The following is a 244837-nucleotide window of genomic DNA, read 5'->3' on the forward strand; positions in this document are numbered from 1 at the left end:
GGGAAGATCTAAGAAGGTTTCTTTCTGCATCTGTTGATTCTCATTTGCCTCCAGCTCAAAATAATCATGCCAAAGTGGCATATTTGGGGGAGGAGTAGTCTTCAAATCCCCTTCAAATCCATGCCATCTTTCTTTGAATACAATTTAGCAAATATTTTGAATGTCTACAAGATGCACGTTCTTTTTTTCTCATTTTTTAAATCAACTGGATGCTACAAACTCTCCTCACATATCCTTCAGTGCTTTCCAACCCCTCCTATGAGGACATTCTTCATAAAGTTTTATTTTCATGCCTCCTACTGCAATGCAAGCCCGTCCTTCCCTTATTGTGTCTTAAGGGAAAGCAGAACAGATGCTTCTTTTTTTTTCTTAACCTGGTTGAATATTGTTGACTCGTGTGTGTCTGTATTGGCAGAGGGGTGGATTTCTAACTACAGAAAGCAATGACTTTTCCATCAGTAATTAGGAAGGGACCTGCCCTTTGGCAGATAATCTCCAGCTTCTTTACACACTCAGATCGTTGCACTTGCATTGTTAACTGCCACAGTCAAAATGGAAGATTTAGTGTGACATTTATACCACCACCACCACCCTACTAATCCTCCTCCGAGATTTCAGAAAGTGTCAGTGACACTCTTGACTTATGAATAAACAGTTTCCATTCCTCATGGTCTGCAACCATGGCCCAAACTGACCAAAGAGAAAAAAATTTAATGCAGCATCCAAGCTCTGAGTAATGAAGACTTAAAGGAAACTCAGAGAAACCATTTGCCTTTGAACAGATTCTTCCAGGAATCAGCAGAATTAACTTTATCAGAAGCAGTAGCAAGCCTGGCTTCGAGGATAGATGTGTTATTTTAAAACAAGATGAATTTCTGAATGTCTTTAGAGACATCTAGGCCAATAAGCACAGGAAAAGATGCTCAACATCACTAATTATTAGAGAAATGCAAATCAAAACTACAGTGAGGTATCACCTCACACTAGAGAAAGAATGAAGTGAAGTGAAGTCGTTGAGTCGCGTCCGACTCTTTGCGACCCCATGGACTGTAGCCCACCAGGCTCCTGTGTCCATGGGATTCTCCAGGCAAGAATACTGGAGTGGGTTGCCATCTCCTTCTCCAGGGGATCTTCCCGACCCAGGGATCGAACCCAGGTCTCCCGCATTGTAAGCAGACGCTTTAACCTCTGAGCCACCTAAAAACTCTACAAATAAGGAATGCTGGAGACAGTGTGGAGAAAAGGGAACCCTCCTACACTGTTGGTGGGAATGTAAGTTGATGCAACCACTATGGAGAACAGTATGAAGGCTCCTCAGAAAACTAAAGATAGAATTACCATATGACCCAGAAATCCCGTTCATAGCAGCACTATTCACAATGGCAAAGACATGGAAGCAACCTATTAATAAAAGTCCAGCAACAGATGAATGGATAAAGAAGATACAGTATATATATACAATGGGATGCTACTTGGCCATTAAAAAAAGAACAAAATAATGCCATTTGCAGCAACATGGATGCAACTAGAGTTTATCACACCAAGTGAAGTAAGCCAGAAAGACAAGCACCGTGATATCACTTATTTGTGGAATCTGAAGTATGACACAAATGAGCCTAAGACACAGAAACAGACTCAGAGGCATAGAGAACAGACTTACGGTTGCCAAGGGGGAGGGGCTTGGGGAGGGATACAGGGAGAGGCTGGGGTCAGCAGATGTAAGCTTTTATATTTAGAATGGATAAACAACAGAGTTCTACTGTGTAGCACAGAGTAGCATAGAATGGTCGATAGATTATGATAAACCATAGTGGAAAAAGAATATTAATAAAAAGAATGTGTATATACATATATATATATGTATGTATGTATAACTGAATCACTTTGCTGTATAGCAGAACACAACATTGTAACATCAATTATATTTCAAATTTTTTTTTTTTTAAGTTGACTACAGTTTGAGATTTTCAAAGGGGGAAAATTATCTTTAAAGACTTTTCTTAATTGCTTAAATTTTTGAATTATCTTTTTCTATAGAAGCCTCTAGAAGGCTAGCTATATAAACATGATTTCTAATAGCTCTGTCCCATTTGCAGTAGCTATTCCCTAAATACCATTACCAGTGCCAACTCCCTTCACAGAGGTAGCATATCATGGAAAAATTAAGAACATGTTCATTTCCAGCAGGAAGGGGGTTTGAAAGTAGACTCTTTGAACACATGGTAGCAGAAACATAGCAAAGTGAAGAGGAACTAAAAAGCCTCTTGATGAAAGTAAAAGTGGAGAGTGAAAAAGTTGGCTTAAAGCTCAACATTCAGAAAACTAAGATCATAGCATCTGGTCCCACCACTTCATGGGAAATAGATGGGGAAACAGTGGAAACAGTGTCAGACTTTATTTTTCTGGGCTCCAAAATCACTACAGATGGTGAATGCAGCCATGAAATTAAAAGACGCTTACTCCTTGGAAGGAAAGTTATGACCAACCTAGATAGCATATTCAAAAGCAGAGACATTACTTTGCCAACAAAGGTCCATCTAGTCAAGGCTATGGTTTTTCCAGTGGTCATGTATGGATGTGAGAGTTGGACTGTGAAGAAAGCTGAGCGCCGAAGAATTGATGCTTTTGAACTGTACTGTTGGAGAAGACTCTTGAGAGTCCCTTGGACTGCAAGGAGATCCAACCAGTCCATTCTAAAGGAGATCAGTCCTGGGTGTTCTTTGGAAGGACTAATGCTAAAGCTGAAACTCCAATACTTTGGCCACCTCATGCAAAGAGTTGACTCATTGGGAAAGACTCTGATGCTGGGAGGGATTTGGGGCAGGAGGAGAAGGGGACAACAGAAGATGAGATGGCTGGATGGCATCACTGACTCGATGGACGTGAGTCTGAGTGAACTCCAGGAGTTGGTGATGGACAGGGAGGCCTGGCGTGCTGCGATTCATGGGGTCACAAAGAGTTGGATACGACTGAGTGACTGAACTAAACTGAACTGAAGCCAAGAGTCTGGTGCTATAGGTCAATATTTACCTGTAGGGATCCAGATGAACTAAATTCAGCCATGTTTTAACTCTTTCAATCCCATCACAATCAGGACTATGACCATTGCATTCTATGATACCGTTCTCAAACTGAGTGATATCAGCACTATCTGAAGAAGTACTAATGCATCCCGAGTTGTTAGCCTAGGAATTTGCTTTTTTTGGGTGGAGGAGGGGGGCGGGGAGGAGTTCCTCAGTAAATTTGATGATCAACCATGTTTAGGAACCACTGGTCAATAGTACTGCAGACCTGGAAGCCCCTAACGAAAATTGAGACCTGGGCCAACAGAGGTATGGGACCAACAAGGTTGTCTCAAGGAGTTGGGAAGAACCAGAAAACAAAGAGGAATGAAGGAGGAGGACAGGTGGAGGAAAGAGGGGGCTGGGAAAGAAAAGGTAGAGAGCCAACTCAGGTTTCAAACCAGCTTGGACGCTGCTCAGCCTAGGAGAAGGCTTGGTGACTGATTCCGTGACCCGCGTAGAATCATGGCTTATGGCCCAGAGCGGCGGGGAGAGCACACACCCTGCAGTCACGTGGCCTAGTCGTGAACCCAGCATTGCCGCTGGCAAGCTGTGGGGCCCCAGGCAAGTGACATAACCTCTCTTGGTCTTAGCGTCCTCATTTCCTAGGAAGGAGTTAAGTCAAAGTTTGAAAACTGCAACGGTCTAGAGGAACATAGCACAATTTCTCAGTAAATTCTTTAGAAAGTACATTACATACAGTGAAGGAGAAAGAGAGAAAGCTAGTCACTCAGTTCTGTCCAACTCTTTGTGACCCCGTGGACTGAGAGCCACAAGGCTCCTCTGTCCATGGAATTCTCCAGTTAAGAATACTGGAGTGGGTTGCCATTTCCTTCTCCAGGGGATCTTCCCGACCCAGGGATCGAACCCAGGTCTCCTGCATTGTGGGCGGACTCTTTACTGACTGAGCCACCAGCGAAGCCCCTAGTGAAGGAGACCAGCTAGGTAAGCTGAGGGAGATCACAAGCTGCTTATCATTGATAGACTACTCTTCTGTGATCTTGCAGGAGGGCACAATTGAGTCAGATCACTAACCGTGGCCCTTCTCAGAGCTGCACTTCCCTTGCGCATAATATAGGAGTCAGAACACCTTCAGCAGAGGACAGTGAGGGTTCAATAAAACAGTGAGAGCAGACAGTAACACTGCGAGAAATATATGGTCATTATTACAGTTTCCTCATAGCATCATTTTACCCACAAGCTATCCAGAGATTCCTGAAAAATGAATTTAAAGTTACCAATAAGTAGGCTGTATATCTCCAGTACTTAGTAACCAATGCCAGAAAGTAACCAGGAAAGCTTTGTTCTACTTATATTTGTGTTTTGTGCTTTAGGAAGGGGAGGAGGGAGGGAGGGAGGGAGAGAGGGAAGAGATGAACTGCTTATTGACAGTCAATAGGCTTTTCTTGAGAATGTGATAATGACCAGGGAATCAGCAAGACAAATGCCTGATTTCTTTTCTGCCTTATTCCCCTGGGTCTTAGTCCTCTGGGAGGAGCTTAGGCCTTGGGCCAATCTGAGTTACAAGCCAGGGTCACTCTAGACTATTTATAGTGCTAGGTTGTTGGGCAGATCTCTTCAGAAGTGCATATTTCCAGCTCTTTCTAATTCCAAATAGCTCTTGACAGCTCTGGGCCATAACAGTGTGTGTTTAAGTGCTTTTACATATCAATATCTTGGGTCTCACCAGATGCATAGATGAAAACAACATTAGTCATCCTGGTTTACTCCATCAAGTGAAATAAATTGATCAGTAGTAGCCATGCATTGTTCTTTGCATTGTAGGAGAAAGATCTAGCTACTGTTGTCACTGATTTAGTCTTTTCCATCCCCTGGAAAAATAAAACCATTTGTAACAATGACTTCAGCTGTTCTTGTTTTAGGCATGCTCATTCCTCTTCCCTCTTAATAAAGATACTGAGACTTCAGCATGGCCTCTGTCGTATATAGATGGTGTTATGAATTATGGATACACCATCCACTGTGAGGCCCATCAGTCACTGATATTGAACATTTCTGATGAAATATTGCAGCCAGCTTAAATTGTTTTCCAGAAACTCAGACTACTGATGAAACAGCTCCAACTGCCAAGGCCAGTTCATGGTAAGGAGCGTGTCTTCATTTGGTGAGAAAGTATGAGTACCCTTGGCTTACCATCAAAACTGAAGAAGGAATTGGAGGAGGAACTCAAATGGAATGAAGAACGGGAGAGCTTTAAATCCTATTTCTTGGGGTTTATTTTGCACTAGAATGAATTAGGGGGAGGAAGGTACAGAATGGCTGTTCTCGTTTTTTCCCCAGCAAGCTACATAAGATAAAAGGTGCATTAATATTAACTTTGCCTGCGTGTGTGCATGCTTAATTGGGTCTGACTCTTTGTGACCCTATGGACTATAGCCTGCCAGGCACCTTTGTCCAGGAGCCAGGAATTCTCCAGGCAAGAATATTGGAGTGAATTGTCATTTCCTCCTCTAGGGGATCTTCCCCACCCAGGGATCGAATTGGCATCCTGTTCCTCCTGCGTTGGCAGGCAGAATCTTCTACCACTGCACCACCTGGGAAGCCCCCAGTATTAACTTTGGTGGACAACTAGTCATCCAATTGACAGCAAAATGAATTTCTTAATAGTAAGAAGATGTTATATAGAAAAACCACTTTTCAAAAGAGTAGCAGAGAATCTGATGGGGCTTCACGCTCTTTTTTGATATGGTATAAGACATTGCCACTATATTGGACTACACTGCATACTTGTTATTTTCTCTGCTTTTTCTCAACTTCCATGTAAACTTAAGGCTTGGAACCTGAAAGCAGAGGTCAGCTGAGTCATGGAGCCCTTAGATTTCCTTCATTTTTTTTCTTTTCTAATTATAGAGCTAATATTTGTTCAATGCAGAAAATTTGGAAAATATAGAAAATATGAAGGAAAAAACTACTCGATCTTCCATACCCAGAGGTAACTGTTGTTCACATCTTTCTAGTCTCTTTTCTTTGTATATACGTACGTATATGTAAATATTTTTTACAAAACTAATGACATACTACACATTTATTTTATACATTACTTTTGTCACTTAGCAAGTTTTGGCATCTGGTCCCATCACTTCATGGGAAATAGATGGGGAAACAGTGGAAACAGCATCAGACTTTATTTTGGGGGGCTCCAAAATCACTGCAGATGGTGACTGCAGCCATGAAATTAAAAGACACTTACTCCTTGGAAGGAAAGTTATGACCAACCTAGATAGCATATTGAAAAGCAGAGACATTACTTTGCCAACAAAGATCTGTCTAGTCAAGGCTATGGTTTTTCCAGTGGTCATGTATGGATGTGAGAGTTGGACTGTGAAGAAAGCTGAGCACCGAAGAATTGATGCTTTTGAACTGTGGTGTTGGAGAAAACTCTTGAGAGTCCCTTGGACTGCAAGATCCAACCAGTCCATCCTAAAGGAGATCAGTCCTGGGAGTTCTTTGGAAGGAATGATGCTAAAGCTGAAACTCCAGTACTCTGGTCACCTCATGCAAAGAGTTGACTCATTGGAAAAGACTCTGATGCTGGGAGAGATTGGGGGCAGGAGGAAAAGGGGACAACAGAGGATGAGATGGCTGGATGGCATCACTGACTCAATGGGCGTGAGTTTGAGTGAACTCCAGGAGTTGGTGATGGACAGGGAGGCCTGGAGTGCTGCGATTCATGGGGTTGCAAAGAGTCGGACACGACTGAGCGACTGAACTGAACTGAACTGAAGTTTTTGTAAACATTCTTCTGAGATGGCAAATTTGATTTTTAATGGCTGTATAGTATCCTAGCACAAAATGTTCCACAACTTAAAAATCCACTGTATATGTACATTAGGTGGTTTCACCTTTATAAAAATTCTACAGGGAACTTTTTTTTTGACATGTATATTTTGCAAGAACATTGCCAATTTCTTCAGGATGGATTCCATAAGGCACACTTTTAAAACTTAGTGTCGTAGTACCAAAATTACCTCTAGAAATGAAGCAGCTGTTAATTGTCTCCAGACTAGGTACAGACGTGTCTGTTCTGCCAACACCCTCACCATCACTGGGTATTATCACTTTTAAATGATAATTTGCTGATGTGATACCAAAAAGAAAAATGGTAACACTGCTTCTTTGCTTTCACTTCTATATTTTTATTCTTCTCTCTCTCTCTCTCAAAGTCACTCAGTCGTGTCCAACTCTGGGACCCCATGGACTGTATGTAGCCTGACAGGTTCCTCTGTCTGTAGAATTTTCCAGGCAAGAATACTGGAGTAGGTAGCCATTTCCTTCTCTAGGGGATCGTCCCAACCCAGGGATCAAACCAATGTCTCCCGAATTGCAGGTGGATTCTTTACCATCTGAGCCAACATGGAAGCCCACTTTGATTCTTAAACACATGCATACACTTGTATATACTATTAATAATTTTTCCTTTTGTGACTTGTCCATCCAGGCTATTTGCCATTTTTATACTGAACTGTTTATCTCTTTCCCATAAATTTGTAAGGGCTCTTCTTATTAAAATAAAATCAGTGTTTTGCCTAGCATTTATTTTATAAATATATTTCCTTCCTGTTTTATGTTTTATAACACCAAAAGTTTCTAATTTTGTGTTTTTAAATCTATTATTCTTGTCTGTCTTTTCTTTTCTACCTTACACAGTCCTTGCCCTTCTCTACCCCCAAATTATGTAATATTTATCTAGTTTTATTTTTCTTTTGGCTTCATTTCTATGCTTAATTTTTTTTTATCAGTTAAGCATTATTATGGAACTAACACAATAACACAAATCAACTATACTTTGATAAAAAAAATTTTTTTTGTTGTTTTTTTGTTTTTTTGTTTTTTTTTTTCCTTTGATAAAATATTTATTCTAAAAAATTCACACTGTACAAATTTAGATAGAACGTTCTCAAGGCTCATAAAAATGTGAACAGAACAGATTGGAGGTAACAAACAAACCTTCGTTGCTTCTTTTTAAATTAAGAGGGGAAAATGTTTTTTTCCAGGTACAGTGATAGTAAATATCGAGAAGACAGCCGAAGAGCAGCGGAACAGCAAGGGTCGCGCTAACTCTCTGGCTCTGCGGGCCCCGAGGAATCCGACTCCAAATGCAGGGCGGGCAGCCCCCATCTCTCCATCCACGCCAGCCGTGCTGGGAGGTTCTGAGGCTGCTTCAAGAATTTATTTCGGGGTAAATAATGAGTTAGGGAACTTGATTGTTTCCCAGGTGATTAGACAGCTGGTAAAAACTCATCTATGGCTATAGCTACCTTTGCTTATCTAATTTCAAATGGAAGTTTTGTTACACATTGACTCTATATAAGACTGCAAGGAGATCAAACCAGTCAATCCTAAAGGAAATCAACCCTGAATATTCATTGGAAGGACTGATGCTAAAGCTGAAGTCCCAATACTTTGGCCACTTGATGCAAAGAGCCAACTCACTGGAAAAGACCCTGAAGCTGGGAAAGACTGAAGGCAAGAGGAGAAGGGAGTGACAGAGAGTAAGATGGTTGGATGGCATCACTGACTCAATGGACATGAGTTTGAGCAAACTCCTGGAGATAGTGAAGGGCAGAAATCTTGGTGTACTACAGTTCATGGGATCACCAAGAGTCGGACATGACTTAGTGACTGAACAACAACAACATCTATTTATCGGTTTTTAAAGCTTTTCTATTTTTTTTCTTTTTATTTATCTAAAAGTTAAAATATTTGAATTATTTGACTTTATAAATGTGTTTTGACATCTGGCAGTGGTAGATACACTGCTATTCTTATTTTAACACGTGTTATTACTGTTCTCATTGTTTATTCTCCCAGATGAACTAAAGACTCATTCTTACGTTAAGAAATAATGTTTGGAATTTTATTGAAAGTGAAAGTGTTAGTTGCTCAGTCATGTCCAACTCTTTGCAATCCCACAGACTGTAGCCCATCAGGCTCCTCTGTCTGTGGAATTCTCCAGGCAAGAATACTGGAGTGGGTTGACAGTTCCTTCTCCAGGGGATCTTCTTGACTCAGGGATTGAACCCAGGTCTCCTGCATTGCAGGCAGATTCTTTACCTTTTGAGCCACCAGGCAAGGATTGTGTAAATAATTTATCATTAATTTGGGGAGAATTCATATCTCTATAATGGTGAGATTTATCATCCAGAAACACAGTCCCCCATTTGTCTAGCTGCTTTCGGTTTTTTTTCTGAAGTATAGTTGACTTACAATGTTGTGTTAGTTTCAGGTGTACAGCAAAGTGATTCAGTTATATACGTGTGTGTGCATATATATCCCTTAGAGATTATTACAAAGCCTTGAGTACAGTTTCCTGTGCTATACAGTAGGCCCTTGTTGGTTATCTATTTTATACATTGTCTTGCTTGGTCTTCGATGCTGCTCAGATTTTTGTCTCCAGTTGTGGTTCATGGGCTTCTCATGGCAGTGGCTTCTCTCATTGTGGAGCACAGGCTCCAGGGTTCGAGGGCACAGTAGCTGTGATTCCCAGGCTCTAGAGCATAGGCTCAACAGTTGTGGGCTTAATTGCTCTTTGGCATATGGGATCTTCCCAGACCAGGGATTGAACCAGTGTCTCCTGCATTGGCAGGTGGACTCTTTACTCCTGAGCCACCAGGGAAGCCCTTGTCTGCTGCTGCTGGGGCTAAGTCGCTTCAGTCGTGTCCAACTCTGTGCGACCCCATAGACGGCAGCCCACCAGGCTCCGTCGTCCCTGGGATTCTCCAGGCAAGAACACTGGAGTGGGTTGCCATTTCCTTCTCCAATGCATAAAAGTGAAAAGTGAAAGTGAAGTCGCTCAGTCGTGTCCGACTCTAGTGACCCCATGGACTGCAGCCCACCAGGCTCCTCTGCCCATGAGATTTTCCAGACAAGAGTACTGGAGTGGGGTGCCATTGCCTTCTCCAAGCCCTTGTCTAGCTGCTTTTAAAGTTTCACAGTTTCCTTTATATAAGTACTGTGACCTTTATAAGGATTTACCCCCTAATTATTTTATATTTTGGATGGTTATTTTGAATGTTAAAAAAAAAAACAAAAACTATGGATTTTACTGTATTCTCTCATTAATTCTGAATATTTTTTCATTAGTATTCTTGGATTTTTCCAGGTAGTCAGTTTTTTTTTTTTGTAGTCAGTTTTATAACCCATACATAATAATAATTTTATCTCTTCTTCCCCAATATTTGACCCCACTTAATTTTTTAGTCTAATTAATTTTTATCTTTTCCAGAATGATGTTGAACAAAAATGGTTAGCATTCTTATGAGTTTTTTACTTTAATAATAGTTAATATTCTGTAAAGGCTAATGATATATAAAGCACTGTTCTAAGCAATTTACATGTTAACCCACTGAATCCAACCAATGGCTCAAAGGTAAATATTTTTATTCCCATTTACAAGGAAAGAAACTGACTTACTGAGTAACTTGCCCAAGGACATACTACAAATAACCAGAAGAAACAAGATTTGAATCCAGGCATTATGAGGAGCGGGATGGTGATAATATACAATGTCATCGATTAATAGACTCTCTGGTCATGAACTGAGATATGACATAGTTTGACAGGGCTCAGCAGTATCTCTAGCATCTCATACTGCCAATGCTAGCCTAAAGAGGAAAGCCACCTAGTGTCAGTGGGGATGATGAGATTCCAGAAGATCAGAGGTCAGGCAGTAGAACTTAGCCACCAGAGGAAACAGTGGGTTATCATCACTATGGAGACAAGGTCACAGCGTCATCTGGGGCTGCCATGGTGCTCCTGAGGACAACACAGATGGCCAGACAACAAGTGTACTGCTTCTCAGCTACACCGACGGATAGTCATGACCGTTCACTAGTTTCCAGGCCTGAGCCGATTTTCAGAAGATCCAGAACCAGCCAATTGAAAGAATGGCTGGGTCTCCTTGTGGAGAACTCTGCATCGCCACGGCTAGTGTCCACAGGAGTGATTCCAGTAGTTCTTCCCAAAGCAACAGCGCCATTCACCTGAGTAACTGTACACAAGACAAAGGAGAATCTACATATGATTTTTCAAAAACTACTGGGTACAGGATATGGGCCGACAATAACACTTAGGGACCCAAAATACCACCAGAGGGGGCACTGGAGGCCAGGCAATTAGTGGGATCAGGGGTCAAGCCTACCTAAGAGTTCTGGTGTGTTTGTAGACCTTCCCTGTGGTCATTTTCCTAGTTCTTTTTTTTTTTTTTTTTACGTTTTATTTATTTATTTTTGGCTGTGCTGGGTCTTTGTTGCTGCACAGGTTTCTCTCTAGTTGCAGCGAGCAGGGGCTACTGTCTCTTGTGGTGCACAAGCTTCTTACTGCAGTGGCTTCTCTTGTTTTGGAGCTCAGGCTCAGTAGTTGTGGTATACAGGCTTAGTTGCCCTGCTGCTGCTACGTCGCTTTAGTCGTGTCCGACTCTGTATGACCCCATGGACAGCAGCCCACCAGGCTTCCCGTCCCTGGGATTCTCCAGGCAAGAACACTGGAGTGGGTTGCCATTTCCTTCTCCCATGCACGAAAGTGAAAAGTGAAAGTGAAGTCACTCAGTCATGTCCGACTCTAGGGACCCCATGGACTGCAGCCTACCAGGCTCCTCCGTCCATGGGATTTTCTAGGCAAAAGTACTGGAGTGGGGTGCCATTGCCTTCTCCTGCAGGATGTGAAACCTCCTTGAATCAGGGATTGAACCTGTGTCCCCTGCATTGCCATGCAGATTCTTAACCACTGGATGACCAGGGAAGTCCTCCCTAGTTCTTAAACGCATAAGCTGGATGAATGTTCATTGGTAGACTCTCATATTGGTGGCCTGACTTGGGGCATAAGAGCCCTCTGCTACTTTCTAAGCTGCTGTCTTTCAACTTCCGCCTCACCCCTTTTCCTATGTCCTGCTCTATGATGCTGGGACTGGACCTCTGAAAACCACATTTCTGCTTTATCAGGTAGCTCTGCATTCAGCTCTGCCAATATGGGATACTAAGGGTAAGAAGACTTGTGCTTCCGATTTGCTCCATGTTCCTGTCAGCATTACCTTCGTCTCCTTCCTCACCCCAGCCTTGGCAGTTGGTTGCCATCACAGCAGTTGAATCCAGTTCATGGTTTTTCCAGTACCTGCAGGACCTGTCTCACAGAGGCCCTTGGAAACCCCAGTGCCGTTTGGCCAGGGCCTCCTCAGAGTTCTGGACCACAGCCCACGGCCCCCTGCTTTCAGCTGAGAGCCATCATCACAAGCTGAGAGGTGGCCCCTTTCAAACGTCTGAGTTTCAGCTCATATTCTAAGCACCTAAGTGATAAATTCCACCTTCTTCTCCTATTCTCCCAGCCATAAGAATCACCACCTGCAGTTTCTGGAATATCTTCATGTTCTCTCTTTGCTTTTCCAGCTTTTCAAAACCACTTAATTCTTTAAATTAAATTCTCTTTTTTTTTAAATAAGTTGTGTAGCATCCGTCGCCTGACTGGACCCTGATGGGTGCGTTACAGGAAAAGCAGGTGAAAACCTTGAAATTGTTCCCATCTACCTCTGACAAGACAATCAGAAGCAATGCTCAATCATAGGTAAAGTGGCAGAAATGAGGGCCACCTCCAAGACCCTCAAAGACTTCAGGAAGCTGGGATGGTAGCTGTCACATTCCCATTTAGGTCACCAGTCTATCCCCTGTGAAAATGGTGGAAGTGAAAGTCACTCAATCGTGCATGACTCTTTGTGACCCAAAGGACTGCAGCTCACCAGGCTCCTCTGTCCATGGAATTCTCCAGGCAAGAACACTGGAGTAGATAGCCATTCCCTTCTCCAGGGGTCTTCCAAACCCAGGGATCCAATCTGGGTCTCCTGCATTGCAGGCAGATTCCTTGCCATCTGAGCTACCAGGGAAGCCCTAGTCTGTCCCCTAGAAATAGCCAACCAGATCATGTTGCTGATGGTAGACTAACATAAACTTAACCAAGCAGTAACCCCAACCACAGCTGCTGCTCCAGATGCAGTGTCTTTATTTACTACAAGAGATCAACACGGCCTCTGGCACTTGGTATAAGGCTACTGAATCGGAAAATGTGTTCTTTTCAACCCCCACGAGAAAGAAGGATCAAAGCAGTTGCTGTCACTTGGAACAGACAGAAACATACATTCACTGGCATATCCTCAGGGCTATGTTAACCTCCCTGCTCTATGTCACAATGGAGTTGAACAGGATCTTGATCATCTGAGTATCCTATTCAAGGTCGTGGTGTTTCATTGTACCGATGACATCATTTAATCATGCCTGGGGAGCGGAAATGCTGAGTACTCTGAATGCAAGGGTCATGCCCACATGGATTAGAGAGATGGTATGAACTTCTTTGCCTTGATCAGTTAGGTTTTCAAGGGTCCAGTGGTCTGGGACCTGCCGGGTCACTCCAAGGAGAAGCAAATCAGTGTACTTTGTACCTCTGATCACTAAACAAGTGAAACTCTACTCAGTAGAACTTTTCAAATCTTGAAAAATTTGCATACACCGCACTTGAATACTCCTCCAACTCTGTTAGTGACTCAGAAGGCTGTCAGTTTTGATTGCATGATATGGGCTGCATTGTATCCTCCCATATTGATATACTGAAGCCCTAGCTCCCAGTACCTCAGAATGCAACTGTATTTGGAGATAGGGCCTTTAAAGAGGTGACTGAGTTAGAATGAGATAACCTGGGTGGGTCCTGACTGATATCCTTATAAGAAAAGGCAATTTGGACATACTACGAGACACCAGGGGCACACACACAGCAGAAAGGCTATTTGAGGACACAGCAAGGAGGCGGTCATGAGCAATCCTAGCACAGAGACCTGAAAAGAAACCAAACCTGCCAACACCCTGACCTAGACCTATTGTCTCCAGAACTACGAGACAGTAAATTTCTGTTGTTTAAGCCACCCAGACTGTGGTATTTGGTTATAACATCCCAAGCAAAGTGGGCCTGAAGCAAGAGAGAATGCTGCAGCTGGCCCAGATGTGGTACAAGCAACCCTAGCACTTAGGCTCCATGACCAGAGGATCCTATGGCACTCACGCCTGTAGAGTCTTTGACGAGCCTCAACAAGAGAATCACAATGCAGACCCCTCCCCTTGAGGTTGGGAGCACGCCCCTGGCATCTGAAGCAGAGGGCTCTCCACCAGCAGAAAGCAGCTCCTGAATCCTTCTGGGCCCATGGGATGGCTGAGGGCCTGAACATGGGGCATCAAGGGACCATGCAACCAGCACCGCCTTGTATGAGCCAGCTATTACCAAACCCACCAGACCACATCATAGCCTGGGACTTGGACCTGCCAGTGTAACCCATAAAGAACTGGATTACTCCACCAGACAAGCCACCTAACCCGCAGAAATGCTGGCTGAGGAGGAGGGCCTCCACAAAGAGTGGAAGAGAAGGGAGATGATGGATGAACATCTTGGGAGCAAGCATGGTAGCAGGCACTGAGACCCTGGCCCACCGATCTTCCTGCTGCAGGCTCTTTTGCTTTCTCTTCATGACCTTGGAGAAACAATGACGGAATAGAGTAACCTGACACAGGGCACAGGGTTTGAGAGGTGCAGGGTTTGGGTTGTAGTAGATGCTGTTGGTGGCCTGCGCAGCCTCTCCTATCCTGAGCACTTCAGAGCACATCAACTGCCTCCCTGTCAGCACCAAGGTTTCTTTGCCTGGGGGTTTCCTCTGGCCTACAGAGCAACTCCACTCCTGTGCATAGCACCCAGATGTACCAGGGAAGTGACACCAGGCCCTCAGGAGTCACCTTGAACTAATAACTAATGGGAAAGTGAAAGTGTCAGTCAGTCAGTTGTGCTCACGCTTTGCAACCCCATGGACTATGGCTCCTCAGTCCACGGAATTCTCCAGGCAGGAATTCTAAAGGAACATGTGCATAGATATCCTGGCTCCTTCATCTCTTTAGGTGGGATGACTCTAGTCACCTACAGGGCTAACTTGCTTGACAAGAGTTTTCATTTACTTCCCTCTCCTCCCTGAGTCACTAACTCTCCTACCACACTTTCCTTGGATCATTTCCAAAGTAAACAATTTGTGTTACTGTCCAGTGTTGGCTTCTGGAGGACTTCAAACTAAAGTAAGACACTGCATAGATAATTTCTAATCAACAGCATCTTTCTCATTGTTGTCCAGGATTACTCTGCATAAAAATGAGATAGTGAGTTTGGGAAGCAATGGGAAAAGAGTACTCTCTGGTCACTTAATGGGCCAATACCTGCGAGGTCAGGAAACTATGCTATTTTCCGGTGGGTACAATCCCTAGGTCTCTGTCTAAGGCAAAGAGTATATTGTCTCCTTACAACTTTCAGTTGTCATTCTTGCATGATCTGAAACCTAAGTGTGCTATAAGGCATTCCTTAAATCTACTGCATTTGCCTTTTACGTAATGAGGAGGGATTCCTCCAAGATTCTGGCATTTGTCCTCCATCAGTGTTCCTTTTAATCAACACTGTAAATTTCCACATTTTCCATGTCTTTGTTTTCTATGCCGCCATAAGTATTTTAATGAAAGGCGAATGAGACGGCATGGCCATATGATATTTTGCTCTGAATGCTTTCAGTATTCTATCTCAAGAAGCAGGGAAGTGATAAAATGAAAGATAACATTCCAAAGGTCCACAGAGGCTATCTTCCTAGAATAAGACCATCTTTCCATATAGAATGACAGTAGAGATATACTGTTACCAGAAATAATCAGCCTTAGATATGGAACTAGAAATTTAAGTCATTGTTAGCATGGTTCTTAAAATGATTCCTAAGAAAATTATTCAGGAGCTTGGGGGCACAGGAAGAGCAAGAGAGGCAGGGAGGTGGGTCTACATTTCAAAGAGGTCTTATACCATAATTATTTCTCGAGATCTAAACTGGTCATTCAATAATGCCTGGAATATTTTGAGAAGAATTAAAGAACTATTTCATATTGAAGTTAGCGTCCTCAATTATTTCATCCTGCAAGTGACATTTTAATGGCCAAACAATCACAGCACTGCAATAAATTCTGGAAGTGTAAAGGTTATTTTCCTTTTGGGCTAGGTCATGATTTGAGTGATTTTTCATTGGTTAAGTTCCATTATTATCTGAGTGACACTTCTTGTAATAATAAACTTGCTTTGATCCCCATCTTGTCATATTTATCTTTCTTGACCAACTGCCATTCACACTCTGACCCTGCCATAGTAGCTACTCTGCCCTAACCTTTGCAGCTATTAAACCCTAGGGGGCTAATAAGCTACCAACCCACACCAACCCTAATTAGCTATTTCCAACAGCTGAAAGAAAGGGGCAGTTGTAAGTGATCTTTCCATCATAAAAACTGAAAGTCAACCTATACTGGAAAGGAAAAACCAAAAGGAAAGCACCTTAGAAAATCCAAGAAGCTTCTCAGCCACACTGAAATCCTGTTTTAGCACTTCCAAAGCCTTCCAGCGTGACTCTGAACACTTACCCTGGGGATGATGATATTGGCTTAAAGATTCAAACACATATTCAGTGTGATGCATCCAAAAGGTGCTAGGAGCTGAAGAATCATGAGACCATATAAATGAGCTGGGCTAGCAAATAAGATGCATTACATATTGCAATAGAAAACATTTGGGTCACCTAGATATCTTCCTGAATCTTCCATTTAATACTGTCTGGCAATATGCTTTGAAACCATGTCATAATTATATCTTTTTAATCAGCAGTGAAAATGCCATAAAACAGTGTTTGTTTATTTTAACTTTAATGTGCATTATAAGTCTACCTGGGAAGGTCATTTAAAGCCTCAGATGGTCTGGGATGGAACCTGAAAAATCTGTATTTTTTAATTTTATGTATTTATATTGACTGCACTGGGTCTTCGTTGCAGTGAGTGGGCTTTCTCTTGTTGTGGTGCGTGTGTGTGTGTGGTGCAGGGGAGGCATGGGGACTTCTCTCTAGTTGTGGTGCTCAGGCTTAGTTGCCCTGTGACATATGGGACCTTAGTTCCCCAACCAGGGACTGAACCTGCATCCCCGGCATTGGAAGGCAGATTCTTAACCACTGGACCACCTGGGAAGTCCTGAGAATCTGTATTTTAAACTGATATGGATGAGGTTTATGTCCAAATCCTGATTTTAAAAGTTCCAATGAATAAACACCAGAACAAAACTGGTAAAACCCAAACCTTCATCATGATTTACTATCTTTGCCAGTGGCAAAGGGATATGTAAACAGAGCATCAGAGATGTCAGGAGGAGTCAGATTATTTCAGTCCATGGGCCGCATGGCTGCTGGAGTTTTTAATACGTTTTTCAACTGGCCCTTTTACATCCAAACTGCTCTCAAAATAAAAATTACCCACAGGACAAAAAAATGCAGGCTTACTCATTGAGCACCTAATTTGTCTATGACTGTTCTAGACAGGCAAGTCAGAAGTAGAGGAGACATGATCCCTGCCCTCAAGGAAACATGAGATTATACCAAATCCCAACAAAACCAGAAAAGAGCAGTGAAATTTTAAATTGGCCCTTAACCTTAAGAATAAAGACATCCAGGAGGTTACAGTGTCTGGAGAAGGCTTCATGGGAAGAAGTGGGAGTTACACTGGAACTCATCTTGGAAAGAAACTTGGATTGGATTGGAAAAAAAAAGAAAGAAGAAATTATTTAATATTTGGAAGGAACATGCATGTCAGAAACTTAAGCCAAATACATGCCTCAGGTGCCACTAGCTGATGGGATTTATCCATGGGTCCTGTATCTTAAAAACCTTTATTTATTTTTAAAAACCAATCCTGGTAGCTCAGTACTCTTGCCTGGAAAGTCCCATGGACGGAGGAGCCTGGTAGGCTGCAGTCGCGAAGAGTCGGACATGACTGAGCGACTTCACTTTCACTTTTCACTTTCATGCATTGGAGAAGGAAATGGCAACCCACTCCAGTGTTCTTGCCAAGAGAATCCCAGGGATGGGGGAGCCTGGTGGGCTACTGTCTATGGGGTCGCACAGAGTCAGAAGCGACTTAGCAGCAGCAGCAGTGGTAAAGAATCCACCTGCCAAAACAGGGGACACGAGTTTGATCCCTGATCCTGGAAGATCCCACGAGCCATGGAGCAACAAAGCCCATGTGCCACAACTACCGAGCCTGCCTGCTACAACTGCTGAAGCCCATAGGCCCTGGAACTCGCGCTCCACAGCAATAGAAGCCCCTGCAACGAGATGTCCCGGTTCACCAAAACTAGAGAAAAGCCTGCACAGCAACGAAGACCCAGCACAACCAAAAATAAATAGATAAAATAATTTTTAAAAACCAACCCAGAGTTATTACACTATTATTGATCATATTCACTTTTTTAAAATACGTATTTATTTGGCTGCATTGGATCTGAGTTGCAGTTCATGAGCTCTTTGTTGCAGGGCAAGGGCTTCTCTCTAGATGTGACGCTCGGGCTCAGCAGTTGCAGTGAGTGGGCTTAGTTGCTCCATGGCATGTGGGATCCCGACCAGGCATAGACCCCCTCATGCCCTGCATTGGAAGGAAGGCAGATTCTTAACCATGGGATCAACAGGGAAGTCCATCACATAGCTTTAGAAGAGAACTCATAGGACATGAGAGTCGAACCCAAATTAGAGCCTTCAGAGTGATTTGGGAGGAGGAAAAAAGCAAGTAAATGGTTGGAATGAACACTGAACTGGGCTAGCCTTGGGCCCCTCGCCTGGACCTGCTACTGCCTGCCACGTCACCTGGGTCTTACATCCAACCTCTCTGTGGCCTGGCCTCCTTCTCCCTGTTCCTCCAAGATGGGGCCAACACTGCTTACCTAGTAAGGGTCTCCTTGAGTTCTGAATAAATGAGGGGCACCTGCAAAGGGCCGAGAAGTCATTCACAAAAAGGAAGTTTGAGAATTTACCAAAAAAAAAAAAGAAAAGAGAGTGACCAGTAACCAAGGAGAGAAGAGCTCCCTTGGGCAGCCTTGGGCTGGGGTCAGGAGAGAAAGTCAAGTGCCTGCTGCCCGGGATCAGCAACCTGAGAGGAAGGAGGGACAAGCCCCAGATGTGAGCAAGAGAGTATAAAAGCAACACTTTACAAACATCTTTAAGAGGCCTCGTGACAACCTGACAGTCAAAGGAAGAAAAGACAGGATGTGTTTGATAGCCAGTGGTTACAGGCGACTTCAGGATTTGCTGCCCACCTCCAGCCGCCCATTGAGAGATCCTTTCGCCTTCCCTTATGCACATATAATTTCCATTAATGCCAAATCAGACCTAATCCCACCCCCGCTCCTCCTACATGGGAAAGCACTTCCAGAAGTATTTAAGTAACTAGGACAAAACAGATCAGACAAATGACTTTAAAAGAGAAAAGCTTTGTCTCCCAACGTAAATCTCAAAGAGGATGTTTCAGGCCAGCAGCTTTCGGATTTTTCTTTTCATCGTGAAGCTGTAACATTTTTAATGCTATTTTTCAGAAACAAATCCAAGGAGAAAGTTACAGGCAGCACCACGGTGACATCTGCCATCCTTTTAGAGGTTGTTTACTTCCTTTGAATTGCTATGTTTGCAACTGGGTATTTTAACCAGGTAAGTGGTGGTGCTTGGGTTAATTACACCTTGTGGGCAGAGAAGGACTCAGCATGTGTAGGCACCAAGTACCCCAATTATCCTTGTAAATCTTAGCGACAGTGAGCGCATCAGCAACAACTGGACAGCCTCTTGCAATGAGTGGATCCCGCCTGTCTATACATTTCTGAATGGAGTCAAAGATTCGGTACTTCTATCAGATCTGACCACAGATTGTCAGTTGACTAGCAAATGTACTCAGGCTCAGACCATGTGGAATTAGGGCCTTTACTCAACACTGTCAAGCTGCCTGCTAACCTCAGAGCCAATGGGAGAAGCCTCACACCAAAGACTGGTATTGGTTTGATCACTGATTTGCCCACCAAGCATTTGTGGGTTTGTGCTATGTGTCTTCAGAGAAGACAATGGCAACCCACTCCAGTACTCTTGCCTGGAGAATCCCAGGGACGGCGGAGCCTGGTGGGCTGCTGTCTATGGGGTTGCACAGAGTTGGACATGACTGAAGCGACTTAGCAGCAGCAGCAGCAGCAGCAGCAGCTATGTGTCTTGCCTTATGCTGGGTACAGGAGACACTGTGGTGGGCAGGAGGTATTAAAGACTGTGTTTATTCTGAAAGTTAAAGTCACTCAGTTGTGTCCAAGTCTTTGCAACCCCATAGACTGCAGTCCACCAGGTGCCTCTGTCCATGGAATTCTCCAGGCAAGAATACTGGAGTGGGTAGCCATTCTTTTCTCCAGGGGATCTTCTCAACCCAGGATTTGAACCAAGGTCTCCTGCATTGCAAGTAGATTCTTCACCATCTGAGCCACCAGGGAAGCCCATGTTTATCCTGAGTGCCACGGGAAATCTTTGAAGGATTTCAGGCTGGGGAGTACATTTCTTAGGTCTGCATTTCAGAATTGCATCTGACTGCAATGTGAGCAATGGATGGTGAGAGAGGGCTGTCATCTCCCTCTTTACTTGAAGAACACATGGGCCATCCTGGAAGCCTTTTGAAGGGAGGTGGAGAGGGGGAAATACCTCCTTCACACCCGTGAGGCCTACATTCCCAGTGGGCTCAGGCAGTTTTCAGACACCAAGATACCATCCGGTTCTCCTCAGTGTCCCCACATTACACATAGCATCTATATCCACTAAAGCGACAGAAGACAAACAACCTAATAGTTGACGAGCGGTTGCTCAAATTGGTTCTGTTATAGACTAAATTTTATCCTCCCAAAATTGATATGTTGAAGCCCTAATCTCAATAGGACTATTTGAAGACTGTGGAACTGTGTCCCCCTTAATAAACCCCAAAACTTTATTCCCTTTCTTATCCCCTCTGACCTCAATCTTAACACTAATCAACCAGAGTCAGACTGTAACAAGGAAGTCAATTTTGACACTTCCATGCTAGATGTTTCTTTAACTTTAACCCTTGTTTTTTGCCACTTTTGTTATTATAATCATACATAATGTCCTGCCTCAGAGAATCCTACCCCTCTGCCTGACCGTTGAGCTAAAGTGTCTTTGTTCAGAACTCTGTCTGCCTGTAGATGGCAGGAAGGAAGAACTTCACACATTCACATCCCCCTGCCTGAGGCTTGCCATTCTAGGAGATACTGCAAGATCAAATGGCCTTTTTTCTTTGTTTCCTCACCTCCCCCCACATCTCTGATCCATATAAGAACCTGGCATCCAGACCCCAACAAGATGATTATTTTGAGATATTAGTCTGCCATCTTCTCGGGCTTTTGTATTCCTTGCCGCAACACCTCATCTCTCGAATTCACTGGCCTCTTGTGCAGTGAGCAGAGCAAGTTTGGACTTGGTAACAAGACGACTAAAATTGTGGTTGTAGATGTCATAATTAAGATGCAAACTCAGATGATTTCTCCAGGGCACAATGAGCTAGCAGGCCTTCCAAGCCGTGGACAAGGCCTGGCCAGAAAGTCATAAACTGGAGACATCCTGACTCCCAGAACTATGATTAAGACATGTCACAGAATAAAAAACAAACCAATGGCCTCCAAAGGGGAAAATGGTGGGGAGGAATAAATTAGGAGTTTGGGATTAGCAAATACAAACCCCTATACATATGGTAGCTCAGCTGGTAAAGAATCTGCCTGCAATGCAAGAAACCCTGGTTCCATTCTTGGGTCAGGAAGATCTGCTTGAGAAAGAATAGGCTACCCACACCAGTATTCTTGGGCTTCCCTGGTGGCTCAGCTGGTAAAGAATCCTCCTGCAATACAGGAGACCTAGGTTCCATCCCTGGGTTGTGAAGGTCCCCTGGAGAAGGAAAGGGCTACTACTCCAGTATTCTGGCCTGGAGAATTCCATGGACTGTTATAGCCCACTGGGTCACAAAGAGTCAGACATGACTGAGCGACTTTCACTTTCACTTTCACATACATAAAAGAGATAAACAATAAGATCCTACTGTATAGCTCAGGGAATTATATTCAATATCTTGTAATGTAATGAAAAGATATGAAATATACATACATACATATAAATATATATATATAACTGAATCTGTTTGCATACACCAGAAACTAATATAACTTGTAAATCAACTACACTTCACTAAAAATAAATAAATGTCTCAGAAATGTCACAAGACAAAGGACTAACGTCAGCTTCTTTCTTCTTCCCTTTTAAAAGTACCTGGAACTCAAAGACCTAGTTGGTGTATGTCTGAGGCTTGTCTCCTGCTCCCTTGCTTGGTGCCCTACAGTAAACTCTTGTGTGTGCTGCCGTGTCCAACTCTTTGCGACCCTATGGACTGTAGCCCACCAGGCTTCTCTGTCCATGGGAATCTCCGGGTGAGAATAATGGAATGGGTTGCCATGCTGTCTTCCAAGGATCTTCCTGACCCAGGGATCGAACCCGAATCTCCTGCAGCTCCTGCATTGCAGGCAGATTTTTTACCACTGAGCCACCAGGGAAGCCCGCAATAAACTCTTACTTTGCTGTAAACACCCACTGCCAAAGTTCAGCTTTCTGTGAGGCAGGCACATGAGTCCTTGCTTGGTTACAGTTGGGTCCACCAGAAAGTTATAAAAATTAACTGAGGTCCTGAGGATGGAGCCTCATCTAATTGGGCTGGTGTCCTTAGAAGAAGGAGAGACACCAGAGCTCTCTGTCTTCACATGAGCATAGGGAAAAGGCCATGTGAGGACACAGCATGGAGACAATGACTACAAGCCTCCCCAGACACCTACCCTGACAGCATCTTCCTCTTGGACTTACGACCTCCAGATCTTGACAAGATATATTTCTACAGCTTAAGCCACACAGTCAGCGCTATCTTGATATGACAACTTGAGAAGACTAACACAGTTTTAAGCTGAGAAAATTACAAAAGCTTTCTATTTTCATGTTCTGTGATTATAAATACTTTCCCCCAAGTTTCCCTTACAATGAAAGGGAGTGGAAAGGCTGGAGAACAGCTTGTTTTTCAAGAGCAGTAGGACTTCTAAACTAGTGAGGAAAGAAGGCAGGAAGGATTTCTAGAGATTACACTGCTTGATGCAGTGGCTTCAATCATTAAAATCTCTTTAATGAGATTATCCATGACTCCACAGAAGTAAATCCTCTGCCAGGAGGGCTTCAGGTATTTGTCGCAACCAGTCAGGAAAATTCAGCCATCGACACAGAATTAAGCAGATCTTCCTGAAACACGTTCTCGTTTCTTCTTTTTTTGTTTTAAAGCGAGGCCTAGCAGAATATCTTCCACTCTGCACTTAGGTTCTGAAAATCCTTAAATGTAATCAGCAGTGAGCAGTCAGGAACTGGTTATGAGGGAGTCTACCTTTCAGCTGAAGAAGTCCTAGTTGTGAAAAAGAGTCGGTGTCACAGGGCCAGGAAAGCGGTGGAAGTAACGTTAGCAAGTAATCAGACTGCTGTGTCAGCCAGAAGAGGCTAGACTCTGCCGCGGTAACCATAATCTCAGTGACTTAACCCAACCAAAGTTTATTCTATTGCTCACTCACACAAAGTCCTCTGAGGACGTCTGTCAGCTCCCCTCCAAGGCATGACCTGGGGTTCCAGGTAGATAGTGAGTGAGTGCTCAGTCACTCCGTCGTGTGGACTCTTTGTGGCCCCATGGACTGTAGCCCATAAGGCTCCTCTGTCCATGGGATTTCCCAGGCAAGAATACTATATAAGTGAGTTGCCATTTCCTCCTCCAGGGAATCTTCCCAACCCAGGGATCGAACCCACGTCTCCTGTGTTACAGGCAGATTCTTTACCTCTGAGTCACCCAAGAAGCCCTCCAGGAGGATAGAATCCCTACCATTTTGTAGCTGCATCATCTGGAATGTGAGGCCTCCATGCTCACTACAGTAGAGGAAGGGAAGCTAGATTATCATAAAGGAGTTTTTCCCTGCCTCAGCCAGGAAGCGACATGGCACATTTCATTGACCTCAGCTAGCTGCGAGGCCCACTCCAAACTTCAAGGGGTTGCAAAGTATAATTTCCTATGTACCCAGAGGAGGCACATGAAAATGGGCTTGGTGGACACATAGCTTTTTCTCAGCCACAGTTGCCAAACTATGAAAACCACCAGGAGGAAAAAAGAATGCTTGATTATCGGATGCCAAATAGAGTTTTGAGTGGAACAGTCCTTAGATGTGTGGTTATAGAGCCAGAACTCAGATGCCACTCACCCTCCTCCCCTCTGGGAACTTGACAGGTGAGTTGCCTGCACAAACACCACGAGACACAGGGAAGTAGAGTACTCAGCTGTAGATGACCAGGTAAGCTGTAATACCCCAGCACAAAATGTGGTCATAGCAGGCGAGAGCACATATCTCAGGCTGGAAGATGAAATGGACTTTTTTTTTAATTGATTTTTGGCTGTGCTGGATCTTCGTTGCTGCGCGAGGGCTTTCTCTGCTTGTGGCAAGTGGGGGCCTACTCTCTAGTTGCGGTGCTTGGGATTCTCATTGCGGTGGCTTCTCCCGTTGGGCAGCACAGGCTCTAGGGCACCTGAGCTTAGTTGCTCCACGGCAGGTGGAATCTTCCCAGACCAGGGAGCAGACCCACGTCCCCTGTATTGGCAGTTGGATTTGTAACCATTGGACCACTGGGGGAGTCCCGAACTTCCTTTTTTCTGATCCTTCCTCAGTTCACTTCAATTCAGTCGCTCAGTAGTGTCCAACTCTGCAACCCCATGAATCGCAGCACACCAGGCCTCCCTGTCCATCACCAACTCCCAGAGTTTACTCAAACTCATGTCCATCGAGTCAGTAATGCCATCCAGCCACCTCATCCTCTGTTGTCCCCTTCTCCTCCTGCCCCCAATCCCTCCCAGCATCAGAGTCTTTTCCAATCAGTCAACTCTTAGCACGAGGTGGCCAAAGTATTGGAATTTCGGCTTCAGCATCAGTCCCTCCAACGAACACCCAGGACTGATCTCCTTTAGGATGGACTGGTTGGATCTCCTTGCAGTCCAAGGGAATCACAAGAGTCTTCTCCAACACCACAGTTCAAAAGCATCAATTCTTCAGTGCTCAGCTTTCTTCACAGTCCAACTCTCACATCCATACATGACCACTGGAAAAACCATAGCCTTGACTAGACAGACCTTTGTTGGCAAAGTAATATCTCTGCTTTTCAATATGCTCTCTAGGTTGGTTATAACTTTCCTTCCAAGGAGTAAGCGTCTTTTAATTTCATGGCTGCAGTCACCATCTGTAGTGATTTTGGAGCCCAGAAAAATAAAGTCTGACACTGTTTCCACTGTTTCCCCATCTATTTCCCATGAAGTGATGGGACCGGATGCCATGATCTTCGTTTTCTGAATGTTGAGCTTTTTGCCAACTTTTTCACTCTCCACTTTCACTTTCATCAAGAGGCTTTTGAGTTCCTCTTCACTTTCTGCCATAAGGATGGTGTCATCTGCATATCTGAAGTTATTGATATTTCTCCCGGCAATCTTGATTCCAGCTTGTGTTTCTTCCAGTCCAGCGTTTCTCATGATGTAATCTGCATATAAGTTAAATAAGCAGGGTGACAATATACAGCCTTGACGTACTCCTTTTCCTATTTGGAACCAGTCTGTTGTTCCATGTCCAGTTCTAACTGTTGCTTCCTGACCTGCATATAGGTTTCTCAAGAGGCAGGTCAGGTGGTCTGGTATTCCCATCTCTTTCAGAATTTTCCACAGTTTATTGTGATCTACACAAAGGCTTTGGTATAGTCAATAAAGCAGAAATAGATGTTTCTCTGCAACTCTCTTGCTTTTTCGATGATCCAGCAGATGTTGGCAATTTGATCTCTGGTTCCTCTGCCTTTTCTAAAACCAGCTTGAACATGTTGAAGTTCACAGTTCACGTACTGCCCCTGACCTTAAATCTTATGAGAGAGAGAGAATGGCCCAACTCAACCAACTGCATGGACTATGGCAGCAGGCCTGGCTTACTCAGCCAGGCACAAGAAAAAGTACATTTATTATATATTGTTTAATTTTCAAAACAAAATAACTACCCCCATTTTACAGATGAGGAAACAGAGTTAAAGCAGTAAATTGTCTGAGTCCACACAGCAGGTCAGGGTGAATCCCCATCTGTCTGACTCTAGAGCTCACACTCCTAGCCATTCCATAAATGGAAAAAAATGGATGGAAGGAAAGATTTCCTGCTTAAGATGTTCTTATATGGTAGTACTCTATGCTGGACTGGAAGAAACACAAACTGGAATCAAGATTGCCGGGAGAAGTATCAATAACTTCAGATATGCAGATGACACCACCCTTATGGCAGAAAGTGAAGAGGAACTCAAAAGCCTCTTGATGAAAGTGAAAGTGGAGAGTGAAAAAGTTGGCTTAAAGCTCAACATTCAGAAAACGAAGATCATGGCATCCGGTCCCACCACTTCATGGGAAATAGATGGGGAAACAGTGGAAACAGTGTCAGACTTTATTTTTCTGGGCTCCAAAATCACTACAGATGGTGACTGCAGCCATGAAATTAAAAGACGCTTACTCCTTGGAAGGAAAGTTATGACCAACACAGAGAGCATATTCAAAAGCAGAGACATTACTTTGCCAACAAAGGTTCGTCTAGTCGAGGCTATGGTTTTTCCTGTGGTCATGTATGGATGTGAAAGTTGGACTGTGAAGAAGGCTGAGCGCCAAAGAATTGATGCTTTTGAACTGTGGTGTGATCTGATCTGAAGTACAAGGTAGAAATCAGTTCTCCCAGTTCCATAAGTCGGAGGAGATGCCCACAGATTTGTGATGGTGAGCCCCTGCTGAGTGATGAGTACTGATACAGCCTCTGGGCTCAGTTTAGCATAAACCCAATCCAACATCCAGACCACTCCAAAATCAGCCTGAGGCACAACAACCCACAGAAGGGTGCCTTCTCATTCCTCAATCTAGCCATCAAGAAAAAATATTTCTAAAGTCCCAAATCTTTCTAGTCAACTGTGCTATTATCTGATAGAAACTAGAAGAAAAAATATTGCTGGGAAAAACAAACAAAAACATATTTGGGTTGGCCAAAGTGTGTTCAGGTTTTTCCGTAGCAGCCTGTGAAAAACCCAAATGCACTTTTTGGCCATCCCAATTCCTTGTGCTATTTCCCTGGGTGAATGGGCTACTTCCAGGTTCAAAAGAGCCGCACGGTTTTATCTCCCTTCACATCTGTGATTAGACTGTTTCCTGTCCTTTGATTCACTTGGCCAATAGCTCCCGTTCACTGGCTGGGAGGCTGAGATGCCAGAGGTTGAAGTCGCCGTGGCCCGCATCTCTGCTGCAGAGATGGGCACGCGCTCATGGGCGGTGGATTCGTCCCTCAAGTGGGCAGGGAGGGCGGGCTCAGAGCTGCGTTTCAGGAGAGTAATTCAACCCAGATGCGGAGTAACTGTTCCCAGCTGAGGGAGTTGGCTGTCCTGCTGGGTCACTCCCTCTGCAGAAGCAGGGTGAGACTGACATCACCCAGGACCACGGGCCCGGCTGACCCCATCACAGACAGAGGGGTGAGGCTCTCCCAATGGCATTCAGCCTTTTTCCCCACTCTAGAGGCTCCTTTCGGAGAAGGCGATGGCACCCCACTCCAGTACTCTTGCCTGGAAAATCCCATGGACGGAGGAGCCTGGTGGGCTGCAGTCCATGGGGTCGCGAAGAGTCGGACGCAACTGAGCAACTTCACCTTCACTTTTCACTTTCACGCACTGGAGAAGGAAATGGCAACCCACTCCAGTGTTCTTGCCTGGAGAATCCCAGGGACGGCAGAGCCTGGTGGGCTGCCGTCTATGGCGTCGCACAGAGTCGGACACGACTGAAGCGACGTAGCAGCAGCAGCAGCAGAGGCTCCTTCATGGTGAAACGCACACCTGTTTCTACACCACTATGAAGGAGGGCTCATTTTCTCAACTTCCTCACCTGGTCCCAGGCTCCCTCTGCCCTGAACTGTGTGCGAGGATCCTCGGTTCACAGAAGAACCCCAGCCACCTCCTGGATTCGTTCACACAGCCTGGCCTCTGACCCGCCTTCCAAACGGTTTCCTGGCAAAATCCAATTAGCCCAACACACATCGAGTGTCTGGCTAGAAATGTCCATTCAGATAAACTTCAGCCTACAAAAAAAGCTGCTTCTTTTTAAACAAGGTAATAGGGATGAATTGTTTTGGTTTCCTGAGCAATTATCTTTGAAAGAGCGAAACCCTCATCTGTATGCTAAAATACAATGGGCTTCACCAGTGTGGGCCTGGCAGTGACTCATCCCGTCCAGTCAGACAGGAGATCAGCAGATGAAGCTCACAATTCGACTTCAGAGGAACTGAGTTCTGAAATGCAGAAAAATGCAATGGTGATTTCATCACAACGTGAAACATAATTAGAGAACTTTCATTACCTACTTGCATGCCTAAAGCCGAGGAGAATGCCAAGTGATTAATTTTTTTCCCCTTTGGATGTAGCTTTTGGCAGGGTTTATACCATTACAGCACCTTTCATTTGAGAACTCAAATGGTTGCTCAGTTTCTTCATTAATTATGGGACAGTTGCTATTTATCAAGATAGGGAGCCAGTATCAGGACCTTCATTTTTCAAATAAAAACCCTAAAACACAATCAAATTCAGAGGCATAGCCAAAGTCACAAAGACCTGCTCTCTGGAAACACTGGTCTTTGAGCGTCTCAAATTCCTTTTCATCTGGAATGTTCTTTGCACCCTCCCTTCCCACTTCACACCCCCAGCAATTTTCACCTGGTTAATTCCTAGCCATTCTTCAGATCTCAGTTTCAACATCTCTTTCCTTATTATAGGCTTTCATACAACTATGCACCTATTTTTCATAGCACTTACTATAGTTTGAAACCATATATTCATTTTCTAAAAACCCATACGTGTATTTTTGTGTTTATTTGCCTAACACCTGTCTCCCCCACTGAATGGAAGCCTGTGGAAGGCTGGGACTGGTCTGTGCTTGCCCAGCACTGCATCCCAAATGCCCAGCATGGTACGCAACATAATCCGCTCACTGAGAATGTGTTGAATGGATGGAGAGAGGGAGGTAGACAGATGGATTTGCTTTCTGGGTATCATACAATTTTGCATGGCAGAATGGCATATTTAAATGCTATTGTGGTACTAACCAAAATTTGTGCACAATCTTCTAACCTTGATGTAAAAATGAAAATGACTATTTCAAAATAAAACCCAAGGTCGCCTCCCTCAAACAGCACCTACTGATTGCTTCCACTTTGTCACTGCTGCCATGAGAGAGCCCTTTGTTAAAGAGAAAAGATCATTCTTCCTCCAAGCATGAACACATGGCGTTTATACACATAGAATAACACTGTAATATCAAGTTGTAGAAAATAACTGGCTGAGTTTTCCATACCTCAACGAAATCTACAACCCTAACGCTTAGTTTAGAGCAGCTGAGATGCACCAAGATGTGACAGAATCCCCCACGTGATTTCTCAAACAAGTGAGCATCTCAAAGATTGCATTGTGTCTCAAGAATACTAAGTGCGTCGTCCTGACTTGCAGTTTTTAATTACTTCAATATCCAAGGATCTCTAATGACACCACCAGTCAGCCAAGTGAAGAAGGTCTCTGCAGGAAACCTCGAAGAAGAATCAACAACAGAGGCAGCAATGTGAATGCATGTATGAAGCTTTTGCCTTCCCCACCTCACCCCCTTATTTTTTTTGACTGTGCCATGTGTTTGGTGGGATCTTAGTTCCCCGACCAGGGATTCAAACTCAGGCCCTCAGCAGTGAAAGCACCAAGTCTTAACCACTGGTCCAGCAGGGGATTCCCTGCCTTCCTCTTTTGATGCAGATTTCCCTATGCCAACTACAGAGAAGGCTTAGTTCCTGACGATGCTGTGAAGCAGGTGAGATCAGCCTCAGCTCCTATCCCACCTCTTTCCAGCAACCCTCCCCCCTCACATTTTCCTGTTCTCTGTACTGTGACTCTGTTCTGCTTCCAGCTCAATGCTCAGCCCCCAACCCAAGGTTCAGAACCCCCTGACCAGCCCATTCACCCTTGCACCTAACCTGCACCCCAGCCACTAACTAGGGCTCTCTCTGTCCATCACTGTCTGGGTGCCAGGTCTCCTCATTCTGTATTATACCACTCAGCTGGGTCCTAGGAAACTAAGCTTTGACCAAATGTTGATAACTGACCACAGGCTTGTGTGTTAACTGTGACTATATTTTAATTAGGAGCAATATCACCCCCAAAGAGTGGGATGATCAGGTATCACTTGCTGATGGCGGGATATCAGACATCAGTTCTGAGATAGTCAGGTACCCCCAAATTAGAATACACCGATACCTAATTTCTCTATACATGAGACAACTTAATCCATCCCAGATTCTTTCTGGTGTACCAAAGTACCCACGAAGCCGGAATTATATCATTGTTCTACTTCTGAGATTTCCAAGACTTTTTGTATTAATAACTGTCAGATATCTTGAAAAGACCTATCCTCCCCAAAACAAAATAACTGCCTGTGTCCTCAGCAACTCCTTCCATTCCCCTTGACCCTGCTATTTATCAGCTCAAACTATTTAACAGAATAACAAGGGCTTTTCTTTTTTATTACATTAACATACCTTTGAGCTGAAAGGCTGCAGCACAACAAAACAGATTTGGTCAATAAGTCACTTTGCAATGAGAATTTGTAGTCAGCATAATGCCCTGTGGAAAAAACAGAAGATCCTCCTGCTATTTTGCCTGAGCGTGGTTCTTTATCTGCTTCTGACATCTTTAAAGGTGAAGTCCATTTCAGACAACAGAGAACAGCGATCATGCAAGGTCAGATGAAGAGTTCCTCTCTGAGCCTGCCAGCAATAGCAGGGCAGGCTGTCCTGTCTCAGTGAGAGAGGGATCCAGAAAGCCCTCACTCCACTCCCCTTCCTTGTCTGCCCCCAGTCCTCAATTCCATCTGCAGCAACCACTTAGCCCAGTGACCTGCCACCAAGGTGGGGTCTCTCCCGTCAATCCTCCTTGCTCATGACCAGTGTAACCTATCTAAACACAAAATGTGGGCAGGCACAGTAGAAGGTCTACTTGTTGGTTGAGCTAATAAATATGAACAGATAAAATCTTGCACCAAACTCTCAAAGCTTTCTGGTGAGCAATTTAGTTTCTTGTTTCATATCTGTTGAGCTAGTAGGAGAAAGAGCATTTTGAACTAGATATTCCTAACAACTGTATCATGTAACAAACAAAAGAGTATACAAAGCAAACTTTCCTCCAGTAAAGGACAAGGTTCAGAGAAGCTGTTCAGATTGGAGTAGCATTAGGCTTGAGGTAGGGGGTCTGAAAAGACTCTGATGCTGGGAGGGATTGGGGGCAGGAGAAGAAGGGGACGACAGAGGATGAGATGGCTGGATGGCATCACTGACTCGATGGACGTGAGTCTGGGTGAACTCCGGGAGCTGGTGATGGACAGGGAGGCCTGGCATGCTGCAATTCATGGGGTTGCAAAGAGTCGGACATGACTTAGCGACTGAACTGAGGGGGTCTGAGATAGGGTGATGTCATCTGTCGTGTATATTACATGGACATTTCCTCTTCTTTCATTTTATTTACTTATTCATTTTTGGCTCTTCTGGGTCTTCGTTTCTGAGTGGACCTTTCTCTAGCTGTGATGCCAGATGCTCCTCTCTAGTTGCGGTGCGCAGGCTTCTCACTGCACTGGCTTCTCTTGTTTGGAGCAGGGGCTCCAGGGCACGTGGGCTTCAGTCGTTGCAGCACATGGGCTCAGAAGTTTCAGCTCCTGGGCTCTAGAGCACAGGTTCAATCGATGTGGCACACAGGTTTAGTTGCTACATGGCTTACAGAATCTTCAGGGGCTAGGGATCGAACCTGTGTCTCCTGCCTTGGCAGGCGGACTCTTATCCACTGTACTGCCAGGGAAGTCCTCTGTTGTGTATCCTACATGGAAGTTTCTTTAACTTAAGTAAGCAATGCATTTGATGCTTCAAATAATTTTTTAAAACTTTAAACATCCACAGTGAAAAGTCTTTTCACCACTCCTGACTTCTTTTCTCTTGTTTTCTATCAACCCAGCACCTACTATTGTTTGGTTGTGAATTCTGAGAGTCTCTTTATGCATAGGCCATGAATAAATACTACGCAAGTCTCAACATTTTTAAACAAAATGTAGCATACATTCTGCTGCTCACTCTTTTTTATGGTTGTATTTTGTTGTCTGGATATACTATGATTAAATGATCCTCTGTTGATGAACATTTGTATTGCTTCCAATCTTTTGTTATTACAAATGGTGCTGCAGTGAATAAGCCTGTACAAAATTCATCTGGCATCTGTGCAAGTGTATCTGCAGAATGAATTCACAGCAGTGGAATTGCTGTGTCCTTTTTCCATCTGCTTTTAGTGGGCATCACAACAGCTCTGGGTCAAGATGCCTGCACGAAAACAACCACATCAGCACTGACACAAGATGGGGAACCCATTTTACTATTAGCAGTGCTGCCAACGTTAGAAAAGTTGGTCCACTTTCAGCTTCTACCAATGCCTTTCTTGAAAGTTGTGGGCGTGTGTTGTTTTCTTGGCCACTCAGAATTAAAATCCTTAAAAATGGCCTGGTCCCAAACTTTCAATAGTACCTCTCCTGTTTACATTTCCCAGAAATAGAAATGACCTCAGGCAAAAATCTACAGTGAATCACAGTAAGTGCTTAATGGTTCCTTTAGATAGTCAGAGACTTGGCAGGAGCAAGATAGGAGAAGTGGTGAAAAAGAAGAAGGATGTTTGGAGGAAAACTACACAGATGAACCATTAGACTTAGACCCAGAATATGAGACTATTTGTGCTCCATTGCACACATGCCCACCAATGGGCATTGGTGTGGAAGCAGACTTTAATAACCAGGTTGTTCTATATATGCAATAAAAATCAAGGCAAGCATATAAAAGAAATATTCAATACATGGAGAGACAAATGTTGTTATTAGATAAAAAGATTCAGTATTGTAACCAGTAACTCAGCCCAGCCTCACTCCTGAACTCAGATCCATATTTCCTGTTGCGCGTTTCACATCTTCATTTGAATGTCTTACACTTACTGTGTCCCAAACTGAACTACTGATGTTCTCCTCAAAGCTCTGCTCCAGATATAATCTTCCCCATCACAGCTGCAGCCTGATCCATTCTTCCGATTGCTCAAGCCAAAAACCTAGGGTCACCTTTGACGTTTCTTTTTCTTATATATGCCCACATATGGTCCATCAGAAATCATGTTGACTCTTACTCCAATATACAGAATCCCAGCAACTGTCCCCATCTCTACTGCAACCAGCAGAGACAGTCAAACCACCATCCTTTCCCACCTGAATTATCATATGAGCTTCCCACGTGGTCTCCCTGCTTTTACCCTTGACCCCTACAGTCTATTCCTTACGCAGCTGCTGAAGTAAGTCTTTTAAAATAGACTCAGGTTATCTTACACCTCTGATCAAAATCCTCCAACAGCCTCTCATTTCACTCATGACCTGGTCCTCATCACAGCTCAAGTCTCACCATTTTCTCCTTTCTTCCTTACCCACTCCCTCCTAGGCACTGGGGACTTTTGCACTGGCCGTTGCCTTTGCCTGAAGCAACGTCTCATCAATGTCTCCTTTCAATCTCTGCTCAGTGGTCACCTTTTCAACCATCCTTGCTGATGAGAACTCTGCCCTTTGCCCTGCCCCAACTCTCCTCCCTTTCCTGTGCTGAGTTTTTCTGTAGCACTTAACAACTTCTAACACAATAGTTATACCCTTTACTTCATCATTCCATCCACTATTTACCTCCCCTGCTGGAATGTGAGCTCCTCAAGGGCAACCGGCTTTGTCTGCTTTGCTCACTGCTGTATCCCAAGTGCCCAAACCATCCCTGGCAAATAGCAGATACTTTTAAAAAAATATTTGTAGAATAAATGAGGAATTTCTTTTTTGCAACTGTTTTTAGCATGTTGTTGCTTTTTAGTCACTAAGTTGTGTCTGACTCTTTTGAGACCCCATGGTCTGTAGCCCACCAGGCTCTTCTGTACATGGGATTTTCCAGGCCAGAATATTGGAGTGGGCTGCCATTTTCTTCTCCAGGGGATCTTCCTGACCCAGGGATCAAACTCAAATCTCCTGCATTGGCAGGCAGGTTCTTTACCACTGAGCCATTAGGGAAGCCCTTTTTAGCATGTACCACTTAAAATAATTAAAACATCTGGGCAGGGGTATGATTAAGTATTTTTCTCACCAATGAACTCTTCAATGACTGATTGATCCAGAGGGGCATCTCTCTCTTTGAACTTGAATAGAATTAAATCCATGAATTTCCAAACTTCATGTAACTTCATTTAACAGCTTATCTGCTATTCCAGGTCTACTAGCTATCCTGATCACAAAAGCTGTTTAGCTGATTACTTTTTTAGATATAGGTGATTTCTCTCCAGCACTAGTCACAAATATTCTCTTCGTTCTGCTAAAATTATTAAAGCAATGACAGAGGCAACTTTAATTAGCCTTAAAAAATTGTTTATTTTGCTATGCTGGGTCTTCGTTGCATGCAGTGTGCAGGCTTGTCTAGTTGGGGCTGTGCAGGCTCTGGAGCACATGGGCTCTGTAGTTACAGTGCTCAGGCTTACTTGCCATATGTGGGATCTTAGTTTCCTGACCAGGGATTGCACCCAGGTCCCCTGTGTTGGGATTACAAAGTCTTATCCACTGGACCACCAGGGAAATCCCTTAGTTGGCTTTTTGATTGCCCCTGAACAAGGTGCCTGCTTGGTATCCTCAAAATACTTTGTATGTCTTACTGTGAACTCATTCTCATGCTTTCCATTGCCACCAGGTTCACTGCAAGTTAGCTTCTACCTCTTTGGTGGACAGTACCCACGCTAGCAACTCATTTCTAGGCAATAGGATTTAGTTGTGTTGCTCTTCTCTCTGTTTTCATCACCAAAAGCTCCAGAAGATTCTCAGTTTACCAGCAGAATTACTTTGGAGTCATCCTGTTTTCAGCTACAGACAGAACTTCCCAGGGTAAATACCTCCATCTCAAAGCCTTCATACAAATGGCTTGGGTAGAAAAACACTCTGATGCCCATAATCCCCAACAGCCACAGCAAACAAGTGTATCATCTAAGTGATGGACAAATGCCAGCGACTGAAAGGCAGGTGGTGTAGTGGCCAGGCTCACAGATTCTGGAGAAAGCCTACAGCAATGTAAGTGGTGACTATATCACCACTTATCCAAGACCTTGGGCAAATTACCGTGTCCCAAATGGAAATCAAAACAGTGATATTAATAACAGAATATCTGCCACAGAATTGTTTTGAGAATTAAATGAATCATGCACACTACAAAGTTTCCAAAAAGTGACAGTTTAAATTATTATGCAAGCTCTGCTTCAGAACAGCTCCCCAGCTGCCCGACTTGGAACCATATCTGTACCCCTAAGCCCCTTTCATTTAGAAAGTTTCAGGGAGCCCTTGATTTAGACAGGATTTGCCAAGCATTTCCTGCTTCTCCATGGTTACCACTTCACCAGCTCTTAAAAGGAGATATCTATTTGCCCATGTTATAGGTTGCCTGCACAGAAACACCCTCCATCCTATACCTGAACTCAGTAAGCACTCAGTGAAGAATTAAATAACCAGAAGCGCACAGGCCACCAAAGGATGTATTCTCAGGTCTGGGAGAAATGGTAAGGCGGGGATTTTCAAATGGAATCCAGTACCAAGTAATCACCCATCCTAGAGTCAAGATTTCCTAGATTCCTCCATCCCACATTTCTGCAACCCCAATTATTGTTCTCCACTGTTGCTGCTTGATAAGACTCGCCAATCTAAGTGTACAAATGCAATTAAGACTTGAGGCCTATCCCACTTTCCATTTTAGTCAGAGACATCAATGCCAAGCAAATTCTTGAAAAGTTAGAGTTTCCAGAACTCTGTGCCCAAATCTTGGGCCAACAGTTGGGAACTGATGGAAACCCCATGTCACCCTCACCTCACACAACCTGCTCAGGTTTCAAACATGTTACCCAAGTGATCTCATCTGGATGAAAAGGAAATCTTATTTATTGCAAAATTGTATTATTTCTAAATGGACTAAATGGATTTAGTCTTTGTCCTCTAAGAAGGAAGAGAGAGTGAATTGTGAGGTTGATGTTGTGCCTTTGTGAGGGCATGTTCTGCCCAATTCCAAGAGACAGGAGGGGACCTGTAGGCACAGAGAAGCAATTCCACTTAGAAATATCACACTGAAGGTTGCCAATTAACCTGTGTTGAGATACAATCAGGCATGGATAATGTCATGTGTTGTGGGATGATTTAGAGGCACCTATGCCACTGGGGGTGGGTTGCTCCCATCAGCTTGGGCCTGGGGTAGTATCCAGGTGCCCCCTGTAAAGTGAGGGAGGGCATTCCTTCCAGTAACTCCTAGACTCAAAGAAAGAGTGTTGTACTGGCATAAAAACAGAAATATAGATCAATGAAACAAGATGGAAAACCCAGAGATAAACCTGCCTTTAAGTCTTTGACTGTCTCCTATGGAGGTACGTGTCAGCAGTGGCCTGCCGCAGGGGTAGGGGCTCTGGGTGCAGCAGACCTGGATATGGCATAAGCCCTCTTGGAGGAGGTCGCCATTAACCCCACCATAGAGCCGCCAGAACTTACACAGGACTGGGGAAACAGACTCTTGTAGGGCACAAACAAAACCTTGTACACAGCAGGACCCAGGAGAAAGGAGCAGTGACCCCACAAGAGACTGACCCAGACTAGCCCGTGAGTGTCCAGGAGTCTCCAGTGGAGGCATGGGTCAGCAATGGCCTGCTGCAGGGTCGGGGGCACTGAGTGCGGCAGTGCGTGCGTGGGACCTTTTGAAGGAGGTTGCCATTATCTTTATCCAGTTCAGTTCAGTTCAGTTGCTCAGTCATGTCTGACTCTTTGTGACCCCATCGATTGCAGCACACCAGGCCTCCAACTCCTGGAGTTTACTCAAACTCACGTCCATTGAGTCAGTGATGCCATCCAACCATCTCATCCTGTGTCGCCCCCTTCTCCTCCCGCCTTCAATCATTCCCAGCATCAGGGTCTTTTCCAATGAGTCAGTTCTTCCCATCAGGTGGCCAAAGTATTGGAGTTTCAGCTTCAGTATCAGTCCTTCCAAAGAATATTCAGGACTGATTTCCTTTAGGATGGACTGGTTGGATCTCCTTGCTGTCCTAGGGACTCTCAAGAGTCTTCTCCAACACCACAGTTCAAAAGCATCAATTTCTTGGTGCTCAGCTTTCTTTAAAGTCCAACTCTCACATCCATACCTGATCACTGGAAAAACCATAACTGTGACTAGACAGACCTTTGTTGGCAAAGTAATGTCTCTGCTTTTTAATATGCTATCTAGATTGGTCATAGCTTTTCTTCCAAGGAGCAAGCATCTTTCAATTTTATGGCTGCAGTGACCACCTGAGGTGATTTTGGAGCCCCCCCCAAAAATAAAGTCTGTTGCTGTTTCCATTGTTTCCCCATCTATTTGCCATGAAGTGATAGGACCAGATGCCATGATCTTGGTTTTCTGAATGTTGAGTTTTAAGCCAACTTTTTCACTCTCCTCTTTCATTTTCATCAAGAGGCTCTTTAGTTCTTCTTTGCTTTCTGCCATAAGGGTGGTGTCATCTGCATATCTGAGGTTATTGATATTTCTCCTGGCAATCTTGATTCCACTTGTGCTTCATCCAGCCCAGCATTTCTCATGATGTTTTATCTTCATTACCTCCACATAGTTTGGCCTCAGCTCAAACAACAGGGAGGGAACACAGCCCCACCCATCAACAGAACATTGGATTAAAGATTTACTGAGCATGGCCCCACCCATCAGAACTAGACCCAGTTTCTCCCTCAGTCAGTCTCTCCCACCAGGAAGCTTCCACAAGCCTCTTATCCTTATACTTCAGAGGGCAGACAGAATGAAAACCACAATCACAGAAAACTAATCAAATTGATCACATGAATCACAGTCTCGTCTAACTCAATGAAACCATGAGCCATGCCGTGTAGGGCCACCCAATACGGATGGGTCGTGGTGGAGAGTTCTGACAAAATGTGGTCCACTGGAGAAGGGAATGGCAAACCACTTCAGTATTCTTGCCTTGAGAACCCCATGAATAGTATGAAAAGGCAAAAAGATAGGACACTGAAAGATGAACTCCCCAGGTCGGTAGGTGCCCAATATGCTACTGGAGATGAGTGGAGAAATAACTCCAGAAAGAATGAAGGGATGAAGCCAAAGCAAAAACAGTACCCAGTAGTGGATATGAATGGTGATGGAAGTACAGTCTGATGCTGTAAAGAGCAATATTGCATAGGTACCTGGAATGTTAGGTTCATGAATCAAGGTAAATTAGAAGTGGTCAAACAGGAGATGGCAAGAATGAACATCAACATTTTAGGAATCAGTGAACTAAAATGGACTGGAAAGGGTAAATTTAATTCAGATGACCATTATATCTACTACTGTGGGCAAGAATCCCTTGGAAGAAATGGAGTAGCCCTCACAGTCAACAAAAGAGTCCGAAATGCAGTACTTGGATGCAATCTCAAAAATGACAAAATGATCTGTGTTCATTTCCAAGGCAAATCATTCAATACCACAGTAATCCAAGTCTATGCCCCAACCAGTAACGCTGAAGAAGTTGAATGGTTCTATGAAGACCTACGACAATTTCTAGAACTAATACCCCAAAAAAGATGTCCTTTTCATTATAGGGGACTGGAATGCAAAAGTAGGAAGTCAAGAGATACCTGGAGTAACAGGCAAATTTGACCTTGGAGTACAGAATGAAGGAGGGCAAAGGCTAACAGAGTTTTGCCAAGAGAATGCACTGGTCATAGCAAACACCTTCTTCCAACAACACAAGAGAAGACTCTACACAAGGACATCACCAGATGGTCAATACTGAAATCATATTGATTATATTCTTTGCAGCCAAAGATGGAGACGCTCTAGAGAGTCAGAAAAAAAAAAGACTGGGAGCTGACTGTGGCTCAGATCATGAACTCCTTATTGCCAAATTCAGACTGAAATTGAAGAAAGTGGGAAAAACCACTAGACCATTCAGGTATGACCTAAATCAAATCTCTTACAATTATACAGTGGAAGTGACAAATAGATTCAAAGGATTAGATCTAATAGACAAAGTGCCTGAAGAACTATGAACGGAGGTTCGTGACATTGTATAGGAGGTAGTGATCAAGACCATCCCCAAGAAAAAGAAATGTAAAAAGGCAAAATGGTTGTCTGAGGAGGCCTTACAAACAGTTGAGAAAAGAAGAGAAGCTAAAGGCAAAGGAGAAAAGGAAAGATATACCCATTTGAATGCAGAGTTCCAAAAAACAGCAAGGAGAGATGAGAAAGCCTTCCTCAGTGATCAATGCAAAGAAATAGAGGAAAACAATAGAGTAGGAAAGACTAGAGATCTCTTCAAGAAAATTAGAGATACTAAGGGAATATTTCATGCAAAAATGGGCACAATAAAGGACAAAAATGGTATGGACCTAACAGAAGCAGAAGATATTAAGAACAGGTGGCAAGAATACACAGAACTATACAAAAAAGATCTTCATGACCCAGATAACCACAATGGTGTGATCACTTACCTAGAGCCAGACATCCTGGGATGAAAAGCCAAGTGGGCCTTAGGAAGCATCACTATAAACAAAGCTAGTGGAGGTGATGGTATTCCAGCTGAGCTATTTCAAATCCTAAAAGATGATGCTGTGAAAGTGCTTCACTCAATATGCCAGCAAATTTGGAAAACTCAGCAGTGGCCACAGGACTGGAAAAGGTCATTTTTTCATTTCAATCCCAAAGAAAGGCAATGCCAAAGAATGTTCAAATTATCACACAATTGTACCCTTCTCACACGCTATCAAAGTAATGCTCAAAATCCTCCAAGCCAGGCTTCAACAATACATCAACCATGAACTTACAGATGTTCAAGTTGAATTTAGAAAAGGCAGAGGAAACAGAAATCAAATTGCCAACATCTGCTGAATCATCAAACAACGAAGAGAGTTCCAGAAAAACACCTACTTCTGCTTTATTGACTATGCCAAAGCCTTTGACTGTGTGGATCACAACAAACTGTGGAAAATTCTTAAAGAGATGGGAATACCAGACCACTTGACCTGACTCCTAAGAAAGCTGTATGCAGGTCAAGAAGCAACAGTTAGAACCCAACATGGAACAACAGACTGGTTCCAAATCGGGAAAGGAGTACGTCAAGGCAGTATATTGTCACCCTGCTTATTTAACTTATACACAGAGTACATCATGTAAAATGCCAGGCTGGATGAAGCACAAACTGGGATTAATATTGCCAGAATTATCAATAACCTCAGATATGCAGATGACACCACCCTTATGGCAGAAAGCAAAGAAGAACTAAAGAGCCTCTTGATGAAAATGAAAGAGGGAAAAAAAAAAAAAGAAAATGAAAGAGGAGAGTGAAAAAGTTGGCTTAAAACTCAACACTCAGAAAACCCAGATCATGGCATCTGGTCCCATCACTTCATGGCAAATAGATGGGGAAACAATGGAAACAGCAACAGACTTTGGGGCTCCTAAATCACTGCAGGTTGTCACTGCAGCCATGAAATTGAAAGATGCTTGCTCCTTGGAAGAAAAGCTATGACCAATCTAGATAGCATATTAAAAAGCAGAGACATTACTTTGCCAACAAAGGTCTGTCTAGTCAAAGCTATGGTTTTTCCAGTGATCAGGTATGGATGTGAGAGTTGGACTTTAAAGAAAGCTGAGCACTGAAGAATTGATGCTTTTGAACTGTGGTGTTGGAGAAGACTCTTGAGAGTACCTTGGAGTGCCAAGGGACCAAACCAGTCTAAGCTAAAGGAAATCAGTCCTGAATATTCATTAGAAGGACTGATGCTGAAGCTGAAGCTCCAATACTTTGGCTACCTGATGGGAAGAACTGACTCATTGGAAAAGATCCTGATGCTGGGAAAGATTGAGGGCAGGAGGAGACAGGGAAGATAGAGGATGAGATGGTTGGACGGCATCACCGACTCAATGGACATGAGTTTGAGTAAACTCCGGGAGTTGGTGATGGACAGGAAAGCCTGGCATGTTGCAGTCGATGGGGTCACAAAGAGTCAGACACAATTGAGTGACTGAACTGAACTGAAACCCACACACCATTGGGCACCTTATCTTTGACAAAGAAGGCAAAAATATACAATGGAGAAAAGATGGTCTCTTCAATAAGTGGTGCTGGGAAAACTGCACAGCTACATGTAAAAGAATCAAATTAGAACACTTCCTAATACCACACACAAAGATAAGCTCAAAATGAATTAAAGACCTAAATGTAAGACTAGAAACTATAAAATTCTTAGAGGAAAACATGCGCAGAACACTCTCTGACATAAATCACAGCAAGAACATCTATGACCCACCTTCTAGAGTAAAGGAAATAAAAACAAATGTAAACAAATGGTACCTAATTAAACCTAAAAGCTTTTGCACAGCAAAGGAAACTATAAACAAGGTGAAAAGACAGACCTCAGAATGGGAGAAAATAATAACAAATGAAACATCTGTCACAGGATTAATTTCCAAAATATACAAGCAGCTCATGCAGCTCAATACCAGAAAAACAAACAATCCAATTAAAAAGTGGGCAGAAGATCTGAACAGACATTTCTCCAAAGAAGACATACAGATGGCTAACAAACACATGAAAAGATGCTCAATATCACTAATTATTAGAGCAATGTAAATCAAAACTACAATGAGGTATCACCTCACAACAGTCAGAATGGCCATCATCAAAAAATCTACGAACACTAAATGTTGGAGAGAGTGTAGATAAAAGAGAACCCTCTTGCACTGTTTGTGGAAATGTAAATTGATACAGCCACTATGGAGAACAGTATGGATATTCCTTAAAAAACTAGGAATAAAACTACCATATGACCCAACAATCCCACTACTGGGCATATTTTCTGAGAAAACCAAAACTGAAAAAGACACATGTACCCCAGTGTTCATTCAGCACTATTTACGATAGCTAGGACATGGAGGCAACCAAGATGCCCATCAACAGATGAATGGGTAAAGAAGTTGTGCTACATATACACAATGGAATACTACTCGGCCATAAAAAAGAACACATTTGAGTCAGTTCTAATGAGGTGGATGAACCTGGAGCCTATTATACAGAGTGAAGTAAGTGAAAAAGGAAAAAAACAAATATATATTAACACATATATATGGAATCTAGAAAAATGGTAATGATGAGCCTATTTGCAGGGCAGAAATGGAGACACAGACATATAAAACAGACTTGTGGGCACAGTGGGGGAAGGAGAGGGTGAGACGAATAGAGAGAGGAGTATGGAAGCATATACATTACCATGTGTAAAATAGACAGCCAGTGGGAATTTTCTGTGTGGCTCAGAGAGGTCAAAGTGCTGCTCTGTGACAACCTAGAGGGGTGGGATGGAGTGGGAGGTTAGAGGGAGGTTCAAGAGGGTGGGGACATATGTATACCTATGGCTGATTTATGTTGATATATGACAGAAACAATATTGTAAAGTGCTTATCCTCCAATTAAAAATAAATAAATTTTTAAAAATAAAAGAAAGCGTGTGCAGGGAATGCAGAACACCAGTTGAAACCTACTACTAATTATATTTTGAAACTGTCTGCTCTCTGGGCCTCAGTTAATCTTCTGTATAGTGAGAGTTTTGAGATGGAGGTTCTCAAGGTCTCTGACTCCAGCTGCAGGAAACAGAAGACTGCTTCCTTTCACAAAGGCTCTTTGTTGTGGAATTCTTTGCTGCTGACCCTCCGGACCCCAAGCAAGCACAATCTTTAGAAATTAGCATTTAATTGACTTTGACATGTGCTGTCTCTGACGCTTCTGTTTTATGTGTTTTAATTAAATGTTATTATTTGCCACCGTGTCTCAAGGCATGTGTTGGGAATGGGCGAGATTTCATAAATCAGACCCAGACGTCTACGTTGGGAGTTCATTGATTCTTCTTGTGATGTCATTGTAATTATTTCCCTTCGATCAATATAGAAGCTTTGATGTTCTCTTTAGAGCTGAAAGAGGCTTCTTTCCATTTATCTCCCACCTTGTTGAAAATGCACAAAGCCCTTCTCCAAAAATCACCCTCCTCTGATATAAAATCGAGTGTCTTGTTTTGTTTTCAATGTGGTTGCTATTTTTAGATGCTCAGAGCAAGAGCCACTGGAGGCCGCCTGTGAGCCCGTTTTACTCTGAAAGTAAAAGAAGTCTAATCCTGTGACAATGGGTTTTGTCTGTTCCTCTCTCTGTCCTTGCTTTGGTGCCCCCTGTGTTCCCTACACACTGCACTTCAGGCTCTGGAGGAACTTTTTGTTTGTTTGGTCTTTGTTTCTTTTCCAAATTTATTTAAATTTATTTATTTAAATATTTATTTTTAATTGGAGGATAATTGCTTTTCAATATTATATTGGTTTTTGCCATATATCAACATGAATCAGCCATAGGTATACATACGTCCCCTCCCTCTTGAACCCCCCTCCCTGGACCAACTTTAACGCGAACCTTCCAGATGCTCATGTTGTCAGGGATGTCATTTTTATTACCTTCTCTACAGTCTGCATGTCTGCCTGGCACTGTTAGTGCTCAATGCACATTTGTTGTTGTTGTTATTGTTGTTGTTGTTGTTGATATTGTTCAGTCGCTCAGTGGTGTCCAGCTCTTTGCGACCCCGCGGACTGCAGCACACCAGGCTTCCCTGTCCTTCACCATCTCCCAGAGCTTGCGCAAACTCATGTCCATTGAGTCAGTGATGCCATCCAACCATCTCATCCTCTGTCATCCCTTTCTCCTCCTGCCTTCAATCTTTCCCAACATCAGGGTTATTCTAATGAGTCAGCTCTTTGCATCAGGTGGCCAAAGTATTGGAGCTTCAGCGTCAGCATCAGTCCTTCTAATGAATATTCAGGATTGATTTCCTTTAGAATTAACTCATTTGATCTCCTTGCAGGCCAAGGAACCATCAAGAGTCTTCTCAAACACGACAGTTCAAAAGCATCTATTCTTTGGAGCTCAGCCTTCTTTATGGTCCAACTCTCACATCTGTATATGACTACTGGAAAAACCATAACTTTGACTAGATGGACCTTTGTTTGCAAAGTAACGTCTCTGCTTTTCAATACTCTATCTACGTTTGCCTCAGCTTTTCTTCCAAGGAGCAAGTGTCTTTTAATTTTGTGACTGCACTCAACATCCGCTATGATTTTGCTGCCCAAGAAAATAAAGTCTCTCACTGTTTCCATTGTTTCCCCATCTATTTGCCATGAAGTGATGGGATCAGATGCCATGATATTCATTTTTTGAATGTTGACTTATAATCCAGCTTTTTCACTCTCCTCCTTCACCTTCATCAAGAGGCTCTTTAGTTCCTCTTTGCTTTCTGCCGTTAGGGTGGTGTTATCTGCATATCTGAGGTTATTGATATTTCTCCCAGTAATCTTGATTCCAGCTTGTGCTTCATCCAGCCCAGCGTTTCTCATGATGTACTCTGCATATAAGTTAAATAAGCAGGGTGACAGTATACAGACTTGATGTACTCCTTTCCCAATTTGGAACCAGTCCATTGTTCCATGTCTGGTTCTAACTGTTGCTTCTTGACCTGCATACAGCTTTCTTAGGAGGCAGGTCAGGTGGTCTAGTATTCCCATCTCTTGAAGAATTTTCCGCAGATTGTTGTGATCCACACAGTCAAAGGCTTTAGTGTAGTCAATGAAGCAGAAGTAGATGTTTTTCTGGAATTCTGTTGCTTTTTCTATGATCCAACAGATGTCAGCAATTTGATCTCTGGTTTCTCTGCCTTTTCTAAATCCAACTTGAACATCTGGAAGTTCTCAGTTCATACTGTTGAAGCCTGGCTTGGAGAATTTTGAACATTACTTTGCTAGTGTGCGAGATGAGTGCAATTGTGCAATAGTTTGAACATTCTTTGGCATTGCCTTTCTTTGGGATTGTAATGAAAACTGACCTTTTCCAATCCTGTGGCCACTGCTGAGTTTTCCAAATTTGCTGGCATATTGAGTGAAGCACTTTCACATCATCATCTTTTAGGATTTGAAATCGCTCAACTGGAATTCCGTCACCTCCACTAGCTTTGTTTATAGTGATGCTTCCTAAGGCCCACTTGACTTCGCACTCCACGATGTCTGGCTCTAGGTGAGTAATCACACTATTGTGGTTATCTGGGTCATGAAGATCTTTTTTGTATAGTTCTGTGTATTCTTGCCACCTGTTCTTAATATCTTCTGCTTCTGTTAGGTCCATACTGTTTCTGTCCTTTATTATGCACACTGGTCGAATTTAATTGAGGGGAGAGAGTGAGGAATTTGCACTTCTCCCAGGCAGAATCAATCCAGAGCCAGTTGAGGCTCACCTCAGAGCCTGAGTCTCAACTGGGTCAGGAAAGACCTGGCACCCACACCAGTATTCTGGCCTGGAGACTTCATGGGCTGTATAGTCCATGGTGTCACAAAGAGTCAGACACAACTGAGAGACTTTCACTTAGAGGGGGAAGAGATTGTGAGTCTATCCTTCTTTTTAAAGCATTACTGTACATGTTATATCCAAAGAGTGTTATGTTCAAAATCCCATTATACATAGAGAATTCCTAGAATATTTGAAGGGATAGAGGACAGAAAGGTGGGAGAGATTGATTATCAACCATTTTTTGTTCATGCTCAACAAATATTTCTTGAGTGCTTAACCATGCAGAAATTAGGGCCCAGAGCAAAGGTAAGCATCCCTCAGGCTCTGCTCTCTCCCTGATTCCAAATCTAGCCCCTGCAAGAAGCAGGGTCTTCCCCAACACTAACACTTCATTTTCACAAATTCCTAAAGCCATAGGTTTTTATTCGATTTATATGTATTTATTTAACAAATACGTATAGAGCACAGTGTGCCAGGCACCATTCTAAGCACACCACATATATTAACTCATTTAATCCTCATTAGAAGCCCGAGGTATTGTGATTATTAATGATAGGATTATTAATCTTCAAATTATTGATGAGGAAAATGAGGCACAAAAGAACTAAATAATTTGGCCAAGGTCGCACCGCTAGTGGGTGCCAGAGTCAAGATTTAAACCCAGGCAGTTAAGCCTCAAAGTCCATTTTTTTACCCACTATTTCAGGCTGCCTCAGCTTGGCTATGGATTGACCGTTGGTTGTTGCCTGTCAGCCTGGACCCTCTAGTTGCACTGCCAGCTTCCTGACAAGTGGGACCACAACTCCAAGGCCTTTATCACATCTTCCCTCCATGTTCCTTCAGGAAATGCCTATTAAATACCTGCTCTCTATCTGGAACAATCTAGATTCTAGGAGCACAGCAATGAACCAGACTGTCAGGACTCCTGCCTCACACAGCTTACATTTGATGAGGCAGAACACACGACACCAGATAAGCCAACTGACCAACCAAGTGAGAAGACAGCTACCAGTCATCACAACTGCACTGAAAGGAATGAGAGAAAGTCATGGACCAGGGGCCCGAGGCGAGAAGCCTCATGAAATGATGTTGTGAGGAAGAGACTCTCAGGGGAGGGCATGTCTGCGCTGATTCCTGAGGAAAAGCAGCCAGCCCTGTGAGGATCTGAGGGATGAGAACTCCAGTCAGAGAGGCAGCAGGTGCCAAGGCCCTGTGGCAGAAAGGGTCCTGGAGAGCAGCAATCAGGAGGGGAAGGAGGGAAGCAGGGCTCAGATGGTGAAGTCTCAGGAGGCTGATTCTTTGTCCCTTGTTGCAAAAAGCCATGGGACATGGCACAGTGCTGAGTCCCCAGGGAACTTTAAGTGACTCCCACATGGCTAAGCCTGTGTGCCTTCAGCAGGGCAAGCTACCTGGGACCACCAAGCACCGCCTCCAGGAGCCCAGTTACCCCCACCCCACCAACCGTTTCAGTGGGCACAGTGAAAGACCACTCAGGCCTGGAGTCCGACTTCCTGGCTTTCAGTCCCTGCTCTTCTATTCACTAGCTGAATGGTTTGGGGGCAAACTATTGAACCTAAACTTCAGTTTTCTGACCTGAAAAATGATATCATCAAGTACATAACCCAGAAGGTGACTGAGAATATTAAATGAGATGATGAGGGTCAAATGCTCAGCACAGTGCTGGGACAAGGAAGCAAACACCCAAGGCAGTTTTCATGCTGGGATGGTTATTCTTGTATTACTCTTGGTAGGTGATCAGCCCTGACGTGTAATCACTGCCTGATGGAAAGTGCTGGAATCTCTGGCATCAGCTCTATTAGCTTCTGGGCTGACAACAGCAGATCGGTGAAGAGGAAAAGGGGGAAAAAATAGATAATCCAAAACATCTACTATTTTCCCAAATAACGTGATCTCTACTACTTTTTTCCATGCAAGTTCCAGTCTTTGTCGTTCAGCATTCCTCTCCAAGCTCCATTCTATTTCACCTTAGTGTAGGTACTGAGAAAACATCAGAAGTGATATGACTCGCCAAAGGAGAATCACTAAGTGATAATGTCGGCACCATGATAAGAAACGCAATTTTTAGATGAAAAGAGAAGAGAATTTAACCCGAATGAATGCCAAGGCCAGGATTTTTGTTCAGATCTCCCAGGAAACAGCTTCATCCAAAAGCCAAGACCGGAGCTACAATAAGCATTTTCTTTCCTTTGGTGCGCCCAGACTCCATTAAGAGCCAAGCCCTGGTGCCGCCTACTGGCCATCTCCAGAACTGAAGAACAGACTCAAGAACCCCTTTGCCTCCTTGTCAGAAATTAAGTTTGGGGGGGAAAACTGGTAATTTCACAGTAACTTCTGTATTTTCAACCTCCTGTGAATTATTTGAATTGAGAAAAGCATATGGTAACAGTCTCAGCCACTTACAGTCCCCACAAGGGACACTCCCTGACATGCCACCACTTGCTTTGTATCTGTAAGAACTTGTCACCCAGCGAGGTACCCAGAGATAGAGACAGCATATTTTTTTTCAGTGGGCCAGTACCTGGCTCCACTCCCATTAATGCATCCAGTCTTACAAGAAGATAGTCTCTACTGCCCAAATTTATATCCTTGAATACTTTCACTTACAGGAGATACTTTACACAAAGAAATCATGCAGGGAATCTGCCTTCAGAGAGTGGGGTTTGCAGCTCACTATACAACTGCAAGCCTAAATCCCCTTCTGTCCCAGAATCTCACGATAAGAATCAGTCTGGGGTCTGCTCTCCCTAGGTAAGAAAAGGTGGCCACTCTTGTCATCATCAGTTCAGTTCAGTCACTCAGTCATGTCAGACTCTTTGTGACCCCATGGACTACAGCATGCCAGGCCTCCCTGTCCATCATCAACTCCCGGAGTTTACTCAAACTCATGTCCATCACGTCGGTGATGCCATCCAACCATCTCGTCCTCTGTCGTCCCCTTCTCCTCCTGCCTTCAATCTTTCCCAGCATTGGGGTCTTTCCCAATAAGTCAGTTCTTCACATCAGGTGGCCAAAGTATTGGAGCTTCAGCTTCAGTATCAGTCCTTCCAATGAATATTCAGGACTGATTTCCTTTAGGATGGACTGGTTGGATCTCCTTGCAGTCCAAGGGACTCTCGAGAGTCTTCTCCAATACCACAGTTCAAAACCATCAATTCTTCAGCCCTCAGCTTTCTTTATGCTTCAACTCTCACATCCATACATGACTACTGGAAAAACCATAGCTTTGACTAGATGGACCTTTAATGGCATCATGGCCACTTTGATTTTCCAAGGATTTGGTGAGAGCAGATGGCTTTGGAGCCTGGGTAGCTTCGGCAGTTTGTTCAAGCTCCACGCTCATCTTAAAGCCAGGTAATTTGGCCTCAGTAAGCACACAGCCTGAAATGGCTAGGGAAAACAAATCTACAGGCTGGCTAACCAAGGAATAAACCAATATCCCAAAGAATTTTGGCTCATTCCTCCAGGGGTGGATAAGCAGGGCAGTTTTGAAGACAGGAAAGTCAGTGGCTGGGCTAGATCCTCCCTTCTTTACTCAAGAATATATCTTTACATATTTAAAATGCATTGAGTCATACTTCCCTGGTGGCACAGTGGATAAGAATCAGCCTGCAAATGCAGGGGACTCAGGTTCAACCCTGGGCTAGGAAGATTCCACGTGCCGTGGGGCAACTAAGCCCATGCACCACAACTACTGAGATTGTGCCGCAACCACTGAGCCCCACTCACCTGGAGCCAGTGCCCTGCAGCAAGAGAAGCTGCTGCGAGGAGAAGTCTGCCCACCGCAACGAAGAATAGCCCTGGCTTGCTGCAGCTACAGAAAAGCTCGAGCAGCCATGAAGACCCAGCACAGCCAAAAGTAAATTAAAAAAAAATTTTAATGCATTGAGTCCATCAACAGAGGAGTGGATAAAGATGTGATACATATATACAATGGAATATTACTCAGTAATAAAAAAAAAAACAAAATAATGCCATTTGCCGCAAGATGGATGTGTGTGGAGATCGTCATACTGAGTGAAGTAAGTCAGAGAAGGAAAAATATCACTTCTATGTGGAATCCTTTTTAAAAAATTATAGAAATGAACTTATTTACTAGAAATAAAGTCACAGATGTAGAAATCAGTCTTACAGCTACCAGGGAGGGAAGGTAGGGAGGGATAAATGGGAGATTGAGATTGGCATATACACACCACTATATATAGAATAGATAACTAATAAGGATCTACTGTATAGCCCAGGGAACTCTAGTCAATATTCTGTAATGACCTATTTGAGAAAAATACCTTTAAAAAAATGGATATATGTGTTTGTATAACTGACTCACTTTGCTGTTCACCTGAGACTAATACAACATTCTAAAGCAACGATACTCCAATGAAAACTTTAAATCTAAAAATTAACAAATAAAATGTATTGAGTCTCTTCTGCTTGCCCGATAAGCACTTCACCTACAGCTCCTTGCTTAATCTCAACAAAAATCTTTGCACTTGATTTCATTTTTGTTTCCACCTAACAGATAAGAAAACAGGCTTAGAGACAGCTTTAATACTTGTCCATGTACAGTAGAAAATAAACACAACACGACTTCTTTGGTTACAACCAGAGCTGAAACAATACAAATAAAGTATGATGAACTTAAGGAGGAAAAATTTCCCTTAGGAAGGCAGTATAATTCACCTATACTTCAATAAATTTTTTAAAAATCAGATCAGATCAGTCGCTCAGTCATGTCCGACTCTTTGCGACCCCATGAATCACAGCACGCCAGGCCTCCCTGTCCATCACCAACTCCCGGAGTTCACCCAGACTCACGTCCATCGAGTCAGTACATTAAGTTTTCTCTCTCCAAAATTTTTTTAAAAAATAAATAAATAAACCACTTGCCCAGGATCTTAGAGCAAGTAACTAGTAGATGCAAGATCCCAACTCATACATCCTCATTCCTCTTAATCACTCAAAGTATTTCTCAGAGACCCAGGACTTAAAATTTCCACAGGCACTCATGAAACACAACCACTCCTTATATTTGCAGGATGAATGAAAGGGGTAATTCTCCATAAAGAAGATGCTCTCCAAGCCCCTGTAGATGTGAGTGTGGTAGGAAGAAGAGGAGGTGCTTTAGCACTCAGCACCACTCACCCTATTCTTCTTGAACAGCACACACCCCATATAAACCTTCCCCTTCATCTGCATACACTTGATGCAGTTACTGGACCGTAGTCCCCACCCCAGCCAATTCCCTAGGACCTTGACCATAATTTTCTCACACCGTCCATGCCTGACGAGTGATTTCTCATGGTTATTTGCAAAAGCACAAATACAAATGCTATTAACTGGCAATAAAACCAGCCAGCCATTTCTAAAACCCAGTGCTGGCCACTGCTCCGTGGTCTTTGGGGACCCTTCATTTGCCAGAGTAAATATTTCTTTCTGATATGAAAATGCCAAGGGAGGCAACCCGGTCTTTTGCTCTTTCTGAAATTTATAGACGAATGAGGTCTGGCTGGGTCAGGAGTAGGCAGACAGTCTCTTAAGAATCATAGAAAGCTTTTAGGATTCCTGATTCCAGAAACTACCCACCAGCTTCAATATATAGATATTTCATGTCCCCCCTCCCTCCAGATAATATTGTTTACTTTTTTTAAAAGTAGGACTTTAATAAGAATTTATCAGCTGGGCTTCCCTGGTGGCTCAGTGATAAAGAACCTGGCTGCCAGTGCGGTGGACACAGGTTTGATCCCTGGTCCGGGAAGATTCCACATGTTGCAGAGCAACTAAGCCTTTGCACGACAACCACCGAAGCCTGCACACCTAGAGCTTGTGCCTTGCAACAAGAAAACCTCTGCAAGGGGAAGCCCACACAGCACAACTAAAAAGTAGCCTCTGCCTGCTACAACTGGAGAAAGGCCACAGGCAGCAACAAAGATCCAGCACAGCCAGAAACAAATAAATCTTTAACACTAACAAAAATTATTAGCCATCTTTCGGGTTCCTGGCACTGTGCTAGACACCATAGATACCAAAGAAAGGTTACCATACCTGCCCTCCAGGTGCTTATAACATAGTTATGGAGACATGACCCACACAGGAAGCAACTCAAAAATAAGACAAAGCAGGTCTTAATCAGGTGTGAGATGCCAAAGTACAGATAACAGGAACTGTCACACTCAGAAATGAAGATGGTCAACCTGGAGAGACCAGTCACAGGGTGACTCTCCCGCTTCTGCCACTCACTGGGCTCTGCTACTCTAGCCCCTGGCCTCATGCACCTCATCAGACCCTGGTAATGGGATCTGTAAAATAACAGCAAAGAAGGCCAAGCACTGAAGAATTGATGCCTTTGAACTATGGTGCTGGAGAAGACTTCTGAGAGTCCCTTGGACAGCAAGGAAATCAAACCAGTCAATCTTAAGGGAAATCAACCCTGAAAACTCATTGGAAAGACCGATGTTAAAGTTGAAACTCCACTATTTTGGTCACGTGATGCGAACAGCTGACTCATTGGAAAAGCCCCTGATTCTGGGAAAGATTGAGGGCAGAAATAGAAGAGGGCATCAGAGGATAAGATGGTTGGATGGCATCACTGATGCGATGGACACAAACTTGGGCAAACTTCGGGAGATGGTGAGGGACAGGGAGGCCTGGTGTGCTGCAGTCCTTGGGGTTGCAAAGAGTCGGACACAACTGGGCGACTGAACAACAGCGGCAACAAAATGACCAAGCTTGGCCACTCATACAACAAATTTGTTCTGAACCCTGACCATAAGCCACTATAACAGTTTATAACAGTGACCATAAGGGCACTGTTGCGGTTCTAGTGATGAGATGGGGAATGAACAGGACAATGAAGTGCCTGACAGTCTGGTGGGAGAAAAGGGTAAGGCAGACAACAAACAGATGAAGAGATGACGACAGACATCCACAGACAGTGCCACAGACAGTGGCAGGGGCCGTCAGGAGGAGTGTGGGCGGAGTCACACCAGTCAAAGAACAGTAAGAACGTTTGAGGACGTGGATGACATGAGCCAGACAAACCACCGTCTATGAGATGAGCATTCCTGGAAGAATAAAAGCAAGGGAAAGATCCTGAGATAAGAATGGCTGGACATGTTTGAGGAACGGCATGAATGCTGGTGAGGCTGTATTAGCATGGGTGTCTGAGAACTGTTGGGAAATGAAGAGCAGCCAGGAGCCAGATCATGAAGGATCCAGAGGGCCAAAGGTTCAGAAGGGAAGAAGTTCAGAAGTTCAGAAGGGAAGCTTGGAAGGCTTCAGAATATGTACCAGAGTATCCAAACCATCTCTGATGCTAAGAGGTAGGACTTAAGCAAGACAGTCCTAATGAGCAAGATCTAGAATGTAGGCATCCAGATGCTAAGTACCTACATGTAAGATGGTCTGGGTTCTTTTGCATTTAGCAGTAACTTGATTACAGGAGAAACCAAACTAAGGGGATAAAAAAAATCAGAGGCATAATCCTAGAGACTTAGGAGCATATGTGTGTTAGTTGCTCAGTCATGTCTGACTCTTTGCAACCCCCATGGACTGTAGCCCACCAGGCAACTCTGTCCTTGGCATTTCCCAGGCCAGAATACTGGAGTGGGTTGCCATTTCCTTCTCCAGGGGATCTACCCCACTCAGGGATCAAACCCACGTCTCTCAAGATTCCTGCAATGGCAGGCCGAGACCTAGGGGAGTCACAGGTATTTCATGAGCAGATTGAGATGATGCCTTTGAAGCTCTTCAGGCAGCCAGTGCCCTTCTTCTGTCCAAAGACTGCCAGTGTGGTACCCAAGTGGAACTATGCAAGATCCCTCCCTCCTAGACAACAGCCTGCTTTGTCACTCCTCAGTGTTTCATGGCCACAGTTAACACTACAATAGATAACAGGTAAGCGTTAACTTTCCAAGAAGGCAATGGCAACCCACTCCAGTACTCTTGCCTGGAAAATCCCATGGACGGAGGAGCCTGGTAGGCTGCAGTCCATGGGGTCTCGAAGAGTCGGACATGACTGAGCGACTTCACTTTCACTTTTCACTTTCATGCATTGGAGAAGGAAATGGCAACCCACTCCAGTGTTCTTGCCTGGAGAATCCCAGGGACGGCAGAGCCTGGTGGGCTGCCGTCTATGGGGTTGCAGGGAGTCGGACACAACTGAAGCGACTTAGCAGCAGCAGAGCATTACCTTTGAATAAACCGAAGCTAATTGGTTAGTGCTTTTCAAATTTTCTAACCTCCATTTACTATCTCTTCCTTAGACAGAAAACAGAAAATACATGGCTGCAGAATGCTTGAAAGATGTGCAGTAAAACAGTCCACTGCCAGCAAGACATTAATTGAAAATGCATGTTTCATCTTAAGGCTTATGTGAATGATGCATTTTATTTCAGATCTACCTGTAAGAACTTAACAGTCATGTTTTCTAGTACTCAAGGAGCAAATATGGCTCTTCATGAAGATATCCTGTGCTTTGCCACACACTTGGCATGTCCTTGTATGCATGCGTGCTAAGTCCCTTCAGTCGTGTGCAACTCAGTGGACTGCAATCTGCCAGGCTCCTCTGTCCATGGAATTCTCCAGGCAAGAATACTGGAGGGGGTCGCCATGCCCCTCCAGATACCATGCCCTTGCTGCTGTTGCTGCTGCTAAGTTGCTTCAGTCGTGTCTGGCTCTTCGTTACCCCATGGACTGCAGGCTACTAGGGTCCTCCGTGCATGGGATTTTCCAGGCAAGAGTACTGGAGTGGGGTGCCGTCGCCTTCTCCAACCATGTCCTTAGGGATGGGCCAATAACTGAAAGTGGATAACTAAAAGTGACCAATTAAAGCACTCTTCTCTCCAGAAGGATTCTAAGTAGTTACTGATATTTGAGATTTCAAGGATCATGAACCACTGTTTGGGGACAATGCATGAGCAGAGGGTTCCTAAAGCAGATCTGGGTGCTTCTTAAACAAAGTCTCTAATGTGAGGTCTGATTCCACAATTGTTTGTTTATGAAAGCACAAGCCATTTCAGCTGTGACTTGTGTTACCAGCTCAAGTTGGAAACGAGCTGCATCTTAACCATCTCTGAGCTTCAGCAGGCATAATGGGAATAGCACGTGAGATCTGGCAGCTCTATAGCCATCACACAAATCTCAGTAAACTCCTTAGTGTCACATGCTCTTAGGAAGTGATGCCGTTGCCATGAATAAGAAAGCATTCACAAAGAAACTGACACTGCTTCTGTTTCTTAAAGTCATGTACAGCATTTCTGAGGGGCTATGTTGCTCATATTGTGTTTGTTTAATATTTGACAATATCTTGGCTCATACCATAGTAGATTTGAGATTAAGTGATTACTTGTAAAGGCACAGTTGCCCACACAGATGGGAGAATGTGTTTATTTGGGGGGAAAAAAAGAAACTAAAAGGAAATAACCCTCCACGATGCATGCATCAATACTATTATGATTACATAATACTGTATTAGTAATATTTTGAGGGACTTACCCTAAATAACCGTCCTCCCTTCCAACTCAGCATCCACATAATTACAGCTTTCTAGCTCCTAGGAAAGGGAGGCGTGCCACGTTGAACACGGCCCACGGCAGGGGGTTGAGCGGGCCGCTGCTGCCACACCGTGGCGATTGTTGAGATGGCAACCGTAGGAAGCTCTGCCTGCTTCCACCCAGAGAAAATACAAAATACTTACTTCCTATGCAGTTCCGGTCTTCAGCTCTTTCAGATGAACAGCAATTATATTAAATAATAAACACAGGATACTCTACATAATTCCACCTGCCTCGTGTAGCACAAAGTGTGTGAAAACATAAACATTTCTATATTAACTATATTCAATATACATTAACAATAAATATATTAACATATAGCTAAATATAAACATACTTTATTCTGTCAATTTATCTTATTCCCTAAATATCTAGCTTAGGTTGTAATTATACAGAGTTATGTTTTTAAATTCAGGTCTGATATATGGTTTTTATGCTTAACAAAAAGTGAATATTCCAAATCCAAAAAAATTATCCTTTTTGCTTAGGGTATGAAAATAATATCTGTCTCTGATAATAATTTCTTTCTTTCTTTTTGAGTAAGCTAAGCATTGATTTTACGTAGAGTTCTCCTACCTAAAAAGATTCAAAGAATTCTTACAAATTAAATGGAAGTCTTTAACACAAAAATTAGGGTTTGAACTGGACATATAAACAATATTTTTTTTTCCTTGAGCTCCAAAATCTTTGTGGATGGTGACTGCAGCCACAAAATTAAAAGACGCTTGCTCCTTGGAAGAAAAGCTATGACAAACCCAAATAGAGCAGTAAAAAGCAGAGACATCACTTTGCCAACAAAGGTCCATATAGTCAAAGCTAAGGTTTTTCCAGTAGTCATGTAAGGATGTGATAGTTGGACCATAAAGAAGGCTGAAAGCTGAAGAACTGATGCTTTTGAACTGTGGTGCAGGAGAAGACTCTTGAGAGTCCCTTGGACTGCAAGGAGATCCAACCAGTCAATCCTAAAGGAATCCAACCCTGACTATTCATTGGAAGGACTGATGCTGAAGCTGAAGCTCAAGTCCTTTGACCACCTGATGCAAAGAATCAACTCATTGGAAAAGCCCCTGATGCTGGGAAAGATTGAGGGCAGGAAGAGAAGGGGACAACAGAGGATGAGATGGTTGGATGGTATCACTGACTCAGTGGACACAAGTTTGAGCAAGCTCGGAAAGATAGTGAAGGACAGGGAAGCCCGCTGCAGTTCAGGGGTTACAAAGAGTCGGACAAGACTGAGAGACTGAAGAACAACAATGAGATATTTGTTATACAGAGTGTGATGTGCAAGTCCAGGGCCAGAGTCTAATAAACAAGGGGTCCCAAGTGTCCTCCTTTCTCCATAGAGTGTTCAACCTTCCCGCTAAATAACTTCAGATCAAATATCTCAAGAATACTGGTTTGAAGATACATCAGATCATTATTCTGCCAATGGAGACTTCATGTCTCTACTAGCCCTTATAGTAAAGTTCAGTTTAGTTCAGTCGCTCAGTCGTGTCCGACTCTTTGCGACCCCATGAATCACAGCACGCCAGGCCTCCTTGTCCATCACCAACTCCTGGAGTTCACTCAGACTCACGTCCATTGACTCAGTGATGCCATCCAGCCATCTCATCTTCTGTCGTCCCCTTCTCCTCCTGCCCCCAATCCCTCCCAGCATCCGAGTCTTTTCCAATCAGTCAACTCTTCGCATGAGGTGGCCAAAGTACTGGAGTTTCAGCTTCAGCATTATTCCCTCCAAAGAAATCCCAGGACTGATCTCCTTTAGAATGGACTGGTTGGATCTCCTTGCAGTCCAAGGGACTCTCAAGAGTCTTTTCCAACACCACAGTTCAAAACCATCAATTCTTCGGCACTCAACTTTCTTCACAGTCCAACTCTCACATTCATACATGACCACTGGAAAAACCATAGCCTTGACTAGATGGACCTTTGTTGGCAAACATTGTCTCAAAACTTCAGAGTTGGTACAACTATCAACTTTTTCGGTCCAGAGCAACCCTAGTGATATACTGATATTTCTGGATTAACAGCTGAAAAAAATTCCAATGATAAATTTTCAGAGATAAGTAAGGAATAAAATAGAAGGGTAACTGTAAACTAACATATGTACCATACACACACACTCACACATAATTATCCGATGTAAGCAAAAAAGATATCACAAGAATTTGGAGAGGAAAAAAAAAGTTGTTACTTTATCTTCCGTAGACATTTAACCATTGTCTGAAATTCATTTCCTAAACTCTCATTCTGCCCTTAATGTCTGGTGATAGGAAAAATAACTAGGAAAAAATCATTGAAAACCTTAAGAGCAGCAAGATAATAGAACAAGATGGGATCTGTCTATTTTTATTTTTATTTGAATTTTGATTTTAGCAAATAGGAAAATTCCTATTTTGTGCTTTTGCTCTAATTCAATGGAGATACAACAAAAACAGTTTTATAGACTCCTATGTCTCCCAAACACAGCAGATTTATTTGGAACAGGAAATTGGCAGACACTGATAGAGGAAATTTTAATTTAATTCACTACCATAAATTGCAGAAATGTGTCCATGCATTAGAAGCTCCATAGAGGGAATATTTCTTTAGGAATAAAAAGAAAATGTAATTTGGAAGAAATGTCTTTTAGGTTATTATTTCTCTGTGTAAGGAAGCTAAATCTTCCCCCAAAATAAATTTTGTTGTCTAGACTGCAGTCTAGAGGGAAATGAGACTGCAATCTACTCATTCCTCTTGCTTTCACAATAGAACCAATCACAGTTGTGATGAGAATCATCCCAAATTATAAGGCATAAAAACTGGCGGTGCCTCACATGTTATTAGTTTATTTGCAGATGGCACCACAATTTACAACCCAATCCTATTACAAGAAATGCTGATTTCACAAATGCTCTGCTTGTGAGCAGGAATAAAATGTTCAGAAATCGCAGCAAGTGCCATATTCTGTTTAAGCTTTCCAAAATTTACATTAAGGCGATTCTTGAAAGTTTTAAGAAATTTCTCTACCACCTTCAAGCCATTGCAAATATATGCACATTGCATCAAATGTGCATATAAACCAATAAATATCTTTGTTGTTCTCTAATTAATCACAAACAATTATACATAATTATTTCATTAAGTGGAAATTTTAAAGGACCTAATACATTGAACAGGGCTTCACTGGTGACTTAGATGCTGAAGAATCTGCCCGCAATGTGGGAGACCAGGGGTGGATCCCTGGGTCAGGAAGATCTCCTGCAGAAGGGAATGGCTACTCACTCCAGTATTCTTGCCTGAAGAATTCCATGGACAGAGGAGCCTGACGGGCTACAGTCCATGGGGAGGCAAAGAATCGGACACTACTGAAAGATTACCATACACAATATGTTGAACAATTAGCATATATAGCCAACAAAACTTTAGTTAATTAAGATGATTCCAGCATAAAATAATAAATACTGCGCATATAGCTACCAAATAAAAGGTGATGTTACTCACAATAGCAAAAAGGATACTAGGAGATTCATCTCAAATAAGGACTGAGAATTTCAATTCTTAGATCTTTTTTCTGGCAACTTATATTTATGAGCTGCCCTAAGTCTACAGGTTTTAACATGAAGCCAAAGTAACCAATCTACTCCTTATATTTCTATTTAACATTTGGACAGATGGAAATTCAAATCACCCTTACAAAGCTGTCATTTTCGATTCAACAAACAGCTACTTGAAAAAAGAGCTTAATCTTTCTGCTCTTTGCATAATGCTCTGTGATAAGAAACACATCCAAATAAATCTCAACCAATTCTTCACCTCCTCCAGGAAGTCTTTGCAGCTGTATTCTTCCATTTTTGTCTCAGTTTATAAAATTGACTTTGTTACATTAGTAAATAATATACGCTCATCACAAGAGACTTAGAAAATACAGAAAAATAGAATAAGGGAGGAAAGCCATCCTTAGTCCCACCAGGCAGAAGAAATAATTAAAATCTTTATGGATTCCCTCACAACATTTTGTTGAGAATTTTTATCTAATTTCAATTATGTGATATAGCCAACACTGTATGAGTTAACTTTACAAAGTAGTACGCAAGACCATTTTTTGCCTTTAAAAGCTTTCTCTCACCAGCCTCCTGGGTGCCCAGACCAAAAATGTGAGTTATCCCTGATTCCTTTTTTCCCTCTTCCATTTGCATCCAATCCATCAGCAAGTCCTTCAGGCTCTTACTGAATGTTCACCCAAATCTATATGACCCCTTTTCACCCTCTCCTCTGCTAAAACACTAGTCCAAACCACTTTCCCTTCTCCCTTAGACGACTGCTGCAGCCTCCCTGCTGCTCTGCGTTCACTCTTGCCCTTGGTTTTTGCACAGTGCCCCCAACGGTTTAACTCATCAGCCAGAGAAAACATCTCAAAAGGCAATCATAAATCAATCACACACTTAAGACTCTCCATAGGTCCTGAGTGCAACTGGAATAAAATTCACCCTCCTTACCACAGCCTACAAAGCCCTACATGATCTGACCCCTGCTTCTTTTCAATCTTATTCAGAATGGGCTGGTCCCACTGGCCTTTGGGTCCCTCAGATTAGCTCTTTCCTGTCTCAGGGACTTTATCTTTGGTGTTCCTCTGACGGGAACGCTCTTTCCCTGAATCTTTCTGTGGATGTCTCTTTCTTATTCCTCAGGACTCTGCTCAAATGTCACCTCCTCTGAGTATCCTTCTCCCTCAGCCATTTGCTATCCCATTACCTTATTTTCTTTACAGCAATAGAGAAACAAAAGCGAGTCTTCTACATTGCAAGCAGATTCTTTATAGTCTGAGCCATGAGGGAAGCCCAAAATAGCTTAATAATCGTATTTGAGATGATCTTATTTGCTAACACACTTGATATCTTTTATGTGAGATATAGTTGCATGAAGGCAGAGATTTTGTAATTTTTTTAAATTGAGGAATAGTTGATAATCTTGTTTTTAGCATTTGCGCCACAGTCTAGAGAGGAGAGAGGAGATACCTGGCACAGAGGAGATATTTGTTGGACTGAATAAATAGCATCAAGAACTGCAGGCCCTTAAGGAAAAATAACATATGCTGTTCATTATAATGGGCTTCCCTGGTGGCTCACTGGTAAAAAATTCTCCTGCCGATGCAGGAGATTCTAATTTGATCCCTGGGTCAGGAAGATCCCCTGGAGAGAGAAATGGCAACCCACTCCAGTGTTCTTGCCTGGGAAATTCCATGGACAGAGGAACCTGGCAGGCTATAGTCCGCAGGGTCGCATAAGAGTCGGACACAAACAACTTAGCCACTAAACAACAATGTGACATCATGAATAAGTAGATCAGTGTGGCAGAAAGGGAGCCCTCTTGCACTGTTGGTGGGAATGTAAATTGGTGCAGCCACTATGGAGAACAGTACAGAGGTTCCTTTAAAAGCTAAAAATACAGCTACCATATGGTCCAGCAATCCCACTCCTGGGCATATTATCTGGAGAAAACCATAACTCGAAGAGATACATGCACCCTAGTGCTCACAGCAGCACAATTTACAATAGCCAGGACCTGGAAGTAACCTGTATCTATTAACAGAGCAATGGATAAAGAAAAATATGGTACATACATATACAATGGAATATTACTCAAGCACACACAAAAAAAGAATGAAATAATGCCATCTGCAGTAACATGGATGGACCCAGAGATTATCATACCGACTTAACTCAGTATGATAATCTCTGGGTTATTATATTTGCAAAAAGACTACACTCTCTATGATAGCACTTATATGTGGAATCTTAAAAAATGGCACAAATGAACTTATTGGCAAAACAGAAATAGAGTCACAGATATAGAAAACAGACTTTTGATTACCAGGGGGAAAGCAGAAGAGGGATAAACTGGGGGACTGGGATTGACATATACACACTGTGCTGAACTGTGCTTGGTCACTCAGTTGTGTCTGACTCTTTGTGACCCCGTGGACTGTAGCATGCCAGGCTCCTCTGTCCATGGAATTCTCCAGGAAAGAATACTGGAGTGGTTTGCCATGCCCTCCCCCAGGGGATCTTCCCAGCCCAGGGATTGAACCTAGGTCTCTAGCTTTGCAGGCAGATTCTTTACCGTCTAAGCCACCAGGAAAGCCCCATATGCACACTGCTGCTGCTGCTGCTGCTGTTAAGTCGCTTCAGTCGTGTCCGACTCTGTGCGACCCCATAGACAGCAGCCCACCAGGCTCCCCCGTCCCTGGGATTCTCCAGGCAAGAACACAGGAGTGGGTTGCCATTTTCTTCTCCAATGCATGAAAGTGAAAAGTGAAAGTGAAGTCGCTCAGTCGTGTCCGACTCTTTGAGACCCCATGGACTGCAGCCCACCAGGCTCCTCTGTCCATGGGATTTTCCAGGCAAGAGTATTGGAGTGGGGTGTCACTGCCTTCTCCATATACACACTATTACACATAAAATAGATAGCCAATTACAACCTATTGCATGGCACACAGAACTCTACTCAATTCTCTATAATGATCTATATTGGAAAAGAATCTAAAAAAGAGTATATGTATGTATAATTGATTCACTTTATTGTAAAGTAACACAGCATTGTAGTAAACATAAAATCTTCTAAAGTACACATTGAACATTCTGGAGAACAGACCATATATTAAGCCATAAAATGAGAATGAATAATTTTACAAAATTGAAAACATGCTTTCCAACCACAATGGAATAAAATTAGAAGTCAATGACAGAAGGAAATTTAGGGGTATTCACAAGTGTGGAAATTAATCAACATACCCTGAAAGAACAAATTAAGTCAAAAGAAGAAATTACCACAGAGGGAACTACAAAATATTTCAATATGATTGAAAATTAAAACATAGCACATTAAAACTTCTGGAATGACACTAAAGCAGTGCTTAGAAGCAAATTTATAGCATTATATTCCTATGTTAAAATTTTTTTTAAATCTTGAATCAACAACAACCTTCTAGCTTAAGAAACTAAAAAAAGGGCAAACCAAACCTAAAGCAAGAAGAAGGAGATAATAATGTTAAATCAGAATATTAATTAATTTAAAAATAGAAAGATAATAAAGAAAACTAGTAAAACCAAAAGTTGCTTCTTTGAAAAGGTCAACAAAATTGACAAACATTTAGCAAGACTGACCGAGAAAAGACTAAAAGAAGCTCAAATTACTATAATCAGGAATGAAGCAGGAGACATAAATTCCGACCTTACAAAAATGAAATGAAATAAACAAACACAATTAACAATGTATGGAACAAATTACATAACCTAGATGAAATGGACAAATTCCTAGCAAGATACAAACTACTAAAACTGACTTAAGAAGGAATAGACCTATGACAAGTAAAGAGACTGGATTAGTAATCCAAAAACTGCCTGCGAGCAAAGCCCAGGGCTAGAATGGCTTCAGTGGTAAATTCTACCAACTATTTAAAGAATTAGCAACCCTTTCCACAGACTCTTCCAAAAGTTTGCAAAGGAAAGAACACTCCCCAATTCATTTTATGGGGCCAGTTTTATCAAAACTAGACAAAGTCATCACAGGAGAAACCAAAAACCAATATCTCTTATAAATTTAGATGCAAAAATCTTCAGTATGATATCAACACGCACACCCTAGAGTTCATGGTCTGCTACAAGAGAAGCACTACAATGAGAAGCCTCACACCGAAACTAGAGAATAGACCCCGCTCATCACAACTAGAGACAGCCCTGCATCAACAAAGACCCAGCACAGCCAAAAATAAATACATTATTTTTTTAAAAAATAAAGGATTAAAACTACATGATTATCTCAACAAATGCAGAAAAACAATTGCCAATGGAAATAATGGGTATACTTATGGTATAGACGGGGATGGCTTCACAGGTATATATCTTCAAGTTCATCCAGTTATATACATTAAATAAGTACAGCTTTTTATATGTCCCGTCATACCTAGAGTGGCACTTTTTGTTGTTAATTTACAAAGTCCAATACCTTTTCACTATCAAAAAGAAACCCTACTCAATTAACTAGAAATAAAAGGAGCGTTCCTCAATAAAGAATTTAAAATAAAGAGCATCTTAATAAAAACCTTCACTAACATCATACTTAATAGTGAAAGGCTGAATGCTTTCCTCCTACAATTAAAAACAAGACAGATGTCCGCCCTAATCACCTCTGTTCAACGTTGTACTATATGCAGATAAGCCTGGGCAAAGGAGATAACAGCGTCAAGATGGTAAAGGACAAAGTAACCCTATTAGAGACGACATAATCTCATATATAGAAAATCCTAAGAAATGTCAAAAAAATAAAAGCTATTAGATTTAAAGCATTCAGCAAAGTTCAGAATACAAGATAATATACAAAAAAAAGTTGTATTTCTATACACTAACAATGAACAATCTGAAAATGAAATTAAGAAGACAAGTATAATCACAAAAACATAAACAAAATACTTTAGAAATAATTTATCAGAAAAGTATAAGACTTGTACTTTGAAAACTACAAAAAAAAAAATCACTGAAAGAAATTTAAGAAGATCTAAATAAATAGATATCCTACGTTCCTGGATTGGAACACTTAATATTGTTAAGATGGCCAAACTCCCCCAACTAATCTACAGGTTCAATTTAATCTCTATCAAAATCCACTGCGTTTCTTTGTAGAAGTTGACAAGATGATTCTAAATTTATATGGAGATGCAAGGGACCCAGAATAACCAAATAATCTTGAAAAAGAAAAAGAAATTTGGAGGACTCACACTTCCCAATTGCAAAACTTATTTAGAACCTACATTAATCAAGAAAGTGCAATACTGGCATAAGGACAGATACACAGATCAGTTCAGTTCAGTTCAGGTCAGTCTCTCAGTCGTGTCCGACTATTTGTGACCCCATGAATTGCAGCACGCCAGGCCTCCCTGTCCATCACCAACTCCTGGAGTTCACTCAAACTCATGTCCACCGAGTCGGTGATGCCATCCAGCCATCTCATCCTCTGTCGTCCCCTTCTCCTCCTGCCCCCAATCCCTCCCAGCATCAGAGTCTTTTCCAATGAATCAACTCTTCCAATGAGGTGGCCAAAGTACTGGAGTTTCAGCTTCAGCATCAGTCCTTCCAAAGAACACCCAGGCTGATCTCCTTTAGAATGGACTGGTTGGATCTCCTTGCAGTCCAAGGGACTCTCAAGAGTCTTCTCCAACACCACAGTTCAAAAGCATCAATTCTTCGGCGCTCAGCTTTCTTCACAGTCCAACTCTCGCATCCATACATGACCACTGGAAAAACCATAGCCTTGACTAGATGGACATTTGTTGGCAAAGTAATGTCTCTGCTTTTGAATATGCTATCTAGGTTGGTCATAACTTTGCTTCCAAGGAGTAAGCATCTTTTAATTTCATGGCTGCAGTCACCATCTGCAGTGATTTTGGAGCCCCCCAAAATAAAGTCTGCCACTGTTTCCACTGTTTCCCCATCTATTTCCCATGAAGTGATGGGACCAGATGCCATGATCTTCGTTTTCTGATCAATGGGATCTAACTGAGGGTCCAGAAATAAGCTCATATATCTATGATAAACAGATTTTTTCACAAGCATGTCAAAACAACTGAATGGGAAAGAATGGTGTTTTCAATAATGTTGCTGGGACAACAGTATATACATATGCAAAAAACAAAAACGAAACAAAAAGAAATCCAAGTCTGACTCCAACCTCACACCTTATATTACAAAACAATTCAAAATGAATCACAGACCTAAATGTAAGAGCTAGAACTATAAAACTTTTAAAAGAAATATAGGAATAAATTTTTATGACCTTGGATTAAGTAATGGTTTCTCAAATACAATTAAAAAAGCACAAACATAGAGACGTCCCTGGCAGTCCAATGGTTAAGACTGCACACTACCAATGCATGGGGGACATGGGTTTGAATCCTGCTCAGGGAACTAAGATTCCACATGCCACATGGCATGGCCAAAAAATAGCACAAACATAAATAAGAAAAAATAGATAAATTGTATTGCATCAAAACTAAAACCTCTCAAGTGATACCATCAAGAAAATAACAACAACCCATAGAATGAGAAAAAAATTTTTGCAAATCACTTATCTACTAAGGAATATCTATCTAAAATGTATAAAGAGCTCTTACATTCCAACAATGGGAACACAAATAACCCAATTTTATTTTAATGAGCAAAGGATTTAAAAAGACATTTATTCAGAAAAGAAATACAAATAGCTGAAAGACCATTAAAAATAACAAGATAAGTTGTTAGGAAAAAGTAAATCAAAATTATTTCATACACACCAGGATGGCTAAAATAAACAACAGAAAATAACAAGCAGTGGCAAGGGTGTGGAGAAAGTAGAATTCGCTTGCATTCCTTGTGATATTGTGAAACGGCATAGCTGCTTGGGCAGTTTCCAAAAATGTTAAACACTGAGTTACCATGAGACTCAGCAATTCTATCCTAAATGTATATCAAAAAGAATCCAAAACTATGTCCACAGAAAAACTTGTCCATGAATGTTCAAAGCAGCATTAGTCAAGAAATAGACAAAAAGTATAAACAATGCAAATGTTAATCAACTCATGAATGGATAAACAAAAGTGATATGTCCATGTAATGAAATAGTGTTTGTCTACAAAAGGAGTTAAATAGTGATACATGCCATAATATGAAAAAATTTTGACAACTATACTAATTGCAGCCATGAAATTAAAAGATGCTTACTCCTTGGAAGGAAAGTTATGACCAACCTAGACAGCATATTCAAAAGCAGAGACATTACTTTGCCAACAAAGGTCCGTCTAGTCAAGGCTATGGTTTTTCCTGTGGTCATGTATGGATGTGAGAGTTGGACTACAAAGAAAGCTGAGCGCCAAATAACTGATGCTTTTGAACTGTGGTGTTGGAGAAGACTCTTGAGAGTCCCTTGGACTGCAAGGAGGTCCAGCCAGTCCATCCTAAAGGAGATCAGTCCTGGGTGTTCATTGGAAGGACTGATACTGAAGCTGAAACTCCAATACTTTGGCTACCTCATGCGAAGAGTTGATTCATTGGAAAAGACTCTGATGCTGGGAGGCACTGGGGGCAGGAGGAGAAAGGGATGACAGAGGATGAGATGGCTGGATGGCATCACTGACTCGATGGACATGAGTTTGAGTGAACTCCGGGAGTTGGTGATGGACAGGGAGACCTGGCGTGCTGCGATTCATGGGGTCGCAAAGAGTTGGACACGACTGAGCGACTGAACTGAGCTGAACTGAACTAATTGCAAAAAGCCAGACACATCTACGGTATGGTCATTTAGATAAAGTTTCATAATAGGCAAATCTACAAAGACATAGAGCCTGTGCTCTGCAGCAAAATAAGCCATGCAATCAGAAACCCACGCACCGCAACTAGAGAAAGCCCTCACACAGCAACAAAGAACCAGTGCAGCCAAAAATAAATATATGATAAATAAATAAATTGCAAAAATAAAACACGGAAGTCATTCTGGGTGAGTTATGTTTAATATTTACTTTATTGGATTTTTCTTTCAAACTAAAAAGCAATATATACTTTTTATCACCTTTTATTATAAGCCCCCCTTTCAAAATCCTGAAGATATCAAAGAAAAACCTAACAATATTTCCCCTCCCTATGACCCTCCCTCCCACTACCACCTCTTCCTAAGAGGATACATGTTAATTGCTTAATGTCCACATTCTTCTCTATGTTCATAGTAATGCACCCAGATGAAAATCTTCACACCAATAAAAGCTTTTTCTCCAATTTAACAAAACTAGGTCATGCCACACACATTTCTTCTCTTCGACTCGCTTTCTTGTGTCTTTTCCCATAGAGCATTACATCTAAATCAAACTCCTCCTTTTGAATAGTTACATAATATCCAAAAATAGGGCCATGCCACCCTTTATTCAACTATTTTCTACTGGTAGCATTCAAGATGTTTCTTTTTTTTTTTAAATCTAATGTATGCCTTTATATATTTATCTACAAACCAATCCTTTTATTTTTGTAGGATAAAATTATTTAATCCAAGTTTTAAAGATGCAGAAAATCATGACTTTGCATGACAATAAAAAGCTCTTTAAATTTCATTAAGTATCCTGCTTGGTGGAAATGGGAAAATGTATTTTTTAGCTCTGAGTCATAGCCCCTGGATAGACTAGGCTTTGTTTGCAAATGCATAAACAAATTTCAAATCACAAGTGCTTGCCAAACAAAGTATTAGATTCTACGTGTATGAAGGGGCAAAGGACGTGTCATAATAGACACATTTCCTGGTACAGGAAAATGAGCAGCTGAGGAAGGAAGCAGCTTAGGGAAGCACACTGACTCTTTGACGGCAAAATTCCCGACAACAAAGACTCCAATGACCTCCCAGCTTCAGAGTTCAGGTTAGGTTTACAGCTAGGCTTGGGGCTCCCAGGTAGCTCAGATGGTAAAGAATCCGCCTGCAACACAGGAGACCTGGGTTCGATCCCTGGGTTGGGAAGGTCCCCTGGAGAAGGGAATGGATGCCCGCTCCAGCATTCTGGCCTGGAGAATCCCATGGACAGAGAAGCCTGGTAGGCAGAGGAGCCTGGTAGGCTACTGTTCAGAGTCGGACACAACGAACACTTTCACTTTCACTTTGAGGCTAGGCTCCTGTTGGGACCAGGATTCCTTTCAAACCACGGGTTCCCTCACTTCCCTCTCTCCTTTGCTTCATCTCTTGGTTAGCTGGAGCAGTTTTTTCAAGAAGGGGATGCAGATGGTACGATTCCTGTGCCCTTACATATCTAAGGATTGCCTTCTATTGTGATCATACACAAAACACAACATGGCTTTTTTTTGTCTACCCCGTGCAGCATGCAGGATCTTAGTTCCCCAACCAGGGATCAAACCCGTGCCCCCTGCAATGGGAGCACAGTCTTAGTCACTGGACCACGAGGGAAGTCCCCAACATGGCTTATTTCAAATACTTGGATCACAGCCTTTTCTTCCTCCAAATTCCACAGATACTGTATTTTTAAAGCCTTGTAGGTTGCAGTGATTCTGAAGACAACCCAATTTTGGCTTCTCTGCTGGTAACTTATGTGTGTGCATGTGTACAGAATATAAATATCATGAACTGTAAATGCACTCTCTGTCATTAAAATGGCCAGCAGCTAAACTGTCTGCTCTGATATACTCAGAACTTATCCAAAATGCTAAGACAAAGAAGGAACTCTACATGAACTATGCCTGTGGCAATATGACCATTACATCAGTAATTGTGAGTCTTAAAGTGCCAGGGTAGTCAGGACACAGAAAATTACCCTGAGGCAATAAATTAAACATTTGATTTTATTATTCTTGAATTGCTTTAAGTTCTCCAATGCCATCAGAAGGAGTCGTCCTTTCCGACTGTTTCAGAATGCCTTGTACCATTTATTTGGGGGCATCAGCTATTTCATTTGTCATAGCGCCACCTGCTGGTGAACCTCGGGAAAGCAGAATGTGTAGCTTTGCTGGTATATACTGTGGGCTCATGGAAAAAGGAAGAGAGTTCCAGAAAAACATTTATTTCTCCTTTATTGACTATGCCAAAGCCTTTGATTATGTGGATCACAATAAACTGTGGAAAATCCTGAAAGAGATGGGAATACCAGACCACCTGACCTGCCTCTTGAGAAACCTATATGCAGGTCAGGAAGCAACAGTTAGAACTGGACATGGAACAACAGACTGGTTCCAAATAGGAAAAGGAGTACATCAAGGCTGTAAATTGTCACCCTGCTTATTTAACTTATATGCAGAGTACATCATGAGAAACGCTGGACTGGAAGAAACACAAGCTGGAATCAAGATTGCCGGGAGAAATATCAATAACTTCAGATATGCAGATGACACCACCCTTACGGCAGAAAGTGAAGAGGAACTAAAAGCCTCTTGATGAAAGTGGAAATGGAGAGTGAAAAAGTTGGCTTAAAGCTCAACATTCAGAAAACGAAGATCATGGCATCTGGTCCCATCACTTCATGGGAAATAGATAGGGAAACATTGGAAACAGTGTCAGACTTTATTTTGGGGGGCACCAAAATCACAGCAGATGGTGACTTCAGCCATGAAATTAAGACGCTTACTCCTTGGAGGAAAAGTTATGACCAACCTAGATAGCATATTAAAAAGGAGAGACATTACTTTGCCAACAAAGGTCTGTCTAGTCAAGGCTATGGTTTTTCCAGTGGTCACGTATAGATGTGAGAGTTGGACTACAAAGAAAGCTGAGCACCAAAGAATTGATGCTTTTGAACTGTGGTGTTGGAGAAGACTCCTTGAGAGTCCCTTGGACTGCAAGGAGATCCAACCAGTCCATCCTAAAGGAGATCAGCCCTGGGTGTTCTTTGGAAGCTGCTGCTGCTGCTGCTAAGTCACTTCAGTCGTGTCCGACTCTGTGCGACCCCAGAGATGGCAGCCCACCAGGCTCCCCCATCCCTGGGATTCCCCAGGCAAGAACACTGGAGTGGGGTGCCATTGCCTTCCCCAATGCATGAAAGTGAAAAGTGAAAGTGAAGTCACTCAGTCATGTCCGACTCCTAAGGACTGATGTTAAAGCTGAAACTCCAATACTTTGGCCACCTCATGCAAAGAGTTGACTCATTGGAAAAGACCATGATGCTGGGAGGGATTGGGGCCAGGAGGAGAAGGGGACAACAGAGGATGAGATGGCTGGATGGCATCACCGACTCTATGGACATGAGTTTGAGTGAACTCTGGGAGTTGGTGATGGACAGGGAGGCCTGGCGTGCTGCAATTCATGGGGTCGCAAAGAGTCGGACACGACTGAGCAACTGAACTGAACTGAACTAAACTGTGGGCTCTTGATACCTGACATGTGAAAAGGCCCGAAACTACTTTCTTCTTCATTGTGGCCAGTTCCCCATCTGTCCAAAAATCTGCCCTTCCCTTGAGCAAAAGTGGAATTTATGGAAACAATATAGGGAAATATCCTCAAACTCTAAAAGAAGGACCAACAAGCTTGAAAAGACATTTTGATATTTGGCAAAACTAATACAATTATGTGAAGTTTAAAAATAAAATAAAATTAAAAAAAAAAAAGACAGAACAGAGCTACTCATGGAATTTCAGTTGCAGAAATTGACAATGGATATTGGGACATTGCAACTAGGGTTTGAATGAGCAGAAGCAACTACCTTCAGTCTTTTTGTTAACTCTGTTAAAGTTCCAATTCCAGAGAGAGACTGTTCTGTTGGTCTCAGGTCACATTCCCACTTCTTGGCAGGAAAGGATAAAGAATCTGACAGTTCATTGTACTGACTCAAGTGAGAAAGTCAAGTCCCCCAAAGAGAGTCAGAATGCCTTTAACCAAAAAAAAAAAAAAAAAAAAAAAAAAAAGCTGAACTCATCCCTATTCAATTTATAGGTAAACTGCCTTTCCAAGTGGATATTTGTAGGATTCTTTGTTGTTGTCATTCCGTCAATAAGTCGTGTCCAATTCTTTGCAACCCCATGGACTGCAGCACTCCAGGCTTCCCTGTCCGTCATGATCTTCCAGAGTTTGTTCAAACTCATATCCACTGAGTCAGTGATATCATCCAACCATCTCATCTTCTGCCACCCCCTTCTCCTGCCTTCAATCTTTCCCAGCATTAGGGTCTTTTCCAGTGAGTCAGCTTTTCTCATCAGTTGGCTAAAGTGTTGGAGCTTCAGCTTCAGAATCAGTTCTTCCAGTGAATATTCAGGGTTGATTTCCTTTAGGACTGACTGGTTTGATCTCGTTGCTGTCCAAGGGACTCTCAAGAGTCTTCTCCAACACCCCAGTTCAAAAGCATCAATTCTTCGGTGCTCAGCTTTTTTTATGGTCCAACTCTCACAACCATACATGACCACTGGAAAAACCATAGCTTTGACTAGATGGACCTCTGTGGGCAAAGTGATACCTTTGCTCTTTAATACACTGTCTAGGTTTGTCAACAAAGTTCAGTCTAGTCAAAGCTATGATTTTTCCAGTAGTCATGTATGGATGTGAGAGATGGACTATAAAGAAAGCTGAGTGCCAAAGAATTGATGCTTTTGAATTGTGGTGTTGGAGAAGACTCTTGAGAGTCCGTTGGACAGCAAGGAGATCCAACCAGTCCATCCTAAAGGAAATCAGTCCTGAATATTCACTGGAAGGACTGATGCTGAAGCTGAAACTCCAATACTTTGGCCACCTGATGTGAAGAACTGACTCGTTTGAAAAGACCCTGATGCTGGGAAAGACTGAAGGTAGGAGGAGAAGGGGATGACAGAGGATGAGATGGTTGGATGGCATCACCGACTCAATGGACATGAGTTTGAGTAAACTCCGGGATATGGTGATGGACAGGGAGGCCTGGGGAGCTGCAGTCCATGGGGTCGCAAAGAGTCGGACACGACTGAGTAATTGAACTGAACTGAGGTTTGTCACAGCTTTTCTTCCAAGGGGCAAGTGTCTTTTAATTTCATGGCTGCGGTCACTGTCCACATTGATTATGGAGCCCAAGAAAATAAAATCTGCCCCTGTTTCCATGTTTTCTCCATCAATTTGCCATGAAGTGATGGACCCGGATGCCATGATCTTAGTTTTTTGAATGTCGAGTTTTAAGCCAGATTTTTCACTATTCTCTTTCACCCTCATCAAGAATTTCTTCACTTCCTCTTTGCCATAAGAGTGGTGTCATCTGCATACCTGAGGTTGTTGATATTTCTCCTGGCAATCTTGATTGCAGCTTTACACTCATGTAATTCAAAATATTTTCTTTGGGTATACCTTTCTTTGGGTCCCTTCTGTTTTTGTCTGGAACACACGAGCCCACTCAGAATGTGTACTTAGGTGCTATTCCATCCTTTATTGGACAGAGGAGCCTGGCAGGCTACTGTTCATGGAGTTGTAAGAGTCGGACATGACTTAGTGACTAAACCACCACCACCACATTTCATATGTTATGCTATCTTCCCTAAGTTCTTAAAGAGATGGGAATACCAGACCACCTTACCTGCCTCCTGAGAAACCTGTATGCAGGTCAAGAAGCAACCGCTAGAACCGGACATGGAACAACAGATTGGATCCAAATTGGGAAAGGAGTACGTCAAGGCTGTATATTGTCACCCTGCTTATTTAACTTATATGCAGAATACATCATGCAAAATGCCAGGCTAGATGAAGCACAAGCTGGAATTAGATTGCCAGGAGAAATATCAATAACCTCAGATAGGCAGATGACATCACCCTTATGGCAGAAAGCGAAGAAGAACTAAAGAGCCTCTTGATGAAAGTGAAAGAAGAGAGTGAAAAAGCTGGCTCAAAACTCAACATTCAAAATACTAAGATCATGGCATCCGGTCTCATCACTTCTCGGCAAATAGATGGGGAACAATGGAAACAGGGGCAGATTTTATTTTCTTGGGCTCCAAAATCACTGCGGACAGTGACTGCAGCCATGAAATTAAAAGACACTTGCTCCTTGGAAGAAAAGCTATGACCAACCTAGATAGCATATTAAAAAGCAGAGATATTCCTTTGCCAACAAAGATCCATATAAGTCAAAGCTATGGTTTTTCCAGTAGCCATGTACAGATGTGAGAGTTGGACCATAAGAAAGCTGAGCACCGAAGAAATGATGCTTTCAAATTGCGGTCCTGGAGAAGGTGCTCGAGAGTCCTTTGGACATCAAGGAGATCAAACCAGTCCATTCTAAAAGAAATCAACCCTGAATACTCATTGGAAGGACTGATACGGAAGCTCCAACACTTTGGCCACCTGATGTGAAGAGCTGATTCATTGGAAGAGACCCTGATGCTGGGGAAAATTGAGGGCAGGAGAAGTGGGCAACAGAGGATGAGATGGTTAGATAGTATCATCAACACAATGAACATGAATTTGAGCAGTCTCCTGGAGATAATGGAGGACAGAGGAGCCTGGAGCGTAACAGTCCATGGGGTCGCAAAGAGTCAGACACAACTTAGCAACTGAACAACAACAACTTAAGAAATAGTGCAAGGCTTAATGGGAAACTTACTAAAAGGAAAAAAGGAAGAATGTCTTTATGCCTTATTTTGCTTACTTGGAATGTAGACTCATTTTTAATTAATCAAACTTTGCAATAAGCCACACAAAATTTCTTTGGGAATTTGAAAGATCTGTGTTTGAACACCCCATAGGTATTATGCCAGAGCTGTACAGACATCTCCAGTTGATAATAAAAATAGAAGACATTTAACCTAAGCACCTCCATCTATGGGTGTATTTTAACATCTCAATAATGTAAAAATTTTTGCCTTTGAATGTTTCCTACCCCCCTTCTTAGCTCTCCATTTGTGATTCTAGCACTGTAAATTTTGACCTTTCTATTGTAAATACTTCCATTGTTACAGTAATAAGAACCCATGATGATATACAAGGTATCATGGTGTCAGACCAGCAGCATTTGTTACACCTCCTCCCAAGTTCCATTAAAGAGCTAACAAAAAGAAAAGGACTACGTTGGTAATAATTCAACGGTAAGAGGAGACTCACAAAAGTCCAGCTACACCATCAATAGAGATGGACTGAGGAGTAAGATTCTGGGCTTCAGCAGACTGACACAATCTCTCTCAGAAAGCAGAAAGAGGCTCTGGCTCATTCTCACTGTCCCACATAGAAAGACTCTGTTGACTGTGGAATAATCACCCAATCCACCGCTGCACACAAACTGTCTTTTGAACTGTTGGGTGCCAGTCCTTCCACTCCACCTTCAGCCATTAACACCATTACACCTGCTGACCAATCGTAGCCACTCTCAAGATATAAGGAACATAGCACTTATACCTACGCTAAGCCAAGTTGGGTGACCAGCACCAGCAGTCTGCTCACCGGAGCATATCATATACCCCATATGCACTCAGATGGTCCTGAAATGCCATCCCATGTGAGTAGTCAGGGATGACGAAGATGGAAAATATCAACAGAGGTCCGGGTGTCACTGGCATGGTACTTCTTCTTTGAAAGTAAGTGAAAGTGTTAGGCGCTTAGTTGTGTTCAACTCTTTGCAACCCCATGGACTGTAGCCTGCTCGGCTCCTCTGTCACTGGGACTCTCCAGGTGGGAATACTGGAGTGGGTTGCCATTCCCTTCTCCAAGGGGTCTTCCCGACCCAGGGATCGAACCCAGGTCTCCTGCATTGCAGGTGGATTCTTTACCATCTGAGTGTTCAGGGAAGAAATCTTGAATGAAGTGACTGTCTTACTTTGGTCAGCTCTATCAAACCACCATAGACTGGGTGGCTTATAAACCACAGAAATTCATTTCTCACTGTTCTAGAGTCTGGAAGTCCGAGATCAGTATGCCAGCCCTCTTCCAGGTTGCAGACTGCCAACTTCTAGCTGTGTACTCACAGGCCAAAGGGGGCAAAAGACCTCGCTGGAGCTGCTTTCATTGGGCTGGTCCAAAAGTTCATTTGGGTTTTCCTGTAACACCTTGCGGAAAACCTGACTGAACTTTTGGGCCAACCCAATATAAGGACACTAATCCCATTCAGGAGGGCTTTGCCCTCAACTACTGCCCAAAGGCCCCATGTCCTAATACCATCACACTGAGATTAGAATTTCAACATAAGAATTTTGAGGGGCCCATTCAGTCCACTGAAACTTCGTATATAATCATGCATTATGTATAAAAGAAATTAGAATACTAGAACTAGAGAAAGTAAAGGAATTTCCAATAACAAAAATCACCAGCTGAAACATCTGGGTGAAAAGTTAAAAACCACCCAAGCCGCTTGGTGGCTGTTAGAACACAATTGTTGCCTCTTGAAAAGGTAAGCCCCCAGACAACGTGCAGTGTTGTCTTTCTACTGCAGAGGGCAGCAGAGGACCAGTCTCTTCAGTGCCAGGTCCAGGCCTTGAAGAGACCAGGACCACTCAAACCATGCCCCCGTTTCAAGACTGCGGACCAAAGGGAGGAGCAGGTTCATGGTGAGGTCAAAGACTTCTATGACCCCAAAGAGCGGGTCTGCTCCCCTGTCCTTCCTGTGTGAGTCAGACTACAGAGCCAGAGCTGGTGAAAGAAAGATAATCAAGCCCAGCAAACAGTGACTATGAAGGCTCTTGGGAATAGGGGTTAGGATAAATCTGAGAGCACGTTTGCTTGCTTCCTGCTCACAGCACTACCTTCTTCATACTTGAGAGTGACACCTTTATTTCTCTCTCAGCACCCAAGATATTAAGTCTTTTTCCTTAGATTATCTCTGAAGGAGTTCAGAGTATGCCACCCCAAAATATGCCTCTATAACAAGGATTGTTTTCAGCTGAAGACAATTGAGAAGAAACAGACTTGAGAAAAAAAATCTCAGCCCTCCTTCTCTCTCTGCCAGGAAGTGCAGGACAATTCTTAATCACTGGAGACAATTCCAGATTCACCTCAGACACAACTGCAGTGGCAGCTACATAACAAACCTCATTAAAACAACCCTCATCTTCCATTCGGAGAAGGCAATGGCACCCCACTCCAGTACTCTTGCCTGGAAAACCCCATGGACGGAGGAGCCTGGTAGGCTGCAGTCCATGGGGTCGCTGAGGGTCAGACACGACTGAGTGACTTCACTATCACTTTTCACTTTCATGCATTGGAGAAGGAAATGGCAACCCATTCCAGTGTTCTTGCCTGGAGAATCCCAGGGACAGGGGAGCCTGGTGGGCTGCCGTCTATGGGGTTGCACAGAGTCGGACACGACCTAAGCGACTTAGCAGCAGCAGCAGCAGCAGCATCTTCCATTAGTTTCCCCTACATATTTACCTGCCTAAAATTTGCTGCACCAAATGCTACTTTCTGAAAGCGAAGGTGCCACTTTTCAGCTTTTCACATGTCTGGTTTTGCACCGTCACAGATTTACCTGCAATGGATAACTCAGTGTTTGGGGAACTATTTAGATTGGATAGAAATCTGCCATTGCATTGCTACCTGTGTTTTCCTTGGTCCAGATTATCAAGTGTATGTCTCTATAGCTATATTCAAACATCTACAACAAGACATTCTACAGCACACTCAGACTCAAGATCTGCCGGTTTTCCTAACAGAAGCAGCACTGCATGGGTCTCGAATGAGTGACTACTTTGGATACATGGAAATTTTGGAACAAAACTACCGATCAGTGTTGCTGAGAGTCATGCAGAACATTAGAGTGCAAAGTACACAGATCATGGAACACACAGTTTATTTTTATGTTTTATTTCTTTTTAAAGGAGACAAGGATTTGATTATTTTCTGTGTCCATAACAACATATGCTTTGTGAATACACGATTTTATAGATCAGTACTGAGAGTTTTTGAATACAATAATATATTCAAGCAGGTATCAGCTCAATTGAAGTGAATTCACTTTTGTCAGTCTGTTGCTGTGTAAGGTTGTTTTGGGCTTCCCTGGTGGCTCAAATGGTGAAGAGTCTGCCTGCAATGCAGGAGACCCAGGTTCCATCCCTGGGTCAGGAAGATCCCCTGGAGAAGGGAATGGCAACCCACTCCAGTACTCTTGCCTGGAGAATCCCATGGACAGAGGAGCCTGGTGGGCTTCACTCCATGGGGTTGCAAAGAGCTGGACATGACTGAGCAACTAACACACAAGAAGCACAAAGCCCCTTTCCTTTACTTGTTGCTTCTCCACAAATTTATTGTTCTTTTGTTAAGGTGCTATTAGGAGCCCAAGATCTAACCACTATTTGAGTTGTTCATCACTGAGTGTTCCCCTATGCGTACTCAGATGCACACATTAACAAACTTCTGATTGTTTTTCTCCTGTTAATCTGTCTTTTGACTATCTAATTTGCAGCACCCCAGTCAATAAACCTAACAGGGGTACAGGAAAAGGTTTTTTTTCCTTCCCTGCATCTCCTTCCCATCCTTCATGTTCCTCGTGCTAAACAAAGTCAATTATTATCACCATCTCTCTCTTAACTTTCTAGCCAAGAACTGGCACCCCTGACTCCAGGGTAGGCACATGGTTCCTGAACAGGCCTGGATAATGTGAGTGGAGGGGGCTGGGGCCGCGTGGGGGGTCTCCACGGGGCTGTCTGCACATGCGGAGGTAGAGTGGAGTCCCCAGAACTGCCTATTTCTCAACATTGAGTTCTTTTTTAATCCCTCTCTCTCATTTCATTCATTTTACTTTTAAAAGTTATTCAGTTCAGTTCAGTTCAGTCGCTCAGTCGTGTCCGACTCTTTGCGACCCCATGAATCGCAGCACGCCAGGCCTCCCTGTCCATTACCAACTCCCGGAGTTCACTCAGACTCACGTCCATCGAGTCAGTGATGCCATCCAGCCATCTCATCTTATTCACTTTTAATTATACAAATAAGCACAAATACATTCCCAAAATAAAAATATTAAATGATACTTAGAGCTAACTATTTCCCAGAACCTCTAAATCCCAGTCTCTTCACAGAAATAACCACCGCTGCCAATTTGGCTTGATTATTATAGGCATGTTTCTATGCCTGGGTTTCACATATACTTACCAAAGAACATAGTTTCATTTTGTCATCACTGATCATTTTTACTTTACAGATTTGACATCAGATTATACCTACTGAACTGTGACTTTCCTTTTGTTCATTCAGCAATAGATTTCCGATACTGTTCATGCAACTTTAGAGACCCTTAGGTCTACCTCACACTCAGCATATGCTGTGTAACGTTCCCTATATGTTTGCATTGTTCATTTAAGCACTCCCATAATGATGGATAAGATCTCCCTTTAGCTCAGTTGGTAAAGAATCTACCTGCAGCACAAGAGACCCTGGTTCAATTCCTGGGTTGGGAAGATCCTCTGGAGAAAGGAAAGGCTACCCACTCCAGTATTCTGGAGTAGAATTCCATGGGTCGTAAAGAGTCAGACATGACTGAGCGACTTTCACTTTCACTCACGCTTTCACTTTCATGATGATGGATATTTAGATTATTTATAATTTTTATTATAAATAATAATACAGCAAATAGCTATGTATTTGTAAATGCTTTGTTACAATAAAGTCTAGGAAGTACGATGGCTGGGCAAAAGATATACACAGTTAAAAGTTTTAACGTGGTTTTAAACCTTTCTCAACCTTACCTTGAGAATGATAAGCTCAGAGCAGCAGAAATGGAGAAAAGTTCAAGAAGCTCAGATACAACAGGTCTAGGACAACTCAGACTGCCATGATAGGCGGAGCCTGTCCCCATGAGGATGTCTGAAGTGAGCTATACAATGGACCTACAAAAGCCCTCGTGGACAAAGGCTGCTCATTTGAGAGATACAGGTATGGCCATGGAGTTCATTACAGTAAAGCAGCTGTTTACCACTGACAGCAAAAAAAAAAAAAACCAACCTCACCTCCACTCTGGGATCCATTTTGGTCCCACAACACGGCTTTCTTCTCTGAATGACAAAGGCAATCCTGAAGAAGTCAACGTGGACACCATCTAAGTGCTGCAGAAGAGGGAACAAGGATTTTCTCAGTCTTTCCTTCAAGAAGTAGCTGATTGATGGACAACATGCAATGATCTAAGCTCAGTGAGTACACGCTGCTAAACTCTTTGATCTCACGTACACAGCTTGATGCTGCCCATCCAACCAATGTCCAGTGCTTGAGTGCTTGGCTGAATGATTACAGGTGATGAAACATGCCATTGTAAAACTAATCAAATTATCAAGATGATGCATAAGAGATCAGAGGCATACACAATGGATGATGTGTATGATTATGACTCAGATGTGGGTATTTTGAGCTAGGGTGGAAAGGGACCCTCACCTGTAACTATTTCCTCCAAATATACACCCTCCACAACTATTGCTATGCTCCACCCATGGAAGTCTAACAGCAAGCAGTGTCGTCCTATCCACACAAATGTGCAAGATTTGGACAAAAGGCAAGATTTCATATAAGCTCAAGAATAACCTCTATCAGAGGTCAGTGAGATGGTGGATGTGAAAGGTAACCATGTCTGCAAGTCCATAGTTAAGGTAAAGAGGGTCCTGGACCATACCTGTCTTTTGCTGTTAACCAGTCATATGATAAAGAGTACAGATTAGCCTCAGCAATGTTCTTCAAGTCACCAGCAAGAAGGACATGCCACACAAAATCAAAGCCTCTTGGCTCCTCCATACCTACTTGCCATGTCATCATACTCTTTTTCAATTATTACAAATAATATGTGAGAGAATTCAAGCTTCACTGACCACATATAAATTCAAGAAGCTTCACGTCAGTCCCATGAAGATCTTCTTCCTGTTCCTTCCTGTTTAGTTGCATCACATGAATAGTTCTGAAGAGCAATAGTTCTGACTTTGGTTCGAATTTCTCGGGTAAAACCCTAAAGTTTGCATTCCACCGGTTTTCAGAATATTACCATTCAGTTTTATTAAAAGAGAGAGACAGCATCTTTAGCACTCTGGTTATGGTCTGCAGAGCACCTTGTAAATCCAAATCCTCAGTATATTGGTTAGAACCTGGAGCTCACCACTAGCCAGAATAATCAGCTTGCTGTCTTGGTCACCATAAGAAGAAAGTTTAGAGGAAGCTTGTTGTTAACAGGCTGAGCAAGGCAACCTCCCGAAACTTGCTCAGGACGTAGAAGCTGCCAAAGTCTTAGAAATTAATGGAGCTATAACTCTTTTGACAGAATTCCTTCACTCTAAAAATAAGGATGTGGCAGCATGACGCTACAGGATTTTTTTTTCCCAAATGTGTGAGAATGAGCCACTTTTCAGTTGAGTTCACTAGCTCTCTCTCTCTTTCCTCAGAACAGAGCCAGTGACTTAAAATAAGTCTACTGGGCTTGAACTTAATTGACCATCTTCAGAATGACCCCAACTGTGGATAGAATGTCTCAGCTATGGTGGTGGCTTAGTCATGTCCGACTCTTGTGATCCCCATGGTCTCTGTAGCCCACCAGGCTCCTCTGTCCGTGGGATTACCCCGGCAAGAAGACTGGAGTGGGTTGCCATTTCCTTCTCCAGGGGATCTTCCCAACCCAGAGATCGAACCCACATCTCCTTGCAGGTCGATTCTTTACTGCCAAGCCACCGGGGAAGTTGAAACATGAGACCATGCCCACCATCCAGATGCTGACCAGTTTGCTGCTTGGTAGCCAGATCTGGGATGTGGCTATGACATTATGAGTGAACTCCCCCAGCTGTTCATCAACTGTCCTAGTCTGATACTAATCCATGACTTATGAACAGGAGTGACAATATAAATGGACTTGGGGACTAATTCCAGGGAAAGAATGCACAAGCATGGATCATAAGATAGAATTTTTAAAACACTAGTGTTTGTTTAACAAATAATAAGTTCAAAAATAGAACGGACCTTGCTTGCTTTGAAGTTGATCTTTAATGTTTTGTTTTGGGTAATGGTTAGTTTTTAAAGTTAGCTTTAAATAGTGTTACAGCAATTTCTAATTTTTAAGAAACAAGTAATAATATAAAACAAAGTTTGGCAAATTAATCCCTACATGCCAAATCCAGCCCACTATCTGTTTTTGTACAGCCCCCAAGACTTCTCTCGTGGCTCAGCAGTAAAGAATCTGTCTGCCAAGCAGGGATACGGCTTCAATCCCTGGGTCAGGAAGATCCCCTGAAGAAGGAAAGAGCAACCCACTCCAGTATTCTTGCCTGGGAAGTCTCATGGACTGGCGGGCGCCAGTGCATGGGGTCACAAGGGTCGGACATGACTTAGTGATCAAACCACCATCCCAAGATTAGACTGGTTTTTAATTTTTTAAATGTTTTGGGGGAGGAAGTCAAAAGAAGAATGATATGTAACGATATGTGCAAATTATATGAAATACACAGGTGGCACAGAGGTGAAGAATCTGCCTGCCAATGTAGGAGGCGCAGGAGACATGGGTTCGATCCCTGGGTCAGGAAGATCCCCTGAAGAAGGAAATGGCAACCCACCCCAGCTTTCTTGCCTGGAAAATCCCATGCACAGAGGAGCTTGGCAGGCTATAGTCTATGAGGTTGCTAACAGTCAGACGTGACTGAGTGACTGAGCACCACCAAATAAAGTTTTACTGAAACATCACTCATTAGCCTACAGATGTTCTAACTTGCTCTGATAAGATGCTTCAGGAGAAAATGAAATTATAAAACAGTTCTGACGCAACATAAATTTTCAAATTGATGAAAATTTTAACATATACTGATGAAACTTTTGATACATACTGATAAGTTGCCCTCCAGAATACAATTTACAATCCCACCTGCAGTATATCACATGTCCTTGTATATCTATTTCTCCGTATCCTTGCCAACATAGTAATTTCACCGATCTGACTGGTGAGAAACGATGTCTCTATATCTGTAGTTTCCTGCTGACTAGTGCCAAGGAGCATCTTTTTATGTTTCTTGCTCAGTGTGCATCTCTTTTTCTGTTAATTGTCCATTAACATCTTTGACTTACTGAAATAAATCTCTTACTATCTTTTAATTTGTATTTCACTGATTGCTAGAATGGTAAGTGTTCTTTAATAGTCTATTGGTCATTTTTATTTCCTCTTCTGTGAACTGCTTGTTTATATCTTTGCCAATTTTTCTACTGTGTTGGTTGCCTGGTTCTTATTAATCCTGAATTCTTAAGATTTACTGTTGTTAAGGGGGGTCTCAAAGTGCAGTCAGTTTTCAGAAAGCAAACATAATCTGACGCAACCATCTAAATTAAACTCCTGTCCAAGCCAGCCCTGGGGTTAGCATACTGCCCCTTTTCTATGTCGTACACCTACAGTAAAGCTCAGAAAACTGCCGGATAATAAATTGGCTATCTCCGCCAGCAAATGCCACATGCCTCTTCTTTCCTCTTCTAATAAGCTATCCAAAAAAAGAAGGAAATGGATCATTAAAAATAGCTGCCGGTTTTATCAGCATCACTCAATAATAATCAAAATCAGTTTCGGGCTCAGACAGCAACGGCGTGTATTAGACCTCCTCTGTGTGTACAGTAATATGGTAATTCCTTAAGAGGCTAACAAAGGACTTTCTAGACCTTCCTGGTGATGGAGGGATGGGAGGAGGGGGTACTGAGCAAGACCAGATCAGCCCACCAGAGAATAAGGTGCTAGAAGGGATCCAAGTTAAAGTCCTTAGAGACTGCCATGGTCAACCCAGGGAATAGGGATGAGTTGACAAGCCCAGAGGTAAGGAACGGGGCCAAAGGTAGGAAACCAGATTTAGGACACAGACGACCTGGAAAGAAAGGGGAGGAAGGAGAGATGCAGAGCGAGCCCTGGAAGCTTGCTGTTCCAGGTCCCCAAACTGCTGCTATAGCATCTGCAAGACAGCTTACCTGAGTCCTCAGGTGGAGTGACTGAAGTTCTCCACTCTCACTCGGCAACTCGTAGAACCATTGGCCCCTCCCCAGAGAGATGGACTCATTGGCCTGCGGTGGAGCCCAGGCATCCATATTTTATAAAATATGAAGCTAGGGTTGAGAAGTAGGCTTAAAGAGTCAGTCAGCTTACGTAGAAGGAAGAGAGCTTCCCTGGTGGCTCAGACAGTGAAGAATCCACCTGCAATGCGGGAGACCTGGGTTCAATCCCTGGGTTGGGAAGATCCCCTGGAGAAGGGAAAGGCTACCCGCTCCAGTATTCTTGCCTGGAGAATCCCCATGGGCAGAGGAGCCTGGCGGGCTACAGTCCATGGGGTCTCAAAGAGTCAGACATGACTGAGTGACTAAGCACAGCAAACAAAAACAAGGAGGAAGAGATGTGGCCACAGTCTTGTATATGTTACAGTCACCCCTCGATTTCTGGGGGATTGTTCCCAGGACCCCCATGGATACCAAAACCCAAAGATGCTCAAGTCACTTGTTTTAAATGGCATAATATTTGTATATAACCTACTCACATCATCCCACAGACTTTAAGTCATCTCTACATTGCTTATAATACCTAACGCGATGCAAATGTGCTAGCTAAATAGTTGCCTGTGTGTGGCAAATTCAAGTTTTGTTCTTTGGAACTTTCTGGAATTTTTCTTCTGTTTTAAATTTGTGGTTGATTGAATCCAGAGATGTGGAACCGTGGATATGGAGGGAGGGGGCCAACTGTAATAACTGCTGTGCTCAGAAGCCCAGCCCTGGATGGACAGCTGCTCTGGACCACCCGACATCAGGCTTGAGAGGGAAGTCAAACCCAAGTGCCCCAAGAGAGGAGTCTGTGCTCCGAAGTGTGCTACCATGAATTACCCTAGGAAACATGGCTCAAGGGGCTGGTTTGAACAGAAGAATGCGTTCCGTGACATCCCCAGGAGTTCAACTGATGCAGCCCAACTATGTCAATTTGTTTCAGTCAGAAATATAGATGGATTGCTTAGCAGAGAACTCTGGGCTAAGAATGTGCATTAAGAAATCACTAAGAGCTGCTATGGATTGGAATGCCCCCCTAAATTCAAATATTGAAGCCTTAGCCCTCATCGTGATGGGGTTTGGAGATGGGGCCTTTGGAAGAGTTAGGTTTAAATGAAGTCACAAGGCTGGGTCCCTTGTGATGGAATTAGTGCCCATATAAGAGGAGACACCAGAGAACTTGCCCTCTTTCTTTCTCTCTCCTCCACGTAAGGACACAGCAGGAAGGCAGCTGTGTATAAGCCAGGAAGAGAATCTTCACCAGAAAATGACCATGCTGGCACATTGATCTTGGACTTGTAGCCTCCAGAACTGTGAGAACATACATTTCTACTGTTGAAACAAATATTCTGTTGTGATCATTTGTTATGGCAGCCCCAGCTGACTGATACAAGAGCCATGGGAATGGGCCACATTACACAAAGAGAGATCAGAGAGTGAGATGAGAAACAGATCAAGAACAGATGGGAGCCTGGCAATTAAGGCAGGGCAGAGTAAAGAGATCCAGGGAAGAGCAAGCAAGCCACCAAAGAGACAGAAAGGAAATGACGAATGTGCCAAGAGAGATCTGAAGAAGGCAGGGGTGCTATGCCGAAACACAGTATGGGGAAGGACAAAGGCCTTTCAGACCTTCTGCAGCGAAGTCATTGCTTACCTCAGAGACAATTCCAAGCAAAAGAGAGAGACCTTTTTCTCCTTCCTTTTGCAGGGCAGGCTGCCTGACCCTGCTTGGCCCAGCTACGGGGCCTGAGGCTTGTGGGCTAGAGAGTAATGTTTTAGCAGCTCCTTCTACAGCAGCTGGTCCATCAGGATGCTCTGCTGCCTGTGTCTAAGAAGAAACAAACAGTGCTTAGTGCACCTCCAGATTGTCTGGTCAGACTGCTTGGCAGGCCTTAAGCTCATGTGTGTGTGCTAAGTCGCTCAGTCATGTCCGACTCTTTGCAACCCCACGGACTGTAGCCCACCAGGCTCCTCTGTCCATGGGATTCTCCAGGCAAGAATACTGGAATGGGTTGCCATGCCCTCCTCCAGGGGATCTTCCTGACCCAGGGATTGAACCCGCGTCTTCTGCATCTCCTGCACTGCAGGTAGAGTCTTTATCGCTGAGTCAGCTGGGAAGCCCCGGCCTTATGTTCATGTCCTAAGTTACTAGCTGAAACTCCACTGAGGTTGGAGCCCAGCTCCCACTCCCAAGCTAATGAAATGGAGACCTCGGCTGTCTCAGCTATCTGCTGCTGGCTCCTTTCTTAGGGGCTGGTTCTTCCTTCCCTCTGATTTATAAATCTCTGATTTATACTTTGGACATTTAGATGCAACCAAGAGTATCTTGGCCCCCTTCCTCATTGCATCACTGTCTCATATCGGTTTACAGTCTTTACTCTGCCCCATTTCCTCTGCCCTAAGAACCCCAATCATGCTATGGGGTAGGGGCCCAGCATTGATAAGTAGGCACTCACACTCTTCTCTGAGGTGCTGTCCTGACTGGCCTTTCTGAGTGCCTCGATGCCCTGACAATACGGGAGCTCTTTCATTTTTTAAAAAATCTTAACAGACATGTAACACATTTATCTCAATCACAAGTCAACAGAGGAAATTCAAACACTTAACAGAGTAAATACGAGAGCTCTCTCCAGGCTGCAATAACCTTCTTGCTGGAACGCAGGCAGACATAACAAACTCCTCTCATCTCCCTCCCACTACATCCTTCACACTAGGCCCATTGCCTGTCATTTTTGGACCCTGATGATCCCTGCAATGAATAAACAATTAGGCTTGAAACAAGTTTCCGGACGAAGCTGAGCCCACGCTGCCTGTGGCCTGATCTGTGATGAATGATCAGGGATCTTGGGAAATGTTGTGCGTCATATTTCACTCAGGGAATCATTTCTTGGTGTTAACTTTTTTAAAAAGTGATTTCTAAGAGGGCAAAAAAAAAAAGCCTGTGAGAAATCACCACCCTCGTTCAGTTTTGTAGAATCCTTTGATATGTTCAGACGAAGGAGAGTCCTGCGTAATTGTTCTGAACCTGCGGACAGTCCGCTAAGGTCTAATGGGTATTGGACCAAGCCTGGTGGATGCAGGGGGGCGGTGCAGGGCATTCCAGCCCTGTTTGCTGCAGGCCCCAAGGACAGTTAGATGAGCCCTGTGTCTCCTGTCACATCTCTCATAAAGAGGGCAGAAGTGAAATCCAAACCACAGCCTCTGCTGCTGAAAACCTGAATACACAGAAAGGCCATGATTTTCTCTGGCCCTGGCAAAACTGCTAAACTGCCTCAGTTTCTCCCCGAGGGTGGACAGAGGATGCAGCATGGAGCAGCTGCAGCATTTATCTATCCTGATCCTATTCTATGCAGATAGACACCTCCGCTTCACCCCAGCCCCTGCCTCCTGCCCTGAGCCCTACCATTCCAAGAGAAGAGTGGTCAGCCCATCAACCCAAAGATCAGTATCTCCAAGAAATGATGTTGGACCTCCTTCCTCAAAACCTGGATGTTACTGCTTGCTAACGATGTCTCCACCCACTTGTGCCATTATTCACCCTGACAACAAACTACTATGTATGGAAAGTGAACATGTCAAAGTGCATTAACAGATGTTATTTGTTGATCCAACCTGAGTGTACAGTGTTATGCACATGGTTTGAAACAATAAAACTGGACTATTAAGATCATATTTTTAAAAACCTGGATATTGCTAAGTACCTCCAACTGTCAGATTCTATCTGCTTCTTCAGGTCCTGGGTATTGATCTTTGAGCGCCCTGTCTATTTTTCTTGTCCTACCCCATAATCCTTGGGTGGGTGAAGAATACAATATTATATACAAATGCAGATACAGCCAGGGAAATCTGCCTCACTAAAGCAGATGAAACTGTGCACACTGACCTCTATTCTACCATCTCACTGAGCCCAGCATCAGGACCAAAGACATACCAATTACTTTCCGAGTCGCCTGGGCCAGAGGCTCATTAGTGGAGTAAGGGATGAGAGTGATGGCAGAGAACAGGCCGCCCACTGCTCACAGGTAGCAGCTGCCAAGCATCAGAACGGGCCTGGAGGAGACAGCGGGAACATCGCGTCCCCATCCTGGTTTGGTCCCCGGGTGACTGTGGGACTTGGTTCTCCCTCTGCCTCACCTCCCTCCTCGGCGGCAGGAGAACACTGGCTGCCGCCCAGGGAGGGCCAGGTTGAGAAGTCCCTAATGAGGGACTTGGCAGAGCTGATAGCTGTCCTGTGTGGAACAGCACGTTCCTGCTAGCCCACATCCCCCGCCTCCCCTCAGGGAGAGCAGCGGCTGGCGGCTCACAGCACAGACACCCACAGACCTGTCAGCTGCGGGAGCCCCCTGGGGGGTCTGGAGGCCACTCACTGGATGGTTGCTGCGCATAACAACATAATGCCCGTGCTCCTGCTTCCTCCAGTGATAACTCATTTACTTAGGAGACTTAATAAAAGCCAAGCATCACCTCGTTGCCAGCTCACCACAGTGGTGCTCATTCTATTAGCACGGCTGAGGTTTTGCTGAGCTTCTTTTTGATTCGGGGAGTTACTGAGAGGCTCATGGCCAATGCACGTGAGTGGGGTGACTGGTCAGGGAACACTTCTGCCTGCCCAAGTGGTGGGGAAAGCTCAACTCTAGGTCCATCTTTTAACTTGCTTCTCTCCACTTGACATCTTGCTTTGTGTCACTTAAATTGTCCGTCTCCTGAGGCTGTGGAAAAAAGGGAACCCTACTGCACTGTTGGTGGGAATATAAATTGATACAGCCGCTACGGAGAACAGTGTGGAGATTTCTTAGCAAACTAGCAACAAAGCTACTATATGACCCAGCAATCCCACTACTGGGCATACATCCTGAGAAAATCATAACTGAAAAAGACACGTGTACCCCAGTGTTCATTATAGCACTACTTACAGTAGCTAGGGTATGGAAGCAACCTAGACGTCCATAGACAGGTGAATGGATAAAGAAGTTGTGACGTATATATACAATCAAATCATACTCAGCCATAAAAAAGAATAAATTTGAGTCAGTGCTAATGAGCTGGATGGACCTAGAGCCTATTATACAGAGTGAAGTAAGTCAGAAAGAGAAAGACAAATATTATATGTTAATGCATATATATGGAATCTCGGAGAAGGCAATGGCACCCCACTCCAGTACTCTTGCCTGGAAAATCCCACGGACGGAGGAGCCTGGTGGGCTGCAGTCCATGGGGTCGCTGAGGGTTGGACACAACTGAGCGACTTCACTTTCATTTTTCACTTTCATGCATTGGAGAAGGAAATGGCAACCCACTCCAGTGTTCTTGCCTGGAGAATCCCAGGGATGGGGGAGCCTGGTGGGCTGCCGTCTATGGGGTAGCACAGAGTCGGACACGACTGAAGTGACTTAGTAGTAGTAGTAGTATGGAATCTAGAAAAATAGCACTGATGATGGTATTTGCAGGGAAGGAATGGAGACGCAGGTGTAAAGAACGGATGTGTGAACCCAGCAGGGAAAGGAGAAGTGAAATGAAGTGAAATATTAGTCTCTCAGTCGTGTCCAATTCTTTGTGCCCACAGACTGTAGCCTGCCAGGCTTCTCTGTCCTTGGAATTCTCCAGGCAAGATACTGGAATGGGTTGCCATTCCCTTCTCCAGGGGATCTTCCTGACACAGGTATTGAATCAGGGTCTCCTGCATTACAGGCAGATCCTTTACTTTTTGAGCTACAGGGTAGTCACAGTGGGACAGATTGAGAAAGTAGCATTCACATATATACTCTATCACGTCAGAATGGCTGCTATCCAAAAGTCTACAAGCAATAAATGCTGGAGAGGGTGTGGAGAAAAGGGAACCCTCTTACACTGTTGGTGGGAATGCAAACTAGTACAGCCACTATGGAGAACAGTGTGGAGATCCCTTAAAAAACTGGAAACAGAACTGCCTTACAACCCAGCGATCCCACTGCTGGGCATACACACCGAGGAAACCAGAACTGAAAAAGACACATGTACCCCAATGTTCATCGCAGCACTGTTTATAATAGCCAAGACATGGAAGCAACCTAGATGTCCATCAGCAGACGAATGGATGAGAAAGCTGTGGTACATATATACAATGGAGTATTACTCAGCCATTAAAAAAGAATACATTTGAATCAGTTCTAATGAGATGGATGAAACTGGAGCCTGTTATACAGAGTGAAGTAAGCCAGAAAGAAAAACACCAATACAGTATGCTAATGCATATATATGGAATTTAGAAAGATGGTAACGATAACCCTGTATGTGAGACAGCAAAAGAGACATAGATGTATAGAACAGTCTTTTGGACTCTGTGGGAGAGGGAGAGGGTGGGATGATTTGGGGGAATGTCATGGAAACATGTATAATATCATATAAGAAATGAATTGCCAGTCCAGGTTCAATACAGGATCCTTGGGGCTGGTGCACTAGGATGACCTGGAGGGATGGTACGGGGAGGGAGGTGGGAGGGAGGTTCAGGATGGGGAACACGTGTATGCCCATGGTGGATTCATGTTGATGTGTAGCAGAACCAATACAATATTGTAAAGTAATTAGCCTCCAATTAAAATAAATAAATTTAAATTAAAAAATAAATAAATAAACAGATAGCTAGTGGGAAGCTGCTATATAATACAGGGAGTCCAACCTGGTGTTTTGTGATGACTCTGGAGGGATGGGGTGCAAGAGGGAAGGGAGGCTCAAGAGGGAGGATATATAGATATAATTATGATTGATTTGCATTGTTGTATGGCAGAAACCAGCACAACACTGTAAAGCAATTATCCTCCAATTAAAAATAAATTATCCCTCTGTTGGGTGAGACTGGACCTTGGGTCACAAGGAATTATTTTTGGAGGTGACGCAGGGAAGCTGCATCAGGCATTCCGTAACGGACAGCATTCTGATTGCCAGAGCCTCGCTTCTGGCAGCTCACTGTCTGTCTGTCCTTGCCCTCCTGGTTCCTTCTCCCTCAGGAACAGCAGTGGCGACCACTTGGTGCTGGAACCCATAACTGCACGACGAGTTCCTGCCTCGTAGTGATTATTAGGAGGAAGGGTAATAATTGTTTTTGCCTGTATTCTCATTCATGTGGTCAGAGACCCAGAAATGACAAATTCTGCCCTGCAATCACATCCACTCCCTACTACAAGAGTCTAGGAAGGTACATGCAAGGTGCAGAGGCAGAATGAACATTTTAAAACAACTTATGACCAGCTCTCAAATGCCTGACATTCTGAAAAGAGCTCTGTGAAAAATGCAGAGTAGATTCTCCTTGAGACAGACCTTCACTGGCCTCACTCTTCCCTGCACACTTGATCTAGGAATTAACCAGTTCAGAAGCACTTACAGAGGGAGTAAAGAGAAAGACGACCCTCAGAGCCCCGCAGGGTCCAACTATCCAACTCCTTAGACTCAACGTGAAAGAGGAAGACGTGTCCATTTACAAATTCTACAGTGGGGCGAATGGAAAAGAACAAGAGAGAGGTGGGGGACCCCAAAATAGCACCTTTCAAGGCACAAAGCCCCCCACACACATTACTCATTGTCTGGGACTCAGTTCCATCATCAGATTAGCAAGGCTTCAGCCCCTGAGGAGGTGGACGAAGGTCAGTGCTCCTGAGTGGGATGAAGAGGAAGCAGTGTTCCTTCCCTCACTACTGACATCATCACTGTTGTTGTCATCAAGCCTAGACAAACACCCCCATATCTATGCAGCCATTCTGGGGAACTACTGCTTATTTACCCTGCTTCTCCCACGGACTCAGCATGATGCATGGTACGCTACCACCTGAACAGAGTTCTCCCCAGTGATTAGAACTCAGACAGCACTATTAACTCAGATAGTACACTTCAGGATGCAACTAGGATTGGAAGGGTACATTGAAACTGGCCAGTGAAGCCCCAAAGACAGACCTAGAAATGGAATTCCTCACATGGTAGAGCAGGTGCTCAGCATCAGGTCAAGGGGGAAACTCTGTCTAAGAAATTAATCCTGGTGCTTAGACAGTGAGGAGCCTAAAGTTCAGCCAAAATCAACAGGGATATGCTGCCAAGCAGACAAGCACACAAAACCCACCAGGGATGAAAAGAGGTGGTGACTGAAATTTTCCAAAACTGGTGATAATCATCAATCTACAATACAACATATCCCAAAAAAGCAGGGGGGGTTGGGGGGGGAGAAATCCACACCTAGATATGTTGTAGTGACATAGAACCAGAAAGATAAGAGAAGACATTGAAAAGTAGTCAGAGAACAATGCGTAGTTAGAAGAGAAATAAAAATAGCTATCAATTTAGAGCTGTATTCCCAATAAGACTATCATTCAAGAATGAGAATATGGTCCTGGTTCCAGGCAAGACAGAGCAAACACATTAGTATCATCTCTCATTGAATGCAGCTATAAACCATGGCCAGAATGTATGGGACATCTATCTGAGGAATATTTAAAGTAAATGATAGATAACAGAAAGATTGGGGAAGGAGGTCAAACAGCTCAACATTAAAAAAAAAAAAAAAAAACACAGTTACAAAAAAGGCGGGGGGCAGAAGACCTAAATAAACATTTTTCCAAAGAAGATATATAGATGGCCAATAGGCACATGAAAAAATGTTCAACACCACTAATTTTAAAGAAAAGGAAATCAAAACTACAATGAGGTGTCACCTCACATCGATCAGAATGGCCATCATCAAAAAGTCTACAAACAATAAATGTTGGAGAATGTACGGAGGAAAAGGAACCCTCCTACACTCTAGGTGGGACTGTAAGTTGGTACAACCACTATGGAGACAGTATGGAGGTTCCTTAAAAACTAAAAGTAGAGCTACCATATGAACCAGCATCCCACTCCTGGGCATACATCTGGAGACAATTATAATTCAAAAAGATACATGTGCTCACTATGTTGATGCAGCATTATTTACAATAGCCAAGACATGGAAGCAACCTAAATGTCCATCAACAGATGAATGGATAAAAAAAATGTGGTACATATACACAATGGAATATTATTCAACTATAAAAAAGAATGAAATAATGCCATTAGCAGTAACATGGATGGACCTAGAAATTATCATACTAAGTAAGCCATTCAGATAAAGACACATATATGATACTGCTTATCTGTGGAATCTCAAAAAAAAAACAAAAACAAATGAACTTACTTACAAAACAGAAATAGACACACGGACTTAAAAAACAAACATATAGTTACCAAAGGGATGTGGGGGAGGGGTAAAGTAGGAGGCTGGGATTAAAATATGCATACTGCTGTACATAACACTGATAACCAGTGAGGACTACCATAGCACCGGGAGCTCTACTCAGTGCTCTGTAATAACCTAGATGGGAAAAGAATCTGAAAAAGAATAGACACGTGTATGTGTATAACTGAATCACTTTGCTACACACCTGAAACCAATACAACTTTGTAAACCAAATATGCTCCAATATAAAATTTTTTTTAAAAAAATGTTTTTAATGTACTAAGGTACAGACTTTTGGTATAAAATAAATAAGCCGTGGGATGCAAAAATATATAAATAAAAATTTTCTGTCTATAAGAGTTATAAAAAACAGAAGATATTCAGAAATAAACCTAAAAGTGATATGTGAGACCTACAAGGAGAAAAATTTGTAGTTTCATTGGAGTGCATTAAAGAACGCCTAAACAGTCAGTGAGATATGCCATGTTTAATAAGACAACTTAATATCATAAGGATATCAATATAATCCAAACTGATTTACAGATTCAATAAAATTAATCAAAATCCCAACAGATTTATTTTCAGAGGTCTTAGAAAGCCAGTTCTAAGATGTGTATGGAAGAACAAAGGATCAAGAATAACCAAGACACTCCTGAAGAAAATTTGGTTGAGGGGACTGTCCTAGCAGATACCAAGGTTTATTATAAAACTTTAGTTATTAAAAAGTGTGATATCAGCACAGAAGTCGGACACGACTGAAGCGACTTAGCAGCAGCAGCAGTTACCCGGTAAGTCCACACTTAAACAAGTTCCCTACAGCAGTGATCCTCAAACTTCAAGCATCAGAGTACCTGAAAGTGAAGTGAAGTCGCTCAGTCGTGTCCGACTCTTTGCCACCCGTGGACTGTAGCCCACCAAGCTCCTCCGTCCATGGGATTCTCCAGGCAAGAATACTGGAGTGGGTTGCCATTTCCTTCTCCAAGAGTACCTGAAGGACCAGTTAAAACCTGAAAGACCAGTTAAAACACAGATTACTGGGTCCATCCTAGAGTTTTTGATTCAATGGGTCTTGGATAAAGTTCAAGAATTTGCATTTCTAACCATTTTTCATGCCATGACTGACACTACCCTATATGACAAGTACACAAAAATTCATTGCAGCTCTGTAATAGCAAAAAACTAGAAACCTACACATCCATCATCAGAATAGATTTTTGTATAGTATAAGCACACAATAGAATACTATACAAAAGTGAAAATGATTTGCTGTCAAATAATGCAAAATGGGTCAAGCTATGTGCATTCACGGAAATAGAATGCTGATTTTTTTTAATAAATCCATTTTAAGTAGGTTATAGACAATATGATGCTTTTTAAAAATAAAACTCAAGAACAAATAATATATTACTTGGACATGGATAAAAACCATTTTTATTTTAAATGCAAGGGCATGAAAAATGCAAAATTTGAGATAGTCATTACCTCAGGGGTAGAGAGGAGGAATAAAGATTAGAGCATATTCATAAGTGTTCATTATATTATTATGCTTTATAAGTTATATAGATGTCATATTATTTTGATGCATATATAAAATGTAATAAATAAAATAAAATATAAAAATTAAATAATACACATAGCACAAAATCTTAAACATGTTAAAAAAAAAAACACATGTATTTATAGATGCAAAGAAAAAACTCTGGGAGAAAAAATATCCGAATGTTAACAGTGGTTATTTCTGGATTGTGGAGTTCGGATATATTTTTTCTTTTTGTATAATTGTATGTTTTCTACATAAATATGCAATGCTTTATAATTAGACAAGTTTGTTTCTTTTTATCTTCAACACATATGGGATTTCAACTTGCTGTACTCAGTTAATCCCCAAACCCTCTGTTCATTTCTGCACCGCCTCAGTACAAACCTTTAAAAGGATCCATTTCTATTCTCTACAATATATGTCTCAGATGCCTTTTCATGTGTTCATCAGTGATAACAGTAACAGTGAAAGCTGACATTTAAGCACCTACTATGTGCTCTTGGGTTCTAAGTATTCAGTGGATAAATCTGGTTAATCTTTACAAAAACTGAAGAGCTAGATACAATTATTTTTCTCACTATAAAATATAGAAAAAGAGATACAACGCCTAATTAAAGTAGCCTGGCTAAATTGTTTTACCCAAGGCCACGCAGCTAAGCAAGTGGTTTCCATGAATATCAGCAAAGAGGAAAGCAACAGTTTGCATTTCATATATAAGTCCTGGTTTAAGGCCCACATTCTCAGAAACAGCTTGATGAGATTATTCCACATACCAACAAAAAGTGGGGAGAGGACTCATGGAAAACTTATTAGATTTCCTGATCTAATAAATTTAAAAACCAAGTGTAATTACTACTGATGACAGAACTTCCTGGCAAAAATCAATATCTGCCTCAACAAGCAAGGTTTGGCTATTCTCAGTCTAATCAAGACAAGCAGAAACCTGGATGATATCCACAGTGGTCAAAGAGCCCTCAGCCTCCTCAGGCCTGGGGACTCCTGCAGCTCGGTTCACCCTCCAAAGAGAAGAGCCTAAAATTCATGAGCCAGAAAAAGTTTCGATCACTACTTAACTGACAAACTGAGCATTATTTCAGTGTGTGTATATTTGGATGCAACGTCCATGAGCATGTGTATTTCATCTTTCATGCTGAGATGATCAATCATCTTACTTGCCAAACACAATGGAAAGTAGACGTTATTGGGTTTTTCTGGCTACATCATGCTGAGATAACTGAGGCCGTATCAGTCCACAGATGGTGCTTTTTCACCCAAAGTGGCCTGAGTCATCAATTGCCCAGCAGCTTACTTTATTTTATTCTCATAAAATCCCCAAATATATCATTTACTATACCCAAACCTAGTACCAAGGCTCTTGGGACCTTCATGTTTTTATCTTCTCTTCTCTGTTTCTACCTTCCTCATACCTCAGTGACAACTTGGAGTCATTGAAAGCCCCAATTTCCTTCCTTTAAAAAAAAAAAATGTCTCTTTAGTTTCTTTTTTTTTTTTTTTCCTGGAAATGTTTTTTTTTTTTTATTTTATTTTATTTTTAAACTTTACAAAATTGTATTAGTTTTGCCAAATATCAAAATCAATTTCAAGAATGTAAGCATGTTTTTAGAAAACCCAAAATCTCAAATCTATGATGGTAGCAAAACATGGGAGACAGGCTGAGCATCCTGACTTTGGGTCTGACCAGGCCAAGAGTAGGGGCTTCCCTGCTGGCTTGGCAGTGAAGCATCTGCCTGCAATGCAGGAGACGGGGTTTTGATCCCTGGGTGGGGAAGATTCCCCTGGAGGAGGGCATGGCAATCCACTCCAGTATTCTTGCCTGAAGAATCCTATGGATACAGGAGCCTGGAGAGCTACAGTCCATAGGGTCACAAAGAGTCAGACACGACCTAAGTGCTTTAGCAGGCAGGCAGGCCAGAAGTGACAGTGGAGGCCAGAGGCTTGGGTCAGCTGGCAGGAAGGGCAGGGACACACCCCAGCCCAGCACCTGAGCACAGAGGATAGTCTAGGCAGGGAAAACAACACCCAACGAGCCCAGTGTATTCCCAGCGGTCCTTAAAAGTAGAAAGAGGACATTGGAAGAGGGAACCAGAGAGATGGACTCTCCCTGATGCTACTGGCTTTAAAGATGGAGGGAGGGGGCCATGAGCCAAGGAAAGTGGGCAGCCCCTAAAAGCTGGAAACAGTAGGAAAATTTATTTTCTGAGTTTATTGTTAGACTTTACTTACGAAAAGAATCTACATCCTCTTACGAGCTATGCACATAGCCCCTCCTACTCCCACTTCTATTTCCTGTAATTTTCTAAGTTTCTCTATTTCTCCAAATGGAGCAGAGCACAAAGGCCATGATGCACCTGTTGGTACAGGCTACGTCTATCCCTCAGAAACCCAGAAACACACATCCTTGTGCCAGTGTACATCCTTCTAATCAGACAGCACATCCTTGGCTGCATGCTTGATGCAAAAACCCAGAAATTCTTCAACTATTTTATTTCTCTGACTTTGAAGAACCTTAAGCCACTTAAAAATATTCTCTCACACGACAAGTATTAACTGCACTTCTTCCATGTCCCAGGTATTGCACTTACCTCTGGTGAGCTAGCGATGAGCAAGCTAAACACTGTTCTTGTCCCTGGGAAGCTACTGAGTGTAAAAAAGTAGTAAATGATTAATCACATTTTTTTTAGAAAAGCAAATACTTAGACACTATTTTAGCTCCTTATACACATTAACATTTTGTTTCCTCAGCAGTCCTAAACGTTGTTATTATTTATGCCCCCCTCCCTTATACAGATGAGAAAAACAGATTTCAGAGGGTTTAAGTAACTTGGCCAACTTATCTATCTAAATAGTAATGGAGCTAGGATTCAAACCCAGGTCATCAGGGCCCAGAACATTATGTTCTCAGTCTTTTCAATACATTATCTCTCTGTGACTCTATGAATACTACTCGTTTATTCTGCCACAAGATCTACTTTGTCTAGACAGGCCAGAAATAAGATTACTGAAAAGCAGGGTAAAGAAAAGTATGATCAGGGTCGAATGCTTGACACTGAGCTCAGAAGCCCAGTCTAATGTGAGGGGAGCCTGTTGTGGTTCAAGAAATGATGCCAGTGTACATCCTTCTAATCAGACAGCAGAACTCTTTGCTATTCAGTGTCCTTGTCCCTGAGAAGTGAAACTGCTCTGCAGATCACAGTTCTGGATAAGCCTGTTCAGGCCCCAAAACATATCCCTAATTTTATCAAAAACAGATTCAACCTATCATCTTTCCTACTGCAAGAGCCTGGATCTCTGCCTGAAACTTGCCTTCAAGGAAATGCAACTGTGTTTTCTATGTGCAATCACTGAGAAACCTGCCCTCAGCCAAAAACCACTTCCTCTCCTCGCAAAACTCAAACATGACCAGCTTGACAGTGGGCATTGCCCAGCAGCATCCAGCTGCAAGTGAGGTTTGAAATGTCACTGTGAGAGGTCTCCCAGTGCAGGAGGAGCCCCACTCTTCGTGTAGGGCTTTTCCCCTGAGGATATACCCAGCTCAGTCTGCAGAACACACCAATGTGTGTCTAAGAAGGAAAGAAATGGAAAAAAAGGGATGAGACTCCTAAACTCTCCAGCACCTGCCTCCTAAGGTCAAAGAGATCCCAATTAGATCGCCGTAGAATACTTAAATATAGAGGATAAAGCCAAAAGAGTATTATTAGAGCTTTGCCCCCAACCTGCTCTGAGGAACTCTGGATGAGTAGACTGGACCATATTTCAGAGGATCTTGCTTTGGCTCGTCTAGATATCTGAGTGGTTGTTGTTTTCACTAAGTCCAGTCTGACTCTTTCAAGACACCATGGACTGTAGCCCATAAGTCTCCTCTGTCCATGGGATTTCCCAGATAAGGATACTGGAATGCATTGCCATTTCCTTCTCCAGGGGATCTTTCCAGACCCCCTGGATTGAATTCACATCGCCTGCATTGTCAGGCGGATTCTTTACCACTGAGTCACCTGGGAAGCCCAGATTGACCTGAATAGCCTGATTTAAGAGGAGGGCATTGCAACCCACTCCAGTATTCTTACCTGAACAACCCCATGGACAGAGGAGCCTGGTGGGCTCCAGTACACAGGGTCGAACATGACCAAAGTGACAATACAACACAATAGTGCCTGATTTAAAAACCATCTGAGTGGCTTTCTTGTCCCACTGTCTCTAGATCCATACCCTCTCTTAGTCCTGGAGATATCACCAGGGTGAAAAGAGACAAGGAAAGATAAATCTGTGGGAAAACACACCCCAAAGAGGGCAGTGTTTCCCTTAAGGGTCCCAGGATTGGCCTAAAGCTATCTACCTAGGAGAGAGGGGAGGAAGAAGCCTCCCTAGGGACAGAAGGGTCCAGACTCTCTCATTGCATTAGTAGAGGGAGCATTCAAAAGGAGACAGCCCCAGCTAGAACACACATGGAGGGGAATAGGACTCAGTCTCCTGGGGGAAGATTCAGGAAGGAAACCCCCCATCACCACCACCAAAAAGTCTTGAACAAGAAACAGGAGTGATGATGTTCTCCTTATTTTCTATTTTACCTAATTGTCATGAAAAATAGCAATTAAGTTAGAAATGAAAACCTTCTAAAAAAATTTAGCACCTAGGACAGTGCTTATTATTCAAATATTGACATTTGTTGGGTGAATGCATACCTCCTTCTCCCTACCCAGAAAAATTCCTAGACTTCCAAAACAAGTCCAGAATTCTACAAGCCACATTGGATCCAAAAGGCTGATAAAATTTTGACATGTTTAGCCTCAAGCCCCCCTGCTTGTTTTGATGTGAGACATCATTTGGGAGTCTACTTCCAGATGCTTCCAGACACCTTCTTGCTGTAGGGGCAGGAATGGACTCAACAGTTGCTCAGATGTAATAGTGAAACTCCTCTGTTATGTCCCACAATGCCTGAAACAAATCCTCTAGAAGCCAGCCACAATTTCAGAGCACAGAAAATAATGCAGACTTTCCTTTATTCTTTGGAGCATTGAATACTTACTGTGTTCAGGTACTGTTCATATATTTAAACTAATTTAGTCCTCCTTGGTGGAGAAGGAAATGGCAACCCACTCCAGTGTTCTTGCCTGGAGAATCCCAGGGAAGGCGGAGCCAGGCAGGCTGCCGTCTATGGGGTCGCACAGAGTCGGACACGACTGAAGCGACCTAGCAGCAGCAGTCCTCCTTGGGTCAACAAGATCAGATCAAATAGGGAAAAATAAGCTGCCTTCTTAGAGAGTGGGTATCATGGTCTGAGAAGGACATCAGTGGCTTTATAAAACTGTTTCATTTAAAGAGCGCTGTGTCCAGTTCCTGGTGTCACATTTAAGAACGTCTCCACCTGTACTGGGGTCTTCCCAGGTGGCTCAGTGGTAAAGAATCCTCCTGCTAATGCAGGAGACATGGTCAGGAAGATCCTGGTCAGGAAGATCCCCTAGAGAAGGAAATGGCAACCCACTCCAGTATTCTTACTTGGGAAATCCCACAGACAGGAGCCTGGTGGGCTACAGTCCATGCGGTTGCAAAAGAGTCAGATACAACTCAGGACTAAACAACAGCAACAAGCACCTGGACTGAGAAGACAGCTCAGTAAAGGTGACCCCCCAACTCATAGCTAAAACAATAGACTGAACAACAGCACATTAACACTGGTACTCAAAAGAATCTTCACCTGCTTCATTTTATCCAGTTACGCCTACTTTCAGCTCTTCTCTCTCTGTGAGGGAAGAGTTCAAAGGAACTCAAGGCAAAACGCCCACTCCTGATTCATTTATGAAGTATGGTCTGTTTGCACCAAGCCTGCATTGGAGGGGGAATTACTTTTCCCTTTTCCTGAGGGACATCATTAGCAGAGTGATAATTAATGAAAGGCTGCAGCCAGGGTTTGGTAAATGATTAATGGTTTCAATCATCCAGACGGCAGACAGCTCCTGTGTGCAGTTGTCCTTGGCGACGGTGTGCAGAGCTCTGGGTGGTGGACAGAGAACCAGAGCCGTGTGTGTAGCTCTGCCTCCCAGAGTCTGTACACACAGACTCAGCCTTTCCCATCCAAGCAGACTGGATTTTCACACATGCGTGTGCGCTAAGTCACTTTAGTCTTGTCCAACTCTTTGCGACCCTACGGACTGTAGCCTTCCAGGCTCCTCTGTGCATGGGATTCTCCAGGCAAGAATACTGGAGTGGGTTGCCATGCCCTGCTCCAGTGGATTTTCCCAACCCAGGACTCGAACCCACATCTCTTCCATCTCCTGCACTGGCAGGCTGGTTCTTTACCACTAGTTCCACCGGTTATAGAAGTGTTCCAGGATTAAGACTGGAGCAGGTCCCTCTGGCAGATGGTGGATACTATCAGATTCTCCCCATAAAATGGCCAAGTGGGAATTAGGCCTGGTCTCAGGGACCTGTTAGAACCCTACGGGGAGGCAGTGGTAGGTTTTTACAGCAACCACAGATATTGGGGGCCAGAGGGTAAAAGTGAGAACTGCACTAGGAAATCAGTGTCAAACTGAAGCTGAAGGGTGCTTCACAAAGAGTTATCAGAACATGTATATATGGCTGAATCCCTTTGCTGTTCACCTGAAACCATCACAGCATTGTCTGTTAATCGGCTATATCCCAATATAGAATAAAAAGCTTTTTTAATCAAAGTGTTACTAGAGTCAACAGGTTGGAAACAAATGTCAGGATCTGAGATACACAGACAAGAGGAACTACAGGCAACCTGGGGAAATGACGGTAAAGAGGAACAGGTGAAAGGAAAGATGATCAAGACACATCCCAGGGGACAGGGACTCAGTCCCTAGTGGGAATCTTCCTTCCTCCCTAGTCCACCTGCATGGGTTCCACTTAAACAGAGCCCTTTTGTTACAAAAGATCGTAAGCTCCTGGAGGGTGGCACCTTGACTGTCTTCTTCTCTGCTCCATCTCTGGAGCCCATCGCTGTGCCTGACACAGGGAGGTGCTCAAAAACATTTGTTAAAACAGACTCACAGATATAGAGAACCAGGGGTTCCTGAGAAGAAGAGGGGAGGAGCAAGACAGGGGTAGGGATTAAGGAATACAAACTACTATATATAAAATAATTAAGAAACAAGGATATACTGTAGACCCCAGGGAACACAGCCAAGATTTTATAGTAACTTTAAATGGAGTATAATGTATAAAATATTGAGTCACTATATTGTACACCTGAAACTAATATTGTAAATCAACTGTGCTACAATTAAAAAATGTTTGTTAAATAACAAATAAAGGGATAGATGAATGGATACAGCTATCTTACCACGCTAGATATTACCTAAGGGAAGAAAAGTTGATAACCATTTTTTTCAATGAAATCACATCCATTGTTACTTTGAGTAAGAATTTACTGAAGAATTCATCAGTGAGCTGGAAAAGGTTTCTAATATACATAAGCATACACCAAGTAACTAGATAAATGCTCATTAGATATTTATGTTCTTCCCATAAATTCCTTTTCCAAATGTCTCCTTGTTCCTCAACACAGCACACAAGCACTCTCTCACTCTCTCTCCTTCTCTCTCCTCCTACCCTCACTAAGTGCAAAATAAAAACAAACAGTTCTTTCCATACTGCATGTGTTTAAGAAAACCACTCCTCCAATCATGATGTGATTTGAAGAATGAGAGATGTCACTCCCACATGCCATCTCAAGAGCCCTTGATATTCTTTCTCCTTCTGCAGGTGTGTGCTGAGCCTTTGAGATGCCCAGCCAGAGACAGGCTCTAGCAAAGTGTGAAGCAGAGAAGGCTGGTCCCAGTATGTCCTTACAGTGCCCTAACACCTCAGTCTTTCTGTCATTACCAAAAAGAGGCTATGGAAAACCCAAGCAGGAGTAATTGGGTGGTCTGGGCCTTTCAGGAGTATTTGCTTTTTACATCAGAACCACAAAAAATGGGAATTTGGGGAAATGTCTTTTGTGGAGACTGATCTAGTGAACAGAAAGTGAGTTACTGAATAAAACCAAACCTATGAATTAGAGAACCACCTCAAAAATTTTCCCCAGGACTCAGAGGGAAACTATCAAGGTGAAAAGGAGAAAAGATATAGTTCACATAAATATAGATATAAGAGATTCTATATTTATATAAAAAGAATCCCAGAAAGGGAACTAAACATACAGCAGAGAAACAATAATCAAAGAAATGAGAAAAATACCTTTCTCTTAATCAAAAAAATCTTGAAATTTTCCATTGAAGGGGCTTAACAAGATTCAAGCTAGATTATGGAGATAGATATAGACCAAGATACCCTGAGTGATATTTCTGAAGTATAGGAAATAATCTCTACTCAGAGATTGAGGAAGAGATAAGACTCCTACCCCCAAAAAATGACAATTACAGTGAAAGGTTTCCCTTACCCCAATGCCAGAAAAAATAGATCAACAGCATGACAGGAAGCATCTACATCAATTTTTAAAAGCCTGTTCCCTGAAAAAGCAAAATAAACACAAATTCAAGTGTGCAAGGAATAAGAAACACAATACCCAGGACCCAGAACTCCAAAAGTCACTAAAAGAAAGATTCTCATGAATTGAAATAAATAACTCAAGAACTGAGACAATGTTAAGAAGAATCAATGATGAGCAATACCAGTAAAATTTAGAATGAAGTCCAGAAAATGTTTGCTATTGGTTGGGAAATTTAATGCAAATGTTAGTATATTATTGCTAAGATGAAAAAGGTAGAAAATTTTAAGTGTTTCAATTACTTAAAAAGAGACTAGAAAGTGCCGTGGAAGATACAAGTTTAAGATTCTACTGTAGGAGCTTCACTGGTGGCCCAGTGGAGAGTCCACCTGCCCATGCAGGAGACATGGGTTCAACCCCTGGTCTGGGAGGATCCCACCTTGCTGCTGGGCTACTAAGCCCGTGTGCCACAGTACTGAGCCTGTGTTCTAGAGCAGGGGAGCAGCAACTACGGATCCCCCTGTGCCCCAGCTACTGAAAGCTGCACACCCCAGAGCCCATGCTTCACAGCATGAGAAGCTACCACAATGAGAAGTCTGTGCATGGCCAGCTAGAGAGTAGTCTTCACTTGCTGCAACCAGAGAAAAGCCCATGCAGCAACGAAGACCCGGCACAGCCAAAAATAAATACAATTATATAAGATTTTTAAAAAAAAGATTCTACTACAGAGAATTCCCTGGCAGTCCAATGGTTAAAGATGCCACACCTTCACTGCCGGGGCCCAAGTTCAATCCCTGGTCAGAAGTGATCAATACATTAGAAAATCTATCAATAAATTCACCATGTCAAGCTGACAAAGTGAAGGACCAGGCAGCACAAACAGCAGGACTGGAGCAGCACTGTTGGGGGAAGTTTGTGATGGGGGCAAGGGCAGAGGCAGGGGTGTGGTTTTCCCAGTGGCTGCTCAGAACCAAATGGTAGCCTCTCAGAAAGGGATCCAGGCCCTTAGCTGTGAGAAGCATTAGCCGCTCACCTGGCAGGATCAAGGGCTATAGCTATAGAAAATGGCAGAATCTTAGACTCCAGCCCTGATCTTTCCGCCTCAGAATTCCTCCAAGATTAACTGCTCAACCACTCGCTTGTATCCACAGAGTCAGCTAGAGGCTGCCTACTTCTCTGGGAGGCAGATTAAGTCAGATCATTAAAAGGTAAGTAAAATTAAGTAAAATATTAATAAAATTAATAGATTAACATTAAATGATTATTTCAATAAATACAGAAAAAATTCTTTGACACTTTATACTCATTTACTTTTAATTTACTTTTTATTGAAGTATAGTTGAATTACAGCATTGTGTTAATGACTGTTGTGCAACAAAGTAACTCAGATATACATATATACGCATTCTTTTCCATATTCTTTTCCACTGTGGTTTGTCACAGGCTTTGAATATAGTTCCCTGTACAGTAGGAACTTGTTGTTTGCCCATTCCATATATACCATCTGAATAGGTTTTTTAAAACTTTTTAAATTGAGGGATGGTTGCTTTACAATACCGTGTTGGTTTCTGCCATGTATCAACATGAATCGGCCATGGGTATACATGTGTCCCCTTCCTCTTGTTCCTCTCTCTCACCTCCCACCCCGGCCATGGGTATACATGTGTCCCCTCCCTCTTGTACCTCCCTCTCACCTCCCACCCCATTTTTGAAAAAAAAAAAAACAAAGTAAAACCCCTTAACTTAAGAAAGGGTATGTATTTTTTTAACACACACACACACACACACACACACACTCCCCGTGAAGCTTTAGAAGCTCTGTCACTGAAGTGAAGCATCACTGAGAATGCGGGCTGCCATCTCCATATACTGACATTACACTGATAGACCTAGTCAGTGTAATAAAGCAGTAAGTGGAAGTACAAGAATTAGAAAGGACTCGAAAACTACCCTTATTTTCAGATAACACAATCATCTATATAGAACATCTAAGAGAATATATAAACAATATTTAAAGCTAACAAATGGGAAAGTTCAGGAACAGTACTGAATCTTGCCAGTCTATAAACATAGTATGGAATATTCCCATACACAAATAAACCAATTATAAAATGTGATTGAACTAAAAAGCATACATAATAGCACCAAAAAATACTAAATAATAAATCTAAAACTTTAAAAAAAATTCTAAATAACTAATAAATCCAAAACCTATCTGAAGAAAATTATTAGTTATTTTAAAATTCAAACTTAGAGCTCCCCTGGTGGTGCAGTGGTTAAGACCCCACACTTCCGCTGCAAAGAGCACAGGTTCCATTCCTTGTTGGAAAGTCCCCCATGCTGCGTGGTGCAGCCAAAAAATAAAATAAAACTCAAACTTAAATTGAGGTGATTTCAGGTTCATTCTTTCTTGTTAAAGCCTGTGGTTCAAGTAAGTGAAAGTTGCTCAGTCATAACCAACTCTTTGCAATCCCATGGACTATACAGTCCATGGAATTCTCCAGGCAAGAATACTGAAGTGGGTAGCCTTTCCCTTCTCCAGGGGGTCTTCCCAACTCAGGGATCAAACTCAGGTGTCCTGCATTGCAGGCAGATTCTTTACCAGCTGAACCACAGGGGAAGCCCAAGAACACTGGCGTAGGTAGCCTATCCCTTCTCCAGAGGATCTTCCCTCCCCAGGAATCAAACCAGGGTCTTCTGCATTGCAGACAGATTCTTTACCAACTGAGCTATCAAGGGAAGCTCATGGTTCAAGTAAAGTTGAAGCCAATTTGGATTGAAGCTTATTTGCTTTATTTCCCAGTTGCTCAAACATAGACTATTAGATGTGATCAAATAAAGTCGAGTTCAGTGTCCAAATGTCTCACCTGGAGGGGGAGTCTTAGATGTCTGCCTGTTGGAAGCCCTGCAAGGCTGCCCAACTCATGGGGGCAGAGCCATGATTGGAAGCCAGGCTTCCTGCTTCCTCTGCAAGGCAACCCTGCCCTTACCTCTGTTCTGGTGAAACCACGCCTGAATTGGAGTCTGGAGCAAATCTAGAGAAGCTCCGGGTTCCTTCAAGACTTCAGTCCTTTCCCCCAACAAGCATCTCTCTCCGTGTTTCCTTTCTCTGGCATCTACCATCCTCCCAGCTTTTCAGACTCCTCATTTTATAAGCCTCCATGAGTTCAATGGCTTCCAGATTTCCAGATTTTCTAGACCAGTCAAATTTCTTCCAAAATTCTGGCATTTGAAAATAGAGATGCCAAATTCTGTTTTGTTAACGGAAGCATTAGGAAAACAACCACCATTTATTTTCACAATCATTAAAGAAAGAACATTTTAACACTGAAATTGGGGACTTTTCTGACAGTCAAGTGGTTAAGATGCCACGCTTCCAATATAAGGGCCATGGGTTTGATTTCTGCTTGGGGAAATAAGATCCCACATGCTGTGTGGTGTAGCCAAAAATAAAAATTAAAACATTTAAAAATGAACATTGAAAACATAGGGAATGTACATTTCAAAAGGATGAATTTTATTATATACAAATTATACCTAAATAAGTCTGACTTTTTAAATGCAAGTATGCTAAACTTTGAATTATAACAATTAAAAATCGGATATATCTAGCTTTGGCACCCCCACCTCCACATTATTTTACTACAAGAGAAAACACCATTACAGACAGAAGAGTTTGGGGAAACTGCTGCTTAGGACTTTCCCCTGAATGATGCCTTTTTTTGTCACTCCTGTCCATTCTTACCACCCTTATCTACCCAAGCCCTCATCACTTCTTTCCTAGAATTCTGTGATAGCCTCCTGCCTGCCCTTTCTGTGCTCATGTCTCCCTCTCTGGTCCCTCTCTTAGTGTGCAATCAGAGAGCTTCCTAAAACACAGCCCTAATCATGTCATTCTGCTACTAGGAATAAAGCCCTGGGCCCTTACCCCACAGCCTGAGCCCCCTTGTCTCCTCCTTCACCAGTTTACACCACGTGGACACCACATGGACTCAGCACGCAAGTTATTTCTTACTGCTTTCCCTTTTCCCCATGTACTTTCATTCACACTGTTTCCCACGCCTGAAATAAGATTTTCCAATCATCACCTTTTGAAATATATATTCTTCAAAGAATATTCAAATACCACTTGTGTCTTCTAAATTCATTTTTCTCTGTCTAGCATTTGACGTATCACCTCATATGGTGAATCTCTTACATTATGGCAGAGACCTGGCTATTATCAATTTCTATATTGTGTACATATAATTACTGAACAGACAACTTGCTTCATCTTCTCCTAGCAGAAGACTTTACATCCTACTTCCCTTGGAAAACAGAAGCCATAAAATAACCACCCCAACTTCTTGCCATCACACCTACAAAGTCACCTGTATCTGTCCACACCATGTTCCCCCACCTTCTCAATCTTCCTACAAACTAATCTTTTTCTTGGCTCTGTATCCTATCCCCTCATCCCTGACCAAGAGCTTGCTTCATCATTATCTCTCCTTTCTTCTAAATTTTTAACCTCTTCCTTTCTGCTGATTTTTCCTCCTAATAGTGCTAGGAACACCAGCTAGAAATATTCACACAAATTATTTTCAAGTCAAAATAATTTTGCTGACAGACCCTCAAGGCTAGATACTGTGAAGAGCACACATATGCTTAGGAAGGTAAAGGAAACAAACCTTGGACACATTAGCCAGGTAAGAGAATCCTATTCTGGAGAAGGAAATGGTAATCCACTCCAGTGTTCTTGCCTGGAGAATCCTGTGGACAGAGGAGCCTGGTGGGCTGCTGTCCACAGGGTCGCACAGAGTTGGACACGACTGAAGCGACTTAGCATGTAGCAGAATTCTATTCATCCATCACTGAGACAAATAAAACTGAAAGTTGATGCCAGGACAACCCCCTCCTTACTCTCAATCCTACTTTCCCATGAAATATCCATGACCTGTGAATGTTCGTTAATATCACCTGGCACCTGATCAAGGCAACTGTGTACACCCAAGGGAACCCAAAGAACTATCCACAGGGGTAGCCCTTGTGCCTCTCCTCATCTGGCATTCATCTGCTAAGAGTCCTGGCTCTTCTTTCAGTTCCTCAAGCACGTCGACATCTATCCTGCCTTTGAATATGGCATAACCTCTGCTGGAAGCCCTTTGTCATTTCTTCTCCTTCCACTCTGTCTTTGACATGACTGGCTCCTTACCCATCAACTCCCAGCTCAAATATCACCTTTCCTGACTGCTCATTTGATATCACCATGTCCTTCATAGAATTTCTCATGGCTTATAATTTTGTTATTAATTTTTCTTGCCACTAGACTGTCAATCACTAGACTATAAACTCTATGAGAACAGGAATTATATCTATCTTACTTACCATTATGTTTTCAGTACCTAGCATATGGAAATACTTGAAAAAGTGTGAAATGAATGAATTATATTAAAAATTAGCTCAGCGTTATAGTGGTTCTGGAAAAGGAAGCCTAGCAGAACCACCTGAGGTTCTTATTTAAACTAAACAATCCTAAACCCCCTTCCCTAACTACATTTCAAACTGTCAAAAAAAAAAAAAAGCTATAGCTGGACAGTTGTTAAAGCCATAAAAGCGAATTTTATTCAGGACTATTGCAATAAGGGAAAAGAGACTTAGGTACAGAACGGGGCGCAAGTCCAAATGAGCAAGTAGTAACTTATGGCCAAGGGACAGGTGGGAGGTCCATGAATGGAAAGTTACTAAGAGGTAAAAGGGGAGACTCTGGCTAAACTGACCTAACAAGCTCTTTAGTGAAGGAGGGGCCAGGGTGATCAGACATCATCTAGGGGGTGGTGAGGGTAAGGAACTTGATCATATTTGGAGAGTGATCAGATGTCCAGGGTGGGGTTTTTTTTTTTTTTTTTTGATAAACTGACTTAGCAGGGCTCTCAGTAACATTATATTTTGCAAGGAAGTACACAGATGGGTCTAGGACAAGATTCAGGAGCCCAGCTAAAGTGGATCCAGCAAAGAATCTATGCCAATACCTAGAGTCAGATGTGCCATTTTCTGGGTTGGGAGAGGGTATCGGTACACAAATAGAATCTGGGTCCCTCAGAGCCCTCCAGATTCTGGCATAGGGTAAGGGGTGTAATATCAGTAATCATCACAGGAAGAGGAATGGTTGTGTGCAATTGAGAAAAGTCATCCATCAATCTTCACATGTCACCCCAGGCTCCTGTGAGAACCACTGCTCCATTCCTATGCTTTATTATTCCTCAGATCTTCAGGTGGAGGAGCTTGTCAATTCCCAGACCCTCGATCTTTCAGCCAATCTCAGAAAGAGGAAATGGCGACCCGCTCCAGTATTCTTGCCTGGGAAATCCCATGGACAGAGGAGACTGGCGGGCTACAGTCCATGGAGTCACAGAGAGTCAGACACAACTAAACAAGCACCCACTATTCACACACAAAAGTCTCTAGGGAAGCTTCCATATGGGCAACAACTTTGATCATTTCAACTTTCTTGATCTTTAACATTCTTGCCCTCTCCACACAGACCTTCAATCATTAAACATATTTAAACATTCTACTTGAAGAGGCGCTCTTATACTGATAAAATGAGAAGGCAAAGTTGCTTCTAACAAGCCAATTAAGATTAAGCGTTGCCATCACCAATGTAAAATGTTATTAGCACTGTGAACTTAAAATCTGGGCCCCTCCAAAAAATTTTCAGAAAAAGTCGTTTCATATCCAGCCCACCGATTCTCCATCATCAGTCTCCCATAAGTCCACACCCTTTAGTTGTATTAAATAAGAAAGGAGGGATGATATAGTAGGAGTAATGGTGAGGGGTACAAATTAAAGGGGTTTGGAACAATATTCTTAAAATATTTTTATTCTTTTTTTGAACTGCAAATTCTTCCAACACTTCTTGCTTTGGGGAGAAACACTGCAGGGTAAAATAGGAAGCAGTTCTAAGTGTTATCCCTGAGGATCTTGTCTATGCAGTAACCAATGATTAAAACAGTTTACTCATCTCACTTACTTAGGACTGACACGAATGGGAAAAGTTAAGGTACTCAAGAAGAAGATTAGAATTTCAATTGAACTGCTTTCTGGAAAAGCAGTGGACTATGAAATTACTTAATCACTCTTTTCAGTTTTTAAAAATTAAAATGCAACACATTTCAATCACAACTAAGCCTGGTATTCAAATGGAAATGTGACTCCCCTAAAATACATTGATCTAATTTCTATTAAAGAAAGAAGTGTTTTCTGGGGAATTTGAGAGTCCATACAGCCTGCTCAGTTGCCTGGGGTGACACAGAGAAAAAAGACAAACCTTTTGAGAAATTAGAGCTGAAATCATGATTTAGGATTGGTTGAGCTAGTCCTGTCTTCTGTCTTGGTGTCTGCTCCCTCCTCTGGGGAAAAAAAAGTGATAATAGTATCTTGCAAGATAATTAAGAGGACCAGTCATGCTAACAGTAATAATAAGAGCAAAGGGCAATAAGAGTAAAGGGCAATTGTGTATGGCAATATTTTAAACACCATATTCTAGATCCCTAAGAATCAGTGGAGGGACCTTATTTTTAAATTCTATTTTTATGCAGGGGCCTCCTGAGTTTGCATTAGGAAAAAGGCACTGTTCCTCTCAAGATGCTTCTTCCTAAATATTATTTAGTTTGATTTACAGTCCCAGAAATGTGACCTCAGGTAAGCACTCAGAAACATTTAATGGCTCCTAAACTTTACATTTAAGATTTTTTAATTTCTCGAGTTGAACCTGCCCTCATCGATTTTCACTTGTTCCCTTCAAAACTGTTTACTGAAATGACCATTTTCCCCTTTGAATTGAGAATATTTCCAAGATTGTGTATTAAACAGTGGTAATTATTGGGTCTCACACTCTTAGAGCTGCTAAAATGGCTATTTACCTTCCTCTGGACATAAAACAACCCCCAAAGAGTCTACTTTTTTAACCAATGCATAACTTCTAATAAAGGAACTGTCAAAACAAAATTCTTAATTTTTCAAATTGCTCTTAATGTGACTAAAGGCTGAAATAATTTCTCTATTGTTCTCCCTGTTCAAGGGTTCTAGCTGAAGGTTTTAATAAAGAAAATGTATCAACTCAACTCCAATCATCTTCATTTCATCTCTCTCTCTCTTCTCACTCACACACACACACACAGCACCCACACACACATCCATACACACAAACACACATACTTCACACACCACTGCAATCAAAGGAAAATAATGTACCAAAGTTTGTGCAGCAAACTCCTAATTAATGATGAAAGCTCCTCGGAGTCCTGGTGCTGTTTTCCCAGTGGACCTCTATTTCAAAAACATTTGTCTTTGAAAACAACAGCATGATTAATCCCACCATTCCTATCTAAATTATTTATGCAGAAACAACAATGCACTATGAGCAATTATGAAAAACACTTTATTATGTATAATTTGTACATGCTTCAATTTGTGATGCTTGGGTGATTTATTTTCCAGGTTGTGATGTCATCTGTCAAGATTTTACCTGATCTAATTTTCATCCTGTCATGCCACCTACAAAAATACAATTTTCAAAGTGAAGTTCTTCCTCTTTGCTTAAATATTCACTTTTAAAAGTTTGTCAGACAGAGAAAATAAGAATAGAATACTTTGTACACATAGCCACACCATACAAGGCATTACCCTTCACACAGTAACATCTAATGTGTTCTTTTTATTTGGAAACAGCAGGAAGAAAGCCCCCTTTTCCTTAGAGGGAAATGCAAACTTTGTTGCTAAAGCCAGACTCCAGGGATGAAGGTGTGGTCCCCTGGGGAAAGTGGGGAGGGGGCTTATGGAGAAGCGTGGGTGCCTCATAAGCACTTCAGGAGGAAGGAATTGCAGGAGGTTCCTCGGGGACAGTCACACAGCTTCCCAATCCTAGCTCCTTTCCGCACGGCGCACTGCTCTCCCGCGTCACACTGCAAACAACACAATGTATAGTCATGCCGCACAAGCACACCTGTGCTCCCAACAGGCGCGTCGCCCCATCAACAGAGTCTGCCTCTGGGGAGGGACAGATGAACCCTACCACACCACCGTGGGTCTAAGTATAGTCAGGCTTGAAACAAGGAGAGCCTTGGGCTTGTTATTTGAGAGAGAGAACATAAAAAGAAAGAAATTTAAATTATTAAACTGCTCCTACTGTGTTCTACATTTTTCAGGGTACCTTTCCTGGGTCCTCCAATTGCTCATCAAAAAAAAAGTCAACCAAACCTTTTCATCTAAGAAATAAACAATAGACCTTGCAATCCTTGCTCCCTGTGTCCACCTTCTCATCCCAAGAAAAAAAGATTAAAATGTGTGTGTGTGTGGGTGGGTGGGTGTCATTCAAGGAAGGTGAACAGACAGGAATCAAGATTTTTTACTTGAACTTAAGGTTTTTAAAAACTGGCAGTGCTTCAGAAGGCAGGAAGTAAATTAGAGGAACAAGAACTGACTAGATTCAAGGACTCTTCCACTCAAGAGAATTCTTTGGGAGGTTTTAAAAAAAAAAAAAAAAAAGGCATATTTTCAGGAAATACTGCTTTCCACAGAAACCCAAGGGCAGATTCCTGGTACCAGTTGTTTGATGTTCCAGAATGGCCAATCTATTCTTTAACTTTAGAGACCAAGAGAAAAGGGTTGACACGGTGGAAGCAAAGGGGAGCCCACGAACTCTGCAAACCCATTATCTGAATGAATAGCCACATCCTGGGAAGAAGCTGGTGTCTAAGGGAGGTTCAAGGGGGTGCATTTCCTCGTAGAAAAGCATGGGGAGGGGTGACCCCAAAGCCTTACCATGGGGACTTGGCCATACTTCTTCTCATAAATTGGAATACGTTTACTCTTGAGCTTCTTCAGAACTTCCTGCAGCGCTTCAATCTGCAACACACCGCCCCCCGGATCCCCAAGTTGCCGCCTTGGCTGTGCGCCCAGCCCAGGTGCTCACTTCCAGCCCTAGTTATAAAGAACCGGGGCACCACACACTCCTCTCCTGGACTCCGCAAAGAGGGACGTTCGAGGGGTGGAAACTTAGCGAGCGCTGTCCCATGTACTGACCGCAGGGCCAGGAGCCGCGGAGACTCCTGTTGCTCCGAGGAGCCGGGATCAGGGATTTGCTCCACAGACTATCTGGAGCCCATGGGCTCAAGACGTTCTTCGGGTGACAGCGGGAGCCGGGGATTTGTGCCCACCTCCCGGACCCTGAATCTAAGAATCGGGGTGGGGAGGCAGGGAGAGAGAGAGACGCGTACAAAGCAAGGAACATCGCGGCAGCCAGGGGAGTCCGGGGCGAGGGGGGTACCGACCAGCTCCTTCTCATGGGAGGCATCCTCCACGGCGGAGTAGATGTCCAGGGCTCGCGGCTGGAGCTCGGCGTCCTCCTGGGCTAAGGCGCCCAGCAAAGGTAGCAGCAGCAGCAGGGCGGCACCCAGGAAGGGCAGCAGGCGCAGACGGGGGCTCTCCATGGTGCTGAAACTCGGCGCTACTCGGGCACCCTGCGCTCCCACCTTTTATAGCGAGCCTGAGCCGGGGCGCAGGGAAGAAGGAGGGGGCGATGAAGGAAGGAAGGGGGTGTGGAGGAGGGTCCGGGTCAACCGTCTGTAGGCAGCGCTTCGCCGCCGCTTGACGTCAATGCCCGCCGGGCTCCAGGCGCCCCGGAACAAGGTTCTGCGCACAGATGGGCAAGAGCTCGGAGAACCGGGACCCTGCGCCCCCAAGTGCTGTCAGCCCCGCGGCAAGGGACGCTCCCCTAGGGGCCTGAGCTGAAGTCCAGAGGCGAGAGGTGAGGGATGGAGAGCGGGAGGGGACTAGGAAATGGAAAATGCCTTCGAGTCGAGGCACAGACTGAAGCATCCCTCCCCATCACCTAGCAGCCGTGGGAGTAGCAGGATCCACCTCACAGCACTGCCTTACTCCTTACCCCAGCCCCGTTTGCGGCACCGGGAAGACGGTGTTGCCTCCAGGCACGAACGTTTGCTGAGCACCTTACTAGGCACTCTGTGGTGGAGGGGAGGCAAATACAGTCCATAAAAAAAAAAGAGAGAGAGGGAGAGAGAAATCACGGCCTTCCTCCTACTGAGTTCTTTGATGGAGTCTGTGTGGTAATGAGAAGAAAAGGAAAATAGACTAATCCCAACTCAGCAGCTACGTGGAGATTCTGGCTTCAGTCCTGGCTCTACCCTTACAAACTGTGACTTTGGGCAAAATGAAAAACATATCTGATCCTCACCCATTTTTTGTTTTGTTTTGGAAAAGTGGAATTTTAAAATGTACCTCACAATGTTTTCAAGAGAATGGAATGATAGATTAGGTATATAAAACCTCCGGGCCTTAGCACAATTAGCGCCAAGCCTTTCCTTTGAAATTTGAGGCTGACCAGATAAGTGACTGTGGGCAGTATCTCAGTTTTTCCTCAGGTCAAATGCAGCCGTCCTCGGAACCCTTCTTACCCACTGCCCACCCCTGAAATCTAAGAAGTCTGACTAGAGAGAAAGCAAAGAGGGTGGGGAAAATGCAATAACCTAATTATGGAGTTATCTTCAAAGATCAAAAGCCAATGGTGAGCCAGGTCCTCAGTGACTGCAGAAGACAATTTTTTCAGATATTGGAGTTCCTACAGTATAAATGGAAATGAAATTCCTATAGGAGATGTTTTCCCACTTACCTAGAGGCTTATCCCACCTGTCTGCCCATCTGGCTTCTTCTTTCACCACACTCACTTTCTCTTAACTGCTCCTGAATCTATCCATTCTTGCCCAGCCCCATTGCTACCACCCTAGTTCTGAACAGCTGTCCCAACCTACTTCGTGCTTACCCCCAGCTGCCACCCCATCTTCTCTTGCTTTCCTCTAATCCATAAGTCACCCCCAAGCAGAGTGTTCTTCCCCTTAAAGTACACTAATGGCTTCCCATTACTTTCCATACTAAGCATGCATGCTAAGTCACTTCAGTCGTGTCCAACTCTTTTTGACCCTGTGGACTGGAGCCCATGAGGCTCTTCTGTTTATGGGATTCTCCAGGCAGGGATACTGGAGTGGGTTACCATGCCCTTCTCCAGGGCATCTTCCCCACCCATGGCTCAAACCTGCATCTCTCATGTCTCCTGCATTGGCAGGCAGATTCTTTACCACTAGTGCCACCTGGAAAGCCCCCTCACACGAAGCACGGAATCTAAATTTTTATCCTGACTTACAAAGTACTACTTGATCTGTACCCCTCTCCAACCACATGTCTTACCATTCTGCACAGGCCCCTCTATTCCAGCCTCAGTAGCCTTCTTTTTGGTCTGCTCACAGGCCAAGCTCATTTCCACTTTGAGGACTTTACACTTACCTTGCCTAGAAAGTTCTTCCTTCATCCCCACATGACTATTCCCTGTCATTAAAATCTCAGTTTCAATGTCCTTGATCACCCCATCTAAAGTATCTACCAATTTATTCTCCCACAGATTTATCATTTAGCAGATGATCTGTGTCATTAGGCTAGTTAATACATAACACATTGTTTCATTTATCAAGTTATTTAATGGCTACTCAAATGCACACTGGAAAGCAATCCAAGAAGTAATATCTCAGGACTTTCCTGGTGGTCCAGTGCTGAAGACTCCGCACACCCAAGGCGGGGGGCCCGGGTTTCATCCTTGGTCAGAGAACGAGATCCCACGTGCAGCAACTAAGCGTTCACACGCCACAACTAAAGATCCTGCATGCCACAACTAAAAAAGATCCCGCATGCTGCAACTAAGACCTCATGCAGCTAAATAAATGATAATTTTTAAAAAGTAGTATCTTCCCTAATAAGTAGCACACATATTAACAGCATCAAAATACTTCCCTTTGGGATAAACACAACTTGAAGATTAATCTAACACCTCTCCTAGCTCTATCTTTCACACATACTTGCAATTCTACACAATAAAACTTCAGTAGCGCCACATATTGCCATTCATACCTTACAGACACATATTGACACTCATTGCAAAACCCATCTCCAGTGATAAAGCTATTCTAAGCTTTAGAGGAAAAATAGTCCCAGATAAGATTTTAGCCCATCCTTCTGCAAAGATGAGATATTCCCAATGTAGCACTTTCTTACATGAAGAGGATGGCACCAACCCAATATCAGCAGGGCTTGAACTTTTGAGCTATCTTTCCAATAGGAGTGGCACAAAGGAAAAGCTATTGTTTCTGTCTGGATAGAGAAAAAGTACTACATAGGGAATATCCCCATCTTTGCAGAAGGATGGGCTAAAATCTTATCTGGGACTATTTTTCCTCCAAAGCTTAGAATACATCATTTACATGCTACCTTAAATTCTTAAATATTTGTATTTAAGATTGTTTTTTTACCTGAGTTTGCTGTAACTCCCCTCCCTCAAGTTAAACATCACTCTGTTGTTTTTTGTACACATTTATAATCTCTTGGGGGGTTGGGGGGCACACTTGCTTCTCTACATTGTCTGCCATCCACCCTCCCTACCCCCAGAAGGGAGATTACTTTCCACTAATGTTCATCTTCTATTTACTGACTTTCAGTGCATAGCCTTTCTTCCAAAGGAGTTGATGTTCACTCTGTTCTGACTAAACATCTTTATCACTATCTGAAAGAAAATCATCTTTCAGAGAAGGACATTTGGTGTTGGTGCTAAATTGGGAGGTGTAGTAGGGAAGAAGATGTGCCTAACAGACAGCCTCCAAAGGAATAAAGCAGAGGAAATTAGACAAAGCTTTCCATTAATTTTATTATGCTTTCAGTTAAAAGGCCTCCAATTTCAAGGTTTCCAATTTTTTTAAAATATGAATGCCCAATATGTTCACAGCAGTGCTAAGTCTTAGGAGGACTGCTAAGATAATCAAGACAAAGTTCTTGATCTTTGGGTCTGGTCATACCCACAAATAGCCCTAATACAACATCTCAGTGAAGTCAGGGTCCTAACAGAGAAGGAGAAGCCCAGAAAAGTTGGAGATTAATTCCCTCTGAAGACAGGAAGCTTCATGAAAAAAAAAAAAATGGCAAATGAACTGCTGGATCCTAGAGGGTGGGTAGAATTTCAGCGATAACAAACATCCCACTCTGAGGCCTTGGACGCAAGGGGGCTGTGTAAATGAAGTCACAGAGGCGAGGACATCTTGGGGGATACTGGCCAATCTGCTTTGCTGGTGAGTAGGCTGCATGGAGAATGTGAGAGGTGGCAATGTGTGATGGGAAACAAGACTAAAAAGGAACAGTAGAGCAGAAAAAGAAAATCCAAAGCAGCAATAAACAGTTCCAGATTTGGATCCAATGAACAGGAAGCAGGAGAATGGGTGAACTCAAATAATTCAAATTTTTAAAATGCTAACACGAACACAAGCTTCCTGACCTGAAAGGTCTAGCTTAAGTTACGTAGAATACAGGAAGGAATCACTGATGAAGAGATACTCGTCCCAGGACAAGCCCATTTTTCTCTGCTTCTTTTGCACAGCACACCTGGAATGCAACAGATGGAGTGCCACCCAGTCCACACTCCCTGGGCCACATCCATCCCAGCTTCTCCTCTAGCTCTTCTAGATCCAGACCTCTTAAGCTTACAGGAAAGATAGTTTGTTGTTGCTGTTGTTTAGTCACTAAGCCATGTCCGACTCTTTGCCACCCGAGGGACTATAGCCTGCCAGGCTCCTCTGTCCCTGGGATTTCCCAGGCAAGAATACTAGAGTGGGTTGCCATTTCCTTCTCCAGGCAATCTTCCTGACTCAGGGATCAAACCCATGTCCCCTGCATTGGCAGGTGGGTTCTTTACCCACTGAGCCACCACAGAAACTCCCAACAGGGAGTATAGAGTTAGCACTAAAGCAGCAGACTCTGACTTACTGGAGCAATTTGAATCTAGTTAACTTCCCAGCAATAGTAACAAAGTTTCTCATAATTTGGTCCTGCCCATATTTTCAATCTCATTTTCCTCCATTCCCAACAAGTCCATCAGATATCCTGTATTGTATATTGTAGGCACACCATATTTACTTCTTAATTTTGCACTGAATTAGAGAAATAGACTAGGCTATAGTAAGTAACAAGCAATCCAAAATCTCAGTGACTTGAAAAAGCAGGTATATTTCTCACTCATGTCCATGTGCATCAAGAGTTGATGGAATGCTCTGTTCACCATGGTCACTCAAGGACCCAGACTGACTGAACAGTCATCATTTCTGATGTTGCCAGTGTGTTCCAGAAGGACAAAAGAGCTTTGGACAGTCTCGAACAAGCTATGAAAAGCTTTGGCCCAGAAGTGATATATTTCACTTTTGTTTCCCACTGACTATCCTAAAGTAGTCACGTGGCTCCAACAAAGTAAAACGGACAAAATAAGAAGTGCAATGTTCCCAGGTACCTAGATTGCATTAGTGACTACCACACACTCTCTGCATGTTTGTGCCTCTGCTTCTGTGCACGTCCTTCCCTATGGACCACACCTTGAACATCTAAAAAGCTCGTGCTTTGAGATATATCCTACCTGAAGCCTTCCTCATCCACTGCTCCATCACACCACCAGGTTTGCCTTGCCTTTGTTTCCATGGGGTTCTCTACATATACTTATTAAAGCACCCATCTTAATTGCTAGACAAGATGTTTGAGGGCAGAGAATTTATCTAATCGCCTTTGTGTTCTCAGTATGTAGCATGGTGCCTGATACACAGATGAGGAGAGGGAATGCTGTGAAATGAAAGATTACCTTTAGACACTAACAAGATGACCATCCAATAACGTACAATACACAATCTATTACAGAATAGGTTCATCCAAGCAGCATAAAAGTACTATCAATTTACTATCCAGAAACACCATTTTTACCCTCGTGTAAGAAGAAAAAATGTGCCCGAGGAGGTAAAATTTTTTCATAGTAGTCAGTTTCAGAAATAGGATTTCTAAGGTTCAGACTATGGCTTCTCTCAACATTACCTCCCTACAACTAAGGGTATTTCAGTTGCAAAATGGAAAATTTTTTCCCAGATGCAAAACTGGCTGTGTCACCAGGGAGAAGGCTATCAACTCCATGCTCTTCTTATGGACTTCATTACTTTCCCCTCACACTCTCCATGGTGCAATATGGAAAGAGAACTGGGATAGGATCAATCCTAAAAAAATTATTGAGAAGTTTAAAACCTGCCCCGATCATCAGTCTACAGATCATGGAGACGTGAATATGTGACTCCTGTGCTGGACAGGGGTTTGGCTTAGATGGCATCTAAGGTCACTTTTAAAACCACTGTTCTGGGACTCTTCTTTGCCTCCTTCAAAACTCATCGAAGTGAAGTCTATTTCTTTTGACATAAACTATAACCTCAGGAGAAATAGGATACCATCTAGCATGATCCAAAGAGGCAGGGCCTGAGGGCAAAAGTATATTTTATAGGAAGAAAGATCTTCAACAAGTTTCTCTTCTCCTTTTTAGAAGTTCTCTGGTCCTGACATTTCTCTACAGTACATCAACAGAAGTTTAATCTGGCTCTGGTTTGAAAAGTAGATCCATCACGTTGGCTTGGCTTACCAACTAAGTCAGACCCACTTCTCCTGCTCTGCAAGCTAGATGTATTGACCATCAGGCCTCTGTTTTTCCGCTCAAACTGCTTCTCTAAAGCCAGTCTGGCAGCCTCTGAGATGGATGGGCTAACGATCATTCCTTAAGCTCCCCCATCACTGGCAGGATGTCCACAGGGATTGCGCTTATTATTCAGGAAGGAGAGATTAAAGTGGGCTTTGAGAAGACTGAAATCCAGAGAACCGTGAGCTTGCCCAAGGTAACATGTCAAAGTTTTCCTCTCCTGTTAATGATTGCTGGAAGATAGTTGCTTAAAAATCCAGATGAACAGGATTATAGACAAGGCAGGTTCTTATATTTCTATACAAAGGAAGCTTAGGGACTTTAGGGAAGGCAATCCAATCAGAAGAGTTGTGCCAGAAGGGCATGTCTTAAAGTTGAACTTGCCAGAGAGTTCACTGTTTTAGGAAGATGTTAGACAGACAACAATGAAGATTATGGACATGCTTTTAAAAATCCTCAATTTTTTTCAGTGCCCTGTATTCCCCTAATTTTCCAACCTTTCCTGAGAAAGATAGCTCTTTAATAGTATTTTCCTCTCTTGGGCCCTGGGGCCTCTACTCCAGTTCATCTGAGGATGTGAGCCATTACTTCCCTTCTTTGTTTATCACAGCAGTCTGTGGTGACCACTCCCTCTGATGGTATATTATGCACTGTGTTTCAGTTCATGACTATTTAGTGCCCCACTGCGGGAAAGGATTATACTTTGGGTCCTGGTGAGCTCATACTTGGCCACATGACTCGCTCTTGGCCAGTAAAACACTAAGCAGAAGTATGTTGGGTTGTTTTCATGGGAAAGTTTTAAAAGTCAGGGTATACTTGGCCTCATTTTCCTCTTCCATGGTGATTAGCAATGTTCCAAAATGCAGTGGCTCTGTCAGCCTGGGTTATGGAGGGTTTTGGAAGGAGGGAAATGTTGAGTACAGCTATAATCAACCTTCCGCGGACATGTAGTGTGTTTAAGGAAATAAACTTTTATAGATATGAGCCACTGAACTTTGAGGGTTATTTGTTGTTACAGCATAATTTAGCTTAGTCTGATCAGTTCAGATAGACTACCATACCCATCAAAATATCTCATAGACAGTATTAGTTGTCTATCGCTATAAGCAAAGTAATTTGCTTATAAGCCCAAAGCTTAGCGGCTTAAAAGAATCCATGTTTGTTATGTCACCATATCCGTGGATCAGGATCGCAGGTGTGGCTTAGCAAGGTCGTCAGCCCAGGGAATACAGACCCTGTATTAAGGAATACAGCCCAGGGTCTCTCAGAAGGCTGCAATCACAAGAAGTTGACTGGGGCGGCAGTCATCTCAAGGCTCAACTAGAGCAGGATCCACTTCCAAGATAACTCAGTGGATGCTGGCATGATTCACTTCCTCACAGGCTGTTGCACTGAGCTCTCAATTACTTGCTGGCTTTTGACCAGGGGCCACTCTCAATTCTCTCAAGGTAGCCCTCTCCATCAGAGTAACATGAGAGAAGAGCCTGAGTGAGGGAATGCCAGCAAAAGAACAGGCTCAGTCTGTCCTAACCTAATCACAGATGTGACATTCCATCATTTTTATATTCTATCAAATGTCAAATTCTATTCGCTGGGTGCTGCCCACACTCAAGGGCAGGGGTTACATAAATGTATGACTCTCAAGAGGCAGGGACCACTGGGAACCGTATTATAAACTGTCTACCACAATTATCTGTCAAAAAAAAAAAAAATTAACACAAATTGTGCAAGAACTGAGGCTTGTCTGGTAAGGTAAAAAAGAGAATTGCAGATTTTACAACTGGGTTCTGAAGCCCAAGAAGTCTAAATACCTCGTCTAGAAAATACAGTCAGAAGTCAAGCCAGGATTAAAATTCAGGTCAGGGACTTCCCTGGTAGTCCAGTGGTTATGAATCCACATTCTAATGGGACGCAAATTGGGTCTCTGGTTGGGGAAATAAGATCCCACAGGTCTTGGGGCAACTAAGCTTGAGCACTGTAACCAGAGAAGCCCCTATATGCTACAACTAGAGAAAAAAAAACACTTGCAGCCAAAAAACACACACCAAAAACAAAAACAATTGTTTCAGTTTTCTAAAGCTAGTTTGGAAAATTCTATCTGAAATGATCATATTCATTCATGAGTTATAGTATCCTTTCATATATAATGTTGAGTATATACCAATAATTCCCAGAACATTTTAAAAATTAAAAAAAATTAAATTCAGATCAGTATTATTTCCACTAGAGATAAGTTAAAAGTTAAATAACAATATAAGACAAATTGCATTCAACTGAAAGAGAAGCTAGACATCAATTGCTAGTTGAATTGCCAAATAAATCATCTAGACAATGAGTGTACAAGATGTGCAGAGAAAGCAAGCTCTTTCGGCTGAAGCAATTGGAAAGGTAGGTCATGATATGAGCTAGGCTTTGCAGGGTGTAATATTTGAGCAGAAAAGAAGGGGAAAGTGTTTTTAGGATTGGCCTGAGGCTTCTTTAGGGAATGCTAGTGTCATTAGGAAAAGTTCCCCCAAGTGACTCTGATATAACCTGTTATAATCCCCTGGTTGAGGAGCACTGCTCAGGGGATCTTTTGCATTATCTAGTGAGATGTCAGGGAGCATGCTTTGCCCTACAGAGATCTCCAAGGCCAAGTCTTTCAGGATTCCAATATGCTTTCCTCTTACAAGAATAGCTCAATAGCTATTCTCTCTAGACTCTCCCCAGTATTGATGGATAGAGTCAAGTTACTGGAGTTCAGCAAAGACTTCCATGGTCCCCTCATCTAAAGGGTCATGAACACACCCAAAGGGCCTCCGAGAGCACCGTCCCCCAAGATATAAGTCATTAAACTTTGAAGAAAGACTTATTTTTTTAAAAAGACTTATTTATATTCACCTTGAGCTGATACTGTGTTCCCATTTCTGCAGGCGATATCATTGATAGTTTAAGCAATTGGATCCAAATCCCCAGTCAAGTGGGAAGGAAGCTGGACCCAAATCATCTGGAAAAGCTAGTGTTTTCTTATTTATACCTCCCTTCCATCTTGTTTTATCAACTTGATCATTTTTTTTTTAAGGCGATTGGGAAAAAAGAGAGAGCAAAAGAGAAGGAGAAAGTAAAATTTGAATTCTAAAATAATCTTTAAATTTGGTAAAAGATAGTCCCTAATGGTCAAGATCCCCCTTTGCTCCCTGAGAAACCAAGTCATTTTTCCATTGAAAGCTGCAAAGATAGCCGATTAAGCGTCCAAGTGCAAGCTTTGACTTTCCAAACATGAACTGGGACTGGCCGTGTTATGACAGAGACCTTAATGCCGGGTAGAAGGGAGAGGCCTTTAGGGCCTTTTAGCCGATGGAACAGTAAAGATCTCGGCCTATAGCGACACAAACACCACCCCCACCCCACGCCTGACTGAGGAGGGACCCTGTGGAGCCACAGTGATGGACATTTGAGATGCTTTGTACCCAGACGCAAATGTCATCTTCTGCCATTTGCACTCTTGGCCCGGGTCACCCTGGATGAAGACATTGCTGATGGATATGGCCTTTGTCCAGCGCCCTGCAGTAGGGTTTGGAATGGACGATAGCTGAAGCTTTGCCCACAGCAGCCACAAGATACCCACAGAGACCTATGTCCTCCAGGGTTTGCTAACGAAATTTCTCCTCCGGGAATTAAAAGGACTTCAGTGAAACCTGTCCAGTTTATTGTATTTTTTATTATGTTTTTCTTCTGAAGCAAAGCTGAACATAAAAGAGCAAGTAGCTTCAAAACGTTTCCTGTGTCCTAGGAATCTTAATATTTGCCATAATACAGTCTTGATGTTCAAGCATTTCAAAGGAAGACTGAAATAACTCTTTGTTCTTTTCTCATCTTCTCTCTTTCTCCAGAATTCTATAAAATCTTAGCTCTGGAGATGCAAACATAAAAGTCAAAAGTGCCCAGGACTTCTCTGGTGGTCCAGTAGCCAAGGCTCTGTGCTCCCAATGCAGGGGGGCCTGGGTTTGATCCCTGCAGAGGTCAGGCAGATCCCACATGCCACAACTAAGACCCAGCCGCAGACAAATTAAAAAAAATTTTTTTTAAGTCTAAAGGGCCCAATTACACATCAATAAATCAGGATGAGGTGAACGGGGCTAACCCAGAGGTGCTGGGAGACAGGTAAAAACACCAACTTTGATGCAAGACTTCATGAGCCCATTTGTCTGACATAGAGACCTGAGCCTGGAGTGCTACTTACGGGCAAACCCTAAGTGGAGATTTTTAACCTGGCTGGGGATTAGAACCCCCTGGGGAGCTTTTCGAGCAATACTTACCTATCCTCAGACTCTGATTCAATCAGCCTGGAATGGTGCCCAGGCAAGGCCATTTAAAAGCTCCCCAAACACCTGTCAATGGATATTTAGGTTGTTTCCGTGTTTTGGCTGTTGTGAAGAGTGCTGCTATGAACAGAGAGGTATATGTATCTTTCTGAATTATAGTTTTGTCTGGATATATGTCCAGGAGTGAGATTGCTGGATCACATGATAACTGTATTTTTAGTTTTCTGAGGAAGTGTCATACTGTTTTCCATAGTGGTTGCAAGAAATTACTTTCCCACCAACAGTATAGGAGGGTTCCCTTTTCCCCATACCCTCTCCAGCATTTGTTATTTTTAATGGTGGACATCCTGACCGGTGTGAGATGGTACCTCACTGTAGTTTTGATTTGCATTTCTCTAATAAAATTGTAAATCAACTATACTTCAAGATAAATAAATAAATGCAAGCTCCCCAGGCGGAAACCAAACGTATCTCACTCTTCCAATGATCAAGTGGCCTACGCACTAAACTAGGCTTGGGGTCAATTAGCTTTGTTCTAGCCTTGGGGTTACAAACTCAGATATCTAAGATGGCCAGTAAGGTAAGGCATGAAGAGGGCCATATACACGGCAACAGAGAGAGGTAGAACTTTTGGGTTTTCAATAGAGGTGGAAATTTGGATTTTTACAAGAAACTTACTGACTTTAAAGTGCTGACAATTTATTTAACATGAAACTCTTTGAAGGTACACAAGGCAACAGGCTTGGTTCCCACTCATACCATTTCCTACACTGGCTCCTCAGATGACTTGGTTATTTCTTTCTTTCATGGATAAACTAGCAAAATTAAGGCAAGAGCGAACAGGTCAACAGAGCTTGAGTGCATCACCTGGTTAACACAGGCCCACGTCAATATGGGGCAGAGAGGTGAGTTCTCATATATACCCTTGTGTCCTTCATTCATTCATTCATTCATTGTGCTGGGTCTTCGTTGCTGCTCGGGCATTTCTCTGGTTGCGGTACACAGGCTTCTCATTGCGATGGCTTCTCTTGTTGCACAGGGGGGCACAGGGCACAGGCTCTGTGGCAGGCGGGCCTCAGTAATTGTGGCTCAAGGGCTCCAGAGCACGGGCTCAGTAGTTGTGGCACACGGGCTTAGTGGCTCTGGGGCACGTGGAATCTTCCCGGACCAGGGATCACTTCCGTGTCCCCGTCTTGGCAGGTGGATTCTTATCCACTGTACCACCAGGAAGTCCCTACCCATGTGTCTTTAATTGCATTTAATAAGACTGTGGTTACAGGGAAGGCACAGGAATATCCCCATCACCAAAATGGGTAACACTGAGCCTGAGGCCAATCCTAGTGTAACTCTGAGACCAGGTCTTAGACAAGGATGTGCTACTGGGTCCGGGACTTCAGAAGAAACCCAACAAAAATAAGAAGGGGAATAACTGAACCCCCTAAAGATCACTGTGGAGCCTGTTTATTAAGATCATGAATAAGAGCATGTGGTGTATAAGGCAAAGCACAGGAACCAAAGCCAGACACTTACCTAGAGTCTAGTATGGCACTAGATAAACTAGACTGTCCCCAGACTCCACATCCATAAAAGGGACATAAAAAGAGCTCCCCCCGAGAGTTACAATGACAACATAACATGTACAGAGCACTTGCGCAGCGCCTGGTACATACAAGGCACTCCATAAATTCCCAATCAGAAAAGGCAACCATTTGCACTCCTTTGTAACTGAATTAAATCATCTCAGAACACTTACAGTTCGAGAGCTCTTCCAAAAATCTAACTTAATTCTAAATCCTTTTTATCTGCAACAACTGGCAAATAAATGTTCTTTCCACATATTGAGCACAGATAAAAAAAAAAGTCTCCTCCCATCATAGCCCTTTCCTCCAGCATTTTCCGAAGCTCCAGTGATTCCTGCTGCCTCTGAATCTGTCTCTCTTCCCACACACCTGAGGTACACCCGTATTACTGAACCTACTGTATCATCTGCCACTCAGCTCATCAGGCTGTGAAAACACCACACCTTAGCAGTCTGCATCGAGTCTCCAGACAGAATCACCCTTAGGGAAGAGACTGTGTGTCATTTATCTTTTCATCCTCTTTAGATACAAAACATCACCCTGAAGACCAAAAGGGTCATCCAAGGCACTTTCTCCCAGCCTCTCTCCACAAAGCCCTATCTTGCCTCCAGCACCCACAGCCAATTCTGAAATTATATTTTCCATCCTGGTGGACTCTGCATTCCACAGAGCAGCCCCAGTCACGGCTCACCATCTTCCAAAACATCTATTTACAAGCAGTTTAATTTGCAAACAGGTGGTGACTTCTACCTCCAGCCACTCTATTTAAGGCCTTGAGGTTAGTGATAGGTTAGTCACTCAATCATGTCTGACTCTTTGCAGCCCTATCAACTGTAGCCCACCAGGCTCCTCTGTCTATGGATTTCTCCAGGCAAGAATACTGGAGTGGGTTGCCATTCTGTTCTGGACAAGCTAAACAGTGCAATGTCCTTAATCTGAGTTCCCACATTATAGAACAAGTTTTCCTGAGGGAATGACATCCCGTCTGTGGTTAGGCAACTTTTTATTAATACTTCTCTACTCTGTATCTCTTTACCAACATACCCACCTCTGATTCAGATTCTTTGGCCCAGAAGTAGAGGGGTATGACTATTAACTAAGATAACTGATTTTTTTGTTAATTTATTTTTATCAAGGTAGTACTGATTTACAACATTATATAAGTTTCATAGGTACAACATTATATTTCTACTGTATACACTACAGCATGTTCACCACCAAAAATTTAGTTTCCATCCACCACTATACAGTTGAAACCCTTTAGCTCTTTTGCCCTCCCAACCCTCCACATTTTCCGCCTCTGATAACCACTACTCTGTTCTCCAATCTGCATTTGTTTTTGTTTTGTTTGGTTTATTCGTTTATTTTATTTGTTTGCTTTTATATTCCACATGTGAGTAAAATAATACAGTGTTTGTTTTTCTCTGTCTGACTTATTTCACTTTAGCATAACACCCTCAGGGTCCACCCATGTTGTCACAGATGGAAGATTTTATCTTTTTTATGGCTAAGTAATATTCTATTTAGAACTTCCCTGGTGATGGTATGGACCTAGCAGAAGCAGAAGATATTAAGAAGAGGTGGCAAGAATACACAGGAGAACTGAACAAAGAGGTGGCAAGAATACACAGGAGAACTGAACAAAAAAGAGCTTCACAACCAAGATAATCACGATGGTGTGATCACTCACCTAGAGCCAGACATCCTGGAATGTGAAGTCAGGTGGGCCTTAGAAAGCATCACTACCAACAAAGTTGGTGGAGGTGATGAAATTTCAGTTGAGCTATTTCAAATCCTGAAAGATAATTATGTGAAAATGCTGCACTCAATATGCCAGCAAATTTGGAAAACTCAGCAGTGGCCACAGGACTGGAAAAGGTCAGTTTTCATTCCAATCCCAAAGAAAGGCAAAGCCAAAGAATGCTCAAACTACTGCACAATTGCACTCATCTCACACGCTAGTAAAGTAATGCTTAAAATTCTCCAAGCCAGGCTTCAGAACCGTGAACCATGAACTTCAAGCTGGTTTTAAAAAGGCAGAGGAACCAGAGATCAAATTGCCAATATCTGTTGGATCATGGAAAAAGGAAGAGAGTTCCAGAAAAACATCTATTTCTTTTTTATTAACTATGCCAAAGCCTTTGACTATGTGGATCACAATAAACTGTGGAAAATTCTGAAAGATGGGAATACCAGACCACCTGACCTGCCTCTTGAGAAACCTATATGCAGGTCAGGAAGAAACAGTTAGGACTGGACATGGAACAACAGACTGGTTCCAAATAGGAAAAGGAGTACGTCAAGGCTGTATAATGTCACCCTGCTTATTTAACTTATATGCAGAGTACATCATGAGAAACGCTGGGCTGGGAGAAGCACAAGCTGGAATCAAGATTGCCAGGAGAAATATCAATAACCTCAGATATGCAGATGACACGACCCTTGGGGCAGAAAGTGAAGAGGAACTAAAGAGCCTCTTGATGAAAGTGAAAGAGGAGAGTGAAAAAGTTGGCTTAAAGCTCAACATTCAGAAAACGAAGATCATGGCATCTGGTCCCATCACTTCATGGCAAATAGATGGGGAAACAGTGGAAACAGTGTCAGACTTTATTTTTTGGGGCTTCAAAATCACTGCAGATGGTGATTGCAGCCATGAAATTAAAAGATGCTTACTCCTTGGAAAGAAAGTTATGACCAACCTAGATAGCATATTAAAAGGCAGAGATATTACTTTGCCAACAAAGGTCCATCTAGTCAAGGCTATGATTTTTCCAGTGGTCATGTATGGATGTGAGAGTTGGACTATAAAGAAAGCTGAGTGCTGAAGAATTGATGCTTTTGAACTGTGGTGTTGGAGAAGACTCTTGAGAGTTCCTTGGACTGCAAGGAGGTCCAGCCAGTCCATCCTAAAGGAGATCAGTCCTGGGTGCTCATTGGAAGTACTGATGCTAAAGCTGAAACTCCAGTACTTTGGCCACCTCATGCAAAGAGTTGACTCATTGGAAAAGACCCTGATGCTGGGAGGGATTGGGGGCAGGAGGAGAAAGGGGCGACAGAGGATGAGATGGCTGAATGGCACCACCGACTCGGTGGACATGAGTTTGAGTGAACTCCAGGAGTTGGTGATGGACAGGGAGGCCTGGCGTGCTGCGATTCATGGGGTTGCAAAGAGTCTGACACGACTGAGCGACTGAACTGAACTGAATATTCTATTTCTGAATATATTACCTCTTCTTTATCCATTCATCCATTGATGGTTACATAGGTTGTTCCCATATCTTGACTATTATAAATAATGCTGCTATGATCACTGGGGTGTATATGTCTTTTTGAGTTAGCTATAACTGATTGTTTAAAAGTAAAGCTTTTGTGTGCAAATACACCTGAAAGGAGATCAGAGTATGCTACCCCCAAAATAAGTACTTTAGCCTAAGGTTTATTTCAATAAGAATTTGAGCTGAAGAGAATCAACAGACACAGAAAGAATTCTCTGTGCCCCCCTTATCTGCCTATAAGCAGAAAATAAATTTTTCTGTACTAGAAGAGAAGAGTGACCCTTTTCACTGAAGACTGAGAGACAGCACCAAGATGAGTCTGCAGAAACAAACTTACCAAAATGGCCCTCGTCTTCTGTAAGTTTTCCCCATGTATTTCCTAGTCACTTTCTTAAAATTTATTGTCCCCTGAAGCCCAAACCCTCTTTCCTCTGTTAAAAAGGGCATATAAGCTACCATGTCTACCTGCTTCTCTGAGTTTCACTTCTTTTCTGTGAACTCCCATGCATGTAAATATTAATAAAAATGTATGTTTTTAATTGTGTTGATATGTCTAACGTCAGTCAAATTTGGAGACACCCAACCACTGAATCTAACAGGTAAAATCTTTTTCTCCCTAACAAGTTTCTTCAAAGCAGACATTCTTGGAGACAGTATTCTTATTCTCTAAACCTAAGGACCTGCACCCCCTTCTTGGAAGATTCATTGTAGTTTATTTAATTAGGAAACAATTATTGAGCCCTCATGCATGCAAGGCTGCTGGTGGAGAATTATAAACACTTATTTGCCCTGAAGCCATGGCTAAGCTACTGGAGATAGGATGAGGATACATGAAACAATTTCAGAGCAGTGTGAGATGAGCTGTAAAAAAGGAAAGCACGGAATGCTACAAACTGGACCTCGGTAGCTGCACTTCCAGCTCAGATCCCATGCTCCCACAGAGCAGCCGTGGCGGTCCTTTTTAAACATAAACTGAGTCTTATTTTTCCCCTGCTCAGATCCCCTGAAGGCTGACTTTGCACTTAGAATGAATTCCTAATTCTTTTCACAGTCTACAAGACATGGCGTGTATAAATGATTTTATTTGCAAAGCAGAAATGGAGACATAGAGAACAAATATATGGATACCAAGGGGGAAAGGGGAGGAGGGTGGGAGGAACTGGGAGATTGGGATTGACACATACACACTATTATTGATGAAAAAGTGAAAGAGTTAGTGGCTCAGTTGTGTCTGACTCCTTGCGACCCCATGAACTGTAGCCTGCCAGGCTCCTCTGTCCATGGAATTCTCCAGGCAAGAATACTGGAGTGTGTAGCCATTCCCTTCTCCAAAGGATCTTTCCGATCTAGGTATCAAACCCAGGTTTCGTGCATTGCAGGGAGATTCTTTACCGCCTGAGCACCAGGGAAACTATAAAATAGAATATAAATAGACCACTGTTGGGAACATGCTGTACAGCACAGAGAACTCTACTTGATGTACTGTGGTGACCTGAATGGGGAGGAAGTCGGGAAGGGAGGGGATGTATGTATATGTTGGAAGAGGAAATGGCAACCCACTCCAGTATTCTTGCCTGGAGAATCCCCAGGACAGAGGAAACCAGCTGGCTACAGTCCATGGGGTCACAAAGAGTCAAACATGACTGAGCAACTGAGCACACACACACCCAAATGTGTAGGTATGGCTGATTCATTTTGCCGTACAGTAGAAACTAACACAACTATACTCCAATAAAATTTTTTAAAAGTAAAATAAGGACAATGAGAAATTCAAGTATGGGGGGAAAAAAAAAGATGCAGAGTGATCTGTTCCTTGCTGCCCTCTCCACCCACATTTACTGGTCCTTTGAGCATCTAGGCTGCAGGCCTCCACTCATCTCACTTCAGGCCACTCCCCTTGACCCTCACCTACTCCTGAGTGGTTTCTTCTCCTCCTCTGTGTCTTTTGTTCTAATGTCACCTCGATGGCCACTTAAAATAGCTGCCCTCTGTTGCTCTCAATTACAGAACGCCGTTTCCTTCAGAGCACTTAGCACTGTCTGAAATGGATTAACCTGTCTCCTTGTCAAAGGTCTATCTTCCTCCTTAGATTGCAGACTCGATGACGACCGGGTTCCGGTCTGAGTGGAAGAGCACTGCACACAGAGCCTCTCGAGAATCAATGGTTCTGAATGATGAATGGAGTCAGAAGGTCAGCCTTCAGGACAGCAGCCCTCCTCTATGCCCCCATCCATCACCCACTCCCCTGATGTCTGGGGCTTGTGCTGTCTGAAGCTAGTCACCCCTCACCTGGCCACAGCCGAGCAGGAGCAGGTTCTCCCCCACACCTGGTAGTCCAGCAGCATCTCAGGGCCCCTTTGCAGTTGCATTCCTGTTCCTGAGTTCTTTCCCCACCCAGCCTCCAGGCAAGCCTTTGGAAAATGGACTGGATGCAAAGAGAAACCTGTTCCTTCCTCTCCTTCCTCATCGCACCTCCCTTACAGGTGCGCGTGCACACACACACACACACACACACACACACACACGTGCGCATCAGGAAAGCATGGCTAGGCTTCCACAAATGGAGACACAAACTATCCAACAGGTACAATTCTGGCTTTATTCTGAGATCTTCAACTCCTGGTCCCTCACTCCCAAGCTGTTTCCCACGGGAGTCTGTGCTGGGCCCTTGCTCTGAAGCTCCTGCCAAAACCCTCCTGAGTCAGCCTGAGGGAAGGCCGGACCACTGCCTCCCAGAAGATCTGGTGTGACCAGTTTTCAGCAATGTCAGTGCGTGACCGTGGGCGCCGGGTGACATCATACATGACCTAGCACTGGACTTTCAACACGGCACAGCATGAACTTCATCACAAGAACCAGAAAATATAGATTTGATGCCTCCAGAAAGAGATGGCTAAGATCTCATTTCCTAGGGATCAGACAGATCATGCTGAAATGGGTGTTGATAATACCCACTGATTGCATCTCAAGGGCCATTCCCCTGAACGAAGCCTGGGTCTTGTCATCAGAGAGCTTATTCCTTTAGGGCTACATCTACTGGGAACATTTTAGCTCTAAAATATACAGCATTAGAGAAATGGAAAAAACCTTTTAGGATTGTATAGTGAAGACAGTTTCATAATAACCTAATTAAATTTTAGGATACCATAGAGCTTATTGAAGGGCAGCTATGAAGAAAAGATGCATTAGTGTCCTAGGGGATACACTCAATAGACTCTGACATCAGAACCCCGCCAGGAACGCTAACAGAACCCTTACTCTGGGCCAGGCACTGAGCAAAGCAACAGGCATGTCTCATTTAAACTGAGGGTCAGAAATTATTCTATTTTCACACGAGGAAACTAAGGTTCAGAGAGTTTAAGTAGTCACACAGCTTATAAGTGACTCAGCCCTTTGCCACATGGCTCCATCAGTTCTTCCTGCCATCATCTCTGTTGCTTGTGAACTTGGGAGTCAGCAAGAGAGCCAGGGAGGTAACCAGCTTAAAATCCACCAGCCACTGCTGCACTGTCTGCTCCCTATTGCCCATCTAGGTGGTCTCATCACCAGCCGCCCCAGGCAGACAGCCCTCAAGGCTGCTGCTTGGAAATTGGACCTGTGGGAACAGTGAGGAGAACAGAGGACCAGAGGGCAAGACCCTCTCCTGCCACTGATTCACACAGCCCCCAGGAACCCACATCCAGGGTCCCTACCACAAAGAACACTGATGACACGGCTTTCAAACATAACAGTACTCAGCGTGAGTCACCACGATTCTGCTGAACTTGAAAGCAATGTGCTCTCAATAAGCTGCTCTTTCAAAGCTCTAAGAGCTGAGTCTAATGGGTGCCCTTTAAACATAATCCAGGGTATATTTCTTTCCTGATATATTTTACTATTATTATTGTATTATCATAGAATTACATAATGATAGTAATAAATGGCTAGTGTTTACTGAATATCTACTGTGTGTCATGAATTACATAGATATTTCTCTTAAACAGCTGTATCATGAATAATGCACACTGTACTAACATTTTAACAGATATTAATGACTATTAATAGTATCTTAGTATGCAGGTATTATTAAAAGTATTTTGTTTATCTATTTCAAATCATTTGCAAGGTTAGTAATTTCACTCTTTCAGATTTTTATAGCAATTATAGTTTAGAATAGAGCCAGGCCCTATACAGACGGGAGTAGGAAATGGCAACCCACTGCAGTATTCTTGCCTAGGAAATTCCATGGACAGAGCACAGACCATGGGACCACAGAGAGTCGGACATGACTGAACACCGGCACTGGCATTCTAAAGATTAATTCATTTCATTCTTCTTAACAACACTACATTATTTTTTTCATGGTTATAGTCTTTTTTAAATATAAATTTATTTATTTTAATTGGAGGCTAATTACTTTACAATATTGTATTGGTTTTTGCCATATATTGACATGAATTCACCACGGGTGTACATGTGTTCCCCATCCTGAACCCCCCCTCCCACCTCCCTCCCCATCCCCTCCCTCTGGGTCATCCCAGTGCACCAGCTCTGAGCACCCTGTCTCATGCATCAAACCTGGACTGGCGGTCTGTTTCACATATGATAATATACATATTTCAATGCCATTCTCCCAAATCATCCCCTGCCCTCCCACAGAGTCCAAAACACTATTCTATACATCTGTGTCTCTTTTGCTGTCTCGCATATAGCGTTATCATTACCATCTTTCTAAATTCCATATATATGCATTAGTATACTGTATTGGTGTTTTTCTTTGTGGCTTACTTCATTCTGTATAATAGGCTCCAGTTTCATCCACCTCATTAGAACTGATTCAAATGTATTCTTTTTAATGGCTGAGTAAGATTCCATTGTGTATATGTACCACAGCTTTCTTATCCATTCATCTGCTGATGGACATCTAGGTTGCTTCTATGTCCTGGCTATTATAAACAGTGCTGTGATGAACATCGGGGTACACAACAACACTACATTATTATCCTTTTTTTTTTGCAGATAAGGAAACTGAGGTCCAGAAAGAGTAAGTAATTTGCCCAGGGTCACACAGGAAATTGATAGCCTAATGGAGATTTGAACCCTACCAATCTGATTTCAGAGTCCAAGCTTATGGCCTCTTCACTTTGCTGCTACAAATGATTCCAGCAGCTAACCTCTTGAGAAGGCAAAGGATAATTGCATAAAGCTAATGATTGTATTAAAAAAAAAAAAAAGATTAGCAGATTCAGACAAGTCCATCCTGTGACAGTCAGAATCACATACATCTCATAGGAACACTTTTACACACTAAAAGTGAAAGTGTTAGTCGCTCAGTTGTGTCCAACTCTTTGCAACCCATGAACTGTAGCCCACCAGGCTCCTCTGCCTATGGAATTCTCCAGGCAAGAATCCTGGAATGGGTAGCCATTCCCTTTTCCAGGGATTGAACCCAGGTCTTCTGCATTGCAGGCGATTCTTTACCATCTGAGCCAGCAGGGAAGTCTTTTACACACTTAAGTTGATTAAAAAAAAAAAAAAGTAAGTGTTTAATGTTGCACACTATAGAGATCCTAACCTTTTAAGATTAAGTAAATAAAGACTTAGAAGTGCTTACAATACTTACTAGCATTTCTTTTTTTAATATAAATTTATTTATTTTAATTGGAGGTTAATTACTTTACAATATTGTATTGGTTTTGCCATACATCAACATGAATCTGCCACAGGTACACACATGTTAGCATTTCTAACTGTAATTTGTTAGTGTCTCCATTTATAAATCAACAGGAACCACATGTAATACACTCACTGGATATTCATGCTCTCAGTGGATACTCAGCTACAACCCACATGCAGATGAATCTTGGGGAAACATACTTAATCAGGGGTGTGTGTGTGTGTGTGTATAACAGACAGTAGCCTGCAATGTTTATTGGTGGGAAATAGGACACTTAGGTAGAATATGTAATGTGTCCACTACTTACTCACTACACTGCCTTTCTGAAAAAACAGAATAGGAATAGGTTTCAGCTATGTTTTTCTATAAAACCTTGAATTTATATTAAAAGTTATTCATCAAAAGGAGATAAACAGACCTAACACTCATAAAGTATGATTTATCTGCCATTCTTTGATCTATTTATTTTCTATCTTCTGTAAGTTTTGCATCCCCAAGGTCTTTCATAAGTCATATTGGTTGTCCTTAAAAAGATTATCTATTTAATTGATTGTTTTTACTTAAAAATTCTGTGAAGTAGTTTTGCTAAATGCTTGGAATTCATGTTTTACAGTATTTCTTTTTGGTGTACCATAAACTAAAATTGTTCCTTTCTTCCTTTTTATAAATGACTAATTTTAACCCAAAAAATAGCAATGGAAACCAAAGGATTTTGTGGGAAACAAATCTGTGCATATTGTTATCATTTTGTCTTCTCTCTTGTTACTCACTTAAATCATGAATCTTTATCACAATGATGACAGACAAGAGAATTCCGGATAATATATTGTCTACAAAGCAGGTGAGAAAAAAAGGGAAGAAATGAGAAAAATGGTCAGACCTCATCACAGCTGGGTCAGGCGCACAGGACAAAATGCCTGTAAGCCGTTTTTTTTTTTTTTTTTTCAACTGCTTCATTTAAAAAACACCATTTGATCTTTTTTGCCTTTGACTTCACCTCTGAGGCATGTTTCTACCCTTCGGTTGGCTTCAACTAGCTAGCCAACCCTAAGGTCATGCACAATGACTTCCTAAATGTCAGGGGCACACAGGAAAGATCACGGCTGGAGGGTTTAAGACTCAGGCTGCTCCTATCAGAACTGCCTGGTGTGGGGGTCCAGCTACCTCAGCCCCCCACCAACTCAAAAAAGTAAGTGGTCCACTTAAGGCCTGTGGGCTGTGTGTCTCTCAACCACTTGAGAGACTGGGTTAAGGTTAGAGCTGGGGACAGGCATGAGCCAAAGCAAAGCCCTGAATGTTCGCAGGCTGAGGCTCCTCCCCTCTTGCTCGGCAACCACACTGAAGTGCTCTTCCCGTGTCCTGAACAACCATAAAGGCACAGCGTTTCCCAGACAATGTGCTGAGCCTGACCCCCATACACAGCAGCCCTATGGAGTGAGTGCTACCATCTGCATCCTTGCCCAGAAGGGGAAAGTGAAGTGCCAGCTGGGACTACAAAACCCAGGAAGCTGGCTCCAGAGCCCACTACCAAGGACCACAACTCTGCCAGTGGGGCACCCCAGCACCTTTGCAGGTGTCTTGGGAAGAGAAGGGTAAGCCCAGAGCAGGGGTTTGAGCACCAGGGGAAAGCCTCACCGTCTGCATCATGCCCTCCACTCCCTGGACCTGGTGAGAGAGCATAAACTTCCAGACCCACCTTAGGGCTGCCATTGCGGTCCTCAGAGGCCTGAAGGAGAGGAAATGAGGCAACACATGAATTTTCAAAAAAAATTTTTGAGCCTAAGGTCTGTCTAGCCAAGGTTATGGTTTTTGCTGTGGTCATGTATGGATGTGAGAGTTGGACTGTGAAGAAGGCTGAGCACCGAAGAATTGATGCTTTTGAACTGTGGTGTTGGAGAAGACTCTTGAGAGTCCCTTGGACTGCAAGGAGATCCAACCAGTCCATTCTGAAGGAGATCAGCCCTGGGATTTCTTTGGAAGGAATGATGCTAAAGCTGAAACTCCAGTACTTTGGCCACCTCACACGAAGAGTTGACTCATTGGAAAAGACTCTGATGCTGGGAGGAATTGGGGGCAGGAGAGAAGGGGACGACAGAGGATGAGATGGCTGGATGGCATCACCGACTTGAGTTTGATGTGAGTTTGAGTGAACTCCGGGAGTTGGTGATGGACAGGGAGGCCTCCCGTGATGCAATTCATGGGGTCGCAAAGAGTCGGACATGACTGAGCGACTGAACTAAACTGAACTGAACTGAAAATCTAAGAGAGGTCTTTTTGAGGGAGACTGTGGGTCTGTCCCTGAACTTTCCAACAGAGGATGGACAGCCCCTCGGCGGCATGCTGAGTGTCCTCCATCAGGCCAGGACGTTTTGCTATTGTCCACCCCCCTCCCCCAGTGAAATCCTCTTTTGTCTTCTTCTATCTGCCCTTTTCTTACTCCCTCTCTGTAAGTCTTCACTGATTTGACAGTCTGAAACACTTTACTTCTTGTCCAAAGCTTAGTCACACCATCCAATAATTTCTTGACCTCCTTGATATATAGACAACTAAATAGTTTGGGGCTCAGTAATAAGTCTTATTATGTCAGACTGAAAAGGAAAGAACATTTAAAACATCTTTGCCCCACAAGTCACTGCTCTTTCAAGTCCGCAACAGATATCTACAATTATCAACTGAATAAAAAAAATTAAAATGCTGCTTTCTAATAAACCCTAATTCTTAGAGCAATAAAAATGGTTTGTGTGACAATATCCCTGTAAACCTTTTTTTTTTTTTTTCTATTGGTCTCATGTGTTCACTTTCAGCTAAAGGCTCAACATGAATTCATTTACAGATCAAGGAGACTGTTAATAGCTCCCTAGCCAAAGGCTCTGCTGGATGACTGCTGCCACTGCCTCTCAGCGACAATGTTCACCTCTGGGGAATCTTTCCATTAGTCATGGGTCATCACCATTCTCAAAATGTAATAAGTTTGTGGCTACACATGACCCTGTAAGTGAGAGAAACGTAACTGAGTACTTTGGCATTAAACATGCCTGGGTTAAAACCTAGCCCAGCAATTCTATCCTCCCCTATGTGCATAACGAGTTATGGACATAGATGAATACCGTAGCACTGCGTTTAGCAGAAAAACAAAGGAAGCAACCTAAATGTCCACCCTAAGGAAACGCACTGCTATGCTGGAATACTATACAAGAGTTAGAAGAAGTGATCTAGATGCTTACAACAGCTTATGCTTATCAAGTGCTTACAGTGGAATAACCGGACACATTTCTGTTCTATGACCAATGATTCCAAATCCACCTCCCATGCAGTAATGTTGGTAATGCTTGTTTGAGGACACAAGAGGGATTCGGTGGAAATCTGTATCAGTGATAGAAATAAACAATTCAACAACTTTGTCTTAGTGATGGACAGCCAGGGGCGTCTTTAATAAACAGCAGCAAAAATGAACAGCAATTACTGAGCTCTTTCTGGGTCAGGCACTGTTGTGCACACTTTACATGGTTAACTCAATTTCTGCTTCAACAACACAATAAAGACGACAAGAACCTGCATGTCACAGACAAAGAAACTAAGGCACAAAGAAACTAGGGAGTTTCCCGAGATCACACACTAGTAATGTCAGGACTGGAATTCAGCCCAGACCATCTGATTTCAGGCCCTGTGGTTCTAACCACATTGCTATCTATATCTCTATTGGAATCAAAATGATAGAAGTGAAAATAAAATGAGAATGGGGAAAAAAGGATGCAGAATTTTATACAAGACATAATTCATGGAAACTTTAAGAACACATATATATTATAATAATACCACATGTTAGCTGCTAGCATATAAATGTATTATGTAAAAGTATTTCTATGTGGTTCATTAGGGAAAGAGGGGGTAAAAGACATCAGGATGGGGAGGTGAGGAAAAAAATTGAACAGAGCTGTATCCCTAATATTTTATCTCTTTAAAAAGGTTTCTTCAGCTTCAATGAGTATGTGAAGTCAACGCACTGCTCTTTTGTTTTCCCAGTACTCTTATAAAATGTCTCATTTTTCCCTATGGTATTTGCAAAGCCCAGAATCCATAAACATGCTTTCAATTTAATCCTACCAATTAATACTTGTATTATTAGGAGACAGTTTAAATGACATTTACTTTTACTGAGTTATGCATTTTAGTAGCATGAAAAGATTTGAAAGAAAAACCAAATAGGTTAAACAAACTTTACTTTCTTATGATAAAAGTGTTGCAGATTCATTTTAGAAACTTAGAAAGTTTCAATATGCAAAATGACACTTCACTGAAATACCACTGTTTACAGTCCCATGTATATTGTTCCAGGGATATTCTGTGACTCAACATACATATGTAATTTTTATATAAAATGACATTATATTGTATATCCATTTCCATAAACTGTTATTGTCCACTAAAGACACAGGAAATGTCTTTAAATGTATTTCTGCATTAAGCAGCTGCATACGTTTGATTATACAGATGTACATATTTAACAACTGTTATTACCACCCCCAAAAATAGGAAGGTTAAATAAAGACATTTTTGGAATAATGAAAGCTAAAAGAATTTGGTACTAGCAGATCTATGCTATGAACAAGTGTGAAAAGTAGTTCCTATGATGGAAGGAAAATCATTCCAGACAGAAACCTACACATACACAAAGGAATAAAGTGCATCAGATGGTAAAGACATGAGCAAACAACTTTTTGTTGTTTTTTTTTTACACATCTATAAAATATAATTTAAAATTTGAAACAAAAAGGAATAACAGTGTATCCCAGGTTTTGTAACAGGAATAAAATCGAAAGATATGATAATAACAGCACAAAAGGTGGCAGGAAAAAGTGGAAGCAAACTCTGGTGGGTTCTTACATTATTCAGGAAGGGGTATAATATTATCTGAAGTAAAATGTGATAAGATGTACATTGTAGACCTGACAGTACCTGTTATATAATTAAAACAAAAGTGTGAAATAAGACAGCAATTATATGATTCTAATAACTGATATTTAAAGAAGGAGAGAACGTTCTTAAAATTAAAAGCTTTTACACAGCAAAAAAATAAAAAAATGAAAAGACAACCTACTGAGTGGAATAAAATACTTGCAAATGATATGACCAGTAATGAATTAAGAGTCAATATATATAAACAGCTTATACAATTCAACATCAAAAAATCAAACAACCTGATTAAAAAATAGGCAGAAAACCTGAACAGATATTCTTCCAAAGCAGGCATGCAGATGGCCCAGAGGCACGTGACATCTCTAATCATCAGGGAAATGCCAATCAAAACCACAATGAAAAAAGAATAAAAATTATTTTATAAGACCACATGGTTTATCACTGCACACCTGTCAGAACGGCTTGATAGCCAATGAGAATTTGCTGTATGACTCAGGGAACTCAAGCAGGGGCTCTATGACAATCTGGAAGGGTGGAATGGGGATGGAGTTGAGAGGGAGGCTTGGGAGGGAGGGGACATGGGCGTACCTATGGCTGAACTTGTTGATGTTTGACAGAAAGCCACAAAATTCTGTGAAGCAATTATACTTCAATTAAAAAAATAAAGTGGGAAAAAAACACACAAATACAAATGTTGACAAGGATATAGAGAAAAGAACCCTCGTACACTTGATGGGAAGGTAAACTGGTACGGCCACTATGGTAAACAGTATGGAGGTTTTTCAGAAAACTAAAAATAGAACTACCATGTGACCCAGCAATTCCACTCCTGGGTATGTATCTGAGAAAAAACAAAAATACTAATTCAAAAAGATATATACTCCCCAATGTTCACAGCAGCATTATTTATAACTGCCAAGATACAGAAGCAACCTAAGTGTCCATCGGCAGATGAATGGATAAAGAAGATGTGGTGCACACACACGATGGAATCCAACTCAGTCATAAAAAGGAACAAAGTCTTGCCTTTTGCAGTAGTGTGGTTGGACTTAGGGGGCATTATGCTAAATGAAGTAAGTCAGACATAGTCAGACACATACTACATGTGATCGCTTACATGGGGACTCTTAAAAATACAACAAACTAGCGAATATAACAAAAAGGCAGCAGACTCATAGAGGACAAAATAGTAGTTACCAGTGTGGAGAAGGGGAAGAAGGGCATATAGGGGTTGGGAAGCAGGTGTACAAACTATTGAGAGTAAGATTAACCAGAGAAGCTTGGGTCCTGAAGCTTTGACATTAATCACCTTTTTTCTATTTTAACAGTTTATCACCACTGAAGACATTTTAGATTCACTTTTTAATACAGTTTCAGGTATGATAACCAAAGTGGAAGTCTGCTGGCATTTTTCAATATCAAGGGATCAATTTTTCTAAGATTCAGTTCCTTTTTGCATCCACAAAAGGACAGAGACAAAACACAGCAACTTGGCCTTGAATGAGCCCTCCGGGAAAGCCAGCTGTTGTTGCCAAATACATCAGAACTCAGGTGGTGGAAATCAAACAGACTTTCTGAATCATCCCATTTTGTTGCCTGGATCCAGGCACAGCTCTGCACGTCTCTGACAAGGCCTCTTGTTCAGTGAGGTGCCGCCAGTGCCTGGAGGCCTCTGGCAGCTGGGAATTTTTTTAATGGTTCATCAATCTCAAAATATAGTTATCACTCTAGACCCATCCCAGACTTCCTTTGTGGCTATGGGCAAAACACCTGACCTCCTAGAATCTTGCATTTGTCACCGGTAATTATTATGTTAATTAAACCTTAACATATGCTCTGAATGGACACTAAGTGGCTATATTATACACATGTATAATATATAATACATATGTATAATTTAATAAATAATATATTATAAATAAATAATATATATGCACTTAATCTTCACTATAGATGATGAAACTGGGACAGAGAAAACTTGAGTAACTTGCCCTCAAGCCAAGACTTGGCTCCAGCTCTCACCTCAGTCCCACACAGCCTCTGGTCAAGGAAGGTGAAAGACTGAGTCAATGCAAAATCAACTCATTTTTAGCCCCAGCTTCCAGGGGTTTAGCGAAACACTGGGACAGAACACAGTAACCTCGCTTCTTACTCATGTCCCTGCCACTAATTTGCTACCCCCACAGCCTCCCCTTGACTGCTCCAAACGTCCGTCATGTAAGCACCTCCCCCACGAGTGAGAGACAGCCCCCTGTGGTCACTGCGGAGGGTCCATCAACGTGCGGGTCTCTTCTAGTGCTGGCACCTCAAGCCAAGTTGGCTTTCTTACCCTTAAGGAATGCATTCATTTGTTCATTCCACCAATATTTATCAAGCACCTATTATGTGCCAACCTGGGCACTGTTCCAGGACCTGGAAATAACGAGCTAGATAAACAAGAATAACCCGCGCCTGTGAAGAATATACAACTGAGTAAAGAAGACAGACAGTGAACTCATAATTAACAGTTTGAAGAGGAAGAAAAAATAGGGAAATGTAGCAGAAGAGCTGACATTTGAGCAGAAATTGGAGGCTTTTGTGGGAGTTTGTCAGTCAAACAAGCAGAATAAAATTCCAAGTTGAGGGCAAGCACATGCAAAGGCATGAAAATACACTCTTGGTGGGAATGAAACTGGTACAGCCACTGTGCACTTTGGAGAACAGTACGGAGGTTCCTTAAAATCCAAAATTAGAGTTGCCATATGATCTAGCAGTTCCATCCCTAGGCATACACCCAGACAAAACTCTAATTCAGAAAGATACACGCAGCCCAATGTCCACAGCAGCAGTATTTACAATAGCCAAGACATGGAAGCAACCTAAATGTCCATCAACAGCTGAATGGATAGAGACGATAATGTGATACATATATATATGGAATATATATAATAGAATATTACCCAGCCATTCAAAAGAATGAAATAATGCCATTTGCTGCAATATGGATGGACCAAGAGATTATCACACTAAGTGAAGTAAATCAGACAAACACCATGTGATATCACTTATATGTGGAATCTAAAATATGACACAAATACATTGAATGAAGTCAGACAGAGAAGGAGAAATACCATATGACATCCCGTATAGGTGGAATCTACAAGGAAATGATACAAATGAACTTATTTACAAAACAGAAACAGACCCACAGACTTCAAGAAGGAGCTTATGGTTGCCAGGTGGTGGGGGAAAGATGAGAGGAAGGAATAGTTAGGGAGTTAGGGATGGGCATGTACACACGGCTATATTTAAAATGGATAACCTTCTGGAGAGCACATGGAACTCTGCTCAGTGTTATGTGGCAGACCGGATGGGAGGGGGGTTTCAGGGAGAATAGATACATGGATATGTATGACGGGGTCCCTTCTCGGCTCACCTGAAACTATCACAACACTGTTTATTAATTGGCTATACCCCAATTGATGCTTTTGAACTGTGGTGTTGGAGAAGACTCTTGAGAGTCCCTTGGACTGCAAGGAGGTCCAACCAGTCCATCCTAAAGGAGACCAGTCCTGGGTGTTCATTGGAAGGACTGATGCTGAAGTGGAAACTCCAATGCTTTGGCCACCTCATGCGAAGAGTTGACTCATTGGAAAAGACCCTGATGCTGGGAGGCATTGGGGGCAGGAGGAGAAGGGGACGACAGAGGATGAGATGGCTGGATGGCATCACCGACTCAATGGACATGAGTCTGAGTGAACTCCGGGAGTTGGTGACGGACAGGGAGGCCTGGTGTGCTGCAATTCATGGGGTCACAAAGAGTCGGACACAACTGAGCGACTGAACTGAACTGAACTGAATACCCTAGTTCAAACTAAAATTTTTAAAAATATGACACAAAAGAACTGATCTACAAACAGAAACAGACTCACAGACATAGAGAACAGACTTGTGATTGCCAATGGAGTAGGGGAAGGGGAGGGATGGATTGGGAATTTGGGACTATTATATATAGGATGGATAAACAATAAGGCCCTACTGTATAGCACAGGAAACTACATTCAATATCACATGATAAATCAGAATGGAAAAGAACATGAAAAAGAGTATATATATGTATAAGTGAGTCACTTAGCTGTACAACAGAAATTAACACAACATTGTAAATCAACTATACTTCAATAAAATTTTTTTAAAAAGAAGGAAAGAGATTGGAGGGTTCCATGACTGTGGGATTATGGGCAAATGATGGCAGGACAGGAAGTCAGGTGAAAGAGATTAGGCAGCCTTTAACTGAAGAAGGTAAACTAAGCAAGGATGTGTGTCTCCTCATCCCCTTTACACACCAGGGAAAATGACAGGAAGCAGCACAAGAGGAATAAGCTGACAACAGCAAAGATACAGGAAGGGGCTCATCAGTGGATGTATCAAGGTGGAAAGCACAAGAAATGGTGGTGATTCATAAAGCAGAGTAGATAACAGACATCCACATTTGAGGTTTCCCAAAAGCAGATCCTGGGACAAAGTCTTGTGAACAGTTAATTTATTTGGGAGGTGATCCCTAAAAAGCATAAGAAGGCAAATTGCAAAGAAAGGGTGAAAAATTCAATAAAGTGCATATTAATTTGAAGGTTTTGTGTGTGTCTTAGTCACTCAGTTGTGTTCTACTCTTTGCAACCCCATGGCCTGTGGCCCACCAGGCTCCTCTGTCCATGGAATTCCCCAGGCAAGAGTACTGGAGTGGGTTACCATTTCCTTCTCCAGGGGATCTTCCCAACCCAGGGATCAAACCTGGGTCTCCTGCATTGCAGGCAGATTCTTTACCATTTGAACCACCAGGGAAGCCCAGTTTGAAGGTTATTAGTAGTAAGTAACAGAGAAGGCAATGGCACAACACTCCAGTACTCTTCCCTGGAAAATCCCATGGATGGAGGAGCCTGGTAGGCTGCAGTCCTTGGGGTCGCTAAGAGTCGGACACGACTGAACGACTTCACTTTCACTTTTCACTTTCATGCATTGGAGAAGAAAATGGCAACCCACTCCAGTGTTCTTGCCTGGAGAATCCCAGGGACAGGGGAGCCTGGTGGACTGCCGTCTATGGGGTCACACAGAGTCGGACACAACTGAAGTGACTTAGCAGCAGCAGCAGTAGTAAGAAGGGATTCATCCGGGTGGGGATGTAATGGACCTCAGAATTGGAGTATTTATCAACAAATTCCATCCCTCACTGGTTAAAGGTTGTCCCTGAAGGCTTAAAATTCCAGCACTTTCAGGCTGCCCTGTATGTTGAGCCAAGCCCTCCTGGCCTAGGAGAAAGCCTCCATGCAGGGAGAGGCAGGAACCTGAAGTAGGAAGTTGGTGGTATCTACAATGACAGACTTTATTTTCTTGAGCTCCAAAATCACTGCAGATGGTGATTACAGCCACAAAATTAAAAGACGCTTGCTTCTTGAAAGGAAAGCTATGACAAACCTAGACAGCATATTAAAAAGAAAAGACATTACTTTGCTGACAAAGGTCTGTCTAGTCAAAGCTATGGTTTTTCCAGTAATCATGTATGGATGTGAGAGTTAGATTACAAAGAAAGCTGAGCACCAAAGAACTGATGCTTTTGAACTGTGGTGTTGGAGAAGACTCTTGAGAGTCCCTTGGACTGCAAGGAGAACAAAGCAGTCAATCCTAAAGGAAATCAACCCTGAATAGGCATTGGAAGGACTGATGCTGAAGCTGATGCTCCAGTACTTTGGCCACCTGATGTGAAGAGCCAACTCACTGGAAAAGATCCTGATGCTGGGAAAGATTGAAGGCAGGAGGAGAAGGGGAAGACAGAGGACAAGATGGTTGGATGACATCACCGACTCAATGGAGATGAGTTTGAGCAAGCTCCGGAAGATGGTGAAGAATAGGGAAGCCTGGCATGCTGCAGTCCATGGGGTTGCAAAGAGTTGGACACGACTGAGCGACTGAACAATAGGCACTGGGACTGCATGTAAATTTAGAGGCGATCTGCAGGGATGTGGTGCCAGGTATAAGCAGCTTCTGCTATGTACAATAGGCTCCAGACTCAGAATGTGTGAAGGACAGCAGGAAAGGGGCAGGCATTAGCTGGAAACTAGCTGAAATTCAGCTCACCAAGCAAATGTTCTCTCACAACACCATGCGTGATAGGCTCTGCAGTCAGATCATTACCCTTCTCCTGCTCTATTATTAATCCGAAACTGAAAGGTTATGAAGAGTGATGATACCAGACTCAAGTATGCTTCCTCCAAAATCCAAAAAGGCCCGCCAAGTTCTGGACCTCATTTTACTGGTGGACAATGAAAGACAGAGAAACTTGTCTCTGCCCCGCAGGCACTATTTCAACTGGACCCCCAGAAACTTCACTAGGGAGACAGATCCCTAAATGTTCACAGGCTTTATCTCCCACCCCAAGTTCACATATGTCTCACTAAGGCATCTTAAGTATCTGCTACTTCCTGCTCAACAAATCTAATTAACTTGACATCAAAATAGTGGTGAATTATAATGCTGTATGGAAAGTCAAAATGACCAAGGCTTTGGTGGATTGTGTTATAACAAGAGGGCAGAACAGGTCGTGTAGACCTGAGGTAAGACTGGGGAAACACACTGTTGGTTCTTTCAGGTAAGAGCAAAATTGCTTCTGGTGATACTCAGAAATTGGTAAGAAGAAAAGGGCATTTTCTGGGTCAAAATCTGAATACCAGATGCCTGTGTGCTAAGTCGTTTCAGTTCTATCTGACTCTGTGCGACCCCATGCACTGTAACTTTCCAGGCTCCTCTGTCCATGAGATTCTCCAGGCAAGAATACTGGAGTGGGTTGCCATTTCCTTCTCCAGGGGATTTTCCTGACCCAGGGATCGAACCTGGGTCTCCTGCATTGCAGGCAGACCCTTTACCATCTGAGCCACCAGGGAAGCCCCAAAAGGCAAAATAGGAAGGTGAAACGAGGATGCAGTAAGTATCAGCAGCTCACATCTTTCACGTATTTGACAGCAGCTCTGCAATTCTTCTGCATACCAGCTATTTCTTCCCACATCAGACTGTGTGCTTGTCACCCTAATTATGGATCTCATGACAACAAGGAGAGACTGGGGTGGGTCTTGATGACAACAGGCATCCTCTTGTAAGGCAACTTCCTTGAGTAAAATTATTACAGTCTTCAAGCTAGAGAATGCTTGTCTTCTCAGATGCAGGGTAGCCTGCTTCCTCCAACAAGAGAACCTTGAAAAGACTTGGGGATTTGAGATTCTCAACTCTACCTGGGTCCATAAGATATCCCCATTCCAAGTCTTTTTTCTTTTTTTTTTTTTTTTTTGGCTGTGCTGAGTCTTAATTGCAGCATGCAGGTTCTTCTTATTGCTGAGCACGGGCTCTAGGGTATACGGGCTCAGCAGTTGCCGTGCTGGGCTTTCCACTTGTGTTGCATGGGCTTAGTTGTCCTGCGGCATGTGGAATCTTAGTTCCCAGACCATGGATTGAACCCACATCCCCTGCATTGGAAGGTGGATTCCTAACCACTGGACCACCAGGGAAGTTCCCCATTCCAAGTCTAAATATTTCATTCCTTCTCAATGGTTTCACTCTCACAAGAAAGACAGCTTTGTCATGCAAAGCTGTGAATTCAGTTAAATTTTGTATTTCACTTGCAACAAGATTGGCTCTGTGGCTATAACAGGAGATTATTTTAGGGCTGCCCTAGAAGCTCTCTGGTTCGCTATAACTAGAACCGAGAATTTAAACATCTAAGCTTGTCACTTTCTTTCTCCCGAGTTCCCAGGAGACTCCATCCCGGGCTGTTGTCCCCTGTGGCCATCACTGATGCCACACTGGTCAAGAGCAACAGCCTCTTGTTCCCACGGACGTTTGCTTCCATAGCCGCTTCATCACAATTAGCCACACATGAGATCGTTCAGAGGTTGAATTTGCCAGCAAATGGGTTTCAACACCAAGATTTTTTTTTTTAATCTTTTCAATTTCATAGATTTTTGAGTTTTAAAACTGTAGACAAAAGATGCTGAACCTGTGATAATAAAACTAAACTGGGAGGAGAAAAAAGAGGAGATGGGGATGGCTGTGTAGGTGAGCTAAAAGTTTATTCTAGCAAGAATTAAACAGATTATTTCTAAAGCTAAAAAGCAAAGAAACTATTAATCTTTTAAATAGGGATATCACCTAAGGAACAAAACAGAAATGTTTTACAGTGATTACTCCTATGGATAAAGGATGGATGAGAAAGGTGGGTCCGGGGGACTGTTATGTACCTGCTTGTTCTATTTATTTCAACCGTTTGTAAGTATCATTTGATTTTTTTTTTAAGTTTAAAGAATTTAAGCCAAGCCCAGATCAGTCAGGGATGCCAAAGAAAGTCATGTTAAGTTTTATCCCTAAGTGATAGGAAATCAACAAAAGTATTTAAGCAAGAGAACAGCATGATCAAAAAATGTTTTAAGAAAGGTCGGGGGGTCTGCAGTGTAAGGGGTGTACCATATGATCTCACTTACATATGGACTCCAAAAGTCAAACTCGTAAAAGCAACAAGGATCGATAGAACAGTGGTGACCAGGGGCTGAATGGTGGGAGAAACGGGGAGGTGTTAGTGAAAGGGCACACAACCTCATTAGAAACAACTACCTTCTAGAGACCAAATGTATGGCCTGTGACGACTGTTAATAATAATGTGTTGTATTCTTGAAATTTCCTAGGAGACTAGATCTTAAGTGTTCTCAACACACACACATAGACACATGCACACATACGCACAAACAGAAATGGTAACTATGTGAGGTGATGGTATGTTAGCTCCATTGTGGTAACTATTGCAACAATGTATGTGTGTGTAGGAGCATCATGCTGTACAACGTAAATATATATAGTAGTAGCAGTGTCAGTTGCTCAGCTGTGTCTGACTCTGTGCGACCCCACGAACTGTAGCCCTCCAGGCTCCTCCATCCACGGGATTCTCCAGGCAAGAATACTGGAGTGGGTTGCCATTCCCTTCTCCAGTGGCTCTTCCTCACCCAGGGATCAAACCCAGGTCTCCTGCATTGCAGGCAGATTCTTTACCGTTTGAGTACAGGGAAGCTCTTTAAATATATATAACTTATGTCAGTAGTACACAATAAAACTAAAAATATATATTTTTTTAATGTAAAAAAAAAAGATCATATCAGAGGCCTATAGGAAGGTGGGGCACAGGAGTGTGTCAGGACTAGTCAGAAGGGAACTTTCCATACCCATAGTTCTCATAGCTGAATAGTTCCAAACCTATTTCACTTGCAATTCCAAGTTCCAGCAGTGAGAATATTTAAGCTCATCCCTCGTACAGCTCTCATATGGTCAGACAGCACACCGATAAAGGCTGTTTTTTTATCTATTAGTTATCATTATTACGTTGGGGTATATTATTACCTTAGGGTATAGAGTTAATCAACCCTGAATATTCATTGGAAGGACTCATGCTGAAGCTCAAGCTTCAATACTTTGGCCACCTGATGCAAAGAGCCGACTCATTAGAAAAGACCTTGATGCTGGGAAAGATTGAGGGCAGGAGGAGAAGGGGATGACAGAGGATGAGATGGTTGGATGGCATCACCGACTCAATGGACATGAGTTTGAGCAAGCTCCAGGAGTTGGTGATGGACAGGGAGGCCTGGCGTGCTGGAGTCCATGGGGTCACAAAGAGTCAGACATGGCTGAGCAACTGAATAACAACATAAAGAGCTATATATGGCCCCATATTGTACTGAGGCCCAATCTAGAGGATTAGTAGAAAAAGTCTTCCACTAAGAACCAAAGAGTCAAGGTGGATGCCTGGTATTTAATGGCCATGGGATAAAGGTGTGGACAGAACAAGGATCTGAATGGCATGCTTCAGATGCCCCAGGTACTCCCATGCCCACTCACTTCCCTGCTGGCATGTGTGAGTGAGACTTGGAGAGGAAGATAACCAAGAGTTAATGTACTCAGTCTTTAAACTGATCCTGAATTTGCAAATATTTGAAAATACTGCCCATCAAATTTTAATCCAAATATATATATATATATATATATATAGTATGGATGGATGAAGAGAGGAGGGAAGAGCTTCAAAATGATGGTTCTGTGGCTCAGTGATGTGACCAAGGATCCAGACCAAGGATCCTTTCAACCTGCTCTGCCACACTCAACATTAGCTTCATCCTCTGATGGGAAGCAACAAGTCTCCAATCCCAGAGCCACGTCCCCACAAGACAAGATCCAGAAGAAAGAGATCAAATTTCTGGCTTTTCTCTGGAGCAGAGAAACATTTCCTAGAACCACCCCTCTACAGACTTCCTCCCATGCCAATTCCTGGGCCAACCACTGAGAAAGAGACCAGGAAACCCTTTAAACCAGACAAGCCCACCTGGAGCCAAGGGTTGATAGGGCTTACCTGAGGCATGTGGATGCATTCATCGGTATGAATAATTGAAGAAAAAACAAACAGAGTTATACAGGAGAGAAGAGAGTAGCCTGGACACTGGGCAGACATCCACTGGCATCCATTACAACATCTACATGGGAAAACTGGCTTACGGGGTCAGGAAATCAAACTATAATAACTGGTAATTTTGTTCAAAATCAGTAGAGAAAATATCCTGATTTCTGAAAGTTAAGGAAATAAAATGCTAACAGTAAGGACATAAGACCCACAAAAAAGTATTTCTAATAATCTCACAGAAATCTGGGAGAACCTTGGCCTCCAAGATCTCAGCTCTCAAGAAGCCTCCAAGAATACAGGAGGCACAGGAAGGTACCGATGCAGAGCCCATGAATGTCTGAATGAATAATTACATAGCATAGCATAGCATAGCATGTATCAAGCACTTGCTCTACATTACGCACTTTACATTCATTAACACACAAAATGCTCATAAAAACTCAATGAGGGGTCATCAAAGATGAAGGAAATGAAGCTCAGGTAGGTTGTTACTTGCTCAGCTTCATAATCCTAGTAATGAGAAAGACAAGACACAAACTCGAATTTATTTGATTCTGAAGCTCATGCTCTTAGTCATTCATCTACTATAGTTTCTAGAAAAATGGAGGAATTAAACTAAACAAGTTAAACCATGGTCTATACCAAAAGTTCTGAAGAATTCTAATGTAGTTTTGGTAGCATGCTTTATCCATTTGGAGAAGGAAATGGCAACCCACTCCAGTACTCTTGCCTGGAAAATCCCATGAATGGAGGAGCGTGGTAGGCTACAGTCCATGGGATGACAAAGACTCAGACACAACTGAGTGACTTTTCTTTTTTAAATCCATTTTCACTTAAGTAACCTTTCCTAAATACCCACTCTGCCCTTAAACATCACCTAGGTCACCCAGCCAACCAGTACGAGCATTCCCTACTGTCTTCTACTAAAGTGTGGTCCACAGATCAGAAGTCTTGGCATCAGTAAAAGCTCAATAGAAACACAGAGTCACAGACCCTACCCCTAACTTAGTAGACTAGAACTGTATTTTAATAAGATCCTCGGGCAATACATGTGGGAGACCTGGGTTCCATCCCTGGGTTGGGAAGATCCCCTGGAGAAGGGAACAGCTACCCACTCCGGTATTCTGGCCTGGAGAATTCCATAGACTGTAGTCCATGGGGTCGCAAAGAGTCGGACACGACTGAGCAACTTTCACTCACTCGGGCAATTTACATGCACATTAAAGTTTGAATTACTGCTCTATAGCATCCCTGACATCTGGGCTCCTCTAATTTTTCCTGGGGACAGCTAACTCCATAACAACACAGCTCCCATTATTATTAAATTCTTACTCAAATTTCTCTGATCATTCTACTCCTTCCTCCAGTCTGCCATCTCAACTTACAAAAGGGAACTCTTCAAATTTTAGAAATACATATTACATCCCACCATGGTCCTCCCTCTCTAAGCACCTTCAATGTTTTCCAGGTCACGCTGGTCATTTCCTTCATATCAGTGGTCCCTGATCTGATATGTGTATTGAATCACCTGAAAATACCCAGACATAGATCCTAAGAATCTGTGCTTTTTACATACTCCCCAAGTTCAGCCAACCACTGCCTTACATGCCCTCCAGTATCTTATTGATAATATTCTCCTTAGAATGCAGCTTACAGAGCTGAAGACAATGATTTGTCTTAAATATAGGCATTATTATGCCCATAATGAGAGCAGCCTGAAGTGTGACCAGCTTGAAGCGTGACTAGCTCTTGTAAGGGGTCTCATCACACTATTAACCCTTATCAAGTCTGTTGATAACCAAAACCTCCAGGCCTTTTTTCCCCCTATGAACTGCTACAAAGTCAGATGTCCCCAATTCTACACATCAGCTTTTTATTCTCCTTTAGAATTAGATGTAAGGCTATGTACTTTATACTCTTAGATTTCCTCTTGTTGTTTTAACCCCTTAATTTCACCTGCCAGGAGTCCTAAATCTTTAGTCCATCCTTTATTGGATGGCAATGAATGGACTGTGAAGAGCTGGACTCTAGCATTAGACATGCTTAGGTACAATCAGATTTATTTTATTGGGACAAATAGCTCAGCATAAGTCCTGACAAGAAATGTTCGTGCACTATAGTTGTTGAATGAAGTAATGGTGTAATGACTGAAAGCAGTGATAACCAGAAAGACTGGTTAGGAGGCTCTTGTACTGATTTAAATATAAATGGATGGTCTGAACTGAGATTGGTTCAGTGATAAACAAGGAAGATTTAGGGGGCTATGGAGAGGTATAATCAATAATATTTATTGGACAAGAATAAGAATGTCAGGGTAAGGAAGAGGGAAGAATCACAATGACACCCATGCGTCTAAACTGAGCAACCAGGAAGAGGCTGGTGCTGGCCCAGGACCAGCCCATACCCTGCCTCTGCCCACCCCACATGATTGCCTAAAGGCTCCAGGGAAAGAGAAATGTTCTCTATCACCTGTGCGTGTGTTTAATTGAAATGGGGCTGATGACTTTATGGACCTAACTCAATTGTGACACAGACAGAATTGATTAAAAAAATAATCTCCGGATAACCTTGAAGACCTTATGCTAAGTGAAATAAACCAGACACAAAAGAACAGATACTGTGGGACTCCACTTACATAAGATACCTAAAACAGGCAAATTCATAGAGACAGAAAATAGAAGGGCCTGGGAGAAAGAGAAGAATGGCAATTATTTTTTAATGAGTACAGAGCCTCAGTTTGGGGTGATGAAAACGTTCTGGAAATGCACAGTGGTGGCGGCAGAACAATGTAAACAAACTAATCCCACTGAATTGCACACCTAAGAAGAGTGCAATGGAAAAGTTTTGATGTGTGTTTTGCTGCAATGAAAACCGTTTTAAATGTACCTCAAGTTATCAACCATGGATGTTGATGAACATTCCACTTTTTTTCTAGTTATGGTTGGTTGGGCTTGAGGAACTGACAAAAGTCCTGAGAGACTTAAACCTTCTGTTTAATTTACTGTGAAGTTACAACAAAGGCACTAAGGCATAAAGAACCAACTCAGAAAACAATTCACCGAGAAGTTACAGCAAAGGCCCCAAGGCATAAAGGACCAACTCGGTGGAAGCAAACTGTCAGCTGTTGTGATGGTCCATGATGTAGACTACTTCTGTTTTTACTGGGTTTTGTTCTGATCTCACTTCTTTCCATCACCTTGAATAAATCTCATTAGCATCTTTTACCTACTGATAAACGCTTTCAGCTAATAGCCTGAAATGAAGTACATATAGAAGTCAAGTAGGCCTTAGGAAGCATCACTACAAACAAAGCTAGTGGAGGTGATGGAATTCCAGTTGAGCTGCTTCAAATCCTAAATGATGATGATGTGAAAGTGCTACACCCAATAAGCCAGCAAATTTGAAAAACTCAACAGTGGCCACAGGACTGGAAAAGGTCAGTTTTCATTCCAATCCCAAAGAAAGGCAATGCCAAAGAATGCTCATACTGCACAATTGCACTCATCTCAAGTACTCTTGCCTGGGAAATCCCATGGACAGAGGAGCCTGGTGGGCTGCCTTCTATAGGGTCACACAGAGTCGGACACGACTGAAGTGACTTAGCAGCAGCAGCAGTCTTTACTTGGAGAAGGAAGTGGCAACCCACTCCAGTATTCTTGCCTGGAGAATCCTGTGGACAGAAGAGCCTGGTGGGCTGCTGTCCATGGGGTTGCACAGAGTAGGACACAACTGAAGCGACTTAGCATGCATGCATGCATTGGAGAAGGAAATGGCAACCCACTCAAGTGTTCTTGCCTGGAGAATCCCAGGGACGGGGGAGCCTGGTGGGCTGCCGTTTATGTGGTCGCACAGAGTCGGACACAACTGAAGCAACTTAGCAGCAGCAGCACGCATTAGCAAAGTAATGCTCAAAATTCTCCAAGCCAGGCCCCAACAGTACATGAACCATGAACTTCCAGAAGTTCAAGCTGGATTTAGAAAAGGCAGAGGAACCAGAGATCAAACTGCCAATATCCGTCGGATCATCAAAAAAGCGAGAGAGTTCCAAAAAAATATCTACTTCTGCTTTATTGACTATGCCAAAGCCTTTGACTGTGTGGATCACAACACACTGTGGAAAATTCTGAAAGAGATGGGAATACCAGACCACCTGACCTGCCTCCTGAGAAACCTGTATGCAGGTCAAGAAGCAACAGTTAGAACTGGACATGGAACAATAGACTGGTTCCAAATAGGAAAAGGAGTACGTCAAGGCTGTATACTGTCACCCTGCTTATTTAACTTATATGCAGAGTACATCATGAGAAATGCTGGGATGGATGAAGCACAAGCTGGAATCAAGATTGCCAGGAGAAATATCAATAACCTCAGATATGCAGATGACACCACCCTTATGGCAGAAAGTGAAGAAGAACTAAAGAGCCTCTTGATGAAAGTAAAAGAGGAGAGTGAAAAAACTGGCTTAAAACTCAACATTCAAAAAACTAAGATCATGGCACCTGATCCCATCACCTCATGGCAAATAGATGGGGAAACAGTGGAAACAGTAAGAGACTTTATTTTTGGGGGCTCCAAAATCACTGCAGATGGTGACTGCAGCCATGAAATTAAAAGACGCTTGCTCCTTGGAAGAAAAGTTATGACCAACCTAGATAGCATATTAAAAAGTACTTTGCCAACAAAGGTCCCTCTAGTCAAAGCTTTGGTTTTTCCAGTAGTCATGTATGGATGTGAGAGTTGGACTATAAAGAAAGCTAAGTGCAGAAGAATTGATGCTTTTGAACTGTGGTGTCGGAGAAGACTCTTGAGAGTCCCTTGGACTGCAAGGAGATCCAACCAGTCAGTCCTAAAGGAAATCAGTCCTGAATATTCATTGGAAGGACTGATGCTGAAGCTGAAACTACAATACTTTGGCCACCTGATATGAAGAACTGACTCATTGGAAAAGACCCTGATGCTGGGAATGATTGAGGGTAGGAGGAGAAGGGGATGGCAGAGGATGAGATGGTTGGATGGCATCACTGACTCAATGGACATGAGTTTGGGTGGACTTCGGGAGTTGGTGATGAACAGGGAGGCCTGGCGTGCTGCAGTCCATTGGGTCACAAAGAGTTGGACATGGCTGAGTAACTGAACTGAACTGAAACACTTTCAGCCAATAGCCTGAAATGTGGTACATATAGAAGTCAAAATAAGGCAAGCTTTTATCTGGGTTGTAAGTAAATACCTAACAAAAAAATGTATATACAATCTGAAATTTCAGACTTTAAATTTATGGAAGTGTCTTGAGATGAACAGTAGCTCCTTTTGAAATCTCCTAATCTAGCCCTGTGAAGTGACTCTCAGCCTGGGTCACACACTGGAATCATTTGAGGGAGTTTTACAAATTGCCAATACCTGCATCCGAACCTGAAAGATTTAGTTATCTGGAGTCCAGCCTGTGCATCAGAATTTTTATGACCTGAGCTCCTTGGGTGATTATATTCAGCCACTGGCTTAGAAAGTAAGACAAATTCCCTGTATCCTGAAAATGAGAGATGGAGAGAAATGTATCTAACTAAAAACCTGTGAGAGTGATCATATCATCAAAGCAGAAATTGATATAAGAATCCTAAAACTTTAGAAGGAACTTCAAGATAGTCTTGGAGTAGGTAAAGGCAACATACTCCAGTACTCTTGCCTGGAGAATCCCATGGACAGAGGAGCCTGGCAAGCTACAGTCCATAGGGTCACAAGGAGTCAGACACGACTGAGCGTGCACGCACTCAAGATGGTCTAGGTGGTCAGTGGGTCTCAAAATGGGATACCCAGACCAGCAACATCTGCAGCCGCAGGACATGTATTAGAAAAAGCATATTACAGGGCCCACTCCAGACCTGTGGAATAAAAATCTAAGGTGGAGCCCAGCTACCTGAGTTTTAAGAGGCTCTCAAGGCCATTCAGCTATCAACTGAAATTGAGAACCATTGTTCAAGAGCAGTTAACCGGGAATTTTAAACAATATCCCATCACACTTCAAAGATTCTGATACAAGGGGTTTTTCTTTTTGAACCTCAACTGATTTCACTGTAAAACTGGGATGGAAAACCAGCTGGAAAAGAACACAAATCTTTTGATTCCAAATTGAGCTCTCTGTCTAGCAGCCAATTTAGGTTCTTCTCAGGATGCTAGATCCAATCTGGTATAGATTTAAGCTGTGACTCAGTTTGAAGACTTCATTGTCCCTCACAGGGCTCAGTTCTAGGAAATTGACCTTCTGGTTACTGTTCTTATATCCCTCATGATGGAAAATGAAGGTTAGGCCATGAAAAATCAACAAAGTAGGGGAAAAATAAAATTAAAATACCAATGAGTGTGTGCATGCGTGCTAAGCTGCTTCAGTCGTGTCCGAGTCTTTGCGACCTTATGGACTGAAGCCTGCCAGGCTTCTCTGTCCATGGGATTCTCCAGGCAAGAATACTGGAGTGGGTTGCCATTTCCTCCTCCAGGGGATCTTCCTGACTCAGGGATTGGCCAAAGGATCAAACCTTACATCTCCTGCACTGGCAGGCAAGTTCTTTACCATGAGCACTCCAAAATAAAAACAAGAACCTTACAAACAAAGTATTATATACTTGCAAACAAGCATATAATACATGAAAAGTGTTTACATTTCAAAATGGATTGTGGAAAATCTATTTACTGTTCATATAAGACCAGCACTCTGATCTTCAGGCTACCAAAGGTCCACTTAAGCCTACTTAAGAAGTTACTTTGTCTCTTTGTGAAGTTAAAGTGTTACTCACTCAGTCCTGCCAACTCTTTGCAACCCCAAGGAATGTAGCCTGGAGTTTCTGGCAAAAATTTCTAGCAAAAATAAGTACAACAAGGCCCCATTGTTCTGCAGCAGTGAGACAGTGACATGGAGGGTCTTTCCTCCTGCTCAGTACCCCTCCAGCTCCTCCTGCACCTTCCCAGACCTTGCCTCCTCGGCCCACTTGCCCTGGTACTGGCAGAGATATGGGGCACCTGGGGAGCGGGGGAAGAAAACGGGCCTCTGGAAAAGGAAGGAAAACAACTAGTACTAGGCCAGAGAGGCTGATTTTGGTCCCCTGTGATCTTCCCCAAGCTCCCACAATTTTTTAGTAGCAGAACTAGGACTGAACGGGTCTTCTCCCAGTCCTTTTCCGCCTAGTGTTCTTTCCACAAGCATGACACCTCCCATGCATTTATGCTGTCTTCACAACTTGTTACTGATGTGACACTGTCACCTACACACAACTTTTAAGAATTAAAGGAAACACTTGTTTTGTAAACCGTTTGATTCTACTGGAAGCTATTTCAGCATCTGAAAGTCCCGGGTCATCATTATATCCAGCAATACTTGTACCATAAATGTACATTTATAGAGCACAGTTTAGTAACATGCCTTAAAAAGCTTGATCTAACATATACCTTGATCTAACAATTCCACTACTAGGAATTTGTACTGATAATCATAGTCATATAAAGAAACTACAAGACACTTGTTGCAGCATCATCTATAATAGAGGGCATCCAGAAACAAGCTAAGGGCCAACAATACAGTAGTGGTTAAGTCAAGCAGGGCGTCTACACCAAGCAGTCAGGCAGTATCAAGGTTATTGTAGAGGGGATAATAAATGACATTAAAAACATGCCAACAGAGTCACATTACATTAAGTGAAAATGCAGATTGCAGAATATGTTTTTCTGTGAAAAAAATTCCTACAGATAGAAAAAAAGACAACAGTATACAGGAAATTATGAACAGCAGTTATCTCTGGGTGGTGAAATTACAGAGAACTTTCACTTACTTTCTTCACTTGTCTCGAAGTTTTCTACAAATAACATTGTTGGGTTTTTAATTATAAATCATTTTACAAGAAAAGTTATTTTTAATTATCATAGGAATGTGATGAATAGAGATATGGTTGAAAATGTTATCTTCTATAGAAATCTCTATATTGGTCCAAGTTCTCCAAAATTCTACTTGTTCACATCTTACAGTTAATATCTACTCAATAACACATTTAAAAGAACTCATTTTCTCTAGCGTACTTTTTTATTTATTTAACTTTACAATATTGTATTGGTTTTGCCAAATATCAAAATGAATGTCACAGGCATAATGCTCCCCATCCTGAGCCCTCCTCCCTCCTCCCTCCCCACACCATCCCTCTGGGTCATCCCAGTGCACCAGCCCCAAGCATCCAGCATTGTGCATCGAACCTGGACTGGCGACTCGTTTCATATGATATTATACATATTTCAATGCCATTCTCCCAAATCATCCCACCCTCTCCCTCTCCCACAGAGTCCAAAAGACTGTTCTATACATCAGTGTCTCTTTTGCTGTCTTGTATATAGGGTTATTGTTACCATCTTTCTAAATTCCATATATATGCGTTAGTATACTGTATTGGTGTTTTTCTTTCTGGCTTACTTCACTCTGTATAATAGGCTCCAGTTTCATCCACCTCATTAGAACTGATTCAAATGTCTAGCGTATTTCTGACAAGTAGTTCTGGTCACAGTTTCTCTTCAGTAAGTTCTCCACTAAATCCCCACCTTCTAAGACCTTGTTCTCCCTCAGACACTTCTCTCCCTTAACATAAGGAGCAGCTCAAACCTGTGACATGGGTCACCTTTGTGAAAGAAAAAGCTTCCAGACATGCTGAAATGCTGGCTGCCACAGAAAACCAAATTGCCCTTGCCCTGTGGTAAAGTCCCCTCCTGAGTCAATTACACAGCTCTCTAGAATACTAACACATGTCATGTGTTTGATATCATATGGAAATCTACATTAAAATTTACACATTAGGCAGATGACCTCTAGAAGCTGAAATCAGCAAGGAATTGGATTTCCCCTCAAAGCCTCAGAAGGAATACAGCCCTGCCATTTTGATTAGATTTCTGACCTCTAGAACTGTTAAGAGAATAATTCTGTGTTTTTCAAGCCACTACAAAGCTACAAAGCAGCTATCTGGAATACTGGTTTGCAAGAATTATCAACACCTGACGTGTAACATCAGCACTCAGTCCACGACAGTGAGTTAGAGACACAGCAACCACATGCCGAAGTCTGCCTGTTTGGTCCTGGCTCACATCTGTTTCTCATGGAATTATTAGTAGTAGGGCTCAGAGTGGCTGGCCAATTATACAGTCACCTTGATTATAAGCCTCCTCACCTGGAACGCACCCTTGCCTACAAAGGTCAAAGGCAGACAGAAATTTCATTTAGCTCCAAGAATAACTTAATCCTTAGCATCTTGACTCCAGACACAAGAAAATTCAAGGCACATTAAATAAAAAGTTATTTTAGTATTTTGTGAAAATGATGAAAACCGTCATCATTAAATATTAGTTGTATTTAATTGTACCATTTACAGACAAATGTTATAAATGACAGGAGATCATTAGTATCTAGTTCATTTCTTTCATTTCTAAATATTGAATTTCAGAGCCAATCATTAAAAGACGCAGCTTTGGCCAGAGCACTCAACAACAATCATCCTTCCAGAACACCATCATCAATACACTTTATGACTAACCAGAACTGTGTGATCCTCCCCCACCATCCTGGAAGTCTTATTAATGATATCATTCAAAACCTGTTCTTGCCCCTGTAAAGGTAATATACACCCTCTCTCTAGTCATGCCTTGCATGCAGACATGCACGTTTGGTAAATGATCAATTTTTCACTTGTACATTCACCAGTGCCTTCTGCTAGCATGACAAATCCTCACTTGAAAACATTTCCCTTGAAAACTGAAAAAGAGAAGTAATTTTGTCTCTTTTTCATTCTGTAAGTGCCCAGAAAGCCTACTTGAGAACTGTGTTTCTTAAAATTCTAAGAAATACTCAAAATTCTAAGATACTCATACCCTAGCTGAAATTCATATTTTAATTACCAAAATGTTTAAATTCTCATTACAAAAAAGTAGTCTTTATGTATGTTGATGGATGTGCCAAGTAACCACATTGTGGTAATCATTTCACAATATGCAAGAGCATCAAATCATCACATTGTATACCTTACACTTACAGAATGTATGTCAATTATACCTAAATAAAGCCCAAAGGGCAGGCAAAAACTGCTGCCTATTTTGGCAAAGCATTATAAATGCTTTTTATCTGATAAAATGAACAAAATAATTATTTTAAGTGTGGTGTTAGTGGTGACCATGATCCTCCTAAAGAAAGGTAAAAACACTTCTAAAATAGCATGAATCTTTCTTTGCCTTGTTGATGGTTCCTACAATGAAATACCAACTAGTCTTGATTAAAAAAAAAAAAAAAATCACTGTTTTCTGATAAGGATGTAAATTTTAACCAAAAATTTAATATAATTTACTATTTAAAAACACTCACTGTGTTCCTTTGCTGGTTTGGTTTCCTTTCTTTTCCTCGCTGCCACACACAGAGGACAAGGAGAGAGGAGGAGACACAGCCACTCCAGACTGGGAAGAGGCAGGTTTATTAAGGCAGGGAACTCAAAGACCAGCGTGGTGGCTGGGCCGTACCAGGAGAGAGTCTCCCACCTGCTCACCAGAATCTTAGAAGTTATTATAGAGTCCTTATCTGAGTTCAGTTTATGTATTTAGGCCAGAGGGCCTTGGCAACACCTTACTTTCTCCACGCTGCTTTCGGCAAACTATGGGACTGGTGGGCAGTCAGGGGAGTGGGGAGGAGCCAATGATTGCCCCGTTCGAGGTCAGGGGTCACCTGGCGGTCTCCTCCTCCACAGGACCTCCTCAAAACATTCATCTGAAAATGCAACTTACCTCTGAATTGTGATCTTCTATCTGTACACATCTCAAAGAACTAAACTGACTTCAGATACACAATGCAGCTTAAACTGAACATCACGCACAAATGTTTGAAATATTAATTTTATTAGGAAAGATTTCATAGTAGTATCAGATCATATAATCAGTCACTTCATTTTAAATACAATTAAAATACGAACTTTTCATTCATTTGACACATATCTGGGCACCTACCAGTGCCAGGCATTGGGGACCCAGGTCAAGCAGGACGATCCCTGCTCTCACGGAGCTTACATTCTAACAGGAGGGCAATATTTTTTTTTAATGCTTATATTTCTTATAAACATGTAAGTCAGAGGAAGAAAATGGTGTTCTACAAGAGCACATAACAGGTGTCTAACCCAGCCCAGGGAAACCACAGAGATAAAAAGATAAGTGTTTAAGTAGAAGGGAGAAGAGTTCAGGTAGAGAGAACCTCATAGACTCTAAGAGTGGAAGGACTTTTTAGGTTCAAGGAATTGGAAGAAGTCTAGAATGGGAGGAATACCCAATGTGAAAAGAGGAGTCAAGGAGATGAGACTTAAGAAGTGATGATTAAGACCCATGGAGGGCATTAGGGGTTTGGCACTTCTAAGGGGAACCAGTGAAAGATGTGAGTAAGGAAGCAACATGCCAGAAGTGCGCCTTAGAATGGCCATTCTAATTCCAGAGTGAGGCAGAGACTGGACTAGGTAAGACTGGATGCAGGCAGACTCCTTCTAAGCTCTGCAGTGAACGACAAAAGTAGTGGAGGAATTCAAGAGATGGTCAGGAGGCAAAACCAATTGAACATGAGGATCGAATTCTGAGGGTCCCTGAACCTGTTTGACACAGAGGTCTGGAGCTCAGGGGAGAGCTGTGTTAAGAATTGTTGACACAGGAATCATCCCCATTTAGATGGTAACTAAAGCCATAAGAAGGGCTGGAATGGCCAGACAGCATAAATGAAGCCATGAAAAACACATACATTTAAGAATGAGGAGGAATAATATTCAGCCATAAAAAGAATAAAATCTTGCCATTTGCAACAACATGAGTGGACCCTGAGGTCCACTATGCTAAGTGAAATAAGTCAGAGAAAGAGGAACACCATATCTAACTGATATGTGGAATCTAAACAACAAAACAAGCTTATACATAACTGATTAGTATTTGTGAGAAGGAGAGGGGTGAGGGTGGACAAAATGACTGAAGAGGGTCAAAAGGCAGCATAGGTCCAGCTATAAAATACGTAAGTCCTGGGGATGTAATGTACAGCATGGGGACTACAGTTAATAATGCTGTATTGCATATTTGAAATTTGCTAAACAAGTAAATCTTAAAAGTCCTCATCACAAGGAAAAAAAGAAAGAAAAAATTTCGTAACTGTTCATGATGATGGATGATGATTAGACTTATTTTGGTGATCATTTTTGTAGTGTACAGAAATATCCCATCATTATGTTGTACACCTGAAATTAATATAATGTTACATTCAATTATATGTCAGTTTAAAAAAAGAAAAAGGAAATGTGCCAGGAGCAGGGAGAAGAGGGAATGGGGAGTTATTATTTAATAACAGAGCTTCAATTTGGGATGATGAAAAGTGCTGGAGATGGATGGTGGTGATTACCAACAACGTGACGTGCTTAACATCACAGAAGCGCACACTTGAAAATGGTTAAAATGGTAAACTTTATGTTAGGTGTATTTTGCCACAATTAAAAGAAAAAAAGAGACACTTTTGTGCTATTTGTATCTTTTAGAGTAAGAATGTATTCACATATTGCTAATGAAAAATCAGGACAAATGGTGAAGGGAAGGAGGAAGGAGCAGAGGAAGCCGGGCCTGCAAAGGAAACAGAAGGAGGACCGGCAAGGAGGCTGGGAGGTTACAGCGTGGAAGCTCGGAACAGCGCTGCTGGAAGGAAGTGTCTGACCGATGTGAATGCTCCAGGGAACTGAATCAGGTAAAGCTGGGAAAAGACCCACTGGTTTCGGGAACATGGAGGTCAGTGGTGACCTTGGAGAGGAGGGCTGCTGACAGTAGAAACCAGAGAGGTGAGAATGGGTAGGAAACAGAAGCCAGGGTGCAGACAGCCAGAAGGCCGATGCCGTGGAGAGGAGGAGGACGGTGGCTGCAGGGGAAAGTAATAGATGCTGTTTTTAAAAAAGTACATTAACATATCACCATGCATAATTGGCAAAGCGACCACTTCAGGGGAAATACAATTTTCTGTTTAAAATATCTCAATAATACCTGGAATTTACAGATAACAGAACTTCTCATACTTCTTAGGGCTTAGAAAGGATAACTCTAAATTATTTCCTTCCTTCTAAGCATGGCAGAGTTGAGCCATAGAAAGCTTTTTCTAAGAGAATTTACAAGGAATGACACTTCATCAGATAAATATCTTCACTGATTTTTTTTTTAAAGGTAGAAAAGTACAATGCACTGTGTTAAGAAAACACTTTTACTATTAATAGCGACATGTTGAAAAAGTCTAAAATTTTAAGGCTACAAATATCTTAAATTTCAGTACACGTCCAATAGAAGATGCTTTATATTCCAATCACATCCTCAAGATGCCGAAGTTAGTTTTCTGGATGGGCGCGTTGAGGGCGGCACTAAGACTGAGACCCAGGACCAGCCTGGTGTCCACTGGATCGATAATCCCATCGTCCCACAGCCTGAAAAAAGACCAAAAAACGAGTGATTATGAATCCTGCACCAAACACCCAGTTATACTCACAGTGCCTAAAAGTGCCAAGGAGGTCTTTCTGCAGGTAATATATGGATCCCCTGATGAGCTTCTGTGTATTATAATCTCACAATAGAGACCATGATCAGGAACAGGAGGGAGGAAGGAAAGAAAAGTGACTTGTCTCAGAACCCACAGAATGTCAAGCTGAACTTGAGGCTTTAGGAGCAGCTTACTACAAGGAACCTCAAAATAAACCCTGGTTTTAAAATACTTTATTTCATGAAAAGCTTTCCCATCCCTCCTCTGCCCACACAAACATACCAACCAAAATGTTATATTACTGCTATTATTATGGAGATCCATATAAACCAAGGTAAGAGTCTCCAACCAAAGTCCCCACTGAAAAAGGTATAGTCCCCCAAACTCCTAAGAAACTATGAAAATTATTAAATAGACTTCAGTCCATTTTATTAATAAAATAAATATCTTCACATGTAGTTATTTTTTGCTACAATAGGAAAAGCAAGTAAACTGATTTTAAAAACTGATTTCAGAAAAAATTTACAAGTAGATATCCTAGTTTGCTATTCATGGACAACCTCATATTTATACAGAAAAATGAATAAGAAATAATATTTTTAAAGGTCATTAGTGGGTGTCAGTTTTGCTTTTTGTAAACAAACTGCCTTCAGCATCTAGACATAGCATCAATTATTAAACCATACTTACATTGACAGACCATGAATCAAATCTTTACTCATAAAACATTCATAATAAGTACCCTAAAGCATCAACAGGCAATAAAAAAATTATTTTTGTAACCTGTTCAATTGACTATACACTCCCTCTGAAGCCTGCATGCCTGTGTGCTCAGTCATGTCCAGCTCTTAGCAACAACCTGGACTGTAGCCCCATACCGGGCTCCTCTGTCCATGGAATTCTCCAGGCAACAGTACTGGAGTGGGTTGCCATTTACTGGAGTGGGTTGCCATTTCCTTCTCCAGGGGATCTTCCCAAGCCAGGGATTGAACCTGCATCTCCTGCATCAGCAGGTGGATTCTTTACCACTACACCACCTGGGAAGCCCCTTTTGGAACCTACAGCTGAGTAATACAGCAAACACAATGATATCAAGGTTGCTCCAGGTAGGAGGTCCTTAATCAAATGTCTGGATAAGTTTGGATATAAAAACAATTGAGAAGAAGAAAATTGGCATGCTGTACATGTAACCTGTAAAGAATAAGAAAAACCCAGCAGGTTACATTGTAGATGATGACAAAGCTCTCTGAAAAGACACACCTAGCACATTAAAGCCTAAACAGACGAGGAAATTTATTATTAAACTGAGATTTATCCAACTGAAGGAAGGTGCCACAAACTGGCTTGACAATCCTTTAATCATTGAAACAAAGTTGGTATATCCATGCCACCAATTGTTTTAACAGATCAAACATCTACAAATTAACAGAAAAACCTTAGTCTTTCAATATTAAATCCCAGAGATAAGTCTAGCTGGGCCATATGCTCTCCTGTCTTGAATATAATCCACTAAAAATAATAATAATGTCAAGTATGAAAATAATAAGGGATTCAGTCTAGCTAGGACTGAAAAACAAATTAATGGCTCACACAAAATATGCTATTTTTCAAAGTTTAATATTCCACTGTCCTTTTAAATTTCAAAGTCTTATGTAAAAACAAATTATAGGTGAGCTTATAATGCATATTTCTCTTAAATTTTTATATGATTTTCTATTCCTTCTTTGTTTCTACTGGCTACTATGTAAGCCTGTTTCAGTGAGGGTAAAAAAGAACATACAATTTCTCAAACCAAAGACTATATAAAATATTCTGTTCTTAATTAAGTGAATCAATGACCTGCCATGGCAAAATACACTTGGACATTTGCTTTCAGAAATACATACTAACAAGAAGAGAAACAGGTTCTTCAAAAATCCCAAATGGTATTAATTTAAAATTTGAAACTAATGATGCTCTGGGAGATAAGTATGTTCAGCCTTTGCAGCCCCCCAACATCAGGAGCAGAGTCTGCCACAAAGGATGCATTCAGTGACTGACATGGATTCTACTTTTTGATTTTTCTTTCTCCCTTCTCTCTGGTTTCTCCAGTAAATGACACAAATCACAGCATAATCTAATTTTAAAAGACACAAATAGTTATTTTCTTTTTTCCATCTGCCCAAAGGATAAAAGGAAGACATAAAGCTTAAATTATTCTTCAGAATGCAAAACATTAAAGTTGTTGAAAAAGAGGTCTGAAAGCACACACATATCTCCAATGGGGACAGCTGGGATAATTTATTACCTCATTTAAGTGGTGTAAGAAACAAACAGAATAAGAACCACAGTGGTATGTGAGGTAATTGCTTAATGTCAACACGTGGACCCTGGCTGTGAATAATCACCTTCTGAATGCACCAGGCTCACTTGTTAAGAAGTGTCACTAAGTGACCATATTCATGTTTAAATGGGGTAAAAGCAAAATAATCAGAAAGGGGGATGACTGGGATTCATGTGTCCAAGCAAAAATTATTGCAGAACTAATTCCTGAAAGTGACACAGCCAGGATTATAACTCAACTTCCCAGCCCCAGTGTGGTCCACCTCTGGCCCCAGTGTGGTCCGGGCCGTGGACCACTCAACTAGGAGTGGGCTAAGGGAAGAGGTGGGGAGAGTGGTAGGGTCAGACCAATAGGGATGGATCCAAAGTCCAGCCTGGAAGAAGAGCCAGCATTTCAGCAGCAGGCATTCCCATTCGAGAAACAACAGTACAAAATTGTGTCCAAAAATTATTTTTTGCTTCCCATGAGGGCTGGATGATGCCAACTCCTCAGATCTCATAAAGCTATTGTTCTGACTGTCAAAATGTTCCCATCAAAGAGTTAGTTATTCTCTGGCTCCCACCTTGCGCTGGAATAGTAAGGGTTTCCTTCCTCTTCAAACCGCTTAATGATGGGCTCTTTTAAAGCTGCTTCATCAGCACTGGAGAACTGAAAGAAAAGGGACCATGAGTAAGTCCTGCTGCAGGGGAACACGGATCCACTCAAGATAATCTCAAGGGAAAAGGGGGCAACAGATTTCATGAATGACAATGTTACTACCAACATCTGAACAGTGAGGTGTAGATTACATGTGGTGCTTTAACATATATGATCGCACCTGAGACGTGAGTATCTAATAAATTAGTGCACTGTTACATCTCCTTCATCAGAGCCAACATCCTGAAGTTGCTTAACACAAGGTCAACACCAAGGTTATCACATACTTCAGCAGGGTAGAGCAACTGGATGTCAATTATACAACATAACAAAAGGGCTATATTATATTACATTTAACAGCTTCTGTTTAAGGAAGTGGAGAAGTTGGGGATTTTCATTCAAAATAGCCAAAATTTTAAAGATTTTAAAGTTTAAAGGGATAAGACAATAAACCACATTTTAAATAACCTCTGCAACTTCCCAGATAGCTGAGATTTTTCTCTAATTAACACTTAAGGACTGGCCCATCCATATTGCCAGAAACAAGTGATAATTAATTCAGACTGCAAACTCTCTATGCAAATTAATTTTGAAATCCTGAAAAGTATTTTCAACTTAAAGATTATTTTTTCAAATAAATCCAAGATTTTTTAATGTACTTTCATTGACTAATGTCATTTATAACTCAAGAATTTAAAGGGAAAACCACTAAAATCCTACACTTTCCTTTAAGACATAAAAATAGATGAATTCATATATCTGTATACCAAATTAATCAAATAACTATTTAATAAGGTATCACTGTGCTGGGCTAGCATTTAAGACACGTCTTCAAAACATTAGGTAGAATTTCATAGACCGCAATGCACACATGTGCCCCTCTGCACACAAAAGTGAGGCTTTCCTTTTGCTTGGATACTAGTCAGCACTAAAGTGAATCTGAAACCTCAATTCCGCAGAATTCCTATCACTTGGGATGAGAGGCATGGATGAGATGCATTCAGGGAGGCAGGAACCACCTCTGGCTTTATACTATCCTCACTCTACACACTGGGCAGTTGACCAGATGATCAATGTCTAAATGACAGAACTGAGAGCCTGAAAAGGCAGGGCCTCCTCTATGCTATGCCTTACTATGATGAAACAGTGCATCCAAGCAACTTCAGGAACATTCACCAATCATGAAATAGTTGTAAGTTATAATAAGTTACAATGTAAAATTTCAGATGAATCTCTAACAGACACAAACAAAAGACTCCATCTAAAAGCAGTCATTTGCTGATCTGCCTTTCATTAAGCTTCCGGGACGCTTTCCAGCCTTCTTCATTGATACTTTCACAGTGTAATAATGGTATTCAATTCTCATTATATGACAGGGCCTCCACTCAAGGTATCCTTAACAACAATCTACAAGTAAAACAGGAAACAAAATTCTGCGGCTTTAGATCATAAAACCAAAGACGTAAGTCAGGTTTATTTAAATCTCTTCCACTGCAAATAACTAAGAATCAAACATCTTTATGCCTCAGGCACTCACAGACAAGAGTTTCTGAAGTGTTTTCTTAGAGATTCTTAAAAATGTATAAATTACTACAAGAAGTTACTTCAAATGAAATGGCTTTAAAAAGAGAGATGGAGAATGTGGAGGTCTAAGTTGCTAAAGCAACTTCCAGGCCAGCATCTTCTAGATAAAGTCAGGCCCTGCGTGTTGGAACCGTGCCCGTGAACTTGGCGGGGTTCCGGGTGGGCTGCTCCCCGGCTCCAGCGCCTGGCGAACCTCAAACAGCACTTTACCTGCTTCCCTTCCCGCGCTCGTTGGTCCTTTGCTACTGTCGCCAACACGTGAGCTGCCTGCTCTCCGCCCATCACTGAGATGCGAGCATTTGGCCACAAGTAGAGAAATCTTGGGCTATGCAGGGAGAAATGAAAGAATGATCAAATGAATTCACTGTACAACACAGAGATTTTCAGAGGCTCATGTTTACCTTTTAAATTAGTGGTTCTTCATTCTGGTCTCATGCTATAATTATCTGAAGATTAAGAAAAACAAAAACAATGCCCACAACCTACCATAGACTAATCTCCAGCAGTGGGGCTTCAGCATGGTAGAATTTCTAAGTTCTCCAGGTGATTCTAATGTCTGTTTTGATGAATTATATTTTTCCATTTTATCCAAATTTACAGGGCAAAAATGTATTCAAAAGATCTTCTGCTTATGTATGGTTATATGCTATTTTCCATTCCTAAAATTGATGATACATCACCTTCTCCCTTTATTTTTTAGTTTTAACAGGGGACTCTAAAGTTTGTAACCCTTTTAAACATACCAACTTTGGGCTTTCCTGTTTATTCTATCTTTATAATGTTTGTGCTTTATTACGTCCTGTCTCTATTTTTCTTGTTTTAATATCCTGCTCTTCTTTGAACTTCTTGGGCTAGCTGCTTGGCTCAGTGATTTTCAGCCTTACATCTTTTCCAGTATGTATGTGTATATATATATATAAAGTCTACACACCTTCAAAACAAGACTTTAGCTGCATCACACAAGTTATGATACGATATATAGTGTTTTCATTATCAGCCGTCTCAAAATATTTCCTAATTACCACTTTGGCTTTCTTCCAAGTGGTACCTTTAGCATTAAATTTCATTTCACCCCTCCAGAGGATGCAAATTACGGCCTAATTGAATAGGATTTGTGAATGTCATTCTGTGTTTCAAATAAACTTGAAATAAACTAACCATTCATAATTATACCTGAAGTATGATTCATTCCTTCAGAGAAAGTCATGACAACCACCTACCTATAGGCTCTGCCACACATCCCGTAGTTTCCAGCCCCGTAAGATCCCCCGATGATGACAGTTATCTTCGGCACATTGGCACAGGCTACGGCAGTCACCATCTTGGCACCATCCTTGGCAATTCCTTCAGCTTCATACTCTCGACCAACCATAAATCCTACGAGGAAAGAACAGAAAGAGAGCCTCAGGGTGATGAGATTAATGTGCAGTCATTTTCACCAAGGTACTGGAAGGACATCTTGTCAAACTATATATATTTTACCAGAGGTCTTTCACCCTAATAAAATATTTATATGTGAAATACACACACCCCCCAAATTTACTTTTAAGGGTAAAATAAAATTTTCTCTAATCATTTAAAAAATTGCTTAAATGTTTCATCTGGATACACACAGAGATCTTTAGACAAGATAACAATGCCACATACCTTCAAGAAATTAATCTCAAAACTACAGCTTGGTGAGGAAAGAACAGGATGAGGCAAGTTAAGGAAAAAGTACTGGGGCAAGTCCAACTGTGAAACTGTGGGTTTCCGGGCTCACTGACCTGGTTCACAATATAGATTATTTCTTCTGAAGCACTGCTTTAAAACTTTGAGGAAATAAAATTAATGTTTCAGAGAGATGCTCAGAGTCCTTGTCAGTGACTCAATAGCAAGATAAAAGAATTCTCATTATCATTACAGGATCCTTCTACTTCTCCAAGCTCCCAGCTCTGTTGAAACTGATCTGCAGCCTCACTGGGGCTTCCAGGCCTTGGGGTCCTTTTCCTCTTCTGTCTCCCTCCCCATACGCAGATTCACACGCCTACTTGATAGTTGCTCTTCTTGCTTTGCACATCTCCTGCATTGGGTAATTCAATTCAACCACTTTTTCCGGATCATCTGTACTTGCTGTGGCTACAACAATACTGATACAATAACCCTTGCCCTCACCAGGCACCATCTGCCTCCTCTGGTTACCCACCCCAACCCTCTGAATTGGGCCCTCAGAACAGCTCAGAAACTCCTTTATCCATTTTATCTTGACTCCCTGTAACATTTCCATAATAGCTATCTCAAATATTGACTCTTTAAAAGTTCTCACCCCCTACCCACCACTCCACTGCCCCTCTAGTCCCTGTGAATGATTATACCTTGAAAAAGAAGACAAGCCATTTCACCTGGCTTTCTCTGACCCTACTGTCTTTCAGCATAAAGAACAACATAATCATGCTGCCTTTCTTCCTTTACTCTCATCTCCTGGAAGAAATTACTCAAAGATGGTCCCTTTCTCTTCTCCCTGGGTCTTTTCTATTCCCACAGCTTGAAGTCCCATCTCCATGTTCCCCTCCAGCTAACACAGCTTCTGTGCTCAAGACGGTTCAACTGCCCACCATGCATCTCCAGATGGGTGTCCCACAGGCCCCTCAAATACAGTGTTGTAAACCAAACTCCACTCTCTGTCCCCAACACACCTAAAAATAAAATACGACAAAAATGTAGGAATCTTCCAAGCACACAGTTTAACTTACTGGTGGTTAATAAACCATGAATCATTATTAGAAACAAGGTCTCTGGACTACCAAATCTTCAGAAGACTTTTACATGACCTCTTAGAAGGTCTGCCACACAGGGTCCTCTCCGGCCGCAGCTGGATACAACTTCTCTCAAGAGTCATCTAACCAAGGATCTTTGGCACAAGAACAGCACCAGATGAAGATGTTTTAGTACCAGTACTGAGTAAAGCCCTGCTATCTGTCAAAGGCCAAACTCCTTCTCATAAAGGCATGCCTGATCCCAGCAACTAGTTAAGGGGCCTCTCCTTCCTTTGAACCTGAGATAACCATGCATGACTTAGAGGTAGAAAAAGTTTTCAGCTCAGCGACATATTAGAGTGCTTCCTATATGTCAAACACCAGGCAACACACAAAAAGTATAAATAGGAAAGTCAGAGAATTCCAGGAAAAAGAACTCTAGAATCATAAGAGCCCTTAAAGAGTCATTTTATCCACCACATTAGGATGGTCCATGAATCATGAAATTGGACAGGTGACATCAGTCATATTGTTCTTTGGAGTCAAAACTCCAATTCCAGACTTTGGTTCAGGATGTACGTGTCCATTTAAAAAAGATGTTGCTTCAGGGAGAATTACACAATGAAAGATGAGGAAAAGGGAAGACCAGAGCATGTGCTTGAAATCTTTTAAGGGCAACAAAGTACGGGAAAGACACCAGGGGTCAGACAGCATCCTCTGCCACTGATGACGGTGGAACTAGCTCAGGATACTGCTGCTTTCTGGGTGGGTGGGTGCGGATACGCAAGTGTAAAATGAGGTCACTTGAATGCAGTGCATGAAACTCAAAAACTGCTTGGCTAAAAATATGCATAAACTCCTCCAAACCTTTAAGATTCATGAAGCAGTAACCTTTGAAGACAATCTAGAGAGAGCAAGTCCAATCAAGTTTTCTGTTCTGATGGAAGCGTTCTATGTTGGCACTGCCCAATACATGGACATATTGGACAGTGCGGCTCTGAAATAAATGCAACCAAACTGGTGGAACTATTTTCTTACCAGTAATATTTTGAAGGAAGAGCAGAGGAATATTCCTTTGGCAGCATAACTGGATAAAATGAGCCCCCTATAACCAAATAAGAAACAAATCTTTTCAGAGGAGGTTAACAAATCTGTAATCACCATGCATCCTGCAAACACCACACGGGGGTCAAAGCAAGAGTCCCCTCTGCTTGGCGAGTCTGACCTTGCGGTAACAGTAATGGTGATACCACAGTGCAGATCCACTGTCAGCGGGGCACTTGACTGGTCTGCACTGAACCTGTGCTGCCCCGGCACCTGTCTGATCACTGGCCTACGGCCACAGCACAACTCCTGTGTCCAAGATGACACCAATCACTAACATGCCAAACAACAAGGAAAATTTAAGGACCAGGGAAGGAAGAATTGCTCGTCAATGAGAATTTCTGAATCTCACCATAAGGCATTCTCTGGTTCTCCACTTTTAAAAGGATAGAATATAAATCCTTCTGGGATATCTATGTTTTGATGATCATCTGAAATTCTTTCATGCACCAAGATTATAGTAAAATATATCTTTCCCTACCAACGTGTTTCAAATAAATGGGATTTTAGATAAGTGCTAGAGACCCTTTAACCTTAAGCTAAGGAAATTAGTTAATGACACAAAAATATTCCTTTCCCTATTTTTCTAAAGATTATATGAGTAAAAGAACAATTAAACCATTTGTTTCATATTTTACTCTATTCACAGACGCCCTTAACTTAGCTGAAAATGCCGTGGCAAGTACAAGATGGCAAAGCAATTGCTCAACCTCAAATACGAGGATGAAGAAATCACACAGACTTGTGTGGCTTAATTTCAACAAATGAAATGTCAGACTGGGGCCAAACACAGCTCTTCTCCTGGGCTTATCTATGACAAGCCAGCAAATAAAATGAGGTGGAGTTTACTGACCCCCGTCTGACATATCCTCTATTGAAATATGCATATTATACAGTCATTAAAAGTCAGTGTATTAGGAATATTTAGTATTTTAGGAAACACTCACTATACATATTATTAAATGAAAGCAAGCAAAATCTCTCTATATATGGCAGAACCCATTCTGGGTTTTGTCTTTTGTGTTTTAAAGAGAGGAAATTAAAAAAAAAAAAAACTAAGGAATATAATAAAATGCTACCCAAGGTTGTTTCTGGTAAGAGTGTAGCTGACTTTTCTGTTCTTTATTTTTACTTTACTTTCATCTTATAATCACAGTGGGGAAATGACGAGGAATACAGAATCCAGAAACCAACTTTACAGGTAAAACATTCCACCAAAGACAAGCTCTTCCTAATTGAGGTATGAAAGTGCTTAGCTGCCTGCTACCTGCCTCAGTAAGAGATGCTTCACCTTATTATTTACCTACCTTATGAAGAGGAAAAACAAAACACTAAGCATTTTAATTTTCTTAAGAAAACATTTTATCAAATAAGTACATGAATTACATTTATCCAAGTTTAGGTAAATCTGAACAATGATGTATGAAACTGAATACTGAACCCAAAAGGTATCATTAATTTCCTCTCTGAAAACCAGAGCTTTAGTTCTCACTATCTTCCTGTTCCAAAAAGTGAAAATATAATCAGGTTAAAACAATGACAGGATAGAATAGAGCAGATGATGTCTCAGAACATAAGAATAGTATTAATATCTTTGAATCCCTCAAGTGCATGAAATACTATCAAGGCAAGTATTTCCATATTCTTAGAATACATACACACAATCCATAGCAGTTATAATTCAAGTATTAGAACTTTCCTAACAATCGTTTGTATCTTAATAGTGCTCCAGACCGTTCATCATGTTTATGTAAACCCCCATAAAGCTGTTTCAATCACACCTGCACGCACACACATGGCCACACGCTCACACACACACACACTGTTTTGTTTGCTAAGGCATCTGCTTAAATATTTAAAAGCTTTCATGCGATACATTTTCACTCATTATTTGAAATGTTTAAATTAAAACAGGAAAACCTTGGAACATTTTTAACAGTACTTGCCTTTTTGGCCGATTCAGAAAAGAGAACTCCATTGTTTCCAACGATACCTATTGGGTATCCAAATATTCTAGCAAATCCTCAAAAGAAAATTGAAAAAAGAGAAAAAGATGTATGTATTTCAGAGGGCTTTTAATTCATCACAAGCAGACATATTTATACATTGTTTAATTTCAAATCAATGTTTAAAATGTACAGATTTCATCTATGGTACAAAACAGCTCAGGGCACGATTTATTTCTAAAGCACTAAAGTCTGGGATTTATGCTTTCTTGAAAGGGTTGTGTCACATGTAAAGTACATTATCCACTTGTCTGATCAACTGCTTTGGTTAGATGATCGGGTCAGTGTGAATGGATCGGCCATCCATTCACATAACATGTATGTAAGAGCATCCACTATGTACCTCACACAGAGAGTATTCTGAACTAGAACAAGTCAGAGACATGGATCCCTTAAAAGGTCAGTGTCCAGAGTCATCAGCTTGCCTTAAAATGCCTGTGTTAATGATACCCCTTTGAAATAAAGGGGATAAACTCAGCAAAGACAAATCTTTTTAAAAAGCAGGAACAATCAAGCCCGGTGGTAACCGAGCTGAAGGTAAGAAATACAGTTAAACTTAGAAGAGTGTATCACTCCACTTTCCTTTCCTCTGTGCTTGCATCTTTTTTTCCTCCCTTTCACAAGTTTTGTTTTTGTCTCACCATGATTTCCACTACCACTCCGAATACCCACTACACACACATGCACACACACACACACACCCCCAGAAGTAAGACAGAAGAAAAATGGTGAAGAAAACTCTGTAATTTTATGAAATAGATACTTTGGGTGATTCTAGGATGCTATTTTGTAAATATGAAGGATGTGACTAGAGACATTTCCAAACCTACTGGATTATAAACAGGTGTCAAGTAGTTGGAAGCCAAGTATCAACAAACTGTGCTTGTTAGAGCGAGTCACAGGAAGTATGCTACCAGTTTCTGGACCAGGCTCCATCTCCAAGCTCAAGCTGGACAGGCTGCAGCTAAGACCCCCAGTGCAGGGGGGGCCAACAAAAAGCAGGTGCTCAAAAAGTGAATGGATAAGAAAGAATGTCAACCGTAAGACTTATTTTTGTTCTTTTCTCTGGCTTTGTCTTGATTTATTTTTAAAAATTCTTATGGTTATTTAACAATAACCAACAGAGAATAAGATGGTTGGATGGCATCACCTGCTCAATGGACATGAGTTTGAGCAAGCTCCAGGAGTTGGTGATGGACAGGGAGGCCTGGCATGCTGCAGTCCATGGGGCTGCAAAGAGCCGGACACAACTGAGTGACTGAAGTGAACTGATGGTTATTTAATGTGATAAAATGAAACACTGATTTAATGGTCACCTATATTTCTTCTAGTCTTTCAGACCTAAAATCTCAGCCAAAACCCTATGCTGCACACCCTAAAAGCCACTACCTCTTTCTTACAGAGGCAGTTCAGGGAGGGGCAAACTTGCCCAGGGCTCTAGCAATTCACTCTGAGTCCTTGCCTGTCCCACAAAAAGAGCTGGGAATTTGGCCCCTGTCGCAGCAGTAAGGTGCTAACCCTGAAGGTGTTCTGCCCTGTTAACTATTTAGACTTTCCATCTATCGAGTAGGGTGCATCTCTCGCTACACTGGGGTCACCCACCCATGAAGGGAACATCTTCACCAACTTCCTATGGGTCAAACAAAACAGTGAAATGTCTATGAAACCCCTATGGTTAAGTGCAGGGGCAGGAGGAAAGCTGTAAGAACCGCCAACAGCACCAGATCCTTGGAGAAATCTGTCCTTGTCCCTCCTTGCTCCCACTCAGGGCCCCAACCCTCTCAGGGCCCCCTGATCATCACCCCCTCCTCCTGCCCCTCTCATTTCCCCTCCCCATCTCTTACTGCCCCACTTCCTCTCAAACCACCCTCCCCTCCAGCCCCCCCTTCATTCCCCACTCCTCTTCTCTCCCTCCTCCCTCACCCACTCACTCCCTCCTCCCCCCACCTCTCAGTCCTCTCTTCTTCCTCTCACTCCCCACCCCTCCCCTCAACCTTATTTGAATTCCAATACAGACTAAAAGAAATGGAGGAAAGTGGATACAACCCTGGTATTTTAGGAGGCAAAGGTACCATAAGTCTTTTAGCAAGTCCAGGGCAAATACATAAAAAGAGATGACAAAGACAGCCCATCCATCTTCAACAAAGAAGCTAAAACAGTTCTGACTTGTTTTAAATTGCTGCACAATGCGGGTTACATGCAGAACTATTTGGTGACAAATCCTGTCTATATATCAAACAAAAGGCTCTTAATCACTTAAATACCTACATACAAACACATAAATTCCACTCCCAGTATGAACCCTTCTCTTGCTCATAAATCAGACCAGAAGAAAGTGCTGTGACTTATCCTTAAACTTCAATGTAGATTTGCAATTTGGATTTTTGCAGCTAGTTGTTTTCTCTACTCTGATATGTTACCTTCAGATTAACTACTACATTTTGGAGCTTCTACAAGACCAAATAAAATGCCCAAATTTGTTTTGCTGTTTGTCCAAGACAGATTATTATGCATCTGGTATCTATGTTTCAAATATTTTTTTTTCAAAGGCCTACAAACAACACTTTAGGTAAATGAATTAACTTTTATAAATATTCTTATTTTGCTTTTTCAGACTTGACATTCTGTCCTGTATTCTGTCCTGTATTTGTGTGGGTCAACATAAGATCTACACAGAGACAGTGAGAAGGTTTAACTGAGTCTACAGTTTTCTGGGAAATGAAAACATCACATGAAACTTCACAGTTGAATTGAAGACTAAAGAATGAAGAAGACCGTGCTGAAATTTTCAAAACAATTATAGCTATCCAGAGAAATAAAAAGAACTACAAATATTTCTGTTAATTTTACGATCCTAAGAATCTTTTTATACAGCTAAAGCCACAAAGTCACAGAAAAAGGGCCTGGACCATAGCATTTTGCCCTCATGATTTTAAACTCTGGATCCATAAAGCCATTCGGCTACAAATGATCCTTACAAAACACTTCCTCTTGAATACTGACTCACATTTGTACTGCTCTAAATAACAAAGTTCATGCCAAGTGCATCAGAGGCGTGAGACAAGAGATCATCTGTTTTCAAAGCATCATAAAATGTTCACATTTTCAATTCTTCATCTTTATACCTGTAACTAATGTGTCTCCATATAAGGCTTTGAACTCATTGAATCTGCTTCCATCCACGATTCTAGCAATGACCTAAGAGGAAAAAATAACAATGTCCCTGAGGAATTATATTACAAAAGGCTTTGTGCATTCAAGTTATTCATAAGGAAAACAAATTCTTAATGAAGTTGTCACTTTCGCAAAATTTCACCCTGTTCAGAAAATCTCAGTAGAATTTCACTCGACTTGTATGGTTAATGCCCTGAAGTCATTCTGAGTCCTGATATTACACTTCACTATAAAAGCAACAGTACCACATGGCCAAACTAGACCAACCTAGACAGCACATTAAAAAGTAGAGACATTACTTAGCTGATAAAGGTCCATCTAGTCAAAGTTATGGTTTTTCCAGTAGTCACGTATGGATGTGAGAGTTGGACTATAAGGAAAGCTAAGGGCTAAAGAACTGATGCTTTTGAACTATGGTGTTGGAGAAGCCTCTTGAGAGTCCCTTGGACTGCAAGGAGATCCAACCAGTCCATCCTAAAGGAAGTCAGTCCTCAATATTCACTGGAAGGACTGATGCTGAAGCTGAAACTACAATACTTTGGCCACCTGATGGGAAGAACTGACTCACTGGAAAAGACCCTGATGCTGGGAAAGATTGAAGGCAGGAGAAGGGGACGACAGAGGATGAGATGGTTGGATGGCATCACTGGACCTGAGCTCATGGACATGAGCTTGAGGAAGCTCCAGGAGCTGGTGATGGACAGGGAAGTCTGGCGTGCTGCAGTCCATGGGGTCACAACGAGTCAGACACGAATGAGCGACTGAACTGAACTGAACCACATGGCACCCTACAAGGGCTGAGAAGCAGAGAAGCAGAGACTACAAGGGCTGGCTACCAGATTCAGAGCTTCAGGGGCTGTCAAATGTATTAGCTGAGGGTCAGGGATTCAATCAGAAAGCAAGGACCCTCTGTATAGAACAGAGAAGCATACTCAATATTTTATAATAACCTAAAGGGCAAAGAATCTGAAAAAGAATATATGTGTGTGTATATATATACATACACACACATATATGTATATTTTACATATATGTAAAACTGAATCACTGGACTGTACACCTGAAACTAACACAACATTGTAAATCAACTATACTTCAATTAAGAGAATACATTAAAACAAGAAAAAGAAGAAAGAAAGGTCCAGCCTTAGAGTCAGAAGACTTAGGCTCCAACCTAAGGTATCACATATAATTTGTGGGCCATTTGTGTGTCCTGGAGTAAGTCAATTAGCCCCTCTGAGTCTCAGTTCTCACTTCTGCAGAAACAGAATAAAGTTGTGAAGATGTGATGAACTAGTAACAAAGGAACCTAAGAAAATAATGCTGAGATGAAGAACCAGCTCTGACTCCCAACGTCTCCCAGCTCCACCACTGAGACACTGGAGGCATAGGCTGGTTACCTAAAATCCTCAAAACCTCGGTTTCCTCATCTGTTTAATGATAATAATACTTAAGTGCTAATAACAAAGCACAGTGCCTGGCACTCACTGAAAGGCAGCTGTCATTAAGTCTTCAATAAAGGTTCTTTGATTCTGAATCTCACAGATGTTTTTACATACACACATGTATATATACATGTCATTAATTTATAAGAGATCAAAGTTACCAGATAATCCTCAGTGCTCAGCATTAAACATCAGGACTATTTCAAAGTGTTCTAAACATGAAGTATATTCCAAATTTTTTCAGAAACTATTTTAGATGCTATGCATCATTTTTTCAGTCCAGTTCAAACTTCCTTTTCCCTCCTTACCATGTCAATCAAAGATGTATTTTACAAGATGCAAAGGCTGAAAAATGAGTGAATAACTTACTTTGAATTATGTTTTAGTTATTTTCCTTAAAAGGTCCAATAATATAATGGGGATATAACAGTTGTCTAAGTGCTATGGAGTTCTAAAATTACACCTTTTGAAAAACAAACATATAACAATGACCATTCTTCCATACAAAAAATAAAATCCCTCAAGGTCAGAGAAACCTGGGGCCACTTAATGTGAAACTCCCTTCTATCTGCTTTATGATGAAGCTCATTTAACCACATAAAATATACTAACTCATTTTCCCAAAGAAGTAAACTTTAGGAAGCAGACATATCACATGATATTATCCCTATTTGTAGGAGTGGAAATCAATGCTCAGAGGTTCAATCTCAATACCACTGACTAGGGAAACAAGGACCAGAACTGGGTTTTTCAGTTAATATCCCAATGCAGTACCACAGCTCCATATACTAATATCTCCAAACAAGGCTTATTTGCTATTACAGAAAAATATAATAAATTATCATCACAGTGATGAACATGAAGAAGCTAGGATACAATTTAAGAAGGCAGTGGTCTATCTTTATAAAAAGATACCAATTAAGATGGCATCACTAACTCAATGGACGTGAGTCTGAGTGAACTCCGGGAGTTGGTGATGAACAGGGAGGCCTGGCGTGCTGCGATTCATGGGGTCGCAAAGAGTCAGACACGACTGAGCGACTGAACTGAACTGAGGATGAAATTGAAATACTGTTTAAAAAAAAAAAAAGGATGAACTACCACGAAGGCATGGATTTGCATCTGTTTTGTTTATTTCTCTACCCTTGGTTCCTGAAATAGTATCTTCACAGAAAAAGCATGCAACAAATACTGTCAAATATATGAAAAAAGTGATTATGCTTGAAAGAATGAATCCTTCACCATCTAGAAAACTTGACTATTAAAACAACTCATTTTTCAGGGACAGCATCCTTGTAAGTACCATTTTTTTCTCTATGTCTGTAATTAACTGAGAAGTCAAATCAAAAACCTAATTTTAAAATGTATAGTTAACTAAGTTACCTTGCCAAGGTGAAGTACCAGTTGATGCTTCATTAAAATCCAAGATTTAAGACTCTCTAACAATAATAGGGTATTTCCTAAATAAATAATTGCTCACATCCATAAGTTTGATATTATATTCATCTATTCTTCCAAAAATATATTTACTGAGTGCCTGCCATGTCACCAAGTACTAGTATAAGAATGAGGACCTAGCTACAAAAAAATGGTTCATGAAGAACTTTTCAATAATGGGGAAATGTTTATAATTTAAGCATTGATTTCCACTCCTAGAATATATGTATATACTATCTGAACTACATAAAAATGTATACACACACATTAAGCCAAAATACCAAAATATTGGCTGCTTTCTCTAGATGGTGGAATTACAAGCAATTTTTGTTTTTCTGTATTTTCTATATTTTTCACAATTAGTACATAATAGTTTTTTTTTTTTTTCATAATAGTTTTATAGTCAAGGGGAAACATAACAAAATATTATAGGCACAGAATCTGATATTAGGACAATTTCCTAATTTAAAAACTATTCTGCCAGAAAAGATTACATGCTGTATACAAGCACTAAAAACTGTCGACCTAGACCATGGAAGACAATCTGTAACCATAGCAACATCTTCAACTGTAATCAGAAGTCTAATCCTTTGTTTATGTCCTATTGATCTAAAAGGGTATGTTTTTTTTTTCAACAACTTACTGACATTCCATCCATTTCCCGAAATAAGAACCCAAAAAAGAAACAGCTGGAAATTATAGCACTGCCCTACATCTTTCCTCGTGTCCACAGGAATACAGAGCACTAAATATGAACAAAGCAAGCTTAGGCATCGTGCAGGAAAACTTGGTGATAATTAAGAGGTGTTCCCCCTTTTTTCTTTTAGTAAGATATCTTTCCCTTTTATGTCCCATATATAAAACAGACTTCAGCTTTGAAAATGGATACATACAGCTTCCTAGTTCACACGAAGTTTAAACACACGCCTTAAACTATAACAGCACAGCTTAGAGCTCACAGCTCCACTTTACACACCTCTCGGACATCAAAGTTCCTCTTAAGGTTGGCACCAACTATTCCATACAATTCATCAGCAGGAAATAAAGGATCTTCAGAAGGCTCAATGGTAACCTGCAGAAATACAGAATAACAACATTAGCCTGTTTAAAGATATTATTTCAAGGTGACATAAGGCAAAATGCATTGGAAAAATAAAAAAATATAAGAACAAATTCAACTCACATCCATTTTCTTCTGATAATTTAGACTCCTCACAATCTTCCTAGCTAAGTGAAGGGCATGATTATCATCCAAAGCGTAGTAGTCACTTACTCCAGACTTTCTACAGAGTAAAGCACACTAAAATAATCAGAACAGGGGAAAGGAAAATAATTAAATATCTTAAACCTCAAGAACCTTCTCTCATCTAAGGATGACATCTTTTTGCTTCTAAAACACTTTAATAACTGTCATCTAGTTTGATCTTCATAACGTCCATGTCAAAACAGTATTATTAATCTTGATTTACGAACAGGGAAAACTGAGGTACACAGAAGTTATATACCTTGCCCTAGGGCCGCCAGTAGCTGCGTAAGAACCCTCACCTTGTATTTCTCAATCCTGACTTTCTTTTAGTAGACCACAGGGCCTTACTGGCAAGAACTTCTATTTGATGCTCATCCCATACACCACAGATAAAACTGCATATGATGCATTTCAACCTCAGCTGGCCCACTTTCGTGATGTAGTTGGTAACAACGACAAGACTCACTGAGGTACAACTGTGTACCTTCATCAACTGTGAAGATGATCACGACCTCACTATCTTCATCAACTGTGACGACGCAACTGTGGCTTCTCATCTCCGAGAGACTGCCGAGGCCTCCCTTATCACGTTACAGCCCGAGTCAGCTGTCGCAGGCAGCACACAAAGGCTTGAAGACACTGTCCCTCAGATCAATGGTGAAAACAGCTGATAGCGTGGCGCTGTGTAAGGGCCATGGAAGTCCTTCTCATTTCAGGTTCAATGTGAATGAAGCCTGGGCATACTCTGGTTCTTAGATGGCTTGTTATTTCACTTGTAGATGTATGGCTATGACTTTCTAATGCAATATTTTAAGAAGAACTATAGAGTCAGGCAAAAATATATACCTGAAAAGAATAGAATTTTACTTTATTTTATAAGCAAAGATTTGGAGAAGGAAACGGCAACCCACTCCAGTATTCTTGCCTGGAGAATTCCATGGACCGAGGAGACTGGTGGGCTACTCCATGGGGTAGCGAAGAGTCAGACACGACTAAGTAACTAAACAGCAACAAATAAGCAAAGACTAAGCTGCCATAGTCTAAATTTTGATGTCTTGTCTAAGGAAAACACCAAATCCTCAGGAGCTATGTCCAGACTAGGGCTCTCACGGTGGTCTCATGTCCCGTCCACTTTGGGCTTGGGTGTTCCTCAGTAAGAGCAGGGACCATGTATCCTCCAATACCTTTGCAAATGGTAGATCCTTCAGTTTCATCAACTTAATAAGGCATTTTACAACTGACCGTATCTTTCAAACATTTCACACATAATACCAGCTGCATTTGCTGACTTCTATCTACACTATAGCAACTCAGTAAACAAAGAGAAATAGGAGAGATTGCTTCCCAATCGGTAAATATTTAAAATAAAATGTCTTCTTTTAAAAACTTCCTAGTATGTACCAAAATAGTAGGAAAGGGAAAGTTTTGATGAGACACTGTATTATGTAAAGCTTTGTGTCAAATTACCTACTAAGGATGACAAATCAGAGATGTACAAGTATGTATTTATTTATAGTAACAGAGAGAACCAAAGCAACTTGTGACTAGTAAATTTTATGACACTGTTCCCGAAAAAAGCCATCACCACCTAATCCACATGACTTTAAACAAGCTATTATTAATGATAATAGCTGGCAGTAATAGAGCGCTTAGGATGCCACAGACAGTGTGCTGTGAGGCAGAAGCAATTCACATCTCCATTTACTCATGAGGAAATGAGGCTCCGGGAAGTTTAGTAGTTTGTCTAGTCACAAGGGTAACAAGTGAGGCAAATGAAAGATGCATCCTAGAATCTACACCCCTAACTTTTTCACCTTTTGACTTTATATTGGAGTAGCTGATCAACAGGCTGTGTTAGTTTCAGGTATACAACAAAGTGACTCAGTTATACACATGTATGTATCAATTCTTTTTCAAATTCTTTTCCCATTTAGGTTGTTATATAACATTGAGCTGAGTTCCCTGTGCTACATAGTAGGTCCTTACTGGTTATCCATTTTAAATATAGTAGTGCGTGCACGTCAATCCCAAACTCCCTAACTGGACGCAAGCTAGCGTATTCGCTCTGTAATTGTTTTTTAGTTAATTCATTTACCCGCCTAATTAAATTATAAATCCTTGAGGGCAAGGACTAGGCCTGAAATTCTTCTGCGTTACTCATAACACTTGGTATAATCCATCTATCCACAGTAAGTGCTCAGTGAGAAAGGAGTGAATGGAAAACTGAGGCAGAGGTAGGTCCCTTAGCCAGCTCTTCAAAAGGCATGGCAGTGTTCTTTGATAGGAGAGTGGAAATGTTGTACATATTTTCCTTCTCCCACTCACTAGACTGTTCCTACAGCCACCTGCTGGTTTGTGGTATGGCAGAGCAAGAAAGGTTTACTGCACCTCCCAGGCCAATGAGCTCAATGATTAAATCTACCTGCCATTTATGTCTGGTTTATTTAAAGTCTAGTCCTAGGCCCTGTTCCTTATCTACACTCAGCTCGAGGTGGGCTTATCTAGTCCCATGGTTTAAATTCCACCTCTGTGCTGATGATTCTCGAGCACTGATCTGGGCTCCAGACACTTATAGTTAACTGCCTACTCAGCATCTCTACTTGGATGCCTGGAGCATCTCTAACTTAGCAACACTTGACCCCTCTGTTGCATCCCAAACTCTGCCCCTCCTCCAGTCCTCCCAGACTCAGGGAATAAAACCATTTCATGTCATTATCTTCATTACCTCACTTTCCTGTGCCCCATATATGAAATCCATCAACAAATCCCTCAATTCTACCTCTAAAATAGAGCACAAATGTGATTACTCCCTTCCTACCTTCACCACCACCATAACCTAAGCCAGCAGCGCCTATGCTATTGATAGAACCATCCAACTGGTCCCTCATACACTCTTGCCAACCTACTAAGCATCTTCCGTCTAGCAACTGGAGGGATTTTTCTAATGAAAGATTTGATAATAGTACATCTCTCCTTAATACTCTTCAATGATTTCCTAATTGCTCATAAGAATACTGATTATTATGATGATAAACATGATAATAATGGCAGTTAACATTTACAGGTACTTAGTTTAAAGTGGGAGAAGGCAATGGCACCCCACTCCAGTACTCTTGCCTGGAAAATCCCATAGACGGAGGAGCCTGGTGGGCTGCAGTCCATGGGGTCGTTAAGAGTCAGACACAACTGAAGCAACTTAGCAGCAGCAGTTTAAAGTGGGTATTGTTTCAAGCAATTTACACATAATATCTCATTTAATCCTCATGAAATTCTAGGAGGTAGATGGTGGTATTCTTACTCCTGAACTTTAACCTGAAATGGGCCAACTGGTGATGTAATGGAGCTGGCTCACACCTGACTCACAAGAGCCAATTGTATGTATCTCTTCCTGATGCCATGGTGAGTGCTGTCCTATTGGTAGCTTAAAATCAGGCATAGTGGGATAATTTATACCACAAATATGGATTGGCAGATGCCACAAAGCAGGATATTTTCTCTTCTCAGAGAACAAGCTAAGTGTTTACCTCTTATTGAGCATTTAGCTAAGCTATTCCTCACCATTCCATGCAGCCTGCAGGGACCTTGAATGGACACAGGCTCCTCAAGCAAGACCTAGGTAGCAGCTCAGTCACGAGCAAATGTAAGTTCTCAATGACTTCCCCAACAGCCCTTATGATCAACAGTCTGCACTGCCTCTCACGGCCTGCATGCTTATATACAGTCTCCAAGGAACTTAACACTACCCCCAATCTTCTGGTTTGATTGACCAATCTGGCCCTAGTCAGGGGACCCCAAAGCACTCCAATCATCAACCCTAATAAAAACATGTACCCCAGGTCCTGTCTCATCTCTGGGTACTCTGGCTTGATCACCTCATGTGGTCCCTCAAGGTGTGCTGTATAATTTCTCCAGGACCTATGACTAATAAACTTCTCTATTTCAGATTCTCTTATGGTCTATTGTTGAATCATGGCTCACCATCCAGCACCCTGTCCTCCACTTAACAAGTGTTCATTAAGCAATGTCATAATGCCTGCATGCCACTGGCTTAGCTCTACCTTCTATATGCCTTCCCTATACTTCTTTTTTTGTGGCCCTTATCATGTATACACATTTATATACTATTTTGAAGGAGGTAAAACAAACCTCCCTGACTAGACTATAAGCTTGAGATCGAAGACAATGTCTATCTTACTACCTTGAATACCTAAACAGTGCCTGGTACATAACAGGTGTTCAATGAGTATTTGTTAAATAAATGATAAATCTGTCTCTCCAGTCTTTCTAGGCTATAATAAAAAGCTGATGTTCTTGCTTAGAAATGGAACACTAAAAAACTGAACCCCAAAACTGCAGATCTAGAATAAGTAAACTGGTTTGATCTGGCAAGTTTAACACTTGGAAAAAATAATTTAAAATTTCTTTTAAACAGATAAATGACAATCAATCCTGGGAAGAAACAACTGCTTCTGTTTCACCTGCAGTGAAGATCAGCCCCTCCAAGATCCTCAGCTGACACCTCTTCTCCAGTGGCTGCTTTAACCTACAACAAAGATAAAAGTCAAAGGTGAGTTTTGTCCATCAGAGTTATTAAAAAGCCTTCCCATACATTCCCTAACCTGGCTATATCTACCATTCTTTCTTTCACAGAACTACATATTTTGTTTCTCATTTAACCCACCTGGATAATATTGTCTCTAGTCTACAGACAAGAAATGCGAACCCAGAGTCACTAAGGAACTTGCCCATAGCCCCCAAGCAAGGGACAGAAACTGACTTGAACCCAGACATTCCTGGCTTGAAAGCACGCTCTTTCCCCTACATTATTCTGCCTCCACATGCACCTTAGAGCCTTCGTATCTGTGCATATGTTGTTCCCACTACCTGGGCTCCCTTCTTCTTCTCATCCACCCAATGAATCCCCACTTATTGTTCAAGCCCTACCTGCTCAATGTGGCTTTCCCTGGTCTGCCCAGGCCTTTAAACCATTAATGACACTCCATGGTATTAACAGAGCCATGCTTGCTCATCTGTGGTTCAAGCATATTCCACTTACACCTCCAATGGCACTTCACTACTTTGCGTGTGTCTCTCTCATCTTTTCTATACTGTGAGTTCCTGGATGGCAGAAATTGTGCTTTATTCATCTTTGGACACTCAATAAATGTACTGGAGTAATGATATTTTTTTTTCACCTTTGCTAAATAATTCCAGTGACTATCGAAAACAAACTCTTAAAGGTATAGTATCTTTAAGATGGGGGAAAAAATCTCCATGATTACCTACATCTAAAATTCATGAGAATATGACCAAAAAGAAAGAAATGTTAAGTAATAAATTAAGGCTGTCTTAATTATAGTCTGAGAAGTTTTAACAAGAAAAATGATTTAAGGCTAAATGCCAACCTGGTCCCTTAGGAATCGTTTATTGATTCCTACTTCTTTGAGTTGGTTGATTTATTTCTTTTTCTCCAAGTAATTTTTTAAAAGGCTTTTATTGGAATAATGAACATTAATCTAAAATACAGCATAGGAATGACTTATTTACTACATCAAAAGCTCTGTCTTAAATATTATTCTACAGGGAGAAGTAATTAAATTTTTCACCTCCAAATATTCCACCCCCAGAACTAAATTCTTGATTCTCTTCTTCCCAAAAAATTCAGTGTAAAATAACATTCAGTCCAGACAATAACTAGTTACAAAGGTGTCTGGATATTTAAAATTGTAAAAACTAATAAATAGCTGATAAATGATATTCATTTTCAGGGAACTAATACCAGCTGAAAAAATAAAATTTGTCATCAGCTAATATTTACTGAAACACTTACACATGACTGAAACTGTGACATATATAAAAATTTGATAAAAGTTTAAGAGAAAAAGAAAATGGCTCATTCTATTAAATAACAAGCTTGGACATAGAAGATAGGACAACAAAACAGCTCCTTCAAAACCTTGTCTGCAAAGCCTTTTCTCAATTTTCAGTAAAACAAGCATCAAAATTTAGAATTCTCCAACAGCTGAGGCTGCTGCTGCTTTTTTTTCTACCTATACACATGGCCTTTTGATGGAAGACTACGGAACAGGGTTCAGTTCTCTAACAGAACTGCAGACTTCAGTGGCCAGGTTGCTTCTTTCTAAGATATAAGTTAAATCTGAATCCACTGAACGGACACTGTGATGTTGACCTTTATCGTCTTTATCCTGATGCTGACAAAATCCTCTCAAAAACAGAATTATATCCATATTATGATAATGCCTTATTCCCAAAAAGATGTTTTAAATTCTAGTCATATCTGTACTCATTCTCTAATAAAAATAAACAAGACTACCCAGGAAAATTTACTATACATAGTAAATTAACCAACAATTGCTATGAATATAGCTAGAGAGATATTAAAGAATAATATTTAGTATTATTCTGCAGGCTTTTGGAATGAAGCCTTGAGACTTTTACTACATCTGAAATGGTAGTTTTTCAGGCTTACCTGATCCTCCATAAAAAAGTTATTGAAAATTAACACAAAGCATAAGATCTTTTAACATACTTTTTTTAATAAACTTGTGTTAGTATTCCAAAACCAAGATAAACTTTTGAAGCAATAAACTTCCTTTGTAAGATATAATTCATGTAGCAGAAAATTCGCCATTTAAAAGCATACAATTCAGTGTCTTTATTATATTAACAAGGCTGTGTACTCATCACCACCAGCCAATCCCATAACATCCACCACTCTCAGAAGAAGCATTCCTACCCATACACCCCACCCTAGACCTTGGCAACCACTAACCTACCTTCTGTCTCTATGAATCCGCCTATTCTACATATTTCATAGAAGTGGAACCATACAATATTTGTCCTTTTGTGTCTGGCTCAGTGTTTTCAAGGTTTATCCATGTTGTAGGATGTGTCAGAACTTCATTCCTTTTTACGGCTGAATAATACTCCACTGTAGGTTTACTGTACCTTTAGAATTTCCTTGGCATATTATTCTGTTTACCTCTTTAATATTCTTGGATTATATACACACAGTGGGACGTTTCCTTGTAATTTGTACTACCTGTGTCTTTACCCACCCTCTGTTTATCCCTCTGAAATCTAGGATCAAGTTGTGGCACAAACACTGCAGGGTGACCGCTGCTTTCCTGAAACTCACTGTTGCAGCCTGGTGGAGCACAGACCAGAAACTGCCCCATGACTCGAGGGTGCGGCAAACTGCACCCTCGTGATTGTCCTAGTAAGCATACCAAATGCACATACTTGGGGCAGGACGTGCTCACTGCTCCGCTTCACTGCCTGCCCCTGCGTCCATCCCCATGGAAACAAAACAAGATGTTCCTGATCAACAGCAGAGCCTTAACTTGACTCCCTCTTTATGGTGCGCTGATCAAACTTCCCAGTATAGCTATTCCCTAATGATCTCATGTGACTTCTACCAATAAAAGTGCGGGCTGAAAGGAGACATTTTGTCTTCCTGCCATGGAGAGCAGGAGGACCCCCTGATTCCCTGCTTGCCCAATTATGTGTCTGACTTTTCATTATGCGCCGGCCCCTGTTTCAGGACTTTCTCACCCCCTGTGCTGGACGTGGCAGGTGGCGCCCAAACAGGGACCTGAAATTGGGAAGAATTCCCCCGAGGGAAAAAACTGAAAGTGAAGACAGCGAGCGGTAAGTGAGACGCCTGGATCACGACCAGGCCCTCAGACTCTAAGAGTGGAAAGTCCCTTGTTGTCTTACAAAGTCAGGGTAACAGTGGGGAATGATTTGAGTAAAGCTGAGAAACATTACCTCCAGCTTTTGAGGCACCTCCTCCAGACTGCTAGAGCGCAGGTGAAAGAGGAGCAATTGACACAATTGCTAAGTGAAAGTGAAAGTGAAGTCACTCAGTCGTGTCTGACCCTTTGCGACCCCATGGACTGTAGTCTACCAGGCTTCTCTGTCCATGGGATTTTCCAGGCAAGAATACTGGAGTGGGGTGCCATTTCCTTCTCCAAGAGATCTGCCCAACCCAGGGATTGAACCCCAGTCTCCCACATTGTAGGCAGACGCTTTACCGTCTGAGCCACCAGGGAAGTCAGAGGTGGTTAAATATAATCCTTGGTTTCTGGAAGAAGGCACTCTAGATATTGAAAATTGGGATTGAGTGGGAGAGAATTTGAAACCAGTACACAGGAGAGGGGATCGCATACTCGTGATGGTATTTGCAACCTGGGGCTAGTGCGCTCGGTCCTATACCCTTTTCAGACTGAGAAATCATGCCAGAAGGCGGTGTCCCCAGAAGCGGCTCTTGTTTACCCTTCCACCCCTTTGCCACCTAAACTTGAGGATGATTTTCCACCACCGCCACCTCCACTGGATCCAGAAATGTCTTGGGAGGATAAGCCGCTGATTCAATTTCAGCCTGCCATGGCCTCCACCCTTCATACGTGTGCTTTAAACATTGAGGACCATCTTGCTTTCCCTATTAACTACAGACCCGACGCCAATAATCCCACTCAGGTTATTGCAACCCATGAAACTTTTGACATCAGTGTTTTAAAGGAACTAAAATCTAGTGTTAGGTTGAACGGGGCTAATTCCCCTTAACACAGGAACTGTTGGAAATTTGTTTCCCTGGAAGAAGTTCTCCTTACAATGTTAAAATGTTAGCCAAAGCACCTTTAAGTGGTCCCCAATATTTACAGTTTTTTGCCTCTTATACTGAGTTGTGCCAAGAGCAAGCCCATACTAATTTGGCCACTGGACATAATCTTACTTTTGAAATGCTCATAGGCACAGGGCAATATACCAGTCCAACAGCCCAACTGACTTATGAAGGTACACTGGTGGGAGCATATGAACAGGTCACCAAATGTTGCCAAAGGGCGTGGCAGACAGTATCAGACCCTGACAAGCCTACCAGTTCATTTGTCAAAATTTTACAGAGACCTGGAGAAGACTCACTGAATTTTTAGACTGGCTCTCATCTGCTCTCCACTGTCAAATTAATAGTCCTACGGTGGAGGACATTTTGTTAAAACAATTAGCCTATGAAAATGCCAATGAAGATTGCAAGGCTGCCCTTAACCCTATTCATCAAAATGTCAGCCTTGCAGATTTTGTTAGAGCATGTCAGAATGTTGGTACACAGGCTCACAAACAAACCATGCTAGCTCAAGCAATTTGTGCTGCCTTTAAAGATAATTTTAGCTCTTCCCCTGCCAAATGTTTTCAATGTGAAAAGCCTGAACATATGAAAAAGGATTGCCGTTCCCAATCTAAAAACAGGTATTACAATACCTCCACCCATTTGTAACAATAAAACACCAGGACTGTGTCCTCAATGCCAGAAAGGCAATCACTGGGCTAATCAATACAGATCAAAATTTCCTAAGAACGGTTCCCCTTTACAGCCAGGAAACAGCCAACGGGGCCAGCCCCAGGCCCCACAAACAATGGGACATAGCTGGTGAGGATCTCCAGCACACCCTGCAGCCTATCTCCAGCCTCCCAGCTGCTACCAGCGGAAGTGCTGCATTGGACCTCCCAACCAGAGTAACTGTTTAGATTAATGAATCAGACCCCATGTAGCAATCCCTACTGGGATCTGAGGCCCCATTCCACTGGGGACTACAGGACTCATTCTGGGCAGAAGTGGCCTTACTCTCAAGGGCCTCCAAATTCTTCCTGGCCTTATTGACCTAGACTACTTGGGAGAAATTAAAGAAATGGCTCTTTCTTGCTCATCCCATGTCATTCTTCAAGGTCAACGAACTGCTCAGCTCCTTCTCTTGCCTTACCATGCCCCTAACAATTATAATCCTATCACCAGAGGAAAACAAGGATTTGGGAGCACTGGTGATCAAGTAGTGTGCTTTACTCAACAAATACTCTCAGATTGGCCCACTTGTAAGGCTAAAATTCAAGGAAAAACCTTCTCTAGTCTCTTAGATACTGGAGCTGACTTTTCCATCATTACTTCTCATCAATGGCCAGATGACTGGCCCTTGACTGAACCCCAGGAAAAAATCTCAGGCTTTGAAGAATCCCAACACCTTGCTCAGAGTTCAGCAATTCTTCCTTGCCGAGGGCCCGAAAAACGACTTGCCCAGTGGCGCCTAGTTCTCTCCAACAAGGGAAAGGCAGATCATATAATGATGAGAATGGGGTAACAACTGAGAAAAGGGCTAGGAAAAAATTTATAGGGAGATCCTTCTCCTTTACCTATTCAACCCAAACTGGAAAGAAAAGAGCTACTATATAAAAATTTTTAATGAAGGTCACTGACATTTCTCCGCCACTACATGCCACACCTCTAACGTGGCTTACATCTAAACCTGTTTGGGTGGATCAATGGCCTCTAGCAAAGGAGAAACTTACGCATTTACAAGTCTTGGTAGAAGAACAGTTTCAAGCAGGACACAGAGGAAAGTACTAGTCCTTGGAATACTCCAGTTTTCACAGTCCCTAAAAACATCAGGCAAATAGAGGCTGCTTCATGATCTTCGAGCTATTAATGCAGTAATGCAACCCATGGAGGCCTTGCAGCCCAGACTCATCCCCTTTGGCCATACCTCAAGATTGGCCAATTGTAGTTCTGGATCTTAAAGACTGTTTTTATACAATCCTCTGAGCTCCACAAGACAAAGAAAAATTTGCCTTTTCAGTACCTAGTATTAACCAACCAGCCCCCATGAAATGGTACCAATAGAAAATGTTGCCTCAGGGGATGATGACGCTATGGCAACAATACGTGGCTAGCACTCTGGAGGGAGCTCGATCCCTCTGTCCTCAAGCCTCCATCATTCACTATATGGATGACATACTCTTAGCTGCCCCAGAAGTCTCTCCTAAACCCACTTTTTCACCAAGTTCAACACGATCTTAAATGATGGGGACTACATGTAGCCCCCCCAAAAATTTAAAAAACAGCTCCCTTTTCCTATTTAGGTTATTGGGTTTCAGAACATACCATTATACCCCAAAAGGTATCCATTAGATGTGACGATCTCAAAACATTCCATGATTTTCAGAAGCTTTTAGGAGATATTCATTGGTTGTGCCCTGCTTTGTGCGTTCCTACCAGTTCACTTACACACCTCTTTGAGACCCTTAAAGGGGACTCAGCCCTTTCTTCTCCTCAGACTCTGACGCCACAAGCTAAAAAGGAACTTGATATAGTAAATATTGCCATTCAAAATGCTCAACTTAATCATATTCATGATGATCATCCTATTCTCTTCATTGTTGTAGCCTCTTCAGAAGCCCCTACAGGAGTTCTATTTCAAGAACAGCCCACCTTTGGCATCACAGAATGGCTGTTGGCACATTCTCAGGAGGGCAAAACTCAGATGACGTACGTTACCCTTGTGTCTAATTTAATTATACAAGAAAGAAAGCATACTTGCCAGTTAACTGGCTTTGATCCTCAAACTATTCATGTTCCATTTGACAAAACTCAACAACAGCATCTTTGACAGACTTGCTTATCATGGCAGGTCATCCTCGCTGCTTTTGTGGGCATTTTAGACAATCACCCTCCTGCACATAAATTATTACAATTTATTTCCCTAACTCCCTTTGTGTGGCCCAGAGTCACCAAGGCCACACCTATCCCAGGCACTCCTACTTATTTTACAGATGGCTCTAACAATGGCAAAGCAGGCATTACCGACCCTGAGGAGTGAGCAACTCGAGTAACTCCCCACACCTCGGCTCAGCGAGTGGACCTAGTAACAGAAATTACAGTACTTGTTTCTAAAGACCTCTATTAATATTGTTAGTGACTCTGCCTATGTGGTTGGAATGACCAAGTCTACTGAGACTGCAAAAATTAAACATGTTAATTCTGAGGACTTATTCCTCCTATTTCTCCAACTTCAAAAAGCCATTCGCTCCCATTCCTTTCCTTTCTTTATTACACATATTCAAGCTCACTCCCCTCTCCTGGGGCCTCTCACCCTTGGCAAATCTCAGGCTGACCTTCTAACGATGCCCAATTTTAAGCAGGCTTACCAGTTTCATCAACTTCTTCATCAATCTGCCATTCCCTTAGACATCAGTTTAACATTACTAAATCCCAAGCAACACAAATTATTCAAGCCTGTCCTTCCTATTAACAAGTCAGTGCTTACCAACCTCCATCACCTGGAGTTAACCCTCAAGGGGTTACTCCAAATGAAATTTGGCAAATGGATGTAACCCATTTTCCTGAGTTTGGACATCTTAGCTACCTTCGTGTTTCTATTGATACTTATTCTCATATGCTTTGGGCTTCTGCTCATCCCGATGAAACCACCATTCACGCCCAATGCCATTTATTAGCTGCTTCTGCTCATATGGGCATCCCAAAGAAACTTAAAACTGACAACGGGCCAACTTACACCCGTAAAGCTTTTACAGCCTGTTGCTCTCCCTGGTCTATTAGTCATTCTACAGGCATCCCATATAATCCAACTGGCCAAGTTATTGTTGAATGAGCACATTATACTCTTAAAAGTCAACTTTTAAAACAGAAAGGGGGAACAGCAGGGAAATCTCCACCTGCACATCTACGTCTAGCTTTCCTAACCTTAAATTTTTTCACAACAGATGACCAAAAATCAACCCAACATGAGAAACACCATTCACATACTCCTTCAGTGCGACACCCACAGGTCTGATGGAAGGTGCCAGAAGGTAGTCCATGGAAAGGACCAACCCCCCTACGAACATGGGGAGGAGGATGTGGTTGTGTCTCAACAGGTCAAGGCCCTGGTTAGATACCAAGCAGGCGCATCAAGCTTTACCATGGATCCCCCATTTGCACCACGGGAGATGTGGGACCCCACGAAGAGCAAGGCAATGGTGACACAGAAAGTCCAGAGGCTGCGCCTGGCGGACTGCACCCCCCTCCCCCCACCACCGCCCCAAGCAAGGACAGCCACGCACTCGTCAGGCACCTCCTATGACTTGCGGACAACTGAAGAGCCGCAGTCAAAAGAGCGAACAGATGCTCTTGCACACTCAAACACCTAAGACCCCCAAGATCATGCTGCTGGCTATGGTGGCATTGGTCTCCTGTGCTGTAACTGGGGCTGCTGCTGCTAAGTCGCTTCAGTCGTGTCCGACTCTGTGTGACCCCATAGACGGCAGCCCACCAGGCTCCCCTGTCCCTGGGATTCTCCAGGCAAGAACACTGGAGTAGGTTGCCATTTCCTTCTCCAATGCATGAAAGTGAAAAGTGAAAGTGAAGTCGTTCAGTCGTGTCTGACCCTTAGCGACCCCATGGACTGCAGCCTACCAGGCTCCTCCGTCCATGGGATTTTCCAGGCAAAAGTACTGGAGTGGGGTGCCATCGCCTTCTCCAGTAACTGGGGCAGATGCCGATTTGTATTGGACTTATGTTCCAGACCCTCCGTTAGCTAGACCCTTAACGTGGATTGACACTTCCCCTACAGTTTGGACCAACGATTCCCATTGGTTCCCAGATCCTGACGGGGTACCCCCAAATTTAACACTAAAACAGCTCTATATTATTATTCTGGACTGACCATGATAGTCCTGCAATCAAAACAAAAAGGGGGAGATGTTGCAGCCTGGCAGAGCAGAGACCCGAACCTGCCCCACGACTTGAGGGTGCGGCAAACTGCGCCCTCGTGATTGTCCTAGTAAGCACGCCAAACAGACATACTTGGGGCGGAACGTGCTGCCTGCTCCGCTTCACTGACTGCCACTGCGTCTGTCCCCATGGAAACAAAACAAGTCATTCCTGATCAAAAGCAAAGCTTTAACTTGACTCCCTCGTTATGGTACGCTGATCAAACTCCCCAGTATAGCTATTCCCTAATGATCTCATGTGACTTCTACCAATAAAAGTGCGGGCTGAAAGAGGCCATTTTGTCTTCCTGCCACGGGGAGCAGGAGGACCCCCGATTCCCTGCTTGCCAAATGATATGTGTCTGTCTTTTCATTACGTGTCCATCCCTGTCGCAGGTCTTTCTCACCTGCCCTGCTGGACACGGCACTCACAGTAATGGAGATGGTCAAATGGGAACTGAGGAAAAACCAGGGATAACATAATCCAGTCCCCAGTGCCTACTTCACAGGCAGGTGACCAGTGAGGGCACACACGGTCCCACTCTCAGAAGAGTTCTGTGCTCAGAGTTTAATGCTCACTGGTTACCCTAGTGCAAGTCTAAACAATTTTATCTCTGAAGCTGTTTTCTGTAATGAAGTCTGATGGGACAATGGAGCATATGTGTTAAGGTTTACAGCCTCTGCTCTTGTGCAGTCCTCCTCCCCTCTGCTCCCTGCTTCCTGGCTGACTGGCGCCTGCGCCCTGGGTCTTGCCCTACCTTCTCTTCCCTGCCCCTGACCAGCGACTGTTCCATCTGTCCCCAGTGGGGCTCTGGCTCAGGAGCAGGGTCATAGGTCAGGTGTGCACCCCATGGTGTCTCTGGGAGGATCATGGTGGCCCATCACAGACCTGGGCTAGGCAGTGCTGAGATGTGCTTGCTAACAGGCCACTTGCGGGGAGGAGAGGGGCTAAGAGCTAGCCTTTTGCCCATCCCCATCCGGGTACCAAGCACATTTTCACATGGAGATGGCACAACTTTGGGGTCATAGTGGGCCCATGGGAAGCAGAGATGCCTGGGGCGGCGGTGGGGGGTGCAATGTCATGAAACAGCGAATAAAAACACAACTGCTAGACAGATCACAGAAGAAAGGAAAATGTTTTATATTTTAGTACCTTTGACAGTGGAAACAATGCAACCGTCTATCAACCAATAAATGCATAAACAAAATACAGCCTATCCATACAATGAAATATTACTCAGCTATAAAGAGGAATGAAGTAATTCCTCAAAAATTTAGATACAGAGTTACCACATGGCTCAGCAATCCCACTTCTGAACATATAAGAAATGAAAGAAGAAGAAATGAAAGCAGGGACTCACACAGATATTTGCACACATATGGTCACAGCAGCATTATTCCAAATAGCCCCAAAGTGGAAGCAGCCCAAAAGTCTATTGAAGGATAAATAGACAAAATGTGGTATATACATGTACACTGCCTTTAAAAGTCTTTAAAAGGAAGGAAATTCTGACACATGTTACAACATGGACAAATCTTGAGGGCATTTTCCTAAGTGAAATATGGCAAACACAGAAGGACAGATACTATAGGATCCATTTAAATGAGGTTCCGAAAGTAGTCAAATTCATAGACAAAGTAGAATCATGGTTTCCGGGGTAGTGAAGAAGGCAGGGAATAGGGAGTTAGTGTTTAATAGGTACAGAGTTTCAGCTGGGGAAGATGAGGACGTTCGGGAGATGGATGGCAGTGAGAGCTGTACAACAAAGTGCCTATACTTAACGCCAGAGCACCGTACACTTAAACATGGTCAGAATGGCGCATTTTCCATTATGTATATTTTACTTCAAGCAAGCAAGCAAGACCATGTTCTTACCAAAAAGAAACGAACAGGCAGGTTCTTACCAAGGGAGGTCCACCCAAGAAAATGGTACCCTGCTTGCGGACGATGATGTTTTCATCAGCCATTGCAGGCACGTAAGCTCCTCCTGCTGTGCAGGAGCCCATGACCACTGCTATCTGGAATCCAAGCACACGGGAAACTCATGCAGTACAGCTCGAACAGTGAATTACACAGTCTCTGGATCTACAGTTCCACAAACAGTACCAGGGCATGTTACTAGCTTGTCCCTGTGTTGCCTTTGTTTTTTTTTGGTTTTTTGGGTTTTTTTTTGTCTGTGCTGTATGGCTTGCAGGATCTCAGTTCCTGACCAGGGATTAAATGCAGGTCATGGCAGAAAAGCTTGGAATCTTAACCACTAGGAGACCAGGGAACTCCCTGTGCTTCATTTTTAAAATGGAGTTCTCTAAGTGTTTAGAACTGTTTCCTAACTTTTGTATCAAAACATTTTGAAGGGCTTAGGTCACACTTTTACAAAGCTTGTAGACAACCTCCATGTCAAATGGAAGACTGGCCAAACACACCATTACACTGAGCAACTAATGGAGAGAAGAAACTCACAATCAACCCATAAATTAGCAAAATTATATTAAAAGGACAACTTTTATATCTAATAATAGCAATAATAAGTTCTCTAAACAATTGCCACTTACCTCAGAGGAATACTGAAATAATTCTCCAAATGAGCAATGTTAATTTTGTGTTACCCTGAATATAAGACTTTCTAAATATAAAACTAATGTTAGCATCACAATTGAAAATCTTGCTCAAAAGAAAGTCAGTTGTGTTGAAGCTGGGTGATGCATACTTGAGGGTTCACAGTACTATTTTTCTACTTTTGTGGGTGCTTAAAATTTTCCATGATAAAAGTTTTTAAAAAATTCTTGCTTAGAAATTAGTATGATACAAACAATAAATATAGATTTTGCTGATTAGTCCTAGATAGGAATAAATACTACCACAAAGAAAAATAAGAGAAGTATGTAGTGAATATTTTCTTAAATTACCATATGAAAGTAGTTTTACTAATTCCAATATTCCATCAGTTTTCCTTCTAGTCATATAAATACCTACTTTGGAAAAGAAAAAAGCCACACTATTATTAATCCAAAAGCAAAAGGCAGCATGAGTTAACATTTTCTATGTAGATGGCTGTCTTGTTAACTCATGTGCTGCCTTCTATTTAGATGGCTGTCACAAAAGGCATTTTCTCCTATTTCATGTAATGTTATTAAAAACAGCTGTAGCATTTCTTTGTCAATATATAACAGAAATGTTTATCACTTCCTGCTTTGCTTGTCTGCTTATCAGTCACTGAGAAGTCTTTTTCTTTCAGTTTTATTGGAATCTAATTGACACACAGTGCTGCCTAAATTTAAGGTGTACAGCATAATGACTTGACTTCCATGTATCATGAAAGGTTATCTTAGTAGGTTTAGAAAATATCCACCGTCTCATTTAGATATCACTTTTATTTTTGCTGCACCATGCAGTGTATGGGATTCTTGGTTCCCTGACCAGGGATCGAACCCATGCCCCCTGCAATGGAAGCATGGAGTCTGAGCCGTGGACTGCCAGGGAAATCCCTAAAATTTTTAAAATGGAAGAAAAATGTTTTTCTTATGATGAAAAAACCTCTTAGGATTTACTCTGAATGGCTTTCACACATAACATAGAATAGCGTTAATTATATTATTCATATTGCACATTATATCACATTACTTACTCATCTTATAAGTTTGTACTTTTTGACCACTGTCATCCAGTTCCCTTTCTGCCCAATCCCTCGTCTCTGGTAACTATAAATCTGATCTCTTTTTCTCTGGGTTTGTTTGGTTGGTTGGTTGGTTTTGAAGTATAATCAACCTAAACACGATGTTAGTTACTGTAATATGACAGAGGGATTTGGTATCACTATACATGTCAAAATGATCACCACAGTAAGTCCAGCCACAGGCTGTCACCATATAAAGATAGCACATAATTCCTGACTGTATTCCCCACACTGTACATTTCATACCCATGACTCATTTTACAACTGGAAGTTTGTACCTCTTAATCTCCCTCACCTATTTCTCCCCCTGCCCCTGCCCCACCTCCCTGCAGAAGTTTGTTTTAAAATATCTATGGCTAGAAAAACTCTTGCCCATGAGTACAAAGAAATATTCATCATAGCAATGTTTATAATAGCAAAAACATGCAAATAACCAACAGGTCTATCAATACAATATTTTGAAAGGGATATTGTAGATAAATAAATTCTTTAAAAATCTGAGGCAAATGGTACTAATGAACCTATTTGCAGGGAAGGAATAGAAATGCAGATAAAACAGACATGGTGGGGTGGAGGAGAGGGGAGGGCGGGACGAACTGATAGAGTAGCATCGACATACATACACTACCATGCGTAAAATGGTATAAAAAAGCTCATGGGAAGCTGCTGCGTAGCACAGGGAGCTCAGCTGAGCTCTGTGACGCCCTAGAGGAGTGGGACAGGAGATGTGGGAGGGAGGCCAAGAAGGAAGAGATATATGTATACATATAACTAAGATCATGGCATCTGGTCCCATCACTTCATGGGAAATAGATGGGGAAACAGTGGAAACAGTGTCAGACTTTATTTTGGGGGGCTCCAAAACCACTGAAGATGGTGGTTGCAGCCATGAAATTAAAAGACACTTACTCCTCGGCAGGAAAGTTATGACCAACCTAGATAGCATATTGAAAAGCAGAGATATTACTTTGCCAACAAAGGTCCATCTAGTCAAGGCTATGGTTTTTCCAGTGGTCATGTATGGATGTGAGAGTTGGACTATGAAGAAAGCTGAATGCCAAAGAATTGATGCTTTTGAACTGTGGTGTTGAAGACTCTTGAGACACCTTGGACAGCAAGGTGATCAAACCAGTCAATCCTAAAGGAAATCAACCCTGACTATTCATTGGAAGGACTGATGCTGAAGCTGAAGCTCCAATATTTTGACCATCTGATGCGAAGAGCCAACTTGTTGGAAAACACCTTGATGCTAGAAAGATTGAGGGCAGGAGGAGAAGGGGGCAACAGAAGATAAGATGGTTAGATGGCATCAGTGACTCAATGGACATGAGTTTGAGCAAACTGAGAGATAGGGAAGGACAGGGAAGCCTGGCATGCTGTAGTCCATGGGGTCACAAAGAGTCAGACACGACTGAGAGACTGAAAAACGAAAACAAAGAACACTTCAGATGCCTTTTCTCTGCAGAAGCTCTATAATCAAGAAATCAACAATCCACTTCTCCAAAGCCAGAGAAGACATCACAAACGTATAGAGAAGACCTTGGCTTAGTAATGAGTGGGACACTGTGGCAGGCAACTTCTAAAACACCCCCCACCCCGCTTCATCATCCTAGACTCTTGGTATTCACGTCCTGTATGATCCCATTGCCTTGAGTGTGTGGTGGGTCTGGTGATATGCCTCTAACAAATGGAATATGGCGAGTGATGGGACGTCACTGCTGTGCCCAGGGTATGAGAGACCATGTCTTGTGTCTTGCTGGCCTCTCTCTTGCCCACCTGCTTGCACACTCTAATGCAGCAGCTGACATGCTGTGATGTGCTGTATGGAGAGGCACACAGTAAGAAAGAACATACAACAGCTCAAAAGGAACTAAGAAAGGCCTGCAGAGGACCAAATCCTGCCATCAGCCAGTGATACGGGGTGAAGCCTTGAGAGGATGCAGTCAGTCACGTGATCCAGCTAAGAGGAGAGCTCTAAGATCCAGCTAAGCTGTGCTCAGACCCTGAATCCATAGAAACTGCAAGACAATAAGCATTGTTGTTTTAAACTGCTGTGTTTGGGGATAATTTGCTCTGCAGTAATGGAGAACTAATACAGAGATCAAAAACCATCTCCCTCATGTGACTGCAGAGAAGGCAATGGCACCCCACTCCAGTACTCTTGCCTGGAAAATCCCATGGACGGAGGAGCCTGGTAGGCTGCAGTCCATGGGGGTCACTAAGAGTCGGACACAACTGAGCGACTTCACTTTCACTTTTCACTTTCATGCATTGGAGAAGGAAATGGCAACCCACTCCAGTGTTCTTGCCTGGAGAATCCCAGGGACGGGGGAGCCTGGTGGGCTGCGTCTCTGGGGTCGCAGAGTCGGACACGACTGAAGCGACTTAGCAGCAGCAGCAGCAGCAGCATGTGACTGCAACTGAAGCACATCTGAAGACCTGGGATAATCCGTGTTTGAAGTGCTTTGTTGCTGTTGCTCTTTAAGGATCTGTGAACTGTTCCTCTAGTCCAGAGGTGGGAGCCAGACCAGCACTAGCACTCTGTACCACCCCAGAGAGTGATGAGAAACCAAGGGAAAGACAGGGACAAACTGTGAAGCCATTATGCTAAGTGAAAGAAACCAGTCACAAAGGACCACTTACTGTGCAATTCCATCTATACAAAATGTCCAGAAGAGGCACATCCATAGGTTACCTGGAGGGACTAAGTTAAAAAATGAGATTAACTGCCAATGGGTGTGGTATTTCCTTCTGGAGTCATTTAAAGTTGTTTTAAAGTCATTTAAAGTTGTTTAAAATTGATTCAACCCTGTAAATATCCTAAAAACCACTGAATTATACATATTAAATGAGTAAATTGTATAGTATGTGAAATATACCTTAATAAATTACTTTTCTATAAAACTTATAAAATTAAAACAAAGCACAAGTTAGAGTGACTAAGTATATAAGAATCAATATCCTCACATTTTTCATCAGTAAGAAAGAGAGGCTATTCTAGTTCTAAGCATCCAACACAAACTTAATATCGCTAAAGCAAATTCTGAAAATAGAAATAAAAGAACACAGCGAAGTCACCAGTATCACACCATCTCCTCTTCTGTATTTAATTCTGAGTCCTTCACTCACTCACAAATAGAGTGAGCGTGCACCGAGAGCTCTGCCTCTGTGCCTACCGCTTTTCTCGCAGAGCGTGGGGACCCCAGGGCCCAAACAGCCCCGAGGACTTTCCAGGCCCCGAAGCATTTGTCCAGAGAACAGTGAAGACCTCACACTGGGCCACCCTGAACAAGGGATCCAGAACCCCAGAAAGGAGATTCTGCTGCTTTCTCTACCAAGAGGACACTATAAGGACATAAGGAAGCTCTGTGGCCATAAACCGCTCAGGCCACACTCAGCATAGCTTTGGCTGTGTGGGTGACACAGCCCAGGCACCGCGTCAGCAGAGACATCACAGCGCCCCTCATCTGCATGAGAGCACGAGACCTCCCGCCAGCTCCACGGAGAGGCCGCTGTCCACTCCTTCACCTTTGAGGTGGGCCTGCTCTGTGACACAGACAAACCAAGAGACCCCTCTTGCAGGGTCAGCAGGGCCATGGCGACTCAAAAACTTGAATCCAGAGCAAGAAAACAGCAAGGAGGCTAAGAATGATGTGCAACTGACAGTAACAATCCTCGTCATCACCGCCGCGGGCAGCACAGCAAAAGCTGTCAATGAAAGGAAACGAGAGGCTAAAGAACAGAAGGAAGAGGCTGGAAAAACTTTAGACAAACCTGCATTACCCTCTAGGCTTTGTCTGCACAAACAGAGACTGGTTGTCACTGCACCAAAAACAAATTACATATTGTAGGTCAGCAGCCTGCCCTGTGGACGGGGTCTCTGAGATGAAGTCAAGAGGTTTTACATCTAATTCTGAGAAATTGTGTGAACCTTAGACCTCCATCTTTCCACTGAAAAATTGCAGAAGACCATGCAGTTCAAAGGCTCTCTCTGATAAATGTAACAGAACTTGGGGACAGAGATTTTCAGCCGCTTGATGGAAAAGCCATTAAACTATAATTTTTTTTTAATCTCTCATCTTATTCCTTTTTCCTTTCAAAGTAATGCAGAAAGCAAATACTGCCTGTATCACACTATTTGCTTCTATCCTTGGGTGGGGAAGATCCCCTGGAGAAGGAAATGGCAACACACTCCAGTGTTTTTGCCCGGAAAATCCCATGGACAAAGGAGCCTGGCAGGCTACACTCCATGGAGTCACAAAGAGTAGGACACGACTGAGCACAAGGCACCTAAAGAGTTACCATTAAAAAAATAAAAGCCATAATACACACATATTAAGTCAATAGCTGTCTAGAATTTAAGAATATTATCAACTAAACCATCTGATCACACTGTTGATCCTAGAACATGCATGCTTATCTGTGCCCAGTGGATAGGATGAAATGTACATAGAAAACAAAAAATCCACCTTACCCAGAACATTCTGCTTCTGCTCCAAGCTTTTTATCAGAGAACTTCAAAACAATCAAACAGAGTGGTTTCTTCTACCCCTGACCCTGTCTGGTTTCATGAGCAGGTTCAAGTGAATTTAAAAAATATTACTCAGTGTTTATCCTAACTAAGACCCGCAAAACATTTACCAAGGTCTGAAGCAAAGAAAATAAATTACAAAAATAATAAGCTAAGCCAAAAGGGATAAGAAGGAAATGGTAAGAAAAAGAGGAAAGTAAGGACATTTGAGAATAATTTCAGGTACATCTCCAAAAAGAAGAATGGGCAGAAATACAAAGAAGAAAAAAGGAAGAAAGGCCTGAGGAGCTGCAACCAGCATGGCTAGGTGAGTAACGCCTGAATCAGAAGAAATAAACTGTTAATAAAAACAGAAACACTTGTTGCTGGTGTAGTAAGGATCACAGTAAAACAAGGCAGAGAATTAATGCATCAGAGCAAAGATCAGTCCAGACTAGACTCTCACTAGACTATAAAAATTAATGGTAATGTAAGATCTGAAGAAAAGAAACACCAAGATCCCACTTCTGAAGAGAACTGGAAGTCTCACACTTAAAAAGTCGGCAACGCGGGAGCCACAAAAGAAAGTAAACACTAATGGACACCAATATGCCAAGTCTTTAAACTTCAAAAACAAATCAGGGGTCCTAAAACCTATGAGAAAGTAAGGAAAAATGAAACAGGAGAGAATACAGAGTGTATCTAGTTAACTGTTTTTTCTCGAGTCCAAAAACAAAATTATTGGATCTAGAAGATCTGTAGGAATCTAGTCACATCTTTACAGCTGCAAAATATAGGACATAACAGAGATATCGTTGTACGAGACATACTTCTTAGAAATGGATAAATGGATTTAAAATGGTCAAGGTTAATAATATTAAATAAAAACCAATCTTGGGGAGGAAAACAGGAATTGAACCAACATAGAAAGTTAGTGCTCACTGGGCTTCCCAGGTGGTTCAGTGGGAAAGAATCCACCTGTCAGTACAGGAGACACAGGAGATGAGGGTCGACGCCTCTTTTGGGAAGATCCCCTGGAGAAGGAAAAGGCAACCCACTCCAGTATTCTTGTCTGGAGAATCCCATGGATGGAGGAGCCTGGCCGGCTTCAGTCCACAGGATTGCACAGAGTCGGACACGGCAGAGCACATAGAGCTCACTATCAAAATGAACGTATATAACATAACTGCAGTTACAACAGTGATTGCTTTATGCAGTAAAATACAAGAAAAAAAAAGATTGTTTTTAACAATCCATCTAAGCTAATATCTTAAATACAGTAAATAATAAAACATGGGATTTTCCAGATGGCCCAGTGGTAAAAGAATCTGCCTGCCAATGATTAAAACACAAGAAACAGAACCACTTTATAGCCATAAAGAGTTTCACTCTTTTAATAAATTATTAGGTAGACAAATAAATGTGTTGGGATGTAAACAATCCAATATTGTCTCTAATCCCAAGTGGCATAGAGTTTAGTAAAGGAAATGAGTCAGGATACGTCTAGATGAAAGGGATAAATGCCACTAGTAAGGCAAAGTGCAAGAGTTACGGACGGGAGTTGGGTGAAGAAAAGATTACTTCCAGTAAGGGATTCTCAGAAGTTTTCCTGGAAAAGGTAGCATCTAAAATGGATGCCACCATCCATCTTAGATGGCTGCACGGGCGCAGGAGGGCCTAGAGGAGCTATCCCACGTTGAAGGTCAGGAGGGGCGGCGGTGAGGAGATACCCCTCGTCCAAGGTAAGGAGCAGCGGCTGCGCTTTGCTGGAGCAGCCGTGAAGAGATATCCCACGTCCAAGGTAAGAGAAACCCAAATAAGACAGTAGGTGTTGCAAGAGGGCTTCAGAGGGCAGCCACACTGAAACCATAATCACAGAAAACTAATCAATCTAATCACACTAGGACCACAGCCTTGTCTAATTCAATGAAACTAAGCCATGCCCGTGGGGCAACCCAAGACAGGCGGGTCATGGTGGAGAGATCTGACAGAATGTGGTCCACTGGAGAAGGGAATGGCAAACTACTTCAGTATTCTTGCCTTGAGAACCCCATGAACAGTATGAAAAGGCAAAATGATAGGATACTGAAAGAGGAACTCCCCAGGTCAGTAGAGGTCCAATATGCTACTGGAGATCAGTGGAGAAATAACTCCAGAAAGAATGAAGGGATGGAGCCAAAGCAAAAACAATACCCAGTTGTGGATGTGACTGGTGATGGAAGCAAGGTCCAATGCTGTAAAGAGCAATATTGCATAGGAACCTGGAATGTTAGGTCCATGAATCAAGGCAAATTGGAAGTGGTCAAACAGGAGATGGCAAGAGTGAACGTCGACAGTCTAGGGATCAGCGAACTAAAATGGACTGGAATGGGTGAATTTAACTCAGATGACCATTATATCTACTACTGCGGGCACAAATGCCTTAGAAGAAATGGAGTAGCCATCATGGTCAACAAGAGTCCAAAATGCAGTACTTGGATGCAATCTCAAAAACAACAGAATGATCTCTGTTCGTTTCCAAGGCAAACCACTCAATATCACAGTAATCCAAGTCTACATCCCAGTAACGCCATAACCAGTAATGCTGAAGAAGCTGAAGTTGAACAGTTCTATGAAGACCTACAACACCTTTTAGAACTAACACCCAAAAAAGATGTCCTTTTCATTATAGGGGACTGGAATGCAAAAGTAGGAAGTCGAGAAACACCTGGAGTAACAGGTAAATTTGGCCTTGGAATAGAGAATGAAGCAGGGCAAAGGCTAATAGAGTTTTGCCAAGAGAATGCACTGGTCATAGCAAACACCCTCTTCCAACAACACAAGAGAAGACTCTACACATGAACATCACCAGATGGTCAACACCGAAATCAGCTTGATTATATTCTTTGCAGCCAAAGATGGAGAAGCTGTATACAGTCAACAAAAACAAGACTGGGAGCTGACTGTGGCTCAGATCATAAACTCCTTATTGCCAAATTCAGACTTAAATTGAAGAAAGTAGGGAAAACCACTAGACCATTCAGGTATGACCTAAATCAAATCCCTTATATTATACAGTGGAAGTGAGAAATAGGTTTAAGGGACTAGATCTGATAGACAGAGTGCCTGATGAACTATGGATGGAGGTTCGTGACATTGTACAGGAGACAGGGATCAAGACCATCTTCATGGAAAAGAAATGCAAAAAGGCAAAATGGCTGTCTGGGGAGGCCTTACAAATAGCTGTGAAAAGAAGAGAAGTGAAAAGCAAAGGAGGAAAGGAAAGATATAAGCATCTGAATGCAAAGTTCCAAAGAATAGCAAGAAGAGATAAGAAAGCCTTCCTCAGCCATCAATGCAAAGAAACAGAGGAAAACAACAGAATGGGAAAGACTAGAGATCTCTTCAAGAAAATTAGAGATACCAAGGGAACATTTCATGCAAAGATGGGCACAATAAAGGACAGAAATGGTATGGACCTAACAGAAGCAGAAGATATTAAGAAGAGGTGGCAAGAATGCACAGAAGACCTGTACAAAAAAGATCTTCACGACCAAGATAATCACGATTGTGTGATCACTTACCTAGAGCCAGACATCCTGGAATGTGAAGTCAAGTGGGCCTTAGAAAGCATCACTACGAACAAAGCTAGCAGAGGTGATGGTATTCCAGTTGAGCTATTTCAAATCCTGAAAGATGATGCTGGGAAAGTGTGCACTCAATATGCTAGCAAATTTGGAAAACTCAGTGTGGCCACAGGACTGGAAAAGGTCAGTTTTCATTCCAATCCCAAAGAAAGGCAATGCCAAAGAATACTCAAACTACTGCACAATTACACTCATCTCACACGCTAGTAAAGTAATGCTCAAAATTCTCCAAGCCAGGCTTCAGCAATACATGAACCGTGAACTTCCAGATGTTCAAGCTGGTTTTAGAAAAGGCAGAGGAACCAGAGATCAAATTGCCAACATCCGCTGGATCATGGAAAAAGCAAGAGAGTTCCAGAAAAACATCTATTTCTGCTTTATTGACTATGCCAAAGCCTTTGACTGTGTGGATCACAATAAACTGTGGAAAATTCTGAAAGAGATGGGAATACCAGACCACCTGAATGGCCTCTTGAGAAACCTATATGCAAATCAGGAAGCAACAGTTAGAACTGGACATGGAACAACTGACTGGTTCCAAATAGGAAAAGGAGTACGTCAAGGCTGTATAATGTCACCCTGCTTATTTAACTTATATGCAGAGTACATCATGAGAAACACTGGGCTGGAAGAAGCACAAGCTGGAATCAAGATTGCCAGGAGAAATATCAATAACCTCAGATATGCAGATAATACCACCCTTAAGGCAGAAAGTGAAGAGGAACTAAAGAGCCTCTTGATGAAAGTGAAAGAGGAGAGTGAAAAAGTTGACTTAAAGCTCAACATTCAGAAAACGAAGATCATGGCATCTGTTTCCATGCTTCATGGGAAATAGATGGGAAACAGTGGAAACAGTGTCAGACTTTATTTTGGGGGGCTCCAAAATCACTGAAGATGGTGATTGCAGCCATGAAATTAAAAGACGCTTACTCCTTGGAAGGAAAGTTATAACCAACCTAGATAGCATACTGAAAAGCAGAGACGTTACTTTGGCAACAAAGGTCCGTCTAGTCAAGGCTATGGTTTTTCCAGTGGTCATGTATGGATGTGAGAGTTGGACTGTGAAGAAAGCTGAGCCCTTAAGAATTGATGCTTTTGAACTGTGGTGTTGGAGAAGACTCTTGAGAGTCCCTTGGACTGCAAGGAGATCCAACCAGTCCATTCTAAAGGAGATCAGCCCTGGGTGTTCTTTGGAAGGAATGATGCTAAAGCTGAAACTCCAGTTCTTTGGCCACCTCATGTGAAGAGTTGACTCATTGGAAAAGACCCTGATGCTGGGAGGGATTGGGGGCAGGAGGAGAAGGGGATGACAGAGGATGAGATGGCTGGATGGCATCACTGACTCGATGGACGTGAGTTTGAGTGAACTCCGGGAGTTGGTGATGGACAGGGAGGCCTGGCATGCTGCAATTCATGGGGTCGCAAAGAGTTGGACACGACTGAGAGACTGATCTGAACTGAACTGAGCAACTAACACACACACACGGAGAACTTCAGCAAAGGGAAAAATGACAAAACAAACAGTCTGTGTGGTCTCCAGGAGATTAATATTAGCAGGAACTTCTGAGGGCAACAAGGTTTTTAGGAGACTAAGCAGTCAGGAATGAAGATACTGGGCCAAATCGTAATAAGTCTGGTAATCCAGGGAGAAAGAAACGCTTCATGGAACAGCAGAAGTTAGAAAAGGTCCTTTTCTTTGGGCCTTATTTTCGGGGGTACTTGTTCTTTAAAAAAAAAAAAAAAAAAATGAAGGGGAAGTCAACAAGATAGAATAGTGCTCACAAATATCTTGAGTTTTTCAGTAAAGCTTCAGTGCAGATAACCAGCTTAGCATTCATACATTGAGGAAAAGACTAGAAGAGGCACCTTAGATGCTAGTGTACGATAACAATTAGATTTTTTTTTAATTCAACAAGTTTCATAGAATATAGGGGTTCTTCCCTGGTGGTCCATTGGCTAAGACTCCATGCTGTTAATACAAGGGGCCTGAATTAGATCCCTGGTCAGGGAACCAGATCCCATACGCCACAACTAAAAGATCCTGTATGCTGCAACTATTTGACTAAGGGCAGTCAAATAAATAAATATTTATTTAAAAAAAAAAGAATATAGGAAGGCAAACCTTAACCACAAACATCCTACTGGCATGAAATACAAAAAAACAAATGTTAAGAGAAGGAGGTCAATTAAGGAAATACTGATGTTAAAATTTTTAGGAAATACGGACTTTCCTCTTGGTCCAGCAGTTAAGAATCCACCCGCCAATAGAGGGAACATGGGTTTGATCCCTGGTCTGGAAAGATTTCATATGCCGTGGATCAGCTAAGCCCATGTACCACAACCACCGAGTCCGCACTCTAGGGCCTGTGATCCTCAACAAGAGAAGCTACGGCAACGAGAGGCCCTGGCATGGCACAGCCCAACTAGAGAACAGCCCCGCCTGCTGCAAGTAGAGAATGCCCAAACAGCAATGAAGACCCAGTGCAGTCAAAAATAAATAAATGAATAAAATTTTTAAAACATTTTAGGAAACAAAAATTAAATACGCAAACTGAAGGCATTCAGTCAAATGCCTCAGACATAGTATTTTATGATAAGCAGATAATTGCTTATTAAAAATATAGGGCACTTTTAATTGTAAAAAGTCTCAGATTTTAAAACACTCTTTAAGCTTCAGGTTCAACAGGAGCAGAGACTCTACCTAGTTTTATTCACCAGTGCAGGGCCTGGCTTAGAGCAGCTTCTCCATAAATACTTGCTGGATGTTGGTTGACGTATTTTGTGGTTTCTACAGAAGCTACATGAACCGAAAGCCAGAGCACAGAAGAAGCATGCAAGGTGGCAGAAGTCTACAGTGGGTTGAATGTCCACACTCAAATCTCTGGAACCTGTGAATGTGATCTTACTGGAGGGTGAAAGGGGGGTAGGCTGGGGGGGTGGGGGAGGTCTTTGCAGATATAATTAAGTTAAGGATCTTGAGATAAGATCATTCTGGATTACCCAGGGGTAATCCAGTGACAACAGTCCTTATAAGGAGGAGATGGGATGCAGAGCAGAAGGCCATGTGAAGACTGAGACAGAGACTGGAGTAATGCGGCCACATGCCAAGGGAATGCCTGGAGCCATCGGAAACCCAAGGAGATGAACAGAGTCTTTCTTAGAGCCTTGTGAAGCACCGTGGCCCTGGCGCTACCTTGATTTCAGACATCTAGTCTCCAGAAATTTCTCCTAAAAGACAAAAGATCACAATAAGAATTTCTTACCAGATAATGGATGGAAGGGCTGACTGTGCAAAAGTGAACAAAGTTGAAGTTTCTATTTAGATAAACAAGGCATAGAGATAGGCAAGGTCGTCACATAACGGTAATCTGCTAAGTCACTTAGCCGTGTCTGACTCTTTGCGACCCCATGTAATCTAGCCCACCAGGCTCTTCTGTCCATGAAGTTTTCCAAGCAAGAATATTGGAGTGGATTGCCATTTCCTTCTCTAGGGGATCTTTCTGGCCCCAGGAATGGAACTTGCATCTCTTAGGTCTCCTGCATTGGCAGGAGGGTTCTTTACCACCAGCGTCACCTGGGAAGCTCACATAACAGTAACAGTAAAATATAGAATAAAAATAACAATACATTGTATTGGTAGAATATAAAGAAGAGATATAATAATTGCAGGTGATGACTAATTAGAGTATTAATAAAAATACTAAAAACTTAAGAAATTCAGTAACAACAAAAAACTCAAAGGAATGGCAGCTGTATTATTAAATATTTCAAACATACAAAAAAGATTAGAATAAAATAAATATTCTTCACCTAATACCCAGTCTCAATAAATCTTGACATTTGGCTAACTTTACTTCTGAATTTTTTTAAAAGAATAAAATATTTCAGATACAGTTGAAGGCTCTACAGACCTCCTACTGGCCTTTTTCTCCTCCCTCCCACCTCAAAAGTAACCACTGTTCTAAAGTTGAGTGTATCTTTCCCATGTACCTGTTTAGACACAAATAATAGGTTATTTGATATATTTAACATTTGCATACAGAGCAACTGGTTATATATTTACTTTTTTTTAACCCAATATATTCTTTGAGACTTATTTCTGTTGATGCATACAATTCTAGTTTGTTCATTTTATTTTTTTTTATTTATTTTTAGTTGGAGGATACTTGCTTTATAATATTGTGATGGTTTCTGCAATACATCAACATGAATCGGGCACAGGTGTACATATGTTCTCTCCTTTTTGAACCTCCCTCCTACCTCCCACCCCATCCCATCCCCTAGGTTGTCACAGAGCCCTGGATTTGAGCTCCCTGCATGATACAACAAATTTTCAGTGGCTATCTGATTTTACATATGGTAACGTATATGTTTCAATGCTACTCTCTCAATTTGTCCCACCCTCTCCTTTCCCCACTGTGTCCACAAGTATGTTCTCTATGTCAGCATCTCCATCACCATCTTGCTGATAGGTTCATCAGTACCACCTTTCTAGATTCCGTATCTATATGTTAATATACGATATTTGTCTTTCTCTTTCTGACTTACCTCACTCTGTATAATAGGCTCTAGGTTCATCCACCTCATTAAAACTGACTCAAATGCATTCCTTTTTATGGCAGAGTAATACTTCACTATATATATGCACCACAACTTCTTTATATATTCATCTGTCGATGAACATCTAGGCTGCTTCCATTTTCTAGCTATTGTAAATAGTGCTGCAATGAACGTTGGAGTACATGTGTCTCTTTCAATTATGGTTTTCTCAGGGTATATATGCCCAGTAGTGGGATTGCTGGTAGTTTTATTCCTGGTTTTTTTAAGAAATTTCCATACTGTTCACCATAGCAGCTATATTAATTTGCATTCCCATCACAGTGCAAGAGGGTTCCCTTTTCTCCACATCTTCTCCAGCATTTATTGTTTGTAGATTTTTTGATGATAGCCATTCTAAGTGGTGTGAGGTGATATCTTATTGTAGTTTTGATTTGCATTTCTTTAATAATGAGTGATATTGAGTATCTCTTCATGTGTTTATTAGCCACCTGTATGTCTTCTTTGGAGAAATATCTGTTTAGGTCCTCTTTCCACTTTGTGATTGGGTTGTTTGTTTTTCTGGTATTGAGTTGAATGAGCTGCTCATATATTTTAGAAATTAATCCTTTGTCAGTTGTTTCATTTGCTATTATTTTCTCCTATTGAGGGTTATATTTTTACTTTGTTTATAGTCTCCTTCACTGTGCAAAAGCTTTTAAGTTTAATTAGTTCTCACTTGTTTATTTTTGTTTTTATTTCCATTACTTTAGGAGGTGGGTCATAGAGGGTCTTGATGTGATTTATGTCAAAGAGTGTTCTGCCTATGCTTTCCTCTAAGAGTTTTATAGTTTCTGGTCTTACATTTAATCCATAGTTCATTCATTTTAACAGCTGAAGATTGTAACTATCCCATGAACGGTCATTTACTGTGTTCTTTAACCTTTGTTACAAAAAATAATGCTACAAGTAACATTCTTATGGATGTCTCCTCATACATATACTAGAATTGCTCCAGAGTATCATCCTAAAATATCAATTACTCAGTGTCCTTCCTTTTTAAAAACTTGTTTCCTTTGGAACTAACCTTTTTTTTTTTTTAACTACAGCATAACAATATTCCCATATTTAGTAGATTAATCTGACTAGGCTTTCTGTGGAAAAAGACTAAATTGTGTATTGACTATCCTTTGTCTCTTTATCCAGTTCTGTTTTCCTTTATAAAACTTATCACAGTTTGAAATTATCATGTACTTGAGATTGGTTCAAGATGGCAGAGTACAAGGACTGTGCTCATCTTCTGCCAGAGTAGCAAAATCATAACTGGCTGTTGAATAACCATCAACAGGAAAACATCGGAACCCACCAAAAAAAAGATACCCAACATCCAAGGACAAAGGAGAAGCTTCAATGAAATGGTAGGAAGGGCACAATCACCATAAAATCAAATGCGAATCTTGCTGGGTAGGTGAACCACAAACTGGAGAATAATAATACCAAAGAAGTCCTTGCACAGTTGTGAAGGTTCTAGACCCCACATCAGGCTCTCCAGCCTGGGGATCTTGCCAAGGGACTGGGAATCACCAGGGAATCTGACTTTGAAGGCCTGCGGGACTGGATTACAGGACCTCCACAGGACTGGGGGAAACAGAAACAAAGCGATGTGTGCCCAGGTCCCAGGGGAAAGGAGCACTGACCCTACAGGAGACGGAGTCAGACGTCCCCTGAGTGTGTGAGGGTCTCCTGCAGAGGCGTGGGTGGGCAGTGGCCTGCCACAGGGAGAAGGGCACTGGTAGCAGCAGCCCTGGGCGATGGGTCTCAGCATAAGTTCTCTTGGAGGGTGCCAATAGCCCTATCACAGAGCCTCAAGGGGCTCCCAGGTGGCGCTAGTGGTAAAAGCCCACCTGTCTATGCAGGAGATATAAGGGACACTGGTTCGATCCCTGGGTGGAAGATCTCCTGGAGGAGGAAATGGCAACCCACTCCGGTACTCTTGCCTGGAGAATCCCACGGACAGAGGAGCCTGGCGGACTACAGTCCATAGGCTCGCAAAGAGTCGGATATGACTAAAGTGACTTAGCACACACAGCACAGAGTCTCTAGACTCAAGGACTTGGTCCGTTTCAAGCCAAACAACTAACAGGGAGGGAGCACAGCCCCACCCATCAGCAGATAACTGTATTAAAGTTTTGCTGAGCATGGCCCTGCCCACCAGGGAAAACTAAGAGACAGTTTTGCCCACAGCCAGTCCCTCCCATCAGGAAGCTTGTATAAGCCTCTTATCCTCATCCACCAGAAGGCAGACAGAAGAAATAAGAACTACAATCCTAGCAGCCTCAGAACTAATACCACAATCATAGAAGGCTAACTAAAATGAAAAGAAATATAATTATGTCCCAGATGAAGGAACAAGATAAATCCCCAGAAAAACAACTAAACAAAGTAGAAATAGGCAACCTCCCAGAAGAAGAATTCAGAATAATGATAGTGAAGATGATACAGGATCTTGTAACAAGAATGGAGAAGATGCAAGAAATGTTTCCAAAGACCTAGAAGAACTAAAGAACAGAGATGAACGATATATTAGAAGGAATCAATAGCAGAATAACTGAGACAGAAGAATGGATAAGTGACCTGAAGATAGAATGGTAGAAATCAATGCTGCAAAACAGAACACAGAAAAAAGAATGTAAAGAAATGAAGACAACCTAAGAGACCTCTGGGACAACATTAAATGCACCAACATTCATATTATATGGGTCCCAGAAGAGAAAGAGAAAGGACCTGAGAAAATATTTGAAGAGATAATAGCTGAAAACTTCCCCAACATGGAAAAGGAAATAGTCAACCACGTCCAAGAAGCACAGAGAGTCCCAAGCAGGATAAACCAAAGGAGAAACACACCAAGACACATAATAATCAAATGGACAAAAATTAAAGACAAAGATAAAATATTAAAAGCAACAAGGGAAAAAAGACAGACAACATACAAGGGAAATCTCATAAGGTTATCAGATGATTTCTTGAAGACTAAATTGTATATTAAATTCTCTTTTGGAAGTTCCCTGGCATTCCAGTGGTTTGGATTCCATGCTCTCAATGCCAAGGGCCTGGGTTCAATCCCCAGTCAGGGAACTAAGACCCCATAAACTGCATGGCATAGCCAAAAAAGTAAAATTCTCTTTTAAGTCATCTCAGAATACCTGGTTAGCAAAGACATTTGATGCAAAAAGCAACATATCTCATTAATAAGAAATTACCTGTGTAATGCTTTTAGAAGACATAACTGCCTGATTGTAGAATATGCGGCCAAAGTGATCTCGATCTGGAAATACCTCTGCTTGTCGAGGTAAGTTTGCCCCTCCTGAGTCAACTGAAGACAGGGGAAATAACAGATATAAGTATATCTCAATGAACAAAACATCCTATACACCGGAAGACTTGTCTCAATGATAATAGCACCAGTTCTTAACTACATTCACAGAAAAAAATTTGCTCTATCTTTCTAAACTCTTCTGCAGCCTCTTTCTCCAATCCTCCCATACAGCCCCCTAAATTGTATTGCTTTCTTCAAACATATTAGGCTGTCCTACCTCTATGCAAAATTCCACTTGAAATTATTTAGGACATTCTCTGATTTGAGGATTAGCCCCAGAAATCGCAAAAAAATCCTTAACCAGTTCAGCTGAAAATGGATCTCTCTCTCTTTAAAAACAATCCAAAAATCATCTACCAAATTCATGGGATAATTTTATCACACATCGCCTTCTGTTTCTCTTCTTACTGTGATAACAGTGGTGGATAAGAATGTCAGCTGAATTCAAAACAGAATTTCATTACTTCACAGCTGTGTGACCACAGAAGCATTTCTGAGCCATTCTATGCCTCAGTTTCCCCACCTGTGAAACGAAGGTAACAGCAGTGTACCACAGGGTCGTTACCAGGATGACATGAACTAGTGTATGCAAAGCACTTAGTTCAGCACATACTGTGAGTGTACAGAGCCGTTACAGAAAGCTAGCTAGTCTTATACCTATCAGTATGAGTCTTCCATTGACGTTCAATACATTATATCCTGTCTCCAATTCACTATGAGGAAGACAGACAACACCACACCCTTAACTGCTTTCCCTACAGCGTTGGGCACAGCAGTTGCAAGCTGTAGGGTCCCATTTGTGGTTTTCTATATGTGCAAAGCAGTTCACACTCTAAATCAATCAGGTAAATTCACTTTCATAGGAAAAAGAAATCTCATCTGTACCTGTTCAAATATTCACAGAAATGAACAACAGATACTGGTGTTTTTACAAACTAAGCTAATATCCAGGACGTGCCAATTTTAAACTGCTTTGCTTTTATGTTCTTTAAAAAATATCCTTAGATTTAATGATTAATGTATTTTAATTCCAAATATAAATTTACTTTCACTGAAAATTAAATTTCTTTAAATTATGTTTGCCCAAATTATGTACATACTCAAGCATTTAACCTAGTACCTGATACTCAAGAGACTCATAATTAGCTATTATTTTTTCATAGTTTGAATCCATTATGATGAATAGAAAAACAAAAATATATAGAAGGGAAAAAACACCACTCATGTAGAGGAAAAAATAGCACACCCCAAAATAGTGTCAGGGATTCCTCCTCAGTGATGTTATAATAGGTAGTTCTTATTTACTTTTCCTCCCAAGGGTTTTAACAAAGAATAAGTATTTCTTTTGAAATTATAAGAGAAACCAATAGCTCTTCTTGAAATGCCCACTGATAATGTCATATATCCTTCTAAACAATCTTTTACTTCTCTAGCTGAATAACAGTTTATTTTACAGTTCTTATAACTTGCCCAAGTAAATGCAGGGGAGCCTGTTTTGCATTGCAATTTCTTGTGCTCGTAAGTGTTTCTTCACAGTTACTGGATAGTAGGTTCCTCCTTTGACTGTGGCATCATTGGCAACAATCATGCATTCTACTCTGAAAGGCAGAAATTTCATTGGAGAGAGAATATGAGAGATTTTTAAAAAGTAAAGACCAACTGCATCTCATTGTAAGACACTCCCAATACAACCTGGCAATTTCCAGTATTAACACATACCACTAATGATAGCCATTAGTAGGCAATCTTATGGTATAGGAGCTTTAATCACTGTTCATATACTCATTTATATAAAATGAATCACTTTTAATTAGTTTACAAACTCATATCTGATTTTTTTAAAGAATCATCACCCCACGTTAGCAGAGAAAAACTAACAACCTAAGCCACATTTTGCAATGTTCTTTGAATGAAACAGTCCTAACATGATAAGACGACAACAACAACAAATCCAAGTCTCGAGACGAGAAGATCCCTCATGATAAACTTCAGCATTTCCTTTCAGGAAGGTAATTTTCAAAAGGGAAAATCGAGCCATCGAAAGTATTTATGTTTCATATTTTCAAAAGTTCTTCATGTTACTTCCATATGCTTTTCTATAAAACTAAAAGAAGTTAAAAATACAACATTTATCTTGCTTAAAGTAATAATAGGTGCAAATTTTAAAATAGTATTTTTGAAAGCATATACTATAATGAGTCATTAGTGGGGCCCTTTCTCACCAAAACCAGTTTGTCGGGTACCACGGTCCCCAGGCAACTAGCAAGAAGTGGGAAAATGAATGAAGAGGGCCACCAGAGAGCCTGCTGAGTGCTGCCAGGAAAACTGAGGGCTGGAGGCTCACTCGAAACTTGAGAGAAGTGTGGTCTTCACAAAATTTAATCTTCTTTATATTTATGATGTTTTTGTTACCTCACTTTATATTCTCTAGAATTCTAAAAAATAACTTATTGAGTTCTTGTTGAACATGAACTAGAGAACAGCAACTGAGCCCACGACCTTAGGTAATGTTAAATTTCTTTTATTAGGGTAAGTGGTTCCTCTCCTCTGAGTATCAATTTTATTCACTAGGTTATAGCAAGCATTTTCCCACATTATAATTAACATTTTATAGAGTGGGAAATACATTTTAATGACTTTAATATTAAATAAATCACTTCAAAAGGAACTGAGGCTCTTGGCAGGCTGCTGGGCCATAACCCCATACCTCCAGAGTATGGTCACTCTTCCCTTTCCTGGGGGTGGTGCATTAGAAAAAATAAGAAGTTCTGGTGCAGGGAAGAGCCCAGGCTATGAAGTCAGGCACAGGGAGGCTGAACTTCTGACTCTGTCACTTGCCTCTATCAGCCTTGGACAAGAGACATTACTAGTAACTTTTACTTGTTTTATGGAAACATCACAGGATTTCCCTTGTGGTCCAGTGGTTTAAAAACCATCTTCCAATGCAGGGGACACTGGTTCGATCCCTGGTCCGGGAGGATTCCATGTGCCCCGGGATAACTAAATTTGTGTGCCACAACTACTAATACTAACCCCGTGCTCTAGGGCATGCGGACCACAACTGTTGAGCCCCAGCGCCGCAACTACTGAAGCCTGCAATCCTAGAGACTGTGTTCTGCAACAGAGAACCCACTGCAATAAGAAACCTGTGCATCACAACTGGAGAAAATAACCCCGCTCACCGCAACTAGAGAAAGAGCACGTGCAGCAATGAAGACCTAGTGCAGCCCCCCCGCCAAAAAAACAGAACAAAAGCACAGACATAGTACAGAATGAGAAGAAAAGTAAGGCCACAAAACACTATATTAGAGACTCCTCTGGTGGTCCAGTGGTTAAGAAGCCATGCCTCCACTGCATGGAGCATGGATTCGATCCCTGCTTGGGGAAGTAAGATTTCGCATGCAACAAGGCATGGCTAAAACGAAAATACATACACTGTATTAGACACCTATTGATTTTGCCTATCCACCATTTATTATATTGGCAACAAAACTAAACTTTCTTTCAGAAACTGCTTCTTCTCTATTTTTAATCCATGTGGTTCTAGCAGGACTGACCCCAAAGTCCATCCATCTTCAGAGGTGAGCACAAGGACCAGGCCTTTCTACTCAGTGTCCATGTGGTGGGTTCAGCAACGGGCCCTGGCCCTGGGTCTGTGCCCTCAGGAACTCTCCTCTTAACCCAGCTGCTAAGCTCATAGAGCAGAAGCTGGGTAAGCCTACGGCCAGCTCTGCCTCAAGGCTCGAACAGATTGCCTAGGAACAAAACCAAAAACCAGCCTGGTGGCCTGGTGATGCTGTTTGAGCTCCTAGATCTGGCTTGGCCCAAAATCAGTTAAGAGTCAACAAATCTTTTTTTATTTAAACTAGTTTAAACATCTATCATCTGCTAGAGAAAGGGTGCTAACCATATTCAACCATATGATTATTATGTAAGAAACGTCACTTTAATTATAGCAAAGTACTACTTTAGATGCTTTGAATAAATGAATTCTTTTCCAGTCATACTATCCAACACCAGAGCAGCTTCAGGGAAAAGACAAAATCTGTCTGGTCTTGGCCCCTGCCTCCATGGAATCTTGTGAGCTAAAGTGCATACACTCAATATTGAGCCCTGGCTACTGATGTTCATAGAGAGCCTCAGAGAATGGGTGTCTGACAAGAACACTGATACAAAGTTTAAAATCTTCAGTGGAATGAAGCAAGGCTGTGTTCTGGTCCCTACCCCTCTGTCTCTTTGATTTATCACTGGGGCGTAAGGTTTAGGAGTTAAAGAAGGAAGCGAGAAAGAAGCAATAATGGTGAACGACTATAGTCACACCTCCCGTGAAGGCACAAATCATGGGGTGAAGGTGGAGAGACACACACGTAAATCAGAATCCGAGTCAAATGTAACTGTATCAGGCTGCCTGATCTCAAAGTCAAGTTTTGCCAGTGGCTTGATCTTTGGCAAGTTATTTTAACACTCCAAGGCAGTTTGCTTACCTGCAGAATGGTGATGATTATAGCACCCCTTCTCACAGGATTGTGGTGGAGATTAAGACAACTAGGCAGTGAGGAGTGTTTACTGCAGTACGAGGAACGATGACTGCAGGGTCAGTGTGAGAGCATACAAAATACACACAAACAAATGTAATATCTAGCGATCAAGATGCCCTAAGTCTATGGCAGTTCTCAAAGGATAGCACTGGAGAATCCGGAGAGCTTGTTTAAATGCTGATTTCGGGGCTCTACCCCCTGAATATGACTTAGTACTTTTTGGGAAGACCTGACCATTGACACTTCTAACAAGTTCTCACTTGAGGTTGATGTTCCCCAGGGACCACACTCCAAGAACTACTCCTCTAAGACAGCGGTTTTTTGCTCTAGATGTGCAAGAGATCACCTGCAGAGCCTTGGAAAACTACCCACGCCAAGTCCAAACCCTGGAGATTCTGATTAAGTATGAAGGTTTGGATTGGGTCCCCAGGATCACTGCTTGCGGTTTTTCCCTTCACTTTCTATCCCTGAAGCTCCACAGATGACTCTAACACATCTGGGTAGGAAGCCTCAGATCTAAATAATATCACTAGCATGACACTCACACACTCACGTGCAAAGCAGTGAGTGGTGGATGCCCTGCCCTGTCGGCCTGCTTCCTGACTCACGGGGCTGAGCACGGTCAGAATACTCACCCTGACACTCTCCCAATGCCTGTAATAACGCCACCTGCAGGGACCTCCTCATCACCATACAGCTGGTAACCCGCAAACTGTGATAATTCCAGGAATGGAGACCTGAATGGAAGAAAGAATGCTGCTTGAATTAATGTTTTCTTTTTTTTAAATCATATGTGAATAGTTACACATGGAAAAGGAAAAGACTTTTTTTTCTGTAATGGGTCAACGTTTCAAATATGTGTGTTGGATATAAAGTTTACAAAAGGAAGAATGCTAAAACAAAGTCTAGTGTGAACACTTTGGGGATTGACACAATATAGCCACACAAAGGAACACATTTATCTTTGAAGATATTGTACAGATATACTTATTGATATAGAAAGAGAACAGCAGCTAACACTTACGTAGCACTTAACCACGTGCCAGCCTCTCCTAGGAGCTTCGGAAATGCTAACTCATTCAGCCCTCAGGACTACCTTCTGCTATAGATCCTACTAGGATCCTCGCTGACCAGTGAGGAAACTGAAGCACAGCGATGAGGTCAGTTGTCTGCGGTCACACAACTACCAGTACGTGGCAGAGCTGTTTTGATAAGCTCTTTAACAGGGGACCAGGCTCTTAGCCACTGTTATTATTCTCTCACTTAAATGTTCAAGATACATTAAGGGCAGTGGGGGAGGGGGAGAAGGAGGTTATAAAACACAAGATTCCATTTTTCTAAAACAAACAAAAAAGTGTGTCTGATCCGCATTTGCATGAAAACAGTGTAGGTGTTAACGGTATATACACTAGTGTGTTAATGCACACCAGGTGTTAATGCTGTTTGTCTCCAGGCTGGGCACGTGTGTGCGTGTCCGCAGAAACGATACTTCTGAATCTTCATTTCTCTAACTGGTCCTGGCCCTTCCGCCCTTGAGCCCCACAATCTACTCACACACGTGGCCAGAATACCTTTTCAAAACATAAGTCAGGTAAGTCCTACCAAGTATCCCCGTTTCTTTCAGAGTAAAAGTCCAAACTCTGACACTGACCCACAAATGCGTTATGAATTTGACCCCATCTTCTGCTACTCCCCACTTCACCGAACCTCCACTCCCACGAGACGGCCTCCTGGGCCCTTCGGCATATTGGCATCTGTGACCCACTCCCAGCTCCCACCACAGAAACTTCGCACTGGCCGCTCCATCCGCCTGTAACCCCCTCTCCCCAGATATATACAGCCCATCTCTCTCCACTCCTTCCAACCTTTGCTCAAATGTCACCACGTCAGCGAGGCCAATCCTAACCACCTCATTTGAAACTACAACTTGATCTTCATCTTTCTCTCTTGTAACCCTGGCCTACCTTTTCTTTTTTTCCCATGACATGTATCACCTTCTGACTTATTATATAATTTGTGACATTTATCAATTATTTTCTGTCTCCTCCTGCTCCCCTGTAAGCTCCAGTAGGGCAAGGAACTTGGTCTGCTTTGCCCACTGATGCATCGCTAGCACCTAGAATAGCACCTGACATTAAGCAGCCTCACAACAAACACTTGTTGCTGAAGTTTAGGTAAGAACCAGAAAGTAAAACCACTTACTTCACAACGCTTTCTAAGGTGGGAATTTCCTGGCGGTCCGATGGTTAGGACTCTGCGCCTCGCTGCCACGGGCCTGGGTTCAACCCCTGGTTGGGGAACCAAGATCCCGAGAGCTGCACAGCACAGCCAAAAAAGAAAAAAACAACCAAGAAAGCACCATGAACAGAGGACACCCTGAGCCAACACCTGGGTATGTACTAACCCTGGGTCTATGAGGTTGTCAATTCTTTCTCTGGGTAACAGTTTTCCTCTTGATACGTGCCGTGCTCTGGCTTTCTCACCACCTCCTGTGATTAAAAAAAAAACATTATAGATGAGATGAATTCAATAAAAGGTCTTCATTCAACTGAATACCAGAAAAACATATAACACTTAATGCAATCAAAAAAAAGTAACATATCCTATGAAAAACAGATAATTTTTCAGATCATTCAAACTGGAATTTTTTTAAAAATCAGTGTATTATAAGGCCACAGTATATTATACATTTTCTAAATTCAGCAGTAATTACTTAAGGAAATAATGTAATATGTTTCTCTGCATCTCACATACTGCAAATACTGCCTCATCTCCACCACACTTATTACACCCATTATAAATATCTAGCACTGTACTATATGCTCTATAAAATTTGAAATGTTTCTAACATCATCTGTACCAGGTAAAAAGCATTTTCTGACTTCCATAATATACACAACAAATCTTGGCTAAAGGTGCCACTCTGTGCGTTGCTAAGTCACTTCAGTCGCGTCCGACTCTTTGTGACGCCATGGACGATAGCCCGCCAGGCTCCTAGTTCCATGGGATTCTCCAGGCAAGAACACTGGAGTGGGTTGCCATTTCCTCCTCCAGGGGATCTTCCTGATCCAGGGATCAAAACTGAGTCTCTTATGTCTCCTGCGTTGGTAGGTGGGTGCTTTACCACTAGCGCCGCCTGGGAAGCCAAGGTACCACTAGTGACCCATCACTTTTGGTCCTCAAACAGGAGAGAGTTGAACACATTATATAATAATTAAAACAGCCCCTTTGGGGACTTCCCTGCGGTCCTGTGGTTCAGACTTTGTGCTTCCACTGCAGGGGGCGTAGGTTGGATTCCTGGTTGGGGGAACTAAGACTGTGCATGCCACAGTCGTGGGGCCAAAAAGAAAAAAAGTCCCCTCTTGTTACTATCCTGACTCAGAGATTGTCTTCAGTGTTTCCTGACTTTGCCCCAGACAAAAGGAAATCACAGTGACTGAAGAGTTCACTGGGGTAACCAACCCATGAGGCTGTTTGAGGTGAGGGGTGCACAGAGCCTCACCCAGCCTGAGAACTGTCAGGCTCAGTACCTGGGGAACAGCCACACCCTACCCTCAGCAAACCACAGTAACTGAGCAGAACAGACCATCATATCACACCTTAGTATCTTTACCTTCACTGCTGCATACGAATAATAAACTCCTTGTCCACTGAAATGTTTAGCTATTTTTAAAAACGATTTGTTTTTTTAGGTGAGAAAATACATTCATACAGATTTCAAAGAAGCCTCCAGGTAGCACAACTTTATTTTCAAATCAAGACTTTCCTGTATCTAAGGGGATGTTTAATTTTTTTCTGAAGAGGTAGAGGGCTTATTTTTAAGACTAAGCCTGCCTTAAGGTAACCAAGAAGAACATATCATACATCTAATCTTTTAAAAAGAAAACAATTCTGGGAGGGAAAGACTTACAAGATAGTGTGAATTAAATCAAAGGGCTTTCCTCCTTTCTCCCAGCCCCAGGGAATTCAGAGTTGCTAAGTGAGGTATGCGTGGGGGTAGGAGAGAGCAGGAACAGGAGGGTGACAGAGGGCAGAGCAAACTTCTGAGTGACATTTTCATCATCATCTCGATGGCAGGGACAGTTTCACGGGTATATACATATGTCAAAACTCATCAAACCGTACACTTAAAATAATGCAGTTTATCACATGCTAATTATACCTTAATAAAGCTGTTTAAAAATAAATATTAAAGAAAAGTGAACCTAAGGCACTACAAAGAAGACGAGGCTTGGGTGAGGGTTTTTGGAGAGCCGAGGGACACAAGGGTCCACTCAGTGGCTAACAGGATAAGGACAGCAGGGGAGGGTGAGATGAAAAAGAGGTAAGAAAATAGATCTGTGGCTTGTCTTTTTTTTTTAAGTACTTAGACCAATATTATTCTTCTGCCTAAACCTTGACTTTGCTATTCAGAGCATCTCGTGAATTCAGATTTTATTAGGAAAAACCAGAAAGAGTGCTATCCTTGATATAAATTCTCAGGTCACAGAATTCATGCAGACCACAGAAAGACAGCATGTCACAGCACCTTAGTTTTCTAAACATTAACTCTTTAAGACTTTTGCATTAATTATCTCCACTCCCACAGACTCAGAGCTGGAAAAGCCATGTTTTCCTTCAATCTCATTTACCATATTGCACTGATTCTAAAACACGCATTTTGTTCCCATTTTAACACTCCTAAAATCAGGAAGGATTTTACAGTTTATACCATGTTTTCATTCCTGTCACCAGGGGGCAGTTGAGACATAGCGGTCAGCCTCTGCCTGCTCAGCACAAATGCTTAACTGTGGTCACTTCAGTGATGCTATACGCATTGCTGGAGCTACAGACATGCAGTTTAACTTCCACTCCAAAGTGTTTTTAAAACTACACAAAGTCCTTAAACAACAAAGTCCTACTATATAGTACAGGGAACTATTCAACATCCTGTAACAAACCATTATTAGAATATGAAAAATGTGTATATATGTATAATTGAATCACTTTGCTATACACCAGAAATTAACATGACACTGTAAATCAACTATTAATAAAATAATATTTTAAAAAACATACATAAGCCTTATCTCAGGGTCATTAAGAGGCCCTTGTTTCAACCACCAGAACTATTTGCATTTTTCTATATCAATAAAGTTATTACCCAGTTTTAGAAAAACTAAGCACTTCTGAAACTATCAAAACACTTACAGGCCTTCAGTTAACTTGTTAATCAAAATACTTGAGTTCTGGCTAGCACAAATGACACGGCTGCGGGAACCCTCGTTCCACCTGTAGGAACGACTAAGCCGCTCCCAGCCAGCCTATATGCCACATGCGCTGGGTGTGCTTAGCCGTTGCAGTCGTGTCTGACTTTGTGCGGCCCCATGGACTGCAGCCCAGCAGGATCCTCTGTCCATGGAATTCTCCCAGCAAGAATACTGCAGTTGGTTGCCCTGCCACCCTCCAGGGGATCTCCCCAACAGAGGGATAGAACCCGTGCCTCCCGCCTTGCAGGTGTATTCTTTACCACTGAGCCACCAGGAAAGTCCCCTAAACGCTCTACGGGAACCAAGGGGACAGCAAACATGGTGCCCTGAGAAGAAATCTGAAATAACGGTAGCAGTGAGGTGGAGGAAAAGAAGACACAAAACGGAGGATGAGAATCCATCCATTATTGCCAACCTTTTTACTTATCACAAGTGCTCTTAGATGAAAACTTCGAGGGTTAACCTCCGAAGCAACTTGAAACACTGTCCCTTCCTCTTACCTGAAAATTACTTCGGAAATGTTATGAATTCAAAACTGAGGATATCTATACATGAGGTCAACGGGGACATAAAAAGATGCTCAACATCAATAATGATTAGAGAAACGCAAAACGTACCTACAGTGAACTGCACCTCACAGCATTCAGAATGGCCATCAGTAAACAGTCTACACGTAACAAATGCTGGAGAAGGTGCGGCGAAAACGCCTGCACTGCTGGTGGGAATGTAAATTGGTACAGCCACTATGGAAAACAGCACGGAGGTTCCTCAAAAAACTCAAAATAGAGTTGCCACATGAACTAGCCATCCCACTCCTGGGCACATACCCAGACACAATCATAATTCGAAAAGACACATGCACCCCTCTGCTCATAACAGTACTATTCATAACAGCCAAGAGATGGAAACAAGCTAATTGCCCACTGACAGATGAATGAAGATGTAATGGATACACACGTACACATACACACAACGGACCACTGCTCGGCCATAAAAGAGAGTGAAACAATGCCATCTGCAGCAAAAGGGAGGGACCTACAGACTGCCTCACTAAGGGAAGTAAATTAGAAAGACAAATACCATATGATATCACTTATATGCAGAATCTAAAATATGACACAAATGAACTTATCTATGAAACAAAAACTACCGCACAATTGCATTCATCTCACATGCTAGTAAAGTAATGCTCAAAATTCTCCAAGCCAGGCTTCAACAATACGTGAACCGTGAACCTCCAGATGTTCAAGCTGGTTTTAGAAAAGGCAGAGGAACCAGAGATCAAATTGCCAACATCCGCTGGATCACTGAAAAAGCAAGCGAGTTCTAGAAAAAACATCTATTTCTGCTTTATTGACTATGCCAAAGTTTTTGACTGTGTGGATCACAACAAACTGTGGAAAATTCTGAAAGAGATGGGAATACCAGACCATCTGATCTGCCTCTTGAGAAATCTGTATGCAGGTCAGGAAGCAACAGTTAGAACTTGACATGGAACAACAGACTGGTTCCAAATAGGAAAAGGAGTACGTCAAGGCTGTATATTGTCACCCTGCTTATTTAACCTATATACAGAGTACATCTTGAGAAACGCTGGGCTGGAAGAAGCACAAGGTGGAATCAAGATTGGTGGGAGAAATATCAATAACCTCAGATATGCAGATGACACCACCCTTATGGCAGAAAGTGAAGAGGAACTAAAGAGCCTCTTGATCAAAGTGAAAGAGGAGAGTGAAAAAGTTGGCTTAAAGCTCAACATTCAGAAAACTAAGATCATGGCATCTGATCCCATCACTTCATGGCAAATAGATGGGGAAACAATGGAAACAGTGACAGACTTTATTTTGGGGGGCTCCAAAATCACTGCAGATGGTGACTGCAGCCATGAAATTAAAAGACGCTTACTCCTTGAAAGAAAAGTTATGACCAACCTAGATAGCATATTAAGAAGCACAGACATTACTTTGACAACAAAGGTCCGTCTAGTCAAGGCTATGGTTTTTCCAGTAGTCACATATGGATGTGAGAGTTGGACTATAAAGAAAGCTGAGCGCAGAAGAATTGATGCTTTTGAACTGTGGTGTTGGAGAAGACTCTTGAGAGTCCCTTGGACTGCAAGGAGATCCAACCAGTCCACCCTAAAGGAAACCAAGCCTGAACATTCTTTGGAAGGACTGATGCTGAAGCAGAAACTCTAAGACTCTGGCCACCTGATGCAAAGAGCTGACTCATTTGAAAAGACCCTGACGCTGGGAAAGATTGAAGGTGGGAGGAGAAGGGGATGACAGAGGATGAGATGGTTGGATGGCATCACCGACTCAATGGACATGAGCTTGAGTAGACTCCAGGAGTTGGTGATGGACAGGGAGGCCTGGCGTGCTGCAGTCCGTGAGGTTACAAAGACTGGGACACAACTGAGCAACTGAACTGAACGGATGAAACAGAAACAGACTCACATACGTAGAGAATAGACTTGTAGTTGCCAAGAGGGAGAGGGGGTCACGGAGGGATGGACAGGAAGTTTGGGATTAGCAGATGCAAGCTATTATATATAGGATAAACAAAAAGATCCTACTGCATAGCACAGGGAACTATATTGAATATCCTGTGATAAACCATAATGGAAGAGAGTATGAACAAGAATCACTGAACTTTGCTATACAGCACAAATTAACATAACACAGTAAATCAACTATACTCCAATAAAATATATTTTTTAATGTGTCTTTAGAGGTATTACTGATATGTTACATATGAATAACATAGGGCTTCGCAGATGGTGCTAGTGGTAAAGAACCTGCCAGCCAATGCAGGAGATGTAAGAGATGTGGGTTTGATCCCTGGGAGGGTAAGATGCCCTGGAGGAGGGCATGGCAACCCACTCCAGTATTCTTGCCTACAGAATCTCATGGACAGAAGTGTATATCACTTGTACATTATATGTACCTTGTAATACCCACTTTCCTGGCATAACAGTGCTAACGCCAGGCAACACCGTGAGGATGACTGTCTGTTCTTCCCTGGCTTCCCTCCCAAGGAGCCCCACTCAATGCTCTGCTCTCCTGTAAAATCAGACCGCCAGAGGGTCAGAACCTGCCATCCCCAGCAGAGGCCCAGCGCTGGAGGCCTCTACTGCTTCTTAATCAGACCCATTAGGTTTAACATCCAAAGGGAATAATTAACTCTTCAGTTCTGCTCCCAACAAAACATACTTTCATTTCCGTAAGGGTTCTGCTTCTTTTTCAGGAGACAATGCTTTATTCCAAGATGACTTCAAGAGTATGATTCTAGTCATCTTTCTGAAAAGCATACCAGCAGGATATCTTGCCTCTCAAATCATATCCAATAGACAAAAACTCATGTCATTTTTTAACACCATTTCCTCACACTTAGAACAGGGGTTCAGGAGCTACCTGGTCAAAAAGAATGACAAATGTCCACTACCTCTGTTTTTACAACTCACCCTCCTATTTACACACCCCTCTCTTCCTAGACAGAAATTAGGGTGGCAGAGGATGAGATGGCTGGATGGCATCACTGACTCGATGGACGTGAGTCTGAGTGAACTCCGGGAGTTGGTGATGGACAGGGAGGCCTGGCGTGCTGAGATTCATGGGGTCGCAAAGAGTCGGACACGACTGAACGACTGAACTGAACTGAACTGGTGCTGTTTAGTCACGAAGTCGTGTCCGACTCCTTTGCAACCCCATGGACTGTAGCCCTCCAGGCTCCTCTGTCCATGGGATTTCTCAGGCAAGGATACTGGAGCGGGTTGCCATTTCCTTCTCCAGAGGATCTTCCCCACTCAGGGACAGAACCCTTGTCTCTCAGCATTGCAGGTGGATTCTTTACCACTGAGCCACCAAGGAAGCCCAGGGTGGTCTGGAGACAGTGTAATTGACATTCTTTGCTTTTTGACTGCCTGCTTTCCTTTCCTCCTTTCCTGAAAACCACTGCTACCTCCATGAAGTTTCAGGAGCTGCCAGCTGCACACTGTCTTGGAGTCCTGGTGGATATGGGTCCAGGCTGGCACTGTGAAATACCACACCCCACTGGATACAGTGACTGGGCTAAGGAGAGAACACGGGACCCCAGAGAACCCATCAACGTTTTCCAGATTGGAGGTGAAAGGATAACTAGGTCTTTCCTTCACATTATAAACTGATTGTTTACAATTTACTTCAGATTGTTGCTGGCCTCCAAGCAACCTAGCTCCCCACCTCATGGAGAAAGAGAATGTGGTCCAACATACATAGGCATCCTTAAATGAGAGAAAATGGGCAGAGACAGTGAGTCCTGGAGGGCTTGGAGTCCCCTGGTCATTCAGCACTTCCTTTGCATGGTTTGGTTGTTGGCTTCTGGATTAAACAAGTTTGATTTGGAGCTTTGTGACTTACAACCAAAGGGACTGGATACAGCCATTATCAAAATAATATTCTTCTTATATTACAAGTACCTAACCTAGAAGAAATGGTTTCCCAGGTGGCACAGGGGTAATGAATCTGCCTACCAATACAGGAGACACAAGAGACGTGGGTTCAATCCCTGGGTCAGAAAGATCCGCTGGAGTAGGAAATGGCAACCCACTCCAGTCTTCTCACCTGGAAAATTCCAGGGAAAGAGGAGCCCAGTGGACTAAATCCATGGGGCCAAAAAGAGTCAGATACGACTGAGAACACAGAATACAGAAGGACCTATAGGAAGTTTACTGTCTTCGCCTGTTTTTTTTTAATTCTCCCCTATATCCTTATAGATAGAATGGGAGCAATTACTGCCATCTGAATGAGGTCTTTGCTTCACCTGGCCCCACACTGAATTTCATATCCACTTGTTCATGTCATGGTAACTTTTAGAGGATTTAATTGATTTTGACACTAAACTGCTGCTGCTGCTAAGTCACTTCAGTCATGTCCGACTCTGTGCAACCCCACAGACAGCAGCCCACCAGGCTCCCCCGTCCCTGGGATTCTCCAGGCAAGAACACTGGAGTGGGTTGCCATTTCCTTCTCCAATGCGTGAAAGTGAAAAGTGAAAGTGAAGTCACTCAGTCTGTCCGACTCTTCGAGACCCCATGGACTGCAGCCCACCAGGCTCCTCCGTGCATGGGATTTTCCAGGCAAGAGTACTGGAGTAGGGTGCCGTCACCTTCTCCGTTGACATGAAACTACTACTGTACAAAAGGCAGAGACCAGTGTATTCCAATGGATTTCTTTTATGGTTTTTTTCAATTAACTTTGATTAATCTATTGTCAAAAGAAGACAGAAATGTGTGCTTTGAGTAAATAATGCTTGTACTTCATAGACCGACTCTTGAGTCTCAAGTTACAAATGAGGTACTGAAAATGTTCAAGAGGGATTAAATAACTGGACCAAACTGGTTTACTTATTAGAGTAACTACCACCCTCAAAATTCTACAAAGGATGAAAATACTGAGCTTATTTCTTCCCTAAGGCCTATACAAATGAATACACAATTTCAGATGGTCTTTCTGTCCATCTGCCATCAATCAATTACCTTGTCTCCATCCCTAAAGTGCTCAGAAGAAAAAACATATAAAAATATTTTAATTTAAACAAATCCACTAAGATTTTGCCAAATTATTTCACTAATGACTTCTACTCAAAGTCTGTCCTCTGAATGTGATAAGATCATATCCAGGAATACAACACCCTTAAACTACAGGTTGATAGACCAAACAGATTCTATCTATGAGGATACTGAAGAGAATTCTTTTTTTGTTTGTTTGTTTGTTTTGGGGGGGATCTTAAGGTTTTTGATGGGGAAACAGTGAAAACAGTGTCAGGCTTTATTTTGGGGGGCTCCAAAATCACTGCAGATGGTGATTGCAGCCATGAAATTAAAAGACGCTTACTTCTTGGAAGAAAAGTTATGACCAACCTACATAGCATATTGAAAAGCAGAGACATTACATTGCCTACAAAGGTCTGTCTAGTCAAGGCTATGGTTTTTCCAATGGTCATGTATGGATGTGAGAGTTGGACTGTGAAGAAAGCTGAGCTCTGAAGAATTGATGCTTTTGAACTGTGGTGTTGGAGAAGACTCTTGAGAGTCCCTTGGACTGCAAGGAGATCCAACCAGTCCCTTCTGAAGGAGATCAGCCCTGGGATTTCTTTGGAAGGAATGATGCTAAAGCTGAAACTCCAGTACTTTGGCCACCTCATGCGAAGAGTTGACTTACTGGAAAAGACTCTGATGCTGGGAAGGATTGGGGGCAGGAGGAGAAAGGGATGACAGAGGATGAGATGGCTGGATGGCATCACTGACTCGATGGACATGAGTGTGAGTGAACTCCGGGAGATGGTGATGGACAGGGAGGCCTGGTGTGCTGCGATTCATGGGGTCGCAAAGAGTCAGAGACGACTGAGCAACTGAACTGAAGGTTTTTTCTTTCTTTAAACAGTCTGGTCCCGGATGGGGGCCTCTCCACCGCCCCTCTCCAGTTTGGCTACAGTTCTGAACGTCGCTCGATTTTGAGCAGCTCCACCTCGATCACCAAGATTGCACCACCTGGAATCTTTGGGGGAGCTCCCTGATCTCCATACCCCAGCTCTGATGGACTCACCAGCTTCCACTTTCCCCCCTCACACATCCCTAACAGCCCCTGGTCCCAGCCCTGGATGACCTGGCCTGTGCCCAAGGAGAAGACAAAGGGCTGGTTCTGGGGCAGGCTGCTGTCAAACTCTGTTCTGTCTTCTAGCTTCCCCATGCAGTGCGTGCGCAGGACGTCCCCTTTGCGCGATTTGATGGGACAGTGGTCTACCCGCTTCTTGACTCCGACCTGCAGCTTCCGTTTGCCCTCAGCCCCTGTGGCCATGACCACGGCGCTCAGGCAGATGGACAGTACTATCAAGACCCAGCTCAGCCTCATCTCTCTCCTCGCTGTGCCCCTGGAGTCAGAGAATTCTTTTTAAATGAAGGCCATAAAATTCAAATAGCTCCTTCTCAGGTACTTCAACATGAGGACTTTTACTTTGGAAATGGCTATTATTTCAAGTCACAGAGCCTTCTAAAGTAAATTATCATATATACCAATAAAGGCACAACAGATGTTGAATAAGTTAGCACTTATTTAAACATTATTTAAACACTTTAAACACTTATTTAAACAAATAAGTTAGCACTTATTTAAACATTAGCATTTTATATTCCTATGATGCAATTTCTTCCAAGAAAAAGAATGTCTATTATGTCCACGATTTAAAAATAAAAAATGACAATTTACAAAGTTTTTAGGAAATCTCATTTAATTAGCAATAAACCCACACAGAAATTATTTCCAAATTATACAACACAGCAGAAAAAGCACAATTATGCAAAATACAGTATATAGTATGAATATGATGAACAGAAAATGTTTTTAGTTGCTTCAAGTAAAACAAAAATTTCAGTGTGATCCTCTGACTGAAATAAACAGCTTAAGAAGAAATAGTTTAAAATACTGATGAGGAAGTTCTCTGGTGCTCTAGTGGCTAGGATTTGGTGCTTTCACTGCCATGGCCCAGGTTCAATCCTTGGTTGAGAAACTGAGGTCCCACAGGCCACAAAGTGTAGACAAAAAAAAAAATGATGAATCTGAATTTCTACTTTCCCCCCAAATAATGGCAGTTCTACACGAGCAGAAAAACTGACCAAATACTAGGAAAAAATAAAATGTCTGCATGCCGACAAATGCAGGCTTTTTTTAATTGAAATATAGTTAAATAACAATATTGTGTTAGTTTCAGGTGTGCAGTAAAGTGATTCATTTATATATATTTTTTCCGTTTATTTTCCATTACCAGTTATCACAAGATAGTAAATACTGTTCTCCATGTTTAGTAAATCCATGTTGCTTATCTATTTTATGTATATTAACTTTTTATCTGTTAATCACATACTCCTAATTTATCTCTCCCCCCTTTCCTTTCCCCGAAGTTTGTTTCTTATGTCTTTGTGCCTGTTTCTGCAGTCAAATGCTCCACCACTGAGCTATACCTCCATGTCTGTTTCTGCTTTGTATATAGATTCATTTGCATTATTTTTTAGATTCCATATATAAATGATATTATATAATATTTGTCTTTTTCTTCCTGACTTACTTCACTTAGTATGATATTTTCTAGGTCCATCCATGTTGCTAGAAATGGCAATATTCCATTCTCTTTTTATGACTGAGTATATATCCACATGTATATATATATACATATATGTCACATCTTAAACCAATCACCTGTTGATGGGTATCTGGGTTGTTTCCATGTCTTTGGCTCTTGTAAACCATGCTGCTAATGAACACTGGGGAATTAAGAGCTTTCATCTTTTCCAGATATAAGCCTAGGAGTGGGATTGCTGGATCATATGGTAACTCTATTTTTACTTTTTAAGAACCTCCACACTGTGTTACACGGTTTCCCTGATGGCTCAGGGAAGAATCCACCTGCCAATGCAGGAGACGCAGCTTCAATCCCTAGATAGAGAAGATTCCCTGGAGAAGGAAATGGCAACCCACTCCAGTATTCTTGCCTGGGAAATCGTATGGACAGGGGAGCCTGGTGGGCTACAGTCCATGGGGTCGTAAAAGAGTCGGACACGAGTTAGCAACAACAACATACTGTCTTACATGGTGGCTGCCCCAATGTACATTCCCACCCACAGCAAATGCACAGTCTTGAAGAGTCAAAGCGCTGATGCTACTAGTTTTTCTAAAACAAATAAAGGGACATCTTAATTAAAAGCATAAACTGAAGAGTAACTGAGCGCTTACCTAGTCTGATGCTCTGTGCTCGCTCGTGGAGTTGATTTACTAGTGCTTTCATCTGTTCATAGTTTTCCTAAAACAGAAACAAGGAAAAAGAGAGAGTATTCTAGGAAACCAATGAATTTTTTTTTTTTTTTTTTTACCATAATGAGGGTTAAGGAGCACAGTATTAGATGCCAACCGTATGTGGCCTCCACACTGGGCCACTTCCGTACTGAGCCAACTCCAATATACAAACTAAAAAAGTTAGTTCATGCCTCTCTGTCTTTGCTCAATGTCTTCTGCACTACCACGACCCCTCTCTAGTCCATCTATATAAATCTCACCCTCTATTTATTTATTTATCTATTTATTGGCCACCCCTCAAGGCATGTGGAAGCTTAGTTCCCTGATCAGAGATGAAACTCATGCCTCTGGCATGTGTGGAAACGCTGAGTCTTAACCACTGGACTGCCAGAGAAGTCCCTCACCATCCCCTTTTAAAGCCTAATTCATATTCCATCTCATCTCCAACTTAATTTTTGGCTACTGCCACTCATTTTAACCACTTCCTTCCTTTCACGTCTACTGAGCTTACCTCTACTTGTTTTACTTTGTTTGGGAATATAAACTCTTTGAGGGTTAGAATGCCATCTTCTTTTTCTGTCCTATCAAATACTATTGTGAGGAGACACCAACCAATTCAGAAATACTTGCTTTTACACTTACTGACAATTTACACTTAAAAATAAAGCCCAGGGGAAAACGGATCCTATTTTATGTTTTAAAAGGATCAGAGGGAAATTCCCTGGTGGTCCAGTAGTTAGGATTCCAGGCTTTCACTGCCCTGCCAAGGGCACGGATTCAATCCCTGGTTAAGGAGCTAGGATCCCACAAACCATGAGACAACGCCAAAAACTAGAAAAATAAAATCAATCTCTGAATCTGTCCACATTATGTGATTTGACAAGTGGAATGTAGGCAAAAGGGACAGTGTACCAACTGCAAGCAGAGGCTTTAAGAGGGACAAGGTACTTCCACCTCTTTCCTCTTGTGCCCCAGACTTCCATAATGAGAGGAGCATCCCACAGCTGTCACTACCCCTTCATTCTGGGTCCTGGAATAAGAAACAAGTGGAGCAGGGACTTCCCTGGTAGTCTAGTGGTTAAGAATCAGCCTTTCAAAGCAGGGGATGTGGGTTCCATCTTTGGTTGGGGAACTAAGATCCCACATGCCACAGGACAACTATACCAGTACATACCAGTGAAGACATAATGCAGCCAGAACTTTAAAAAAGAAAAGAGGGCAGCCATCAGGGTGAGCCGACATGGGCGCCTACAAGTACATCCAGGAGCTGTGGAGAAGAAGCAGTCGGACGTGACATGCTTCCTGCTGCGGGTGCGCTGCTGGCAGTACCGCCAGCTCTCAGCGCTGCCCCGCGCCCTGCTCCCCGGGCCCCACTCGGCCCGACAAGGCGCACAGGCTGGGCTACAACGCCAAACAAGGCTATGTCATATACCGGATCCATGTGCGCCGCGGGGGCCGCAAACACCCAGTTCCTAAAGGTGCCACCTACGGCAAGCCTGTCCACCACGGTGTCAACCAGCTCAAGTTTGCTCGAAGCCTGCAGCCGGTTGCGGAGGAGCATGCTGGCCACCACTGTGGGGCCGTGAGGGTCCTGAATTCCTACTGGGTGGGTGAAGATTCTACGTAGAAATTTTTTGAGGTTATCCTCATTGATCCATTCCATAAAGCTATCAGAAGAAACCCTGACACCCAGTGGATCAGCAAACCAGTCCACAAGCACAGGGAAATGCGGGGGCTGACATCTGCAGGCAGAAAGAGCCGCGGCCTGGGCAAGGGCCACAAGTCCCACCACACTATTGGTGGCGCTCGCCGTGCAGCGTGGAGAGGGCGCAATACTCTCCAGCTCCACCGCTACCGCTAATATACGTAATGGTCAAGTCACTCCATTCTTGAAAAGGCTATTGAGAAAACTCATCGTTGGTGTCAATGCAAGTTCAACTGGCCTCCAACTTCATATTGTCTACAGTTCCCATCCCTGCTCAAACCAGCCTCACAGTTCCAGACTTGCTGGGCGCCACCTGTGGTTGCCCTTACTGCCTCATTCTGCTTGTTCCATCATGTCCTCCCGTAGACTAGACTTCTGTTTCCCAGGGTGGATTTGAGTGTAGGAAATACAGAAGAGGAATTACCCCAATTCTTGGCTTGCTATCTTCATAAATGGTTTGATTCTGAAATTTAATTGCTGGTTTTCTTGAACCAATTTTTTTTTCCTTCAAGGGTCTTTAAAAAGGCCCACTTAAGTGATTTCCAGAAAACAGGCTTGCAAAACCATTTAAGACCCAAATTCCTTCTGACTCAAAAAAATCTTAAACCATATTATTTTGTGTGTGGAGGTTGTTCAACTACATAATAACAGAATAAATGTCTATTAAACCAAAAAAAAAAGAAAAAGAAAAAAGAAAAGCAACAGTGTGGACCTGAATCTAATACGGCCCTGGAGCGGAGCTGCCACGGCCGCCCCAAGTGTGAAAACTAAATACTTGTTCTTTTGAACACTAAAATCTTGGGATTGGTTGCTACTCAGCATTACTGAATTAACATCTAGCTAAAATAGATCACGAGATGACCTTGAGAAGAGGAGGCAAAGTAGCAAGAGCTAATACTTCTTGAGGGTTTATTGTACTTCAGGCACTGTCACTAACTGCCTTGATAAATGAAAATACACCTAATCATTAATGCCACAACACAACTGAGGCACAGAGAAGTAAGAAATTCGTCCAAGATCACTCAGCTAACAAGCAGTAGAATTAGGATTTTAAACCAAAGCTCTAGAATCTTGTTCCTAAAGTACAATGCCTCTTCTGCCCACTGAAAGGGCCACTGTTAACATTTCCTCCAGGTTTTCCCCCTCTATGGAAAAATGTTCCTTGTTTACTTTTAAATATATATGAAATACTAAACCAGTGTTTTTTCCACCACAGCACAATTACTTCCCTATTCTAATTACTAGCACACAGACTAAACCAGAACATAAAACATTTTACACAGAGAAAGAAATTATAATCTCAGGCTCACACTCCCTAACCCCTGACTAGCAGCTGCTTATCAAAGACATCAGCCCAGACCTGACCTCAAAAAGACGGCAGACCGATAAGCTCCAGGAGCTCATTCCCTCACAGAGACATCACAGAACAACCCCAAACCTTACAGGAGCTCTGGAGAACACTCAGAGGTCCACAGCAATCAAGAGAACACACCACGAAGAAGTCACATTCGATGCGGCGGGAAACCCATTCTCTACCCTGCTGCCCTGCCGGTTATTCTGCCACGTTGACAGTATCATGCCACTTCTCTACTTAAATGCCAGCAAAGAGACTGCAAAGGGACATCAAAATGTGGCTCCGGCACATGGCTTCCCTCCTTTACCTGACCACGTAAGCAATCCCATCTACCCCATGAACTCCACACCCTGGCCAGGACTTCCAAGTTCTCACTCCCACTAACTGCCTTCATAATTTAGAACCTATGTTCTCATGACTTCTTTTGGTTGAATAGCCCCATTCTCCACCCTGAACCTGGACAGTTCTTACTCAAGAGCCAACTCACTCATTACTTCCTATCTTTCTGCAACCACTTTCTAAGCTTTAGACACCCCTCATCACAATGCACTGCTTTCTTGTCTGTCTCCCCGACAAAAATATGATTCCATTCTTGCACATCTATTCCAAGTACCTAAATAGTGGTTTCCCTGATAGCTCAGTGCCAAAGAATTGACGCTTCTGAACTGTGGTGTTGGAGAAGACTCTTGAGTCCCTTGGACTGCAAGGAGATCCAACCAGTCCATTCCAAAGGAAATCAGCCCTCGGTGTTCTTTGGAAGGAATGATGCTAAAGCTGAAACTCCAGTACTTTGGCCACCTCATGCGAAGAGTTGACTCATTGGAAAAGAGTCTGAGGCTGGGAGGGATTGGGGGCAGGAGGAGAAGGGGACGACAGAGGATGCAATGGCTGGATGGCATCACTGACTCGATGGACGTGAGTCTGAGTGAACTTCAGGAGTTGGTGATGGACAGGCAGGCCTGGGGTGCTGTGATTCTTGGGGTCGCAAAGAGTCGGACATGACTGAGCGACTGAATGACTGAACTGAACTGAACTGAACTGATAGCTCAGTTGATAAAGAATCTGCCTGCAATGCAGGAGACCCCGGTTCAATTCCTGGGTCGGGAAGATCTGCTGGAGAAGGGATAGGCTACCAACTCCAGTATTCTTGGGCTTCCCTTGTGGCTCAACTGGTTAAGACTCCGCCTGCAGTGAGGGAGACCAGGGTTCGATTCCTGGGTTGGGAAGATCCCCTGGAGAAGGGAAAGGCTACCCACTCCAGTATTCTGGCCTGGAGGATTCCATGGACAGAATAGGCCATGCAGTGGTAAAGAGTGGGACACTACTGAGCGACTTTCACTTTCACATAGTGCCTAAATCACAATAACCATTTAATGTTTCTGAATGAAACATTCTCCCTTGATCTCAGGAAATCTAAAAACTTCTTTAAGTCTCTCACTGGATATTGTTTCTGCCTCAGTCTGATCTTCTTTCAACCTATTTGCTTTTCCAAAGGAAGGAATTATTTAATATGTCTTTTCTGGGGACTTCCCTGGTGGTCCAGAGGTTAAGAATCTGCCTGCCAATTCAAGGGACACAGGTTTGATCCCTGGTCCGGGAAGATCTCACATGCTGAGGGGCTACTAAGCCCATGTGCCACAACAACTGAAGCCCACGGGCCCAGAGCCTGTGCTCCGCAAAAAGAGAAGCCACTGCAAGGAGAAGCCCACACACTTCAACTAGAGAAAGCCCACTAGCAGCAAGGAAGCCTCAGCACCGCCAAAAATAAACAATTTTTTTAAAAAATAAATAAAATAAAATGTATCTCCTGAGAGTTATCTGCACAACTTAAACGTTATCTGTATAGGCTTAGAAACCATGGGATAGACTGAAAATTTCCAGCTGATATTTCATAAACCAGGAGTTGATTGTGTGACCTGTGGCACCTCCAAATTCCAAGAGGAGTAGATTGTGTGACCTGTGGCACCTCCAAATTCCAAGAAAAGCTATTTAAATACAAGTATTTTCCATTAACATAACCAACCATCTCAAATATAGGGTTAGCTGTGTTCGGCCAGTGGTTCCCAAAGCTAGCTGCCTCCAAGGCCTTTGCCCCTCCTCACCCCCAACCTAATTAACCATGCAAACACCAGGACCCCACCCTGGAAGACCAAAACGGCCCAGGGTGAGGCTTAAGGCGGCTGTAACTGGAACAAGCTCCCGGAGAACCACTGGCTTTGAGAACCACTTATTTTAAAGATACAAAGGACAGTGCCAGTGCTAAAAGTGAACTAAAATGTATCTGATTTGTTTTCTTTTTCAAACTTCACGACCTCCTAGTGCGTCCCAGAATCATGACTGCGGATCCAGAGAAAAGAGGAGCTACTCTTAAAAGTAGCCTACCCTCTATGCTTCCCAGTCCGGCCAACACCTTGTCCCGTCGTTGAAGAGGAATCACTGACCCGGGCCGCTCACCCACCCTACCTGGTAGATGGCAGAGCTCGAGTCCGGTTGGGTGCCCAGGGTAGCCACGGAGTCCCCATGATAGGAACGCAGCGCTGGGGCAGCGGCGCGGGCGCACGGCCGCAGGGCTAATCTCAGAGCGGCCCACATGGCAGCAGGCACAGAGGCAGGAAGCTGCGTGAGAGAGCGGCCTGCGCCGATTCGGAGCCGAAGCTTCCCCCGCCAACTCCTCGGCTTCGGGATACACCTCGGCCCAGATCCTTGCTGTCCCAACTCGCCTGAACCCTCCGGGAGTCTCCGGTAAGCCCAGGCACGTGTCGGCGAGCGCGGCCCCTGATTGGTCGATGTTGAGCACCACGCCTCCCGAACTCAGCCAATGAGGGACAGAGATGCAGCCTCGCGAGGCCGGTCTGTTCCCGAGCCCTTGAGCATTGCGAATCGCAGGACGGAGCTGCGGAGCCGCGGCTGAATTTCTTTGCTTGTCTGGGAGCTTCTTCTACGTGCTGTTTTCTTCTTCCCCTACTGCTAGAAAGGGTATTCCGGGACTTGAAAAAGCTTATTCTTATATGAGATCTGGAAACCGAACAGGCTTATAAAACTGTCCTAAGAAATTAAACTCTTTAAAGGCGATAACCATCCGTTCAACAAATATTTCTTCAGTGTCCCCTATCAGGTGCTCTTTTGGAGCTGGGGATACACTGGAGAACAGGCCAAACGTACCCTTTTATAAAGCGGAGAGAACATAAATTTAAAATTCTGGTAGTGATAAAGTACATCCTAGAAGTACGATTATAACGTACTTCTAAAACCTAGCCTGTAACAAGTCAGCTCAGTTCAGCCGCTCAGTTGTGTCCGACTCTGCGACCCTATGGTCCCTGTCCATCACCCAGAGCTTGTTCCAATTCATGTGCATCGAGTCGGTGATGCCATCCAACCACCTCATCCTCTGTCTTCCCCTTCTCCTGCCCTCAATCTTTCCCAGCATCAGGGTGTTTTCCAATGAGTCAGTTCTTCACATCAGGTGGCCAAAGTATTGTAGCTTCAGCTTCAGCATCAGTCTTTCTAATGAATATTCAGGACTGATTTCCTATAGGATGGACTGGTTGGATCTCCTTCCAGTCCAAGGTTCTCTCAAGAGTCTTCTCCAACACCACAGTTGAAAAGCATCAATTCTTCAGCACTCAGCTTTCTTTAAGGTCCAACTCTCACATCCATACATGACTACTGGAAAAACCATAGCTTTGACTGGACGGAACTTTGTTGGCAAAATAAGGCAAAGTTGCCTATAACAGATCTGAGTGAAAAAGTGAAAAAGCTAGCTTAAAACTCAATGATAGGGCCTACATGGGATCTCATTGTTAAAAATGGCTCGCAAATAAAATATAAAGTCACAGTGACCCATGAAACTGACCACATTGCTCAAGTGACATCCAGTTTTAGCCGCTGGCACTCTTTGCCAAGACTAAGTGACCACCCTACCATTGAACACCTTTGGCTTTCTCAAGACTACCGACTGCCAAATTCCATCTGCAGACTAAAGATCAACTAACCACCCCCTGAGGGGACCCAGTTTCCCGCCTGGAGGGTGTAAGAGGGACCCACCAGAAGGGAAGGGGCTGGTTCTTCTCAAGGGCCAGTCACTCTCTTGTTTCCCTTTAATAAACTTCCTTTTCTTTGCCTGGCTGTCCAGTTCATTTTCTTTTTCTCCACACTCGCCTTACATTCAACATTCAAAAAAAACTAAGATCATGGCTGGCATCCAGTACTATCACTTCATGGCAAATAAATGGGGGAAAAATGGAAACAGTGACAGATTTTATTTTCTTGGGCTCTAAAATCACTGTGGATGGTGACTGAAGCCATGAAATTAAAAGATGCTTGCTCCTTGGAAGAAAAGGTATGACAAACCTAGACAGCATGTTAAAAAGCAAAGCCATCACTCTGCTGACAAAGGTCAATCTAGTCAAAACTGGTTTTTCCAATAGTCATGTACAGATGCTAAAGTTGGATCATAAAGAAGGCTGAGCACCAAAGAACTTTCAAACTGTGGTGCTGGAGAACACTCTTGAGAGTCCCTTGGACAGCAAGGAGATCAAACCAGTTAATCCTAAAGGAAATCAAACCTGATTCATTGGAAGGACTGATACTGAAGCTCCAATATTTTGGCCACCTGATGTGAAGAGCTGACTCATTGGAAAAGACCTGATGCTGTGAAAGATTGAGGGCAGAAGGAGAAGGGGAAGACAGAGGATGAGATGGTTGGATGGCATCACTGACTCAATGGATGAGTTTGAGCAAACTCCAGGAAACAGAGGACAGGGAAGCCTGATGTGCTGCAGTCCATGGGGTTGCAGAGTCAGACACAACTGAGTGGCTGAGAAACAACAACAACAATCTGAGCTTCCTCACAATTTCTCACACACTGGAAATGAGAAAAAAATTATCTTCCTTAGTCCACTTAGTCTTAGATTTGAGATAATTTTTGTACACAATGTTAGCTTCATTCTTTGGTATGTAGATATCCAGTTTTCCCAACATCTTTTGTCGTAAAGACTGTCCATTCTTCATTAGTCTTGGCACGCTTGTCAGAAATTATTTCATACGCAGTGGATTATCTCTGACTTTGTATTACATTCTAGGTCCTCTATGTCTGTATTTTATGTTAAAACCACAATTTTTTTTTTTTTACTGTAGCTTTGCAATAAGTTTTGAAATCATTAAATGTAAGTCTTCTGGCTTTATTCTTGTTCAAGATTTATTTGACTATCTGAGATCCCTTAGATTCCATATTAACTTTAGAGGTATATTTTTCTATTTCTGTCAAAAAAAAAATCTCAGAATTTTGATAGGGACTGCACTGAATCTATTGATCACACTGGGTAGCACTGACATCTTAACAGTATTAAAGTCTGCCAATCTATGAAAATGGGATGTTTCCATTTATTTATGTCTTCTTTAATCTCTTTTAGCACTGTTTTTTAGTTTTCATTGTGCAAGTCTTTCACCTCCTTGGTTAATTTCTATTTGTTTATTTTTGAGGCTACTGTAAATGGAGTTACTTTTGTAATTTCCTTTTCAGTTTGTACATTATTCGCACATAGAAATGCAACTTTTAAAAATATTTGGCTGCATCGTGCTTAGTTGTGGCACGCGGGGTCTTTTGTCCCAGCGTGCAGGGCTCCTGGGCTCTTCCTTGTGGTGCATGAGCTTCTCTAGTTGTGGCGCACAGGCTCCAGAGTAGTTGCAAGCCTGGGCTTAGTTGCCCCCACAGCATGTGGGGTCTTAGTTCCCTGACCAGGAATCAAATTCATACCCCCTGCAGTGGAAGCACAGAGTCCTAACCACTGGACTGCCAGGGAACTCCCTAATGAGAAATTATTAAAAGGATGGGAAAACAAGGTTTTAAAGAGATAAGATACTCTGTTACCCTTTAAATTTATTAAATAAATGAGAAGTTGGCAAATGTTTCCCAGGAGCATTAAATTTTATTACTTAAAATTTTACTTTATTCTGCTTATCTTATTATAAGTGAGTTTCATTTATTTATTTGACGGCACCAGGTCCTAGTTGCAGCACACAGGATCTTCTATCTTCGTTAGGGCATATAGGATTTTTGGTTGCAGCGCTCAGGATTTTTGGTTGTGGTATGTGGGATCTAGCTCCCTGATCAAGGATGGAACCCAAGCCCCCTGTGGCGGGAGCTAGGAGTCTTAGCCACTAGACCGCCAGGGAAGTCCCAATAACTGAGTTTCTAAGTCTGTTTTCTAAGAACAAATAGCATTCATATATATATATATATATTTTTTAAAAGGCTTGCTTTAATAGCTCCAAAGGCTAGGTAAGACTGTGAATGGATGTATAGAAAATACATTTCCTAACATCTTTTCTTTTTGGCCTTGCCACATGGCCTTAACAGTGAACTTTCACAGAGTCACAACCACTGGACTGCCTCATTTGCTAAAATCTTAATTGCAATACAAAAATCAACTGTTTCTCTAAGTTCCAGCAATAAACATACAAATAAAAATAGGCATTTAAAAATACCATTTGTAAACACGTCAAAGAACATCAAGTACTTAGAAAAATAAATCTAGGTTTTTACACACGAGAAATAAAAACGTGTCTACCAAAAGATTTATAGAAGAATATTTATACTAGCTTTATTCAAGAGGTAAAATTCAGAAACAATCAGTAGGAAAATGGATAGACAATTACAGTATATTCATATGTGGAACAGGCATAAAATGGAATACAACTTAGCAACAACAGGGAGCTGCTAACACACTACAAAATTAGTGAGTCCCAAAAACATGTTGAGCAAGAGTAACCAGATACAAAGGAATACATAATATAAAGTTCAAGATCAGGCGGAAGTAACCTGGGTGGGTGGCAGTGGGGAAAGGGCTTAAAGGAACTTCCTGGGAAGATGAAAACATTGTCTGTTTTGCTGAAACTCCAATACGCTGGCCATCTCATGCAAAGAGTTGACTCATTGGAAAAGACTCTGATGCTGGGAGAAATTGGGGGCAGGAGGAGGAGGGGACAACAGAGGATGAGATGGCTGGATGGCATCACTGACTCGATGGACGTGAGTTTGGGTAAACTCCGGGAGTTGGTGATGGACAGGGAGGCCCGGCGTGCTGTGGTTCATGGGGTCACAAAGAGTCAGACACGACTGAGCGATTGAACTGAACTGAACTGAATACAGCTGTATACATTGTCAGTATTCAAACTGAATACTTAAGATCTATGTACTTTATTAAATGCAAATTATGCCCTAAAAATGTTCATTGGAAAAAACTGTTGATTCAAAATTATGAACTAAGTCAAAGGAGAACTCAGATTTTGACTTAATTGTGCACATTTGTTAGTCTGAAGCATCGACTTTTGGCCTTCTCTCTATGGGTTTTGTGACCAACAAAGTCACTTCTAGGATGTTCAAGCTGGTTAGAAAAGGCAGAGGAACCAGAGATCAAATTGCCAACATCTGCTGGATCATTGAAAAATCAACAGAGTACCAAAAAGAAAGAAAGTGAAGTTGCTCAGTCGTACCCAACTCTTTGCGACCCCATGGACAGTAGCCTGCACCAAGCTCCTCCGTCCATGAGATTTTCAAGGCAAGAGTACTGGAGTGGGTTGCCATTTCCTTCTCTAGGGAATCTTCCCAACCCAGGGATCGAACCCAGGTCTCTCGCATTGTAGACAGACAATTTACTGCCAGAGAGTTCCAGAAAAACATCTATTTCTGCTTTATTGACTATGCCAAAGCCTTTGACTGTCTGGATCACAACACACTGTGGAAAATTCTGAAAGAGATGGGACTACCAGACCACCTGACCTGCCTCTTGAGAAACCTGTATGCAGGTCAGGAAGCAACAGTTAGAACTGGACATGGAACAAAAGACTGGTTCCAAACAGGAAAAGGAGTACATCAAGGCTGTATATTGTCACCCTGCTTATTTAAGTTATATGCAGACTATAATGAGAAATGCTGGGCTGGAAGAAGCACAAGCTGGAATCAAGATTGCCAGGAGAAAATCAGTAACTTCAGATATGCAGATGACACCACCCTTATGGCAGAAAGTGAAGAGAAACTAAAAAGCCTCTTGAAAGTGAAAGAGAAGAGTGAAAAAGTTGGCTTAAAGCTCAACATTCAGAAAATGAAAATCATGGCATCCGGTCCCATCACTTCATGGGAAATAGATGGGAAACAGTGGAAACAGTGGCAGACTTTATTTTTGGGGGCTCCAAAATCACTGCAGACGGTGACTGCAGCCATGAAATTAAAAGACGCTTACTCCTTGGAAGGAAAGTTATGACCAACCTAGATAGCATATTGAAAAGCAGAGACATTACTTTGCCAACAAAGGTCTGTCTAGTCAAGGCTATGGTTTTTCCTGTGGTCGTGTATAGATGTGAAAGTTGGACTGTGAAGAAAGCTGAGTGCCGAAGAATTGATGCTTTTGAACTGTGGTGTTGGAGAAGACTCTTGAGTCCCTTGACTGCAAGGAGATCCAACCAGTCCATTCTGAAGGAGATCAGCCCTGGGATTTCTTTGGAAGGACTGATCCTAAAGCTGAAACTCCAGTACTTTGGCCACCTCATGCGAAGAGTTGACTCACTGGAAAATACCCTGATGCTGGGAGGAATTGGGGGCAGGAGGAGAAGGGGATGACAGAGGATGAGATGGCTGGATGGCATCACCAACTTGATGGACATGAGTTTGAGTGAACTCTGGGAGTTGGTGATGGACAAGGAGGCCTGGTGTGGTGTGCTGCAATTCATGGGGTCACAAAGAGTCGGACACGACCGAGCGACTGAACTGAATTGAACAGACTGAAAGGAGATTTAAAAATCTGATTTATAGGAATTTCAGGTAGCAAACAGTGAAGATGGAAGAGAGAAATTATCAAAGTAATAATGCAAGAACTTTTGCCAGAAGGGAAGGAAATGGGTTTCCATATTAGAAGGCCCATGACATGTGGGGGCAGAAAGCAATGGGGGTCACACATTATCGTGCACAATGGTGGTGGTGCAGTTGTTAAGCTTTATGTGACTCTTTTAGGACCCAGGGACTAGCCCACTAGGCTCCTCTGTCCATAGGATTTTCCAGGCAAGAATACTGGAATGGGTAGCCATTTCGTTCTCTAGGCGATCTTCCTGACCCAGGCACTGAACCCGAGTCTCCTGCTTGGAAGGCAGATTCTGTATCACTGAGCCACAGGGAAGCCCACTATGCAGAGAACCAGGGTCAGAAAACATGTAAGCAGTGCCCACATTCAAAGGATAGGGAATCAGAATAGCAGCAGGCTTTTTTAAACACTAAAGACCAGAATATAATCAGAGGATGATTCTGAAATGAAGCCAAAACTATTTTCAAATTACTCAAGAATTCCACATAGAGCCCAACTAAGTGAGAGAATAGAAAAAAGAAACTCTCAGACATGTAAAGTTTCAAGTTACAGTATCATCTACATACCCTTCTGCAGTAAATAGGGGAAGATATCCTTCTCCGAATCAAATCAAGAAAAACAAAGACATGGGCTCCAGAAATAGGGAGTCCAAACCACAAAAGAAGGGTAGTGGACTCACAAGAGAAGACCCAGCATGGCAACTGTGCTGCACATGGAGACCTGTGAAGACTCAGTTGAGATGAAAGCAGGAAGGAAGATTTTCATAAGTTTTCCAGGAGTGGGGTGGCAGGGGGGTGGGGGAGGAGGGGGAAGAAGAAGGAAATAATTTATCTGACAACTTGACCATGTCGAAAAGTATAAACTTATATATAAAGTATAAACAGACTTGCTGGAGGGTACGGAAGGTTAAGCTACAGGTTCAAAAACAAACCCAAAGCAAATTAAAAAGTGAAATAATTCTTAACTCCAAGAAAAACAAGGAGCTGTACCAGAAAGGAAATGTCATCTAAGTTCATCAGGTGGTAGAGCAGTGAATAATTTCCATTAATACCATACAAATACTGAATATGAAAACCCAAATTGTGATTAACATATTGGGAGAAAGCAGGAAAAGAGTGGGGAGGAGTTTTAAGAAAATAAAAAATCCTTTTATACCAGACAAAAAGTTTAAAAGTCTGGTCAGACAATGTCAGAAGTCTAGGTTTATATCCATAACTGAAGTTTCCCATTTGCCTTTCTCTCC

At 42.3% G+C, this 244837-nt stretch overlaps 3 protein-coding genes, 1 long non-coding RNA gene and 1 pseudogene across 5 annotated transcripts; 1 reads left to right on the top strand and 4 right to left on the bottom strand.

Annotated features, from left to right (window-relative positions):
- Positions 1-10361: 10361 nt before the first annotated feature.
- LOC129632881 (uncharacterized) lies at positions 10362-159180 on the bottom strand. Its single transcript, XR_008704726.1, has 4 exons — positions 158938-159180; positions 78551-78646; positions 42523-42595; positions 10362-11073 (listed from the first exon to the last, which is right to left on the bottom strand). It is a non-coding gene; the product is annotated as an uncharacterized LOC129632881 (long non-coding RNA).
- CARTPT (CART prepropeptide) lies at positions 110261-112306 on the bottom strand. Its single transcript, XM_055554614.1, has 3 exons — positions 112103-112306; positions 111594-111677; positions 110261-110734 (listed from the first exon to the last, which is right to left on the bottom strand). The coding sequence occupies exons 1-3, from the start codon at positions 112259-112261 to the stop codon at positions 110627-110629; spliced, it is 351 nt and encodes a 116-aa protein (XP_055410589.1). The 5' UTR covers positions 112262-112306; the 3' UTR covers positions 110261-110626.
- A 262-nt stretch (positions 159181-159442) lies between the features above and the next one.
- On the bottom strand, positions 159443-237525 carry MCCC2 (methylcrotonyl-CoA carboxylase subunit 2). Of its 2 annotated transcripts, XM_055554501.1 has the most exons (18): positions 237203-237334; positions 232855-232947; positions 231621-231687; positions 220011-220095; positions 218242-218343; positions 214539-214666; positions 212953-213065; positions 195252-195365; positions 184265-184329; positions 179724-179823; positions 179517-179612; positions 175610-175682; positions 172425-172501; positions 170413-170479; positions 167860-168016; positions 166850-166964; positions 164982-165067; positions 159443-162043 (listed from the first exon to the last, which is right to left on the bottom strand). In XM_055554501.1, exons 2-18 carry the CDS (start codon positions 232864-232866, stop codon positions 161926-161928), a joined length of 1575 nt encoding a protein of 524 aa, XP_055410476.1. In that variant the 5' UTR covers positions 232867-232947; positions 237203-237334; the 3' UTR covers positions 159443-161925. The 2 variants fall into 2 exon arrangements, with proteins under 2 accessions (XP_055410476.1, XP_055410475.1); XM_055554500.1 differs by lacking the exon at positions 232855-232947 and having other exon boundaries at positions 237203-237525.
- LOC129632797 (peptidyl-prolyl cis-trans isomerase FKBP2-like) lies at positions 229298-229766 on the bottom strand. Its single transcript, XM_055554502.1, has one exon. The coding sequence runs from the start codon at positions 229743-229745 to the stop codon at positions 229323-229325; it is 423 nt and encodes a 140-aa protein (XP_055410477.1). The 5' UTR covers positions 229746-229766; the 3' UTR covers positions 229298-229322.
- LOC129632796 (60S ribosomal protein L15-like) lies at positions 232921-233541 on the top strand (annotated as a pseudogene).
- Positions 237526-244837: the final 7312 nt, after the last annotated feature.

This window comes from Bubalus kerabau, chromosome 18 (genome assembly GCF_029407905.1).
Source record: "Bubalus kerabau isolate K-KA32 ecotype Philippines breed swamp buffalo chromosome 18, PCC_UOA_SB_1v2, whole genome shotgun sequence".
Taxonomy (NCBI): domain Eukaryota; kingdom Metazoa; phylum Chordata; class Mammalia; order Artiodactyla; family Bovidae; genus Bubalus; species Bubalus kerabau.

Coding starts and splice junctions, on each gene's coding strand:
- LOC129632797 (XM_055554502.1), bottom strand. CDS start 229,745: ATGAGGCTGAGCTGGGTCTTGATAGTACTGTCCATCTGCCTGAGCGCC.
- CARTPT (XM_055554614.1), bottom strand. CDS start 112,261: ATGGAGAGCCCCCGTCTGCGCCTGCTGCCCTTCCTGGGTGCCGCCCTG. Junction 111,678..112,102: donor CCTCCCATGAGAAGGAGCTG/GTCGGTACCCCC, acceptor GGTGTGTTGCAG/ATTGAAGCGCTGCAGGAAGT. Junction 110,735..111,593: donor AGTATGGCCAAGTCCCCATG/GTAAGGCTTTGG, acceptor TGTTGTTTGCAG/TGTGACGCGGGAGAGCAGTG.
- MCCC2 (XM_055554500.1), bottom strand. CDS start 237,331: ATGTGGGCCGCTCTGAGATTAGCCCTGCGGCCGTGCGCCCGCGCCGCT. Junction 168,017..170,412: donor CTTCCTTCAAAATATTACTG/GTAAGAAAATAG, acceptor CTTTCCTCGTAG/GATTTATGGTTGGTCGAGAG. Junction 165,068..166,849: donor GAGCGCGGGAAGGGAAGCAG/GTAAAGTGCTGT, acceptor CTTTTCTTTCAG/TTCTCCAGTGCTGATGAAGC.